This window comes from Schistocerca americana, chromosome 6, assembly GCF_021461395.2.
Source record: "Schistocerca americana isolate TAMUIC-IGC-003095 chromosome 6, iqSchAmer2.1, whole genome shotgun sequence".
Classification (NCBI taxonomy): domain Eukaryota; kingdom Metazoa; phylum Arthropoda; class Insecta; order Orthoptera; family Acrididae; genus Schistocerca; species Schistocerca americana.
Window position 1 is genome coordinate 201,069,540 of NC_060124.1, and position 216,786 is coordinate 201,286,325.

The 216,786-nt window shown below is 38.8% G+C and overlaps 2 protein-coding genes and 1 non-coding gene across 5 annotated transcripts; 1 reads left to right on the forward strand and 2 right to left on the reverse strand.

Moving 5' to 3' along the window:
* The first annotated feature begins 8,772 nt into the window (after positions 1-8,772).
* On the forward strand, positions 8,773-170,134 carry LOC124619812 (zinc finger protein 771-like). Its single transcript, XM_047146406.1, has 4 exons — positions 8,773-8,934; positions 114,118-114,181; positions 151,775-152,224; positions 169,401-170,134. Exons 1-4 carry the CDS (start codon positions 8,928-8,930, stop codon positions 169,510-169,512), a joined length of 633 nt encoding a protein of 210 aa, XP_047002362.1. The 5' UTR covers positions 8,773-8,927; the 3' UTR covers positions 169,513-170,134.
* LOC124619813 lies at positions 21,297-51,503 on the reverse strand. Of its 3 annotated transcripts, XM_047146408.1 has the most exons (5): positions 51,425-51,503; positions 51,174-51,302; positions 39,057-39,333; positions 25,343-25,510; positions 21,297-21,580 (listed from the first exon to the last, which is right to left on the reverse strand). In XM_047146408.1, the coding sequence occupies exons 2-5, from the start codon at positions 51,174-51,176 to the stop codon at positions 21,468-21,470; spliced, it is 561 nt and encodes a 186-aa protein (XP_047002364.1). In that variant the 5' UTR covers positions 51,177-51,302; positions 51,425-51,503; the 3' UTR covers positions 21,297-21,467. The 3 variants fall into 3 exon arrangements, with proteins under 3 accessions (XP_047002364.1, XP_047002363.1, XP_047002365.1); XM_047146407.1 differs by having other exon boundaries at positions 51,174-51,474; XM_047146409.1 differs by having other exon boundaries at positions 39,057-39,319; positions 51,174-51,467.
* On the reverse strand, positions 80,956-81,030 carry Trnat-ugu. Its single transcript has one exon. It is a non-coding gene; the product is annotated as a tRNA-Thr (tRNA).
* Positions 170,135-216,786: the final 46,652 nt, after the last annotated feature.

Genomic DNA, 216,786 nt, shown 5'->3' on the forward strand with positions numbered 1-216,786 from the left:
TTTCTCCAAAGCTTCTTTCTGGTTTCTTGGAGTCGTTTTGCTGTAAATCAGCTTTTTATGCCCTTTTATAAAAACACTAGGGTCATTTGCAAACAAAGCTGGTTCTGCAGCTAATAAGGGCTATGATAAGTAATTTATAAAAATCAAGAATAACAGGGGCCTAATAAAGAGGCTTGATGTATTCCATTACTAACTTTCATACATCCGGGAAACGAATTTATATTATCATGTTCCTACCATGTGTTGATTGCCAGAAAGATAAAACTTAAATCAGTTGTAGATAATGCCTTGGATAATATAACCATATGATATCTTATTTACGAGGTTGTGGTTGATCAGATTAAATACTTCAGATTACTACAGAAACAGCCTACAAGTTAATTCATCTGTGTCTGTAGCATCTAGGATTTGCTTCAAAGAGTTAAAGACTGCTGTTTTAGTGTATTGTTTTTTCTGGAAGCATTTTGAGCAATCACAAATACGTTTATTCTAACACTTAGATAACTTTTATTTTAGAAAACCTAAAAAAACTGACCACATGCACATATTGGAACATTATTAAACAGGGAGTAAAAACAAATTCACACGTAAAGCCCTTTAGACCTGCAGAGGAGATTGGTGACCGTTATATCTGATTAGATTATAAATATCAATCGATAGGACTACTCTTAAGTCACCTCTGCAATAAGTCAGGTCGCTGATGACCTCGACGTTGAGTGCCCATAAGCCCCCACCCCCCAATAAGTCAGGTATATTTCCAAACTAATATAAACATTATGTATACTGTGGTTATAATTAAACTTTCGCTAATTGAGAGGAACCCAATGACATATGAGTCATCATAGGACAATGAAACATTGTGGAAACATTTTTAAGGACATGCAGGAAAGAAATAACAAATAAAAGATTGAAAGGAACACATTTCAATTTCTGCATAAGAGGGTAGCATCTGTTAATTGAACACCATGTTTACATTCCAGGTTACAAATGTTGCTCAATGTGATGACCATCTGCATCCACGCCAGCCTGGAGCTGCAATAGATATTATTTCAGAATTGTTTCCAGCACTTTTAGAATGGTGGACCATAGAATGTTGAGCTGTTGTGACACAGCTCATGCACTGCTTAAAGGTTGCACATTGCATCCAGCATTCTCAGCCATGGCAACAGTTACTTCTTCAACAATTTTTGGTGCAACTCATCATCAGCTTCTCCCAGGAACAATTCCCAAATCACCAGTTAATTCAAACTTCCGAACTTCTTCAACCCCTGTGCAGAAAGAGAACTTCCCCAGATTAATTCTATGTGTCGATAGTTGCAAATAGCAGCAGCATTCTTGCTATTGTTTTGATAAATCAGCTTTATGAGAAAAGCCCCACTCACCTTGTCCACACCCATGTTGACTGTCTGCAAGTGTAATGCACACTGAAGCTTTTGTTTCAGCCCTATGTTGCCATACCAGTACCGACGCCTAATGGCGAGTCATAATGCCAACATGAACAACAATTCTAACGCTGCAGCACATAGAAACAGTTGAGTACACATACAGTAAATAATGTTCCATTTTCATTGACTCAAATAGCGAAAGTTTAATTACAACCAGCCTGTAGTAACAATCACTTATGAAACTGGGCAAACAAAGTTGCTTCTAATTACAAATACATTTCATTCCTTCGAGCGTCAAAGGTTTCTGAAAAATCTGAGAAATGATAGACTACTAAGTCATTTTTCCAAACAATTTTTGTCAATAACTTCACAGTTCACTTTTGTAAAAAATTCTTCTTGGAGAAAGCCATACAAAACGACACAAACTAAGTCGTGGCAGAGCTAAATAAGAAGACTAGCAGTTCTGGTATATTCTATGACCTTACCAAAACATCTGAATTTGTAGATCGTAGAGTTCCACCTGAAAGATTAAACTGATATGCCATTAATGGCAACACCCTTGCAAAGATTCTTAATATGGAGCCATACTGACAGACTGTGTCTCAAAAATGAAATTAATCTTAAAATGGAGGAATATAACATGTGACACACCATAAGAGTCAGTACTGGCTTTGCTCTTAGTCACTCTCTCTGAAGTCAACTAACATTAGCATCAAGACAATTGGTAATAAGTTTAATTCATTGTACAACTGCAATACAAATAGCAGTATATCTTAAAAAGACTTCTGTTATATTTTTTGAAAAAAATCGAGTTTTTCTGTAAATAGTAAGTTACCAGAAAAAGACGAAACAAGCTTCAGTTATTTAATATAATTTTTTGTTAAAACTCGTACACTTGAAAAAACTGGCTCATCAGTTGCTATTAAATTGCAACACTCGTTAAACAAAGTAAAGAGATTGTAACCTCCCAACAGAAAAATTATATAATAACATCCCAACAGTAAAAAATATAATTATTTATAATTCACATTCAGCGAAACCTCCCAATAAATGAATTCCATAACCTACCAATAATACAATGTGACTAATCTCTCAATAAAATTGTTGCTCACTTATAACCATTCAATAATTGACTGTGAATTTGAACCGGTCAATTTTGGACGTCAGCAGCGCTGCGTCATTGCCCTGAAAGATCATTCTGAATAAATTGAAATTCTTACCTCAATAAGGTCGCCGAATAACGCATATATATCTGCTTCTATAAGAAATTTTTCTGCCACAGCCCTGTGCAATGCTGGCCGATAGATTTGTCATGTATAAAAAGAAATAACTGATTTTTCTTTACAATAATCAGGTTGACCATGGATTGGAGAAATTAGTAAAATTTTTAAATTGAGTTGAATGATTGTCAAAAGTTAATTTTTACAACAAAGATTATTATTAAGAGATTTCTTTTTGGAAGTATTTACATGGGACTTAATATAACAATACTACATACACGCGAGGCTGCTTTTACCTTATACTACAACACTCAGGCACCGCCATCGCTCCACATGACTGGCCCAGACAACACGATACACCAGACTGCTAGCTACTACTTACTCCTACTGCTACACAGTTCCTACTGCTAACAACACTGCTCTCTGGTCTGAGATTCTCTTATACCAAACATATCGCAGGCAGCGCGTGAGCAATCCAGCGAAATTACATCTGCTGGAGTGCGCTAGCAACAAATTCTTTAATCATGGCCCTCTTACAAGATCAGCAAAGGAATTTTCACAAAGTTCTGGTATAATGTTTTCCAGAAACATTTTTAAGTCACATTATGACTACAGCAGCTCAAAGAAGAAATTTTTTGAGGCTATGCAAAAGACGTGTGTGTTGATTGGTGTACCAATGTCATGGGAAAGAATCATTAAGTGATGTTTTGGTTATTTCTATACAGTAACTATTGTCTATAATGAATATTATCCCCCCATTACTAAATGCAATCAAAGAGAATGGAGGTGCAACTGACTGGTATTCGCCTTACTTGGATAACTGAAGAACTCTGTTAAAAATTTTCTGTGACATATGGTGCATTAATAATAGGTATAGACATTCATGTTGTTGTTGTTGTGGTCTTCTGTCATGAGACTGGTTTCTTGCAGCTCTCCATGCTACCCAATCCTGTGCAAGCTTCTTCATCTCCCATTACTCACTGCAACCCACATCCCTCTGAATCTGCTTAGTGTATTCATCTCTTGGTCTCCCTCTATGATTTTTACCCTCCACGCTGCCCTCCAATGCAGAATTTGTGATCCCTTGATGCCTCAGAACATGTCCTGCTAACCGGTCCCTTCTTTTTGTCAAGTTTTGCCACAAACTCCTCTTCTCCCCAATTCTATTCAATACTTCATCATTAGTTATGTGATCTACCCATCTAATCTTCAGCATTCTTCTGTAGCACCACATTTCGAAAGCTTCTATTCTCTTCTTGTCCAAACTATTTATTGTCCATGATTCACTTCCATACATGGCTACACTCCATACAAATACTTTCAGAAACGACTTCCTGACACTTAAATCTATACTCGATGTTAACAAATTTCTCTTCTTCAGAAACGATTTCCTTGCCATTGCCATTCTACATTTTATATCTTCTCTACTTAGACCATCATCAGTTATTTTGCTCCCCAAATAGCAAAACTCCTTTACTACTTTAAGTGTTTCAATTCCTAATCTAATTCCCTCAGCATCACCAGACTTAATTCGACCACATTCCATTACCCTCGTTTTGCTTTTGTTGATGTTCATCTTATATCCTCCTTTCAAGACACTGTCCACTCCATTCAACTGCTCTTCCAAGTCCATTGCTGTCTCCTGTTTCTGAGAGGATTACAATGTCATCGGCGAACCTCAATGTTTTTATTTCTTCTCCATGGATTTTAATACCTACTCCGAACTTTTCTTTTGTTTCCTTTACTGCTTGCTCAATATACAGACTGAATAACACGGGGAGAGGCTACAACCCTGTCTCGCTCCCTTCCCAACCATTGCTTCCCTTTCATGCCCCTCGACTCTTATAACAGCCATCTGGTTTCTGTACAAATTGTAAATAGCCTTTCGTTCCCTGTATTTTACCCCTGCCACCTTTAGAATTTGAAAGAGAGTATTCCAGTCAACATTGTCAAAAGCTTTCTAAGTCTACAAATGCTAGAAATGTAGTTTTGCCTTTCCTTAATCTAGCTTCTAAGATAAGTCGTAGGGTCAGAATTGCCTCACATGTTCCAACATTTCTACGGAATCCAAACTGATCGTCCCTAAGGTCGGCTTCTACCATTTTTTCCATTCGTCTATAAAGAATTCGAATTAGTATTTTGCAGCTGTGACTTATTAAACTGATAGTTCGATAATTTTCACATCTGTCAACACCTGCTTCTTTGGGATTGGAATTATTATATTCTTCTTGAAGTCTGAGGGTATTTCGCCTGTCTCACACATCTTGCTCACCAGATGGTAGAGTTTTGTCAGGACTGGCTCTCCCAAGGCCGTCAGCAGTTCTAATGGAATGTTGTCTACTCCTGGGGCCTTGTTTCGACTCAGGTCTTTCAGTGCTCTGTCAAACTCTTCACGCAGTATTGTATCTCCCATTTCATCTTCATCTACATCCTCTTCCCTTTCCATAATATTGTCCTCAACTACATCGCCCTTGTATAGACTCTCTATATACTCCTTCCACCTTTCTGCTTTCCCTTCTTTGCTTAGAACTGGGTTTCCATCTGAGCTCTTGATATTCATACAAGTCGTTCTCTTTTCTCCAAAGGTCTCCTTAATTTTCCTGTAGGCAGTATCTATCTTGCCCCTAGTGAGATAAGCCTCTACATCCTTACATTTGTCCTCTAGCCATCCCTGCTTAGCCATTTTGCACTTCCTGTCGATCTCATTTTTGAGACATCTGTATTCCTTTTTGCCTGCTTCATTTACTGCTTTTTTATATTTTCTCCTTTCATCAATTAAGTTCAATATTTCTTCTGTTACCCAAGGAATTCTACTACCCCTCGTCTTTTTCTCTACTTTATCCTCTGCTGCCTTCACTACTTCATCCCTCAGAGCTACCCATTCTTCTTCTACTGTACTTCTTTCCCCCATTCCTGTCAATTGTTCCCTTATGCTCTCCCTGAAACTCTGTAAAACCTTTGGTTTAGACAGTTTATCCAGGTCCCATCTCCTTAAATTTCCACCTTTTTGCAGTTTCTTCAGTTTTAATCTACAGTTCATAACCAATAGATTGTGGTCAGAGTCCACATCTGCCCCTGGAAATGTCTTACAATTTAAAAGCTGGTTCCTAAATCTCTGTCTTACCATTATATAATCTATCTGACAACTTCTAGTATCTCCAGGATTCTTCCATGTATACAATCTTCTTTTATGATTCTTGAACCAAGTGTTAGTTATGATTAAGTTATGCTCTGTGCAAAACTATACCAGGCGGCTTCCTCTTTCATTTCTTAGCCCCAATCCATAATCACCTACTACGTTTCCTTCTCTCCCTTTTCCTACTCTCGAATTCCAGTCACCCATGACTATTAAATTTTCGTCTCCCTTCACTACCTGAATAATTTCTTTTATCCCATCATACATTTCTTCAATTTCTTCATCATCTGCAGAGCTAGTTGGCACGCAGAGCTAGTTGGCACATAAACTTGCACTACTGTAGTAGCCGTGGGCTTTGTGTCTATCTTGGCCACAATAATGCGTTCACTATGATGTTTGTAGCAGCTTACCCACACTCCTATTTTTTTATTCATTATTAAACCTACTCCTGCATTACCGCTATTTGATTTTGTGTTTATAACCCTGTATTCACCTGACCAAAAGTCTTGTTCCTCCTGCCACCGAACTTCACTAATTCCCACTATATCTAACTTCAACCTATCCATTTCCCTTTTTAAATTTTCTAATCTACCTGCCGGTTAAGGGATCTGACGTTCCACGCTCCGATCCGTAGAACGCCAGTTTTCTTTTTCCTGATAACGACGTCCTCTTGAGTAATTCCCGCCTGGAGATCCGAATGGGGGACTATTTTACCTCTGGAATATTTTACCCAAGAGGACGCCATCATCATTTATCCATACAGTAAAGCTGCATGCCCTCGGGAAAAATTATGGCCATAGTTTCCCCTTGCTTTCAGCCATTCGCAGTACCAGCACAGCAAGGCCGTTTTGGTTAATGTTGCAAGGCCAGGCCAGTCAATCATTCAGGCTGTTGCCCCTGCAGCTACTGAAAAGGCTGCTGCCCCTCTTCAGGAACCACACGTTTGTCTGGCCTCTCAACAGATACCCCTCCGTTGTGGTTGCTCCTACGGTACGGCCATCTGTATCGCTGAGGCACGCAAGCCTCCCCACCAACGGCAAGGTCCATGGTTCATGGGGAAGGAGACATTCATATGCCAAATTAAAACTTTTACAGAAAAGATATCATTTCTGCATTGAAAAAAGCCAATTATATTTCTCAGTCTAGTAACAAACGTAAGGCAACTTGAAAAATAGTTGAAGCAGAAACAGAGCTAACTGCAGAAAATTTACCTGTACACTAAGTGCAGATGAGCTACATAATAGTCTCATAAATTCTGAAAAGTTAGCGATGGTAGATGAAAGTAATTTAGATGTCAGTGAGGACAGACTTCCCAAATTGCAGAAAACAGAGATGACAGCAGACTTACAAAAATTTGGGATGAGAACAAACTATCCTAAAGATATACTGGATGCAGTCAGATCACTGAGAAACTCCATGACTGAAGACATACATACTTTCTCCAATTTTATCCTAAGGAAAACAATAAATAATATATTTGTTCTTTCCAGACGGCATAAAACTGAAAATTATCTTGTCCACACATAAAAAAGGAAATGGATATTTACCTCCAAAATTACAGACCTATAGAAACAGTGCCAATAAAATCTAAAATCATTGTGACTTTAATGAAAGACCAATTAAATAATTTCTTGAGTGTTACAATCTACTTAACAAGACCCAATATGTATACCAAAGTGAGCTATCAACAATTAATGCATTTCAAGAAGTTGTATTAACAATACCACATGGTTTTGAAAACAGGGAGCACACCTATACATTTCTAGTAGATCTAACTAAAGCATCTGACACTGTCTCACATAGCATTTTAATTAAGAAACTTCAAAAATATGGAATAACTAGCCTAGAAGTAGCATTTCTGAAATCCTGTTTGACAATCAGAAATCAAATGCTTGTTACACATTCAAATAAAACTCTGGTCTTCTAAAGGTAAAATATTGAGTCCCACAAGGATTTGTGCTGGGATCTTTCTTGTATAATGTATATGTGAATGATCTGCACAATTTATTACACATAAATCCGTGATGTACACCTATGACACAACTTTTATCACATCACATAATGATGTGAATGTTATCGATCACATGAACAATATCATGGTGGAAACGGCCAATGAGTGGCCACATGAAAATAAGTTGACATTATATAAAAATAAAATGAAGCACATCCTCTTTTCACTTGGAGATATTATTAAAGGTCAAAACGAATTCTAGCATTCTGCAAAATTGTTAACCATATACCTCGATAGTAAATTATTTTGGAATGCCCGCACTGAAAAGCTCTGGAGTAAGTTGGCCAGAGTTCTATTTCTCTCTAGGAAACTGAAGGATTGTGTGAATAAAGAGCTCATGTGTATGGCATAGTACGCTCTTTTTCATACACACCTGGATCATGGAATATTTCTTTGGGGAAAGGTTTTTCTCTGACCGAAGAAAGCCATTATAATTTTTTGTTTTGAGAAATTCGACTTCTTGTAGACCGTAATTTATTGAGCACAAAATACTTACAGTCCCCAGCCTGTACATACTCAAAGGACTTATGCATGCCAAACATAATATCCACATGTATGAAAGAAAGTTATATACACCCTCAAATTAAACCAGAAACAGGAATTTGCTGGGCATTCCTTGGACTTGTTCAAGTAAAGCCCAAAATAATTTTTACATGCTGGTAAAACATTTTTCAACATTATGCAACGTAACACAAAGTTAAGCAATATCTATGTAATAATTTTTATATACGTTACCCATCTGTATAATCATTTGTATAATCATGGACGTACTTACGATGGCTTATGCAAAGCAACAGTTGTTTATAGGAAAATAAACCAACTAAATTCAATTTAAAAAATTCTGCACAAAAGTACACATTGAAGGACTGATATAAGGCTTATGATTGTAAAGAGTATTTTCAATTTTATATTGAAGCATTCTAATATTACTGACGCTGCCAAATCACGAATGAACTGCGGAATTATTTGATTGAACATCGATACTTCATAATCGAGTTACTTCAGCAAGTCACGTACTTTCGTTAGCATCTTTGCTTGCAGCCTTGTTTATGTTGAATTGACGCAGTGTAAACATGGTTGTTGTTTATGTCTACGCTGAAAAGGACAGTGGGAAAGCTATTTATTTATAACTTACCGGAATTCAGAAGATGCAACATTGTAGAGTGCTGTGAGAAATGGAAGGTGAATATTATGCTCAAAATTTATTTTCTTCGTGATTAAGTACCGATAATGTACTATGTAAACAAATAAACACAAGCTGTCGTATACAGAAGTATCCCAGGCAGCAGCTTCTGTCTGGGGTAAACTGTTAGAGACTTGAGTTTACTTTTTACGTGCATAATATTGTTTATCCTAGTCCTGCTTAACACAGACATTTTCTTCATTGTTGTTTACCGGGCGATAGCTTGTATTTAGAAGGGAGTGACGGAAGATTAACAGGTCTGCTGGGAGATGTGGTATGCCCCAGCAGTTTGTAGTAACAAATCATACAGAGAGAACCAGTTGAGGAATATATGTACCAGCTGCTTTCCTCAGCTTCGCTGTAATTCCCCCATTACAAGTAAAATTGTTATTTTATTGGTTAAGTTGGAATGGTGATGTTTCCGTTAAAAGTTATAGATTACCCCTCAGCGTTCGTGTGACAAGCTTCTAGGATGCATTTTCTTTCTCCACCTCAAACCACCCTTTTTTCTGTTTATGTCTCTACCCCTTCTCCATCCTTCTCTCATCCCTTTTCCACCTCTCTTAGACATTGGTGCATTAGTTGTTTTACACGCACTTGGGCGAAGCCGAATCCCACTCTTTCTTAACTAGCTTGAAATATTTGATCAGTTTTATTGCTTCGTCTTCTTTTCATTCTAGTTTCATTTGTATAGGATTTTTCATAAGAAAGAGCTCTGTGCTGAGGCGGTAAAGAAATAAACTTCTAGGACAATGCTATGAAGCAATTTCTGAGAGGAGTATGTGCTCTTTTTAATATGGGATATAACCTTTTTTCACAACAGTTTCGCAACAGAAAGACGCAACAGTTTGATTAATGAAAGAAAGTAGAAACATGTAACTATAAGCGGAAATATGAAACTGTCTTTTGTGCATTTGAAAAAACTTACTGTCACATTCTTGTTATTCCGTACTATATATAAGTATTTTCTGAAGAAAACTGTCACAGTGGCGAAGTTTAGCCAGGCTCTAGACTTAAATTTGTAAGGAATGGGCTATTTAATTTTTCTGAAGGAACCATCCCAGAATTTTCCTTTAGTTATTTGGGGAAGCCATGGAAACCTAAAACTGGATATAGGATTTTGAACTGATGCAGATAAAGATGTCAGTTTGAGTACTGTGGGTAAAATAGTTGACTTGAGAATTTTACATTCAAGTGGACATACATTACCAAGTGCTTAAGGCTTAAAATTGTATCTAAAATGGGTCATCCATATAGTAGAATTTCAGTGGCTTCCCAGAGTTCATTCTGAAATTTATAATAGATTTTTAAAACCCATATTTACATTGATGCTTGATGTTGAAGCTTTCATGAAGACCTTTATAATGAGAATTGTTACTCCAGTTTGCCTGAAGGGAGATAAAAATGTTCTTGACACTTTCAGGACAATACTCCCCATCCAAGATCATAGAACAATATGTTGGAACAACTCAACAGCTGTTTTAAGAACCTTTTCATGGATATTGCAGAAGCTGTCCCTTCACTTTGTTTTGGTACATGGTTATTGAAGATATTTTAGCAGTCTGTGTCTCTGGTATACAAACCCACTCCCTTAATTTCAACTTCTTATCCCATTTGACATGCATCACATTCTTCTTCATACAACAGGTTGTATTCAAGGATGCAGTTTTCCGATTCACTAGGACATGTAAGCACTTCTTAGATTTTCCCTTCTTTACATCTGTAACATCCTTGCTAAATATATATATTTCAGCAGTAAATCCTTCAGAATCTATATTAATAATCCGAACCACACTTTGCTCTCTCACTGTTACCCCCTGACCTCATTTGGAAACTATTCACCCAGTGAATCCCTCCTCTCCACCACCACCACCACTCCCTAAATTATTCCCAAAAACCCAGCTCCTAACCTAGTACCATACCATAACTCAAACTCATAATGCACTGCTACAGCAGAATTAAGTTATGCCCATAAATAAGATCAATCTGCATGCTATATTCACCCTATTATACAGAGTTTCTCCATTGCCCACAAAATCTGCATAAAATTATAGTCAAACCCATGGTATTCACAAACCACCCATCTATGCCTCTAAGTATGAAACACTGCATGTTACTGCAACACCTGTCCCTTGCAGTCACTTCCTTCAGATTCACCAATGCCAAAACCTGATAACTTGATAATTCAGAGGCTTCCTTTACCAGGCTACAGATTAGCTGGCTGTTTCTCAAGGAGTTCCTTGTGGGGTGAGGGAGTGGCTCTGTACGTAAAAAACAGTATTTCATTTGAGTGCATAGACGTATCACGACACTGCACTGAACAGATATTTTAAAGTTGTGCAGCATTAGTTGAATTTAGTGAAACTAAACTTCTAATTGCTGTTGTTTATAGGTCCCCTAACTCCGACTTTAGAGCATTTTTGCTTAAGTTAGAGAGGGTTCTTGATTCACTTTGTAGGAAGTACCAGAAAGTAGTTACATGTGGTGACTTCAATATTTATTTTGTACATGATTGTGCAAGAAAAAGGATGTTGGTAGATCTCCTAAATTCATATGATCTGATGCAAACTGTGTTTTTTCCAACTGTGGTGCAGGGGAACAATAGCACAGTCATAGACAATATTTTTATTCATTCTTCACTACTAGATGGGCATTCTGTTAGTAAAAGGGTGAATGGCCTTTCAGACCATGATGCACAAATTTTAACACTAAAAGGTTTTTGTACTCAAACCAATGTCCTATTTAATTACAAACTACGTAGGAAAGTTAATCCAACAGCAATAGAGAGTTTTTCAAAACTTGTCAAGGAACAAGAGTGGCAAGACGTTTATAGTGCCGATAATATAGATGATAAATACAATGCTTTCCATAACACATTTCTATGCTCTTTGAGAGTTGCTTTCCATTAGAACATTCTAAACAGGATACTAGCAGTAATGGACAGCCCGGTTGGCTTACTAGTGGGATAAGGATATGGGCAATTCCATAGTTACGGGTGTTACATGTACACACCTTAAAATCAGGAAAAATAATGTAAGGAAAAATATTTATTGAATTTAATATTGAAAACTTTTAAGGCTTACATTATATTTCATGTTAGAAATGTTGATACTGGAATTGTTTTATTGTTCTCCTGGTTATTAATCAAAAAAGTAGTGTTACGGGTGTTACCAAAAGTAGACCTAGTCCCTGTTATGAGTTAGGGAATTCTCTAATTTCTGCAAACTTGATGAAGCTTTTATTCTTGTAAAACAACTGTCAAGAGGTATTGCCCCAAATTTTATTTTGAAATATAAATTTTTATTTTTTTGCACATCATAACTCAGTATATATATATTTTTTGCTGTTACGGGCGTTACATTAAATGTTACGGGTGTTACATAGATGCATCAGATTTGATTCTTGAAGGAATAAATCTACCTCTTACAATTGCACAAAAAGAAAAGAAGTATTGTAGTTTATTTGGAATAAAAGTATGTACTTAAGAGAACATATTTGAAGGATAAAGCTATTTATTACACAAAAAATTTTGTTACAATTTTATAGTACAACTAGGCCAAGATATCGTTACTTACTTAACATTTACCTCATTTTGTAGGCCTAATAAATTTATGACAAAAATGTTTTCTTATTATTGATAGGTTTAAAAACTTCATTTAATAAACTTTTCCAGCAACATCCAATTCAAAATTGAACTCATAGTACAAACGGTTACCTTGTTTGATTTCTGGTGTTGTTGCCTTAGATAGTACTTGACTGAATTTCACAAAACAAACATCAGTTTCATCTAGTTTAAAAAGTGTTTTACTTTTCCTACTGACTTCAGAAACATTATTTTCACATCCTCCTCTTCATCAACCTCACTCTGGCAGATTCCCAAGTAACGGTGTTGAATTTCGGATAGGGTTGGCTTCTTTTTGTCACTTGGAATGTCAACCAAGACAAATAACCCAAATTTTAAATCAGACTTTTCAATTTTATTAGTTAGGCTTAACTCACAAGCACTTCCAATATTGTCTTGCGATTCAGATGGTGAAACAGTCTCCTGATTAGAATCATCAGAACTGCACATTTCATAGAAGTTTATGCATCTTTTTGCATGTAATGTTTTAACTTTGGCATCCTCAGTAATAAATACTGACATCCTTGTCATTAATGACTCTGCTGTTTTTGAAACCAGCAAATCAGTTGTGTTATAAGCCCGAAAGTGATGGCAGCCCTGGATTTGAGGAATTGCTTGTAAATTTTTCCACCTTTCATCCAAAATAGGAATGTTATGCTCCACTGTTATCTTATCAACCCATAGTACCTTAATTTTAGAAAAATTCTTCAGAGTGTAGTAATAAAAGTCAATTGCGTTGTTAATAATAACTTTCCTAGATCTAACAGCTGTCCACACACTCCTCTTCAGTGCACCTCCTATGCCATCCATGGCTCCTTTACCATGTGAACTGGCAAAAAAATTCCATTCAACTGTCAATCCAAAGTTTCAGAGCCAATTATATCGTAAACTATCTTTTTAATAACACCAGATTTTTTACTGGGGCTTTTTGGAAGTACCTTCAACACTTTCTTCACAGCTTTACCAAATGTCTGTTTACACTTGTAAGTCCCAACAGGAGAAGATTCATTTGGAACTTTTGATCTTGCGAGTTCTAGTTTTTTCTTTTCTCTGATTGCTCTCTCTCTCTCTCTCTCTCTCTCTCTCTCTCTCTCTCTCTCTCTCTCTCTCTATCTTTCTTCGATTCTTATCTCTAAGACGTTGATTATTTTTCAATTTTTTTTTAACCTGCAATCTTCTTAATTCGTCTTGTTCTTTCTTCAAGTAAGCTTCTCTGTTTTCATGGTTATCTTTAATCTTTTCTTGGTACTTCTTCACTCTTTCCCTTGCTGGTACTGGTGCCACGGTCTCCGAAGACAGAAATCATGATAATGTAGGCATATATATGTATAAACATAATGCTGTCCAGAGAGATAAAAGTAAAAGACATTGTTAAGCATAGGCTCTTATGAATGACTAGAATCTGCCTCAATGAGCTGTTTACTGGGCCTATATAAAATTTAAAACTGAGGTTAGCAATATTGTTGTTCTTGGAAAAGTTAGAATGGAAAACATAAACTATATGTAATCTAATTTTGGGCTTAATTAACGTTTTAGGAGGATGTCAGTTGAGTCAGGTTAATGCCCTAATTAACTTTTATAATGTAGGTGTAGTGCTTAAACAAATGTATGCAGTGGAATAAAAATTTTAGTTTTCATGCTTAAAACTGTTTTCAAAAATGACTCTGAGCACCATGGGACTTAACATCTGTGGTCATCAGTCCCCTGGAACTTAGAACTACTTAAACCTAACTAACCTAAGAACATCACACACATCCATGCCAGAGGCAGGATTCGAACCTGCGACCGTAGCGGTCACGCGGTTCCAGACTGAAGCGCCTAGAACCGCACAGCCACACCAGCTGGCAAAACTGTTTTCATATGTCATAAACATAGTTAAGAAACTTTATTCATTAATAATAATACCATTTGGTTATAATTTAAATGTAGGGCCTAGGCCTACTAAAGATTGAGGTGGCATTAAACTTTCAAGTTACGGGTGTTACGCATGTGTTAAGTAACACCCGAAACAAAAATTAGTAACACCCGTAACAGCTCTAAGAGTGTTAAATAAGATTTCAAAATGCCATGTAATGGTATGATATTGTAAAACATGGGTATAACCTCACTTTTACAGAAAGGTATTCTACAGAACAAATTTACTGGATTACAAATTAAACTTTTGTATCTTTTTTGTTACGGGTGTTACAAGCTGCATATATATTATAAAACTAACAAAATAAAGAAATGCAATTAGCTTACCTCAGCAAAATGAATTATTATGAGCTATAACAATGTTGACTTCAATATTCTTTACAACAATAGAACAATCAGCTATGGATAACACAACTAATATTCATCTGGAAATAGCATAAAACAAACCTCTCTTTGGTGTCATAGAATAGTGCACTTTAAACACTTAGTGAGGGTAGAAATTTATTTTTTTCATATTCATGATTATTTTGCAATGAACAAATGTACTTTTAACTTGGCATTTTTAAGGTTATATTTGTAATATTGTCATTTTAATTTTTTTGTCACAAAGTCTCTTTAACATGGAATGACCCATATAATGTAGAACAAAGTGGGAATTATATCAAAATGTTAGAAGTAGTCACAATCAAGCTACAGTAGCCCATTACAAACAGTATTGTAAGGTGCTTAAAAATGTTATCAGCAAGGCAAAAAGTATGTGGTATGCAAATAGAAAAGCTAATTCACAGGATAAAATTAAAGCCATATGGTCAGTTGTGAAGGAAGTGTCTGGTCAGCAGCACAAGGTTGATGATATAAAGTCAGTTCGCAGTAATAATATTTCTGTTACTGATAAATCAGATATATGTACAGTATTTAACAACCATTTTCTGAGCATTGCTGGTGAATTAAATAAAAATTTAGTTTCTATAGGAAATCATATAAATTTCTTAGCAAATGCCTTTCCGAGATTGACGTCTGAAATACTCCTCTGTGATACAGACAAGAGGGAGATTGAGTCAATAATTAAATCACTGAAGACTAAGGACTCTCATGGTTATGATGGAGTGTCTAGTAGAATATTAAAGTACTGCGCTGCACATGTTAGCCCTGTATTTAGCCATATTTGTAATTTTTCCTTTAGGAATGGTCAGTTTCCTGAGCGATTAAAGTACTCAGCAGTAAAGCCGCTTTATAAAAAGGGAGAAAGGGATAGTGTAGACAATTTTAGACCTATTTCTATGCCATCAGTGTTTGCAAAAGTTATTGAAAAGGCTGTGTATGTAAGGTTAATTGATCATTTTATATCACACAGTTTCCTATCAAATGTACAGTTCGGCTTTAGAAGTCGTTTGACAACTGAAGGTGCTATATTCTCTTTTCTCTGTGAGGTACTGGATGGGCTAAACAAAAAGTTTCAAACGCGTGGCGTATTTTTTGATTTAGCAAAGGCATTTGACTGTGTTGATCTCACAATATTGCTCCAGAAGTAGGACCATTACAGAATAAGGGGAGTAGCTCACAATAGGTTCACCTCTTACTTTAGCAACAGGCAGCAAAAGGTCATTATTCACAATGTTGATAACGGCTGTGATGTGGGATGTGAGTGGGGTACTGTCAAGTGGGGGGTGCCCCAGGGATCAGTGTTGGGGCCACTCCTGATCCTTATTTATATAAATGATATGCCCTCTAGTATTATGGGTAACTCTAAAATATTTCTGTTTGCTGATGACACTAGCTTGGTAGTAAAGGATGTTGTGTGCAACATTGACTCGGTTTCAATGGTGCAGTACATGACCGCAGTTCATGGCTTGTAGAAAATAAATTAATGTTAAATCACAGTAAGACTCAGTTTTTACAGTTTCTAACACACAATTCAACAAAACCTGACGTTTTAATCTCACAGAACGGGCATATGATTAGTGAAACTGAACAGTTCAAATTCCTAGGTGTTCAGATAGATAGTAAGCTGTCGTGGAAAGCCCACGTTCAGGATCTTGTTCAAAGACTTAATACTGCCATTTTCACTATTCGAACGCCATCGAAAGTGAGTGATACTTCGACACGTAAATTAGTCTACTTTGCTTATTTTCATTCACTTATGTCGTATTGTATTATGTTTTGGGGTAACTCTTCCCATTCTAGAAGGACATTTTTGGCTCAGAAACGGGCTGTTCGGGCAATAAGTGGTGTGAGTTCACAAACCTCTTGTCGACCTCTGTTCACGAGTCTGGGTATTTTGACATTGGCCTCTCAATATGTATATTCCTTATTGTCGTTTCTTGTTACCAATATTAGTTTATTTCCAACAATAAGCAGCTTTCACTTGGTTAATACTCGGCAGAAATCAAACCTCCATTTGGATCGGACTTCCTTAACTCTTGTGCAAAAAGGTGTGCAGTATACTGCTGCATCCATTTTCAATAAGCTGCCACTCGAATTCAAAAATCTGAGCAGTAATCCATGCTCTTTCAAATCAAAACTAAAGAGTTTCCTCATGGGTCACTCCTTCTTTTCTGTCGAGGAGTTCCTTGAAAAATTAAGCTGATTCTCATTGTATTGCTGATAGCGTTTGCTTAAACTTATGGACTGATTTTCTTTCAGGTTCATGAACATCTGTTTTTATCTGTTATTACTTTTATGTTGTAAGTTCATGTACTGACACGTTCCATGACCTTGGAGATTTGCTCCTCAATTTGGTCCTACGGAACTTGACATGTAAATAAATAAATGACACACGACTTATCCCATATACTAACTGGCACTGTCCATTCACTACCTGGAAAAATTGGCCCTAAATGAATAATACCGGATGAATTGCTTGCAGTGGGAATACCAAAAATACTATTATGCTGCACAAGTTACCTTGTCTGCTATATTGCACAGGCCATCTGGACACTTAGAGCTACCTTGAAATCAAAAAATGAGAACTTAGCCAGTAGTGCACCTTTTCATTATATCACCTTTCCAAAATCAATTTATGGTAATTTTCCACCCCTCCCCTTCCATCCGTTTTGTGTTTCCACATTCTGGTGGCTGCCCCATGTGTTAAACTGCAGCTGATCTCTCTCGTTTGTCTGCCAGTGTTTTACCATCACAATGCATGATTCCAATAAGGCTTCAGAAAGCTACAAACAATTGCGATCACTGCTGATGGTAGCCTTTCTTGAAAATGTTCTCCAAACAGTTTTTGAATTTAGATACCCAGTGTGTGCATCTGATTTCATGCACACATACACATACCCACACATGCACAGACACACCTCCATCTTTTTCATTTCCCTTGATGACAAGGGCAATTGAGAACTATGCATTCTCCGTAAAGTATGTATGGTCTTTTGGACAATAAACTTGGTCTGCTTAGTGTAGAATTTAAGTGAAGTGCCTCTGGGCTTGTAAGTATCCTTTTCCCTTTAGACACAATTGCAATAGCTTGATCCATTTCCTCTTTTTATTCTTTGCATTGGTTGGTGAAAAGAAACAAAACGGTGCACACAATTTGCAACCAGATGGTAGTGATGTCTACTTCTGAGGAACAGTACTGTATGTGAATGTATTTTCTTTCATCCTGCAGAAGCCTTCTGTAATACAACTGGAATACAGTTTTGATCTGTAACTCTAATTGGCAAGAAAAAACCATTACCCCATGTACATTTCAACATTCAATATGTGCTGCCATTCGATATCAGTAATCTTTGCTGCATGATTCCTGGGATTAATGTACAAACCATGACTGACATGGCATGCCCATATCAGACATATTCTTCCAAGGCTTTAACAAGAGAGAAATATTCTTTGCACTCTGCCTCATACACACATCATTCACAAAAAAAGAGAAAAATGTAGTATGCTGCATTATAATATACTGGAATGATGCCTTCAGTGTCGAATAATGCTCTTCTCTTGGAGGCAAGAGAAATGGTTCTCTGTATTCAGTGTTAGTACCTGGTGTTTAAATGTACGTTGAGGAGAATGCACATTCTGGATCCCCCAGTCGTTAAGAAATTGGCAGACCAAGTGGAGCTTCTTCTGCCAAATTCTTATTTCTCTCCATCAGGGTACCTTCCATTTGGAAAGTGGTTGCACTCAGTGACTGTTATGTGGCTTATAAATTATAGAGTGCAGCAATCAGTTGTCCTTTTCTAGATTTTATCATGCAAATTCAGATTTCAGCTAGTGGCTAGCCATTCTCAGTGCACTATTTTCTATTCTCGAATGCATGTAAGTTCCTGCCACTCAGTAGAATTAACAGAAATGTGACTGACACCCGAACAACAGGAACTTACATGCATTGAGAATAGAAAATGGTGCACTGAGAATGGCTAGCCACTACTCAGTAGTATTCAAAGAAATGTGACTGACGCCCAAACAACAGGGACTTACATGCATCGAGAATAGATAATAGTGCATTGAGAATGGCTAGCCACTAGCTGAAATCTGGATTTGCGTAATAAAATCTAAAAAAGGATGACTGATTGCTGCACTCTATAATTTGTTGTTGTTGTGGTCTTCAGTCCTGAGACTGGTTTGATGCAGCTCTCCATGCTACTCTATCCTGTGCAAGCTTCTTCATCTCCCAGTACCTACTGCAACCTACATCCTTCTGAATCTGCTTAGTGTATTGCTCTCTTGGTCTCCCTCTATGATTTTTACCCTCCACGCTGCCCTCCAATGCTCAATTTGTGATCCCTTGATGCCTCAAAACATGTCCTACCAACCGATCCCTTCTTCTAGTCAAGTTGTGCCACAAACTTCCCTTCAGCCCAATCCTATTCAATACCTCCTCATTAGTTACGTGATCTAACCACCTTATCTTCAGCATTCTTCTGTAGCACCACATTTCGAAAGCTTCTATTCTCTTCTTGTCCAAACTGGTTATTGTCCATGTTTCACTTCCATACATGGCTACACTCCATACAAATACTTTCAGAAACGACTTCCTGACACTTAAATCTATACTCGATGTTAACAAATTTCTCTTCTTCAGAAACGATTTCCTTGCCATTGCCAGTCTACATTTTATATCCTCTCTACTTCGACCATCATCAGTTATTTTATTCCCTAAATAGCAAAACTCCTTTACTGCTTTAAGTGTCTGATTTCCTAATCTAATCCCCTCAGCATCACCCGATTTAATTTGACTACATTCCATTATCCTCGTTTTGCTTTTGTTGATGTTCATCTTATATCCTCCTTTCAAGACACTGTCCATTCCGTTCAACTGCTCTTCCAAGTCCTTTGCTGTCTCTGACATAATTACAATGTCATCGGCAAACCTCAAAGTTTTTACTTCTTCTCCATGAATTTTAATACCTACTCCGAATTTTTCTTTTGTTTCCTTTATTGCTTGCTCAATATACAGATTGAATAACATCGGGGAGAGGCTACAACCCTGTCTCACTCCTTTCCCAACCACTGCTTCCCTTTCATGCCCCTCGACTCTTATAACTGCCATCTGGTTTCTGTACAAATTGTAAATAGCCTTTCGCTCCCTGTATTTTACCCCTGCCACCTTCAGAATTTGAAAGAGAGTATTCCAGTTAACGTTGCCAAAAGCTTTCTCTAAGTCTACAAATGCTAGAAACGTAGGTTTGCCTTTCCTTAATCTTTCTTCTAAGATAAGTCGTAAGGTTAGTATTGCCTCACGTGTTCCAACATTTCTACGGAATCCAAACTGATCCTCCCCGAGGTCCGCTTCTACCAGTTTTTCCATTCGTCTGTAAAGAATTCACATTAGTTTTTTGCAGCTGTGACTTACTAAACTGATAGTTCTGTAATTTTCACATCTGGCAACACCTGCTTTCTTTGGGATTGGAATTATTATATTCTATAATTTATAAGTCTTATTTCTCTGTTGAAATGAAAAGTACAGTACTGAATAAGAAGCATCATTTCACAGGGGTGCTTTCTTATTATGCAATTCACAGGATAATCCAACATTTTGAAATTCTTTTTACCGGTTTTTCACAAGGTAGAAAAACGATAGTTTGCTACTTACTGTAAAGAAGAAAAGTTTCAGACAGACGATATTAAAACACACACACAGATCTTTCAGCCACAGCCTTCATTCACAAGCAAGCACACCTCACACACACGAGTGCCAACTCCGGCAGCTCATACCAGAATGCCAGATATTCACATTCTACAACATCCACTTACTCCCCAAATATAAAATGACAATGTTAACAACATATTCACAAAAACTGTGCAAATGCAGAGGCTAGATGCAATTAAAATTGATTGGATGTGAACACAATACAAGGAGACAATTGAAAACACTGTCCTGCCTCAAGAAAATGGAAGCTGAATGTGCATACAACAGTGAGTAGAAACAAAGTTTAGTCTGTAATCAAAGCTCATAAACAATACACAGGTTTGTATTAACTGTAGATAGCAAACAACAAACCCTGAACAACTTTCAGTGTGGACAGCATTGGCTTTTGCATTGCAGTAGTGGTCACATATTGTTGACAGTTAACTTGCTGATACTCCACTAATTGGCTGCATGTATCTCCACAAAAATGGAGGGACAGTTGAGTAATTTGTATATTAAAAGTTAATGACAGCAAAGATACAGAAACTAACCAACACAGGAAACATGAAGAACATTGCAGAATAATACCTGAATAATCCTGAAGTATCAGTGTTAAGTCTAAAAGTTCAGCCTGTGCTGCTACATGTGTATAGAATTCGCGGATAAGCTAGGCTGAAAAGTTTTGCATTTCTGAATCCTTGTGCGCACAGTATCATATTGTTGTCAGTGATGCAAGTGGAAAATGCAGTGAGCCATGTTGAGAATTTTATTTCAGGCAGAAAACTCCACAATGTTCATAGTATTCGTGTAGGCCTATGTAAAATTGTATGAGCTTCACAAAATGGTTCAATTTTGTACAGGTTTTGTTTCGTATTACATGCTTTAATGTTCTGCTGATGTATTGCACATGTGTACCTCCAGTCTTAGAAATCATATAGTGATTTCTCAAATTGTGCTACAATCTTCTTACTTGTTGTCTTAATCTCTGCTCTTGTTAGCACAGATGGATCATCGACATCATAGTCAACCATAATTTCTGAAACAGAATGATAGAATAATGTAAATGTCTTATAGCTGAGGTACCATATTTCTAATGTTCTAGTATTATTTTTATTCATATATTGCCCTGCTCATTCCATATATTCATCTTTTATTTTCCAATACTAGTTAACTTGTTTACTGTGGACTTTGAGTAGTGTCTTCAACCAGTAATCAAAAGTCATGGTTCCTGGGTTCGAACCCAGCCAATAGTTAAGTTCTGAATAAAAATCATCAGCAATGGTGTAAGAAATCACCCTCATTCTGACAATGGCCGTGTCAAAAAGGGCAGAGGAGTTGACAGAGGTTTGGAGCACCCTCTTGCCCGTTGGATGGGAAACTGCCCCTTAAAGAAATATTAATCAGCAATGATTAATGCTATGGGGATGCAGAGTGCAAGGGAAACCTTTGCATTAAAGACACGTAATTTGTATCTGCAGGACATGGGACTTGAATTTGTCATGATAATCCCTCCATTGACTAAAGATTAAGGATGAATTCCCCACATTGCGTGAGCAGCAAATTAAAATGGAAAGAAGATGAGATATCCTTATCAGGTGAATAAAGGGCAATATCAACAGCAACAAAAATTTTTATAATAGGAATATGATACCTTATTAATAGAAAGAGAGGGCAGAGAGTGAGTTACTGTGAACAGTTCTCATCATAATAGATAGCAAACCCACATCAGCCACAATACTTCTGGTACATATGAGAACGTCGCAAGCAGATGGTGAAGCAGTAGAGAGAGAGAGAGAGTGATGATTTGAGGATATTGAATGAGTAATTCAGTATGTAAAGGGAGATGAAAATCTAAAAATTGTGGGAGACTGGAACACAGTAGTAGGGGAAGGAACAGAAGAAAGATTTACGGGACACTATGGACTTGGTAGTAAGCTGTATGGACTTGGTAGTAGGAATGAGAGAGGAGAAAGGCTAATGGAGTTCTGCAGTAAATTTCAGCTAGTAATAATGAATATTATACTTTTCTAGTAATAATGAATATTATACTCTTCAAGGATCTCAGGAAGAGAAGGTCTATTTGGAAAAGGCCCAAAGACATGGGAAGACCCCAGCTGGATTTCATCATAGTCAGACAAAGATTCCAAAATTAGATACTGGGTTGTAAGGCTTACCCATAAGCAGATATGAAGTCAGATCACAATTTAGTAAAGATGAAGAGTAAACAAAAGATTGCGAAAATTGTCTGGAAGAATCACGGTGGAAAGAAGTGGGATGCTGACAATAAGATGTGTTTGAAGTTCTCTAAAACTGTAGATACTTCAATAATGAATACTACAGTAGTCAGTTTAGTTGAAGAGGAATGTACATCTCTAAGAAGAACAGTGTCACAGAAGATGGCCAGACAGACATAAGTACAAGGAAGTGAACTGCGAAGAAACCTTGGGTAACTGAAGAATACTCAATTGATGGAAGAAAGAAGCAAGTAGAAAAGTGTTAAGAGAACTGATTTATAAGTCCGGAATGAAATAAGTAGGAAGTTGAGAGAATCTAAGACGAAATGGCTGCATGGAAAATGTGAAGAAATTGAAAAAGAAATGGTCATCCGAAAAACTGATCCAGCATATAGAAAAATCAAAACAACCTTCGATGGAATTAAATGCAAGAACATCAACATCTAGAGTGCAATGGGAATTCCACTGTGAATTCCAGGAGAGTGGCTAGTTGGAAAGAGTTATTGCCAGTAATAAGGGGAGTTCTTGTCTGATGATAAGACACAAGAATAAAGGAGAGTTGATATGGAAACATGGGGGATCCAGTATTAGAATCAGAATTTAACAGGGATTTGGAGGGCTTGATATCTTGTAAGGAAGAGTGGACAGACAACACGTGTCCAGAATTTTTTTAAATCATTGAAGGAAGTAACAACCAGATGACTATTCAAGCTGGTACGTAGAATATATGAGATTGAAGACATTGGACTTATGGAAGAAAATTATCTACACACATTTGGAAATAGCAGAAATCTGATAAGTGTGAGAACTATTGCACAATCAGTTTAACAGGTCAGCCAGCTGCCAACAAAAGTAAGGCGGAAAATTAGATTCTGTTAGAGGTCAATCAGTTTGGCTTTAGGAAAGGTAAAGGCACCAGACAGCCTGTACTGCAGTGCTTGATAATGAGGCAAGACATAAGAACAGTCAAGACGTTATAACATCAAGTTGAACACATATATTTCAAAAATGACACAACACATTTAAGTCACTGAGCAAGTTGACAAAGCAAGACATGTGAACACGGTAACATTCGAATGAGCAGTGAGTCCAAGTCTAGCGGCCGCTGGCTGGCTGGCCGCTTAGGTGGCACGGCTGCTGCATGGCTGGCAGACAGCGCCACATGTAGAGGACGTGCGTAATTGCGCGGCGGCACTTTGAATGGTCGGCGAGTCACAACACAAGATATGTTCATAGGATCTGTTGAAGTATAAAAAGCATCTGACAATGTAACATGGTGCCAAATGTTTGAAATTCTGGGAAAAACTGGAGTGAGCTATAGGGAAAGATGGGTAATATACCAGAATCAAGAGGAAACAACAAGAACGAAAGGCCAAGGACAGAGTACTCAGATTAAAAAGGGTGTAAGACAGGAATGCAGTCTTTCGCCTCTATTGTTCGGTCTGTACATCGATGAAGCAATAACGAAAGTAAAAGAAAGGTTCAAATAGGAATTAAAATTCAAGGGGAAAGGATATCAGTTATAAGATTTGCTAATGATATTACTATTCTTAGGGAAAGTGAAGAAGGATTACCCAACCTGTTGAATAGAATGAACTATCTCTGAGCACAGAATATGGATTGCAAGTAAACTGAAGAATGAGAGAAGCAATGAGAAGTAGAAGTAGTGACCTTTCCAATAAAACTAACATAAAATTGGTGACTATAAAGTAGATATAGTTCAAGAATTCTACTACCTTGTGAAAGCAAAATAATGCATGACAGATAAAACAAATGACACACAAATCGGACTAGCACAGGCAAAGAGAGTATTCCTGGTGAAAAGAAATATACTTGTATCAAAAATAGGCCTTTCTGAGAATGTACGTTTGGAACATAGCAATTTATGGTAGTGACTTATGCACTGTGGGAAATCTAGAAAAGGAAATAACCAAAGCTTTTGAGATGTCATGTTACAGAAGGACGTTGAAAATTGAGTAGACTGATAAGATAGGGGATGAGGAGGTTCTCCACAGAATCATCAAAGAAGGAAGTATATGGAAAACTTAGATGAAGGGGCAGGTTGATAGCACTTGTTTTAAGATGTCAGTGAATAATCTCCTAGCCAGAAGAGGGAGCTGTAGAAGGTAAAAACTGCAGGTGAAGACAGAGAGTGGAATACATCCAACAGATAATTGAGGAAGTAACCATATATCCTAGTAGACAAGTGCTACTCTGACATGTGGAGGCTGGCAGGCTGCACCAAGTCAATCAGAAGACATACTAATTAAAAAAAGTTTAATCAATCCATTGCTAAACCCATTTTTATGTGTTTGGATAGTTTAATCGTATCCATTTACAGGCGTATGTACAATTGTAGATAAAATGAATATTAAGATGTCTATATAATTATAAGCCACATTTATAAGTCGTGCATATCATCACCTAACATATATATACTATTTAATCACAGAAGTCTTATTACACACAAAAAAACTAAACTAATTTTACTACAGGTTCATTGATGGTGTAGTTTTTTATTCTTAAACTGGGGGTACCATAAATATATTATTTGCTTTACTCACCTTGTTCTTCCTTATCAGCTTCACCATATTCAGCTCTGCTAATTTTTTCAGTAACAGTTGTTTGGAATAATGCTCTTGCATCTTCCAATTCTTCTTCATTCAAAGCCAGCGTAGCATGGCTTATAAGCTTTCTTGATCGTATCATAACTTGGCGGAGTATTTCTAGAGCTGTAAGAATAAAAAAGTTTTAAGCCTTCTTTTTGACAAAATTATCAGTGCCGTATTTGTATTATTGAATTGTATTATCCTATTGTTTAGGAATTACATAAATAAATGTAAGACTTTATCAGAGTGACATTTAATTAAATTCACTAATCATCCATAAATTTACAGTTGTGCAAGGAGAGGGGGAGGAGGAACAAGCATATTGGGAATAATAAGAACAGATAGGAAGACAAATAAATAAGAGAGAGAGAAAGGGTGAAAATTTCACAGTAACTGTTGTAAAACTGAAGGTGAACTGATGAAAGAAAGGAAATTATTGATTCCTTATGGTAAGATACAACATAGACAATGATCTAAGAGAAAATAAGAAGACATCAAAAAACAAGCAAGACATACAGGTTTCAGAATCATTTTTGTATTGTAAAAAGTCTTGTGTATGTATGGAAACTGACAATCTATAGAGCAAGTGAGGTAATGCGATGTTAACATTATGACAAAACGAATCATTCAAGAGAACAGAATCATCTTCATCATTATCTTCAGGATTTCTTAAAAACACTGCCACTGTATGCTTCTTTACAGTTCTAATGATGTCACTGTCACTGGAATCATCCTGAGAACCATAAAAACATTCATTCACACTTTCATCTGAATCTTCATTCTCACTAGCAACATCTGAATAATCATCATCAAAAAGCTTTGAAAATATTTCAGATTCTTTCATTTCCTTCTTTTTTCTGCATAAGGCCATCTCTAAAAGCAGGAGGAACTTCAAAATGAAAATAATAACTATTTGAATTATTAATGTACAATCAAAATGCTAAATAAGCAAAAAGCACATAAAGACAATCAGGTTCAATTCATTGACTACTGGTGTAAACATCTAAATAATCAGAGGCAGGTAAAATATATCACAGCAAGAGGCATCTATGGAAAGTGTGTAGAAAACAGGCTGTACCTTGAGATCCATCAATAATGGATGGCATACGAAACACAAATAAACTTGGGGCCCATCCTCAGTGTGTTATGCCTCTGGACTTGCATTTAGGAGGAGAGGGGTTCAAATACCCATCCAGACATTCTGATTTAGGTTTCCCTTAGTTTTATGGACCGATCACAGAAAGACGCTTCCTTTGTAAAGTACTTGGCCAATATCCTAGTCCCTCCTTGTCCAACCTGAGCTTTAATGACATCATCATCAGTGTGGCATTAAATCCTAATCTTCCTTACTTCATTTAACAACCAACAGATCATGCAAGGTTTCATTTACAATTGTGAGCACCGACCAATACTGGGTGTTAGGCTTTGACATTGCATCTGCTGTCTAGATATGTGGGTTAAACTGAGAGACGGTGAAAACAACAAGATTTGCTCTTGGTGTGTGATAAGGCTCACAGTCAGTAACACTACTTCATTTCCATTATTTGGGAAGATGTGACGCAGAGACTTCAATAACTGTATGAATGTCTAGGTTGTAAATTCCTGAGCTTGTGCTATCAGCTTTGGTGACTGCAGTTTCCCCATAAATGGATCAAGGTGCATTACTTAACAGAGGCAGCAGCCAGTGTAGTCAATTGTGTGGAATTCATACAAGAAGTTTTCAAAATCAAAGACCTATCAGTTCAGGATGAATGTTCCTCCAGAGGACTCTCAAGTACTCACATCAGACCACAAGAAATCTTCCATATAGATGAGAATATCAAAATGTTAGTGTCCAGCTGTAGAAGCATTCAACTGCCCCAACCCCTAACCCCTTAGAAAAATCTTTGCAAACCAAACTTACATCCTAACTGCAACTCAGTCAGATGTATCAATTCAGTATCAGTTTGAAGAAAGTCAGAACATATTTAATGGATTTGACTACTGGAGATCTCTACCTAGAGCTATTTGTCATAGAATACCAAAACTATGTCACCATTCAACATAAAACTGACATAAGTTGCCTCTCCAGATTTATTCTGGAAATGACCTTTAGGTTATGGCTCCAAAGTGTTTTTTCTTTCAGGAGAATAGTCCAGTAAGATTTATTTTATGTGAAGTCTGGGAAGTATGAGAAAGGTACTGGCACAACTGAAACTGTAGGGGGGAGGGGGGGGGGGGGAGGTCGAGGGATCATGTTTATGTACTACTGTTGGTAAGAGTGAAGGGCAACATTCCAGGTTTGAGTCTTGTTCTTGCACACCGTTTTAATCCAGGAGGAAGTTGCCAGCTAAATAGTATCACTGATACCCAGTCATGTTTGTGCATAATCAGTTTCAATGTAGTAGGAAGCTGGGGTCACACTGGGAGACTGAATTTTTGCGGTATATAATGAATCGGAATACAACAATTTTATGAAGAAAAACTGTTTCCCAGTGGGTAATCTATATTACAGTAGAAAACAATGAGTCTGGTCAGTTTGTACCACTCTTTGCAAAAATCTATTGTACTTTGGAACAATGGTAATTTAAAGTGGAACTCTTATAACGAAACAGCCACCTGTAAAAACAGAATTAGAAAAGAACACTGGCCATACCTAACTTACAAAAAATTCAGTAGAACTGAACCACAGAGCTACCATCCTCTATCATTCACTTATTCTAACAGAGCATATTCTCCATTCATACATAATGATCTATCTGGTACAAACAACCTCAGATGGGGTTCCTGATAAGTAATGCCATATGATCATTTCATTTCACATACTTGATACAAAATAATCTTCTTCATGGTAGGCTAATTGCACAAGTCCTGTACACATTAATTGTGCAAGACCAACTCACATTCCTCACTCATGGTCCTCAATGTGATGGATAGAGAAAACAAGGTTGCCTCATTGTTTCCAAGCTTCCAAAAAGCTTTTTATTCACTGCCATATTGGCACTTAAAGAAAGTGTGTTTTAGCACTATACTGCTGGCCATTAAAAATGCTACACTAAGAAGATGGTATGAAGCCAATGTCAAATTGACATGAAGTGTATGCAGTTGATTAGCATTGCAGTGCATCCACACAAAGCAGGTAGGGAGTAATGCCGTCTGCATTCTGTATCGGAGGAACAATTCTGCAGTGGGTTTCATGTTCAGAGCTCCCATTTGAATGTTGGTTGTTTACGAGAAGATCCTGTTATGCCTCATATAACAAGCAGAAGCAGCACATGTAAAAATCTGACAGCAGCAACATCATAGCATATCGAACGGCATTTCAATGATTCCTTAATATTGTTGCTCACGTTGATCAATATTCTATGACTGTTAAAGAAATATGGAATTGATGGATTCAGGAAGGCCATACTCGGCAGTTTTCAGTAGCTTAATGGCCACACACTTTTAGTGCTCAAGAGGGCATGCATATTGTTTGCTTTTTTGTACAGCGTCCTTCAGCCATGACACAGAGCTTGTGTCAGGAAATTGACTTCTCAGAAAGACAAGTATCCACACACACAGTGCAACATCATGTGGAGCACCACTGATTGTCAGCATGGCAATGATTGTTGGAGCATCCCTTGATACAGCAGCCGAGAGAGGTGTGGTGAGACTGGTGTGCCCAGTGATAAAGCTGGACACAGGAGTGACACCAAGTCACCTTTTTGGAAGATTTCCGGTCCTGTGTACAGCTTCATAATGGGTGTATCCATATGTGGAGGCCGCAAAGAGAATGAATGTTGCCAGATTATATTAGTCATCACTATATGGGCCCACCACGTGGTGTGATGTTCTGACATGGCATTGGATGCACATTGGTATCACATCTGGTTCACATAATCAGTAATTTGGACAGCAGGCATTAGATTTCTGCCATGTTAAAACTACTTGTTGTCACCTATCTTCAAGGTCTTCATGATGTTATTTTTCAACCAAATAACACTGGATCACATATTGCCCAGCTGTTGTTCTGAACTAAGTCGTTTTGATAGTTGCACTGGCCAGCACATTCTGCAGATCTTTTGTCCATTGAAAATGGGTTGCCAAGAGACTTGCATGATTTTGTGGCATTCTGGATACAAACTCCGGTTGTTCTTTGCATACACAATTGTCCAAGTCCTGCTGTGTGGTGCTCAGAGTAAAGTTCAGACTGTTGCAGAACATGTCCAAAATGGTACATGCTGTGTGATGCTGATGTGTGACTTCATCTAGGAAGTTGCCAGCTGATAAATTCAAGAATGTATTCAATAAACAAATAATCACAGTTGTACGCAAATAGAAATCCAAGTCCAAAGCTCAATAGAATTGAAATATTTTTGTCACTACTTGATGAAGGTGCAATACTCCTTTCCCTTTTAATTTAACAATGAAAATAATCAATTATTGGTAATATAATGTAAATGGATAGATAAAAAAACCTACTCAACAAGCAGCGGCAGGGGAACACACTCATGAAATGGTTTAACTTTTACAAGTTATCGGAGCCAGTGGCTCCTTCTTCTGTCAAAAGAGTTGAAGGGGAAGGAAGATGAGTGAAGGAAAAGGACTGGAGAGGTTTAGGGAAAAGGGATACAGCTCAGAAAAGTCACCCAGAAGCCCGGTCAGGGGAGACTTACCGGACAGGATGAGATGGAAAGACTGATTATTGGGGGCTGCAGTGGACAAAAGTTGAAAAAGTGAGAGCTTAAAGGTGGAAGACAGGATAATATGCAAGACAGAGATTACTGCTTAAACATCATACATGAGGTAATAAGAGTGAAAAGCTAAGTGCATTGTACCTAACAGAGGGAAGGAGGGGTGCAGTGAAAAATAGACAGGTAAGACAACAAAAGATGTACAAAACTAAAATGGAGTGAAGAAAAGAGTAGTTACTGTGAAGAAATGCTGAGATGAGGAAATTAATGTGAATTAAGGCCAGGTGGTTCGCGAGAACCAAGGACATGTGTTGTAGTGCCAGTTCTCATGCGGAGTTCTGAAAAATTGTTGTCTGGGGGAAGAATCCAGATGGCACATTTGGTGAAACAGGCACTGAGATCACTATTGTCATGTTGTCCACAGGTGGCTCTCCCTGGGATAGTATATGTTTTGCCAGTTACAGGGCTGGAATAGGTGGTGGTAGGAGGGTCTTGCAGCAAAAATGGTCACAGGGGTAGGATCTACAAGGTAGAGAGATGGGTGCACAAGGATCATAGGGTCTGACAATGATACTGCAGAGATTGGGAGGACGATGAAAAGCATTCTAGGTATGGTGGCCAAAATCTCCCTTTTAATTGACGCATTGATTCAGAAATGGTCCAAAAAAATAATGGGATTGACAATGGAGGGGAGCAGGAGGTGCAGATATCCCAACTAAGGGAGGTCAGCATACTAGGTGACAATGAGATCATGACATCTATTTCATTCAACATTGGCAACAGAGGGAGGGGGTGTCAGTGGAGTGGCCTACTGAAAAGTGTACTGTGCTGATGCCGGCTGTTGGGACTGTAGGAGCTAAAAGCCCTGAAACTGGCTCTGTCTCCATGTGCTGCTCTCTGTCTCTGTCAGGACTTTGTTGTTGCCACTGAAACACTTGGTGTGGGTGGGACTTTTAACAGGGCAGAGGTGGCTGATCAATAGCGATCACAGAGAAGGAACGCTCTGTTGATGCTGCAGTGTGCTGGTGGGTATGGGCACAAAACCAGTAATGCTTGGTCCTGCACATTATGTGTAGCTGGAAACATGACAATCTGCTGGTGTCCAGGCTAAATTGATTTGTATGATGGTGCAGCTGGTTTTGTCCTGCCACGACATCAAACATTTGATGACCAATATGGCCAACAATGCCCGGCATCCTGTCCAGCTTGTCGTAAAATGTGTGAACCTAGATGAGGGTGACTGAGTGGTAATAAGGGTGCACTTGGTGATACTGGGCTCCCAGACACTGGGTGCAATAGGTTGAGTAATGTTTGTGGTATCATTGCTTTGCTATTAATGGAAACTTAAGGCATGCCTCTGCTAAGTTTGCAGTCGCGGACTGTGATGTCACAAGGGAAAGACGCAGGGTACTTTTTTCAATTCAGCAAGATTGGGTGGTACAGCAAAAATGATGCAAATATGTTTCCCAGTGCCATTGTGTCCTGTCGAAACTAGCGAAAGCTGGGAGTGATGGAGCTTGTTGGCTGGCAAGCTGCTGCTGCTGCTCTTGCTGCTTCAGGTGCAGTTGATGTAATTGCAACTACTACTTCAGTAATTCCATAAACTCTTCCAACGGAAGGATGCACATTTGAACTCCTTGTCACCACTTTTGTATCGTGTTGGACAAACGCAAATTGTTATTTAAATGCACAATAGTTGAGTCCCCCAATCAGTGATTGGAGTAAAATTCAAACTCTTGCAGATCACAAACCGTACAAGCTTGGAACTGACAATGCACAACTTCACCCAGGAAGTTGCAAGCTGTTAAATTCCAGAATGGATACCGAGGCCATTGTAAACAATAAACAAACTGTCCCAGTTCAAACAAATCAGAATCCAAGTCCAAAGTCAAGTAGTCAAGATATTACTTTAATGATGCTTAAAGGAGTGCTTTATTATGGTGGGGTGTCAACCTCTTTAAAACAGCCAAGATATACTGCAAACTATGAATCAAGAGCAACAGGCAGACTCCATATTTCTAGATTTCTGGAAAGCGTTTGATACAGTGCCCCATTGCAGGCTGTTAAAGAAGGTACAAGCATATGGAATAGGGTCACAGATATGTGTGTAGCTCAAAGACAGGACCCACTACATTGTCCTCGATGCAGGTGTTCGCCAGAGACAGTATACCGACAGGAGTGCCCCAGGCACTTGTGATAGTGATTTTCTATATACATAATGATTTGGCGGGCAGTCTGCAGTTGTTTACTAATGATGCTGTAGTGCATGGTAAGGTGTTGAAATTGAGTGACTGTAGGACGATACAAGATGACTTAGACCAGATTTATAGTCTGTGTGGTGAACGGGAGCTAGCTCTTAATGTAGAAAAATGTAAGTTAATGTGGATGAGTAGGAAAAACAAAACTCATATCATTTGGATACAGCATTAGTAGTTTTATATTAAAAATGAAGAAATTCCTCCAGCTGTATTTAAGGTGTCTATTTTATTTTGGTAACTAGTTTCAACATTGTTACAACGTCATCTTCAGCCCAACACTTGTTGATGTCAACTGCGTACACCTGATACTAGAAGTCAGTGGTGAGATATGGACGTGCTCAGTGTGGAAGGTGGGAAATGCGTTACAACCCACCTTCCACATGGAGCATGTCCATATCTCACCACTGACTTCTAGTATCAGCCACACACAGTTGACGTCAACAAGTGCTGGGTGTGAAGATGACATTGTTACAACGTTGAAACTAATTTCCAAAATAAAATCGACATCTTAAATACAGCTGGAGGAATTTCTTCATTTTTAATATAAATTTATACCAGCTGACGTCCCACTGTCCTCCATTTCAACTATGGATGTATGAAGCATTAGTAGTGTCCTGCTTGATACAGAAACATCATTTAAATATCTGGTCACAACATGGCAAAGCAATATGAAAACATATGAACATGTGAGGATTGTGGTAGGGAAGGCAAGTGGTCAACTCTGATATATTGGGAGAATTGAAGGAAACTATTCTTGAGTGCTACCTGAATGTTTGGAATCTGTACCATGTCAGACTAAAGGAAGACATCGAAGCAGTTCAGAGGTGTGTTGGTAGATTAGTTACTGGTAGGTTCGAACAACACACAGTTTTTATGGACATGCTTCAGCAGCTCAAATGGGGATCCCTGGAGGAAAGGTGACATTCTATTTGAGGAACACTGTTGAAGAATATAAAGAAATGGTGTATGATTTTGACTACAGAACAATTCTACTAGCTCCCAACATATATCGCATGTAAGGATCACGGAGATAAGGTATAAGATATTAGGGCTCATGTGGAAGCTTTTAGACAGACATTTTTCCTTAAATATCTTCAACATTTCGCGGCCCTGTCAGCAACTGTATAAGTATTAATTTTAATAATCGACAGCATCAATTTCACTGTTTACCTAGAATTTACCTAGGTTTCAGTTGGGATAACCCAACCTTCTTCAGAATAACAGTAACTACCGTTTGTTCATAGTGGACATTGTCAAGCTAAAACTACAAATCCATAAATTATCGCCAGACTGTAAATTTATCTGAAACTGCCTCGGCCTGTTGATTATTAAAATTAAGACATTTTTCCTTCGCTCTATTTGCGAGTGGAACAGGAAAGGAAATGACTAGCAGTGGCTCGGGGTACCCTCCACCATGTGCTGGTGTGAATGTGGTTTGTGGAGTATATATATGTAGAAGAATTGAAGGGATTGTCCATTTGAGCTGCTCCTTCTGATGGCCTCTACCACTGTGCAGCTCAGTGACTACTCTGTGCCCCCAGTCGAGGCGACTAATCTAGTCCACCTCCATATCACTGGCCACTGGTGGAATATCGTCACTGCTTGATGGAAATACAATATACTTCACCACTCAGGAACCACTATGACTGATAACTTTGCCATAGACTTGAAGCAGCATGGAATGATGTACCAACATCTGTCATCCGACCTCAGTTCAGCTTGATGACCAGCCAAATCAAAGCCATCATTGCTGCCAGAGGTGGCAACTCTGTGTACTAAATTTCACATCCTGAATATTTCCAGATCACCTACTAATTTAACCAAGTATTCTTCCTACTATACTGCACGTGCACAACAATTAAAATATCATTAATTACTAACCTTCCTGGCACTGTAACTTTAATGGCTAGCAGTGTATATATAACCAGTTTCATAACTGAATCAAAAAACTATAGATGTTGTATGGGCTTATTGGGGGTTATTTCATTGGGTGGAGTCACCTGCCTGTTGTAGGAAGGGGTGTTCTTCCTCCATCCACATTGGCCCCTTTCCTCATTGATGTATGAGAATTGTGTCAGACATGTATTTTGTAGAGCGTACGTGAGTGTAATGGTATTTTTGTGTTGTATGGTGATGATGATGATGATGATGATGATGATGATGATGATGATAGATGGAAAAGGGTGAATCCTGGTGCTGGCAAATAGCCTATTCTTCTCAAACAGCACCATGGGGTCTGCCGGCCAACTATTGGCAGTGAAAATCAAATTTCATCCACCATTAAAATTCAAACCACCTTGACTCTGAGCCAAGCACCATCGCACAAGCATGTGTTAGTGATCTGCTACAAGGTGGGTATTGGATCAAAAATCTTGTGATAACTGACACTCTGCACATTTCCTGGATGGAGAATCACCTACAGGCATTGAAGTAATTCCTGGTATTCCCCTCATTTATTTATTTACTCATGTCAGAAACATCACAAAGTTGCATATTATAATCTGTAGAACATTCACATGTAAAATATATATACAAAGAAACATAATGTATAATTGTAGATATAAAACTATGTAAAGATTACAGTACATCAAATATGAAAATAGGAAATACGTATCATGATTTTAAGCTAAAGCTAAACACTTCTTGCCCAGAAACGGGTGGCATCAACTGCAGCTTTGCTGCCATGAGATCCTCTATAGTGCATTTGGTTGGGCACAGTGGACAGGTGTACTTATGAAACGTGGTTTGCAGAGGTTAGAGTCTGTGGAGTAGCCCCATTTATTGAGACTCTCTCTCCACCTTGTGGTACCCGTATGTAGTCTGTTTCATGCCTTCGAGGGTCCCCCAGTTTCATTGCATACTGTTGCTAGTTCCTCTTTCTGCTCCATACAGTCTTGATTTGAGGTCTTCCTCCAAAGGTCTATTCTGGTTTTAGGCTCTTCATAATCTTCCATCAATCTCAGGAAGCTTCGTCTTAATTTTAATCACTGGTGAGCCGGTCGAAGACTGAAGAGGAGTTTGCGTTCTGATTCTGCTGATTTAAATCCTTATTTAAAAGCTGTTGCCTCTCTTCAGTAGCTGAAGGGGCAATACCAGGTGATGGATATTGTCTTGAGGTGTGGGCTTCACAAATACGTTGGTGATTCTGCTTGTCTCAGTGAGGGCAACATCAGCTTGCTTTGTGTGTGCTGATCTATACTAAACTGGGAATGCATACTTCCCAATAGAGTGACTGCGGGCAAATGCTGAGGTTTTGAGAATCCTGGGTTTGGCTCCCCATTTAGAGTTATCAGCTGTGAATGATATTATTTCTTCTGCTAAATTTTAGTTTGATGTTAAGGCAGTGCTGTTTGTATGTTACACCCAGGTATTTGGGGTTGGAACAATGTTCTAATAGCAGTCCCTTCCTTTTGATCTGTAGTTTTCTGTCAGCTTGCTTGTTCTGAAGGTGGTGAAAGGCATACACTCGTGTTTTTGTTGGATTTGGTTTCAACTGGTTATTTTGATAATACAGGCACTGTTCTACCTCCTCAAATGTTTTCCCTTGTCCTGTAATTGACCTGTCATCTATGTATATAAAGCTACTTGTACCTGCAGGGAGGGGTTGATCATTGGAGTAGGTTGAAGAGTAGTGGTGCCAGCACACTTTCCTGTGCCAGGCCATTCCTCCGGTTTCTCCCTCTGCTTTATCTTCCCTAAAACTCCACTAAGAACCTCAGATTGTGGAGCAGGTTTCTGTTGATGTTTGTAAGATTAATGTCTTTAGTTGCAGCACATACACTGTGCATGATGAGTCAGAGATTGATGGTGTCATTTGCAGCCATAAGGTCAATGGAAAATGGCACCCGTTACATAGCCCTCTTGGAAACTGTCCTCAATGTGCCGAGTTTGATTGAGTACCTGTGTACGGTAAATCTTCATTCAGGACAGAATCCAGCCTGCTGTGGTGTGAGGATAGGTTCCATGGGCAGTGTGAGTTAGTTTTGTATAAGTTTTTCAAAAATTCTACAGGTGTTCCCGTATGGAAATGTAATATGACTAATGCTGCTCACTGCAGATGGTATTAGTTGCAATTTTAGACTTTTCAGTTATGTATTGAGAACCTGCTTAGAAAACTCTATGAACCAGGCTTCAGGACAGAAACTACTAATATTCTTCAGTCCTCTACGCAGTGATCAACCAGATAAAATTAGTCGAACGACACTTCACATAGAGGACTACAAGCCAGTTACGAGTCTGGGTGATCTGGGGAAGGGAAAAACTACTATAAAAGGACAAATCAGAGAAGTTCATAACAAACTGAAATCTTGTGTTTAACAGTGAGAATTGCTTGGGTTGGTAGTTGCACTGATCACAGAAAGTCAAAACCCTGAGTTCAAGCATCAGTGTGGCACAAATTTTTAAACTTTTCACTCCCATTAATAGAATAGTTTTCAGTCTCAACAGTGTCTTGGCTTATTACTCATCAAATGAATAGTAATTTGAAACTAAGCTAGTGGCTTGAAGAGCATACAGATAAAAACACACAATGGAACAAACGAGTGTTTGATGGCTTCTTGAAACATTCACAAATAATACTCAGAGGTCTAGTTTTATAGCTATAGGTGTTATAAAAATGAGAACTTCAGTGCAACTGAACTTTCAATCTGTAGAGCCATATTGAAGAGATCTTCAACAGTGTAGAACATATCAAAATAAAATTCTCAAATAGCAATTTTTTTATGGCAGAGTAACAGAAGTATGGAGAACATAGTACAGAGGGGCAGAAGTAACACAAGAAGGCAAACAATTAGTGATAACTTGTGCTGTGCCCGAACGTTAATTAGAAAGCTTAAAAACCTCCTGCTTTTTCATACTGCTGGCAAACTTCCCTTCTTCCATTTATAATGGGACAGATATATCTGATACTTATTGTAAATTTGAAGTCCAGAATATGTTACCTGTTGGAGATGCTGTTATTTTCTCAAAGGTGGATGTACCTACTATCAGTAACTGATCTACTTTGTGTTCAGTTTTTCTATTAAGCTGAACCATAATCTTTTGCACTTTACTTTGAAATGTATTGTCCTACTCATTGGAGGTGATCATTTACACACAGAAAACACTCACACCAAGTAAATCTTGTTTAGTTGGAGCGTACATTTATATGGTATTCATATATGAATGAATTAAGAGAGAAACATGACAGTTTGGCACTTCAGTGGTGTGGACACTAACACGCATAGCTGTGGAATTAAAACAAAGTGAATGTACTATAATATGACAGTACCACTGAGTTTAATTTATTTTTAATAATTATGAATGCATCGTAGTGTGAAATATGTTGCTGATAAATACTAGTACCCTACATTTGTAGGTGTTAGCCACAAATAGTGCAATATCAGCAGACACAGTCTGAAACTCATTTTCTTTTAGAATATCATATTTGACAACTTCCACAGTCTAGTGGTTAGTAGTGCTGGCTGTCAACACTTTGGTCCCGGGTTCAGTTTCCATTGAACCCTCAGATTTTTATGTGGTTGAAAGATATGGGAAAAAATTACTCAACCTTGTGAGGTCAAATGAGAAGCTGCTTAGTGAAATAAGCAACAAATCTTAAATACATGTTAGGTGAAATTGTACCAGATTGCGCTAAGTGCCACAACAAATTCTACGGAAAGTTCTGGTTTAACAGCAGTATGTTTGGAGATGTTTTAGGATGTGACAGAATTCCATTCAGGGGTGGTATAGTGATAGTGACACTTTTGTAATCACCAGCAAAAATTGTGTAGCTCATTTTGGCAAAAGGATGAAATGTCAGAGGATGTATGTAGTAACACTGTTCACGTTTACGTCGCACTGCACTTAGCGTAGACCGAGACTGTGTCCTAGGCATGCCCGATGTTAACTGACTGGGCACGGCCCGTGCTGCCGGAGTTGTTGTTGTTGTTGTTGTTGTCATGCCGGCAGAGGTCGCGTCCGAATTCTTGCGTGCCCTCTGGTGGACGGGACTCTACTTGCGGCAACTACCGTCCGTGACGCGCCGTGCCAATGTGCGCCTCCTGCGATCTTTCTGGTGGCTACTACAATGTATGCACATAATGCTATGCTTATTGCAAAAGAGGTTAGGGATTAAAGTGATAAGGAATTGAATAGCATCAAAATCAATGTTAATGAGAACTTACAGATGCCACCCAATTGTGTACTAAGTGCCAATGCCTTTTTAGCAACCATTTTATGCTACATAGGCTTTTCTTGAAAAATTGTAAACATAACAAATTTTACAAATTGTGACATTTAAACAGTGCTTTTAAACTTAGACAACGACTTTGCCATTTCATGGGTGAAACTATTGAAAATACTCTTCTGATTTTCTAGTATTTTCTGCTCGTTTGCTCATGCAGTAAAATTCATGTGGGCGGTGGGATATGGAAAAATTTGTTTTTCTATGGCTGATGCCAGTCTCATTAAAATCCTTCTGGGTGTAAAATAGTAAAATAACCAACATTTTGACCCTGTTGCAACAGCTTTCCTCAGGACATAGACTATTTTTCCCAGAAAAAGGTCACTGTGATATGGACAAAAATTTGGATATTTAAACATTTTAAATCTTTTGTAAGATAACATGGCAGTACATGCAGAAGAATTTTTAAGATAAAATTTATAACTCTTTAAAAACTTTCTCACAATTAATGGTTTTATCTTAAACATTCTTCTGTGCTACCCATTCTGTCTCTCATATTGAACTATTTCACTGTCCAACTGATTTTTACTTACGGTCTTCTGAAGGAAGTGGCTCAATGCTCTCTTCACTCTTTTCTCGACCAAGCTCACTAGACTCAATGGCCACCAGTGAGTCCATGTGTTCAACTTTGTCTGTTGGCCGACGAATACAATCTAACTTACTGTACAACATTTGTAGTGACATTCTGATTGTAATGAACATTTTTCCTTTCTCCTTTATGTCTTCATTGCATTGATCAACTAGCTGTTGTTGTGTTTGTGTTTCATCCAATACACCAGACTTCTCAGCCTCATATCTGTAAATACAAATCTGAGCTTGATTATAATTGTTATTAGAGAACTTCAGAGAAATACATTTGTCACAGAAGGATATATCCTTTAAAGTCGTTATTATAGTCAAGGGTGAAGAAAAATAAAGTACTCAGTAGCATTATAAATGTCAAAAATTGTTCGTAAGCTACGTAGGAGAATAAGAAACACTCTTAGTACACCTGAAGACTTGACATGAAGTGACAGTGTATATGAAAACTGCATCATTGAACTCCTTCATGCAGGGTCTTTTTTGGGGAGGGGATGAGGGGGAGGATTTGGGTAAGGTAGGGAAGAGCTGTCATCTACCTCATATATATTATTTTATTGCAAGTTATGTAAGCTGCAGACTCTTTTATTAAATGGCTTGTGATATATAGGCGTCACACACAATTCCATATCCGTATTGATGTAAATAATATTTTTCTTTCATTTTTCTTCCTAAGCTCCTGTTGAAAAACTTAAAGAAGGCAAAATCACTTTTAAAAGCACCTCTCACTAACGACATAAGTGGTACACAAGTCTTGAAATTAGTAGGCTCTCACGTTCTTTAAAATTGAGTCTTCACTTATTGAGCCCTTTAGAAAGATATTTACTTCAATCTGTCATTTGAACCACAGCATAACGAGCATTATCTACAATGCATAGCCAGTTGTCAATTTTAAGTCCAGAAATTCGTTTTTAATATATAATCATGTTGATAATTGCTTTACACTAGCTTGCTTCTTCAAGAGAGAGCACTGTTGCATGTTTTCTGTTGTTTTCCAATCACTCCACATAAATGCCAGGATCAATTTATGACAGATCCACTGTCTCCCCCATCTAGAATTGAACCACCACTGTGCTTTCCTCTTTTTCCCTTAGCTAATTGTTGGTAAGCAACAAAAATTTAAAAAAAAAGGAGCCACCATGTACCATGAGGCTTACAGAATTTCTTGAAAGTATCTCACGATTTTCCAGCCGCACAAGTTGAATATTTTTTGATTATAACATGAAGGAATTTTAAGATGCTTATAGCACCAGATTGATTCAGCACCCATCGATTTCCTTGACTATTTCATTTAAGTGTACTCTTGACGTTCCGTGCACATCTTCTTGACTGTATTTTCTATCTCAGTCTCAACCAGTGTCAGATGCTGGTGGTTCTATTCTGTCACAAGCCCCCTAGTACTCTACAGCATAGAGTTTGCAGTGAAAAATGTGGTTGCAGTCTTCTTTAAGCTTGGTTCTTTTTAAGTGATACATCGCTGCTTACTCCACGTGTGAGTACAGTATGGAGGGAATAGAAGTTAATTTTATTCGAGCGCACTGCGTGACAGCACAACGTACAGGTAATCTGCAGCTCAGTCATGAACACTTCGAGCAGGTAGAAGCACTGTCTCACATTAGCGACATTGTTGTACTTACTGCTGGAAGAAATTGAGGAAGAACTAACAGTTAGCCCTACAAAAAGGAAAAGCTGAAACACATCTCATATTTAGGACAGACGTTGACAAAAGTATCTTTGCAACACGTATCAATCGTCATTTATTAAACGAATATGATTCATATTACGTAACGTGTTAGAGTGAACTTATAGACGTGGGCTTAATTTGTATAAATTAAATTTTAATGCAGTCCAATGTCTTCTCTTAAAGCAATACCCACGTTAATTCGAAATTAAGTCGCTGACTATGAATGTCATGGCATCAGCTGTGTTAGATAGCATTATAGATATGCTACCTACTAGACCAAGACCAAGAGATGAATACACTAAGCAGATTCAGAAGGATGTAGGTTGCAGTAGGTACTGGGAGATGAAGAAGCTTGCACAGGATAGAGTAGCATAGAGAGCTGCATCAAACCAGTCTCAAGACTGAAGACCACAACAACAACAACAACAACAACAACAACAACAACAACCTACTAGCGACATGTGGAAATTTATGCCGGATAGGGATTTGAACCCGGATTACCCGCTGCGAATGAATACCGTATGGTGACTGGCTGTTGTGTGCTGTCCTTAGGTTAGTTAGGTTTAAGTAGTTCTAAGTTCTAGGGGACTAATGACCATAGATGTTAAGTCCCATAGTGCTCAGAGCCATTTGAACCATTTTGATCACCGTAACCACTGAGGGTGCTCCCGCCCGCCAACAACAAAGTAATTTCGGACGGCTGTCAGTCGTCATTAATGACTGGCAATCAGAAATGCAAATAAATAATACGTGTGTGTTACTTTCAGGCTGGAAGCACAAATGATAATTCCAACTCTGATACAAACACTGAAACTCCTGCAGTTTACCGTGACAGCTGTTTCATTGGAAGTGAAGTTGATTTATCAACTCAAAAGTCCCAGAAAAGAAAATTTAAGAAGCAAAATAAAACTGCTGTAAGGGAAACATCGATATGCCCACATGGCAACAGTGATGAAGTTGAAAGTTTATGTGATAAGTTTTTAACTACAGAGTCATCACAACTTGTTTCATTAGCGTTTCCTATGTAAAAGTTTTCATTACGCCGGTTAGATTACTTCTGTCTCATAAGAATGCCTATTTCGAGCCTTATTAGTAACCAACTTGCTTTCAATATGGCGTCGAGTGCAACACTTGACTATGGCTCTGAGCATTATGGGACTTAACATGTCAGGTCATCAGTCCCCTAGAGTTTAGAACTACTTAAACCTAACTAACCTAAGGACATCACACACATCCATGCCCGAGGCAGGATTCGAACCTGCGACCGTAGTGGTCGCGCGGTTCCAGACTGAAGCGCCTAGAACCGCTCGGCCACCAGCGGCCGGCAACTCTTGACTACATAAAAATCCATCGTATACTTTCCTTTCTGTATGCTGTCTACTCTGTGGTGGCAAGTTGCGTCAAACCAGGCTTCAGACTGAAGTCAACAACAACGTAATGTAATAAAGATGAGCTGGTCAAATCAGGTCCTTGGGTAAAATCGCGGCAAATTAAGGGCCGGTTTCCATGTAGGGTACCGTGTTGAGAATGTGCTCTGACTGTCATGAAGTATGGGGTCGCGGCTGAACCCGTCCTCTTCACTTTGCACAGGCGTAATGTACTTCGTTTCCACATAGCCTGTTGTGTCGCTGCTGTAGGCTATCTGTCGGGAGATCGATTCCACGTAAAATGAAAGGTGCGCAGGGGGAACACAGTACGTCATGTGGAAACTGCACGAACACCATCAATGCACCGGTACGTCGCCTGTTGGCAGTCGCTCGTGTTCGGCTTTGCCCGAACTGTGTGCTTTTCGTAATGGACGAGGACCTGGTGTTCAACAGCATCCAGAACTCTACTATTTGTTGATAAACATTACGACAGTATCGTTACTAAGACAATATATCGAAGGACACCACTGAGGAGCTTAACAAATTCAGTGAGTACACTCCTGGAAATGGAAAAAAGAACACATTGACACCGGTGTGTCAGACCCACCATACTTGCTCCGGACACTGCGAGAGGGCTGTACAAGCAATGATCACACGCACGGCACAGCGAACACACCAGGAACCGCGGTGTTGGCCGTCGAATGGCGCTAGCTGCGCAGCATTTGTGCACCGCCGCCGTCAGTGTCAGACAGTTTGCCGTGGCATACGGAGCTCCATCGCAGTCTTTAACACTGGTAGCATGCCGCGACAGCATGGACGTGAACTGTATGTGCAGTTGACGGACTTTGAGCGAGGGCGTATAGTGGGCATGCGGGAGGCCGGGTGGACGTACCGTCGAAGTGCTCAACACGTGGGGCGTGAGGTCTCCACAGTACATCGATGTTGTCGCCAGTGGTCGGCGGAAGGTGCACGTGCCCGTCGACCTGGGACCGGACCGCAGCGACGCACGGATGCACGCCAAGACCGTAGGATCCTACGCAGTGCTGTAGGGGACCGCACCGCCACTTCCCAGCAAATTTGGGACACTGTTGCTCCTGGGGTATCGGCGAGGACCATTCGCAACTGTCTCCATGAAGCTGGGCTACGGTCCCGCACACCGTTAGGCCGTCTTCCGCTCACGCCCCAACATCGTGCAGCCCGCCTACAGTGGTGTCGCGACAGGCGTGAATGGAGGGACGAATGGAGACGTGTCGTCTTCAGCGATGAGAGTCGCTTCTGCCTTGGTGCCAATGATGGTCGTATGCGTGTTTGGCGCCGTGCAGGTGAGCGCCACAATCAGGACTGCATACGATCGAGGCACAAAGGGCCAACACTCGGCATCATGGTGTGGGGAGCGATCTCCTACACTGGCCGTACACCACTGGTGATCGTTGAGGGGACACTGAATAGTGCACGGTACATCCAAACCGTCATCGAACCCATCGTTCTACCATTCCTAGACCGGCAAGGGAACTTGCTGTTCCAACAGGACAATGCACGTCCGCATGTATCCCGTGCCACCCAACGTGCTCTAGAAGGTGTAAGTCAACTACCCTGGCCAGCAAGATCTCCGGATCTGTCCCCCATTGAGCATGTTTGGGACTGGATGAAGCGTCGTCTCACGCGGTCTGCGCGTCCAGCACGAACGCTGGTCCAACTGAGGCGCCAGGTGGAAATGGCATGGCAAGCCGTTCCACAGGACTACATCCAGCATCTCTACGATCGTCTCCATGGGAGAATAGCAGCCTGCATTGCTGCGAAAGGTGGACATACACTGTACTAGTGCCGACATTGTGCATGCTCTGTTGCCTGTGTCTATGTGCCTGTGGTTCTGTCAGTGTGATCATGTGATGTATCTGACCCCAGGAATGTGTCAATAAAGTTTCCCCTTCCTGGGACAATGAATTCACGGTGTTCTTATTTCAATTTCCAGGAGTGTATAAGTTCAGATGGTTCAAATGGCTCTAAGCACTATGGGACTTAACATCTGAGGTCGTCAGTCCCCTAGACTTAGAACTGCTTAAACCTAACTAGCCCAAGGACATCACACACCTCCATGCCCGAGGCAGGATTCGAACCTGCGACTGTAGCAGCAGCGCGGTTCCGGACTGAAGCGCCTAGAACCGTTCGGCCACAGTGGCCGGCTAAGTATAAGTTTTGTTTTCCTGTTCGTGTTATCTTTTGTTGTACTTGCTGAAGGTAACAGTGATAAATACTCTTCACATTCAGCTATAATTTTGCGTCCTTGTTGCTGATGAATGCAGAAGCAAATGGGCGCCACTGACGTATTTTATTCGCGCTCGTGCTAGACGCAAAACCACATCTGGCCAGGCTGCAAAGAGGATAAAGAAATGGAAACTGGGGGGATGGAATGAAGTTGTTAATTACGTTTCTCCATAACCGCCATACTTTTACCAACGTTCAACTTTCCCTACATGATGTTAATGGAGAAGAAAACGGTCCATCCTCGATGGGCCGCAGTACTTCCTCTCCTGCAAGATCTACAACATTAGCCCATAACGTCCTAGGTGCTGTCTCACAGGCCACTAGAATTTATTGTTACTCTGTCGCTATTGGTGGGGTGGTAGAGAGCCTATATAGGGAGAGAGTGGCCAACCAGACGATACGGCGGCCATTTTTCTGCCAAACTGCGGGCGGGACTTTTGAATGGCCAGTAGTGGAGTACACACTCGCCGAATCAAAAGCACAAGACAATATGGCGAAATCATTCGTTAAATGCCTTTCTTTACAGCTATAATATACTCATAGTAGCCTACTACGTACAGCACAGGAAAATTAGATACAGTGACTGTAAAAATTATTCGTTACTTACATTTATCTCCTTTAAAGTTCGCTTACTAGACATATTGCAATGAAAGTAACGTAAATAAAAAAAATATAGTGTATAGCATTTGTTTTGTATCGGAAGTGCATAGCGCTAAAGATTTGACGTACCTGTATTACGCCAGATGAATGACAGTCGTAAGCAGTTGTTTACTTGTGACATGCAAAAAGTGTGAGACGTATTAGTACTTCATGTCACGTCTTCAAACTTTTTGCATGTCACAACTAAACAACTACTTACGACTGAATACCTCTCGTAGATAACAAACGAAAAAGATTACAAAAATCAGGTAATGTTACATGTAGGCTACTGTAATAACGACCAAATATAACAAGAAAACTACCGTATCCCTTCTACCCCACAGTAAGTAGGCCTATTAAAACTGTCTTCAAGAGTACCTACAATTATTTACTACGAATAATGTTTCAGCAACCACGACTACTGCGGAAAATGTGCTTACAACTTGTCTGCGTCAACAGTCAGGCAATAATACTGAAACCAAAATAATGCCTAGTGATCTGATTCGGAACGAAATAAAGTATGACGCTATAAAGTCGAATGAGCATGGCACAACAATTACAGGAACTTTGCGTTTCCAGCAAGGACTGTCAGATATTGGCTTCAGAAAAGCTTGTGATGCTACCAGTACGCACGAACTGTTACAGAAATAAGAGCTTAAAAATGCAGTAAATGGTAAGTAAATGGTAATAGGCCTACCTGTTATGCTTGGCTAAAAGTATTTAAAAAAACTGACACCTTAAAATCAACTCATATTTAAGATCGCAAACGCTAATTACGTACTAAAAACGATATACAACTAAATCGAACATGCATGCACAACGCATCACAAGTCTCACAATAATTCAAATACCTTTTAATCGTTTCCAAAAGTCCTCTGAACTTCAACTCAAAAGCACGGCGAACATACGAAACGCGAGAGAAGTTTGGCAGAAAAATGGCGCCAAAGCTAATCAACCAATCACGGGCAACTTCACCTATGGCCACTCTCTGTGTACAGGTTCTCTATGGGGTGGGAGATTACAGCGCTGTCTAGTTGTTCTTTCCCGAAGCTGCCGTGGCTACGTTTGCCAGTAGCCTCTGGAATGTGATGTGGACCTGAACTATTACTGCTTCTTCCGTGCTAGCGGTCACTGAGACCGTACCTGGGACTTCGCGTTACGGATTCGGTAGCCAGGTCTACGTCGACTGTTCATGTTACGGACACTGGCTTTGAGGATACTGCTTTAAAATGGTTTGAGGACGGTTTAGGAAATGATATTGGATCAGATAGGGACAACGAAATTGAAAGTGAACATAATACAGTATTGTAATAGCATGACAGAATTTGTTTTTCAACCTGTGAATTCCTTGAATGAAACAAGTGATTAAAGACATGAAAACAGACGTGTGGAGAATTTTTAGCTGAAGGTTCTGCTGGAAATGCGTTAGGTCAAAACAAATATCACTAGTCGGCCAAGCCTCTTCCAACGATGGCTAACGGCATTATTTTTCCGCATGTTGGACGTAAGTGGGGTGAACGCGTTTGCCCTTCACAAATCCTACAAAGACAATATTCAGGCGAACCGCTTTAATTGCTGAAGAAGCTTGTAAACTCGTTGGTGACACCAAGATAAAAAATCGAGAGAACTGGTATCACATATCCCGTTAACTTCGTGCATCCTTCACCGTGTTTTGCGTGTAGCAGAGCCAAGAATACAAGTTGTTATAGAACGATTGGAAAAACGCAAAATGTGTTCCACCTGTGACCCAGAAAAGAAGAGAAAGGCATATTTTCCATTGTTGCAGGAAGCCAATCTGATCTGAAATCTGTAGAAGAATTTCCAGCTAGTGCAAAGTAAAGCTGTCAGAAGGAAGTTAAACAACTAAAAAGGACTGGTGTAATTTTCATTTTTTTAATATTTTGTGGGAGTTTTTTATGTTACAAGAATAATAAACAATAAAAACATTGCGAAAAGTAACATGCGGAATGCAGGGTATTTGAGTTTTCATAGCATTAACGTTATCATGTAATATTGTGTTCATTTTGTACAATTTTCTGTTGAAATGCATTTTTTCATAAAAATTAACTTTACAATCCGATTTAGTATTTTTTGTGTGGTATTAACGCAATCTTTTACATAAAATCTGAACTGTTCCACTGAAATTGCTGAATGCAATTTCTATGACTATTTAAACGTAGTGGTCACTCAGGCGCACATAGGACAGTGTCGGGGGGAAAAAAAACTGAGAAGCTAAGGTTAAAACGTGCTGGCCAAATAAACGGAAGCCAAAGGTCTTCGATCTCGCATGGAAGCGCTGATAACAATCTGGAAACTGCATGAACTGATTTTGTAAGAGCCATGAGCGGGCCTCAGCAAACTTCCCCAAGTGCCAGAGAAGAAAAGAATATTAATGATATTTTTGGGAGATATAGCAGATACAATGATGTTTTCCCCCACGACACTGTGGAAATAAAAAAAATAGATATTCCGCATTGTTAACGCAAAATAAATTGAAATGTTGAAGAACCGAGGAAAGGAAATGAAAATAGCCATTTGTCCCAAAGTTTTCTGTTTTCCTTGAACTATTCAAATGAAGGTTCAACAGGTTCCAGAGCTGTACTGCCACAGCAAAATCACACCTATTTCTGGGAAATCATCCAATCTCCACAGTCCTCAACGAAACTATACAAGCCCCAAGAACCACGCAATATCTTCGCCTATTTGTTCCATTGTTGACAGAACACAGACGGCACACGGTTTGTTGTTGTGGGCATAATACGCAAGGAGCACAGTAGGAACACGGTGCGCTATGTGGGAGCAGCCCCCCCCCCCCCCTCACTCTCTCTCTCTCTCTCTCTCTCTCTCTCTCTCTCTCTCTCTCTCTCTCTCTCTCTCACACACACACACACACACACACACACACACACACACATATACACAGAGGGATTCAAAAAAATGTATCCACTGTTTAAAAGTCCTTAACTTGCAAACTAATTGACGGAGTTGTCTCATTTTTTGTGATAGTGTAGCTTAAAGACCAACTTAAAGATATCACTGTAGGTGTTCGAAATGGTCACCATTAACATCCACACACAAAAGATGCCGCCAAATTGCAGCACGAACTACTGACTGCAACGTGTTCAGTTGGATATTTGCACATGAATGTACGATGGACTCTCGAAGTTCATCCAGTGTGCGTGGCTTTTGTTGATAAACTACGTCCTTTAGTGTTCCCCACAGGTAAAAGTCCAGAGGAGTTAGGTCTGGGGAACGTGGTGGTTACTCCACAATACCTCTACAGCCTATCCATCTTCCTGGTATATTTTCGTCAAGATACGCCCTAACACGATTTTGGTATTGGGCTGGGGCACCATCTTGTTGAAAGTAAACCCTTCCCTTTCCATACAAGTCTCGGGTGGCAGGTAAAATGGATGTCTGAAGCTTCTGAAGGTACACCTCACCGGTAACTGTGCCCGTGGAAGACGAATAGGCCATAGAGGTGCTGTGGGGTATCCACCACGTCCCCAGATCTAATTCCTCTGGACTTTTACCTGTGGGGAACACTAAAGGACGTCGTTTATCGACAAAAGCCACGCACACTGGATGAACTTCGAGAGTCCATCGTACATTCATGTGCAAATATCCAACTGAACACGTTGCAGTCAGTAGTTCGTGCTGCAGTTTGGCGGCATCTTTTGTGTGTGGATGTTAATGGTGACCATTTCGAACACCTACAGTGATATCTTTAAGTTGGTCTTTAAGCTACACTTTCACAAAAAATGAGATAACTCCGTCAATTAGTTTGCCAGTTATGAACTTCGGAACAGTGGATACATTTTTTTGAACCTCTCTGTATATATCATCAAATGGGACAGCAACAATGATGTGGGTGTTTGCTAGGCAGTGCATCCTACCGCCTTTTCGTTAGAGTCGGCGTTTTCCATCGCGCTTTCACTTACTGCGTGTTCTTGATGAAGCAGATTTAATCTGTAGAGTTTTCATTGAAAAGTTTAGTGTCTTTCCGTCTGTTATATTGTGTTCACAGTAATTATGCGGAAGAAACATTGTTAACATATCGAAGTTACCTTTAAATATGAAACCAGAACCTTGTCTATTTGCAATATACAGGGTGTTAGTTTTAACTCGAGATAACTTAATATCTCGGAAGCGACGCACCGCACGAAAAAAATTTCTAGGTGAAAAGTCAATATTAGTAAAGTGGACATCAGTCTGTGCTACAACTGGCCACCACCCCCCTGCGTCAGCGTTGTCAACTTAGTATTTTCAAATGGCAACCCCCTCGTTTTTATTGCATATTCGGATTCCACGCAAAAAAAAAAAAAAAAAAAAAAAAAAAAAAAAAAAAAACGTACGGGTTACTCAAACCATTGTTTTCCATTCGGAGTAGATGGCACTGAAGTCGACAAATACCGAGTGTTCCGGTTTTTGCAATTACGAGCCGACGCATTTTATTCTACCTTTCATTTACAATATTACTTTAGTCGTGCAAATTTGATTGTAAAATGCAATATGGTTAGCCACTTCAGTATATGGTTAGAAACTACGTTTAGCGTGATTCAGGAACAACGACGCGGATGTAATAGTGTTCTGTTTCCACCTGGATGCATGATGTCGGTGAATACTCTTGCCTCCCACCATTGGGGTGCTTGACTTCGGTGAGTCCTCCTGCCTCTGAACCATTGGAGTACCCGACTTCGGTGAACGTGTGCCCTTACACGATATGCGTGTATCCATGGCAGGTGCACCTGTCACTATCACTTCATGGACATGGTTGTGGTTTGTACTCCGCCGGTAGCGGTGTAGCAGCCAGCGTAAGAGTTGCGTGGAAACCCACACCGAAATCAGTCACCCTGACGACGAGGTTCGAGGGCGGCCCCCGAAATCAAGAATTCCGACGGTTTGGGGCTCACCACAATCAACTCCGGATGAAACAGAAAACTACATTACCATACAAGTGACCTATTTGCTATATAAAAGGCAGTCTCTAGCCATATATAAAATCGAATTTGCAACACTCAGGTAACATTTGAATATCATACAACCATCTGAACACAAAGATTTACATTTACGTCGTAAATGAAAAATAGAATCAAATGCGTCGCTTCTTAATTGCAAAAACAGGCACACTTGTCGTTTGTGGATTACAGCGCCATCTACCACCAACGGAAAACAATGGTTTGAGTAAACCGTACCAATTTTTTGGCGTAGAGTTTGAATATGCAATAAGCATGGGGAGTTCTCATTTGGAAATACAGAGTTGACAACGCCAATGCAGGAGGGATGGTGACCAGTTGTAGCACATACAGATGTCGCGTTTACTAAAAATGGTTCAAATGGCTCTGAGCACTATGGGACTTAACTTCTGAGGTTATCAGTCCCCTAGAACTTAGAACTACTTAAACCTAACTAACCTAAGGACATCACACACATCCATGCCCGAGGCAGGATTCGAACCTGCGACGTAGCGGTCGCGCGGTTCCAGACTGAAGCGCCTAGAACCACTCGGCCACATCGGCCGGCCCCGTTTACTAACATTAACTTCTCACGTAGAACGCTATTTTCGTGCGATGTGCTGTTTTCGAGATATTATGTTGGCTCAAGTTAAAACAAACACCTTGTGTACCGCTGGTACCTAATAGATTTGAAATAGCAGAGGTACACAGCAGACAAATTATTTCATATCCGGTGGCAAATTTATGCTATACAGGTATCCCATTTTGTCTGCAGTGTGAAAGCTTTATTCACAAAACAACATCCAGTATTTGTAACTGCTATTGTAGTTGTCAGATGTTATCGCCCAACTAAAGAAAGAGAGTACAGGCGAGTTAATACATCGATAGCTAAATCTGCGAGAACAAGAGGTATATTAAAAAAGTTCCCATGGGATTAAAATTACACAGCTAAAGTATAAATAAGAAAAACTTTGATGACAGTTAATACACCAAGGAGACAAAAGCCATGGGATAGTGATATGTACAAATACAAATGGCTGTAGCGTCACGCACACGCAAATATGAAAGGGCAGTCCATGGGTCTGTGAAATATGATATTATTACATATTTACAACACACACTAGGTCAAAATAGCCCTGATAAGGTAGGTAGCCCACTTACCATATGCGATAACAGCGAAAAATGGAACGAGAAAAGTTGTATCTCTTAGCCTAGCAAGCACTTTTGCGCCTTTATACGTTTTAAAGCATATAACCCAGTAACAGCGCAACGATGCCAACTTCGTATGAGCTGCGGACGATCAGATTAGTAAGGAAATGCTATTAATTTTACACACAGGAGTGTGAAATTATTACTGTAGAGTGAAATATACTGTATTCATCGTAAGAATAAACATGATGTAAACATTACACCATGTATTATTCCGCGTTTTTTGGAATCTCGTTGGATTTTGTTTCATATGGAAGCGAGGACAATCTTTCCGGAATACAGTCAGGTGCGATAATAAGTATACGTTTTATGCTGTGCGTCACGCGCACATCCTCTCAGCGACAAAACGGGACGACAGCTTTAGCACAGCATTTAACTCGAGCAGCGGTGGCCAGCTAGCTGGTCGAACTAACCTGCAGTGATATGAACAGTTTAGACATGAAAGAGAGACAAGCAGAGAAATAATATTGCTTCGAATGTCAGTTAATTTACAAACAAATGGAATGATATACAACGAAACTCCTTTAATAACATTTTTAGGGAATCAAACGAAAAACAACATGTTCTCGTTCTTAGCTAACATACTATCGTACATAAAAACAAGAGTTACAAAAATTCCTAACCTAAATACAGGGTAAGTTCCCTACGTGAGCCACATGTGAGGTAAAAGCGTATTGCAGGGATTTCACCGTATAGTTAAATACTGAAGCCACTGAAGGAATTCATTCAGGCGTCCGATAATCTCGGAATTCCTTTCATAACCGATTCCGAGGAATGCGTTTCACAATTGGAATTGTTATTTGCCATGTTAATATCGAGGCGATCAGCAACAGAATCTATGAAGCGTCACATTTTCTCGTCTTATTTTATGACATGCTATTCTGCAGCATTCATCATTGACCTGTGACGAAGTTCCAGCACATCTGGCAACTTAAATTTATTTTTACTTCTCGTGCAAGTCGTTTTACAGATTGCAGTGGTTCTGTAGCAACTGTAAAAATGCAGCATTTGTACGTAAGCTCGATGCAGTGAAAATTACTGTTTTTCGTGTTTCTACAACGCGTATTATTCTGGATCGTGTGAGACACATCTTGTAGTAGCCTACTTTTAAATTTAAACAATTTACATTAACAATGTTTTATAAAATATAGTTGCTTAAGAATTTATATTTGGAATGAAAACTGGAAATTTGCTTGCAGTATGTAATTAGAAACAAGAGGACGTGCATTCTTCATAAAATTTTGATTAATTAGCGTGTATTTGATGAATTTTGTATTTAAATGACGTAGGTATTCGAACTGAACGAAAAGAGAACAATGTGAGGAGCGAATCAACGACTTTCTATTACCCAGTTACCATTCTCTAACGGTAGCGATTAGGAACAACTTTTTTAACGGTGTTCCACGCGCGTGTTTTCACAACGGAGCAAGAAGCAGCGCCAGCCATTTTCACAGCGTGTATTAAATAACGGCACGACAGTCATAGCACAACTAGCGTTTCCAAAGATTGCGACTGTACACGATTTTTTAAATGAAAATTACATAGCTAAAGTATGAATAAGAAAACGGCAATGACTTTGAATACACTGAGGTGATAGCAGTATGCACTTATACAGAATGAGATTTTCACTCTGCAGCGGAGTGTGCGCTGATATGAAACTTCCTGGCAGATTAAAACTGTGCCGGACCGATACTCGAACTCGGGACCTTTACCTTTCGCGGGCAAGTGCTCTACCAACTGAGCTACCCAAGCACGACTCACGCCCCGTCTTCACAGCTTTACTTCTGCCAGTACTTCTGCCGAGTTCGAATCTCGGTCCGGCACACAGTCTTAATCTGCCAGGAAGTTTGTTGCACATATACAGATTGCGGTAGGATACGGTGGCCGATTCATAGTGACCAGTTATCGTCTCAAGCGCTGGGCGAGGTCCTTCGTTTGTTCAGGCGAGGCCAACACTGTTTGCCACCATTTGGTCGGTCAGCGATGACAGATTCGACGCGCACTCCCTACAGTATTTCTCAAACGATTTTACAGAAACTATTTGGCAAAAAAAAATTTATTTTTGCTTTACTTCTAGCTTTATATGCCAGGTTCTTTATGATGCGCCCATCATTTCGTTAATGGCCATAGTTCTTGTAATATTTACGTGAAAGTCAGACATTCCACTAAATTAGAAAAAGTTTGCAATGAAGAACAGGCTCGCTATGATTTTTGCGTTTGGTGCATATTACATAATATGTTACTGCGTACGAAATTTAGCTAACATACTGAATTTTTCTTTAGACTAGGGTGAAGGTCTCTATCTGTCACCAGTCATGAGAAAATTGATTTGATGTAACGCATTCGTTTGCGATAGCATTGTGCCAGCAATAAAGCTGGAGTGAAATAACCGCAGCATTCCTAATATTTCATTAACGGTTTGACATATCGATATGAGATTTCGTCAAATGGTAGCATACAAAGAGGAGAGTATTTTGCCATATGGTTATTATGCAAAACTTCATTATCTAACGTGTTATTCCACTAACTACAGACTTTTCCGATGAAATAATGTAATTTTTAAGGACCATGGTTAGCTGACGAAAGGAGAAATGCTATGGATTTTGGAACAACATAAGTGAAGTAATTTACAAGTTAATGTTGTACCGACGATGCGCTTTCTCATGAGATCCTGACCTTAGTTTCCTCAGTTCCTCACTTAATAAACTTCTGTTTCATAATTCTCTCGCAATTGCACCGGCATAACATGTTACTGAAGCGAGACTGTGTAAACTCCGCTGAGTTTTGTCAAAAGAAGCAAATTTTAATATAGCAACAAGAGAAATGTGTAAGTTTTACTCAAATTCCCACCTCGTTACACTTCTCTGAAAGTTACAGATGGCCAATAAAACAGGCGAAAATAAATCGGTGCATTTTCGGCAGGATTCTTTCTAGATACTAAGCAAAGAGGTTGTGACAGATCTTTATGAATGGCCACCACGCTAATGTGGGCGTGAAGGGGCTCGGCTTAATATTTACAAAAAATATGAGTGTGGTCTTCAGTTTAGAACTGCATTTCCCCTACAGAGCTTGGCATTTCCCTTTCAGCGCCTTCCAGCAGCCCCCACCACTACTCAATGATCTCCTCACACGTGCCCTGCCGTCTGCCGGCTACGGTATTGGATGTTCAGTATATCGCGCACGCAAGGTATAGAATGCAAGTGCATTGGCGTTGTTGTCATTTGTGCGCAGGTGATTCATGCGAAAAGATTTGCGATGTGATTACTTCCACACAATAGGGATTAACAGTCTTGAACATGGAATGGTAGCTGGGGCTAGACACATGGGACATCCCATTTCTGGAGTTAAAAGTTTTCAGTTGTGCCTGCAATTTAATTTTTGGGTGTTCTTGTTTTCCTTGCATATTTAGTTGTTGTTTCTCTTCTACCTTTTATTTTTTCCCCTTTCTTGCTGACAACTCACTCGTAATGCAACAGGTATGGCTATCTACTGGTATTTGACCATTGTGCTCTTCATCCCAGAGTGCGAATATGTCTATTATTTGACTGCTTCTTCTGTGCGTACAATTGCTGCTCAGCCTGGCAAAAGTTCTTTCGGACTGGAGACACCACTGTGACCTTGGAGAGGTTGGCTGAAGGAATGTCTTACAGAAGGTAAATTGTGAAACAAAAAGCCCTGTTTTTGAGGTGCAGCAGACAGCATCACATGCTTCTTGGAGTCGACATTGAAGATGCTCAGAGTTGATGCCATTGGAAAAGAGCACAGTCTTCTATGCGTAGTGAGATAATTGTACTCAGTTCTTTGAATGTCTGTTGTGTAAAGAGTACAACTGTGGGCTGAGCACAGAAGCTTCAGGCACTTCTGCATGGATGCAAAGATTTGTAGATAGTCCTTCTGCCTTGACAAGGGAGCTTCTTCCTTCAAGGCACGATTTCAGTAGGTATACATGTGTCAAAGGCACCCCCATATCCAGGGGTTTATACAGTAGTTTCACATGCCACATTGAGTCAAAAGCTCTAGAAACACCTAAGAATACCACCCCAAAGTATTCCTGTTGTTCGAGGGCATCGAGTGCGTCTTTGTAAGATGGAGGATTGCTCTTCCAGGAGCAGGTCTTAGGCTGTATGTTTTGCCGAGGATGGAGTGGATGGATGCACTCAAATATGTTGCTCAATGCTTGAAGCAAATTTTTCGAATGAAAACTCATCGCTGGACATGAGTTCTTCCCAGATTTGTGTATTGGATTCTTGCCTGAGCAGAGGATTTTGTTGGAGATACTTGCTAGATATTCTGTTGCAGCTAGTGTCATCTGATGTAGCTGTTCATTTGTGGGCAAGTTGGGGCACTCGCCTCTGATTTTGAGACATTGTAGTTGCCTAGCCACCACTTCAGCGTTCTCTTCTTCAGGGTGGTTGTCTTCCTTCCCAGCATCCAGTAATGCTGGCAGGCGTTGTTCAGTGAGATGAACGTGTTCTGGATTCATTGGATTGTCAGGGTGAGTGTAGTGCCTGCTAGTGAATGACCTGGAGTTATCATACTTTCCCGACTTTGGAGTGGCACACTGGCAGTGTTGTGCAGTTGGCGTAAATACTGGCGATCCTCCACAGAATTTGAGATTCAGTCTTAGCTTTTGCCAATGATATTGTAATACTGTCCATCGCACAAGTGTGGGAAATGTTGGAAGCAAGTGAAAAATGCATTGACTTGGTGTGTGCACATGTATTTTTCTATGCTAAAAATGCCATACCAAGTACAAAATGGAAAAAGTTGCAACATAGAAGGAAATAGGCACAAATCTGAATCAATGTATTCCATATATTTATAAATAAATTCAAACTTGTTTAATGTATCACATGCAGATACAAGAGGTGGTGTTGGGGGTGAGTCATGATACCCCTGTCCACCAAAAACACACATTTGAGTAGAGGGCTCTGAGCACTATGGCTCTGAGCACTATGGGACTCAACTGCTGAGGTCATTAGTCCCCTGAGTAGAAGCATTTATACTTTAAATATATGAACTTCAGAATTCAGTGGTTAGCTTTTGTCAATGATCTTGCATTACTGACAGACATAAATCAGTAACAACAAGAAAAATCAACATTTTGAAAACAATTTCAGAAGAAAAAAAAAAAAAAGGACAGAAAAATTAAAAGAGTTAAAAATTTAAATATCTTGATCAGGCAGCATGGAACAATAGCTATCTATGAGACCTGTACAGTTATTCATTCACACACGATGTTCTGTCAGTCCATCACAAAGGAAACTCTTCAGGGAAATAGAATGAGTCAATCCCTACCTCAACAGGAAGACATTGCTGGTTTCTTCTGTAAAGTGTATTGATAATAATTTGTGACTGGCATTAATCTATTCAAGCTAATAATTATGGTAATTGCTTCTAGATTCGATTTTTGGGTGGTTATGCTCGTGTTTTTTTTCGTACTTGGTGAGAGAAACTGGAGAGATATTCCATCTTAAGCAAGACAGTATTTGTTTGTTTTAGTTTGGAAATGACAGCCTGTAAAAAAAAAAAAAAAATTTAAAAAGTGAAGCTGCCAGTATAAAACAGCTTGTTAGCGGAATTAAAGGTATATGTAAAGCAATGTAAGTATTTCTTCTCCAAACTCGTATTCTATGCCTAATTTTTACCATAGTATAAACATATCATATTTTGTATATATGTTTTATATGTATAAACCAAACAAAATTTGACAACTAATTCTCACTCCTTTATATTTATACAAATAACTTAAAGCCAAAATTCTCGTATTCTATGCCTAATTTTTACCGTAGTATAAACATATCATATTTTGTATATATGTTTTATATGTATAAACCAAACAAAATTTGACAACTAATTCTCACTCCTTTATATTTATACAAATAACTCAAAGCCAAAATTCAAATTTGAGGACATTGAAATAATTTAGTGGCAACAAATGAAAATTTGTGGAGGACCAGGATTAGAAAACAGATTTCCACCTTTATACGAGTGGTCACTTTAACCCCTTCGGCTGTCCAAGCAGTGTTTCTGTCCAACCCAAATTCTCAACTTGTCGTACACTACTTCCACGTCTGTCCATCATCCTCATTTCCCAGCATTTAGCGTGATACATGCAAGAGTTCGAACCCCTTTCACTCCAGATACGGCATCTTGCAGGAATCACGCTAAATGCTGTCAGCAGTGAGGATGGTGAGCACAGGGGTGCTACAGAAGTAGTGTGTGACAAGGTGGGAAATTGGGTTGGTCGGAAAGCGTGCTCAGATAGCCAAAGGGATTAAGATGACCACTCGCATTAAGTGGCAAAACTGGGTTCTAGTCCTGGCCCACACAAATTTTCAGTTGTTGCCACTGAATTATTTCAGTGTCCTTGTGCAGCTGCTATTGGTACGGTATTTCTCTTTCATTGTGTATGTATATGACCATGGAATCATGAATGTGTGGTGTCTTTTTTTCTGACACATCTGTAACAACAGGTACTGCACATATAGTTGGAATATTGTCATGAAGTTCCAAATAGGGTTTTTGGGCTCCCATGTCTGATTGGAAGCATCTGAGTTCTTGTGCATCAAGTTCTGGGTCTTGGCCTTTCGGGAGACATAATAGCACATTACCGTTAGTGCACTGGGTGCTGATTTTTCTTAATTTCCTAATTTTACCCTAGCACACTGAAAAGTAATGCCTCCAAATTTTTTATGAGAGAAATCTTAAAGTTTTTTTAAAATAAAACAAATGTTGTTAACTTTCTACAACTCTTTTTAAATAAAACAAATGTTGTTAACTTTCTACAACTCTATTCTTCATGTTTACATAATTATTTCTCAACATAGTCACCCTGGCAACAACCACAATTCTTCTGATGAGAACCCAGTTTCTTGATACAACCACTGTAGAACGATTGACTTTGTTGATGGAGCCACAACCTCGTCTTTGCTTGCACCACTTCATCACTATCAAAATGAAGTCTCGAAGGTGTTTAAGTTTTGGAAACAGATGAAAATCAGATATGTCCAAGTTGAGACTGTGTGGAGGATGATAGATTACAGTGAACCGAAGATGTCAGATTGTTACAGATGTTGTGGAACTCATAAGAGGTGTGACATCATCATGCTGAAGGAGAGGGTGCTTCATGTGTAGATGATCTCTTTGAATTTGAAACTTGCTTACAGCATGCCTTTTCTCGTGCGCTGACACAGTTACATTACACACCACCTTGTTACATGCTACAGTTCGGAGCCCTCTAGTGGCAGAAGGCTGCAAATATGGAAACATAAAGAATAACAGTTTGTACATAAAAATTCAGAGATATTACACAATTATAATTTCTAGGAAAACGTGCCCACAATTGCAGTCTTTTATGGTAGTTGAGCTGCTGCGCTAAAGATGCTAATAAGGCTTTGTAATCTGTCACTAAATAAAATTGTTTGCCACATCTGCAGATGTAAAATTTAATAATGTGAAAGCCTTCATGCACGTTCTATGATTCCCACTGTAAAATCCTTTGCTGTGTTGCATCTGTCAGTAGCCAAAACTAGTATTTCACCGGGTAGGTATGTAACAAGATTTGGTAAGTATTTTATTTAATCATTTGAATATTTCCCTTCATCTTTTTTCTGATGTATTGAGGGATGTGATTTTGATGATTTCACAAATTGTAATTGCGAGTGGGTGTTTTTGATTCCAATAAAAGGGTATGTAGATCCTGTACGTAATATTCCCATGTGGTTTTTTTTTTCTTTTTTTTTTTCTCTCCTACACTGATGTCTAAATAATTTGAACAATCTTCAGTTGTATACACCAGTTGTTCAAGGAACTGACAAAACTTTACACACATGCCAGCCACTCCAAGTGGTATGAGCTGGTACCTACAGGGATCGAATGCAGTGTTCTTAGGGTTCCATGCATCAATCTGTAGAAATGGAATCCTTGTAGGACCACTTTGTTGTCCATCTGTCTGTCTGTCTGTCTCTTAGGAACCTTTTTCTCTCAAGAAGAGGTATACGTATCAAGTTCAAGTTTACTACATCACATATTAAGGTCTATTGTTCCTTGGAGGTGTAAAAATTTTAAGCTCGTAAGTCATGTTATTCAAAAGATATGGCCAGTTATGTCATATATTTTAATACTCAAAAACTCACTAGTCAAAACCCATAGGATGCTTCCTGTTGACTTATAGTCATGAAATTTGGCAAGAGGCAAGATTTCACAATACAAGAAAAGGAAAAAAAATGAAAAATGTTAGTTTGTAACTCTATATAACACAAAAAAATGTTGTCATTTTTTTATCCATCTGTCTGTGTGTCTGTCCATCTCATAAGACCCTTCTCATCTGGAGTAGTTTGGCATATCAGGTCAAATTCATGTCATATACTGAAGTCTATGGCCCCTTGACAGTGTAAAAAAATTAAGTACCAAATTCAATGCAATCAAAGATTCACTCATTTATGTCACATATTTTGACACCTGCAAACTCACTAATCAAAACCTATAGGGTAATTCTCATTTACCTAGAACTATGCAATTCACCAAGAAGGTCTCACAGTGCAAGTAAAGTAAAAAATCTGAAACATGTTAAATTGTAGTTGTAACGAGCCGGCCGCGGTGGTCTAGCAGTTCTAGGCGCTCAGTCCGGAACCGCGCGACTGCTACGGTCGCAGGTTCGAATCCTGCCTCGAGCATGGATGTGTGTGATGTCCTTAGGTTAGTTAGGTTTAAGTAGTTCTAAGTTCTAGGGGACTGATGACCACAGATGTTAAGTCCCATAGTGCTCAGAGCCATTTGAACCTTTTTTTTTTTTTTTTTTTTTTTTTTTTTTTTTTTTTTTTTTTTTTACACACATAAAAAATATCTTTTGCCATTTGAACATATATTGCATTCATCTTCCATCAAAAGCATAATAGACAAACATTATTGCTTACAAACATTAAGTTGTAGTCATGTTTTAGTGAGTAAATAAAAAATGTTTTATTAAATTTTCTCTCTACAATTAAACTGAAGTCCAATACTCACTTCTTTTTGTATTGTCCAAGCTAGTCTGAGGAACTGCTTTAGAGATTTTGATACAGTCTTGGAATTCCCAGAACGGATATCTCAGCAGTATCGATAATAACAGGCAAAAATCGTTGAGATTCTTGATTTCCAGGATGTATGAACTATGCATATACATATTTAAGTTTGTGCAGTTAGTCCTACTTTCCCTTTGGCCAATTTCTTTTTTCTCTTTTTTTTATAATTTTTTTATGCTGCTGCTAACATTTTTTGTCTGAAAGGACTTACAAGTAGCATATAAATGGTCAATGTTTGAAAAAAAAAAAAAAAAAAAAAAAACCTAGCTGCCTTTTAATTTGGCAAACAGTTCTTATAAACAAACTATGGAAAATCCAGGATAGAGTGTAACAATATTATGAGAAGGAAAGTTGCTACTCACCATATAGCAGAGATACTGAGTCGCAGATAGGCACAACAAAAAGAGGTTCACACTTAAAGCTTTCAGCCAACGGCCTTTGTCAACAATAGACACACAACATGAGTGTGTGTGTGTGTGTGTGTGCGGGTGTGTGTGTCTATTGTTGACAAAGGCCATTGGCCGAAAGCTTGAAGTGTGAAACTCTTTTTGTTGTGCCTATCTGCGACTCAGCATCTCCACTATATGGTAAGTTCTTATAAACATGAATCTGTGACTAACAGCCCATTAATCATGGGTTTAAAATTAACACACAGGCATGAATTCTGGATTGTGTTTTTAATCACTACTAATTGAGTGGTCAACAGACTGACTGCTAATGGTTTGATTACTTCTGGAGACAGTAACCAACACATCATGTCAATGTTTTTGACACTAAGTCACTGGCACTTCAAAGTCAGTAGCTCCTTATATGCAGAGAAACTCTGTTCATCATCTACAGAAGCCAGTGGAGCATATCTTGTCAGCACCAATAAAGGAAGTTGAGTCAAATTTGCAAAGGTTTCCACATCTGTACTGTTTATCTAATTTAATTCAAATATGTCTGTAGCAGATCCATCAAGTATGTTTCTAACACTCATCAATTTCTTCCGCTGTTCCTTCTTCTCTCTACCTTCTTCTTCCAGACTCTGAATCACATCAGGTAAATACATGTAGCCACACACTGCAAAAAGTTCCAATTGTAGGTCTTTGTTGTTAACAAATTGTTGGGCTTGCTTGATGACTGCTGCATGCATTGAGTCTAGGGCACATATGTAATTTTTGGTTTTATCAAAGTTTTTGCACAAGAAGTTTGTGTATCTTATCCAAGTACCCCATCTTGTGGGAACTGTGGAAGGTGGAGTCCTGTCATTTTTTCATGTAATACTTGACAGCTGGGAACCTTTAACAGAATCTTCTTCAGTGCAGCAACAAAGTCATTTACCCTGTAGCAATACTCCCTGATACTTTCACACACAAGGTGTTGACCATGTGCAATATATTTCACATGGTTGAGGTTGAGGTACATGCCTTTAAATTGTTGGAAAACCAAAAGCATGTAGCATGCTTCATCAGTCACCACAAGCATGACTTTTGTATTGTATGTCCCATGTCCACAGGTTCAAGCTTGAGCCAATGAATGAATGCATTATCATGCAGTCATTTGTCTTTTCAAGTTGATACATTTTAAAAAGCAAAGGTTTTATCCATTCACCAGGTAATGGAAAAACCAACACATTCAAAATATATCTTTACATCTCATCAGTAGTTTCATCTAAAAAGAATCCAACTTCATGTTTGCCAACTGCCTCTTTCAATTTCTCTAAAACATTGTCATGAATAGACTGTATGTAACTTGTTCTCCAGAGTGCTCTCATCCATCATTAACCTTTGTTAATGATTTGAAAGCAAGATTGTTTACCTTGTGGATTGGAAATCCTGACTGGATTAATTCCATGGCAAGATCCACACTAAGCTCATTCAGTGACTGCTGCTTTCCAGATCCTGAAGCAAAGGCATGTATAGAGTAGCTTGCTTAGGTTTCGACTTTCAAAGTGCAGTGTTCTTTAAATGTTCATTGTTGTGGATGTGCTGTTTTGTTCTGTTTCTTTTATACTTGTCATCGACTGCAATATTTACTTTGCAGGGTGTTGACTTCTTCCAAAAGTGAATTCTTCTGAAAGAGCACGTAACTTCTTCTCCTTCTTAACCTTCAGCATGATTTTGTTGTGAAAAATCTGTCTGGTAAAACACTAACATGACCAATAAGGCAGTACAAAGTTGATAGACAGATATCATTAAATTCATGCCAGCACTAATTGAATTTATGTTGCACTGTTGCAGCGTCATTTGTTTAAATTTTATTTGATTTCATAGTTGAAAGCTGACCATTGTAACAGAGTTGGTTTTTGTTGGTGGGGGTATGAATAATTACTGGTACTTTACATAAATTATATTTTAATATTTATTGACCAATGTCGAATACTGACTAAACAAAATCTTAAAATCCTGTTCAAGAACAGAAAAAAATTGTCTAATCTATTAAAATCACAAATGAATATTGGAGGAAAGGTGCTTAATCATGAGGTATAAGGGAAAAAGTGTAAAATACAGTAACCTCCCAAAAGGTGCAACGAACTGTGCATATTTTGCTTCATTTCATGCTCCCCAAAGCATGTCCATGTGAAAATAGCTGTGTTGTGATCTTCAGTCCAAAGATTGGTTGATTCGTCTGTCCATGCTATTCTATCCTGTGCAAGCCTCTTCATCTCCAAATAACTGCTGCAATTTACATTCTTCTGATCCTGCTTACTGTATTCATATCTTGGTCTCCCTCTATGATTTATCACCCCACTCTTCCCTCCAGTACTAAATTGGTGATCCCTTAATGTCTCAGAATGTGTCTTACCAATTGATCTCTTCTTCTAGCCAGTTTGCACAACAAATTTCTTTTCTTTTCAGTCCTATTCAGTATCTCCTCATTAGATACGTGATCTACCTCTCTAATCTCCTGTGTTCTTCTGTAGCACCACATTTCAAAAGTTTCTATTCTCTTCTTACCCAAAGTGTTAATCGTCCATGTTTCACTTCCTACATGGCTACACTCCATACAGATACTTTCAGAAAAGTCTTCCTAACACTTAAAACTTTATTCAATGTTAACAAATTTCTTTTCTTTAGGAGAGGTTTTTTTTTGGAAAGGTTTGTACCTTAAAATCCTTTCTTTACTGATGATACTAGTCTCATGAAATGAAAATGTAAAACCCTTAAATGTGTCAAACAAGAAAAGAAAGAGCAGATTTCGGTTGTTTATTATAGACTAGCTATAAAAGACAGAAACACATTGCGCATGTCACTAAATAGAGGAAGGTTCAAAGTTTCGGCACTGCTGTGCTGTTGTTTGTTTGTAGCAACATGGTAACTACACCACTAAAGAAATCACTTTGTATGTTGCAATTTGTGCGAATTCAATCCATTTTTCAAGTGCAGCATGCATTCCACCCTTGATTTAGCAAGAAGCCACCTCTGTGCAAGCAGATTTATGACTGGCATACAAAATTCATGGAAGTTGGTTGCTTGTCCATAGGGAAGAGCACTGGTCAGCCATGCAGATCACATGAAAATGTCAAGTGTATCCTAGCTTGTGTTCACAATGAGCCCTCAAAAATCCACAAGACAGGCAGGCCAGCAACTTCAACTTCCTCAAATAATAGTGTGGCATTTTCTGAAAAGATGCCTGCATATGTAACCATACAAGTTGCAGTTACTGCAGCAATTGTGTCCCTGCAACCATAACAAAAGGGAATTTTGCAGAGGATATGGCAGAGACCATGGAAGATGCCTGGAGATACTGACAGGTTTCAGATAGATTATATAATGGTAAGATAGAGATTTAGTAACCAGGTTTTAAATTGTAAGACATTACCAGGGCAGATGTGGACTCTGACCACAATCTATTGGTTACGAACTGTAGATTAAAACTGAAGAAACTGCAAAAAGGTGGGAATTTAAGGAGATGGGACCTGGATAACTGAAAGAACCAGAGGTTGTGCAGAGTTTCAGGGAGAGCATATGAGAACAATTGACAGGAATGGGGGAAAGAAATACAGTAGACGAAGAATGGGTAGCTTTGAGGGGTGAAATAATGAAGGCAGCAGAGGATGAAGTAGGTAAAAAGATGAGGGCTAGTAGAAATCCTTGGGTAACAGAAGATATATTGAATTTAATTGATGAAAGGAGAAAATATAAAAATGCAGTAAATAAAGTAGGCAAAAAGGAATACAAACATCTCAAAAATGAGATCGACAGGAAATGCAAAATGGCTAAGCAGGGATGGCTAGAGGACAATGTAAGGATGCAGAGGCTTATCTCACTAGGGGTAAGATAGTTACTGCCTACAGGAAAATTAAGGAGACCTTTGGAGAAAAGAGAACCACTTGTATCAATATCAAGAGCTCAGATGAAAACCCAGTTCTAAGCAAAGAAGGGAAAGCAGAAAGGTGGAAGGAGTACATAGAGGGTCTATGCAAGGGTGATGTGCTTGAGGACAATATTATGGAAATGGTAGAGGATGTAGATGAAGATGAAATGGGAGATATGATACTGCGTGAAGAGTTTGACAGACCACTGAAAGACCAGAGTCGAAACAAGGCCCCGGAGTAGACAACATTCCATTAGAACTATTGGCAGCCTTGAGAGAGCCAATCCTGACAAAACTCTACCATCTGGAGAGCAAGATATATGAGACAGGCGAAATACCCTCAGACTTCAAGAAGAATATAATAATTCCAGTCACAAAGAAAGCAGGTGTTGACAGATGTGAAAAATACCGAACTATCGGTTTAATAAGTCACGGCTGCAAAATACTAATGTGAATTCTTTACAGACGAATGGAAAAACTAGTAGAAGCCGACCTCAGGGAAGATCAGTTTGGATTCTGTAGAAATGTTGGAACACGTGAGGCTATACTGACCCTACGACTTATCTTAGAAGCTAGATTAAGGAAAGGCAAAACTACATTTCTAGCATTTGTAGACGTAGAAAGCTTTTGACAATGTTGACTGGAATACTCTCTTTCAAATTCTAAAGGTGGCAGGGGTAAAATACAGGGATCGAAAGGCTATTTACAATTTGTACCGAAACCAGATGGCAGTTATAAGAGTCGAGGGACATGAAAGGGAAGCAGTGGTTGGGAAGGGAGTGAGACAGGGTTGTAGCCTATCCCAGATGTTATTCAATCTGTATATTGAGCAAGCAGTGAAGGAAACAAAACAAAATTTGGAGTAGGTATTAAAATCCATGGAGAAGAAATAAAAACTTTGAAGTTCGTCAATGACATTGTAATCCTGTCAGAAACAGCAAAGGACTTGGAAGAGCAGTTGAACGGAATGAATAGTGTCTTGAAAGGAGAATATAAGATGAAGATCAACAAAAGCAAAATGAGGATAATGGAATGTAGTCAAATTAAGTCAGGTGATGCTGAGGGAATTAGATTAGGAAATGGGACACTTAATGTAGTTAAGGAGTTTTGCTATTTGGGGAGCAAAATAACTGATGACGGTCAAAGTAGAGAGGATATAAAATGTAGACTGGCAATGGCAAGGAAATCGTTTCTGAAGAAGAGAAATTTGTTAAAATCGAGTATAGACTTAAGTGTCAGGAAGTCGTTTCTGAAAGTATTTGTATGGAGTGTAGCCATGTATGGAAGTGAAACATGGACGATAACTAGTTTGGACAAAAAGAGAATAGAAGGTTTCGAAATGTGGTGCTACAGAAGAATGCTGAAGATTAGATGGATAGATCACATAGCTAATAAGGAGGTATTGAATTAGATTGGGGAGAAGAGAAGTTTGTGGCACAACTTGACTGGAAGAAGGGATCAGTTGGTAGGACATGTTCTGAGGCATCAAGGGATCACCAATTTAGTACTGGAGGGCAGGGTGGAGGGTAAAAATCGTAGAGGGAGACCAAGAGATGAATACACCAAGCAGATTCAGAAGGATGTATGGTGCAGTAGGTACTGGGAGATGAAGAAGCTTGCACAGGATAGAGTAGCTTACGGAGCTGCATTAAACCAGCCTCAGGACTGAAGGCCACAACAACAACAACATGGCAGAGAACACTGTTTCTGTACAACTCCTCTTTTCAGTCGAATCAATGTTTCAGCTATCGAGTGAAGTAAACTGCCATAATGTAAGAATTTGGGGGTCACAAAATCCTGGCATTGTCGTCAGACATGAAAGATAATTGCTGAATGTCTTTTGTGCTGTTTCTGTTCACGAAGTTTATGGACCTCCCTTTTTTGTGGAAGAAAGTGTAACAGGGATGTTATACTTGGACATGCTGCAAAATTGTTGGTTTTCTGAAATTCACGAAGATTCCAGTGATTTCATTTTTATGCTTGATGGCAGTCCTCCTCACTTTCAGCTCGAGGTGTGGTGTTACCTTAACAACACCATCCCACAATGCTGGATTGGAAGAGGCGGCTAACAAGATCGTGTTCATTGCTTTTGGCCTCCCAGGTCGCCAAACACTTCACACTTTGCGATTTATTTTTTTTCTGTGGGGATACATGAAAGCCAGAGTCTTTGTCCCACTTATGGCAGCTACTCTTCAAGAGCTGAGAAAGCAAGTTTTTGAAGCTATTGGTTAAACAGGAATGGACTACCATTTTGATGTTTTATGAGCAATGCATGGTGCTCACGTTAGGTGTATGGCATAGTGTTTGTGTGAACATAAGACCGCAGGACCTTCCTCTATCAAGTGATATGCACAATATGTTTCAGAGTTTGTAATAAACAATCGAAATCTGTTCTTTACTTCTGAATCACCCCCATATTTCTTGAGCCTAAGTGTGCTACAATAAGGAAAGGTAGTTTGTACAAAACTCATTTATTGGACACTTCTAATGTTATATGAAATTTAATTAGGTGTTTGTTGCTCACTGTATGTTATGTTAGCAAATGTTGTTGCACCACCTGTAAGTTTGGGGAGTCAGGTTACATATATGTAAAATAAGGGAAAGGTAACCAGTCACCTACAGTGGATCAATGCACAGAGCACAGAAACACATAACAGAAAACAACATTCACATTGGCTTTCGAACAGTAGCTCTTTTTGTAATGCAAGTATACACAACCATACAGGGACCCAAATGCACACCCCCATGGTCACAGCAAGACTGGTTACTGATACTTGATTATTGAAAGCAGTTGCTTGATCTGATAAGAGACGGGGAGGTTATAATGATGGGTGCACGGAGGGGATAGTGGGAAAGAGGCAGGTGTTTGGACAGATGACTCTGCAGCCACACAACAGGACGAAAGGAATACAGAGGTTAGAGCAAAAAGGGATGTAAGAAGAGGGAAAAGGAGGGGAAAACAAGAGAGAAAGGTGAGGATGAAAAGACAGTACATGATGGGGGAGAGAAGCGATTGGGATTGAAAATGAGAGAGAAGAGAGGAAAGAGAGAAACGGGGGGAGGGGGGGGAGGGTACCCACATGGAAGGATGGAGGGGGAGGAGAAGAGTGGTGGGAGAAGGTGGTGCATGATTTGGATCAAGAAGGTGAGGTTTGGACAGAAGAGAGAAGGTAAGATGAGGTTGTGGGAATGGGTTAGTGGAGGTTTAGGCCAAGGGGATGAGTGACACAGGATATGCCAGGAAAACAATTCCCCTCTGTGTAGGTCAGAGAAACTTGGGCTGAAAGGCAGTATCCATATGGTCCGCATAACGAGGCAGCTGTTGAAGTCATCTGTGTTGAGGTGTGCAGCATGCTCAGCAAGTGGATGGTCAAGTTTGCGATTGGCCACAGTTTGGCAGTGGCCATTCCGGCAAGCAGACAGTTGGTTACTTTCCATGCCGATGTAGAATTCTTACAGTGAGTGCAGCATAGCTGATATATAACATGGCTGCTTGCACACATGGCCCTGCCTTTTATTTGGTTGGGAATGCCTGTGACTGGACTGTGGTAGGATGTTGTGGGTGGGTGTATGCAACAGGTCTTGCACCTAGCCTGGCCACAAAGGAATGACCCATGGGAAGTAGGATTAGAATAGGGATGTACAGTGATATTATGTAGATTGGGCTGTGGCAGAACACTGCTGTGAGAGATGTGGTCAGCATTGTGTGTAGGATGTTCCTCATCTCAAGGCATGACAAGAGGTAACCAAAACTATTGGAGGATGTGGTTGTGCTTTTGAAGGCCAGGGTGATACTGCATGATCAGAGGAGTGGTTGGTTAACAGGTTTTTTAATGTCTGAGGACCAGGTGGCATGGGAGATTCGTTTATGAATGAGCTGGATAGGATATTGTCATCAGCAGAGGTCCTGGTAAGGTCATCAATATATTTTGAGAACTCCTGCATTCCAGATACAGTTGCATCGTCCACAGATGGGGAGGTTGTAAGGAAAAACAGTTGACAGCTGTCAAAGTGGAGGTACTCTGGGTACATCTACATCTACATTGATACTCCGCAAGCCACCCAACGGTGTGTGGCCGATGTGTTTGATGTGCTTGATGTGGACAGATGTATTTATTGAGCCATTTGAGGGATGGAGATCAACATCTAAGAAAGTGCCTCTGTGAGTTGAGAAGAACCAGATGAAGCAGAATTGGGAATAAGTGTTGAGGTTATGGAGGAAAGAACATAAGTTTTCCTTGCCTTAAGTCCAGGTCATGAAAATGTCATACGTGATTGTGAACTAAACAAGAGGTTTTAGATGTTGACTGAATAAGAAGGATTCCTCCAGATGACCCGCAAATAAGTTGGCATAGAATGGTGCCATGTGAGTATCCATGGCAGTACCACAGATTTATTTATGTAGATCTGGCATTTGAAAGTGAAATAATTGTGGGTCTGGATATGGTTGGCTAGGAGCATTAAGAAAGCAATTGCGGATTTGGTATCAGGGCCATGTTGGGAAAGGTTGCATGGTGGATATTGTAAAAGCATGTTACATCCACCCTGACCAACAAAGAGTCTGGTGATAATGGGATAGGAACTGTAGAGAGGTGATGAAGGAAATGATCAGTGCCTTCATTGCAGGATGAGCGTTTGCAGACAATAGTTTGGAGGTGTTTTTCAGCAAAGGCAGAGGTTCATTCTGTGGGAGCATTGTGCCCAGCCACAATGCGATGACCAGTAGGGAGACCTGTGGGGCTAGGTTCCTGGAGTTTTAAGAGTAGGTAAAAGATAGGAGTGCGGGGGATTGCAGTTTAACCAACAACATTGATACTACCATATCCACTTGAAATAAATAATGCAGTTGACCAAACAACAATAAAATTGTATGTTAACATGTTTCAGGATTAAAGGTGATAGTAAATATATTTATTGATGGAACAGTGCTGGGGCAGCCAGTTTTACATTGTCTTTTGCAGCTATGACATACACTTGGAAATTTCTTGGTTTATGGCAGTATGTGCATTCCATATGGTTTCCATAATAGAACTTATTTAATGTGCATTTTTTTGTGGGCTAGTGCCACTCACGTGTGTGTCCACCCACCGAACCTCATTGACATTTTATCCTCGCCCAACCTACCTTGTTGCTTTCAGCCTATTTGCTCAGCATGTCTTTCTGCCATTAAACTATCCCATTGAAAGTGCAGTTGTCCTTGGTGTGTTGTAAGTGAGGTAGTGTGGGGGACTGAAGGTGTATTAGTGAGAGGCATTGGTTAACTGTGTTTGTACATGTGGTGGTTAAAAATAAATATTTTTCATATGATACTCTGTAAAATGCATATTTTAATGTTCACTACCTGTTGTAGTACAGGAAATGAATAATACTAAAAGTAAATAGCAATGTACATTAAATGTGTTCTATCTCAACAGCCATTCAGAATAGGCCACATGTCCATATGAAGTTTTTTTCCTTCAAATGGTCATTCCTGTCATACCCCTGAATATTTACCATCCGTCTTGGGTCAAACTGTGTATATGAAAGCAACCTGAACACGACAGTCATAGCAGTGTACTGTCTGCACCATAAATACCTTCAGCTGCTGCCTATATATATCAGAATGGAGCATTTGTTTGCAAGTATGCATACAATGCATGGGGGGGGGGGGGATATTTTGTGCTAAAGCTTGTTGTTGGCTCAGTTGACTGTCCAAGGTGTCATGATGTCAATTCCCTGTCAGATTGCTGTCCTGAAACCTCTGCTTCACCCTGTAAGTGGTATCCAATGGTTTGTGCTACTTGAGAAGCATGTGCAATAGTAGCATTTCTCACAAGAAAAGGTCTTGCAATTTCTGTAAGGCTGTACGTACTTCCTTATCTGGTGCAATTGGTCCAACACATCTCAATGTACTTTCAATTGAAAATGGTTTCACAGCTGAAACTAAAGTAATTTGAAAAACTGAAGTCTTAATTTCTCCAGTGAAAGACAGTATATTACAATATTATGATTCAGACAATTAGCAAATATTTTTGTTTCAGTACCACATTGCTCATTATGTCTAAGCATTTTATTTTACTTTATTTGTAACTTACTTGCAAGCAATTTCAGATATTGCATTCCTCAAGGAAACAGCTGCCATCTCTGCTGTGCTTTTCTTCTCCGATGTCATGTAATAGAGCTGAGAAGCTCGCTGCAGTCGCTCGACAATCCATTGCTTTTCCTGAAGCTGATTTTTTATCCTGGTAGGAAGGAATGTCATGATAAGATTGATGTTTCTGTCCTTATACTGGTTGTTAATTTTTAGCTTTTAGAAACAAATCAAAGCCATCATATTTGTAATAATTTGCAATTTTTGAGACGTGTCAAAGAATATTTTTATGTTTGCGACATTCATGAGTTTTACCTAGGAAAAATTTCATCGCAGATAGAGACAGATGTGAAGTTCTGGATTTTCCTCATTGTCATTTCAAGGTGGGTCAACTCCTCAGCTAGTTCCATTTCGCTTGGTGTTCTTTCCACTTGATCTTTGAGGTCTTCATCACCCTACATAGAAATATTATCTTAAATTCTATAAATATTGTGTGAGGCTGAGTCAGTAATTTTGTACAAATATGTGGAACAGTGTACTAGACAGTTGCAGTTCAAATGTATTACAAGATATAGTTATTACCTGGTTGTAGCTAGCAGAAACTTTGACTTAATTGAGCAAAGCTGAATAATCATTCTGTGAAAGATATAAGTTAGAGAGGAATAGCAGCCGCCTTTCACTTCTCTCACCTTCCCCCCCACCTCGCACCTCTACCCCACTTCCCCTGCCGTCTCTGTCTGTCAGTTCAGTCACTGTGTTCCAGAAATATTGCCCTTAAACAGAGAAGGGCTGTTAGAAAATACATTACTAATTAAATGCTGTGAAACTGGTACATTGTTAAATTAACGGGAAGGCTTCTACATTGGAAAAAATAGCTCTTGTTTCTTCAGTTTTATTAATTAGTTACTGTTTGTTGACAACTTAATATCTAACCTACTTGCTGTAGAAATAGAAGTCTGTTTACACTGAGTGTTGCTACTTGACATGCAGATAATAGCAGTATTTAGATCTTCCATCTAGATTATCACGTAATTGGTATCCATGTTTAATGAGGTAATTTTTTAATTTTCTCTTGGTTTTATAGGAGTTCTCAGTTTATTGTTGTGCCAAAGACAGCAACTTGTTGACATTTAGACCAAAATACAGACCTATACTGTTAATCCTAGGCAAGGGGGCAAACTCTATATGGAATTTTTTTGTCAGTCAACAAATACTGTTAAGGAATAAATAAGTTTTAAATGTGTGTAGGAGTCCCAAAAGCATTTGCAATATCTCTTTTATCAACTTTACAAAGTATTCTTATTGATCCCTTATGCTGAGTAAATACTTCAGTTGGAGAAGCTTTTCTCCAGAAGATAATTCTGTAAGGGAACATGGACTGAAACCAAGCAAAATAATTCATCATACTTATCTTCAAGTCAACTCGGAGAAGTACACTTCTGAATACAAAACACCAAACCGAGCTTGATTAGTTTTCCCATGTATTGACACTCTTTATTTTCAAATTGTGCATTATACACTTTTGTGAGATTAATACATTTAATTGTTTTCTGTGATCCACTTTTAATTGTTTTCTGTGAGCCAGGTGTAGGCCAGCTGAGCCATCAATTGGTTTGTGCCTGGTATGGTTAAGTTTAGATCCTCAATTAGTATTCTTCTGTCATCAGTGAAGGACAAACCTTTAAAAGTCACTAAAAAGTGATTTATGTTAGTAGAAACAGAAGGGGACATCATAATGAGATTTGTATGACACCACATTTTATTAAAAGAAAGTGTCACTTTCACTTTATATTGTATTAATTTTATTTGTTCATGACTAGTTTGTCTTGTAGACCATTCTCAAGTTATTTTGTGGTTATATAATAGAAAACTATGCCTTTCATATTGAAATGTCAGTGTCTTTAAACTAATGTTTTTAATTGCTTTTAGTTCACAAATGCCGTCAAATCAACAAGACAGCATTTGTGAACCAAAATGAATTTAAGAACACTGACATTTCAATATATAATGCATAGTTTTCTGTTGCAGAACTACAAAATCACTTGAGTATGGTGTAGAGGACTGAAACTAGTTATAAACAGATGAAGTTAATACAGTAAAAGCAGAAAATATCACTGTCTTTTAATAAATGCATTGCTGTGGTACCCACTATGAAGCAAATGTACCACATTTTGTGTTCCCTATTCTGAGTTTCATTTAATTACTATGGTTTAGATAGTATGTTTTATTATTTCCTGTCATGAAGGTACGACACCATTCATGCTGGAAAGAAGTCCTTAATGCTATATCATTTTGGTTTTTCATGTAGAATTTTGTAGCCCACAAATCAAAGGCTCCAGCACAGTCACAGAATGAAGCAACATTATAGGTTTTCATGACAAAAGCTGCTATCAGGCACTGGCCTCTCAATATATTTCTTCTTTATTGTCATTTCTTGTTAACAGTATCAGCTTATTCCCAAGAGTTAGCAGCTTTCACTCAGTTAATACTAGATGGAAATCGAATCTGCATTTGGGTCCCACTTCCTTGACTCTTATGCAGAAAGGTGTGCAGTATACTTCAGCGTCCATTTTCAATCAACTACCACAAGAATTAAAAAATCTTAGCAGCAATTCATGCACTTTCAAATCAAAGCTGAAGAGTTTCCTCATGGGTCACTCCTTCTATTCTGTCGAGGAGTTCCTTGAAAAATTAATCTGATTCCTGTGTTATATCGTTGATTGCGTTTACATAAACTTATGGCTTGTGTTTCTTTGGCTTCATAAACATTTTAGTTTATTGGTTATTACTTTTATGTTGTAATTTCATGTACTGACGAGTTCCATTACCTTAGAGATTTGCTCCTCAATCTGGTCCGACAGAACTAGACGTGTAAAATAAAAAAATAAAAAAGAATAAAATAAAATAAAATTGAAATAAATCCAATGGCGACAAGTGAAAATTTGTGCCAGACGAGGACTCGAACCTAAATTTCCTGCTTGTCGGTCACCTTAACTACTTCAGCTACCCAAGCATGCATCACATCCATCCCAAATTCCCACATGTTGCACACTACAGACTTAGTATCCCATGTTCATTATCTTCATTGCTCATAGCCCCACCTGATCCTCTCAAGAGGTCAAATGAAAAGTGCATCTGCACTGAAGGTATCATGTCTGCAAGAACTAACACCACACATATAAATATATGTGCCTTGGAGTCAAGCAATGGTTCCTTTAGTATGAATGCACTCTTCATCTGAAATTTTGAAGGAATCAGGTGAGGCTGAGAGCAATGATGATAATGGACAGGTGGCATTACATCTGTTGTGTGCAACATGTGGTAATTTGGGTTGGACGGGAAGCATGCTTGGGTAGCTGAAGTAGTTAAGGTGACCGACAAGCAGGAAATTTAGGTTCGAGTCCTCGTCTGGCACAAATTTTCACTTGTCGCCATTGGATTTCTTTCAATGCCCAATTGTGGATGATCTCAGAATTTCTCTTTATACAGGGTGTTTCAAAAATGACCGGTATATTTGAAACAGCAATAAAAACTAAACAAGCAGCGATAGAAATACACCGTTTGTTGCAATATGCTTGGGACAACAGTACATTTTCAGGCGGACAAACTTTCGAAATTACAGTAGTTACAGTTTTCAACAACAGATGGCGCTGCAAGTGATGTGAAAGATATAGACGACAACGCAGTCTGTGGGTGCGCCATTCTGTACGTTGTCTTTCTGCTGTAAGCGTGTGCTGTTCACAACGTGCAAGTGTGCTGTAGACAACATGGTTTATTCCTTAGAACAGAGGATTTTTCTGGTGTTGGAATTCCACAGCCTAGAACACAGTGTTGTTGCAACAAGACGAAGTTTTCAACGGAGGTTTAATGTAACCAAAGGACCGAAAAGCGATACAATAAAGGATCTGTTTGAACAATTTCAACGGACTGGGAACGTGACGGATGAACGTCCTGGAAAGGTAGGGCGACCGCGTACGGCAACCACAGAGGACAACGCGCAGCTAGTGCAGCAGGTGATCCAACAGCGGCCTCGGGTTTCCGTTCGCCGTGTTGCAGCTGCGGTCCAAATGACGCCAACGTCCACGTATCGTCTCATGCGCCAGAGTTTACACCTCTATCCATACAAAATTCAAACGCGGCAACCCCTCAGCGCCGCTACCATTGCTGCACGAGAGACATTCACTAACGATATAGTGCACAGGATTGATGACGGCGATATGCATGTGGGCAGCATTTGGTTTACTGACGAAGCTTATTTTTACCTGGACGGCTTCGTCAATAAACAGAACTGGCGCATATGGGGAACCGAAAAGCCCCATGTTGCAGTCCCATCGTCCCTGCATCCTCAAAAAGTACTGGTCTGGGCCGCCATTTCTTCCAAAGGAATCATTGGCCCATTTTTCAGATCCGAAACGATTACTGCATCACGCTACCTGGACATTCTTCGTGAATTTGTGGCGGTACAAACTGTCTTAGACGACACTGCAAACACCTTGTGGTTTATGCAAGATGGTGCCCGGCCACATCGCATGGCCGACGTCTTTAATTTCCTGAATGAATATTTCGATGATCGTGTGATTGCTTTGGGCTATCCGAAACATACAGGAGGCGGCGTGGATTGGCCTCCCTATTCGCCAGGCATGAACCCCTGTGACTTCTTTCTGTGGGGACACTTGAAAGACCAGGTGTACCGCCAGAATCCAGAAACAGTTGAACAGCTGAAGCAGTACATCTCATCTGCATGTGAAGCCATTCCGCCAGACACGTTGTCAAAGGTTTCGGGTAATTTCATTCAGAGACTACGCCATATTATTGCTACGCATGGTGGATATGTGGAAAATATCGTACTATAGAGTTTCCCAGACCGCAGCGCCATCTGTTGTTGAAAATTGTAACTACTATAATTTCGAAAGTTTGTCTGCCTGAAAATATACTGTTGTCCCAAGCATATTGCAACAAACGGTGTATTTCTATTGCTGCTAGTTTAGTTTTTATTGCCGTTTCAAATACACCGGTCATTTTTGAAACACCCTGTATATTATGCATTAATAAAGACACTGTTGTGTTTCTTAGGCACATTGTAGTGGGTAAACAGATACAGGAGTACTCTATACCTGCATCCATGAAGTATGTTCAGGTGGAGGCCGCAGTTGTGGACAGAAATTTAGTTGTATGTTGAGAGTAAACTGATGAGATTTTTCTCTGAAGACGCTGTTTTCATCACTGTCAACATTTTGGTGTGCTGTGATCTATCCAACCACTGGAGATGCTCAAGTGCAGATCCATCCATATGGGAGAAGTTGTGGATAACTGTGAATACGAATTCTGGGCTTTTTGTGTGACTGTTATACATAGAACCCCCTCATTGGCAAAGTTCTTGCTAGGGTCTGAATCATAACCTGCAGTGTGGTGGCTCACTTCCAGGTAAAGTAACAGTAAACAGGATAGATCTCCCATACCCGTCAACCATGCTGCGTCCATAATGGACCCACAAACAATATGTGCACCCACTCCCACTGATGATTGGGTATGGGCCATTAAGAGCACTACTGTGAAGACTCTGCTTGTTAGGTGGTGTGAGTGTTGCAATCCTGGACTGCCCACTCTGTGTCATTGTCCATATCCAGCCAATGGATATACTGCATTGCAAGAGCCTTCACCTGTAAAATCCACTGTGGCCATAATTGAGAAACTCTATAGTACCTGCAGCTAGCATGTGTTCAAAACAAACCACCCTGTCTTCTGAATCTTCTGTTGACAGCAGGGTGACACTGTAGCTGATATTTAGGTGTTGCCAAAGTGAGAATTGTCACTGGCATTATGCGTGATGGTAGGCTCTGTGGTCATCCAAACTGAAAATGTTTAACCACAGTTACAGCCCCAACAGCTCTTATCATGTAATTTTTATTGCTTCATATGCTGTAGTAGGAAAATAGTATAGCATGTACTGAAAGCTACAATCCAGGTTTGAGGAGCACCTTGTCCATGTAAAACTCATAGTTTGAACACCTACATTTGGGATGAGGCTTCATCAGGGGAGGAAGGGGGGGGGGGGGGGGGAGGGTGCATGTGGTGTGTGTATAATAAATTGAATGACTGAAATTACTGAGGAGCCTTTGTAGGTGTTGGACTGTTTCAAGAGGAATACTGATGCATGGAATTTTGGTAGTTTGGTCTCCTAACCTGTGTGTGAGTAATTTAGTTTTACCACTAACAGTATTTTGGAAATATGAGCTATGGACTGTTGCAATCTATTTGGATTTTCACACCTTTGCCACACTGTGAAATATAAGTGGCTGATACTAAATGTGTGTCTGATGTAAACGTAGCCAGGCATGGAGGGGGAGCGGAGCAATTTTAAGCATGACTTTAGTGATAGTAAAGCCTCTTTGCATGCTGTGGTCCAAATAAATTTTGCACCTGTCTTTTGCAGTTTGTTTGAGAGATGGTGTATTTGGTTGACATTAGGTGTAAACTCTTCAAAATAATTTACTTTCGTAGGAAATACAAAAGCTTTTTTACATTTTTTTGGGGTCTACACTTTTTCTGTTTTCAACTTGTACTTTAGTTGATTCTAATTGAATAACGCACGCCCCCGTGTTGCCAAGATTGTTTCGACTATGCTGCAGAAGTTGTTCTGGGAGGTCCTTACACATCCTCCATATGTCCCAATCTCTCCCCATGCGACTGCTGTATTTTTGGTGCTCTGAAAAAAGACATTTGTGGCTATCAATATGCTTTGAATAAAGAGGTGCATACCCAGGTACAATCATGATTTCATATGTAACCGCAAAAATTTTTCCATGAATGCCTTGACCATCTTTTTTCACATTGGGATAAATGCACTAATAGTTATGGTTATTACTTTTGAAATAATAAATAGTTTACTTACTTTTTTACATCTGTCTCATTTTCATATGACTGCGTCTTATAAATACTTCTGACTTGCACTCTTCTATTACCCGATCTAAATAACTTACACATCAAACTCTTTGTTTTAATTCCATTTCAACTTCAGTGCATCGCTGTTGACTGCTGTTCACTTTATTGCCATTTAGTACATTACCGCCCACAGACATAGCGATAAACACAGGTGCATATGCATGTTTTTGATCTTGTCATCTTATGGTTTTTTTTTATTGTAAAGTTTTGTCTTGAGAGCCCCACTGGTTTTTATTATCTGTTCAAACCTCATTCTTAATGTCTCCATAAAAGCACTCCATTCATTCTTCATTTCTTTGATCCACTTCATCCTATGTTATACCTGCTACATCTGTTTTGTCTATAGCACATTCAACAGTACTTTACTTTTCTGCTTTATGTGGCTCTCATATAAGAGCAGACAACAGACGGTATCCCATTAGCAGCTGGTTTAAGTATTTACTTTTTGCATATTCAGATTCCATAAATTATGCACAGAATCAGCTAGGAAAGAATTTTATGTAAAACATTGATTACAGGGAGGGATAGGACATTTGTTAAGACATCAGTGAGTAACTTTCTTAGTACTAAATGATTCTGCACAGAGCAAAGCTATAGTGGAAGACAAAGACTGGGATACATCAAACAAACATTGAGGACTTTGGGTGTAAGTGCTGCACTGAGAAGGAACTCCTTAAGTGCAAGGTCGCCAAAGGCCAATTATGTTTTTGGTATTTGACACCCTACATATTGTCTACCAAGCAATCATGATATTGGCTGCTAATGGCAACAGGGGCAGGACTGGAGATATCCAATGGTGAGCACAGTGTGTGGCTACAGACCGTAATTGAACTGCTTAGTCAACATGTAACTCACAACATTGCCACACTGTTAGTGGTGTTGATACAAAGCAGAGCAGTGGCAACAAGAAACAAAACAAACATTGCCTTATATCTACAACAGTTGCCAAAGTTGACAGTTCATCAGAAAGGAACCCAAGGAATTTTGCAGAGTTAGAAAGAAATGGCAGATAAAATATTAGCATTTCTACAAGATGAGTCAGTGCAATGTGTGGTATCACATACTCTCAACTGTGCAGACAATGTGCATGAGGAGTACAGTGATGACAATACATGCTTAAAAAGTGAAAGTGATACTGAAGTAGGTGTCAAGCCATGTAGAAAAAACAGATTTTGAATAAGTCCGCAACAATATGACCATGTGGTGCGTAAGAAGAACTAAGGATATTCGAGAGGACAAGGCACACTTGTTACAAAAATTGGTGTTTGCACACTTAAAGAATGCTCGATATAATTTACAGGATGATACTGACACACTATGTTATGCACATGAAATTATGTGCAACATTGGTTACAGTGATTTTAAGGGAAGCAGGGGATGGTTGCATAACATCAAACAGTTGTACAGAATTGGAAGACATAAAATAATGAAATTTAAAAAAAAAGTATCAACTAGACAATTTTGGTATTGGCCTGAAAATTTGTAGATGGTATAAATAAACTTATCCCATTTTTCAGTAAGGAATTTGTGTTCAACCTTAAGCAGATGGGATTTGAAGAAGAGGAAATGCATATGAAAGGAACTGTGGAAATTAGAGATACCGAGAGAGCCATATCAAGATCAACTAACGTCAGTGCCTTAACGCATTCGTATACTACTATGCCAACTGTTAATCAGATGGTATATTGGCTAGAAAGTTATTTATTGTGCTGCAAGAAGTTGGAGGTGCATTGTTCCATACAGCTCTTCATCACGTGCATGATCTTGCAAGGGCAATATGGAATATTTATGTCAAAGCAAGCAAAAGTGGCAAAATGGATGTAAGAGAACTGCAACTATGGTGTGAGCACTGCTTTTGGCCAATAGCTGGTCAAAATAACTTGCTTTTGCTTGCTTCCTGGTTTGCATATAAAAATCTTAGTTTTTTAAAGCAAACTATGTCTCATGAAAAGTGTGTGACATTGTAATTCATACCACCTGGATCCACTGGACAAATTCAGCCTCTGAATGTTTGTTTTTTCCCTGCCTATAAAACATATTATTGCACTATCTGCAGCTACGCCTTAAAGGATAGTCAGTTTCTTGATAAGCTCTACAACAGACTGTTGCATGCCATCACATTCCATCAGTTCTCATCATGCTGTTATGCCAATAGATTCTACATGCATTCTATGCGAGTGGATTCCTAGATGAACATCCTATACGTTCACCTTCGACCTTGATGGTGCGAACCTTTGTGATCATTTTTGTGCACCATTTTTCATTTGGTGTTCATGTTGCAAGTTGATAGTTTGTTTTGAACATTTCTTGAATGTCAAAGATGTCTATTTTGAAAAGTGTAATACATACATCCTGTAGAAGGTTGATCTCTTCAACTTCCGGGCACTCATTTTCTGTCACCTTCCTGAGGCACATACTGAGTCATTAGCAGCTAATATTTTTCCTGTCATAACTGTTAACCCAGCGCTCTCAAATGAGCCTTACTAAAAACTGAGCTTGCAACCTCACATTCAAAGGATGCCTTGTGAGACGAAGAGGTTAGCACAGGAGGGGAAGTTGTGGCAATCCACATCAAACCAGTGGGGTGGTGACCCAATCCAGAATTCTCTCTCTCTCTCTCTCTCCTCTCTCTCTCCTTCTCTCACTCCTATTTGCTACATTCATTCAACAATAACATATGTATTTCATGTCGTTTCTTGTTCCTTAAATACTTGCTCATGCTGTTCATAACTATTTAATGGTGTGCTTCTGAGTGTTCTGATGAATTGTTCTTTCCATTTTATGCACAATGTTTCAACAGCTGGCACAGACATCATCTTCAGATGCTTCAAGTTTTGCTGTTGTGTGTGCTCACTCCCTGGACTCAAATCAGAGTGTGAACTATTGTTGGCTGTGTGCTGTTATTTATAGTTAAATTCAATTCCTGATGCCCAGTAAAGTTTTGATGGTTTTTTTGTTTTTCAGAGCCTGCAGTGATATTCCATAAAACATAAATTTTCCCAGCATTTTCCAACTCTGGTTCATGTAATGGCCTACTGTACAATTTCGTTTACAACTGCAGATGATACGGATCTCTCATAACTCATAGCTCACAATATGTACTGCTGTATTGATATGACATCTCAGAATGATTTTTCTTATGTTCACATGTTGACATTATCGCCCAGACCCTATGGTCAGTGACTTTCAAGGCAGCACCAAGTTACAACACTAAAATATAAATGCACCTCCACAGCAGGTGGAGATGCACACTTGCTGTTGTGCCTTGTCAAAGTGTTAAGCTGAAATTACAATGAAATGAACACCCTTAGCTGCTTACAGGCGTTGACATACATCAACGGGGACAGATGAAAATGTGTGTCCCGACCGGGACTCGAACCCAGGATCTCCTGCTTACATGGCAGACGCTCTATCCATCTGAGCCACCGAGGACACAGAGGATAGCGTGACTGCAGGGATTTATCTCTGGCACGCCTCCTGAGAAACCCACATTCTCAACGTATTGTCCCGCATTACATTCATAGTGCCCCTGCCCCTTATACTCATTATTCGCGGCGCGTTGCCGATTCTCGTAAGAGTTCGGGCACTGTTTGTGCATTCACACAGAAGAAGAAGATGGTCAAGTGGCCGGTGAGCCTTAACTATATATATATATATATATATATATATATATATACTACAATGGCATCTGTTCTTTCGGACATATCCAAAAGAACGGATCTTTCTTCATAGTTGACCAACATACGTAGTTTTTGGCTTATCTTTCTCAGTCAGTCTCAACCTCTTTCTCAGGCATTCCTGTTTTCGACTGATTGTTCAGTTTGGTGATCTGAGTACCCATTCCTTTGGAACACTATTTGTAGGTGTTGTCAATTCTTTGACAAGGCTCTTCTTGTCTGAATATGTTTGAGCTCCATGAACGGGAGTCTTTAGCACTGAATTTCCTGAATCATAGTGGGTATAGAAAACTAACACACTCTGACCTTTATCTCCACAACTTGTGTCATCACCATCTGTCACAAAGGAATTCAGTGCTAAAGAGTTCGAAAACAAAAATGCCAGATAAAAAGGTTGAGACTGAAACTAAGGAAGAAAAGCCAAAAATTGCTCATCCACCTTATGCTGGCCTAATGTGTTGAAACATTGGTAGACTCCTACAGAAACAGTGCATCCAGTATGTTTCACTCCTTTCAACAAAGTTAACCCTGCAGTAGTCGCATGCAGACTGACAGTCCACACAAACATATTTTTCCTTTCCTCCTAATGTCTTTTGACCTAGGAATCACATGACCCAAGTACCTTCTTGGCAGTCAGCAGTACTACATTACTCTAGCGTTTCATTTGGACAAGAGCCGCGGCGGTAGAACAGTCAACAGTTAAGGACTGCCAGTCCTGCACAAGCAACAGCATTCTATATAATCTACATTATTGCCTTTAGAAGATATCGTAAAAGGAAAGTCGTTGTAGCCGTATTATAGTTTACTCTCAGGGGGTTCATTATTATTGCATTGTTGCCTTTTATTAGTTACATTGTTTTGTTAGGTACAGAGTAGTTAATTGTTCTATTTATATATTTTTGTAGAATCACATTGCTACTTGAATTCACAAAGCCTGGTAAGCATCCAGAGGATTCAGATATGTTTGTTTAAAAAAGATATATTATACTGGTATTACGTACTGTTTTTCTAAGAAAGACAAAAATGCTGTACCTGTATCCAGTCTCCAGCATGATGGCAATCTTGATAAAGAGACGAGCAAAGCAGGAAAGATAGTTTTGTGATTTATGACGAAAGGAGATGAAGACATGCGTGATAAGTAGTGTGCTGTCTACAACTGTGCAACACCCACTTACTGATAGCTTATGGTCACATTTTATTACCTACTTAATGTTGGACATATCAATTCTTCAGTAAGTCATGCTGCTAACAACCCAGGCAGTGGCAGATTGAGAGATTTTCTGTACCTGTTCCCTTATCAGCTTGCTTCAGAGCACATGCGTATCTGAGCTGCCATTAAAATTTAAACATAGTAAATTATATATTCACAGTTACTTTGTTGGTTTTTTTTTAACTTGTAAATCTATTTTTATATCCATGTGCAATGACAGTCCACAACGACCACTGATGGTACAAAACGTGGCGCGACTACTGCAGTGTTGGAAATTCTTCTTTGTAATTTGAAGATGATCTTGGTCTCCTAAAGCTGGGTGTGTATGACATTCCATGTAAATGTGGCATGTCTTACTGGAAACACTCAAAGAGAAATGCAAGGAACAACGACACACTCGATTAAGACAACCAAACAAATCAGCTGTCACTGAACACTGCCTCAAATATAATCATGAAATGAAATATAATGAGTCCAGTATTGCGATACAAAAGCCAAATTTCTGGGAGAGCATAATTGAGGAGTCCATCTAAATGAAGGTGTCAGAAAATCTAGTAAACAGGGATGGAGATTTCATTTATGCAGTGGGTGGGGTCCAGTGCTCAGTTTATTTAGATATCACTGGGCATTACATCCACCAGAGTTGGAAAATTCCTCTAGAGTTTGTGGTTTGTGGAACATCAGTGCAGGTTCTGAAAAACAAAAGAGCATCAAAACTAGCAGGTGCTGGGAATTGAACTTGGCTATAAATAGTGGTGTGTGATCAACAGTAGTTCACTGTCTGGTTTGAGTCCAGACAGACACTGAAGAAGACAGTTGGGTCAGTCATTGAAATATTATGCATAACATGGAAACAACAACTCTGCAGAACACCTAGAATCACATTATTAATCAATAATTCGGAGAAAACCTGAGAGATCACGTAACTATCTATGTTGTCATGTATCTGGCCTGCATTTTGTGTAATCTAACACAAGATTTATCTCAGTTACATCTTTACAATAATCTAGCAGCCTTATTCATAATAAAGTATGTAGTGGATTGAGTAGCAAAGGTTCACTCACTACACTGATTTAGGATAATTATTCCTGTATCTATCTTCTTATGTAATTTTTTTCTCTGGATATCCATTTCTCTCCACCTCTCTTTCTGCCTGTGCATTTAATTCCTCTTTTTCGTCTTCATTAGCATATATACCCACTTCCAAAAGTCGCTATTTTTTTCATAACTTCTGCTGTTTTTATTGTTCTCATTGGATAGTTCAGTAATTCCAAAGTCAACTTGATCCACTTGCTGTAGCTACTCTTGCCCTTCTCAGTTTTCTTTATTTGTACATTGCAGTTGTTGGGTGCTTCTGTTGACATTTTTTTCCCATGCTTGCGGAGACCTAAATTTATTTGCATCTTTATTCTGTCCCATCATTAGTTTCAGTCTGGTAGAGCTGTGTGGTTCCCTCAGCATTTTTGCCTATAATTATACCCTAAAATACCATCTCATTTATTTGCCATCCATTCAGCCTTTTAAAAATATTTCCAATTTGTCTTTTACACAGTCTCCAAACCTGTCTTGTGCACCTTGTGACATTTACAGTACAAATAATGCTAACAAATCCTCTTCTCTCTGGCGCTGATCTAGCTATCAATTCTAGGAATTTCTATGGATTTATTTAACATTGTGTCATTCAGGTTGTAGATAGAAGTCAAATTAATAATAATGCTTATCTTTCAATTTCTTTTTGCTGTGGCTAGTAATACTCCAGGAGTACATGTCTGAACTGCTAGTAACTATTCAGTTTGTGATGTATCTGCTTGCCCCAGCTTCTGGTTCAGGATCCAAGTTGCTTGACATGACTGTATGCTTCTGTGCTCCATCCAAGGATTTGGTAGCGAATCTTCAAATGCTATAATAAATGCGACAAGGTAACAACTGCCTCTTGGTTCAAATTATCTGCTGTGTCTTGTTTTAATCGAATCATTCCATGGACTACCCAAAACAAGTCCCATTTTTTATTGCCCATGGAATCAACTTCTTGCTGAATTTATTTCTGTAAAACCTCTTAACTTTTTCTCTTGTCTCAGTTTTCATGTCTTATAGTCTGTCTTTTGTTGTATTTATCCATGTCAACAGTTTCATGTATTTTTCATTGAACTCTGATGCCCTCATGGCTGCTGCCAGGTCATAACCTCAACATCTAGATGTGCTCCTGGTCAGGCTTCAAGCCACATCTGTGCATGTCCTCAGATCTGGAGAAAATGCTTTCTTTCAACTTTAGCAGCCTTATATATGAACTGTATGTATTCTAATGGTTTAGTGTGGAGTGATGGAAAGAGAACTGCTCTTTGCTTTTCGTGTTGAAAAATGTGAACATTGATGTGCTTGTCCCAATTTGCAATTACCTCCTCGCTGGAAATGGGGAAAACAGTTTTCAGATTAGTTTCATTTTGGCTGTCCTTTAAAAAAATGCTTACAACAACATGAACGGCCAAAATAAGATGAAAATAAATGAAATAGATCCCACAACCTTACATTCTTCAAGTTTGATATAATATCCAAACATCCCAAACAAAAATCAAATGATTCATGTAGAAACAGAGCACAATTCCATTTCCACAAATGTGTTGCAGTGAATAATTCTTTGACTGAGGGAAGGTTGAATCAGATGTCATAGAACAACTGGAACACAGATGTTGAAATATATTTTAGATGTGGAAAAAGTTGTTCTTCTTATTCAAAAGTTTCTTTCAAATGCTCATTTCTTCATTGTTTGATAATGCTTTCTGTTAGATATTTATCAGACTTGTCCTATATCAAATGTGCAAACTATGTACAAAATCAGGATTTATAGGACCAATAAAAATTCAAACATATAATATACCTTTACTGTAGCATATAGTCTGTAATGGACTAACATAAACAGTTTCCTCATTTGCATTAAAAATCTTCATTATTCTAATGCCAGCATATGCTTTACTATGTTTGTATTGAATTGTAAAGAACCAGAGGTTGTATAGAGTTTCACAGAGAGCATTAGGGAAAGATTGACAAGAACGGGGGAAAGAAATACGGTAGAAGAAGAATAGGTAGCTTTGAGAGATGAAATCGTTAAGGCAGCAGAGGATCAAGTAGGTAAAAGGACAAGGGGTAGTAGAAACCCATGGGTAACAGAAGAGATATTGAATTTCATTGATGAAAGGAGGAAATATAAAAATGCAGTAAATGAAGCAGCAAAATGGAATACAAGCGTCTCAAAAATGAGATCGACAGGAAGTGCAAAATGGCTAAGCAGGGATGGTTAGAGGATAAATGTAAAGGTGTAGAAGCATATATCACTAGAGGTAAGATAGACACTGCCTACGGGGAAATTAGAGAGACCTTTGGAGGAAAGAGAACTACTTGCATGAATATTAAGAGCTCAGATGGAAAACCAGTTCTAAACAAAGAAGGGAAAGCAGAAAGGTGGAAGGAGTATATAGAGCGTCTATACAAGGGCGATGTACTTGAGGGCAGTATTATGGAAATGGAGATAACGTAGATGAAGATGAAATGAGAGATATGATGCTGCGTGCAGAATTTGACAGGGCACTGAAGGACCTAAGTCGAAACAAGGCCTCATGAGTAGACAACATGCCATTAGAACTACTGATAGCCTTGGAAGAGCCAGACCTGACAAAACTCTACCATCTGGTGAACAAGATTTATGAGACGGACGAAACACCCTCATACTTCAAGAAGAATATAATAATTCCAATTCCAAAGAAAGCAGGTGTTGACAGGAGTGAAAATTACTGAACTATCAGTTTAATAAGTCACAGCTGCAAAATATTAATACCAGTTCTTTACAGACAAATAGAAAAACTGATAGAAGCCGACCTCAGGGAAGCTCAGTTCGGATTCCATAGAAATGTAGGAACATGTGAGGCAATACTGACCCTACGACTTGTCTTAGAAAATAGATTAAGGAAAGATAAACCTACATTTCTAGCATTTGTAGACTTAGAGAAGGCTTTTTATAATGTTGACTGCAATACTCTCTTTCAAATTCTGATGGTGGCAGGGATCAAATACAGGGAGCGAAAGAGTATTTACAATTTGTACAGAAATCAGATGTCGGTCACAAGATGGAGTGGCACGAAAGGGAAGCAGTGATTGAGAAGGGAGTGAGACAGGGGTGTAGCCTATCCCCGATGTTATTCAATCTGTACATTGAACAAGCAGTAAAGGAAACCAAAGAAAAATTTGGAGTAGTAATTAAAATCCAGGGAGAAGAAATAAAAACCTTGAGGTTTGCCGAAGACATTGTAATTCTGTCAGAGACAGCAAAGAACCTGGAAAAGCAGTTGAACAGAATGGACAGTGTCTTGAAAGGAGGATATAAGACGAAAATCAACAAAAGCAAAATAAGGATAATGAAATGTAATCGAATTAAATCAGATGATGCTGAGGGAATACGATTAGAAAATGAGACACTTAAAGTAGTAGATGGGTTTTGCTATTTGGGGAGCAAAATAATTGATGATTATAGCAGTAGAGAGGATATAAAATGTAGACTGGCAATGGCAAGGAAAGCGTTTCTGCAGAAGAAGAAGAAGAGAAACTTGTTAACATCAAGTATAGATTTAAGTGTCAGGAAGTCTTTTCTGAATGTATTTTTTTTGGAGTGTAGCCATGTATGGAAGTGAAACATGGATGATAAATAGTCTAGACAAACAGAGAATAGGTTTCAAAATGTGGTGCTGCAGAAGAATGTTGAAGATTAGATGGGTAGATCACGTAAATAATGAGGAGGTACTGAATAGAATTGGGGAGAAGAAGAATTTGATGCACAACTTGACTAGACGAAGGGATCGGTTGGTAGGATACGTTCTGAGGCATCAAAGGATCACCAATTTAGTATTGGACGGAAGTATGGAGGATAAAAATCATAGAGGGAGACTAAGAGATAAATATACTAAGCAGATTCAGAAGGATGTAGGTTGCAGTAGTTACTCAGAGATGAAGAAGGTTGCACAGGATAGAGTAGCATGGAGAGCTGCATCAAACCAGTCTCTGGACTGAAGACCAAAACAACAACAACAACATTTGTATTGTGTGATGTAAAAGAAGTCTTTTCATATGGTGAATAATGACAAGGAGTGCAAATTATATAAAACAAAAGTGCAAATTTATGTGCAGTAGGGGGTTACTGTTGAGATCATGCATACAGTTACTCATTTAAAACACAGTTTTTGTCCTAAGTTAGTAAAAAGATGACATGTATAATGAAACATACTTGTAATAAATTGTTCTTATTACCTCTCTGCATGTAAGGGCTTTGCATTCATCTGTCAGGTCATATAGTTCATCCCTTAGAGCTTTAAGGGTAGCTTCTTTGGCTTTCATGTTAGATATTATTGATTTTTCAAGAGTCTTGCTGTCAGCTTCAAGTGTTGCAACATCTTCTAGTGCCATTTGGTACATTTCAACAGTTTGTATGACACATTGACTCTGAATGTATGAATCTGTTTGTAAAGCTTTTAAGACGCTGTTATATACCAGCACATCCTGAAAATAGTCAAATTTATTAGAATTCATTTTTGAGTAATATTTTATGTTATTTCATTATAAAACTGCCACTATAAAAAGTTACACTCTAATAGTCATTAAATCACTATTTGTAAATAAATATACTGCAAATAATTCAAAAAGGGGAGTGTTTCCCCAAGTGTACAGATTTCGGTAAGATTTTAAAAATTAGATTTTAGTAATGTTAGGAATCAAATGAAGTGGATTGTTTTCTCATTTTCATATTATCTCCTAACCTACCATTTCCCCCACATTACACCATATTGTGCTTATAAAGAAAAAAAATTGCTTTGTCAGTATGGCTTGCACAACTTCTTCTCAGTGAAAATGGCAGCATTGATATTCAGTTTGTGGTTGAAGGCTCGCAAATGAAATCATTAGTAGGTTGTGTACCTGATCAGAGAATTTTTCCGTAAGGAGTCTATTAGTCTCCTTCAAGTATCTCTTTTTTTCTAAGCACTTGTTGATTCAAGTATAAGTCTGACTGATGAGAGAGTCATATTTCCAGACTAATTTGCTCAGATCCCTGTCTGGCAATCCAGATTTAAGTTTTCTATAGTTTCCCTGAATCCATTAAGGTAAATGCCGGAACTATTCTTCGAATACAGCCAATTTCATTTGGCATGCTTGTGCATTCAAAGCTTATGTTCTGTTTCTATTGATGTTTTCATAGACAGACCATTAAACCTTAATCATGCTCTCCTGTAATTTTCATTTGTCAGCTTTTGGAGCTTTTTATCTTGTTATTCTACAAAGAGACTGAAGAGAATAGCCTTCCTACATAAGAGTTTTTCAGTTATAAAGAGAGCAGTGTAGGTATGCTCCAAAATAACCAGTGTTTGAAAATATAACATGGTAGATAAATAATCTACTCACCAAGTGGTTCCAGGAAAGAACACGTAAAAAAATATGTGGAAACATGCAAGCTTTCGGAGCCAGAGGCTCCTTCTTCTGGCAGAAGACTTGAAAGGAAAGAATTAGTGAGGTTTAGTAATGGTATGGAAAAGTTCCCAGGACTGTGGGTGAGGGGGGGGGGGGGGGGGGGGGACTGTTTCTAAGGCAGATACTTATTACTGCATTTCTGCTTCTACAACGATAGAACTAATTATTATGCAGCCAGTATTATCAGATGAGATACACTCAAATGTGAACCTCACTTCTGTAGTCTAATATATTAGTGAAACTGCCTACGTGGTTTCTTCACCATCATCAGACACAGGAGAAAGAAAAGGTTCAATTACGAAGATTGTAGAGGTAGAGCAGAAGCTACTCAAAAATAGCAAATTTTGCCTGTGAAAAAATACATAATTATTTTGTCCTTGTATCATTTTCGTTTTCTTTTTCATCTCTGGTAAGAAACTGTTGGTGAAGAATATTTTAAATTTGTTGCTTCATAGTTTTAACATTATGTGTTTGTCCTGCTTCAGCTGAAATTTTTGCAATAGGCAGGTAGTAACCCTCTCACATTTCCTCTCATATCAGCCTCTGTCTTTACCTTTGTAATTTAGATTAGTTTGTGTTGTTGGCCATTTCCACAATTATTATAGTTACCATTATTGTATTTTGTGTGGCGTTAAATGTTGCCATTCTCTCCCTTGGCCCTCTTACTCCCTCCCATCCGTGAAACAAGTCTAAAATAAAAGTATATTTCAATGGAAGTATTGTTACCTTTCTCTGTATTGCCAGAATGCTTTCATATATTCTGACAAAAGCTATTGCTCTTTTCTGCTTTTCATAAATATCTTGAATCTTGTTCTGAATTGTCAGCTCCTTCAGTCTTTGCGTGTAGTCCTTTCTCAGAGCCTCCAGATTGGCTTCGATAGTCATTTTTTCAGACTGTGTTTAAAAAAAGTTAGTGATAATCACATAATTAACACCTATCACAGTAATTTTATACAAATATTGCCTGTACTGACCATTAACTTATGAAAATGTGCAGTCCGCTTTTTCTTTTCATATTGAAGCAGGTCCAGTTGCTTGCGTTGTGTATTTGTCAGGTAATCCAAGTAGTCATATGAGGCCTGTGAAGTAACAAATGTATGTTAATACTATATAATATCTGATTCATACTGTCTGTTGCTAATACTGACTTGAAAAGTGTAATATATTTCATTGGTTTTAACAATTGAGACAACAGTGTTATGATATTAATTATAATATTAACATAAAATATATATTTATATAATGCTGGAGAACTTGCTGATGTGATATTGGATTGTGCCAAGATAAAAATTAACTTATAGGCTGCACAGAATATCATTGTCAGATCATGCAATGTGTCCATAAATTATTTGCCAGATTATAATTTAAAATAAAACAGTTTGTTAATGAAAGAAGGTTCTTAATTTCAGTAACCAAAGCAGTTATGAATGGCAACTCTTAATGCCAACCTGCACTGTGTAAAGACTGGTAGTGTAAATCCTGCGGCATTGGGAGATATTCATTTTGCCATTCAATTATTCATTCATTGTGACATTATATTTTTCAAATCCCATCACGAAAAGGGATCATTCAAAGATGTAGAACAAGTCACTTTGTATGTTAATAGGCAGAAGTAGTCACCACAGAGTAAGTAAACTAAACTATCTACCAGTTACAACTAGTGCTAATCTGCTCACCAGAAACTACTAGTGAACAACTTTTTTATTAGTAAAGAGAAAGCCACAGCCCTTCTTTTTGTAGAGTACGGGATGCTGCGATAGTTTTCTGTTATTAATTTATTCCAGTAAAATGAAAGATGTCATAGAATTGTGAAGGCAATAGGCATAATTGCAATGGACATAACTTGCAATATGTTGTGTGAAAGTTGTCAGAGGTCACCATACAGAAGTTTATCAAAAAGACCAACAAAATGTACAATGCGACATGATATGTGTCTTTATACATTTTACTACACTACATTTCACATAAGTTGAACTGATATCAGGAGTTGACCCAACACCAAGCTTTTCCATATTTTTTTATTTCTCCTTTCTGACTTTATTTTAATCCTGTAGGGCATTTCATCAGTGTGACACTGTTTTTTGTGTGGAAGGTAAGTCTTTGTCCAGGCAACAGGTATGCAATATATGACATAACATTTTTTATCACATGGAATTTTATGGTCCACAACCTTATGTCTTTGTGCAGTAACAGGAAAGAGCAATAAGATAATGTTTAGATCAGCCAAAATCTCACTTGTGAGGTCATATATGGCTTTTTTTCATAGAGAACCTTTCATGCAGGCTGTGCTGGAGGACAGTTAACAAGTTCATCATAAAAGTCAGTCACTATTATGTATTATTTTATTTTTATGTTTTCTCACGTTCCATTAAACTATGTGAGCCAAAGGCACTTGGCTCACATCCTGTGGTAATAAAATTTTACTAAATTTAAGGTTAAATTTATTCTCTGTGAGCCATTATTGATGTTTTCCTGGAGCCAAACCATTGGTCTGATAGCAAATTATGTGGACTGTGATTTTTACTTCTCTTGTAGGGTGTCCCAGGAGGAATCGTTAATATTCAGAAATATGGCACGAACAGTTATTCAAAGAAAAAAAATCTAGAAACTTGGGATCTAAAAGGCATACCTTAAGAGCTAAGTGGACTTCATCTTCACTAGTGTGAAACACATCTCTTCTATGGAACAAGTTCTCATAGTTCTTAAGATAAGTATTTTACAGCCCATGTTTATTAGAATTTTATACTTCGGATGAGCATTTATGTTGTATCCCTGAATGCTGACCATTTCTCCTGGAATATCCTGTATACTCCTTCTGAGAAAGTTTCAAAAACACTAATAGTACAGAAACTGTACTTTAACTGTCTAATTCTCACTTTATCCCTTTTTTATTAGATGCTTTAACAGGGAGCATTTTAATTAGTTTGAAAAATTGGAAACAGCACTTGAGAGACACGCTGCACAGGTGACCTAGAACATTCTGATAAGCAGTGACATGATCTGCGTAAGCCTGTTTGATATTTTGTCATACTCTTTTGAGTCTGTACTTTCAGTTATTTAAGAACTGATTAGTTCCCCACTTTCTTGCTCCCAGTTGCTGTATATTGTGGGCTACCGATTTATTTATTTCCTTCAGTGAAAAAACTGGAACGAGAAAATGGGTCAATACATAGAGGTGAATAGTGCTTATTGTTATTTTATAGAGGTGAATGCTACTACTGTGTGTCTGTTCGAAAATACTCTGACCTACTGACATGCTAAGAAAATAGTTCAAGGTTTATCAAGCTATCACACAATTTTAGTATCTTACTAAGAATATCATGTAGCTGTAAGAATTACCTTTCTAGTGACCGTGTGAGGTTTTATAACCACCTTAGTGAGTGTATTTTTTAAATTTATGCCCATCAGTGGTATGTGCAGTTCTTGACACACTAAATCTGCTACATCTTCACTTGATTGTTTATCATTAGGTCTCATCTTTGCTGCCATTGTAGTTTTTTGTTTTTGTTTTTAATTTTTATTTGCTGTGACCACATGTAGTGAAATAGGCCTTATAATGATATCAAGATACATAAGAAGTTACTAGCCTATATTAGTTAGTGTTTACATTACAAGTACAAATTATTTATGCTACATTTATCAATTGTACAGTATTGCAATCATAGACTAAAAACTCAATTTCTATGTTACAAGTATCCAAGAATTCTGTAAGACTGTAGTATAGATTGTCTATTAACCATTTGTGCAGTTTACTTTTAAAATTATTGAAAGGTGTGTTGAGTGCAGTATGTGGTAATTTGTTAAATAATTTCAAACAGTTCACTTTACGAGAGTTGCCTGGTTTCGTCAGCCTATGTGTACGAATGTCAATACTCAGTTTCTGTTGTCGTGAAAGTGTGTGTTCTCTCTGGTATTTAATTTTGTTGTGTTCTTTTGTAGCATATATCAGTGATGCATATATATATAAAGGTTTATCACTGTCATTATTTTCATTTTGATGTATAAGGATGACAGTGTTCCCTTGGACTAACCTTGCACATTATTTGTAGCACCTTTTTTCTGCATCAGTAGTATATCACTGACATGACATGAGTGGCCCCATTGTAACAGCCCACAATATATATGAGACTGAAAAAGTCCAAAGTCAGCTGTTCTGAGATATTTGTTACTCACTATATCAGACACTTTCAAAATGAGACAGGACACCCTTGATAACTTTTTGCAGACATGGTTGATATGAGGTTGCCAGTTAAGTTTGGAATCAATGTGTATTCCAAGCAGTTTTACGGATTTTGGTTCTTCCTCTTTAGCCGGTCCCAACGGCAGATGCTGAGTTTTCTCTGGATCACATAGAAGTTTGTTACCCGAGAACCAGTTTAGTGTTGAGGTGAGAGTGTCCTGTGATTTCTGGAGGAGCTTTGATAAATCTCGATCTGTGCTGATTAAAGTTGTTTCACCCACATAGCAGATAACTGACTCAGGCCCAGCATAGGATGGCAAATTATTAATTGCAACAATGAAGAAGAAAGCACCGAGGACAGAGCCCTGAGGTACACCAAATGTGACACTATTCATAGAAGAGTGTCTGTTTTGAATTGACACAAATTGTCTCATGTCATTTAGGTAAGAGTTGATTATTTGTAACTCTGGATTATTTATACCATAATACTTTAGTTTGTCTAGCAGAATGTCAAAGGGGATACAATCAAGTGCCTTACTCAGACCACAAAGTTCAAGTGAGACTGTTTGTTTATTTTCAAATGCAGTTAATGTCTGATTAACTATTTCAAGGACTGCAGAGGTGATATTTTTCCCTTGTCGAAAACTGTGCTGTCTATTACAGAGAAGGTCATACTTTTCAAAATAGTTGCTTAGCTGTTTGTGGAAAACTGCTTCACATATTTTGGAAAAGATCGGTACAATAGACAATGGTCTATAGTTTTCAGGGAGGTGTTTTTCTCATTTTTGTATATAGGTATAACATTGGACATTTTTAGCTGATCAGGGAAAACTCCAACTTCTAGGCATTTATTCATAATTAAAGCAAGTGGATTGCAAATGAGGTGTATTGTCCTTTTTATTGTGTAGCTAGATAGCCAGTAGTAGTCCATGCTTTTCGAGTTTGAAAATTTTCTAACAATATTTAGTATATCTGTTGGTGTGACAGGGTCACAGTAAAATTCATGCCCTTTAGGTAGCTGATCAGCAAGTATATCAGTTGCTGGTATGTCTGACTGTTTAATTTTAATTCATTTACTGTAGTTATAAAATATTTATTGAGCTCTTCTGGCTCAAGTTGAACCTCTTGTGTTTGGGTAGAAGTATAATATCCCAAGTAGCCTTGCATTTTTTTGGGGCTCCCTCTATGTAATTTTCATAGGCAGGTTGTTTGGCAAGTTTAAGGTTGGCTTTTTAGTGTTTTTTACATTTCAGGTAGTCTTTATAATAAGTATTATTTTGTTCTCATTTAAGCTTTTTACCTTTTCTATTTGGTTTAGTACTGTTTCTTTTCATTGGTGAGCAAGAGTGCCATAAGTCAGTATATGTCTTAAGGGAATTATTAAATAGAGTTTCAACAGTTGATTGGTCTTAGTAAGTGCTCATTGAATCTGGTTGACAATAACTATTCCTTCATGTCATCATTTCTAACAGTTATAGCCTGAGAACTCAGTTTCATTTGTTTCACTCCTTTTATTTGTTTCTTTGTGCTTAAGTGTTTATCTTTTGGTGTTATAGTTGCTAGTCTTCAGTATAGCCTGTTCTCTGAATTAGCTGGAACCCTTTATTACAATCTATCCTCTGAATTAGATGGAACTCTCTCCCTGGCATAGGATAATTCAAACTGAAGTGTTGTGCTTTGTTTTTACCATGCCCTTGTTACATTTTATCCTAATCTTGTTTTAGGAAACACCAAGAAAGAATTCCATTTTTTGTCTATGCTGTCCACTTGAGTCGCTTCTTAGTGCATATTGCATACATTCCATGTAAATATTGTGACTGTGCCATTATATGATTCTGTTTCTGATTTATCTTGTTGTTTGTCCTCTTTTGTCACTAACATCTGGCCACAATGTTTAGATAAGTCATTTACTACCACTTTTAACACTGAAGGTAGGTTAGTTCAAAAACAAGTATGCTGAGCAACATCATCACTGTAGGTAATGGTCGAAAGCTGAACATCAACAATGTTGTGTCTCTTCAATCTTTTGCTAACTGTCATATGATGAACTTTTAAAGTCACCACAAAGGCTGAGTCTCTGCTGAAGCCTCCGTGGCTTTATAATACTACTCTTTCTAACTGCTTTATCCACATTTACCCCTGTATAGTTAGGTTTTCTGCAACAAATGTCCAAATGGTTCCTATAAATGAAGGACATGGTTGATTTTCTTTGCTATCCTTGTTCTATGGTTCAAATGGCTCTGAGCACTATGGGACTCAACCTCTGAGGTCATTAGTCCCCTAGAACTTAGAACTAGTTAAACCGAACTAACCTAAGGACATCACACACATCCATGCTCGAGGCAGGATTCAAACCTGCGACCGTTGCGCCTTTTTCTATCCAAGTGTGTGTTGCATCTGTAATGGCCTCATTGTGATAGAACTTAAACCCTAATCCCCCTAATATTCCTTCCTTTTGACAACTTGATGTAAATAGATTTGTTCTGCTGGTGGCTTTGTACAGAAACTGACTCACAGTTTATACATGTTATCATTATTTTAAACAATTTCCAGAGAATATTGAATGTGCTGAAGTTTAAGAATGAATTGCATAACTTCCTGTTACAATCTGATTTTACTCCATTGAAGTAAATCTTTGCAGGGATTTTTAATACTGGTGTGAAATGAATCAAATTTTCGTTACAGAGATTGGATTATACGCTACTGGCCATTAAAATTGTTACACCAAGAAGAAATGCAGATGATAAACGGGTATTCATTGGACAAATATATTATACTAGAACAGACATGTGATTACATTTTCACCCAATTTGGGTGCATAGGTCCTGAGAAGTCAGTACCCAGGACAACCACCTCTGGCTGTAATAACGGCCTTGATACGCCTGGGCATTGAGTCAAACAGAGCTTGGATGGCATGTACAGGTACGGCTGCCCATGCAGCTTCAACACGATACCACAGTTCATCGAGAGTAGTGACTGGCGTATTGTGACGAGCCAGTTGCTCGGCCATCATTGACCAGACGTTTTCAATTGGTGAGAGATCTGGAGAATGTGCTGGCTAGGGCAGCAGTCGAACATTTTCTGTATCCAGAAAGCCCCGCACAGGACCTGCAACATGCAGTCGTCCATTATCCTGCTGAAATGTAGGGTTTCGCAGGGATCGAATGAAGGGTAGAGCCACGGGTCGTAACACATCTTAAATGTAACGTCCACTGTTTAAAGTGCCGTCAATGCGAACAAGAGGTGACCAAGACGTGTAACCAGTGGCACCCCATACCATAACGTCGGGTGATACGCCAGTATGGTGATGATGAATACACGCTTCCAATGTGCGTTCACCACGATGTCGCCAAACACGGATGCGACCATCATGATGCTGTAAACAGAACCTGGATTCATCCGAAAAAATGACGTTTTGTCATTCGTGCACCCAGGTTCGTCGTTGAGTACACCATCGCAGGTGCTCCTGTCTGTGATGCGGCGTCAAGGGTAACCACAGCCATGGTCTCCGAGCTGATGGTCCAAGCTGCTGCAAATGTCGTCGAACTATTTGTGCAGATGGTTGTTGTCTTGCGAACGTCCCCATCTGTTGACTAGGGGATCGATACGTGGCTGCACGATCTGTTACAGCCATGCAGATAAAATGCCTGTCATCTTGACTGCTAGTGATATGAGGCTGTTGGGATCCAGCACGGCATTCCGTATTACCCTCCTGAACCCACCGATTCCATGTTCTGCTAACAGTCATTGGATCTCAACCAACGCGAGCAGCAATGTCACAATACGATAAACCCCAATTGCGATAGGCTACGATCCGACCTTTATCAAAGTCGGAAATGTGATGGTACGCATTTCTCCTCCTTACACGAGGCATCATTACAACGCTTCACGAGGCAATGCTGGTCAACTGCTGTTTGTGTATGAGAAATCAGTTGGAAACTTTCCTCATGTCAGGACGTTGCAGGTGTCGCCACCGGTGCCAACCTTGTGTGAATGCTCTGAAAAGCTAATCGTTTGCATATCACAGCATCTTCTTCCTGTCGGTTAAATTTCGCGCCTGTGGCACGTCATCTTTGTGGTGTAGCAATTTTAATGGCCAGTAGTGTAATATAATTCATAGTGAAACTTTAAATCAATTTATGGTATTGTGCTTTAAATGAAATGTGCATGTTATCTAAAGAAAGTAATTACAATTACTCACTTGTGGCATGTGTTTTTGGTATGCTAGCAATATATCTTTCTGCCGTTGCAAAGTGGTTTGTAGCATTATCCGGTCACCGGCCATGATGTTATCCAATGTCTCGCGCCAGTTTTGCACTTCTCGGGCAAGTTTACGAATTGAATTGTACTCCTTCTCACGCATCTCACGAGCACAGTCAAGCTGGAGCTTTTGATCACGTCCTTTATAAATAAGACAAAAATTGTTGACATCTGCTACTTTCTGTCGTAATTTTGGGAACACATTTTTCATCCAATATATTTCTTTTCCCAGAAACTCATTATTGTAATCATACACTGATCAGTCAGAACATTATGACCACCCACCAAATAGCCGGTGTGTCCACCTTTGGCACAGATATAAGCAGCGATGCGTCATGGCATGGAAGCAGTTAGGCCTTGGTTGGTCACTGGAATGAATTGGCACCACATTTGCACACACACACACACACACACACACACACACACACACACGTCACCTAATTCCCATAAATTCTGGGGAGGAGGGTGATGACCTCTGACACCACAGTCAATCGCATTGCACCTGTGTTCGATCGGGTTTAGATCTGGCGAGTTGGGGGGCCAGTACATCATTAGGAACTCGCCACTGTATTCCTCAAACCACTCCATTACACTCCTGGCCTCATGACACGATGCATTATCTTGTTGAAAAATTCCACTGCTATCAGAAAACATGATCGTCATGAACGGATGTACATGGTATAAAGTCAATGTACAATGCTCCTTGGCCATCATAGTGTCTTGCCCATGTAAATGTTCCCCAGAGCATAATGGACCCGCCGACAGCTTTTCTCCATCCTGCAGTACAGATGCCAAGGAGTTGTTCCCCTGGAAGACGACGGATTCGTGCCCTCCCATCAGCATGATGAAGAAGGCATGAGGTTCATCAGACCATGCCAACACTTTGCCACTGTGCCAGCATCCAGTGCCGATGGTCATGTGTCCATTTCAGTTGTAGCTGACAGTGTCGTGGTTGTTGACATTGACACATGCATGGTTTGTTGGATGCAGAAGCCCATCATTAAGAATGTTCAATGCACTGTGTGTTCAGACACACTTGTATTCTGCCCTCATTAAATTCTGATCTTAGTTCCGTCACCGTTCACCATCTGTGCTGTTTTACGAGTCTGCCAAGTCTAAAATGCCTGACATCTGTAAAGAGGGGTGTCTGCCCAACCCCATGACGTCTGGACATGGTTTCACCTTGGTTTTGCCATGTCTCGAGGACACTCAAAAAATCTTGTGCCAAGCCTCCAGGCCATCACAATCTGCCCTCAGTCAAACTCAGATAGGTTGCGTGCCTTCCCCATTCTACACACGGACAGCACACTCACTGATACTACATGAACCGTGTCTGTCTGTCATGCAGTCGTTTCTCATCAGGTGATGCTGCTATCGCCTGGATGGGTTTAAATTGATAGTAGGCCTGTGGTCATAATTATCGGGCTGATCAGTGTGTATTTTGAAATGCTACATATACAGTGTATAGAGGATAAGAAGTGTATTATGGTAATGGAGATTCTTGGATGGAACAATCTAAGAAAATTTTGTAAGTAGACATGACTGTCTTAAGGAGCTCAACAAAATATAATTTTTTTCAAATTTATTTGACTTCAATACAGTAGTCAAGCCATAGTCACAGTAAATTACAGAAAGTTTACATGACTAGTTTTGGTGAAGCTCAGTCACCATTATCAAATGTAACAAGTATGAAATAAGACAGCTATTAATTATGAGAACCTGAAATATATTGAACATCTAACTACAACACCTTTGTCATAGGAAACACTACTGTAAATCTGTCATGTTAAATTAAACCTCATTATGCAGTAATGGTAAAGAAGCAGCATCATTGCCATAGATTGCTGTGAAGTGCTTTTCTATACAGAACATTAAAATCTTAACGTCGTATATGTTGGATTATGATCAACATTGTCCAACTACTTGCGTAATAAACCTCATCTTATTAATCTTAGCAATTCCGCTGTTATTCTGAATTATACATTGCTCAAAATGAGGTTGAACTTTTAAGTGAAGTATCAAAATGCACCTTGTTGAAGTTAATGAAATAACAACATCCATGCATGAATATTTGCATATTATTATCTGTACGTATAGCATCTCCAAACTAATTGGTCAACACCTGCAGATTGTTGTCTCTGAGTTGACCAATTATTTGGAGACAGTATATACAGATAATAATATGCATTATTCATGCTTGGATGTTGTTATTTCATTAACTTTATCAAAGTGCAGACTGATACTTCAGTTAACGGTTCAATCTCATACTTGAGCGATATGTGTTTCAGAATAACAGCAGAATAGATAAGATTAATAAGACATGATTTTTCACTTGTCAGGTTAGTTTTGCAAGTAGTTGGACAACATCGATCCTAATCCAACATATACAACGTTGAGATTTTAATGTTCTGTATCGATAAAAGCTTCACAGCAATCAATGACAGTGATGTTGCTCCTGTACCATTACTGCATAATGAGGTTTAATTTAACATGATAAATTTACAGTATTGTTTCCTACGACAAAGGTGTTGTGATTAGATGTAACATACATTTCAGGTTGTCATAATTAATAGCCAACTTATTTCATACTTGTTACATTTGATAATGGTGAATGAGCTTCACCGAAACTAGTCATGTAAACTTCCTGTTATTTACTGTGACTATAGCTTGACTATTGTACTGAAGCCAAATAAATTTGAAAAAAAAAGCTCTAAGGAAAATAGGACTGGCAACCACCTGCCTATTAGTAGTTAGTGGTTCTAAGGTAAACTTGCGGATCAAACACCAGTTTAATTGTGACAATTCCAGTTTGAAAGAAAGTAGGTGCTGATAGGTGTGAATAGTACCAAATATCAGTTTAAGTAAATCATTGTTGCATAATACTGACAGGAATTATTTGCAGACAAATGGAAAGACTTGTAGAAATATTGTTTAATTACATAAATTGTATGTCACATGTCAAGGAAGCTGACCAGTAAATAGTTGCATCTCATGTGCTAGAGTATTGTGAGGCCGGTTACATGGGACTTAATCAGGAAGCTTTCATTTCAAATACATTTGTATGAACTAGGACAATATTTGATAGTGAAGCAGTGGCAGCTTGTAATTGCACATTTCAGTTATCTTGCAAATGTCTCACTTGTAGGTCCATGTTTACTGGAATGTTTTTGTTTTCGTTGTTATATATTTCCACATGTGTCAGTTTTTACTACTAATTATGTTACATCCCGTACACAAATTGTATGCTTGAATGCATATGGCACTCCTCTCAACTTGGCATCCCAAGTGACCACTTAATCTTACACAGTATAGTAGCAAAAGGAAACCACCATTTATAGCATTTGTCAATTTAGAGAAGGATTTTGAGAAAGTTCACTGGTTTACACTTTTGGAAATTCTGAAGATTATCTACAACTTGTACAAAAACTAGCCTGCGGTTATAAGAGTCAAAAAGATGTGGAAGGAAACAGTATTTGATAAAAGAGTGAGACAAGAGTTGTAGCATGTCCCCAATGTTATTCAGTGCATACACTGAGCAAGCACTAAAAGAAACTAAGGAGATATCTGGAAAGGAAGTTAATGTTCAGGAAGAATAAATAAAAACTTTGAGATTTTCTGATAGTGTTATAATTTTTTCAGAGACCGTAAAGGACTTGGAAGTCAGCAGAATTGAATGTATGTAAAAAGAAGTTATAAAACAAACAGCAACAAAAGTAGTACAAGAATAATATACTGTCATTAAATTAAATCAGCTGTGCTGATGGAACTAGGTAAATGTAAATGTCATGTGACTAGGGCCTCCCGTTGGGTAGACCATTCGCCGGGTGCAAATCTTTTGATTTGACGCCACATCGGCGACTTGCGCGTCAATGGGGATGAAATGATGATGATTAGGACAACACAACACCCAGTCCCTGAGCGGAGAAAACCTCCAATCCAGCCGGGAATTGAACCCGGGCCCTCGGGATTGACATTCTGTTGCGCTGACCACTCAGCTACCCAGGGCAGACATGGAACTATGTTGGGAAATAAAACACAAAAAGCAGTAGATGCATTTTGCTATTTGTATTGCAAAATAAATGGCAATCACCAAGGTAGAGAGGACATAAAATGCAGACACAATAGTAAGATAAGTGTTTCTGAAAAAGAGAAGTTTGTTAACATTGAATATAAATTTAACTGTTTGGATGTCTTTTTTTATCGTACTTGTCTGGAATGTACCGATGTATGGAAATGAAATGTGTACGATAAAATAGTACTGATGAGAAGAGGCTATTAGCTTTTGAAATTCAATGCTACAGAAGAATGCTGAATATTAGATGGATAGATCATACAACTAGTGAGAGGATACTGAATCAAATTGGGGAGAAAAGAAATTGATGGCAAATCTTAACTAAAATAACAGAGCTATTGATATGACACCTGCTGGGGGGGATCATCGATTTAATAATAGGGGAGAGATAATGGCTTGGCTATAGTAAACAGGTTCAAATGGATATGGATTGCAGTAGTAACATAGAGATGAACAGGCTTGCACAGGATTGACTGATGTGGAGAGCTGTATTAAACCAGGCTTTGGATGGAAGACATAACAGCAGCAGCATTTGTTGCACCTCTTTAGATATAGGCAGAACCATGTGAAATTTAATGCTTTCACTGATTTTGAAACTTGCAGTAGCACAGCACATCTGTTGTCTTCGAGAATTCTTGCATACTTATGCAGAAACTCATAGTTCAAGGCACACTAAGTTTACAGGAATGTCAAAATAATAGCAAAGCAGTGTATGTGAGTCTGTGGACAGTTTATATTGTCTTAATATTGTAGTATCCTTGTTTTGTTGTTCTTGAATATTAATCTGAAGATATATTCCTTTTATATATTCCACATGAAGTATAGGGTTTCTTAACAGAAGTTTGTGTAATGACATGTGCTTGAGAAGTAGATTTCAGATACTTCTCAAACCAGCCGATCTTTGTACCTGCTGATTTTTCAGGAGAAAAAGAAAAACAAGACTTTTGATTGTCATCTTGAAGCAACCTCAGCCAAGCCCTAAACTCAATGAATTCCAAAAATGCCTGTGTTCTAGTAACACACTCACTCAGTAGCTGTATTGTCAATTAATTGTCAAATAAAATGGAACAGTATCTTCAGTTTGTAAGTGATACTTGCAAAAAATGCATTTCAGTAAATTAGCACGTACCGTATAATGCAGTAAGCCCACGGAACATGGTGATTTTGTCCGTGATGCTCCAGCGATCATCAGTAATGCCATACTTCCTTAAACTGCTGCCTGCCATGTTTCCAGTTTAATGTCACCTTTAGTTACAAGTAGCTGTGAACAGAGCAAAGTATAAGTGTTGACATGGCAGGGTTTTTTTTTTAATAGACATGGCGACATATGCCTGAATCTTTGTATTTCATGTATTCATTATGTATGTCTGTATGAATGAAAGGGGATGGCTCTAGATGTGTTGATGGATGCATTATGTTTTGAGGTATGTTTACAAAAGGTAAATGTGGTACTTTTTTGTTTAACACTTACTGACTTTTTGGTATATTATTAAAGTGATTATAGGTGACAAAATATCTTGTAGGATGAAAATGAAGTCTCAATATAATAAATAAAAAATAAATATATTCAATATATCTATTGACAAGCAAAAAACAAAAGCATGATAACAAAGAATAATTATTTCTTCTTAAATACAACTTCCATACCACATATTATTCTTTGCAAACTAAAAACTAAAATTTATTAACAAATTATTTAAATTCTAAAGTATGTCATTTCATTACTTTTAAGTAACTGTTAACCTCAAAATACCTCTATTGTGCAGTCAGTTTCTGAAAACATCAGTGAAACAGAAAAAGATGTGTAACTTTTTGGCAGCTAAAATGTAATATACATGTTTGCAGTGTACAATAAGCTGCTAGTGTAGGAGTTCAGTAAAAATGTATATTAATGTTAATTAGTTTAGTAATCTATATAGTAAGAAGCAAAAGTTGATCTAACAAATACTTTCCTGCATCAAGTTATTAATGGCTTACACATACATAAAGTTGAAGTTACAAAACTTTACAAGCTTGAGAAGTAATGAAAATTACTTGTGAGCTAAATTTGAAATCCACCCAAACAAGATAGTGCTGTTAACAGTCATTGCCGTAAAAACAACGAGAGGATAAAACTAGACTGTTTTGTCTTGTGTAATGAAAATTAGCCATTTTGTTGTCTACCACAATGAAATTGTCATGAAACAAGGTTAATCAAGGCATAAATCATAATGTGGCAGGCCTGGTATTCTGTATGTTAAGGTTCAAACTATCTAAATGAAATTAAATGGTTGTTGAATGTCAGCAGGAAGCAATTTTATAGACATTACAGATGACAATTGTTCATGCTCATAGAGAAGCATCTGATAAAGATTTGTGAATTATTTAGGAACAAAGGAGACAACTCACTGAATGGCAGAAGTGCTGTGTTGTTGACAGATACACAAACAAGAGGTACAGAGCTTCACTTTGCTAGCTTTCGGAATGAAAGCTGTAGGAGAAATATGCACGCACGCGCGCGCGCGCGCACACACACACACACACACACACACACACACACACACACACACACACACACACACACACACACGCCTGTCTCCCTACTTTGTGCTCAATCGACTGCCAGCTCCTTACTGGCCCACAGTGAGTGTACTGGGGTGAGGTGGGGGTGAGGGAGGGAGAGAGGCATGAGGCAGGGAGTGGGTTGGGGGGAAGTGGCTCATGGGAGAGTGCGGAGCCATCCGTGGACTAGCTAGGGGTGCAGGTAGAGGGGACAGGTGGCAGATGGCTGGGCACAGTCTGTGAAACTGTGTGCCCAGCCATCTGCCACATATCAGTGACAGAGGTCAATGTTGACTGTTGCAGACTGTAAAAACAGATAACCCATATCTGTACTGTGGCGTCTTTGACTAGTAATTAAAACATCCTGGTTCTCTGGTTTGATCCCAGCCACTGCTTAAATTCTGAACAAAATTCATTGGCTATATGTCAAAGAGGTTGGAGAAGCAGACAGAGTTTCAGGACAACCTCTTCCCTTTGGGCTGCAAAACTGCTCATATATGGCAGAAGAATTGTTAATGATCAACGACCTGAGGATACAGAAGGCAATGGAAACCACTACATTAAAGACCATAAAGTGTATCCATAATGCATGTGGCCTGTAATTGGAAAAAATGCATGTTAATCTCCTCATTGACAAAACGTTCTGGATTAGCCCCCATGCAGATTTCTGGGAGGGGATTGTTAAGGGAATGGTGACCATGAGAAAATAATAGAATAACCAATAAGTCATAGTGTGGAATGCAAGAAATTTGGATGTGGTAGGGAAGGCAGAAAATCTGAAAAAGGAAATGCAAATACTAGATGTAATAGTGTCAATTTAGTGATCTGAAATGAAATAAAGATTTATGGTCATAGCGTAATATCAACAGTGGTTTTGTTGTGAATTGGAAGGTAGGGCAGAGAGTGAGTTACTGTGAACAGTTCAGTGGTAGGGTAGTTCTGATCAGAAACCCACAATAAAAGTTCCAGTACACATGCTGATGTTACTAGTTGAAGATGAAGAGTTAAAGAAAGTCTGTTAGGATACTGAACAGGTAGTTCAGTATGTAAATGGTGGTGGTGGTCTAATAATCATGAGTGACTGGAACATGGTAGTGGAGGAAGGAATAGAAGATAAAGTTAAGGTAAATTATGTAATTTCTAGTGGAAATGAGAAAGGAGAAAGACTCCTTGAGTTCTGAAATAAATTTGAGCTAGTAACAGCAAATACAATGTCCAAAAATCACAAGAGTTGGAGATAGTCTTTGAAAGATCTTGAAGATGCATGAGGATTTTAGCTCGATTATGTCATCGTCAGACAAAGATTTCAAAATCAGTTTTTGGATACTAAGGCATACCCAGGACCAGATACGGACTTGGGCCAAAATGTAGTATTGATGAAGAATAGATAGAATTTTAAGAGCATTGTCTGGAAGAATGAGTGGAGGCAGATGTTGGGTTACTCTCATACTAAGGAATGACATGCATTTCAAGTTCTCAAGGCTGTAGATACTGCAATAATGAATACCACAATAGACAGTTCAGTTGAAGAGAAATGGACATCTCTAAAAATGGACAGTCACAGAATATAATCAGACAAACGTAGGTACAAAGAAGCTATCTCTGAAGAAACCTAGGATAACAGAAGAAATATTTCAGTTGATTGACAAGAAAGTACTACAAATATACTCAGGGAAAGACAGGAACACAGCAGTTTAAATAGAAATTTTAGGGGAACTAAGACGAAATGGCAGCAGGAAATGTGAAGAAATCAAAAGAGACATGGGTTCGGAAGGACTGATTCAGGATATAGAAAATTCAAAACAGTTTTCAGTAAAATTAAAAGCAAGGACATCAAAATTAGGAGGATGGGGGGAATTCCATTGTTAAGCACAGAGATGGAGAGGGAAAATAAGTTGAAAAAAATGTTTTGAAGGCCTCTATGAGGGGAGGCCTGTGCAATGACATGTTTGAAGAAGAAATGGGAGTCGATATGGTACAAATATGGGATCCAGTATTAAGAGTCAGAGTTTAGCAGAGCTTTGGAAGACTTGTGATCAAATAAGGTAGAAGCCATTGATAACATTCCTTCATCATTTCTAAATGTATTGGAGGAAGTGGCAACCAAACCACTTCCAATAGTTGGTGCTAGAATCTGTGAGGCTGGAGGCATACTATCAGATTTTTGAAAAATATCATACACACAGTCTCGAAGACTGGAAAATCAGCGTTGAAACACATGTATACAAGTTGCCGAGAAGAATAATATACAGAAGAATGGAAGAGAAAATCGAGGATTTGTTAGATAATGATTAGTTCAGCTTTTGGAAAGAGAAAAATGCCAGAATTAAGAAAAATCAAGCCACCTTCATAGGATTTATGAACCTATAAAAAGTGTTTGGCAGAAGCAAATGGTATAAGATATTTTAAATTCTGAGAAAAATGGGGGTAATCTGTAGGGAATGGTGTTAAATATACAACATGAGCAAGAACCAAGAAGGAACAAAAAGACTGTAAGACAAAGGACAAAGTACTCTGATTGAAGTGTGTGTAAGACAGGGTTGCAGTTGAAAAGTCCTGCTGTTCAGTCTATACATCAAAGAAGCAACGACAGAAGTGAAATAAATTTTCAATGGTGGGAAGAGGCCTGGAGACCCTGGAAGGTTTCAGATAGATTATATAATGGTAAGACAGAGATTTAGGAACCAGGTTTTAAATTGTAAGTCATTTCCAGGGCAGATGTGGACATTGACCATGACCTATTGGTTATGAACTGTAGATTAAAACTGAAGAAACTGCAAAAAGGTGGGAATTTAAGAATATGGGATCTGGATAAACTGAAAGACCCAGAGGTTGTAGAGAGTTTCAGGGAGAGCACCAGGGAACGATGGACGAGAACAGGGAAAGAAATAGAGTAGAAGAAGAACGGGTAGCTTTGAGAGATGAAATAGTGAAGACAGCAGAGGATCAAGTAGGTAAAAAGACGAGAGCTAGTAGAAATCCTTGGGTAACAGAGAAGATACTGATTTTCATTGATGAAAGGAGAAAATATAAAAATGCAGTAAATGAAGCAGGCAAAAATGGAATACAAACGTCTCAAAAATGAGATTGACAGGAAGTGCAAAATGACTAAGCAGGGCTGGCTAGGGGACAAATGTAAAGGTGTAGTGGCATATATCACTAGGGGTAAGATAGACACTGCCTACAGGAAAATTAAAGAGACCTTTGGAGGAAAGAAAACTACTTGCATGAATATTAAGGGCTCAGATGGAAAACCAGTTCTAAGCAAAGAAGGGAAAGCAGAAAGGTGGAAGGAGTATAAAGAGTATACAGAGGGTCATACAAGGCGATGTACTTGAGGACAATATTATGGAAATGAAAGAGGACATAGGTGAAGATGAAATGGGAGATATTATACTTTGTGAAGAATTTGATAGAACACTGAAAGACCTAAGTTGAAACAAGGCCCCAGGAATAGACAACATTCCATTAAAACTACTGATAGTCTTGGGAGAGCCAACCCTGACAAAACTCTACCATCTGGTGAGCAAGATGTATGAAACAGGCCAAATACCATCAGACTTCAAGAAGTATATTATAATTCCAGTCCCAAAGAAATCAGGTGCTGACCGAACTATCAGTTTAATAAGTCACGGCTGCAAAATACTGACACGAATTCTTTACAGATGAATGGAAAAACTGGTAGAAGCTGCCTTGGGGAAGATCAGTTTGGATTCCATAAAAATGTTGGAACACATGAGGCAGTACTGACCCTATGACTTATCTTAAAAGATAGATTAAGGAAAGGCCAACCTACATTTCTAGTATTTGTAGACTTTGAGAAATCATTTGACAATGTTGACTGCAGTACTCTCTGTCAAATTCTGAAGGTGGCAGGGGTAAATACAGGGAGTGAAAGGCTATTTACAATTTGTACAGAAACCAGTTGGCTGTTATAAGAGTTGAGGAGCACGAAAGGGAAGCTGTGATTGGGAAGGAAGTGAGACGGGGTTGTAGCCTATCCCCAATGTTATTCAATCTTTATATTGAGTAAGCAGTAAAGGAAACAAAAGAAAAATTAGGTGTAGGAATGAAAATCCATGGAGAAGAAATAAAAACTTTGAGGTGTGCCACTGACATTGAAATTTTGTCAGAGACAGCAAAGGACGTGGAAGAGCAGTTGAACGGAATGGACAGTGCCTTCTAAGAAGGATATAAGATGAAAATCAACAAAAGCAAAATGAGGATAATGGAATGTAGTATAATTAAATCAGATGATGCTGAGGGAAGCAGGTTGCTAGCCTTACTTGCCCCGAGTCCCAATGGGTTTTACCCCTAACGGTTGAGGGACTAACCGGTGGATTTGGTAGTCTTTGCAGTATGAGCACAAAGGTGACCACGACTCAGAATATGTCCGAGATGCCCAGCCTTCTTCCAAAGTAACTGGTATCCCGACTGTCGGGACCACTTACTTGGCCACTCATACGTTGCCTGGGTTCATGAACTAGGACATGACTACAGGAACCCACACCATGAACCTGCTTCCCTGGTACTTTAAATATGGTGCTGGCAACAATCGGAGCAAAATGCCTCTGACCTTTGGAGGTGACGGAGTCCCACCTCTAACTGACAAACCAGGGACTCCTAAGATACAACTTGGCAAACAAATGGTAATGAGATGGGGAGCTATTAATATCAATGGGGGCTGCTCTGGGAAGAAGGTAGAGCTGGCAGAGGCTGCAAGTAAGATGGGGCTGGACGTTTTAGCTGTTAGTGACATTCGGGTAAGGGGTGAGAAAGAAGAGGAAGTGGGAGAATACAAGTCCTACCTGTCAGGAGTCAAAGCAGGAATAACACAATGGGGTGTAGTGCTTTACATCAGGAAAGAAATGGAACCCAGTGTAGTTGCAATAAGGTATGTAAACGAACGACTGATGTGGATAGATTTGGCAGTGTCTAGCAAAAAAATTAGGATTGTGTCAGTATATTCGCATTGTGAAGGGACAGATTGAGATAAGATGGATAGTTTTTATGAGGCACTCAGTGATGTAGTTGTTAGAGTAAAGGACAAGGACAGTGTTCTGCTCATGGTTGATTTTAATGCCAGGATTGGAAATCGAACAGAAAGGCATGAAAAGGTTATGGGTAAATTTGGAGAGGATATGGAGGCCAACAGGAACGGGAAACAACTCTTGGATTTCTGTGCCAGTATGGGCTTAGTAATCACAAACTCCTTTTTTAAACATAAGAACATTCACCGGTATACTTGGGAAGGCAGGGGAACCAGATCTGTCATCGACTATATAATAACAGATCAGGAATTCAGGAAGGCTGTGAGGGACACACGTGTATTCAGGGGATTCTTTGATGACACTGATCATTATTTAATCTGCAGTGAAATTGGGATTGTGAGGCCGAAAGTGCAGGAGGTCAGGTCCATATGTAGGAGGATAAGAGTGGAGAAACTTCAGGATAAGGAAATCAGGCACAAGTACATAACAGTGATCTCAGAAAGGTACCAGTTAGTTGAATGTAGTCAATTACAGTCATTGGAAAAGGAATGGACAAGGTACAGGGACACAGTACTAGAAGTGGCTAAAGAATGTCTTGGAACAGTTGAGTGTAAAAGTAGGATGAAGCAAACAGCTTGGTGGAATGACACAGTCAAGGCAGCCTGTGAAAGGAAAAAGGAGGCGTATCAAAGATGGCTACATACTAGAACTCAGGTAGACAGAGAAAGTTATGTTGAAGAAAGAAACAAAGTCAAACAGATAATTGCAGCATCCAAGAAGAAATCTTGGGAAGACTTTGGAAACAGGTTGGAGACCATGGGTCAAGCTGCTGGAAAACCATTCTGGAGTGTAATTAGCAGTCTTCAAAAGGGAGGTAAGAAGGAAATGACAAGTATTCTGGTCAGGTCAGGAAAACTGCTGGTGAATCCTGTGGATGCCTTGGGCAGATGGAGGGAATATTTTGAAGAGTTGCTCAATGTAGGTGAAAATACGATCAGTAATGTTTCAGATTTCGAGGTACAATAGGATAGGAATGATGATGGAAATAGGATCACATTTGAGGAAGTGGAGAAAATGGTCAACAGATTGCAGTGCAATAAAGCAGCTGGGGTGGATGAAATTAAGTCGGAGCTCATCAAATACAGTGGAATGTCAGGTCTTAAATGGCTACACAGGATAATTGAAATGGCCTGGGAGTCGGGACAGGTTCCATCAGACTGGACAAAAGCAGTAATCACACCAATCTTTAAACATAGAAACAGAAAAGATTGTGACAACTACAGAGGTATCTCTTTAATCAACGTTGTGGGTAAAATCTTCTCAGGTATTGTTGAAAGGAAAGTGCGAGTATTAGTTGAGGACCAATTGGATGAAAATCAGTGTGGGTTTAGGCCTCTTAGAGGTTGTCATGACCAAATCTTTAGCTTACGGCAAATAATGGAGAAGTGTTATGAGTGGAACAGGGAATTGTATCTATGCTTTATAGATCTAGAAAAGGCGTATGACCGTGTTCCTAGGAGGAAGTTATTGTCTGCTCTACGAGATTATGGAATAGGAGACAAACTTTTGCAAGCAATTAAAGGTCTTTATATGGATAGTCAGGCAGCAATTAGAGTTGACGGTAAATTGAGTTCATGGTTCAGAGTAGTTTCAGGGGTAAGACAAGGCTGCAACCTGTCTCCACTGTTGTTCATATTATTTATGGATCATATGTTGAAAACAATAGAATGGCTGGGTTAGATTAAGATATGTGAACACAAAATAAGCAGTCTTGCGTATGCGGATGATTTAGTTGTGATGGCAGATTCGATTGAAAGTTTGCAAAGTAATATTTCAGAGCTAGATCAGAAATGTAAGGACTATGGTATGAAGAGTAGCATCTCCAAAACGAAAGTAATGTCAGTGGGAAAGAAATATAAACGGATTGGGTGCCAAATAGGAGGAACAAAGTTAGAACAGGTGGACGGTTTCAAGTACTTAGGATGCATACTCTCTCAGGATGGCAACATAGTGAAAGAACTGGAAGCAAGGTGTAGCAAAGCTAGTGCAGTGAGCGCTCAGCTACGATCTACTCTCTTCTGCAAGAAGGAAGTCAGTACCAAGACTAAGTTATCTGTGCACCGTTCAATCTTTCGACCAACTTTGTTGTATGGGAGCGAAAGCTGGGTGGATTCAGGTTACCTTATCAACAAGGTTGAGGTTATGGATATGAAAGTAGCTAGGATGATTGCAAGTACTAGTAGATGGGAACAATGGCAGGAGGGTGTCCACAATGAGGAAATCAAAGAAAAACTGGGAATGAACTCTATAGATGTAGCAGTCAGGGTGAATAGGCTTAGATGGTGGGGTCATGTTACACGCATGGGAGAAGCAAGGTTACCCAAGAGACTCGTGGGTTCAGCAGTAGAGGTTAGGAGGAGTCGGGGCAGACCAAGGAGAAGGTACCTGGATTCGGCTAAGAATGATTTTGAAGTAATAGGTTTAACATCAGAAGAGGCACCAATGTTAGCACTGAATAGGGGATCATGGAGGAATTTTATAAGGGGGCTATGCTCCAGACTGAACGCTGAAAGGCATAATCAGTCTTAATTGATGATGATGATGCTGAGGGAATTGGGTTAGGTAATGAGACATTTAAAGTAGTAGATGAGTTTTGCTATTTAGGGAGCAAAATAACTGATGATGGTCAAAGTAGAGAGGATATAAAATGTAGATTGGCAATGGCAAGAAAAGTGTTTCTTAAGAAGAGAAATTTATTAACATTGAGTATAGATTTAAGTGTCAGGAAGTCTTTTCTAAAAGTATTTGTATGGAGTGTAACCATGTATTGATGTGAAACATGGATGATAAATAATTTAGACAAACAGAGAACAGAAGCTTTAGAAATGTGGTGCTACAGAAGAATGCTGAAGGTTAGATGGGTAGATCGTGTTACTAATGGGAAGGTACTGAATAGAATTGGGGACAAGTGGAATGTGTGGCACAACTTGACTAGAAGATAAAACTTTGAACATAGCTGCTAAGGTTCAGTGACCATGTCAGAATTATATTGGAACAAATAAGCCCTCGGTCAAAATTGACCTGGTTTCGACGCTACTGTGAGTGTCGTTTTCAGAATTAGACTAACTGTTCTAAAACATATTAGGTATATAGTACATTAGTAAAATTAAAGTTTGTACTGACTGGAAAAGATGCAGTACTTACAAGTCACATATTAAAAAAGATCTGAGCCGGAAAGGCGACGTCATGAACAGTTGTGAGATGGCAAGCCGCTAAGGGCTGCTCGTACTGTGAACAAGGGTTGCAACGAGACTCATGCTGATAACATATTTTTTTCATATGTACCATTAGAAACAACCATTTACTATGTAATTTGTTTTATCTTATTGTAATTTTGTTCTTGTCTTTGAATGAAATCATATAACAAATAGCAACTCAAAATACACTCTTATGGGTTAGCAATTTCTTTTGACAACCTCTTCAATTAACCCTGTTTTTATTAGCTGCTACTGTTTCGTAATGAAAGGACACTGACTTGTAGGTATTATGTTGATCTGTTTGATGCACTTATGTATATAAATGATACTACGTGTTTACCACATAAATGGGACTATGTGAATGATGCACGAATCTCAAAATAATATTGTAATAGTGGTGCAAAATTCTGGGTAAATCATCAACATTGTGTTCCATATTATCTAGTGGGATTTAAACTTTCTGACATGGAGGATTTTTCTTTTTGTTTTCCAAAATTTTAGATAAATTTGGAAAAAGATTTATCAGGGTAATGTAAAGTTACAATAGTAAGAATAATGTATCTTTGAAGCTCTATTGATTATATTTAGTGGTGTTGGAACTAGTATGGTAAGTGAAGTAATGTGTGATTTCTGGAAGTGTGAAAAGTAACCAAAGGATTAAGTAAACGAGAGGGAGAAAAGCAATTGTGTTTATTAATGATTTTTCATCAGAAATAAATGTTCCAGTGAAATAAAAGGTTTTTTGCTTCTCACCTTAAAAGTAGTAATGAGTGACATGGCACAAGGTGATTCAGTTGCTGCTCCCCCACATCGTTACTTTAAAATATGCTCAGGAAAGTATTGCACGGAATCCCATTTAAGGGTAGGGTACTCAGATGATGTCGTTCACTGTAAAGAGACATTTATTTTATCATTCGGCCTTTCCTTTCCTCTTATCATTAACAATTGTTAACTGTGGTATTCAAAATTTTGTTTTCACACACACACACACACACACACTGTAAAGAGACATTTATTTTATCATTCGGCCTTTCCTTTCCTCTTATCATTAACAATTGTTAACTGCGGTGTTCAAAATTTTGTTTTCACACACACGTGCGCCTGTCGCCTGTATGGCTATATCCTGGCTGACTACATTGTACCGGCACTGCAGCTGGACTGGAGTCATGGCATTGTGTCAGGTGTAGTGGCTGAGGGAAGTAACGAGGAGAGAAGCAGGAAGCATTGTTTGGAAATGTGGGTGGTGACTGGGAGGAAGGGGCAGCAACTGCACAAGATAGAAGTGCAGCATGGCAAATTGTGAGCCTGCTCTGGTTGCAGCTCACAATTACATGGAGAACTAGATTGGGAAGGATTGTTAGAATAGATTAAAGGGGGACTTTGGGGCCCATATTGACACACACCTCTAATCCTCGTACCTCCCACAGGAACTGACTTATTATCCAATATCATACCAGACTAGAAGAACTGAACAATATCCTTCACCACCCAAAATTCTTCCCATTAATCCCAAACAGATATTCTGTCTCCAACCCAATCTATGTTACATTTAGTCCATGCTTGTGTGTGTGTGTGTGTGTGTGTGTGTGTGTGTGTGTGTGTGTGTAAAAAAGGATTTTTTAGGAAACTAACAAAGTTCTCGCCATTTTTTATGTGCCTTTTGATGACTCAATGCCTTTACTATTCAGTGAGTTGTTGCCTATACTGCTTAAATTATTTATTATAAACTGTGTTAGCCATTTTGATTACTGTTTTATTGTGAAGTGTAAAGATGGCTGTAAAACTCCTGGTTCTGTGTTGTAAAGTATGTTTCTTCCCTCTGTTTCAGGGAAGAGGCCACAGTTGGTCGATGTTGCTGTGCAGTGTGAAGAAATAGAGTTTGATAAGACAAGGTATATTGCGTATGAATATTTAGAATGTGAAATACACTATATTAGGTTGCACAATGTGAACTAAAATTGATCCATCAATCTTTCTTACTCTCATTACTACTGTTTGCCAGCCTGCGACATAATGTTGGACCCTTATCTTTTGCTTCAGTGCAGTTTGAAAGTGGGTGCGAGAGACTGGCAGATTGAAGCTTCAAGTCTGGTCATGAGGCACACTTGAGTGATTCACTCAGTCAGAGCATTGCCAGCAAAGGACCCTGTTCCTTGTTCAAATTCCATTCTGACACACAGTTTGAATGTACCAGGAAGTTTCATAACAGCAGACTGTGTGGTTCTTTCAGGAAGTGTATGTCTAGTCAACAGAATAAGTCCAGAATGTATTATCAACAATGTTATGAAAAGGATGGATTTTACTCACCATAAAGATGACACATTGAGTTGCAGACAGCGTCGTAGAAAGACTGTTACTATAAGCTTTTGACCAAAGCCTCCTTCATAAAAGAGAAAGGCACACACATTCACACAAGCAAGCATACTTCACACATACATGAGCACTACCTCCAGACATTCCAACCAGAGGTCATGTGTGTTCACAGCTTGTGGTCTAATGGCTAGTGTTGCTGCCCCTGGATCATGGGGTCCCGGGTTCAGGATTTTCTCTGCCCGGGGACTGGGTTTTTGTGTTGTTCTCATAATTTCATCATCATCACCACCATTTGTGACAGTGGCTAGATTGGATTGTGGGAAAAAAAAAAAAAAAAAAAAAAATCGGACTCTGTAAAAATTGGGACTTTGTACGGGCGCTGATGACTGTGCAGTTGAGTACCCCACAAACCAAACATCATCATCAGAGGTCGTGTGTGCGAGGTGCTTGCTTGTGTGAAGGTACATGTGTTTCTCTTTTCTGAAAAAGGCTTTGGCCGAAAGCTTATATGTAACAGGCTTTTCATTGTGCCTGTCTGCCATGCAACATGTGATCTGTACAGTGGATAGCAATCTATTCTTTTCATAATATTGTTAATAAAATAATAAGACAGACAACTGATTGCTTTTAAAATAGTTACAAAGATTTGAGGTGACTAGCATTACAAAAAATAAAAAATAAAATATTCAACATTTATATTTTTTCACAGTTTCATAAATTAATGGCGCAATTTCATAGAACTGCTCAGTGACAGCAGATAAAAGACTAGAAATTTATCTCTTTGAATCTGAAACTAGTGTTGTGTGTCTTCTGGAAAAACCACATAAGTGGGGAGTAAGAAATTTGTTTGCTGTCACAGATGAATGTTGCTCTCCTGGCAAATGAATTATTGTGTTGTGGAATAGGCTGCCATGTTCTGAAATTCTCTCTTATAGGCATCAATGGAGACCCAACTATGTTCTAAACTTTTGAATAAAATTATTCTTCCAGTTAATAAAATCTCTGTTCCCACTGCGTCCATTAAAAGGAAATTTTATGCAAATGACTGCACATTGGCTCCTCATCCACATCATTACCCCAGAAACTCCTGTATAGTGTGTAGCAGAGGGTACATAGTTGCTAGTATCACTATAACCCCTTGCTATTTCGTTCTGATGTGGCACACAGGAAGAATGACTGTCAGTGTGTCTCCCTGTCCACATTTTTGTAATCTTCTGTCTTTGCACTTAGACAAGAGCTATGTTGGAGGAAGTCATATGAATAACACTTTATGTAGCACTCAGCACATTTCCTCATTGCAGATTCTGAGCATTTGTGTAACAATGTAACATTTATTAAATAAATGTCTGACAAATTGTGTTGTTCCTCTTTGAATTTTCTCTCTTTCATGCGTTAATCCAACTTCGTAATTGTTCCACATTGATGAAGAGTATTCAAGAATTTGCCAGACAAGAGTTTATATAAGTGACCTACTTCTTAGATGACTTACACTTGATTAGGACTTTTCCAATGAAACTAAGATTTACTTTGTCTTTTCACATTTATTAAACTCCAACTGCATGCTCTTAGGTATGTCAATACTGTGATTGATACCAGTGGTTGTTTGACAGTGGTTTATTCAAACCATAACAGATGATTATTCCAATTTTTGTTGTAGTATAATCTTGCATCTCAATTGTTCATTTTTCCTACACCATCAGAATTCCATGGGCACAGGAAATTACTTGTTGATTAAGGACAGGGTCTCACATTCACAATATATATTTGTTCTACTCATTCCACTGTACTGACTGGGGCAGATTTTATTGACACGGAAATGAGATTAAGATAAAAGGACTTTACAATACTGCACCAGGGGTATGTACTATCATCAGAACAGCCTGTTGTAATATTGTAAAGTTATTGGCATCATTCTGCTGTATACCCATGATTGTTTTAAAACCACATCAGAAAATTGTTAAAATTCTGTGCTGTTACTCTTTGCTTCTTTCAGATTCAAACATTGGTACAACTGTGCCTTTTGTCTTCTCAATTTTTACTGAAAATTGAAGCAAATAAATAAGCTGATGGTCTAATAGATTGCAGAGTAGAGAACTATTTTTAATATATTGGAAGGAAACATTCCACGTGGGAAAAATTATATATAAAAACAAAGATGAGGTGACTTACCGAACAAAAGCGCTGGCAGGTCGATAGACACACAACCAAACACAAACATACACACAAAATTCAAGCTTTCGCAACAAACTGTTGCCTCATCAGGAAAGAGGGAAGGAGAGGGGAAGACGAAAGGAAGTGGGTTTTAAGGGAGAGGGTAAGGAGTCATTCCAATCCCGGGAGCGGAAAGACTTACCTTAGGGGGAAAAAAGGACAGGTATACACTCGCACACACGCACATATCCATCCATAGTCTGTATGTGTGGATGGATATGTGCGTGTGTGCGAGTGTATACCTGTCCTTTTTTCCCCCTAAGGTAAGTCTTTCCGCTCCCGGGATTGGAATGACTCCTTACCCTCTCCCTTAAAACCCACTTCCTTTCGTCTTCCCCTCTCCTTCCCTCTTTCCTGATGGAAATGGAAATGAGCGTTTGGCGTCATTGGCCGGGAGGCCCCTCGCGGGGCAGGTCCGGCCGCCATATCGCAGGTCTTATTACATTCGGCGCCACATTGGGCGACCTGCACGCCGGATGGGGATGAAATGATGATGAACACAACACAACACCCAGTCCCTGAGCGGAGAAAATCTCCGACCCAGCCGGGAATCGAACCCGGGCCCAGAGGACGGCAATCCGTCACGCTGACCACTCAGCTACTGGGGCGGACTCTTTCCTGATGAGGCAACAGTTTGTTGCGAAAGCTTGAATTTTGTGTGTATGTTTGTGTTTGTTTGTGTGTCTATCGACCTGCCAGCGCTTTTGTTCGGTAAGAACTATTTTTAATTATTTATTTCTTTGCTTCTTTTAGATGTTTTATTTTTATTTAAATAATATGTCTTGTTTGTAACATTTTTTGAAGTTGTTACATGTTTGTTTGATTACAAAGTTATGTCTCAGTATAGCGGTAATAATAACATCCCAGGAAATGTCTGCTTGTGTCTGTATATGTGCGGATGGATATGTGTGTGAGTGCTTGTGCGCGAGTGTATACCTGCCCTTTTTTCCCCCTAAGGTAAGTCTTTCCGCTCCCGGGATTGGAATGACTCCCTACCCTTTCCCTTAAAACCCACATCCTTTCGTCTTTCCCTCTCTTTCACTCTTTCCTGATGAAGCAACCGAGGGTTGCAAAAGCTTGAAATTTGTGTGTGTGTTTGTGTGTTTTTTAACTCACTGTCAGCAGAAAGTATCAGTTCGTTTCTTGTTACAAACAAAATTATTTTTAAAGCGGAATTTACTTATCCTTTGTGTAAAGCAATCTCACATTAGTCTAATGCGCTATTCGTAGCGAAGAATAATCAGTACTCTGGCAGTGACAGCACCGCCTAGTCACTGCTGAAGTACTGGCTATTCTTCCTATTTTTACTCTCCAGGTTAATATATATTGATAAAACAAATATCATGCTAGACTAATGTGGGATCGCTTTAAAGAGAGGCGACATAAAATTCTGCTTTAAAAATCATTTTGTTTGTAACAGGAAACAAACCAACCCTTTTGTTGACACTGGATGTCATGTGAAAGACATGATGAGCAGTATTTGTGTGGGCTTACTTCAGCTACATACTGCAAAGGCTAAATTGTAAATATGTGCCCAAACCCCAGAGAAAATGCATTTGACAACACACACACACACACACACACACACACACACACACACACACACACACACAGTCTGAATGTCTGGTGTTTCCTGGGTATGTATTTATTTCAATCTTCTAAAATTAGTCCATCTCCTCCTTCCCCATATACATTTCATTCTCCTCCGTCTTACTGTCCATCTCTTCCTCCCCACTCTCACTGTCCCACCTCCTCCAGCCCCCACCCCACTGCCTGTCCTCTCATCCTTCCCCTCTCTCTGACTGTCTCCACCCCTTCCCTGCCCATCTTCTCTTCTACCCTTTTTGTGTCCATCTCCTCCCTTTCACTTTTTCTCTCCATCTCCTCTTCTCCACCCCCGCCCCCCACCCCCCCCTTCTCTCTCTCTCTCTCTCTCTCTCTCTCTCTCTCTCTCTCTCTCTCTCTCTCTCTCTCTCTCCCCCTCTCTCTCCCCCCCCTCCCTCCATCTACTCCTCCCTGTCTTTATGTCCATCTCCTCCACCCTCTGTCCATCTCCATCTCCTTGGCCTCCCTCTCTGTCTCTGCATCTCCTCCTCCCCCACTCTTCTCTGTCACCCTCACCCCAATAGGAGTTCAGTGGTTTTTTTACTCACAGTGTTTCTTACCAGATGGTAAAATAATTTAATTTTATAGATAAAATATCTACTCAGCAAGCAGCAGCAGAGCACACACATAAAAGACAGTTGTAATTAGGCAAGCTTTCGGAGGCAGTGGCTCCCTTCTTCAGGCAGAGTGGTTAAGGGGAAGGGAGCGGGATGAAGGAAAAGGACTGGAGAGGTCTAGGAGAAGGGGTAGATTTCAGAAAAGTCACTGATAACCACGGGTTAGGGGGGAGAGAGTGCATCTGAAATGTACCCCTTTTCCTAGATCTCCCCAGTCCTTTTCCTTCAACCCTCTTCCTTCCCCTTCAACCCCTCTGCCTGAGGAAGGAAGCCACTGCCTCCAGAAGCTTGACTAATTACAACCGTCTTTTATTTGCATGCTCTGCCACCGCTTACTGAGTAGATTTTTTTGTCTATACAATCAAATTATTTTGCCAAAAATTGATTGTTTTCATTGTTATATTACAGTATAGTAAGTAACATGTATACCAGTTGTGGTTGAAATCAATCAAGGAGTTTAGGAGCAAATTTCTACCTGTGGATTCACCTGTATAAGCATGTATCACATATATTTCTTGTATATTTAACACATTTCTCACATATTTGTACACATATTTCACCTATTATCTCTAGTGAATTTCATCCTGCAGTTTCGTTGTGATGCAGCTCAATGTTTATGGCTTCTTATCTCCAGAACTGTGTGTCATACAATTATATAATTTTGCAGGTACATTCAGCAGCATATGTGAAAATTTTCTGTGAAATGTGTTGGGAATAGAGTTAGTAGTGAAGGACTAATACATTAAAACATCATGCATGATGTGGTATTTTTCATACATCTCAGTGTTTATGATGTCACATCTCCTGAACTATGTGTCATACAATGATATAATTTCGCAGGTACATTCAGTGGCATACAAGCTGCCTCAAAAGGAATGGTCAATATTCAGGGATATGTTAGGAACGATCATTCGAATAAAATCAATCTTAGTAAACATGGCCTTTTGAGATGCATACTTTAAGAGCTATGAGCACTTCTTCATCTTTGTTAGTGTGAAAAAATCTCTTCTACTGCAAACTCTGTGGTTTCCGTATTTTGAGAGGTGGTAGTATGAAACAAACAAGAAAAAAAGTCCAGGAAACATGGGCTCTAAATTTCATACCCTAAAAACTATGAGCACTTGTTAACCTTCCATACTTGAAACACATCTCTTCTACTGAACAATGCACATAGTACTTAAAGGTATGTATTTTGGAGTCCATGTTTACTGGATATTTATGGATCAAAGCAAGAAAAAATTCCATCTTTACTGGATATTTATGGATCAAAGCAAGAAAAAAGTCCATCTTGACTGGACATTTGTTTCTCATCCTGGTCCATGCAACCACCTCACAAAGTGTGGAAAGCAAAGAGCTTGCAGTAGAAGAGATTTGTTTCACGTTATAAAAGCTGAAGAAGTGCTCATAGTTCTTAAGGTATACATTTTGGAGCCCCTGTTTACTAGACTGTTTTGCTCTGAATGACGTGTCCTCAAATATTGACCATTCCTCCTGTGACACAATGTATGTGAATACTGTCTGCAAAATGTGTCACAAATAGAGTTAGTAGTAAAGACATAATAAATTAAACATCATGCTTGATGCAATAGTTTTATTGTATTACCAGCGAAAATGTAGTAAGCGATAAACTCTTTTCCTTTCATCTTTTTGTGGGGGTTATAAGTGAGAAAAAGTTTTGTAAGGTTTTAAATGGTGTGTAAAGTTTGTTGCAAGTGACTAAGTGCTCTCTTTATCAAACACTGGATGAATAAAGTCATCGATTTGTTCATCATGGGCTACACTCTGGCTTCACCTCCACTCCTTCGATAGGCAGTGGTTTTTGCCCCACAATGCTTCTTTCGTGACAGTAAGTGATATTGTACGAAGTTTGAAAGTTTGGTTCAAAGCAATCCAGTGGCTTAAGAGGAGATGTAGGACATAAATACATCCATTTTTATAATATGTATATATTTGTGAACATATTACATAGGAGCGCCAAAAGAAACTGATATAGGCATGCGTATTCCAATACAGAGATATATAAAGAGGCAGAATACGGTGCTGTAGTTAGCAACACTTATATAAGACAACAATTGTCCAGCGCAGTTGTTAGACCGGTTACTGCTGCTACAATGCCAGGTTATCAAGATTTAAATGAGTTTGAATGTGGTTTTATAGTCAGCCGTGAGCAATGGGACACAGCATTTCCAAGGTAACAAGGAAGTGGGGATTTTCCCATATGACCATTCCACGAGTGTACCATGAATATCAGGAATCTGGTAAAAACATCAAATCTCTGACATCACTTTGGCCAGAAAAAGACCCTGCAAGTACGGGACGAATGACTGAAGTGAATCGTTCAACGTGAGAGAAGTGCAACCCTTCCACAAATTGCTGCAGATCTCAATTCTGGGCCATCAGCAAGTGTCAGCATGTGAACCATTCAATGAAACATCATCAACATAGGCTTTCAGAGCCAAAGGCCCACTTGTATACCCTTGATGACTGCACAACACAAAGCATTATGCCTCACCTGGGCCCATCATCACTGACATTGGACTGTTGATGACTGGAAACACGTTGCCTGGTCATACAAGTCTCATTTCAAATTGTATCAAGTGGATGGATGTGTACGGGTATGGAGACAATCCCATGAATCCATGGACCCTACATGTCAGCAAGGGACTGTTCAAGCTGGTGGAGGCTCTGTAATGGTGTGGGGTATGTGCAGTTGGAATGATATGGGACCCCTGATATGTGTGGATACGACTCTGACAGGTGACATGTACATAAGCATCCTCTCTGATCACTACATCCATTCATGTCCATTGTGCATTCTAGTGGAGTTGGGCAATTCCAGCAGGACAATGTGACACCCCACATGTCCAGAATTGCTACAAAGTGGCTCCAGGAACACACTATTGGGTTTAAAGACTTCCGCTGGCCACCAAACTCCCCAGACATGAACATTATTGAGCATATCTGGGATGCCTTGCAATGTACTGCTCAGAAGAGATCTCCACCCCCTCGTACTTTTATGGATTTATGGACAGCCCTGCAGGATTCTTGGTGTTAATTCCCTCCAGCACTACTTCAGACATTAGTCAAGTCCAAGTCACATTGTGTTGCGGCACTCGCGGTGGCCCTACATGATATTAGGCAGGTGTACTAGTTTCTGTGGCTCTTCAGTATATGTATCAGTTCCAGTATTATGGACTATCTGTATTTGCATGGGCTAAAACTAGAGAAATGAGAGTTTGAAATAAATGGTTGAAGCTCCGTCGTAAGTTGCACTGAGAAGTATCTTTTTTATTTCTTGAGAGTGACTAGTTTTGGATACCTGTGTCCATTTTCAAACCATCTGTGTCGTAAGCATGAAAAATACATGCAATAACCTGTGTACAAAAACTGCCCCTCCAGTGATGATCAGAGTGGAATTATGGGTTGCTAGCCTCGAGCGAGTCCAATACATGAATGTGCATAGAAATCTATATTCAATTGTTCATTAGTCTTTTTTTCAATAAACACAGCACTAACACATCAAAGAATACTACATAATTATTCCTTGAGGTTTCATAACATCTGTGGTGCTGGCGGCAAACACTTGTCATCGTCAGTGACTCGCCCCTTTTACAGTCTTCTAATAACAAACTTCCGACCTGCACGTAGAAACAGGTGGATCGGTAGAAACGTTCTCACTCTCCCACACTCGTACCTAAAATATCGGTTGTTAGAGATGATGGAAGGCTGAGTGTTTCTAGAATTTACACCGAAACTCCTGAGGCCCTACATATCCCTCCCCTTAGCTCGAACACGCGGTATTTTATACATATTCATTAAGTACAATAATATCTCACAAGATAAAGAATTATCTTTTAACAGTACATCTGTTTCTACTAATAACTGTGCATATTTTACCACAATTATAAAACTTGAACCTTTCAGTGCATGTTGGAGTTAGCTCTTTTCACTCTCCAAAAATTCGTGAGTACCAAATTTTTGTTTTCTGTTCCTCTTGCAATCGTAAATTCCAGGTGTACATAACTCATGAATACTCTACTGCTTCGTTCTTACTTCCTGTACTACTTTTCCTAAATATGCACTTATTCATTACTTATTGTAATCTGGAGGAACTCTGGGTAGAATAAAAGTGTTATCTTCTTGGGCATTTGTAAATCTAAAATGTAATACGGCTATTGATGCACAGAATTCAAACCTACCAAACTCATCCCTTAAAATGTGTGACTTCTGTCACGATATTTCCCTTTTTCCCTTTAGGAACAGTACCTATATGTTACATGGGTTGATCCTAGAAGTACCCTTTCTCCTTCTGTTTTGGTAGGTATGCCCCTTTCTTATTCCTATCCTCCTATGGTACAGGTCAATCCCCTTCTTGGTGCCCCTGTCCACGCAGTATAGGTCAGCCTTTCATAGGTCTGCCCATCCGCCCTTTTTCTCATCCAACAAATATCAAGTGCGCCCTCCGTATCCTTCTTGAGTAGACCTCCAGGTTCATTGCCCTAGCATACATCTTTATGAATACTGTTCTTAAATATTCTCTGATAAAATTACAACTCTACTTTACATCTTAACTCCACTTTCCAATACTCTCTCTAATACCCTAGAGTCCTCTTTCACTCCTCACTCCTACTATATATCATGCCCACACATAGTAGATGCTATGTCTACCTATATTTACCGACTCTCAGTAGATACTATGCCTACACGTATTGATCGAGTCTCACTACTCTATAACTCATCAGAGTACTTGCAACCCTGAATTTTCACAAATGACTATCACGATTAACACCAATTTAGCTTATCACTGTTTTATACACTCCTGGAAATTGAAATAAGAACACCATGAATTCATTGTCCCAGGAAGGGGAAACTTTATTGACACATTCCTGGGGTCAGATACATCACATGATCACACTGACAGAACCACAGGCACATAGACACAGGCAACAGAGCATGCACAATGTCAGCACTAGTACAGTGTATATCCACCTTTCGCAGCAATGCAGGCTGCTATTCTCCCATGGAGACGATCGTAGAGATGCTGGATGTAGTCCTGTGGAACGGCTTGCCATGCCATTTCCACCTGGCGCCTCAGTTGGACCAGCGTTCGTGCTGGACGTGCAGACCGCGTGAGACGACGCTTCATCCAGTCCCAAACATGCTCAATGGGGGACAGATCCGGAGATGTTGCTGGCCAGGGTAGTTGACTTACACCTTCTAGAGCACGTTGGGTGGCACGGGATACATGCGGACGTGCATTGTCCTGTTGGAACAGCAAGTTCCCTTGCCAGTCTAGGAATGGTAGAACGATGGGTTCGATGACGGTTTGGATGTACCGTGCACTATTCAGTGTCCCCTCGACGATCACCAGTGGTGTACGGCCAGTGTAGGAGATCGCTCCTCACACCATGATGCCGGGTGTTGGCCCTGTGTGCCTCGGTCGTATGCAGTCCTGATTGTGGCGCTCACCTGCACGGCGCCAAACACGCATACGACCATCATTGGCACCAAGGCAGAAGCGACTCTCATCGCTGAAGACGACACGTCTCCATTCGTCCCTCCATTCACGCCTGTCGCGACACCACTGGAGGCGGGCTGCACGATGTTGGGGCGTGAGCGGAAGACGGCCTAACGGTGTGCGGGACCGTAGCCCAGCTTCATGGAGACGGTTGCGAATGGTCCTCGCCGATACCCCAGGAGCAACAGTGTCCCTAATTTGCTGGGAAGTGGCGGTGCGGTCCCCTACGGCACTGTGTAGGATCCTACGGTCTTGGCGTGCATCCGTGCGTCGCTGCGGTCCGGTTCCAGGTCAACGGGCACGTGCACCTTCCGCCGACCACTGGCGACAACATCGATGTACTGTGGAGACCTCACGCCCCACGTGTTGAGCAATTCGGCGGTACGTCCACCCGGCCTCCCGCATGCCCATTATACGCCCTCGCTCAAAGTCCGTCAACTGCACATACGGTTCACGTCCACGCTGTCGCGGCATGCTACCAGTGTTAAAGACTGCGATGGAGCTCCGTATGCCACGGCAAACTGGCTGACACTGACGGCGGCGGTGCACAAATGCTGCGCAGCTAGCGCCATTCGACGGCCAACACTGCGGTTCCTGGTGTGTCCGCTGTGCCGTGCGTGTGATCATTGCTTGTACAGCCCTCTCGCAGTGTCCGGAGCAAGTATGGTGGGTCTGACACACCGGTGTCAATGTGTTCTTTTTTCCATTTCCAGGAGTGTAATTATTACACATGTTCTCCTGCTCCTGTCTTTCTAGGTGCATGAGTTGATTGCTACCCTTCTTTCTTTCTTTTATATATATACTTTTTTATTTATTTATGAATTTGGCCAGCTATGGACCGCATACAACTTAAGACTTATGGTGTGTCTTTTTCTTCCGTTCTTCCCAGTACTTCTTCATTTTCTCGCCAACGGCTCATCTCTGCTCATCTGTCCACACTCTCTTGGGTCAAGGTCTTGGTTCATCTTCTTCATAGTTTGCATTTTCTATCAGTAGCCTGAAGTGATTCCTGTCACGTATCATTTCTTCTGTAACACCTGTTTTGTTGGCGTCTTTCTTTACTGCTTCTATCCATCCTACAATTTTTTTCAGCTTACTAACGTAATTAAAAATTTTCTTTGTAGTCTGTGTTTCTTCCATTCTTTTTAAATGTCCATAAAATTTTAGCCATCTCTTCCTCATTGTATCTGTGATCTTTTCTCTATTTTTGTATAAGTCTTCATTTCTCCTTTTAATCCACCTATTTTCTTTGTTTTTCTCAGGACCTAGAATTTTTCTTAGTATTTTTCTCTCTCTCTTTTTCTAGTTCTCTTAATTCGCCTTTCTTATTCAATGTTAGGCACTCTGATCCATACGTTGCTTGTGTCCTAATAACTGAATTATAATGTCTAATCTTCGCTTGTATGGATATTGATTTCTTATTGTAGTAGTTTTGTGTTAATTTATATGCAAATTCTAACTTTTTTTTCTTTATTTATTTGTTGTGTTATCCAGTCCATTGGCTTGGATCTATTCCCCCAGGTATTTGAATCTATCAACTCTTTTAATTTTTTCATACTTTGTTTTCATAAACTTTTCTGTATTATGTTGGTGTTCTATATACTCAGATTTTTCATAGGATATTTTTAGCCCAGTCTTTTCAGCAATCTCGTGTAACAGATCAAGCATAACTGTTGCGTGTGTTTGGTTCTCAGTTATCAATGCCATATCATGCGCAAAGGCTAAACATTTCACTTCAGATTTGTTCTTTCCTTGGTCCATGCTTATACCCTTTGTGCCTCCGTTTTTTAATGTGCTTTCCCATGTTTTTACTATTTTATCTAAAACCAAGTTAAAGAGAATTGGGGACAGTCCATCTCCTTGTCAAACTCCTGTTTTGATTTTGAATGATTCAGAAATTTCACCTTGAAACTTAATTCTTGGTGTTGTACCTGTGAGCGTTTGTTCAACAAGTCTTCTGGTGTTTTCACCTATCCTTGATTCATAAAGTATCTGGAATAGTGTTTGTCTGTCAACTGAGTCATAGGTCTTCTTGAAGTCTACGAAAGTAACTACTGTATTTTTATTTTGTATAGCTGTCACTCCCAGAATGGTTTTTAAATTAAGAATCTGTTCTGCACATGATCTACCTTTTCTAAATCCTGCTTGATAATCTCCTATATTAGGTCCTGCTCATTCCCCTATTCTATTGAAAAGTGCTTTAGAAAGTATTTTGTATGTCTCTGGTAACAAGGATATGCCCCTGTAGTTGTTGGTGTCTGTTTTATCTCCTTTTTTATGGAGAGTATAGATCAATGCTTGTTTCCAGTCACTGGGTATGATTCCTTTTGTCCAAATGTCTTTAATTACTTTGTGAATTTTCTGCCATGGGAATAAAACCCCTAGTTCCCACATTTCTGCTACTATCCCATCCTCTCTTTGTGCTTTGTTATTCTTCAATGCTTTGATAACCTTTTCTATTTCTTCCACTATAGGTGGTTCCGATGGTGGGTTTTCATGTTGTGGTTTTTGAAATTGTAATCTGTCATTAGGCTCTTCACAGTTTAATAGATTTGCAAATTATTTCAGCTAAAATTTGGCAGTTCCCTTTATTGCTTAAAACCATTTTTCCATTTTTATCTTTAAAGTGTAAACTTCTCTGAAAGGCTTATAGAAGTCTCTGGCATTGTTCCTTTTAAAGTCTGAACCCATTTCTTCCAATCTGTTTTTGTCATATTTTCTTTTCACTGATCTGATGATTTTTGCTGTCTTTTTCCTTTCTTCTTTAAACTCTTCCCAGTATTCATGGGTCTTATTACTGTTCCATTTTTTCCATGCCTTTAGTCGATTGTCAATTGCTTCATCACACAGCTCGTTCCACCATCTGTGTCTTGGTATTGTTCGTGGTTGTTCCATTTCTTTAACTAACTCTAGCATTGTTTCTTTAATTTCTTCCCAATCATCCATTTTTCTAGTGTTTAGTATGTCACAGAATTTGTCCTGATTTTGCATGACCAATTTAGTGTTTACTCTTGGAAATCTTCTTGGTTTTTGCTTAGGTTTGTTTGGTTGGAACATGGTCTTTATTTCAGTCAGATAATGGTCTGAGTCTATGTTTAGGCCCTTCCTCACTCTGACATCCAACATTTCCCTGTAGTTGCGAGTCATTATTGCCACATGGTCCAACTGATATTCACCTTGATTTGGATTAGGTGATACCCACTTTTTTTTTTCTTTGCAAGTTTCCTGAAACATCTCGACATTAGTTTTAGATCAAATTGTTTACAAAAATCTATGAGTCTTTCCCCATTTCTGTTGGTTCTTGCACGTGCTGGGTAATCTCCAACTACTGATTTAAATTTTATTTCTTTGCCAACTTGTGCATTAAAGTCACCCACTAAAATTTTTTATGTTCTTTTGGTAATATGGATGTTTTGTGTTCTAACATTTCCCAAAAATCTTCCACTTTGTCAACATTTATTCTGTTATGTTGGTTGATAGTTGCATGTACATTTATAATAGTGTAACGTTTATTGTCTGACTTGAACATCAGAAAAGAAACTCATTCTGATGGGGAGCTAAAATTAAGTATGTTGTGTTGATTGAGTGTGTCTGTTAGGTGTTTTAGTATTCCAACTTTCATAAGTGTGTTGATGTTCACAGCGTCCCCAGTAGATGTTTTTTCTTGGGTCATATCTTTGAATTAGTACTAGGAAGCTCCGACTCTTCCTTACATGATGTTCTAGGCTCTCCAGAATCCAAAGGCCTAGTGGCACTACCATGAATAGTGATGAAAGATTGGATACTTCCTGGAGTAGTTTTCCTTTTGAAATTTACCATCTTGTCTTAGGTTAAAGTTTGGTTTGGGGAAAGGTAGTTGAACCTTTTGATGATAAAAATTCAAGCATTTAGCTCAGAATTGTAAGTGAGGCCACCACTAACATGTGGGACAGACGCCTTTGTAGCGGCCACTGTGGGAACAGATGCTACAGTCTGGTGTTTTTATACAAAAGCCTGCCTCTTCTGCCAGTTCCACTGTTCTGATGATCTTCATCGCCGCCTTCACTGCTGTTGAGGTCTTCACCGTTTCCCTGGGAAGGGACCCCCTGATTGTGTTTAAGTGTATCTTTGTGTGTATGTAGATGTGTGTTTGTGTATCCTGATTCTTCGGCCTACTTATATGAAATAAGTTTAAGGTTATTGGAAACCACGAAAAATAAGAAGGACTTCTGCAATAGAAGTATATGCATATGGAAAGAGGAAAAGATCGACCGGTACTCAGATGAGAAGTAAGAAAGGAAAAAGTAGAACTGGTTGCTAAGATTGAAGAAGAGAAAGAAGATAGCCCCAAAGACAGGAAAATCCTTCCCTCCCCCCTTTCCCAGGATTCCTGTTTCTCCGGTACTTGAATGAGAGGCCGGAGGAGGTACGATGTTAAACGTCTCCTATAGAATGGACATTCTCACCTTCACGTTTGAAGCCCTCAAAGAAAAATCTTAGTAACACCTACGGAACAGCAAATGGTGAAGAATCAATTACACTTGTCTGCGAGGGTTGTCTGAAAGGTGGGGTGTGTGATAAGTGTTTGTCATGCTTGTACTTACAGTACCCACGTCTTCCAGAAGTGATACAAACCCTCCCATTGACATAACGTCTCACAAAAGGTATGAAATATTCTATAAATATAGAAAATTATACACTACAATCAAACAGTTGTTTAGCTAATCACTTTACACTATATTTTATACACACATAAAGTACTCTGTTCAGTTTATGATGTCTAGATATCATTTTGTTTGAATAGTACCATGATATGATACTTTTCACTAATATAACATTTTATTCGTGTCATTTCATGTCTAAAGATCACTGTTCATCTGTGTTTCTCTTAAATTGGTTCTAATCTTGTAGACATATCCGGTTTCCTATGTACTAAAATTATAGGATAGTTTAAGAGTTCAAGAATAGTTGAAGAATTGAAGGGAATTCTGTGCAGGAAAACGAAGGTTGAGGAAACACCGGAAACAATTAGGGATCCAACGGTCATCACTCCGCCCGTTAACACAGAATATTAACATCCCTGGGAGAAACAGATGTGACTCCGCCTGGATCCCATGGATCTGATATTAATCTCACTTGATTACTCATGGACCAATACTTCTCGTTAAATTTTGTGTGAAAGTCTCCCCACAACAAAACAATCACCACTTTACTAGGAAACACAACATTAAGTAAAGTTATTCTATTTTCTACACTGTCCTGGACAAGTTTACGTTCTTCACACAAGCCATCTCTAACCTTGTTATTATCATTAGGTTTGGTGGTGGTGGTGGTGGTTAGTGTTTAACGTCCCGTCAACAACGAGGTCATTAGAGACGGAGCGCAAGCTCGGGTTAGGGAAGGATTGGGAAGGAAATCGGCCGTGCCCTTTCAAAGGAACCATCCCGGCATTTGCCTGAAACGATTTAGGGAAATCACGGAAAACCTAAATCAGGATGGCCGGAGACGGGATTGAACCGTCGTCCTCCTGAATGCGAGTCCAGTGTGCTGCTAACCACTGCGCCACCTCGCTCGGTCATTAGGTTTGGAAAAAGCAACAGTCAAAACGTTTCTGGAGATTATGCTCTCAGTAATTTCTCGGTCTATAATTAGCTCAAAAGGTTCCGCCAGACTACTTACATTTATAATGTCAAAGTTAACTATTTTTTCTTTGAAATTTTGTTCTACATTATTTACTTGCTAACTGACAGCTCGTGTAGTAACAGCTCGTATACTATCACTGGAATTTTCGATTGAATAATCGATATTACTTCCTTAGGTCGATCTGTGCTCTCTTTCAAGATATCCATTTCCTGTCTTACGGAATTAAATTTAACATTACATACATTTTCACAAGATTCTAATGTTTCGTTAAGCTCGGGTTCTTTATTATTACTTTTGGCATCAAACTCTAGTTTCTTTGTAAAATTCTGAAAACGCTCATTCTGTCTATGGTTAAATTCAGTAAATAGTTGATTAACATGAGTATTCAAAGAACTAGTGAGTTCACTCTTTAAATCTAACTTCAGATTTTCTACCTTATTATTTAAAGAGTCAAATTCAGTCCTTAATAAAACTATATTTGCTGCTTGACTGTTCAAGATTTCACTTTGAGCATCTAATTTTTCACTTAGGGTGGCTGAATCAGCCTTCTGGTCATCTAATTTAGCACTTTGGTCATCTAATCTAGCATTTAACTGAGTATTTACTGAGTCTAACTTTAGACTTAGTCCTTTGATTAAATTTGCCGCTTCAGTCCAGTCTGGCATGTCCCTATTCACTGTCATGGCCATGGCTGGTCCTTATGTTTGTTGCTGTTCTTGATCCATAATTTTATTGATCTTAGACCTAGTAATCATCTAAAAGAAAATTCACCACTTAGTACAATAACTATAACAACAGTTTATCATTCAACCCTCCCCTCAACGTTTACGAAATAATTATTGGTTTTCGCTCACCTGGTGGAGAGTTCTAGCCGCATTGGTGAGCGAATGTGTAATCAGTGCCGGTGGACAGCACTGGTGCTGGTGGCATCAAATGTTGGTTTCAGCGTCGTTGTTGGCAAGCGGACGCAGAGTCAGCTTGGGTGAGCAGCAGCTGGTGCAGTTGGCGTCGGTGGCTGGTTACTGCATCGGCATTGGCATGATGTACGTGTGTGAAGACTGCTTACTCTCCGCGCCCAATCTTCCTAGTCGAAAAGTTGAGGTCTTCTCTCCAGTTTTCTCCACTATTACTTTCTCAAGTCTTTTACTGCTTAGCATTCGCAACTTTCTTCCATTGGTTTATTAGACTCAATACGATTACTGGAAACAGCTCTCATATCTTGTTAGGTCTAGTTGCTATGGTAACAGCTGATGTCTTCTTTCCGCTTCTGTCTTTAAATTCCCGTTTTCTTCAGGTCCTGTCACTTAGGTCGCCACATTCTAACACTTTTTGGTGACAGAAAATAACATCTTCCTATTTCTGTAATCTATCGATGATGTATATGAACTTAAGTGTCAACGTACTCGTTGATTAACAATGTAATAGAACTGCTATGCAGAACAAAATTCTTTTCTTAGACATGTAAATATCTTCTTCGTCTCACTCGTGTCTCAAGCTTTAGAAATAATTAAGTACATTGAGACATAAGAGTTGGTTTAAAAACTATATGAAAATATAAACATGCGGCTTGACTTCTCTCAGTCCAAGACATGAACGTGCATAGAAATCTATATTCAATTGTTCATTAATCTTTTTTACAGTCAACACAGACACTAACACATCAAAGAATACTACATAATTATTCCTTGAGTTTTCATCACGTCTTCTGTAGCACTGGCGGCAAACACTTGTTGTCGTCGGTGACTCGCCCCTCTTACAGTCTTCTAATAACAAACTTCTGACCTGCACATAGAAACAGGTGGATCAGTAGAAATGTTCTCACTATCCCACACTCATACCTAAAATATTGTATGTTCAAGACTGTGGAAGGCCGAGTGTTTTGAAAATTTACACTGAAATTCTTGAGGCACTACAATGCTATGCACCTCCCTTCAACGCACATCTCCTCCTCACTGTCACCGAGGTAGATCTGGATGCTGTGCTGATGTGATGCTACAAACCCTTCATTATTCACATTGATGCTCCTGTGGTGATGCTGTGCAGGATGGAAGGGATTTTGTTGAGGACAATTGCCATACCCTGGAAAATTTGTCTTTTTCATGATGTTAACAACGTAGTCTGCCATTCATTATTTCTTATAACTTTGTATGGTGGTCAGTTAGTCTCTGTTAGTTCTCCAGTTCCATTATATGTGTCACAGTTAAAAACAATGTGGTGGGGTGTTGCGTTATGTCCACAATGACCAGCTTCATTGACTTTCTTGTTGAACTTGTACAGTGAACTGAATATGGGCCATGTCCTGTTAAGTAATGTACCACGCCCTGACTGGGGTTTAGATGGCCAAGGACTAGGCATTCTCAGATATGTGGGAATAATTGATAGTCTATTTGAGACCTTTCACTGTTGTTCCAGTCATTCTGCCATGTACCCACTTTCCAGTTCAGAAGTTGGACTTTGTTTGTTACCCTTTGGTCTAACAATATCTGGAATTTCAGCAGACCCCCTTTACATAACCAGCAGGAGGCTGCAAAACATCTTACTGTAATGTCTACTGGAAGGTTTCTGAGGATAATAGAAAATCATTGGTTGGCATGGTGCCAAAGACCCTTTTGAGTTAGAGGAGCATATACCTCTGTGCATGTTGCAGATTTGCCTGTTCCATGCACACCGAAGTCTGTGAGCCCTGACATTTGCTGAGTAGCCTAAATTGGATCTAAAATGGCATCATGATAGGTTGTCACTGCATTCAGCAGCAGCTTGTACTTAGCTCTTGAGGCACAGTCAGGTTTTAGCCACAGTCAGGTTTTGTGCATAATGTTGCTTGTTATGTTTGCTTTTCGACCAGTTGGACTGACGTGTATCACCTGATTGTTTGTCTGGTGATAGAGATGATTTATAGTTTAACTGCAGGATTTCTATGTAGTGATAGTTGATACTTAGGGAGTATAGTTAACTTTTTGGTCACCCAACATCACTGTATCCAAGAGGGGACCATATTTAACATTTCCTTCAACTTGCCTCTTAACTTCTCTGACACAACAGCTAAAACATGATTGGCATGTGCCACAACACCAACTACTTCCCAGTCTTCTTCCAGTTGGCACAAGAGAGTTACAATTGTCAAATCACAAAATATTGACCCAGAAATTGACCCCTGTGAACACCCTTTGCTAGTACTTTTTATTACTTTTTGTGTACCGGCTTACCATTCCACAACTCTGTATGTACAATAATATATGAGACTGTAATATGGGGACTGGTGGCCTTTAGTTCAAGCATCCGGGCAAACAAGGCGGACCGTCATAAACTATCAAATGCTTGTGCAATGTCAGTTCACGTTGCTATTACATATTTTTGTTACATATCTCTACTTTTACGTTTGCCTTGTTAAATGCATTGTGAATACATTTCACTTTCGTTAAACCAAATTGGGTTGATAAGTCCCTGAAGCTCCCTGTGTGAATGTAACCTGCCACAGAACATCCTTTCCTGAACCTCTGCAAGCATGTTAATCAAATAAGTTGGTCTGTAGCTTTTCTGATCAGCCAGTTCTTTATCCTCAGACCTTTTTATTGTAACAATTTTTGCTAATTTCAAGCTGGGAGGCATCCTACCCAGAGTTAAGGAGTCATTCAGCATTCTGATTAGGAATGTAACAGTTTGCACTTTTATTTGTTTGAGAACTTCAGCATGAACTTTTTCATTTTCACTACGACTAGGGCTACTTCTTCAGTGAGCAGTGTAGTTATTAAAGTATTGGTCTATCTATTGTTTAGCGCATATCTAAGTTGCCTAAGGAGTTGGCTATCCTTTTGACCTTCATCTGAGAGGAGTTTGCCAGGCAGATATTCTGATGACTGTCTCCTTCCATGGATCATTGATACATCTTTGGCTGTCATTGTGGATAAAATGACTGGATTTTTTGTTTCCTCTGTCGGTATTTTATACAGTTTATGTCACTGACTATATAGGCAGTCACTCCATATTGTGATGCTTTTTCTCGGGATTAATCCAAGTAATTAATTGTGAGTTGGTGCTTGGACATTATGTGATGGGTAATACGTTGTGTGCTTGTGATCTCATTGTATAATTTGTTTCGCCTCATGTTTACACAAACTTTTTTTATAATTTTGTCAAAACTCACGAAAACCTAAAATATATTGCAACATATGTGACAGCCATGCAGTGGCATTTGTGGCAATGGTGGTGTTCCTTTGCCCTAGAACCACAAAGAATATGCCGAAGTAATCTAAGTGAAATACATGTCTGCTGAGTGGACTGTATACATATCTCTGACTGTGATCATCACGCTGCTTTCACAAGCAGCCCATGTTTGTTTACATGGGGCTGCGGAGCCTTGCCGCATTCGTTGGCAACACATCAGCTGAGCGGACGTGGCTCCAGCTGCACCATCACTACAGAACACACCCACTGTGTGAGCATTGCATCATCAGTGGGCAAAGGAAAGGTAAATAAGCATTGTTACCGCTAAACCATGGACTCCCGAAGATCAAGCATTTGCAGGACTCCCAGTAAGGGAATGGATTGCTACCAACTAGAAGACTTGCAACTCCCTAAAATGGAAAAATAGAATCCAGGATATCATAAAGTATGTTTCAAATTGGCACAAACAGAAAAAAACTGATGGAAACCCTAGAAGAGATCGAAGACACATTAGATGTGTGGAGGCACCAACAGGTGTGAATGGGAGGACAAATTTATGAGATCTGCTGTGAAACTTGAAGACTTGTGCAGAATCAGTTAGAAAGTCAAGACCAGACCTTGAAACCAAAATTAAACCGCTGTAAGAGGAAAACTGCAGGCTCAAACAAGAAAATGAAAAATGTAGAGTGCAAGTTGCAAGGTCATCTGTCTTATATGCAGCAAAGGCCACCTCACCTGGAATAGTATTACAAACAGAGGTTCGAGCTCTGTGGCAAAAATACAACATGTAAAGAACATAAACACTGTCATCATCCCAGCAACAGACAATGAGGATGCCAAGGCGGTGAGGAAAAGACTTCACAGATGAATTAACACTGTAAAGGACAATCTCAAGGTCTAAGCCATTAGAATGATACAGAGAATAATCATTGAAGCCAAAACCAAAAAAGACAGTAAAAAAAACCTTCAATAAAGTTAAAATGATTGTGAATATCAAATGCAAACTAATGAAAAAGAAAAGACCTCTGCTGACAATACATGACAGACAAAAAGAAACAACTGATGAAGAGCTATTAGGAAAACTTTCTGAATTAAATTCAAAAGACAAAGTGGAGAAATCTGAATTCTTAGAGATAAAACACTGCTTCAATATGGGTCCTCAGCTTAGAAACAGATATCGTCGGGCTACTGAAGTAACTCCACAACTTAGGACTGTACTACTGGAAAGAGGAAAGGTGTACATAGGATTCCAGAAACATAACATTAAAGACTTTGCTTCATTTCCAGTATATTTTAACCGCCATGACCTTAACCACAGAATGAAACATTGTAATGCACAACACCAGATATGTGGCAGTTGTGCTCAACTTGGTCACCAGATGAATTAATGCAGCAACGAGTCAGTTGGATGCATACTGTGAATTAATGCAACAACGAGTCAGTTGGATGCATACTGTGTCGTTATCATAAGATAAAGTGCAACCACAGCAGCAAAGAATGTGTGGCATACTTAATGTTTTTGCAACAGCTGTTTGCCAGGATAGACAATGGAGAGTAAATACAGTACATCATTGTGAAACACAGTGCAACCTCCTCAGCTAAAACCTAATCAGATTTCACATCACTTACAACCAAAAGGAAAAGAAAACCTCCAGCTACAGTACTTAGAAATTGGTGATGCACTGTACCATGGTGGCACTCCTTAGGAATATTATTACCAAATGAAATGGATACTGTTAAACATCCTTCCTCTCTGAACAATATTTTTCTTAGAATCAGTCACAATGTCTTAAGTCTGGCAGAATACATAGAGAACTCAGTTATCCAAGAGCTTATGCCAGTGGAACTAGCCACAGAAATCAGAGCACAGATATTTCAATGTACAATGCTGCAAACCCAGCTGGCAGCTAGAATTGAAGAATTAAAAGATGAAATATTGAATAGTGATCATCAAACAGATGCCAATATGTAAAAGGCCATACTAAATACCCAGAAGAAGACCGATGCACATGCAGATCCTAAAGTATGCTTTGCACTATCCCTTACAATAACAACAACAAAAAATAACATAGGAAATATAGATAACATGTCCATTGCAGTAAAAATGTATAATATTAGCAAGAGTGACAAATATATTAAACCACTGAAGTTAAAATCATGAGAAATCACAGTTATAGTGTACAAGTCACTTGCACTACAGAGCAGATTCAACAATTAGTCTACTGTTGAGCACAATGGATGTGCATCACAATGAAGTGAGCAGGGACAAAGTAAAATTATCAAATATACAAAACAAAGAGATCAATATAGTAATTGTAGACATTAGACAGCATGTAGATACAGTAGGCCCGAATCAGATTTATAAACACATAGACTTACACAAAAAACTGAATAAACTAGTTGAAAAAATTATACACATCACCCTCTGATACATAACAAGAATGGAGTGTGAAAAGGGGAAATCAAACATCTTGCCCAAAACTGAGGCAGCAGATAGATTGATACTGAAGACAAATAATCCAAGTACAGTCAGTGTATGTTGTAGAAAACTATAGGGACACTTAAAGCTACAACTCACATTTCATTTGAAACATTGTCGCTGGTGTGTGAATGTCATGTTGTCAGTATGAGCCAGTGACACTAATGGAAGACTGCAAAGTATCTGAAGCTGAAAAGTAGAATTTGCAGTAGAGTCAAAGAAAGGTATTCTCATGTAGAATCTAGGATGATTTGTGAGAGCAAGATTATCAACAAGAACTTACACTACACAGTGAATGGTTGTTTCTTGAGCATACACAAAGTATACATGGATCTCAACTGGCTGCTTCAGCAGAGAATTCTCCTGTTTATACATACATAGAACTTCCTGACAAATCACTTTTGTTCCAGAAGGTTCCAGAAAACACAAATGTTAAGTGATAAATAAGTGCATGAAACAGGAATCGAATCGATGACCTGCTCTTTGCCAGGTGGTGCCAGTATCTGCTACATCATAGCAAATTATGCACTGCATGTAGCAATATTATTCACAATGTCGAAGTTGTGATGAAGCAAGCTGGGATAATTTTAATTCCCCTAGCTTGTTTTGCCATCTGCCTCTTTAATTTTGTTTTTTCACTTTGACCTAATTACCATTAACATATGTGTGTATAATGTGCATTTTCATATAAGAGAAAGATTGACCCTCAGTTTTAAAGAATATAATGCCAGATCTAATTTTGTGCTTATTTTTTATGTCATAATTGATTTTCTAATTTATTTTAACTATTCCTAGTTAGTATCTTTCATTATAGGGTGAAATCAGTAATTGTTTTGTAACTGAAATTCTATTGTTGACGTATAAACAAATATAAATTCTGTATTAATTTTAAACATTTGGAAGATGAAATACTAGTCATCTTGAAGGATCTATTTATCTCTATTCGAAAACATGTTAGCAAAGCCAGCCCTTAATTCATTCCAAAGTAATTACCAGTTTTGTCAAAAGTAGTGTTTGCCTACTTATACTTGTTAATTTCATGATTTAAACAAATAATTCAGCTTAACCCTTGTAGCAGAAGAAACTGTTAAAAAGAACCAATTTTTCGATGTATTCAGTTAATTTAATGAGTCAAGTTTTAATTGTAATTTCTGTAGATTTAACTTTAAGCAATGTGTAGTTTTAGTACCTATTATTGTAATGATATATAAGGGCCCGATTTTTGGTCACAAGACAGTCAGTCCACAGCTGAGAAATCTGTGTTGACTAGAAAAACAACAATGCTTCAACTTAACCGTGTAATAAGTTTTAAACAATTAGGCCATGTGTAAAAACAATGGCAGTGTCTGCTCCATACATACCTGATTATTCTTTAAGAACGGTGAACTTTGTGGTTAGGTTGTACTGCTCATAGATGTTCAACAGGAAACTATTGTAACAGTATATGGAGGTTTGCCTGCAAACTATTAATGAGGCTTATCGAAAGTTAAACAATAGTGCACTGGCCATATAACTGTGTATTATGAGGGAGTTGTGAACAGTGAAATTAAAGTACTGTGAAACGCAACTGTACACCTGTCGGCTAAATTATTTACAGTAGTCAGTGTCGGAATCCACTACACAATTTTCAGCCAGTGTAGCAACGCAGTACGTCGCCACCGAGGATATCAAACAAAATAAATAAAGCAGGCAGAACTGTCTCAAAGTTTTGTATCATCCTAACTGACATAGTTTTGCAATAGATAACAATTTTATTTAGTTTTTACAAGTATACAGAAAACATACACATTTCTTAGTGTTACAATGTAATATATGAGTAAAGTACTCTTTTCAGATTAAAAAGCTAGGCTGAAAAAAGCAACACTAAATACTAAATCAGACAATGGAAATTCCAGATTGGAATGTCAAAAAGTAGGATAGATTGCTACTCAGTGTTGAGATGACATGTTGCGTTGCACACAGGCACACCAGAAAGACTGCTACACATTTAGCTTTTGGCCAAAACCTTCTTAAGAAAAGGAAACACACACACACACACATTCATTCACACAAGCAGGCACACCTCACCACATGACTGTTATCTCCGGCAGCTTGGACCGGGATGCAAATGTCATATGAGCAAAAGCGGCAATCTGGAGGGGTTGGGGCTGAAGGGGATAAGGAAAGGGTAGCAGGGAACGGATGGGGGGAGAGAAGAGCGCTGTGTGATGGAGCATGTAGGAAGTAGATGGAGCCATAACAAGCCAGTGAGGTGGGGAGGGAGGGGGAAATGAGAAGTGGAAAAGGAGAAGTGGGAAAGGAGAGGAGCTGGGATGGCGAAAGATGGGTGGGTGCATTAGCAGAAAAGATGTCCCCCACCATCATTGTGTGCTGCTCTCTACCAACAAACCCCCACATCTTTCCCCTCCCCTGCTACTCTCCTTTCCACCCCATTTCCCCATCTTCTCTCCCTGCAGCCCCTCTATGCTGTGCTTGGTGAGTGTCTTGTCACGCCTCCATCTAGTCCCTGCATACGCTGCCAAACGGCACCCCTCTCCCCCTATCATGCTGTCCATTCCCTTCCAGTTCCCCTTCCTGTGCCCTCCTGATTGCTGTTTCCATTCATATGACAGTTGCATTCTGGTCCAAGTTGCCAGAGATAGCATTAATATTTGTGTGAAGTGTACTTCCTACTTGCTTGTGTGAATGAATGTGTGTGTGTTCCCTTCTATAAAGAAGGCTTTGGCCAAAAGCTAAACTTGTAGCAGTCTTTTCATCCTTTTCCTTATACAGTCAACACTAAATACTATGTAGAATAAACTTGGAATTGGCTCAGTGCATGTGTGAGAGAAATCGGACAGCTACTGGAAGGAATGGTTAAAGGAGAAAGAAAGTCCAGGCACATTCGCGGTGACTTTTACACCAGCAACGAGTGTAGAGACTCTTGAGTATTAAATGAATTAAATACACTGAATGAAATAATCTGACCAGTAATAATGAAAACAATAGCAATGTAATCATATAAAATGACATCAGCTCAAATGATTCAGATCTGAGGAACCTGAAATGTAATGAATATGTAGTCAGTAAGGATTTATTACATTACAGGTTCAGCATTTCTGAATAGTTTACGCTTATGTTGTTTCAATTCATTGATCTTCATTTATTTCATCCCCATCAAAACTTTCATTTCATTTCAGTGGAGCTAATTTAGTTCTTTTATCTATACCTTCATGGTAGGATAAGTCATGGTCCTCCATCAAATCCCCCTTAAGGTGCTACTACCACATATCTCAAGTGTCAACTTCTGGTTGCAGTATTTGGAAATTGTAGGAAGAAACATCAGCAGTGATGAAAATTTGAATCAGTCCTGTAGGTGTGCTCAGATAACCTAATGCTTAAGGCAACTTCTCACGATAAGCAGGAAATCCAGATCTGAATCCCAGTTTGGCACAAATTTTCAGCTCTCACTGCACTGCACTATTGAATGTATCATGCTTGTAATAACAACAATCAATGACTGTGTGTTGTGTGGAAGTATGTCACTGGAATTTTGCTTTGATAAGCACTTGTAATACAGGTCTGATTTCAGATTGTATGGCACATTTGAAAGTAGTAGCCGGTATAAATTACACCCAACTGTGACAGAAATGTAAATAAAACATTACCAAATCTAATTCCAGGTCATTCCCTAACAAATTTTGGAACTACATAAATAAGTAGCTTAGTTGAAGAAGAGTGGACATCCAAAAGCTGGACAGACAAGTATAGATACAAGGAAGCCAACTGTGAAGAAATATAGGGTAGCAGAGGAAATACTTCTATTGCTCAGTGAAAGAAAGAAATACAAAAATGTTCAGGAAAAGAAAGGAATACAGCAATACAATGAGTTGTGGCACAGTCACACCAAGCTTAATGGTGATCCAGGGAAGTTTTTTTATTTATTCCAAATGTTTGTTGACTTGGAATACATAGGGTACACAGAATTACAGTCAGAGTTTGATAGAGCTATGGAAGACTTGTGAACAAGAAATGCAGAAAGCATAGATAATAATACTTCAGGATATTTAAAATCATTCAACGAACTGGTGAAAACTATTGAAGCTAGTGTTTAGAACCTATGAGACTGCAGAGATACCAACAGACTTTTCAGAGGTATGTCTTCCACACAATGTCAAAGACATTCAAGGTAGATAAATGTGAGAACTTTTGTACTGTCTGGTTGGCAGTTCATGATTCCAAAATTGCAGGCAACTATAATATACAGAATAACAGGAATGCCAAGTGAAGATTTGTTAGATGGCAATCAGTTTGGCTACATGAAAGAAAAAGGCAGCTGAGAGGCAGTTTTGGTGGTGTGGTTTACAATTGAGGCAAGACTTTAGAACAATGTAATTGAAAGATCAAGGGAAAATATTGCAGATTAAAAAATCCATAAGGCAAGGATGGAGTGTTTCTCCACTGCTGTTGCACCGGTTCATGGAAGAAGCAATTACGGTTATAAAAGAAACGTTCAGCACCGAGATTAAAATTCATGGCGAAAGGATATCAGTGCTGATGACATTGTTATGCTCAGTGAATGTATGAAAGAATCACACGACCAGCTGAGTGGGTGAACTGTCTAATGAGCATTGAATATCAACCAATAGAATACCAAAGAAAATAAAAAAATAAATAAGGCTGAAGTGACAAACTTACTGTCACAATTGAGTGCCATGTAGCAGATGAAGTGAAGGAATTCTGCTACCTTGAAGCAAGGTAGCAGATGACAGACAAAGCGAAGAGGGTGTAAGAAGCAGATTAGTGCAGGAAAAGGTGGCCCAATATCAAACATAGCCCTTAATTTGAGGAAAAAATTTCTGATAATGTATTTCTAAAGTAAAGCATTGTATGAAAGTGAATTATATACGATGGGAAAACTGGAAAAGAACAGAATTGGAGCATTTGCGATGTGTTATTATAGAAGGATGCTAAAAATTAACACTGACTAAAAGAAGGGGCGGGATGATACAGCACATGCTAAGACATAGGGGAATAACTAGAGGAAGTCTGAGAGACCAAAAACTTTAAAGAGGAACTGAAGTGCTGTCATAAACATCAGTCCAAAGACTGGTTTGATGCAGCTTACCAAGCTAACCTGTCCTGTGCACTGCTCTTCATCACAACATAATTACTGCAACCTACATCAGTTTGACCCTGCTTACTGCAGCCAGTTCTTGGTTCCTTCTAGAATTTTTACCCCCCACAATTCACTCCATTACCAAACTGATGATTCCTCAGTGCCTTAGGTTGTGTCCAATCAACCAATATCTTCTCTTAGTGAAATTGTATCATAAATATCTTTTCTCTCCAAGACAATAATATCCTGAGTAGATCACATTTTGGGTGTCAGAAGAGTTGCGCTACTGAGAATGGCATTTTTATGTCCACTCAACAGATTTTACAAGCATTAAGTAACAAAACAGAGCCAGCTGGTATTTTATGCAGCCTATCTAAGGCATTTATCTGTGTGAATCACAAAATTCTCCTAGATAAACTGAAGTTTTATGGCACTGTTGATATAGCCAACCAATGGATAATGTCATACCCAACCAAAAGACTGCAGAAAGCTGTAGTTAGTAATTCAACCAATGTAGTCCTGGGGATATAATTCTGACTGGGGAGGAATCACATAGGGGTGCCCCCAAGGCTCACTTTTAGATCCACTATTGTTCCTCATACATGTAAAGAATCTTCCATTTAATATACTACAAGCAGAATTAGTTATTTTTGCGGGTGACGCTAGTAGTGTAATCAGTCCAAGCATACATACAGTAACAGAAGAAATGGTAAACAATGTTCTTAAAAGCATCATTGATTGGTTTTCTGCAAAAGTCTCACTCTCAATATTAAAAAGACAATATGTTCAGTTCTGTACACCTAGAGGTACTGCACCAATGATAAGTGTGACACTTGGTGAGTAAACAATAAATAGAGTATAAACTTCAAAATTTTTAGATGGCCATATTGATGAGAATTTAAACTGGAAAAAGCATATTTTGTAACTTGTGAAACAACTCACTTCAGAGCCACATTTGCACTTAGAATCATTGTGAAAACTGGGGAGAGGCAAATCAGGAAATTGACATAGTTTTCACATTTTCATTCAGTGATGTCATGTGGAATAGTATTCAGCTGTAACTCATCTTTAAGAAAGAAAGTCTTATTTGCTCAAAAACATGCTGTAAGATTAATGTGGTGCACATCCATAATCATCTTGTAGACATCTGTTTGAGGAGTCAGGCGTTCTGACTGCTGCTTCACAGTATATGTAATTCCTTATGAAGTTTGAAGTTTGTTGTAAACAATCTACTGCAGTCCAAAAGTAATAATGATGTACATGATTACAATACCAGAAGAAAAAAATGACATTCATTACGACATTCTAAGGTTGTCGTTAGTACAAAAAGGGGTCGCGGTGCTTAAAAAAAGCATGTAAATGTAAATATAGGCATATGTACAATAATTATAAAGTAATACGTTCTACATCATTACAATTTATCATGCAAGTGATCCATGGAACACTAACTACCTCCTTAGTAATACAGTCCCCCCATCCAATTTTAAAGATTCTCCTGTAGCATCATAGAAAGCTTCTATTCTCCTGTCTGGACTGTTTATCATTCATGTTTCACTTCCATGCAAAGCTACATTCCAGACAAGCACTGTCAGACAGGACTGCCTAGCACATAAATCTATATTTGATGTTAACAAACATTTATGTTGCGTAAACACTTACCTTGCTGTTGCCAGTCTGCATTTTATATCTTTCCTACTTCAGCTATTGTCACTTACATTTGATGGCCAAATAACAAAACTGGTCTACTAAGTGTAGCATATTATTTCCCCATCTAATTGTGTAAATATCACCTGATTTAATGTGACTATAACACATTAATTTGTTTTACTTTTATTGATAATCGTCTCATAACCTCATTTCAAGACACCATCCATTCTGTACAACTGATCTTACAAGTCCAATGCCATCTCTGATAGAATTACAATGTTCTCTGCAAACCTCAAAGTTTTTATTTATTTTCCCTAAACATTAATTTTCTTTCCAACTTCCTCCTTGTTTTTCACTGCTTGCTCACTGTACAGATTGGACATCATCAGGGATACATCCCTGTCTCACACTCTTTTCAACTACTGCTTTCCTTTCATGTCCTATGAGTCTTATAGCTACAGTCTGGGTACTCGACAAGTTGAAGGTAAGCTTTTGCTTCCTATATTTATACGCCTGCTACCTTCACAAATTCAAAGAGTGTAGGCTCTTCCACCCAACATTGTCCAAATCTTTTTCTAATTCTAAAAATGCTATGAATGTATGTTTACTGGTTTTCAATGTAAGATAAGTCATAGTCAGTATTGCTTCATGTGTTCCTAAATTTCTACAGAATGTAAACTGATCTTGCATCTGGTTGGCCTCAACTAGTTTTTACATTCTACTAAAAATAATTTGTGTCAGTATTTTGGAACCACTATTTACTAAACTGATGGTACAGTAATAATCACATGTCTCAGCATCTCCCTTCTTTGGATTTTGAATTATTACCATACATTCTTCTTGCAGCATGAGGGTAATTTGCCTGTGTCAGACCCATTGCATATCAGGTGGAACAGTTTTGTAGTGGTTGGCTTTCCCAAGGATCTCAGTAATTCTGAGGGAAAGTCATTTACTGCAGAGGATTTGTTTCTTCATAGGTCTTCCAGTGCTCTTCAAATTCTTTGATTGAAATATACGGTACCTAACAACTAATCAAGAAAATTGGATGTAAGTGCTACTCTGAGATGTAAAGAGTGGCACAGGAGAAGAAGTTGTGGCAAGTTGCATCAAGCCATTCTGAAGTCTCATCTCTGAACAAAAAATAGGGAAAAAACACTAAAAGCAATGGAAGTGGACAGTGCATCATGATAATGTGGAGCTGTTGAGGAATGAAGGTGCTAAACTGGAATGCAAAGTGTTCTCCAACATCTTGTTTGATGGTCTCTTCCCAGTTGTTCAGAGAGAGATTGTCTCATACCAGTGTGGATTTCTCCTAGGGAAATCAGCAATAGATCAGATCTTCACCTCAAAGCAAATTTTAGAAAAGACTGTTGATTTTGTGATTGACAAGCATCATTTCTTCAGAGACTAAAAATCAGCATATGCTAACAAAGACGAAGATCAACTGTACCTTGTTTCAATTGAACTAGGAGCTCCTGCAAAATTGTCAAGTTTTGTGAGAATGATAATGAAAGAGGTCAACAGATGGATGAGAATGGGACTGATCCAGTAGATATATGAGATTGTTTAAGACAAGGAGATGCACTGAGATGTCTCCTTTTTAATGTCGCCTTGGAGAAGGTTGTGGAGTATGTACACCTGCTGACAAGGGAACTATCTTTTATAAATCGGTGCAAATACCTATCTATGCCAAAGGCATAGGTATTGTTGCAAAAACTTGGAAGTCAGTGAGGAGATGTCATTGTACTTGAGCAGACGAGCACAAATATTGACTGAATGCCAACAGCACCTGTTTTGCATTATTTTTTAAAAAATCTATTTTCCTCGATTCTCTTAACTCACATCACCAGATTAATGAGTTATAAAACATTTTTAAGATCAGTGCTTACATATGCCTCAGAAACTTGGCTATTAATATCAAGAGATATTGGCATTCTTGATGACTGTGAGAGAGAGATACTTTGAAGAATCATTGGCCTAAACTGTGAAAGAGGAAGATGGTGGAGCGAGTACAGTCAAGAGCTTTATGCTGTGTATAAAGACCCACCGGTTGGAAGAATGGTGAAATCAATCAGATCGGAATAGGTGGGGCACGTGGCAAGGATGAATGATACAGAAGTAGTTAAAAGCATGTTAGACAGAAACTCAGTGTTTAAAAGAAGACAGAGCCAACTGAAAATCAGATGGATAGATGGAGTAATGTAGTACCTGCAGGAAATAGGCTGTAGAGGATGGAAAGCTACAGTGTTGGTTCATGGCAGAGAATTGTTGGAGAGGCCAAGGTTCACAGTGAACTTAGGACTACAGAAGAAGAAGAAGGGAAGTGGACAGTGTGCCATGCAGGAGTGCCAGCTTTTGAAAATCAATGCGGGTGCTTTGAATCAAAGTTCACAAATGTTAAAAACTAACTTTCCTTAAAATCCAGTTTCAGGAATTTTTCAGTGAGCAGGACTTGATGAAGGTAAACAAACTATTATTTATTTTACCACACTAGTTAATTAATACAAAATACAGTCCACAGAGAATTGTTTTATTTTTTCAAATCTTCCTGTAATTTCTATTTCATACACATAAAGAATGTGTTCCTACCAACAGTGGATTGTTTGATGAAAATGTTCGCTGCAGTGTCACGTTTCAGTTTTTTTGCTTCTTGTTCATGGCATGGACACACATGACAGTGTTATTGTTCAATTTCTCTTAAGTTGTTAATTGTATAGAGGCATAGAAAGAGCATTCTCCTGTAAATTTAGAGGCTCATATAGCTAAAGTGATCTTTATCAAATTCATCACCTCTGGAATCAATTCACCGACATGCATGTTTGAGGAACAGAAGATCACTAAGTCATCTGTACTTCCAATGAAATAATTTTTAGATTTACACTCATCTAACATCATGTTTCTGTGCAAAGTTAATCTCTCTGGCTCAAAGTAATCCTAATAAAATTCTACTAGATAAATGCAACCTTTTGTTTTGGAAAGAAGAAATGTTTCTATTTGTTTGAAGAAGAGTCAGAGGAACTTTAAAAAATTGATACTTGAAACAGTAAATCACAATATCTAAAACCTGAAAATAAATTATCTGGCAATAATCATGGGTGCTGTCAAAAGCACAGGGTAGAGCGCCATCATCAAGGTTTGCGAAATCTTTCAAATTTTTGGAGGTTTTGGGTCTCTGATGTCGAATTTTTTGGATAGTTTCAAACAAGAGTTTCATACTTCATTAAAACTGTCATCAATTTGAGATAACTTCACAACATCTTGGACACTATTATTATTGTCCATGGCCATTTGGAGCTGTAGAGAGAATTTTTTAGAAAAGCGTTCACAATTTCAACTGGCTTTAAAACTGGGATGAGAAATGTTGTAACAAAGACAAATACAAAAGAACACAAAATATAAGAAATGTTTAGCTTTAGCACCGGCGTCCAATTTTTTTGAACTTTAGTTCCTCGAAGAACGAAATTATGTGTTCGTATTCTGGAAAACAGTTTTCAGCAAACTTATTCTACAGCACCACCTTACAGTGCAAAAAGGCCAGAGAGCTACAGGACAAATAAAACTAACATGTTGGGCAGCTTGCAGAGACTCTTTTGCTAGTCACTTGAGGGGCCCGTGTGCAAAATTGAACATTTCTGTCACATTTGAAAGGTATCTCTCACCATGGTCACATTTTGCATTGTCTCTTGAGTCACAAAGTTCAAAGAAAGAGCCAGACAGTTAATATGAAGAAGTTGCTGCTCAGTTCCTCTGATTTCTGCTTGCAACCCAGAGAAAGCATCAGTCATATTTGCAGCTCAGTCAGTAGCAATACTTCTGCGTGACTTGACATCTAGAGAAAAACAAGTGAGAACATACATTAACATAGTCAACAATACTTCAGCTACAGTAGATTCAGTATTATAGAAACCAAAAAATAAAGCAAATCGAAACTTGCTCTTGTTGACAGATGTCATTGGTTTCATCTAAATCATACCGTGCTACACAGTACAAATTTACTCCTCCACAAAGAACAGTACTGAGTGAGTGAATATTGATTGACACAAAACCAGCGTTTTAAGTCTCTGCCACCTGTTGCCCATTGGACGTAATGTTTGAGAGCTTTCATGATGTTTTCGTGAGAGGCTAGTGCTGAACACTTGTGAGTTGTTTCTGGAGGAGTGAGAAGTTTTAGGCCATGCTTGCATGGGCCAACATGAGGCCACAGTGTCAAAACTGGCATAGTTGACAGTTTTGAATTGTTCCCCAACTTCTATTTTTTTTCTGTTTTATTTTCATTCCTGACTTTGTGTGGTTACTGAACACCCCAAAAAAAGTTTGGAGAGGGTGCACGAGCACTGGAGCACCGACAGAGTCAGCATTCCTAGTGCCATGTTAAAGTAGCATCATCCAGATGTAAGGTTGTACACAATTTCGTTACAAAAAATAAGCATGAAGGCAAGATGAAAAGCCTTCGGTTAGACACAGAGATGACATTGAAAACAATGAAATTTTACTTTCTTTTATGTTGGTGCCTGTGCAGTAGTGTAAGTCAAGTGTCAACTTGTTCTTCTGAAAAGTTTTTTGACAACCTTGCTAAGTAGTCACGTTGCATGTGTTTTGTTCAGGTAACTAATGTGTAACAACATGCTGCCATGTGTACTTGTTTTATTTTTATTTACTTATTTTACTTTTATTGTGAACAGAAGTGCATTTGAGCAGGGTGTGTAACAAACCTGCTCCTCCATTTTCAGCAGTTGAATAATTGGTGACTGGACTCTGATATGGCCACACTTTTCTTCAAGACGGTGTATATAAAAGAACATTCCAAAACTGTAACTATTATAAGTCTGCTTCTCCAACAACACAGATTTTATTAAGCACAAATTATTAATAAATAAATCACAGAAAGTAATAGTTTCTGACTCTTCTGGGAATACACAAAATGAAAAACTGCTGCAAGTGGATGCCTCTTGACCACCACAATACTTTGGAATTTTGTTAAATAACTCACACGTTAGTGGAGGAAAACATTGTAGTACCATTTGGGAAGCATTTGAATACGAACCGTGTTCTCAGTGCACCAATACGCTGTTGATTCATTCACCGAAAACATGAGTGTTGGCTAATGGTGAGCAAAGACAGTAACTACAATAGGCAGACAGGCAAGTCTAGCAAACCAATCTTAATAGCAGGTAACAATAAAGTCTAAATCACAGACCAGGAGAAACCACATAGCCCAGGGTTGCTATCAGTAAGTACATGGGAGTGCTTGCTCAACAAGCCGAGGCTGTGATACTCTGCAGCAGCCCTGAATTCTACCGTGAGGTTGTTGCCTTGTGACTTGGCACAGCTAACTATGCGAAAGCTTTGTGTAGTGGGCATGGAAATGAAGTTTTCAGTAGTGCTTGGTCCTTTTAAAAAGAGCTTTGTGCCAAGGTGTTGGTCCACAACTTCCAACTAGACATGATATACCATTTAAAGCAGTAGGTGGAAGCTGATGGTGCTGCAAAAAGCCAGTGTTGATTTCATGTGTGGAGAGGTTATGGGCTGTGTTTTCTGGGATTTATAGGGAATTATTTTTATTGACTACCTTGCCAAAGGTGTAACAGTAACTTGAGTAATAGTATTACATCTTTTGAACCAAGTGGAACAAAATATGTGAGGAAAGACCAGAACGGTCACTGAAAGAAAGAAAATAATCTTCATCAGGTGAATGGTGTGGTGTCACCGCCAGACACCACACTTGCTAGGTGGTAGTTTTAAATCGGCCGTGGTCCATTAGTACATGTCGGAAACGAGTGTCGCCACTGTGTGATCGCAGACCGAGCGCCACCACAAGGCAGGTCTCGAGATACGGACTAGCACTCGCCCCAGTTGTACGGACGACTTTGCTAGCGACTACATCGACGAAGCATTGCTCCTTTGCCGAGCCGATAGTTAGAATAGCCTTCAGCTAAGTCAATGGCTACGACCTAGCAAGGCGCCATTAGTAACATTGCATGTATCTAAAGAGTCTCCCTTGTATCGCCACAATCTCCAGATGTACCAAAAGGATGGATTAAAGTTAAGTATTACAGAAGCTACGTACTTTTCTTTATAGCATTCATTACGTATCCTGTTTCAGACCTCACGCCCATCTGCGTGAGCGTAGCGCGTGCCTTTCGGCTTCCTCTCATTGTGTCTAGGCTGTCTTGTCTAGACACAACAAATGGAATTAATTGTGAAGGTGCTTAAGTTAAGGAAACCTGAGGGAAGTGAAGTTCAGATTGTAGGAACAGCTGACCTGAAAACCAGATTTGACAGCTCTGACTTCACTTATTCCCAAATCTAAAGATATTTGTGACTGGAATTTTTGAAGCAAATGAAAAGGTTTTGACAGCTGTATATGGAAATTTTTCAGATTTCCTGAACATAGACTTAAGAAATGGAATCTGCTCATTGGAAGACCATTGAATAAAATACATTGAGCTATAAGGACAATAAGTTGGTAAATAAGTTTGTTTCATATTTGGTGAGAAGTCTTCTCTTGTTCCTATATCATGCTGTTCAGACAAGATATTTATTAGGCTGTTTTCTTGGATAGGTGTCATGTGTCTTCAGAATATTTTAAAAATTGAAATTGTAAGTGAAAAATGTGTTACAGCTTTTCCAAATGTCAAAAAGTGTTAGATCACAATTTTAGAGGAAGGATCTTAACTTTCATCAAGTTGGATTGAGACTTTAAAATACAATGTTTGCAGTTATGAACAGTAAAAGAACAAAAGGAAAATAAGTCTTGTTTTGAGATATTAAATCTTATGAATAATGCACATATATAATTATTTTGTAAGTAATGAATTACCTTTGCAACCTTAAGTTTGAAAGTAAATACAGTAGACTGAATATTGTCGCAGTTTTGGAACCAAGATTAGATTAGGTTAGATTCAGTTTTCATTCCATAGACCCAAAAATGAGATGATTCTTGTGGGTGTGAAACATGGCAGAAAGGTAACATAAAAACATAGAACATTTGAATGTAATACCACTTCTGTGATCATTAGTCAGAAGATCATCAAGATATGTGAATATATTACAGTAAACTGGAACTGCTAACATTTACAGAATTAATTGCAGCTGAAAACCTGCAAGCAATAACTTTATTTTGATCACCACATTAAGGGCTGCACAACAAACAGATTTTGAGACTGTTAAATCAAGTGGTTGTGTAATGTGACAAGAAGAGTGTTTTGAATAAAAACTAAAATTCACCTCAAATATAATTTATTTTGCTTCAAATCAACAACCTTTACCACCTAATACCTACAGTTTCGTATAGTTCATCATTTAGTCCCCTTCACTCAATTTCTTCTACTTCATTGAGAAGGAAATGTGACTTTTGACTGGGTAGCTCCTTCAGTAAGATTTTTCAATGGTAGCACGTTACAAGGCACAATAGCTTGTGGAAAGATAGATCACTGTCTACTCTGAAGAACCAAAAAAAAGAACCTTCAGTGGGTTAACTGAAAGTACAGTGTCAGTATACATAAGTTTACTCACTAAGCAACGGCAAAACACACACATAAAAGACTGTTGTGATTGGCAAGCTTTCGGTGCCAGAGGCACCTTCTTCAGGCAGAAGAAAACGGGAAAGTCACCCAAACTGAGGCATGTTCCACATCATTACGAAGTGTCGTATTCATGATCTATGGAACAAGAACTAATGTAATCTAATCTAGGGGAGACTTACAGATGAGAAGGAGAGTCTAGAGTATTACCTTCTCATCCCATATGGTAAGTCTCCTCCGGCCCACGGTTCTGGGTAACTTTCCCCTTTTCATAGATCTCTCCAGCACTTTTCCTTCACCCTTCTTCCTTCCCCTTCAACCATTCTGCCTGAAGAAGGAACCCCTGGCTCCAGAAGTTTGCCAATCACAACAGTCTTTTATGTGTGTGTTCTGCCACTGCTTGGTGAGTAGATTTTTTATATCTATTAAATTAAATAATTTTATCAATAATTGATTGTTTTTCTTGTTATAATATACATAAGTTGATATTCAAACTTTGTATCCAGAGTAATTCCATTTCTACAGCAGAAAAAAATAGGTGTGCTTATTGGAAAGGTATCATATAATCCTGCTGACAGATTATCCTGAAAACCTGTTATTCTGATAGGTAAATGCCATATAAAACTTGTCTTGCTCTGTAGTCTGCAATACTTTTTATGTAGTTTCATCTGTTGGTATTTATTTCCAGGTTCCTGTGGGAGGATAGTAATGACTTAGATGAAGAAGAGACTCATGAAGCTCTGCCACCCTTTCTTGTGGAGGTGAAGCTGGAGAATGAGAGCACAGATGAGGAATTGGAACAAAACCAATCGAACCACACCTGTCCTGATTGTGGCAAGAGTTTCTCACGCTCTGATAACTTAGCCAGGCACCGCCGATCCCATGAAGGCTACAACACTCGACCTTACACATGCCCTAGATGTGGGAAACGATTTGTTCGCGCACAGCATCTTGACCAGCACTTTCTCACACATACTGGTGAACGTCCCCATGTGTGTTCTCAAGCAGGTTGTGGGCGAAGATTCTCCCGTATTGATCACTTGCGTAAACATGAGAGAATACACACTGGTGACCGCCCGTATCTTTGTCCGCTGGCCCAGTGTGGGAAGGCATTTGGCCAGAATACGCATCTCCAAAGGTAACTTCATCTGACTTTTATATCTAATGTATAAGTTGCTGTTACGTTCACGGTAGAACAGGCACACATAAAAGATAAGAAGTTACCTTTCACATTTTCTTGCACCATCACTTATCATGTTGCAGTCTCATTTTTCTCGAATGTTGTTCTTCAGATACTCTTTGTGAGGAGCGATAATATTTAATTTCATTGTCTCAGTGACCTGGTGCAAGTCTTTCAATTGGATGCCACTTTGGCGTCCAACAAGGAAAAGGGGACCTACAGGTTAATATGGAATCTGAACCATGTGTCATTCCTGATGACTCCTCACATCATTGAGAGGTGATGGCTTGATTAAAGGCAGATTAAAAAGTTCTGTAGTTTGTCTGGGATTTTATCCCATGACATCATGGTTTCCAGGCACACACTGTGCTACTAGACCACTAGCCTCAACACAACAAGTGATGCTGAATGCCAGTAATGGTTTAAGTTGTGTGAGAAATTAATCTGTTTATGATAAATTATTTTACCCACTACTTGCGTGATACATCATTGTGCTGTGTGGTTATTTTTAAAATCTCTACCTGAAATCAATTACTAATTACAAGAGCAGTATCTTCAATTATAGAATGAACACTTCACACGGGAAACGTTTATTGATCTCACACAAAAGTACTCTTCAAGCTTAACTGCATGCCTAATGAGAGTGTGCGTTCCTATTTGCTCATACATAGAATGTTTTCATAAATTAAAATATTCCATATGTATAAAATTCTCAATTCCATATAGAAATCACAAATGCAGTATCAAATTATACATTACCGGAAATGGCGGAAATTCAACAGTTGACATGCATTCACCGGCAAGTAACTTTAATGGCTTCATCAATGCAGATACCATAGAGAGCATGACATTGCTCCATTCTCTCACAGAAAAATGGCCTGTGTGCTTCCTGGATTTTTATCTAGACAGTGATCTTTTGTATGATTGTGCTGATGGATATCAAACTGAACTTCACAGATGATTTCTGACAAGCAATATGTGATTCAGTACAGGCCAAAGTAGCTCTTTAATACTTTTTCTGAAAGTTCCACAGGTGTAAAAATCCATACTAGGTCCCTTAGAATATAGCTTATACCTCATCTACATCTACATATATACTCCACCAGCCACCAAGCAGTGTGTGGCGGGGGACACAATTCGCGCCAAAGTCATATTTCCCCCCCTGTTCCACACGCGGATCGCGCAAGGGAAAAACGACCGTCTGAACGCCTCAGTATGAGCTCTTGTTTCCCTAAACTTTGAATGATGATCATAACGCGATTTGAAAGTTGGTGGTAATAATATATGCTCTACATCCTCGGTGAAGATTGGATTTCAGAATTTAGTGAGTAGCCCCTACTGTTTAGCGCATCGTCTATCTGCAAGTGTGTCCCACTTCAAACTTTCTATGAGATTTGTAACGCTCTCGCGATGGCTAAATGTACCAGTCACGAATCTTGCCGTTCTTCTTTAGACCTTCTCAATCTTTTGAATCAGACCCAACTGGCAAGGGTCCCATACAGACGAACAATACTCTAAGACTGGACGAACTAAAGTATTGTAAGCTATTTCCTTTGTTGAAGAACTGTATCACTTCAGGATTCTACCAATAAACCGCAATCTAGAGTTTGCCTTACCCGTTACTTGTGTAATCTGATCATTCCATTTGAGATCATTTCGAATAGTCACACCCAGATACTTGACGGATGTTACCGCTTCCAAAGACTGATCATTTATTTTGTACTCATACATTAATGGGGATTTTTGCCTTGTTATACGCAGTAGGTTACACTTACTAATATTGAGAGATAACTGCCAGTCATTACACCACACATTTATTTTCTGCAAATCCTCATTGATTTGTTCACATCTTTCGTGTGATTCTACTTTCCTATAGACTACAGCATCATCGGCAAACAGTCTAAGGCCGCTGTCAGTACCATCAACCAGATCGTTTATGTAAATCAGAAAAAAGCAGAGGACCTATTACACTGCCCTGGGGCACATCTGAAGTTACTCTTGTTTCTGTTGAAGTTACCCGTTCAGGATGACATACTGCTCCCTGTCTGTTAGAAAACTTTCTATCCAACCGCATATGTCATTGGATAGACCGTAAGCGCGCACTTTGTGTAGCAAGCTATGATGCGGAACTGAGTCGAACGCCTTTCGAAAGTCGAGAAATATGGCATCAACCTGGGAGCCGGTATCTAGAGCCTGTTGTATATCATGCACAAATAGGGCCAGCTATGTCTCGCATGACCGCTGTTTCCTAAAACCATGCTAGTTTCTGCAGATGAGCTTCTCAGAGTCCTGAAAGATCATTATGTCTGAATTCAAAATATGTTCCATGATTCTACAGCAAATCGATGTCAGTGAAATTGGCCGGTAATTATGTGCGTACGATTTTCTACCCTTTTTATAGATTGCTATGACCTGGGCCTTCTTCCAGTCCTGTGGAACTTTCCACCGTTCCAATAATCTCTGATAGATGACGGTTAAGAATGGAGCTATATTTGTAGCATAGTCAACATATAATCTTACAGGGATACCGTCTGGGCCAGATGCCTTTCTGGCGTCTAAGGATCTTAACTGTTTTACAATTCCAGATACACTAAACACTATGTCAGCCATCCTTTCGTTTGTTCGATAATTGAATGGGGGAATGGTGCTGCAGTCCTCTATCTTAAACGATAGCGTGTTTGTCTTTACAGCATCCGAAATCCTTATCCTGTACAAGATTGTTACACATGCCAGCTGTCTTACTTCTTCAGTTGTGGTGATTAGCTCGTGATAGCCAAATTGAAATGGAATCTAAGTATCCATTGTTGTGTCAGCCTCTTTACTGCGATTCAGGGAAAAGGCACAGTACCTGTAGTGTGTTGCTTTGTTATGTTGTATGTGAATGTCACAACAAGCAATATTGTAGCCCAGCCTCTATGTCTGAAGTTAATGTACATCAAGAGCATATCTGCCAGCATCCTATTAGAAAATTCCATGTGGCAGTTCATCTGTAAGTGGTAGGTAATCATTCTCCTATGAACAATGTTGCTTTGTTAAATTGCTTCTGACACTAGCGTTGACTGATGTATTCTTCCACAATCAGATATTATTAGTTGTGGTGTTCCATGTGTCAGACTTATTCCTTTGACAAGAAGTATTGCAATTTCTGGAGCTTCTGCAGTCAGTACAGGCTTGGGGACAGCACAGCTGGTGAGATATGTACTGCACACTACTGACCATTTATTCCCATTTGTTGACTTACGAAATCTCACCAAGAGGTCAATTTAAATCCAGGGAAATGTAGCAACTGCAGGAAGAACTAGTAACAGATCTCCTGGGGGTAACTGTGGACTATAATTCCATCACTAGTGTTCCCTACAGTAACTTACATCATATTTGACATACCAGTAGAGACATGCCCAGTGATAAACAGTTTCCAGTTCTGTCATGGGTCTTTGCAAAACTCAAGTGACCTGATGTTGGAATATTATGAAAATGTGCCAGTAACACAGGCTGAAAACAGCTTGGATGATTAGCAACCATTTGTGTTCCATTGGCTTGTAATTCCTTTTATAAAATGTTCTATGTATTAACCTGAATTCTCCTTTGACAAAGTCTTTCTTCTCCAAGGCCTCTTTGGTCTTCGAAAATGCTGGCTTTTCACTTTACTCAGCTTCAATGTTTGTTAATGTAACAATGAGTGTGATGTCACCACCATTGTAAGGTTCCTTTCTTGGGCTTAATGAAATGCAGTTGATAGCCTTTGTTTGCATCCATTTTTGTATACAGCTAAGACATCTCATCGAAAAGTGTCACGGCTGATGAAGATTTCAATACCTCTTTAAGGATACAGAAAGATCTTTCTTTCTCCTACCTCCATAAAAATTAGATGTCTCCCTACATTAGTTCTTGTTGTGATTGTACCTTGCAAATGAAATCCTTTACAAAGCAGCTGTAGTTAAATCACATTCCACAGTAGTCTGTCACTTCATGAATCTGTCAAGGGCTTGGAAAATCTGTTATGGGTCTCACGTTTTCTGGATCAGGAAAGACACTTTTTAGTTATTATGGGTAGAATGCACCCTAGATGCTCTTACAGAAATTTATTCAAACAACTGGGGATTCTTATCATGCCAAGCCAATGCATCTTTTCACTAAATTGCTTTGTTAACAATAATAATACAATTTACAGAACAAGCAGTGAATATCATGATAATAATACAAGAAATAAACATGATCTTACAAAGATATAAAAAATCTCAGCAAACTTCAGAAAAGAGTACATTATTCAAGCATAAAATTATATGATAAACTTCCAGGCCATGTTATATCAGTTATTGGGGATAAGACTGAATTCAAAAAAGTAGCTTTATCTTTTAAATAGTTCTTTCTGTTCTTTACAAGAATTTTCCGACAATGTGTAATAATTAGTGAAATGTGTTTAATTTTAAGCATTCCTATAAGAAATGGCTATATAGCTCTGGTATATCAGTTGTTGACAAAATGCTTTTTGTATGAATTCTAATGTAAGCCTTATAATTTGTTTGTGTAACCATCATTACTACTATAATCTGTGTTGTTATTTGGACACTTGAACCTCGTATATCTGTTTACATATGATTTAGCTTGTAAGCCTCTTGACCATTTGCATAGAGTTATTATTGTAATAATCTCACACATTCTACACCCTAGTGATACACTCACATAGAGTATCCATGGAACTTGAAAATAAATAAATAGTTAACTTGTCACCCCAAGATTCTTTTTCCTTGGGCAATGAAGAGTCATTTTTCAGATTTAGGCAGTAACGTGCATCAAGGACACAATTCATCACTGTTGTCAAACAGGTTAGATGTTGAAGCATATTGTCCAACTGTGTTCAAAGGTGGCTGGATTGCCGCATGGACCAGATGGAATATCTTTGAACTCGTAAGGTGTTATGAGAGACTTCTTTTTCCAGTCATCTGTGTCAACCTCAATCTGCCAGTGGTCAGTTTGGGTATCTGTAGTGGAGATATACTTCCCTCCCTTCAGGTGATCCAAAATGCGATCAGCTTGAAGCAATGTGTATACATCCTTTCTGATGAGGCTGTTCAGCCACTCATAATCAACACAGAAAAACTATGTAGTATCTTCCTTCTTCACTAGGACCACAGAGGAGGACAATGTGATTGCTGAATGATGTCACTTCACAACATCTTCTTCACTTCTTCTGTATTTTTCATTATTCAGCTGGAGACAGCCAATATGAGTGGCGACAGATTTTTTTTGGGGGGGGGGGGGGATTGATCCCCAGTGTGTATTTGGTGTTTCACTTTAGTTTGTCTGATCTGCCTTGTCTGCACCCAAAATTGACAGAGAATACCCTACAGACAGCAACATTGTTCCTCAATCAAGGCAGAATCTGTTGGTGGCTGGATAGTGGTTTCCTTCAGTGGGTAATTGGTAATGGTAGAGTAGCATGAGTCTTCATTGATGGTACTGAGCTGACCCTGCTGGATAGGTTCGACGGGTGAGTTGCAGCTGTTCGTGGCAGTTGGTGACCCACAGCTCCCTCTCCCTGCTGACTTTTGAGGGTTATGATTCCCATTTTCATATATATTTTCTTTTTTGAAAGTGTGTAACATTTAGCAGTTATCTAGAGTTTCACATTTTAACTGAGCATCCAGACTGTTAACCACAACTCATCCCATTGATGGTGGTGGCATAAGAATGTGTTTTCTGTGGTAGACAGTTGCCCAAAGCAACCACTGTTGTATGAACTTGTTGGAGTGTCTTCGTCAATCGAGTATTTACATTTTCGACATTTTGTAATTGCTTGTGATGCCTACAGTAATTCACATTCAAGGACACCATTATGGCTGCATTCCACTAAAACTGGAAATTCAAAAAGGGTTGTGTTCTGCCCTTTGACAGTGGTCCTTCAAGGCATGTTCTTGATGGTGTATTTTCCATGTGCAATCTTCAGCAAAATGTGATGGCATCACCTACATAGCACAACGTCTTGTTTAGTTCTCATTGTTTTGGTGACGAAAAGCAGCTGAAACCACTCCACAGTGAATTAAATTACGGCAGCAAATTGGAAAGCAGCCTCAACCAGGGTAAGGAGATAGGTTTTTGCCACACAAGTCGGCTGTAGTCATCTGCAATTACCAAATGTCAAGTGAAATATTCATTGTTGCTTACCGGTCTTGTGCAAGTCTTTCAGTTGTATGTCATTGCAGCAACCTCTGTGTCCACAAACTGCCACAGTAATCCTACCACGGAAAAGGAGACCTACATTTTCATATGGAACCTGAGCCATGTGTCATTCCTGGTAAATTTTGATGTCATTGGGAGGTGAAGGCTAGGTTAAAGACAGATTGAAAAGTCGGTGGTCTGGCCAGGATTTGATCCTGCAATCTTTCAGTTTCCAGGTACACTCTTTATCACTAGACTAGCAGGCCCAAATACGTGGACAGAGTTGGCCTGATGTTTATTGTCTTGCAGCATAATGGTCATCAAATAATCTACTTTCTTTACAATAACATATAATGTGTTCAAGTCGTCCACAACAGAAACATACTGGTATATTTCTTTCATTCTCCAAGTGTCCTTTTTCTGCGCAGCTTTTGAATTGGTATTGGAGCCACCTGAATGTATGTTATCAAGAACTTACCTGGTGGTTGCAGCTTAAGCCCAGGGTTTTTGATGTCTTTCCTGAGTCAGTCTGCCTTATTGAGATTGGTGTCAATGATAAATGAAAATCTTGACTTAACTAATTGATGTCACTTAATGAAGTTCTCTGTTGTGTTGATATATGTCGACAGTATTCTGTGATACACATCCCTAGTGACATCCTTCATTAGTCTGAAACTTATTCAGCCTCCTTTGTAGTCAGGTTTACTGTGTGTCCAGTATCACTTCGTGTAAACAAATGTGTTACCTTCCCCTGCTGCTGGGCTCTGTCTCTCAATTGTTCTTCACTTATGAAGACCTGCTGTTGGTTGTCACCAAATGTTTGCTTTATTCCCACTGGAAGTTTGCCCCACCTCTTGAGCTTTTCATTGTGGTTATCAAAACTCTTCTGGATTGTATCGTAGAAGTAAAAGTAGGTGCTGACAAGACACATCATGTCATCCCAGCTGCTGCAATTATTATGACAAGGTCAGATCTCATTAACCATTTTGTTGGGATCTTGCACCCATCTTCAGGTGGTTTACATTCATTTACATGTTTCCATATTCAGTGCTGGAGCTCACCGTTTAAATAAAAGCAAATAATGTGATGATGACCTAATAGACACAACTCAAACAGAAATTTGTAAATGGATGTAAACCACCTGAAAATGAGAGCAAACCCAAAACCTGTCATGTGTTAAATAAAATCACCTTCTATTGTTTCTGGTAGTGGTTATTATTCTACACCCTATAAAGAAACTGTCATAGAGTTCAACTGCATCCATTGTGGACAAAAATTAATTTTATGTGCTGTTTGTATTTGGATTCCTTCTCATTAAGGTGAAGGCTCCATGTAGCCTTATTGAAGCAATGGCAGTGTCAGTGTCCAAGACACCCTATGACTCTTCCAAACTGTGTCTTTTAGAATCTTAAATGAATTACCAGTTATGACAGCAAGTCATCAACAAGAACTATCACTTCACACTGAAAGCACATTTACTGATCTCATGAAAGTACACGCAGAGCTGAACTGTCTGCCTCTGCAGAGATTTCTCCTAATTATATTTATAAAAGAATGTTTTAGAAATTTACAGTATTTCATAAACAGGTAAGTCCCAAAGTATTCTGGAAATCATAACTGCCAGATGATAAATAATTGTGAATGATGAGAGTCAAACTGATGACCTGCAGGTCATTTACCAATGACTATCAATGCTACACAGTGGCAGATGATGCACAGTATGTGCCAATATAGTTGTACAGTAACTTGTTCAGTTTCCAGAGTCCAGGTGATTATGTTACAGATGTTTTTCTAATAGTGATATTGCTCTAAATATTTAATCTACATATCACACAACTGTACCAACTGGTGATGAGATTTGAGTGATACTTGATTATTATTCATGGTAACTGATAAATACTGATAAATATTTAACTATCTCCATTACAATAAGTAAATAAGGAATGGAATTCCCTTCTCAAGCTGTAGGAGAAATACACACACACACACACACACACACACACACACACACACACACCTGTCTCCCTGCAGCTTGAGAAGGGAATTACTTTCCAAAAGCTCTGTACCTTATGTGTGTGTATATCTCAACAACACAGCCCTTCTGCCTTTAGGTGAGTTGCCTCTTTTATTCCTAAATAATTTGTGATTCTTAACCAATACTTTCCGTGCATCACAATAAGTAACTATTCTGTAACAGTGAGTTATGAGGTTAGTCATTATGACAAATTATAAATTTACTTGTATGAAAAAGAACACTGACTTTAGAAAACTCTCATGCTGTGGTTTGAGTGAAGTACCCTTCATTTCCAACTGTCCCCAATCTATCCCTCTCTCCTTGCCAAGAAAGGAGGTAATATACCAAAAACCAGGATAGTTTTGTGTACTTTTCTATCTACATGTACATCTGTAACCCGCAAACCACTGTGAAGTACACATCCCATTGTATGTGCCTATTGCCAATACTAAAAACTTTCTCAACATGATTATTCGCCAGCAGTTCTATAAACTTTCTTTCACAAGACAGAGAGAGAGAGAGAGAGAGAGAGAGAGAGAGAATTAATTGGTGAACTTTGTTCTTCCATCTGTTGTGTTACTTTTTTCTATTGTGTATTAATCCTTTTGTATCAGAACATCTATTATGTCTGTTGAACGGAACATTTATATAATACACTGAAATTGTTTCTTATCCTTACTATCTCACTGTAACAGAGTACTGCACTATACATCCCACAAATGTTTTGTTGCTTTTAGTCTGGGTTCCCAATTAACTTCTTTTGTTATGTATTCTGACCAATACTTTTTCATTTATGTTTTATTTTTCCATTCAATTTTTGATGTCCTTCACCACAAACATTTCAAATCCTTTTCTAGTCTCTGATCATTCTCATAATTTTTCTCACTGCTAGTTTCACCAGCTTTTGTGGTCTTTTGTGTAGATAACAGCATTATTTAAAGTGTTTCATTTTATCTCCTCAAGCTGTATAGTTTACCAAGCTGTTTTCATTTCTGACACTGCTGATTATTTTATGGCCGTCTTTGTTTGTGCTCCACATAAATCACTATGTCCACTCAACAATAAATTTTCAAAACCTTCTGCAGTTTCAACTGGGAGAGCAAAGTCAACTGTGAATCTTGTCATTGATATCCATCCCCTCTGTCGAACTCTAAATATTATACGTCAGTGGAGGTAAACTACAGCCCCAATTAAACTCTTTTAAACCAAAAGCTGTCTCCGCTGTTTTTTGTAATTATTAGAAATGGTACAACTGAGGCTATACATCACTCCTTGTGTGAGACATCAGACTTTCCTGGTAGCTGTAATTTTGAAACTGATCTCAGATATTTATCTAGGCTGTGACATCCAATGTTGTGTTGTTGTTTTCTTCAGTCCTGAGACTGGTTTGATGCAGCTCTCCATGCTACTCTATCCTGTGCAAGCTTCTTCATCTCCAAGTACCTACTGCAACCTACATCCTTCTGAATCTGCTTGGTGTATTTATCTCTTGGTCTCCCTCTACGATTTTTACCCTCCACGCTGCCCTCTAATACTAAATTGGTGATCCCTTGATGCCTCAGAACATGTCCTATCAATCGATCCCTTCTTCTAGTCAAGTTGTGCCACAAACTTCTCTTCTCCCCAATCCTATTCAATACCTCCTCATTAGTTATGTGATCTACCCATGTAATCTTCAGCATTCTTCTGTAGCACCACATTTCGAAAGCTTCTATTCTCTTCTTGTCTAAACTATTTATCGTCCATGTTTCACTTCCATACATGGCTACACTCCATACAAATACTTTCAGAAACGACTTCCTGCGCTTTCCTTGCCATTGCCAGTCTACATTTTATATCCTATCTACTTTGACCATCATCAGTTATTTTGCTCCCCAAATAGCAAAACTCCTTCACTACTTTAAGTGTCTCATTTCCTAATCTAATACCCTCAGCATCACCTGACTTAATTCGACTACATTCTATTATCCTCGTTTTGCTTTTGTTGATGTTCATCTTATATCCTCCTCCTTTCAAGACACTATCCATTCCGTTCAACTGCTCTTCCAAGCCCTTTGCTGTCTCTGACAGAATTACAATGTCATCGGCGAACCTCAAAGTTTTTATTTCTTCTCCATGGATTTTAATACCTACTCCGAATTTTTCTTTTGTTTCCTTCACTTCTTGCTCACTATACAGATTGAATAACATCAGGGAGAGACTACAACACTGTCTCACTCCCTTCCCAACCACTGCTTCCCCTTTCATACCCCTCAACTCTTATAACTGCCATTTGGTTTCTGTACAAATTGTAAATAGCCTTTCACTCCCTGTGTTTTACCCCTGCCACCTTCAGAATTTGAAAGAGAGTATTCCAGTCAACATTGTCAAAAGCTTTCTAAGTCTACAAATGCTAGAAACGTAGTTTTGCCTTTCCTTAATCTGGCTTCGAAGATATGTCGTTGGGTCAGTATTGCCCCACGTGTTCCCATATTTCTATGGAATCCAAACTGATCTTCCCCGAGGTCAGCTTCTACTAGTTTTTCTATTTGTCTGTAAAGAATTCGCGTTAGTATTTTGTAGCTGTGACTTATTAAACTGATAGTTCAGTAATTTTCACATCTGTCAACACTTGCTCTCTTTGGGATTGGAATTATTATATTCTTCTTGAAGTCTGAGGGACTTGCGCGTGTCTCATACATCTTGCTCACCAGATGGTAGAGTTTTGTAAGGACTGGCTCTCCCAAGGCTGTCAGTAGTTCTAATGGAATGTTATCTACTCCCGGGGCCTTGTTTCGACTCAGGTCTTTCAGTGCTCCGTCAAACTCTTCACGCAGTATCGTATCTCCCATTTCATCTTCATCTACATCCTCTTCCATTTCCATAATATTGTCCTCAAGTACATCATCCTTGTATAGACCCTCTATATACTCCTTCCACCTTTCTGCTTTCCCTTCTTTGCTTAGAACTGGGTTTCCATCTGAGCTTTTGATATTCATGCAAGTGGTTCTCTTTTCTCTGAAGGTCTCTTTAATTTCCCTGTAGGCTGTATGTATCTTACCACTAGTGAGATAAGCCTCTACATCCTTACATTTGTCCTCTAGCCATCCCTGCTTAGCCATTTTGCACTTCCTGTCGATCTAATTTTTGAGACGTTTGTATTCCTTTTTGCCTGCTTCATTTACTGCATTTTTATATTTTCTCCTTTCATCAATTAAATTCAATATTTCTTCTGTTACCCAAGGAGTTCTACTAGCCCTCTTCTTTTACCTACTTGATCCTCTGCTGCCTTCACTACTTCATCCCTCAAAGCTTCCCAATTATTCTTCTACTGTATTTCTTTCCCCCATTCCTGTAAATTGTTCCCTTATGCTCTCCCTGAAACTCTGTACAACCTCTGGTTCTTTCAGTTTATCCAGGTCCCATCTCCTTAAATTCCCACCTTTTTGCAGTTGCTACAGTTTTAATCTACAGTCCATAACCAATAGATTGTGGTCAGAGTCCACATCTGCCCCTGGAAATGTCTTACAATTTATACCTGGTTCCTAAATCTCTGTCTTACCATTATCTAATCTATCTGAAACCTGTCAGTATATCCAGGCTTCTTCCATGTACACAACCTTCTTTTATGATTCTTGAACCAAGTGTTAGCTAAGATTAAGTTGTGCTCTGTGCAAAATTCTACCAGGCGGCTTCCTCTTTCATTTCTTAGCCCCAGTCCCTATTCACCTACTACGTTTCCTTCTCTCCCTTTTCCTACTACTGAATTCCAGTCACCCATGACTATTAAATTTTCGTCTCCCTTCACTACCTGAATAATTCCTTTTATCTCATCATACATTTCTTCAATTTCTTCGTCATCTGCAGAGCTAGTTGGCATATAAACTTGTATTAATGTAGTAGGTTTGGGCTTTGTGTATATCTTGGCCACAATTATGCGTTCACTATGCTGTTTGTAGTAGCTTACCTGCATTCCTATTTTTTTATTCATTATTAAACCTACTCCTGCAGTACCCCTATTTGACTTTGTATTTATAACCCTGTATTCACCTGACCAAAAGTCTTGTTCCTCCTGCCACTGAACTTCACTAATTCCCACTATATCTAACTTTAACCTATCCATTTCCCTTTTTAAATTTTCTAACCTACCTGCCCGATTAAGGGATCTGACATTCCACGCTCTGATCCGTAGAACACCAGTTTTCTTTTTCCTGATAATAACGTCCTCTTGAGTAGTCCCCGCACGGAGATCCAAATGGGGGACTATTTTACCTCCGGAATATTTTACCCAAGAGGAGGCCATCATCATTAACCATACAGTAAAGCTGCATGCCCTCGGGAAAAATTACGGCTGTAGTTTCCCCTTGCTTTCAACCGTTCGCAGTACCAGCACAGCAAGGCCGTTTTGGTTAGTGTTACAAGGCCAGACCAGTCAATCATCCAGACTGTTTTTTGCCCCTGCAACTACTGAAAAGCCTGCTGCCCCTCTTCAGGAACCACGCGTTTGTATGGCCTCTCAACAGATACCCCTCCATTGTGGTTGCACCTACGGTACGGCTATCTGTATCGCTGACGCATGCAAGCCTCCCCACCAACGGCAAGGTCCAAGAGTTTTGCTAAAAATGTTTCCCCTTTATACAGTATATACTTATATATGATGTATATTTAAAAATAAAATATATAAAATATATTAAAAATATATACACATGTGTATAAATGGGAACCGTTTTTTGCAAAAATCTTGATAAGTTCATGACCGATTTCCTTCAAATTTTTATGCAATACTGTAATAACTTTTCAGACAGTTATAGGCTATATATTATTAAGATACTTGTGGTATATAAATATATAAATAAAATCTATACTACTTTGCAAAGACAAGTAATTGCTTAATGTTGTTACCAAAATTTTATAAATTTCTTAACTGAATTAGTTCACATTTTTACATGTAACTCTTACGAACATTTGGAGGAACTTAGGCTACATATTTTTAAATATACATCATATATAAGTATATACTGTATAAAGGGGAAGTATTTTTAGCAAAACTCTTGAAAAGTTTTTCACCAATTTACCTCAAATTTTTACTGACATAGTCTACATTTTTAAATCTGCATTGATGTGATAAAAGTCATGGATACCTCCCGACATCATGTAAAACCTCCTGTTGCAGCGTAGTGCAGCAACTCGATGTGACATGGACCCAACAAGTGTCAGAAGTCCCTTGCAGAAAGACTGAGCCAGGCAACATCTATAACTATACATACATGCAAAAGTGTTGCCATTGGAGGATTTTGCTCACAGATTGACCTCTTGACTATGTCCCAATGATGTTCACTGGGATTCATGTCAGACGATCTTGGTGGACAAATCATTCACTCGAATTGTCCAGCATGTTCTCCAAACCACTTGCGAACAGTTGTGGCCATGTGACTAGCTGCACTGTCATCCATAAAAAACTTATTGTTGTTTGGGAACATGAAGCCCATGACTGCCTGCAAATGGTCTCCAAGTAGCCAAATATAACTATTTCCAGTCAGTGCTCAATTCAGTTTGACCAAAAGGCCCAGTCCATTCCATGTAAATACAGCCCACACCATTATGAAGCCACCACCAGCTTGCACAGTGCTTTGTTGACAACTTGAGCCTTTGGCTTTATGGGGTCTACGCCACACTCTAACCCTATCACCAGCTCTTACCAACTGAAATCGAGATTCATCTGACCAGGCCATAGTTTTCCAGTCATCTTGGGTCCAACCGATTTGGTCACAAGCCCAGGAGAGGCATTGCAGATGATGTCATGCTGTTAGCCGAGGCATGTGCGTCATTCATCTGCTGCCATAACCCATTAACACTAAATTTCACTGCACTGCCCTAATGAGTATGTTCATTGTATCTCTCACGTTGAGTTCGGCAATACTCCAAATTGTTGTTGATGGTTTTCCTATTACTAGCACTAAAATTGCAGCTTCAGTAACCACGGATGCTGTTTTAATTTAGTTGTTTTGTTTGTACAACACAGCTGGCTGGACAAACCTCCGAGCCATACTTCTGATCATTTGAGAAATTATTTTGCATTATGAAATTGTATTTATATTTGGGATGGAGTGCTGCTGTTGCCTACAGAGGACCCTGCTCTTTGGGTTGTAGTCCCGTCCTCCCTTCAGCATGAGGTTGTGCTTTTATTACATACGGATACACTGGTGTGTGTTGTGTACAAAAACATTAGCACATAGTCTTTCAGCCAGGAACTGTAGAGGAAATAGTGCGAGTTGTTGCAACCTGACCACATTGTGCCAACCATCAGGTGGCTCCCCATGCTTCTTTATGACTGTGGCCGGATTCACAGCAGCCTTGGGAATGAATTCATGTTGACTTTGTGGGACCATTTTTGCATTTCTACTTGCTTGTTGTAATTTATGTTTATCTTAAGTTTCCATATATGGTGCATTGTCTGTCTGCTTTTGTGGCAGCAACAATTTCCTCTTTGTCAAAAACTTTTGCATGTAAAGTCTTCCATATACGTTAGTTACTGACAACTGTGCCCCACTGCATACTCTTAACAAAAATCTGAGCATACGGAATATGTTCTCAGATATTTGGGTGGGTCGAAGACTTAAATAATAGAACCCGGTACATTGTCCAGGATGGCAAGTGTATGTCAGAGACAATGGTATTGTCAGGAGTGCCTAGAACCACTCTTGTTCTCTGTATACATAAACAATCTGATAGACAGGATGAGGAGCAATCTGTGACTATTTGCTAATAATACTGTGGTGTATGGGAAAGTGTCATCAATGAATGTCTGGAGGATACTGGATGATTTAAACAGAATTTCTGCATGATGAGATTAATGGCAGCTTGCTCTAAATATGGAAAAATTGAAGGTAATGCAGATGATTAGGAAGACAATCCTGTCATGTTTGAATACAGTGTGTGGTGTGCTGGTATACACAGTCGCATTGGTTAAATACCTAGGCATAAGATCGCAAAGCGATATGAAATGGAACACGCACATAAAGTTGGCAGTAGGGAATGTGAATAGTCTACTTCAGTTTATTGAGAAAATTCTAGGAAAGTGCAGCTCATCTATAAAGTAGATCACACATAGAACAATAGAGTGATCCATTCTTGAGCAGGCCCTATTGTTCAAGTGTTTTGGATCCCCACTAGGTCTGATTAAAGGAAGACATCAAAACAGTTCAGAGGCTTGCTACTAGTTTTGTTGTCAGTGGTTTTGGTCAATACGTGAGTATTGTGGACATGCTCTGTAAACTCAAATGGGAATTCCTGGAGGAAAGACAATGTTCTTTTTGCGAAAAACTTTTGAAAGTGTTTAGAGATCCAGCAATTGCATCTCAATGCTGACTAATTCTTCTGCCACTAACGTACATCTCGCATAAGGACTGTGAAGAGAAGAGAAGAGAAATTGGGGCTTGTATGGAGCTGTATAGGCAGTCATTTTTACCTCACTACATTTGCAGGTGGAACTGGAAAGAAATGGCTAGTAGTGGTACAGGGTTTTATTAATTCTGTTCTTTGAGCAAACTAAAAGCTGGGTTCCAAGCCTTACTTAGTTGACAATGGCCATCTTGACTCAGAAGTGCATTGAATACGCAGACTTCCACTGATCCCGGTAAGAAACAGCCCCATAAGGTTCTGACATGCCATCACACCTCAGCACTCTAGCAGTTCATGCTGTGTCCAGAGGAGGGATCTGTGAAGTGAAATGCTGCACCGATTAAGGGCAGAACTCACACTCAAGACATATGTACTGTGGTTAGTATAATGTGGGTGTAGATGTATATGTAGAAGATAAAAACCATTTCTACTTTTCACACATATAAAATCAGTGTTCTGTATTCCATCATCTTTCGGCTGTGCATCCAGGATAGTTGTTTACTAATCTGATATTCTTGTCAGTTTTAAGCTGCCCCCATACTATTTGTTGATTTTTAGTTGATTATTAATTGCTATAACCTGGCTCTTTGGAAAATATTAAGCACTGGACTGTCACAAGTAGCCAGGGTTCAGAGAACAACTTACCCCAAGGTACATGCATCATTAATTAAAATTCTGACTGTGAGTATACAGCAAGTGCCCTGCCTGTTCTTGTACACTGTTCTATAATTCATTCCCTATCAAAATGTTTTAATAATAAAGAAGGAGGTTACAATATGTGAACATTTTTGTAAAACACAGCTATTTTATTCTACTTTAAATTCAGGCAACATGTCCCCACTTGTTTAGATTACATTCATACTATAGTTACAGTCACTCATCTGTCACTAACTTATATGAGTTTACTATTGCCGATTCCTTGCTGTTTGATCATCTTTTCATTATATAACAACTACCCTGATATGGAATTAATGCTGTGCTTCAAAATTCTCACTCTGCTCACACACGTACGCATCCTACTCTTGTGATGGCTTGGGCTGTATAATCTTTCCACAAAATACTTCACTGTTATGTGTGATCACGGGAAACACGGGCACTTGAGATCTGCCCTGCAAACATGCTCTGGCTCAACCGACTCACTCCTTCATGCCAAACAATCTACAGGCACCAGTCTCTCCCTTCTAGAGGTATGGGGCATCTGTGTCAGCAATGCCACAGTGCTGTAGCAAAGACGTGTAAGGGTAGATTAGATCCTTCAAGTGTAGGATCGATATCTGTACCCTTACACCATGTACATTCTAAGAATCTGTAGGTTTCACTTTGTCACGAAGGTACTGCATAGATTATTTACATGGATGTAGTGTTGTCAGTATTAAATGTCAGTAATTGAAATTTACTGATGTTAATATTACTGGTTACTGACAGATATTGTTACTTCTGATAATGATAGATGACAACTCCTTACAGTTACTGCCCTAGAATAATATTTCAGTATCATATGTTAATTTATCAACTTAACAACATCTCTTTGTTATGTGTTCCACTATGATGTTTACAAAGGTTGTATTAACTCTGTTGCAGGCACATGCAGTCCCACAGCAGTGAGCGATCTTTCTCCTGTCCTGTGTGTAACACACATTTCACACAGCTGTACACCCTCCTGACACACCTTCATGAAAAACATTCTACTTAACAATGATGATCACATGTCGTTGTGAGAGCACAACACAAAATGTGGAAAAATGCAACAGTTACCATGGACACTACATCATATTTACTGATGTGTTTAATGATGTCCATGTAATGACACAGGCACTGATCACTGTAAGTTAAGGGTACTTATCCCTTAAATAGGCTGGAGATACAGAGAGAAAAACCAACTGATTAGCCATTCACTTGTGTGTTACTAGATTTTCAAGGTAATTTAGGCACACTGTGATAATATATTATCAGACAGTTTGGTACATATCCTCTCTTCTCTAGCAAGCATTGTGATTTGCAAAGCTTTCCCCACATTTCTTTGCAAATCACAAAATCATAAATGACAGATGAATGTCTCCTCTTTTGCTTATATTCCAGGCATTTGATTGCAGTAACATACAAGTCTAAGTGCACATATAGCATGCAAAATACTAAAATTTACGTAGCCACGGGTGACCATACAGATAACCTGGTCTGTAATGACTTAAAAGTTGCTGGAAATTATCTGGACATAAAAAGTTTTGCTGAGGAAAAAGGTACAACAGTAACTGTAGTTCTACTAGTTCTGCAAACTAATGGCAACAATACAATAAATAATTATTTATGGCCATTGATTTTGTTTTTCTTTGAAAGTGGGAGAAACAAAGTGAGACAAAGCATATCCAAGTGAGTTTTTTCAGAAACTACAGCCAAGGTTATTAGCAGTGGAGCAGACAAGAGAAAACAGGTAATATGGTGCAACTCTGAGAGTGTAAGTAAAAAAAAAAGTTCAAGGTACCAGTAGAAGTAGTTCACAGTTATCACAACTATAGACCGAAAAGAAAGGAAAGACCTGCAACTTTTACAGTGGTTAATCAAATAGTAGATAAAAAGAAAATATCAGCTGTAAAACACGCAAGGTGCCTCACACTTTGTTTTGTTCTGTCTCATACTATATTTCAGAGTAACTAAAGCAAAGAGTGGAGCTATGTGCTACATACTGCAGTAGATTCATCTCTCTTATCAATGTCTCATACAGTCAGTAAAAAAGAAAAAAAGCCTTCTAAAGAAGTGAGAGTATTGCCATCTTGAGGTGTCGAGTACTCCGCCAGTTACCAGCATCATTCTTGCATGGTATTTCAACAGCATGACTCCAGGTGCTACCTGAGACTGCTCATCAAGTGGAATGGGTCTAGTATTTATAGCTACTCTCTTCCTCCCCCCATCGTCGATTCCAAGTGTTCCATCTGTGGTCTACTCCCACTGGCAGCGTCCTTAGGCATTTCATTCTTGGTCTGTTGCAGTACCAGGTGTTCTCTCTGCAGTCTGCTCCCACTAAAATCATTCTCAGGCATTCCCTCTTCGGCCTAGTGCATCAGGCCAAATACTGGTGTGGCATCTGCAGTTCTATGCACATGTCTGCATGCTGGCATTCCGTTGTCAGTCCTTTGTGGTTCCAGGTATTCTCTTTGTAATTTGCTTCCACTGGAAGGGCTCTGTGATCTGTCACCTTCACCTGGTGCTGTATTTAGGGTTTGTTTCCCATGTCCACACCCTCAATTCTTCTTTTTGTGGGATTCTAAAGCTGCTCTTATTGTGTTTCCAGCAACTCCAGTGCAGGCTCCCAGGCTGTATTGAGTTGGTACCCAGTGTCTCGATTCATCAGGTTGTTCATCACATATATCAATATAGACTCTCTTATAACACTGTCCCAGTATCTGGGGGGTCTGTGCCAGAACCCTTGTTTCATCATAGTTCATGGAGTGATTGAGTTCCAGACAGTGCTCGGCAATGGCTGACTGAGTTGCCTGTCTTAGTTGGGTGTGCCTCTCATGTCCTTTCCATCTGATGTCCACTGTCCCAGTTGTCTGGCCAATGTACCGTATGCCACATTGGCATGTTATATTACATTTCATATTCCCAGGTCAACTTTTACAGTTTCCAGTAGACCTCTTATTTTGTTAGGTGGACAGAACACGTACTTGATGTTGTGCTTCCTGAGAATCCTGCTGATTTTGGCAGAAATAGATCCTTCATAGGGCAGATAAGCCATATTCTTGCTCTTCTAGATCATGTGGCGGGTTGAAGACCTTCTAAATCTGTTTGGCCGTGTAACAACTCTTGCAGAACACTAGTCGTAGATGCTATATTTCCACTGTCAGACTATCTGTGTCTGACAAAGTATATGCTCTGTGAACCAACATCTACAGAACTCTGTTCTTCTGGACTGAGTGGTGACAGCTGCTGGCTTGCAGGGATAAATCGGTGTGTGTAGGCCAAAGAAGCCATCTGCGCTCCATTTGAAAAGTACATCCAGAAACAGAAATTGGCCATTATTTTCCAGTTGCATGGTGAACTTAATATTTGGGTGGTGTGAGTTCAGATGTTTCAGAAACTCATTGATCCTAGCCCTACCATGAGGCCAGATCACAAAAATATCACCCGTATACCTAAAGAAGCGTGAGGGTTTGTATCTAGTCATCCCTAATGCCTCATTTTCAAATCTCCCCATGAACCCATTATGGAGACAAAGAGCTGCTCGTACCTACCCCTTCTGTCTGCTCTTAATATTGGCCCCCGTACAGAAAATAAGTTGAAGTTAGTATATGCCTGAACAGTCCCAGCAGAGCATTGTCAAATTTCTCTCCAATCAGTTCCAAACAAGGATACCACATCAAAACTGACCATTATATCAGATTAAACAATGGAAAATCTAGGATGGAATAATGAAAATATTTTATAATGATAGATTGCTACTCACCAACCGTACAGAGGAGATGTTGAGTCTCCAACAGGAGCAGCAGAAAGAAAGCTCACGTGTGCAGATGTCTTCTCCTCGTGCCTCTCTGCAACTAAACTTTATATCAGATTCTGTGATATGTAGTTGCTTGAGACATTGCAAGAAGTGTCCCAAGTTGCAGATGTGGTGAATACGCTTCCCCATATGTAGGAACAGCAGTTTCTTCAAGTACTTGGCCATTGAGTATATTGATGTGCCAATATTGCTGACAATTGGGCGCAGTGGCATGCCGTATTTGTGTACTTTTGGCAGTCGATATACAGGGTGATTATAATAAAAGTTAAAGTTTCAGACTGCTGTAGAATTAACACCACTGGTCACGACGATATCAAATTGCAGCAGAATATTATCAGAGAAGGGGGAAAGTACGGCAGAAGAAAAATAAATAGTTACAAAATGTGGCAATAGAAGGCACTGTAAGCATCATAATATAATAGTGGTCAACTACAAATGAATCATACAACAATGCCGAAGGCATACATTTGACATTAAACAAACTGTACTACCCAGTGTGCATGGGTTTAGAGGTTTGATACTGTTAGTTACTTAAGCCCATCCATCATGGCAAGGTCATATCACATTGGATAGGAAAAACCAGTTTTTAATTGTCATGAGGCCAAAAACCACATAAAAAGCATCAATCACATCAGTTTTTAATTGTCCTGAGGCCAAAAACTGTATAAAAGTATCACTAACATCGGTTTTTAATTGTCCTGAGGCCAAAACCGCATAAAAAGCATAAATCAAAATCAAATCGGATTATTAATTTCCATGTGACTGGCACAAAATATGTTCAATATGCTGTCCACCGTTTTCTGCAACAAGTTGAAATCAAGAAGCAGCATATTCCACAACTGATCAAAGTGTTTCAGGGGTCACATTCAGAATGTGTTGCGCAGTGTGTGCCTTCAATGCAGCTAAGTTTACAATCAGAACACTGAACACATCTTTCAGATAGCCAGAAGTCACACAGATTAAGATCAGGTGATTGGGACGGCCAGGCTGTAGGGAAATGGCAGCTGATAATTCTAGCATTTCCGAAATGGCGCTTCAGCTGCTGCTTAACTGGATTTGCAGCGTGCAGAGGTGCGCCATCTTGCCTAAAAATGATCCCATCCACGCTTATGGAGAGCTAGAATGATGTGGTTGCGCAAAAGACACTCATAGCACTTACCAGTGATGGTACAGGTAACAGGGCCGGAAGCACCTGTCTTTTCGGAAAAATAAATATGGCCCTATGATAAATGGTGCCATAAACCTGCACCACACAGTGACCTTTTCAGGATGGAATTGTACTGGTTGATCTGCATGTGGATTTTACGTTGCCCATATTTCACAATTCTGTGTATTGACGTATCCTGTCGGATGGAAGTGGACTTCGTCTGTCCACAAAATCTTCCATGGCCAGTGCTTGTCCACTTCCATGCAAGCAAGAAATTCTAAAGCAAAGGTCTCTCTTACTGGCAGGTCAACAGGTAGCAACTCCTGCACATGGGTAATTTTGAACGGATAGCAAAGAAGGATGTTTTCTAGGATTTTACACACTGTGCTCACAGGTATGTCCAATGTTTGGGCAATTCTCTGTGCACTACACATTTGCACACCACAACTTGTCTCCTCCTGCATTGCTGTGGCCACTGCTTCCACTGACATTGAATCAATTCATTTCCTCCCTCTACCAGGTTGCACACCAAAAGAATCCGTCTTGTCGAATTTCCAAATCATTTTCTCCAGAAGCACAGCAGCCATCGGATCAATGCCTTTTTTTCAAACCCTTCAGTGTCCAGAACTTCACAGAGCGACGTGTGCACAGTCATCATTCTATTAATACAGCTTTGCAAGGAGGGCGCGATCCTGCATTGAGACAGTCATGGCAAACGTCGCAGACGTGAAAGGAGGAAAAGCCGTGTACCCATCATGTTTATACAAACTTCAGTGGGTCATACGCAGGACAGGTGTTTTTATTTACATATTCTAACACATACAGCGCCATCTATTGATCAACTTTTACACTATTTTTTTCTTCTGCTATACGTTTTCCCCCTTCTCCGATAATATTCCATTGCGATTTGACGTCATTCTGACCAGTGGTATTATTTCTACAGTGTTTTGAAAGTTTAACTTTAATTATAATCACCTTGTAGTCTAGGTGGAACTTGATGCTCTCATTCGTAGTTGGATAATGATCATGTCAGGCATACTGGTTCCCTTCAACAGTGCCCTGTCTTTCTTGTCCACTTTGTCCATAGAGTGACATTCCAAAAGTCTGCATGCAGGCCCTCCAAACACTTTCTCATCATAATCAGCCTACTGAAAAATGACTAGAGAGTTCCCTTTGTCTGCTGGTAACACCATGATCCTGTTGTCTTCCCAGGGCCTCATCCGCGCAAACATTTTCATCACTTGAGATGTTCAGTTTTCGAGGCATGTTCCTGGTTAGCACCCTGCAGGTCTCCCGGTGAATTTCTTCTGCCACATTTGGTGGAAGTGATTTAGCAAGGGCTTTGACCCTACAAACAAAGTGGACAAGAAGACCAAGGCTCTCTTGAAGGGAACCAGTATGCCTGACAAGGTCATTAAACAATTACAAACGAGAGTGCCAGTTCAACTTCGACTGTGGGCTGTCAAAAGTACACAAAGTGTGTACCACTGCTCCCAGTTGTCAGCAACATTGGCACATTGGCATATCAACATACCAAACAGCCAAGTACTTGAAGAAACTGCTGTTCCTACATATGGGGAAGTGTATTCACCAGATTCGCGACTCAGAATCTGATATAATTGACAGTTTTGATGTGGTTCCCAGTTCATTAGAGTGCCACTGAAAGACTCGTTGGAATTGATTGCAGAGAAATTTGATTATGCTCTGCTAGAATATACTGACCTCAACTTATTTTCTGTATGGGGGCCAATATTAGGTGAAGACAGAAGGTGTAGCTATGAGCAACTCTCTGTCTCTCTCTGTCTCCAGTGGCTGCCGACATATTTATGGAGAGACTTGAAGAGGAGGCATAAAGACAGCTAGATACAAATTCACATGCTTCCTCAGGTATATGGGTGATATTTTTGCGTTCTGACTCTATGGTAGGGATTGGCTCAGTGAGCTTCCGGTACATCTGAACTCATGCCACCAAATATTAAGTGCACCATGGAACTGTATAAGGGTGGCCAACTGACATTTCTGGATGTTCTTGTCAGAAGAAGAGCAGATGGCTCATTTGGCCACAGTGTGTACCACAAACCTACACACACTGATTTATACTTGCATGCCAGAGCTATCACCACCCACTGCAGAAGAATGGATTTCCATAGACACTGGTCCACAGATAGTCAAGCTGTAGAAATAGAGCATCCACAATCAGTGCTCTGAAAGAGTGAATACGTGGCTGAAGAGATGCAGAAAGGCCTTCAACCAGCCAACCACCCTACGATCTAGAAGACAAGCAAGTTGAGGAAAAGACTGTGGCATATCTGCCCTATGCGGGCTCTGTTTCTGCCAAAATCAGCAGGATTCTTGTGAAAAACAACATCAAGTGTGTGTTCTGCCCACCTATCAAAATAAGAGAGCTACTGGTAAATGTGAAAGATGACATGGGACTACGAAAACTAGGAATTTGTAATATATATTTGCAATGTGGCATGTCTTACATTGACCAGATAACTAGGACAGTGGGCATCTGATGCAAAAAAAACATCAGAAGCGCGCCCGACTCAGACAGGCAAATAAAAAAGCCATTGCTGACTGCTGTCTGGAAATCAATCATTCCATGAACTATGATGAAACTAGGGTTCTGGCACAGATCTCCAGATAATGGGACACTTTTATAAGAGAGTCTATAGAGATAGAGGTGATGAATACATTGATGAACTGTGACACTGGGTACCAACTCACTTGTGCCTAAGATCCTGCACTGGAGTTGAAAAACCACAATGGGAGCAGCTTTAGAACCCCACAAAAAGAAGAACAGGAGGTGTGAACATGAGAAATGAACCAGATGGAGCAACAGTTGCACTGGACGGAAGGTGGAATGTTGCAGAGTGCTTCTAGCAGGAGCAGACAGCAAAGGGAATACCTGGAACCACACCAGACCGAGAACTGCAGAGCGAACAGTGGAACTGCCTGGAACCAGACCAAAAACAGAACATCAGCCCACAGACAGATGCTCCAGACCAAAGAGGGAATGTCTAAGGAATGCTGCTAGTGTGTATGGAGGCTGCAGATGGAACACCTGAAACCAAAGAGTGTAGATATAAGTACTGGCCCCATTCCAATTGATGAGCAGTCTCAGGTAGTGGCTGATGAAGATAATGTGTCATGATGTTGAAATACAGGGTGTCCCACTCAAAACTCGCTGATTTCAAGGACACAGGAGAGAAGAACCACAGTAAATACAACAGTGAAAAATGCATCACATTTAGAGAATCTCAAAGAATTTATATTCCCGCATCAGAAGTGCCAAGTATCATCGCCAGAGTGCAGAATGGTCGTATGAAGTGAAAATTGCGACTCCACAGCAGTGCGTACAAGCAGTAGTGTAGTTTGCAGAAACAAAATCACCGATTACTGTGCAAAGAAATTATCATCGTGTGTCTGAATGTGATCCACCTGATGTGAAAACAATTAAGGAATGGTATAGGAAGTTTCTGGCAACAGGAAGTGTTCTGAAACATTTTGATGGTGCATGTTACGGAGTTTCAGAAGAGACAGTGGAGGACATCAGACATACGTTTCTCAGAAGCCCACGTAAGTCAATTCATCAAGCATCTAGGCATGATGTACCTCGATCAACATTGCATCATGTCGTTCACCACTATCTTCGTATGTGTGCTTACAAAGTGCAAATTCTGCAACATCTGATGTTGAATGACAAACCACGCCAACAACAATTTGCTACAGATATGGTGCAGCATATTGATATGGATGTCAGCTTCCTGTAAAGATGTTTATTCTCAGATGAGGCAACGTTTCATCTATCAGGAAGGATTAATAGGTGGATTTGGGATCTGCACAATCCGCATGTTGTCATTGAACATGTTCGTGATAGCCCTAAACTAAATGTCTGGTGTGGGCTAATGCACGACATGATTGTTGGACTGTTCTTCTTTGTGGAACAAACAGTGAACAGGTCTGTACCTGGACATGTTGGAGCAGTTCGCGTACCCTCAGAAACAAGACTTGCAACCAAACATCATTTTTCAACAAGATGGAGCTCTGCTGCATTGGCCAACAGCTGTTTGCAAGTTCGTGGATAGAAAATTTCCCAATCGTTGGATCGGATGCGGAGGACCCACTGCCTGGTCACCACGTTCACCCAACATTACGCCACTTGATTTCTTCGTGTGGGGATTCGTGAAGGACCAAGTGTATGCAACCAAAGTGGACGATATTCCTATGTTGTGACATTGTATCACTAATGCGATTGCAACAGTAACAGAGGAAATGTTACAAAGAACATGGCAAGAAATTGTATATAGACTCGATATTCTTTGTGCTACAAATGGTTCACATGTATAGGTGTATTGATGATAAATAAATAAATTCTTTGAGATGCTCTACAATGTGGTGCATTTTTCATTGTTGTACCCACTGTTTTTTGTTTTTGTTTTTTTTTTTTTTTTTTTTTTTTTCGGGGGTCTTTGAAATCAGGGAGGTTTGAGTGGGACACCCTGTATCATACAAGAACGTGACTGATATCTTGCAGAATACCTGACACCTCAAGATATCAATAGATCACCAGGAAAGTCTGAAGAATTGCAGTGAAAATATTGGGTATCATCTTTTAGTGCTGCAGTTTTCATAGTTTCACCAGCTGAATTTTAATGCATTAGAGCGGGCATCATATAACTTGGCTGGTGAGGACTGAATCACAGTAGCACGGAAGTCACGTGGCCTCCCTACCAGTAGCAGTCAGTCAGCAATAGCGAGCACCCGATTTAATGTCGTTCTGTGTGGAGCAAGTTCACGACTGATTTTAGCATTGTGTGCCGTGCTTTTTCGGAAGTTATTGCAAGGTACTGTGGTAATATGAGTGGCAACAGCAAATCTCACCCAGTATTATGCAGGCAGGTGAGAGAAATAATATTTTACATGTATCAGTTCTGTAGAGGGGAGCTGGAAGCAGCAGCCACAGCTGACAAAAAAGCGTTGTCCAGTGTTGCCAAGTGCCAAGAACGAACAGCTGAGGTGTGTGGTATCGGTTTGAGAACTGTACAACGGATCACCAGTGAAGCCAAAGCACATACTGAAAAGAACAAATCACCTATTTTTAAGTCACCTGGTAAGTGCCGAAATCGAAAAAAAATTGTAAGTGAGCTCGATGATTGCAGCAAGAATGTGTTACAGTGCAAAATATTCGACATGTATAGCAAAGGTGAATATCCTACGGCAAATAAATTATGTTCCTACATGAAAGAAGCCAAAAGTTTCAATGGCAGCAAATCAACCATGCTCAGAATATTAAGGGAGATGGGATTTAAATACAGAAAGAGCAATGACGGAAGAACACTGCTCTTAGAGAGAAGTGAAATTGTAGCAGCAAGAACCGTGTTCTTGAGAGAAATGCACAAGCCGGAAAATCACATATTTATTATCTCAATGAAACATACATTCACCAGAACCATTCAAGACCAATGTGCTGGAAGACAAGTGATGATGTTGGTGGCCTGAAGGTTCCTTTGGAAAAAGAGAGACACCTTATTGTGCTTCACGCTGGTTCTGCAGAGACAGGCTTCATACCAGAGAGTAAATTAATATTTAAAGCATTGAAGACAAAGGAATCAGATGACTATCAGTCTGAAATGACCTATGCTGTCTTTAAGCATTGATTTGTGCAACAGCTACTTCCGTACATGGCAGAGAATTATGTTATTGTCATGGACAACTCAAGCATGCACTCTGTACAAGTGAATAAGGCTCCTACTTCAAATACCAGGAAGGATGAAATTATTTCATGGTTGTCATTTAATGGAATTCCTCACACAGCGTCACAGACCAGGGCAGAGTTACTCATGCTCGTAAATGCATACGAGCCTAAATACCGCACTTATGAGATAGATGAACTGGCAAGACAGCATGGTCACTGAGTAATCAGGTTACCACCATATCACTGCCATTACAATCCCATTGAGCTGGTATGGGCACAAGTTAAAGCCCATATCTCAGAAAGAAACAGCACCTTCCAAATTGCTGACGTGGAAAGACTCACACATGAAGCAGTGGACAACGTAAGCATATCTGCATGGGCAAACTGCGTAAGACATTCAGAAACACTCCAGGAAGAAGATTTTAAAAAGGAAATCAACAGAGACTTGGTGATGGAGCCTTTCATAAGTAATCTTCACCATTCGGATTCGTCTTTATCAAACAGCGAGGATGAAGACAACGTTTTGGGATCCCTGTGACAGTACTGCAATGCTGCGGTAAGCATTTAAACATATATTGTAAATCATAAGCCTATCTTAATTAACTTGAGTATAGGTTTGCCTTGCTGGTAAAGAAATTATAAAAAAATTTTAGTTTCTTACGCAATTTCATTGTGGACTTTGTTTAAAGCTTGTCTTCAGTGATTACACTCGTCAATTTTCTTATTGTATTATCCATCAAAATATGTAAAATTTCACTTGTATTTATGCTAGTTGGACTGCTGTCTTCATTTTTGAGATAGTAATTGTTCTTGCTTTCCCGAAAATTAGTCCCAACAAACAGCACATGGAAACTTGTTTTATATTATGTATGACAATAACTACGTACAATAGACATAATATCAACAACTATAAGTTATTTGTTGTAAGTGAGATGTCTAGAAACAGAATGTGCCGTTGGTTCTTTTAATAACGATTTTTAATGTATGACAGGCTCTTTTTATATTTTCTGAAATATGATTCTTTCAGCTATGTGTCAAAAAGATGCTCTACATGTAGACTGCTCAGACATTTGCTTCGGTCACTTAAAAAACATGCATGTAAAAATTTCACGTGCAAATATTTCCTCTGCAATCTGAATAAATAATTTTGACTACAGATGGCAAGCCATCACTGGGTGAACGTATTCTCTGGGTTCGAAAGGGAGATAGAAATACTCCTGTATGTGCCGCGATTTTTCCCAGTACTCACGCATATTGCAAAATATTTTATGTGTGTTATAAAAATCGTTTGAGTATCAGTAGGCATACATTTTTTTGCAAGGCTTCTTCTACTTTTCAAATTTTATTTTTCAAGGCAGCACAAGAAGATTGTATTTTCTGAGTTAGAATAGGAAAGATAAATAAATGCGCAGCAGTTTTCCGAGTTACTCAACACGGTATTCTTGTGTTGATCGACAGACACAATAAACCATGCAAGTCTGTCTATTATTGTTACCAATGTTCATAGCTTTTTTTATTTTTACACATTTTATACAACTCCCTATTTTAAAGGCAGACGATTCGATGACAACGCCTTTCTCACAAAGACATATAGGTATTATTGCGCTCATCACCTTTCCTGCATGCGCTCGTACTGCAGTGCGTGGCGGTCAGTAGCCAACAGCCGAATGGAGCGGTAATGCATAGTGTGGCTACACTGCCAAAGCTGGCTCAGCCCACTCTAACATGAATGACTTAGTCGTTTTTAATTTGCTGCACTAAATTGTTTTTGGTGGAACTGAAGTTTGATGGATAGGTAAACTCTTGTACCTTTCTTTATATTGAAGAAACTGGATGAAAGATGTAAAAATAAACAGGATTTTCCTTCATTTTAAAATTTTTTGTTTATAGTTCTGTTAAGTTTTTATTAATAAATCACATGTTTTCACAAATATTAAACTATACAGTGAGAAGTATTCAGAGTACATGGATATTTAAATTTGATAGTTCAACCATTCTGCAGAAATGTGCTGTAAGGTATTTTGCATGCTAATATGAAGTGCACTTGTGTATGCTATAGTTTTTATTGTGTGATAAATGAATGAGGCATGGAGCATAGGAACAATACCTTGCAACAATAGACATATAACGTAAGTGCAACAGTACATTTCGCATAGTAATCTAAGTCACTAATGCATCAACTCGTTATCCAAACCATCCAGTAACGTGATAAGTGGGAGTGACATCTAAATAGTCAGTCATGTTGATACCATGTGGGTCTCAATAGGAGACAGTTTTCATCTGATTCTGTGCTGTGTCCTCTTTTCCAATCTACTGTCTGTACAGCAATTTAATCTCCATTGCGAAATGTAGCAGCCACATTTCAGCTTGTCACAGAAAGATGTCAGAAGTTTTTTGGATAATGCTTTAACTTTACTAATCACGGTTTGGAAATTATTAACCATTAATGACTGTGCAATATCTTAAACTCAGTTTGTATCTGAGCTGCAGCCTATTTTTAAAGAAAACTGTATGAATTCCGTTTCTATAGAACGTATCCTGACTGGCCATGACAGCTCCAACAACCAACAGCTCAGTACATCTGTCAGGGGGGGAAAAACATTGGATTAAAAAAAATTGTCACTGTTTTACATCAATTTATGAGCGCTGATAATTAAAAAATATGTTGAATGTTTCAACAATAGCACACAAACTATTCACTTATCTACATCTAGATAACTTCCCTGCATTTCACATTTAATTGCCTGGCAGAGAGCTCATCGGATGGATCTTCAGACTATTCCCCTACCATTCCACTCCTGAACAGTGCATGGGAAAACAAATGGTTAAATCTTTCTGTGTGAGCACTGATTTCTATTATTTTATCATGATGATCGTTTCTCCCTGTGTAGGGAGACCCCAACAAAATATTTTTACATTCAGAGAGAAAAGTAGACTGAAAATTCATGAATATGTTTCGCTGCAATGAAAAACGCCTTTGTTTTAATGATTGCCACCCCAGCTTGTGTATTGCAACCTTGACACTTCCTCCCCTATTTTGCAGTAATGTGAGACTAGCTGCCCATCTTTGAACTTTTTCAGTGTCCTCCATCAATCCTATCATATACAGATTCTGTACCATGCAATATTACTCTAGAAAATGATGCTCAAGAGTAGTAAAGGTAGTCTCTTTAGTAGACTGTTGCATTTTCGAAGTATTCTGCCAATAAAACCCAGTCTTTGGGTTTGGCTTCCACACAACATTTTCTACATAATCGTTCCAATTTAAGTTGTTCATAACTGCAATCTCAAGATAGTTGGTTGAATTGACACCCTTTAGATTTGTGTGATGTATTGTATAACCAAAATTTAAGAGATTCCTCATAGTATTCATGTGGTCGACCTCCACTATTCATTATTTAAGGTGTATTGCCATTTTTGCCCCATGCATATGTATTGTCAAAATCATTTGGCAGTTGGTTTTGATCTTCTAATGAGTTTACTAGATGGCTCAGATTGTCTCCTATGCCATTTGCATGGATTAAGAACAGCAGAGGGCCTATAATGTTTCCTTGGGGAATGTCAGATATCACTTTTGTGATGAACTGTGACCTTTCTGACAGGGAATCACAAATTCACTTGCTCAATTGAGGCAATTCTTTATAGTCATGTAGTCTGATTAGGAGCTGCTTATGAGAATCAGTGTCTAAAAACCTTCCTCCAGCCCAGGCAAATTGTGCAAATCACCTGGAGCTTTTGCATTGGTGTGGTCTAAGATAGGCCTTAGGAGGCTTTCAAAAGCACCATTTCTTCATGAGCGGTTCCTGAGAAAACCATGAAAAATTCCGATTTTTGGGTACCAAAAGTACCAAGAGTGGGAATCACCACTTCTATAATTTTTGTCCACAGCAAGTCGTTGAAATCTTTACCACACGTTCATAAGGTGATGTCCTCAAGGAACCCTGAAACTATTTCGATATCATTATCCATTAAGAGATCCATAGGTTCAAAGTTACTGTAATTATGCGTGTAAAATATGCATGTAATATCCGGTCTGAGGTGTAAATGTAGTTTTAAACAGCACAGTGAACAAACGGCAAGGACTCTGGGGTCATCGCAAGTGTTCTGAGATCGCCAGACTATATTTTTAGTCACCATTTTTTTCATCAATAAAACTTTATGACCAGGTGTTCTTGTATAATTGCCACTTCGTGCCTATACAGGGTGTCTAGAGCTGCAAACTATTCAGTAGTGTCACCTAGCGGCGTAAGCACTGAAAAAGAAAATTAGTTTGTCATACGAAATTCTTCGTACTTGCAAATAGAGCAGGAGGAGTACCAGACGTCAAACAAAGTGAAGATTTGGAAGTGTGTAGTTTCCGAACACTTCAACATAGTAAAGGAGACTGAAGGGGAGGATGAGAGTGCTGAGAATGATTACTCCACAACAGAAGATAATAACTGCAAACTAGAAGAAAACACCACAAACGAAAACTACGGAACACATTCTGGGCGACAAGTCGAACCACCGAAATGACTGACTGGCTAAAAACCAACTGAAAAGAAGAAGGTGGGCACAGTTGAAAAGGAGAATGGAACAAGAGGAGAAAAATCCATGAAGTGTGTAGGAAGCCATGTCAACTGACAATAAAACAAATTGTAAGAAGCAATATCGAAACAACTGGAACAATATGGGTTTTGAAGCGAAAATGTGATGAAAATAGCAGAATTGCCAGATATAGACCGCAAGTGGTAACTTGAGGTAGTAAGCGAAGACCAGGAATTGATTTTGCAAATGATACAGCCCAGTTGCAAAATTCAAAACTATGCGACTAATTGTGGGAATAGCAGTTGAACGAGATTAGGAAATTCATCATTCAGATGTCCTGCGGCATATTTGATGGCTGACATGAAAGATGAAGTCTGTGTGTTATTACCCTTTGGTGTCACAGATGCCACTGACAAACTATGAAGATAATTCAGTGGCACACCGGATCAAGAGGAACTGAACAATGGCGAGTGGATATGAAGACTTGAAAAGGGGTAGCATCAGTCTAGCGGAAGATGGAATGAAACAATCAGTGAGTTTCTGCGCAAACAAGGGATGTTGCGATTGGTAATTGAACCGTGTGTGTACTGTGATCTTCAATGTGAACTCATAGTAATTGCATATGTGGATGATCTAATGTTGTATGGTGATAAAAGCAAAATAAAGTGCTGAATCTGAAGTGAGGACTTAGAGTAACATGACATAGACCATCAGTTCTAATTACGAGATGAGGAATTCAAAATGGAAAATTGCAAACCTATTAAAACACCTTGCGTCATAAACGTAAAGCCCCAAAAAGCGACAGATGAAGGCAATCTCAGCGAACAGGATGCATCAAAATACAAAACTGCACAATTAAGCCAGTTCAGCAACATTCCAAGTAAGGAGCAGTGGCGAGCCGTAAGCACACACTATGTTATTTGCAAGGTAGAAAAATGATGCACATGCTTACCACAAGGGTGGTAAGAAAATTGAAATGTGTACCAAAGTAGACTAGGGAGTTCTTTATTGAATATTTGATGGATTTTGTGAGTGCAGCTATAATCTGGAGCAGCATAATGCAGCGAACTGGTGTACTGTAAGTATCGTTGAAGCAGAGTTTGCTGCACTGAGAGAATCGGTAAGAGAGGCGAATGAACAGTTTTTTCAGTCGCTATGTTTACAAGTGACACATCTTCCGAAAGACGAAAATAGAATCTCGGAAACTGTTTTTTGCTGTCATATATACATATTAACCCTTTCGCGGGCCATGGAGGATGTACTTCCCGCTAAATGTATTTCTTTACAGCGTTTAAGGGAATATGTGTTACCACTTCCATACACTCCTGGCATCTAGTGGCCGTCCGCTGCACCAGCTGTAGTTTCTGTTTGTTGTGAAGTATAGCCTTCAGGGCTGTGGGAAGTATACATCCCACCAAACAACTGTGTTTTAATGACTCTTGATAAGTGCAGTTACCACCGAAATAGTTTCTGGATGAGGCTTGGAAAGGATACTTCACAAAATTAGTCTGTTACTTCCTGTCCTTAGGAAGCACACTTAGCTCCAATTTAGGCGTATCCCAAAGTTTTTGGGAATACATCATACCAACTATATCTATGCCTGATATCTTGTGGTAGTACACTGAACTAAGTGTATGAAAACTGCTACAACATTCAGTTTGTTTGTCGTGGGATCAGCTTCTGCACTATACATTATTGTGACATGTAACAGATCATACCTTTATTATGTGATAAAGTTTCTAGGGTTGTTTTCATATTTTGGTAAGTAAACTTTAATACTGGTAACAAATATCTTTTAAATAAAGTAAAAGAAAACATAAAATAAAAACAGAAAGCACTGTTCATTACTTTTTTTATGTGCAATGGCACCACATAACAGCCCACAGAAGGGAAATGGGAAATCCATTCACCTACATAGTTTTAATACCTCACAATGGTGCCGTGGTGATAGTTCATTCCAATTGATCCGTAGTGAGAAGGTCCTCCAGGATGTAGAACATGTCAGAAAAACAGTAATACATGACAAATATTTACAACTAAAACAAATAAGCTAATGTACCTTCCACAGGTCCCAAGTGGAACGATTGTCATTTTTTTAATGAGCACTATATGAAAGGATCATTTTATAACACTCATTTACTAACATCGCCTTAATGCATTGAATTTAAAATTTTAAAAAATGTTTTTTATTTATAAGGTAATAAACATATAATAGAACTACTACAATAGTTATTTGCAATGAACGCTTTACTGCACTGAAATGGTGCAGAAGTTAGATTTTATATAAAGATGTGTGACTTACCAAACGAGAAAGTGCTGGTAGATAGACACAATAAAAAACACACAAACACACACACAAATTTCAAACATATATTTATATATGCAGAGGGAAACATTCTGCGTGGGAAAAATATATATGTCTGCCTGTGTCTGTATATATATGCGGATGGATGTGTGTGCGCGCGCGCGAGTGTAAACCTGTCCTTTTTTCCCCCTAAGGTAAGTCTTTCCACTCCCGGGATTGGAATGACTCCTTACCCTCTCCCTTAAAACCCACATCCTTTCGTCTTTCCCTCTCCTTCCCTCTTTCCTGATGAAGCAACCATGGGTTGCAAAAGCTTGAATATTTGTGTGTGTTTGTGTGATTTTTATTTTATTGTGTCTATCAACATACCAGCACTTTCTCGTTTGAATCAGTTGGTTCTACTAGAAATTCATCACTGGAGTAGAAGGAGTTGGCCACCAACAAATTCTTTAGGCTTCTCTTAAACTGAATCTCATTGGTTGTTAAGCTTTTTACGGCTGCTGGCAAGTTATTGAAAATGTGTGTTCCTGAATAATGCACACCTTTTTGTACAAGAGCAAGTGACTTTAAATCCGTGTGGAGATTATTCTTATTTCTAGTATTGATTCCATGAACAGAGCTGTTGGTTTGAAACAGTGATATATTTTTAATGATAAATTTCATTAAGGAATAAATGTATTGGGAAGCAGTAGTTAGTATCCCTAGTTCCCTAAACAGGCCTCTGCAGGATGTTCTTGAGTTCGCACCACATGTAACTCCTATTGCATGCTTTTGTGCCCAGAAAACTTTAGCTTGGCTTGATGAGTTACCCGAAAAATAATCCCATATGACATTATGGAGTGAAAGTAAGCATAGCATGCCAGCTTTTTCTTTTTTATATCCCCTGCATTGCAAATAGAGATTTGTTTAGATGCTTCAGCATTTCTGTGGTGTGCTCCTCTCAGTTGAATTCACTATCAAGCTGTAATCCCAAGAATTTAACACTGTCCATTTCTTCTATCTGCTTGTCTTCGTATGTTAGGAATATACTCATGGGACACCCCCAACCAGTTCTGAACTGTATGTAGTGTATTTTTTCAAAGTTTAGCGACAAAGAATTGGCTAGGAACCAGTGATTAAAGTCCACGAATATTATATTAGCCGATCTTTCTAAGATTACACTTGATTTGCTGTTTATTGCAATGTTTATACCATCGGCAAACAAAACAAACTTGGCATCTGGTAATGTTACTGATGAAAGGTCATTGAGATACACAAGAAACCTTGTGGGACCCCACATGTAATTAGTTCCCAGTTGAATGATGCCTGATATCTTGATACATGTCTCTTTCCTAATAACACCCTTTGTTTCCTGCCAGAGATATAAGATTTGAACAAAAGATTTGAACAATTTTGTAGCATTTCCTGTTACACCTTAATCTTTTAATTTACTTAAAAGGATATTGTGATTTGCATAATCAAATGTATTTGACAGATCACTGAATATACCACTTGCCTGCAAAATTTTGTCTAATGAATTAAGTACATTTTCACTATAAGTGTAGATAGCCTTCTCAATATTGGAACCCTTTAGAAATCCAAACTGTGACTTTGACAGTATGTTATTTGTGATAAGACGGTTATAAAGCCAATTGTACATTACCTTTTCTGAAATTTTTGAGAATGCTGGCAAAAGTGAAGATGGATGGAAATTTGACACTAATTCTTTATCTCCCTTCTTAAACAGTCGCTTAACTTCAGCATATTTCAACCATTCAGGAAATATTCTGTTGATAAACAACTGGTTACACAGATAACATAACATGTTACTTATCTGAGAATCAGATTCTTTAATTAATTTTGTTGATATTTCATCATACCCACTACTTGTTTTTGATTTTAAAGATTTTATGATGGACATTACTTCTGCTGGGGTAGTGAGGGTCAAATTCATATTAGGGAAATTACTTGAAAAGTCTGGTCTGAAGTATCCCATGGCAGCATCTACAGAACCTGACAACCCCATCTTTTCAGTAACAGTTATAAAATGTTTGGTAAAAAGTTCTGCATCACTATACACATCTGTCACCATTGTATCATTTTTCTCTTAATGCTATTTTCCCCTCTTCGCGTCTGGTTTTACCAGTCTCTTCCTTCACTACATCCCATATTGTCTTTATTTTGTTGTCTGATATAACTAGCTTTTCATTGTAATATATTTGCTTTGATGTCCATATTACAGTCTTTAATATTTTGCAGTATTTCTTGTAATGTGCTATAGCGTCAACCTCAGAACTGTTTTGGTTTGACAGGTACAGTTTTACAAGATACCTCTATTCTTTGTAGATTTTGCTCTAACGTTAGTTAGTTTTGGGGGAAAACAGTGCTAAAATGAGGTAAGCACTTTATTAGCAAAATTGTTATATTTTTCATTTGTGCCATGAGCACTGTAAACATGACTCCAGTGAATGTCTCTGAGGAGTGCCCTAAAATAATCACTTTTTGGCATATTGGTTACCCTCGTGAGTTCAGATTTAACAAATTTTATATCGTGTTCAGTATTAACATTTAACAGAAGGAAGTGCATGTCATGACCTGAGAGGCCATTGACTATTGGTTTTGTAATATAATTTTGTTCATTGGACTTGTCTGTAAAGATATTATCAATGGCTGTTTGTGAGCAATTGGCTACCCTAGTTAGGAACTTTACAGTGGGAATTAAGTTGAATGATAGTGTTACTAACTCAAATGAGTTCTTATTGGGAGAGTCTTTAAGGAAATCTTCATTGAAGTAACCAGCAACCACTATTTCTTTGTTTTTGGCTGTTAAATGGGCCAGTACAGCTTCAAGGTGGTTTACGAATAGATTAAAGTTAATTGCAGGTGCTTGATATACACTTAATATTATGAAGGAGATTTTTAAATGAAATTCTACTTCTCTTTCACATGCTTTCGTATGCTATTCTAGGCAAAATTTATGAATGTCTATGTTCTTAAATTTATGACTGTTCCTGATGAATGTGGAAATTCCTCCTTTCTCAATTTCTGCTCTATAAAAATGAGATGCTAACCTAAATCCTGTAACACTAAAAAGTTCTATGCCAGTGGTCACATGATGTTCAGAGAGGCAGATTATGTCAGCTGGGTTTGAGGACTCAAAATCATCTGTGCAGATAATTAATTTTATTTCTCAATCCTCGAATACTTTGATGCAATAAAGATAGCTGACATTTCTCACTGACTGAGTTAAAATTGGGTGGAGTTGGAATTTCTGCCGATTGTTGAAAATTTTTTACCAACAGCTGTTTATGCTGATGTAATAAGCTAGAATCTCTCTTCAAACTTGGTTTCTTTCTGTCCTCCCTAACGTAAAAAAGGTTCTTTTTTGAACCCTATAATCATTGGTATTTTATCACTCATGACAGTGCCTCTCCTCCGCCCCCCCCCCCTTTCACTTCTCCCTAACGTAAAAAAGGGTCTTTTCTGAACCCTACAATCACTGGTGTTTTATCACTCATGACAGAGCCTCCCCCGCCATCACACCCACTCCCCTTGACTTTGCTGCTATTTTCCCAGCCAGTTTACCCTCCCCATTCGTGTTGAGGTCAAGGCCGTGCGTAGTATAATCGCTATTTCTCTTCACGTAAATATTAGAGGTAGACAGTTTTGGTTCAGTCTAATATTTCTGCTTCTCCTTCATTGCAAAATAAGTCACCCCATCCATATTAGTCAAACATTTGACATAACCTGGCAATCCAAGCACGTTTCGTAAACGGTTTTACGTTTATATGGGAGCGAAAATCGATTGCGGAAGTGGAAAACGGTCAGCTAGAAACGAATTCCAAGAATCGATTTTGGATTGTTTACATGACCAACCAGAATCGGTATTGTGAGAAAGGTTTGCGAAATTTTGTTTTGGGAGCGCCCTTGTAAATATAGTCAGTGTGATTGGTTAATGTTGTTTTCTGCCTCATCCGATGAAGATTTTTATCGATATCAAGGAACTTGCTAAAAGTCGTCAAACTTTGGAAAGAACCAAGCAGATGGATTTAAAGACTTTCTTCGTGGAAGCCAGTAACATAAGTTTGGACTATATTGTAAGTAAGAAGAATTTCGCTGACTGTCTGACAAAGGTAACCGAGAACCTGAGGTTTTAAAACTCATCAGAAGTTAATGGGTGTCAAGGACTGGGGAGAATCTGAGTGATGCGGACTGTCTTCGAAGTACCTATTTGTCTTATTGTTACAATGTAGTGTAAAAGCCGATCTTAATTTATTTTAAAACAAATGTGTTCTTTCATTTGCAGTGTGCTAAGCATTTGTGTGTGTTCCCTCCCGTATTTATAAAGAAGATACACAGCGAATGTCATATCGGTAAGCAAACGCAATACAGCTCATTGGACAGCATGCGAATGTGTCCAGAACTGAAGTGGACAGCTGTTACAGTCCCAAGCATATTGTGCGCTATGGTTTGGATGTACTGTCAACATAGTCCCTTCCCGTGCCCAGTTGTCAATAACTTCATTATTTTGATCAATATGAAGAAAGCGTTTTATTGTTAACTAAATTAACTTACTATATATTGATAAATAACTAAACAAGTTCGTTTATAATGCTTAATTTCTAAAGGCAACTATAGTGATGCACCCCAGTTATAAGTTAAACTCATTTTAAGTTTGTGCCTCCACTGGTCTTTCCCTGTTACCGATTAGCACCAGTACCACTAGCTATGAGGATTCTGCCGGCCGGTGTGGCCGAGCGGTTCTAGGCGCGTCAGTCTGGAACCGCGTGCCGCTCCGGTCGCAGGTTCGTATCCTGCCTCGGGCATGGATGTGCGTGATGTCCCTAGGTTCGTTAGGTTTAAGTAGTTCTAAGTTCTAGGGGACTGATGACCTCAGCTGTTAAGTCTCATAGTGCTCAGAGCCATTTGAACCATTTTTATGAGGATTCTGGACCACTTTGAACGCATCCCATCAGGTTGCCTACATGCAGAGACTGCTTGCGTACGTGCAGTGGCATGGCAAGAATGAAGTCTTAATAAAGAAATGAAATAAAATAGTTCCCTTGCACATGATATCTCTCTTACAAAATAATACACACACATATTTCTCAAAAAATTACGTGAAGGGTGAAAATGTCAGTATTTCATAGTACTTTTCAACATGGAGGAAAGTATCTGAACGCTTAGAATTTTTTCTTTTGCGCTATGTTCAAATGTATTTGTATAAAAATTACGTAAAACAGCACTTGCATACTTACAAAGATCGAACGAAGCCTGAAATGAATCATTTTCCACATCTGAATTATTGTGAAGTGTCACAAGGCATAGGTAAGACCGGACTCGCTGACTGAGCATTTGACAAGTCTTGTCTTGATGTGACATCCGATTAGCGTACATGACATGTGTGCCACATGGCAAGACACACATAGGCACTGCAGCTCAAAGCGCACTTGTTGATGAGAGTAAATAATGTTAAACCACGTCGAAAATTCGTCTGCTACCAAAGTCAGTCAAACATGATAGTGACACCACAAATTAATTATTTCTCACTTCTGTGATACTTGCCAAGTACCACAATGTTCTCTCCACGTCTAAAATATCTGAAAAATACGTCAGCAACGCAAAAAAGTGCAGTGTTTGCATCAGACTGAAGCCTAGAACATGATTGCGAACTCTAAAGTACTTCAGTGCTGTTTTATGCGTAAACACGTCACCTGCTTAACAGGTAGGTAAACTTTTTATGGAATATGAGAATCAGTATAAAACATATTCTCCGTAAGTATTGAAAAACCAATGGTTGCATATGCAGTGAAGTAAATGAAATAGTAAAATGTAGTAGTTGAAGAAGAGTTTTACTTCAAATACTATCCCATGGAACATAAAAAACGCAAAATAAAACCAATGGTTGCTTTAAGATTTTTTTATTTGTCACCACCAACAGGTGGTGGCGTTCACACTTCAATTCGTGTACCATTCTTGCCTTCAATTAATTATTTTCCACATTACGATGCTTGCCAAGTGTCATAATGTTCTTCCAAGACTAAAATGGCTGCAAAATACGTAAACAGTGCAATTTTTGTGTCAAGTATCACAATGTTATTTTCCACATACACACGTCTGTCAAATTGGTGCCTAAAGCATTCTTGTGAACACTAAAGTAAGTACCCCAGTCCTATTCCCATGCCTAAATAATTACAAATAACATGCTAAACTAACAATTGACTTGACAACATAGGTCTAAAAGGTCAGTGTCATGAAACTAACCTGACCAGGCAGTCTGAATAACTGTAAGCTATGGGAAGAATGCAATTCCATTATTAATACCTACTCTTGCTGTAAGTCACAATATACAATCAAATTAAATATTTCCACTTCTAAATTATTCTATGATCCCTGTTAAGTGTGCAGGGGCATAGATACAGGGGTCCAACCCCCTCCCTCCCAGAGCTTTTTTTAAGCCGCTCACTTTAAAATGTGGTAGTTTTTAGTTGTAATCAATATGAGATTAAATTTTGTTTGTTGAACAGTTGCAGTGATTGTTAGGTTGCAATGAGAATTGGCACGAATCTATATGTTGTAATGCAAAGCTGAGCTTCAGCTACCTACTTGTTCTAGGTACACGTAGGTATATTTTGTATCGACTGTCTTATGTTTAAGACAACTGCCAACTCTAGTGATCTAATAGCTGTAGCACTATAGTAGTGCAATGTTGAAGCTTAGCTCAGCAATGGCAACTTATATCGACTTCTATCCATATCTGCAGAGTGGAACTATGATGACTGAGATTGTATTGTATTGAATTATACTGTATTGTATTTTATTGATCCAAGTAATCATAAAATTGTACAATTCACACAAGTGATATTGGACAAGTCAGCATACACTTTTACAAGTAATTTTTACAACTATATTCCTACAATTTTGTTGTTTGATGAAAGTTTGTTCAATATTACAAGAAGGTATAGACACTACGTTGCACTTTCACTTGTTTATACTTAAAGGAAACATGCATTATAATAAGGCTTTAGTGATCAGTTATTGAGAAATTTGTTAACATTTATTACCTTTTAAAAAATCATTTACGCTGTAAAACTTTTGCACTAAAAGAAATTTCTTTAAAATATATGTGAAAACTTTTGGTATTTCTGTTTTATTTTCAATTTCAGCTGGTAGGTTATTTTGGACTGGACCATATGTAGGTCAGACTGATGTTTTGTTTCGTACTTATGAATGTGTTCATTTAATATTAATGGGTGGTCTTTGCTTAATAGGTAGGTTTTAAGGAATATTATAATACTGCAAATGTAAACAGATATCAGTGTCATAATGGCAAGTTTCTTGAAATGTTGCTTACGTGATTCATTACATCTCAGATTGCATATTATACATATTGCTTTTTTCCCTTCTCTTTTGCTTTTTAAAGGTATATGTGCTGCAGGGTGAGTTCCCACAGAATACTGTAGTGTGGAGTGAAAGTAAGAATAATATACTTGTGTAAGGACAAATTTGATGACTGATTTGCTGAGTACCCTTAGTATATAACATACAGTTGAGAACTTTCTTTTATTATATATATACTGGCCGTAAAAATTGCTACACCGCGAAGATGACGTGCTGCAGACGCGAAATTTAACTAACAGGAAGAAGATGCTGTGATATGCAAGTGTTTAGCTTGTCAGAGCATTCACACAAGGTTGCGCCAGTGGCGACACCTACAGGTTGCTGACATGAGGAAAGTTTCCAACCGATTTCTCATATACAAACAGCAGATGGCCGGCATTGCCTGGTGAAACGTTGTTTTGATGCCTCGTGTAAGGAGGGCAAATGTGTACCATCACGTTTCCGACTTTGATAAATGTAGGATTATAGCCTATCGCGATTGCGGTTTATCGTATCGCGACATTGCTGCTCGCATTGGTCGAGATCCAATGACTGTTGGCAGAATATGGAATCGGTGGGTTGAGGAGGGTAATACGGAACTCCGTGCTGGATCCCAATGGCCTCATATCCTTAGCAGTCGAGATGACAGGCATCTTATCCGCATGGCTGTAACGATCCCTGAGTCAACAGATGGGGACGTTTGCAAGACAACAACCATCTGCACGAACAGTTCGACGACGTTTGCAGCAGCATGGACTATCAGCTCGGAGACCATGACTGCGGTTACCATTGACGCTGCATCACAGACAGGAGCGCCTGTGATGGTGTACTCAACGACGAACCTGGGTGCACGAATGGTAAAACGTCATTTTTTCGGATGAATCCAGGTTCTGTTGACAGCATCATGATGGTCGCATCCATATTTGGCGACATCGCGGTGAACGCACATTGGAAGTGTGTATTCGTCATCGCCATACTGGCATATCACCTGGCGTGATGGTATGGGGTGCCATTGGTTACACGTCTTGGTCACCTCTTGTTCGCATTGACGGCACTTTGAACAGTGGACGTTACATTTCAGATGTGTTACGCCCCATGCCTCTACCCTTCATTCAATCCCTGTGAAAGCCTACATTTCAGTAGGACAGTGCACGACCGCGTGTTGCAGGTCCTGTACGGGCCTTTCTGAATACAGAAAATGTTCGACTGCTGCCCTGGCCAGCACATTCTCCAGATCTCTCACCAATTGAAAACGTCTGGTCAATTTTGGTCGAACAACTGGCTCGTCACAATATGCCAGTCTCTACTATTGATGAACTGTGGTATTGTGTTGAAGTTGCATGGGCAGCTGTACCTGTACACGCCATCCAAGCTCTGTTTAACTCAGGCGTATCAAGGCCAGAGGAGGTTGTTCTGGGTACTGATTTCTCAGGATCTATGCACCCAAATTGGGTGAAAATGTAATCACATGTCAGTTCTAGTATAGTATATTTGTCCAATGAATACCCGTTTATCATCTGCATTTCTTCTTGGTGTAGCAATTTTAATGGCCAGTAGTGTATATATGTAATAAGATCAATACAATGCTGTGGACTACACATATCTACATTAATACAACGTTACATGTACAACTATTTTTTTTAACGAACATTCTTGCTTTACCAACTTGATGTTGTTAGGAAGTTGGTTATACAATTGTGTGCCTCTATGAAGGATACTCTTCTGGTCGGCTGATGTTCTGGCATATGAGACATGAATGTTATTGCCATTTCTTGTTGTGTAATTGTGCACAGAGCTGTTCAGCTGATAGGCATTGGAGGTTCTTAAATATTCTCTTACAAAGACTATTGTTTCAAATATATATAGGCATGGAAGGTTCAGTATCCTTAGAGTAGGAAAAAAGAGTGCGACATGAATCTTATCTCTTTATGTTTTGAGATATGACTGAAATGTGTGTTCCATTTAAGATTTTCTTCAGACCCTATACCAAGGAACTTAACGGAACTCACACTGAAGAGATCTTGATTGTATAGGAGCATGTCGGATATTTATCGTTTTTGAGATGAGAGGCTGAAACTTATGAAGGTTGTTTTTCGCACATTTATGGTGAGATTGTTCTCACTGAACCATTCACTCAGTGATGATGTAAGTGGTTTAATCTTGTGATCACGTTCAGCTTTGTCCATGCCTGTTCCCAGAATACGTTTGTCATCTGAAGATAGTGTAGTATGCCCTGAAGTTAGTTTCGTATTTATGCCATCAATATTAATGGAAACAGTATGGGTCCAGGGCTGATCCTTGTGGTACACCATATGTAACAGGCATTTTCTCGGAGGAGTGCACAGAACACTGATGAACATTAGTATCCTTTTTTCACATCGCATTTCACCTTTTTTGCGCTCTGTTCGATAAATATGATTCTAACCATTGGTTTGCAGTTCCCCTCACATCTTTATTGGCTAACTTTCTAAGGAGTATGGTGTGGTCAATAACGTCAAAAGCTTTAGACAAATCTCAATACTCCTAGTAGTAATTTCTTTATTATTTAATGATTTTAAGGATGTGTTGAAATATTCATACACTGCTGTGGTGGTTGTTTTAGCTTTTCTAAATCCACATTGGTGCTCCAATATTAAAGAGAATCTGTTAAAAGAACTTTCTAATCTGGTGTAAAACAATTTCTCTAATATTTTTGAAACGTGCTGAGCTGTGCTACTGGGCTGTACTTAGCTACATCATTTTCTGATCCCTTTTTGTGGAGTGTAGTAACTTTAACAACGTTTAGGTCGTCAGAGAAAAGATCATTACTGAAGGATGCATTAATTATAACAGTGTGTGGTTTGACAATGTGTTCCCCAGACTTTTTTACAATAAAATCTGGTATATTGTCACTGCCATTGGAGTATTTATTTTTAAGTCTTTTTACAACTGTGAGCACTGCAGTGTTTGAGGCTTTGTGGAGAAATCTTGTTGCTCTTACGGTTTCCACATGTGTTGGGTGCTGAGTACTGGCTCTATGGAAGTTCTTCTTCATCAGCTTTTCAGCTATTGTACTGAAATAGTCATTAAAAGCATTTAAGATTTTTTCTGGTTCTGATGTCGACTCAACATTTAGATTTAGTTTCAAAGTTTTGTTTTGTAGCATGGTGCTTGTCACTAATTTCATTTTTCACAACTTTCTAAATACCTTTCATTTTTTTAGATTCTGTTATTAATATCATATATTATATCTGTATATAATTTTTGTGCTTGCTGAATTACTTGTTTGTATATAATACAATAAGACTTACAGTATGTTCTAAACTTATCATCCATCTCATGGTGTTTCATGTTTCAGGTAGCACTTTTTTTGGCTAGAGATTTTTATCTATTTTGTTACCCGTTAATTTGTGCATTTGTTTCCAATTCTCTTTGACTTTAATGGGGATAATGAAGAACTGTTTATTAAAGTAATTATACATGCTGTTTACATAATTTTTTTAAATACCTGTGACCAGTTTTCAGTCTTTAGAAGATAGTTAAAAACCCCAGTGTTTTCTTCATTAAACTGCTTTTGCACTGTAGTTCTTATAGGACATTGCTTCTCACAATTTAAATTTACTGTTAGCATCTAGACTTTGTGGTCAATGTAGCGTGTGTTAATGGTTTAAGTTGATTATTATTGTGTATCTACATTTATAAAGATCTGGTCAAGAGCTGATTTTGAGTTTTCAATGATCCTGGTTGGGGTTGTAACAGTTGGGGATAAGTGGAATGAATCAGCAATATTTAGCAATTCATCTTTGCTTTTTCCAGGTTTAGGGAATTCGATATTACAATCTCCACATATTAGAAAAAAATTATTTATTCATAAAGTCTATTTAGTAGCACTACAAGAGAGTGATTGAAAGCCTGGATATTTAATGTGGAAGATCTATGCAAGTTCAATACCAGTATGTTAGAGTCTGCCAAGACAATTGAAGAAAATTCAAAATCATTTTCTATTAGTGTACTGCTGTGCTTTGTCAGGCATTTGTTGTTCACATTCCTTTTAAATTAGACAGCTGTACCAGCTCCCTTACTTTCGTTTTGACAAGAGTAACTAGCTAGATTATATTCTCCAACTGGTAGGTTTTCAATTTTATCTTTTGTTAGCCAATGTTCAGCGATACAGAGAACACCTAATCGTAAATTAGTTTTCAGGAATAGATCTATTTCTAACAATTGTCTGCATGTCATGGAGTAATATTTTAAGGTGTACTAGTTTCTGTTTTATGTTGGCTTTTTTATGTACTTTAGAGTGTGGATAAAGTTTTGGGGCACCAATCACCAAGTTCTCCTATAGGTCGGTTTATGGAGTTTACTTTCTGCACCTTTGCTAGCGGGAAGCTGTTGTTGTTCTTGCCCACAGAAAATCCTGGTTGTAGGCTTGGGTTTGCATTGTCATGTGGAAGATCTTGTTACAACTTTCAGTGATGCTGATACAGAATGTAGTTGAACATTTCTTGTTGTATGTTGAACATTTTCGGATGTTGAACTTGATTGAGTTGCTATTTTTGGGCTAGATGGTGTTGGTGCTGTCATGTCCGGATTTACTCTTTGATAGTTTTGTTTTATTGCGACTTCTTTGGACGATGAAGGTGTTGAATCGATTTCTTGTGGTTCCTTGTTTTCCTTTCATCACTGTCGAGTTGCATTTTTCTTGTATTTCCACTTCCATATTTGCTGAAAGGTCTTCACTTTGTATGTTTGCTAGAGCTGGTATTTGCAGATTGCTCTCTGTGACTAGGTGTAAATGCCTAAATGATTTCTCTTTGCCTCCAAGTCGTAAGTGAAGTCTATGCTTTGTATATTCACTTCTGCTGAGAAATGTATTGACGTCCATAACCAATACATGCTCATAATATTTTGCAGTGCTCATTGAGAATTTGTTTGCAGCATAGATTCTGCTGTTCAGTTTTTGCATGTTGTATCTATATGGAATTGTGCACAAGATTACATTCGTGTTGACTGTCTTTTAGAGAGAATCAGTTAGGGTGCATCATTAAAGCCGGATTCACTCATGCAACAAAAGTGTCGCCACAGCTAGTGGCATACTGCAGTTGCAAGTGTGAACTCCCAGTTTTTAGTGGCGCAACATAAGAAACGTAATTTTTCTCACGCCATAAAAAGTTCAGCTTAGTTGTACTTTGTTGTGTCACTTTCCTACCACCACTGCTCCTTGGTGGCAGTATTTCGAAACACGATTATTCTGTCGCAGTTATCGCGGTGTAATTGCTGCTGCACACCATTCGATTTCAGTTGGTTTTTTTTATTTTATTTCTGAAAAAAGTTAAAACAGTAGTCAGCAGGTACACTTCCACAGCTTCTAGAACTACAAGAACAGTAACCAATGTCTGAGTATCTGCAGCAGTTTGTGTGTGCGCGCGCACTCAAACCAATGATGTATCCCACAGTATTAAAAGATTTTTGAATGAATAAAGAAACTTAATATATGTAACGAAAAAAGCGAGTTGTATAAACTTTATAATTTGTGAGACCAATCAATGTATAACCTGTGGATTATACGCAGGAAATAGTCCCAGAGTGTGATGTGGCAGCTGTTAAACTAAAAATTAGTTATTCAAAGTGCCATGTCAACGAACATAATACGAAAGTGACGTGTCTACGGCAGCTGTTGGTTAGTTTGCCATTGCAGACAGCATTTTCGTCTCTGAGTATTCTTTCTTTTATAAATGTGTTTGTTTCACCTGGTTTATCTCTCTACGAGAATTTGTGGCGTTCTGTGTGAACAGTAGATGACAATGCCACTACAGCAAGCCTCAAGGCGTGGCACCACATTAGACGCATCTGTGAACCCGGCTTAAAGCTTGAGATAAACAGGGCTTAAACAACATCATGATTCCAAAAAACCTGAACACTTTTTTATTTGTTAGACATTAGAGTGTCTTGAAGTCTAAGTAGTAGTATCTAACAACAGTGCACTCATGTGTGTCCCCAAGGGGAGGCAACAGGGTGCACTTGTCAACTCTCCAGCCACCCCACCTGCCACCCTTTTTTATTGATACAGGGTTGGGCAAATAAAAGTGACCCAGACATTTTGAAACTATTTGTAGACTTACAGTTACTTGCCAATGGGATGGAGCAACTGCCCATATGGCCAGTCGAATCTTGGAGCACATTTACACAATCTTCACACATGATGGAGATGTTAGCAGAGGTCGGTCTGGTCGCGGCCCTAGATGGCCACCCAGGTCATCTGATCTGCCAGTGTGTGATTATTTTGTGTGGGGAACCCCAAAGTCTAAGGTTCATCACAACAATCCTGCAGCAGAACATTTCGGATGAAATCGCAGCAAATCCAGCAGCCCAACTCTGATCTGCCATTAGCAACTTGCTGACCAGGGCCCAGTAGTGCCAAGAGATGAATGGTGATCACTTGCAATAAAACTGATATAGTCAGGTTAGTATTGTATTTAATTTCCTCTGATGTTTCTTTGTACCCTGGAACTCTGTTCTCCAGGACACTTTTATTTGTCACACACATTTTTGTTTCACCTATCCAGTATTGTTCATATGGCATGGTATGATCCGAAACTAAACAAACCATTTACATAAACGATGGGAATTCTAATGTGTTGCCTCTTCCCACCTGGAAGTTGGATCTATTTCCAGTGGCGTAACAACACTCGTTGGTTGTGTGATAGGGTTACTGACCAGTCACTGAGCATGTGTTTGTTTACTTGAAGGTTAATCCTTTCGCAGGCTGTGGGAGATACACTTCCCACTAATGGTATTCCTTTAATGCATTCATGGAAATACGTGGTCCCACTTCCGTACACTCCTGGCCCCTAGTGGTAGTCCGCTGCACTAGCTCTGGTTTCTGTTTGTTGCTAAACATAGCTTTTAGGGCTGTGGGAAGTATATATCCCACCAAATAATGGTGTTGCCAGGGTTCTTGGGAAGTATGCTTACCACCAAAAGTCGTTTCTGAAAGGGACTCGGGAAATATATATACCACAATGTCTTTTGTGGTCCTTGGGAAGCATACTTACCACAGTGCTTGTGGGAATGCGTCTTACCACCGCTGCATTTGCCTGACATCTTGTGGTAGTAAACTGTACCAGGTGTATGAAAACTGCTGCAACAATCAGTTTGTGTGTATAACAGGATCACTACTGTTGTCGGAAGAGTTTGCTTTGCTTCTGAAGTATACGTCTGTGTCACTATTATCAGCTCATAGCTTTACTGTTTTCACATTGTGGTAAGTAAATTTTAATATTTGTGGCAAATATAATTGGAATATCATATTATCACTTACTGTTCGTCTCACGATCTTTCCTTGCTTTTCGTAGCAAAAATGTCAAAGAAGCACGCATATACTAAGAAATACACACCAGAAAAACCTTTGGAGTTGCTATTTTCACTACCTAGCGATCCTGAGGATTCTGAAATAGAAAGTGATGAAGCATCAGAAGATGAATTTGTTTCAGACGTTGATCTGTGTTTGGTTCCACAACCTAATATCAATAACAGTGCAAACAATTCTTGCTCCATGGACGTCGATATTTCTAGTGACAGTACCGTAAGTGCAGAAGAGCCATTGGCAGAAAAGGAATGGTCCTATGACACTGCTGTTTTCGACTTTCTTCGCGTTGATACAAAAGGAGAACCAGTTGTCAACCACCCATTGATAAAACACAGCACAGAGAGAGACTAATTCCTTTCTTTATTTACCAATGAGCTGCTGGAGTATGTGGTTCAGCAGACAAATCTGTTTTCAGAGAAACAGAAACAAAAACGGCAATCTGGGCAGACTGTAAGGGAGTCAACAAATATCTGGACAAATTTATCTGTAGAGGAGTTACAGGCCTGGATTGGAATGAATATCTTGATGGGTGTGGTCGTGTTGTCAAGTGTAGTGCACTACTGGAGTTCAGAACCTGCCTTAGGTCAGCTTTGCATATCGAAACCTATGACATGCAAACGTTTCAAAAAGATATGTGAAAGTATTCACATAACTGACAACAGGCCTAATCCTCCAGGAGGGCATCCAAACCACAATAAACTTCACAAGGTCAGACCTCATAACCTTTCTGAACAACACAATTCGTAAGCCATACACTGCTAGTAAGGTATTGGCTGTGGATGAAAGCATGATATCTTTCAAGGGACGATCTTCGCTCAAGCAGTATATGCCTCTCAAGCCAGGAAAACGAGGATACAAGGTATGGTGTTTAGCAGATTCAAAGACTGGCTATGTCATAAAATTTCATATTTACACAGAAAAATCAAATGTCTGATGGACAGAAAATTCTCTGGGAGAGTGTGTAGTCATTATCCTCCCCCAACACCTGAAATATAGTAACAGTTTAGTAGAGTTTGACAACTTCTTCACCACAATGAACCTAATGCAAATGCTTTTGAACAATGGAATCTACTCTATAGGGACTGTCAGAGCAAACCGGCAAGGGCTTCCTTCAATGATGAAAGATAAATGTACCTTGAAAAGAGGAGAATTTCAGTTTCAATGCAAACGTGGCATTGCAGCTATAAAATGGATGGACAACAAACCTGTCACTATTTTGACAACTTCAGACAATCCTAGAGATGCCACACTTGTCTCAAGAAAGAATAAGGATGGCACAACCAGCATGGTTACGTGTGCCACAGCTGTGGCAACATACAATACCATAATGGGAGGTGTAGATCACTTTGATCAACTTAGGGAACGTTATGCAATAGGTCGACGTTTTCGTAAGTCAGCATCGGATTCTCTATTTCCTATTAGACATGGCAGTTGTAAATGCCTTTGTATTGTACAAAACTAACAAAGGACAAGAGGGATATGATGATCAATTGAACTTTCGATTACGACTCGCAAAACAATTGATAGATGGCTTTACATCTCGCAAAAAAGGACGTCCAGTAACCATTCTAACCAAGAAGAACACCATACCAGATCATGTTCGACTGGCAAAAGTAGGTGATCATATGCCTGTTTTAGAAACAACCTCCAGACGCTGCCGAAAGTGTTCAACAAAAGCTCGTGTCAAGTGAACAAAATGTGTATGCTGCTCCTGCAACGTACCCCTGTGTATCAAACCATGCTTCCGTCAGTTTCACGGAAAATAAAAAGAAAATATAACAATCATTTCAACATTTTGTTGAAAAAGAATTATTACTCGTAAATCAATCATTTGAACATTTTGTTGAAAATATTTATTACTTGTAAATTTGTAATGTAAATGTTTTTGAAATAAAGTATAATAAAAAAATCACCACCAACTTAAAAATTTTTTACATGTAATGCCAACATGTTACAGCTTATAAAATGGTAATGGGATACCTTCTTCCCACAAAAGTGTAAACCTCACAAGTGGGAAATCGGTTTACCACCAAAAATGTAAGGTTACAAAAGTGCTGTACTGATATATTTACCACCATAACTTTTAGACCTAAATCACAAATATAAAATTATCAAAAAATAATAAATTGATAACAATTCTAATTCGATGCAAAAAAAATTAGCTTCGCTAAGTCGCCACAAAAAATGCGCCCATTAAGGGTCAAACATGTCTAATTACAAGAGTCATCTACCACATATGCTAATGTCTGGAATACAGTCTAAAATTATGGAACAATCTTTGTATTTTTTAAAATTCATCAATAATATACTTTGGTGAAGCAGATGTATTTTCTCATTTTGTACATTTTTCACAAGATAGTGAGGCTTCTGTCTCTTCTTTCTTGAACACTCTACACATGGTCTCTTCCATAATAGAATCAAATTCACAAAGCAACTCAACTATTTTCAAGGAATTACCATTATTACCTTGAAAAGACAGCCCACTTTTGCCACAGTTTAATAATTGCTATTCTTCTTAGAAGCACCTTGTTCCAGCGATTTGTTTCTGCATAAATACTTCCAGTGGCTACATCTATGGTTTTATAACGTTTAACCTACGATTCTTTCTAGCCATGACTTTTGCCTGAATATCGTTTTTGAAAATTTCGTGCTCTTTTAAAGTTTCACTGAGGAGCTTCTAACTTTCAAAATCCTTGTTTGAAAGAGAAATAACTATACAGCAGTAAAATAACTTGCAATAAAAACAGTAAATGCAGTTTTGTGAAAGTGGCTACACTAGCCATCTCATAAAGCTTTCTCTCCATTGCTTAAAATTTCTGTATAATATTTTGTGCTAAAACGTCAGCCAGTGTCATTGGAAGGAAAATTGTAATTATGCAGTAGTTTAGGTGGACTTTGTCTTATTAAAAAACTTATTTCAGTGTCTCCTAAAATTCTTGACCATAATGCAGAATCTGTACACAAATGTTGCATAACACCTTCTGTGTGTGTCACATTGGTGTCAATTTTTTTGAAACCTTTCATCTGATAATGATAATCAGAGTGGTGTCAGTTCTAGTTGATTCGAAACTGTGTATATATGTTTGACATCATCATCTGTATTTACTTTCATATTTTAGTTGGTGTTCCGTTGTCAGTGTCATCATTTGTTTTGGTGCAACTGTGAATGTGCCAGATCGTTTTCGACTTTCGGTCTGTTTTTGAAGACCTATTTTTTTTGTACTGGTAACGTTTTCCTAGACCCAGTAATATCACCGTTTCTCTGTCACTTTTTTTTCTTTTAGCGCAAATGTTTATGTATAGCTGTGCGAGTGGTCTATGTGAATCAAAGACTTTATGAGTGTGAGAGAGAAAGAGATCATCTCTAACTCGTGATACAAAAGCTCTGTGGATGTAATGTGGGCCATTATGTGTACAATAAACTTACTTACTTCTAATTTAGCAATTGTGGAGAATATGATCACAGTGGAACAGTAATTGGCGACGTTGTTGGCAGCTCACATTTTGAATATGGAATGTAATATGTTTAATTATGAAAACATTTCATCTTATACTAAATGTAGTTATAAAGATTATTTACGGAAAAATGAAATTTCATGAATGGGAGAGGTACATTTAATTCTTTGGTTATTTTGACTTCTCCCTTGTCTGTGGCTTCATACATTATTTAGTGGACACATCTAATAATGTAGGGAACTTTGTTTCCTGGTAAGTCAGTAAAGCCTGAACCATGCACTAGTTTGAGAGTGTATTTTATGGATTTTTATCGAAATTAATACACGTCTTGGACACTAATTCCCATGCTGCAGAGTGAGTACATCATAGCACCCAAGATGGCTTCCCCATGGCGCTCAATTGTGCCTCTGACTATTTTAAGAATTTTCAGACTCGATGATTGCAGGAAGTCCACAGAGCTACAGCAATTTTATTGCAGGTGCAGACTTTGAAATTGGAAGACAGACAATCGTTTTATATTATTCATCATGTTGCATTATACACTTGAGAAATCAAACACGAATTAAATTTATACCTGAGAGAATGGGAGATTTTTTTGTTAAAATATTGGGGAAGCGACTTGCTTTGCCCAAACGTTCCCATTCAAGTAACCAGATATTATTCAGTCATAATAATTTAACTTCAGTTTAATGGGGAGAGAAGTTGAAATCGCTAGACATTCTGGAAAAAAGATATGTCTGTAACCTAAATTAAACAATGCAAACTATAAAAATATACAAAATAAAGATTTATCTTTGTCCTAAAAAAGCTATAATCGTAATTGACGTTACTTCAAAATTATATTCCATCAATTGACACAAAAAATTTTATGGCCTACAGAGAATATCTTTTGTGTCCTATGAATGTAAAAAAGCCTGACGATATTATGCGTGTATTTTATAATAAAAAATATTTTAGTAAAATAAGGATGGTCATAAAATTTTTTTGTTAATCTTGAGTTTTGAGATTTCTATCATTTCACTTATTCTAATATATTATAATAAAACATGTTTTGTAGATGCAAAGAACTTAATAAATGCCTTCTACTATTAATTAATAAATGTTTTTGTAAAACTAAAATTCAAATAATTATACTTATAGTATACATTCAAATCTGGGACAGTATTTTATTGATTCAATAAACATTCATTCTGAATAAATCAATTTTTTATTTTATTTTAAAACGCTTTCATTGCTTCAATTTGATAATCATTTACGATAAACTAGTATCTATCAAATTAAATAATACTTTATTACAGATGTGATTACCTCCAAAAAATGGGCAATTGTGAGTAGTAGTGGCGGTCTGAGAGTTCCATACCACAAAGGGCACACAGTTGTTGCTCACTTTACTGTGAGTCACATAACAGTAAGACCACACAATCATGACAGTGGTGTCTCAGAGTGAGTGGAGAACCTTCACCACCACATAGAGCAGTGATGATCAAATTGACAGTCTCGATCATGCAGCAACAGGCCACAAAGCAAGATTCATCATCATAATTATGATAGAGTAGATAACCTTCATGACAGAAACCATTCACATGACTAGAGCTTAAATTTTATGTTTCCCTGCAGTAATAATTTTCTATTGTTAAGTACTTAACACATCAATATTTTTCTCACACCTAATGGCCAAAATGGCGCCCCTAAATTTTGATGTCTCGGGCAAACGGCCGTGTTGCCTGCCTCTACGTCTGTCTCTACAGCCAAATAGACCGATTTCAGTCCAACATCATTTATACTATACTAATAGCAGTATACAAGGTGTGGGAAGGAGCAAGAGAGCCCACTTGACCCCTCCCCCACCATGAACTGAAATACAGAGTTTTTATTCAGATATTGAGTGAATAACCATCAATTTTCTGGGCTATAATAAGCTTTTTGTAGAGCGATGTCCTCATTGGAAAAATATCTCTAAATGTCCATGGCCATACTCATTTTAGTGAGCCATTGTAATATCACATAACAAAATGGTGCCACTAGAATTTTGACAGCAGTATCTGGAAACAGAATCTCGGGGCACAACTGCAGTTTGAACTGTCATGCCACTTTCTGTGGCACCACTGTTGTTGCATGTTGAAATTAACTTTTGGGCCAAAGCCATTTGGAATAGATATCGTAGCTAGGTTTCCACATACATGAATTACTCGTAAGTGCATATCTCCACCACCACTTGAGTATGTCACTCTTAATGTGGAAAAACCTTACTCACACACTGTCATGACATGTCTCGAAACCTATGAGTTTCAGCTACTGTCAGTACAAGGATCTGCTCTCATTCTGTTCTCATTCATTCAGTAGCACAGTTCTTGAGTTGTTTGCTTATGTACCTAAATAATTGGCATCACAGCTAATTATGCTCTTGGTCTGCAACTAAGTAAATAAATACTTTGTTAAGTGGCAAAAGTTCTTGAACAATGCAATAGGAATCTTATTACAGTGATGCAACAATTTCTCATGATTGCTTATGTATACTGAAGTAACAGAACATCAGTTGAAGTGAACAGAGTTGAAAAGTACTGTAATCGAAAGTGTGGAGTTGCTGAAGTTCATATTAGTGTAGAACAGTCAATAGCATAAAGATATTTTTTATTTCAGTATAATGACAATAATCTCTTGCTTTAAGCATTGAATGCGAATTTTATGATGAAGTGGAAATATCAAAATTTATTTTTGGCTGTAGAGATTTAAAATTACTTTGGACTGTAATTAAAATCCCATGTAAATACAACAGTGTTTATATTGGTGTAATCATTGAGTAAACCCTGTTGTACAGTGTAGTACAAAGTTTGGGTAAAAAACTGAGTACCTAAACGAAATGTTATAATGACAGCACCTTTGATCCATCAGAATCTTGACTAGCTCTAAAAATGAAACAAAGAAGAACTGCTGAGATAAAAATCTTAATTTCCTATGTATTGTGTTGTATATATTATCACTGTGATATGGGTATTGTAGTGATGTTGAAGTCTCACCAATTGCCAGATAACACAATATTTCATGTAATATAATGTGAGCTGGCATGACATCTCATGTACATGTATTGTGTAGAGGGTCAAAAGGAGTTAAAATTCATTTTACTCATTCGAAAATCATTTCTGATTCGTCCTTGACAATTAGCTCTATTACTGTCATATCGGATGTCCTCAAATGCTTCCTATGAGATACCCATTTTCATACCCGTCATTTGTGGGCCTATTTTTTTCTACATTTATGTCACCATAAGCTCCTTAGCTAGATACTGCACAACTATTACCTCTTGTACGAATAAATATACTTGCGACATCTTGAAAGTACCGCTTCCAACTTGTGTCTGTGGAAATGCTAAATTGGATATACAGTTATTGGTAGTGGCAGGCACTTGTAACAAATTCATGCATGTGGAAACACAGTTATATATTAGTTAGAGAGTCTATTTTCTCTGTATTTAGGCTCTGAGGAAGTTGCCTCTCTAGAGGTAAGATTCTGAGCTTTGATTCTAAGGCTCCTGCACATGATCAACCAATTTCTCAGACTTTACTATGTCTGCCAAATAACTGACTGAGTGCAAAGCTTTTTGGTGTGTTTGTGTAACATAAAGCATATTTGACACGCTTTAGAGACATTTTGTTTTACGGAAAATTTGACAAGATTTCGATCGTTGTTTGTATTGACGTTTCACTGTATATGGTTAGTGAGAAATTGCAAACAAGGGAAAATACAGCATTGGCTGTATAAATCTGAAACAGTTTTTCTTTATTATTGCATACTGATTACAGTCACAGAGTGAACATCTTCAGTGTTAATATAAAATAAAAACACACAAAGTCAAACCTAAATGATCAATGCACAAACATATGTGTCAACTTGCAATAGAGAGCATTGAGTTTCAGAAGATCAAATACATACCAAGACTAAATCCACTGGTCTCATACAATCATGCATAAAATACAACCTCAAACATAGGTGTTCATAGTGAAAAACATGCCAACTAGCAGGTAACATTCAAACTGAGCCAGCTGCTTATAAAAACTTATGTAGTTAAGCTCCATGCTTGTGGAGAACATCATTGGTGCCCTCCTAATTGAATACATTTATGATACAGAGTTTTTTTTACAGTGGAAGACAATAAGTTGTACAGAAATTTATATTAAATAAAAAGAAAAATGGTAGAGTTAAAATATGTTGTCAGAAAACCATAGTGCAAGGAAATATGGACGAAATTAAAACCAATTTCGAGTTGCTTATTTACCAATAAAATTGTCTTTTCTAGAAATTTATGTTAATGAAGTCATGATGTCATCAATAAAACCTTAGCAGACATTTAAGACACGTATAGTTCTTATTAAAATGTCTTGGCCACCTGGAACTACAGTTTTATTGATGATATCATGATTTAATTAACAAATATTTCTAGAAAAGACAATTCTGTTCGTACATAAACAATTCTAAATTGCCTGTGATTCCATTGAACGACCTAGTTAGCGCTAGAAGCGTCATATTTTATTACACTATATTTTATAGCTATATATTTTTAAGTCTATAATTCTGTTTTTATTTAATATTAATCTCTGTAGAACCTACTGTATTTTGCTCTGCAGTCAAATACTCTTTATCGTAAATGTATTCAATAAAGAGGGCAGCTTAGCTGTGTAAGTTTTTGTAAGCAGCTGGCTCAGTTTGAATCTTACCTGCTAGGTGGGATGTTCTTCTCTGTAAACACCTTTGCCTGAAGTTATATTTTTGGATGATTACATGAGTCCACTGGACTTAGTCTTGTTATGTATTTTATCTTGTAAGACTCAATGTTCTCTACTAAAAATTGACACGTGGCACTGATCGTTTAGGTTTGACTTTGTGTGTTTGTATTTTATTTTAGCACTGAAGATGTTCACTCTGTGACTGAAATCGATAGGAAAAATAAAAAAAGTTTCAAATGCTGCAAAAGTCTTTGGTCATGTGCCATATATAATTAAAAGACTGACATATAGCCAACCAACATTTAAAAACAAATTAAAAGGATTTCTGAATGACAACTCGTTCCACTCTGTAGATGTATTTTTAGATACGAAGTAGTACTTGTAAAAAAATTAGATTGTGTAAAGAAAACTTATGTATAAGTGACACGTTCCACATCATTACGAAATGTTGTACTCATGATCTATGGGACAAGTACTAATGTAATGTAATATGACCCATGTTGGAGTTTCTCTTGTTTGCAAACCTTCTGTGTCATCGTGGTGCACAAATTTCCTAATGGAGTCCAATCTCTACTGAAAAAGAGTTCTTTTACAATTTATCTCATTCTGTTGTGTATTTCCACACTAAATCAAGGATTATCGTCGTAGTACCAATTAGGAGAGAATAAATTTTCACATACTTGTGTCTTCTTTTTCCATGTCAGGGTGAAATGACTGTAAACAGGTTTTGAAAGTTTTACTGTCCATGTGCAGGAAGTTGATGTAACCATCATAGTCTGAGTGTAAAATTTCCTTCAACAGGTTTTTAATGTATATATTTCCCTCTCATTTTAAATCATTCCCTGGGCCAGCTTATTGTTCTCTTCTTCTTCTTCATCTTCTTCCTTTTTATCTCTTTTAAACACAGTACCAGAGTCAATGTTAGAAATGCTTTATCTGCATTTGTAGCCATTTCCATTTCTGTCAAAATGCGGCACACACGAACAGCGTCTGTTTCACAAGTGAGTTAAACAGACAAACTTGTTATATCACGTACAGGCTTGTTTGACAATTCCATGGATAAATAAGAGCGAGTTTCAGACATAAGTACTACATCTACATCGATACTCCACAAACTGCTGTGAAGTGATAGCATAGGGTACATCTCACGCTTCCAGTAATTGTTGTTTTTATCCCCATTCCAATCACAAATGGAGAGAGGAACGAATGATTGTTTAAATGCCTCATTGCATGCTGTAATTGATCTAATCTTGCCCTTTAGAGTCCCCATGTGAGCGACACATATGAGTTTTTAGTATATTCTTAGAATCGTCATTTATAGCCAGTTCTTGGAACTTTGCAAGTAGGTTTTCTTGGGATACTTCTTCAAGATTCTACCAGTTTAGTTTCTTCAGCTTCACTGTGAGACTCTGCTAATGATCAGACAAATCTGTGGCCGTTCGTGCTGCCCTTCCCTGTATATATTCACCATCCCCTGCTAGTCCTTTTTGGTACAGGTCCCACATACTCAAGCATCAGTCTAGAGTGTGTCACATATGTCTCCTTTGTAAAATGCTTGCACTTCTCCAAAATTATACCAATAAATCGGGACCTACCACCTGCTTTATTCACAACTGAATGTAGGTGGTCATTCCAATTTATATACCTAAGAAATATTGCACCCAGGTATTTGTTTGTGCTGAGCGATTCCAACTGTGTTTACTCATGGGATACTATGGTTTTTCGTTTCCTGATTTGCACAGTTTTAGCAGGAAAATGTGTAAATGTTTTATGAGATGTTGAGACCATTTTTACCCAACGCACTCAGAAACTGATATTAGCCTTGACCAATTTATTTCGGCCTTACACCATTCTCAAATGCCCTATGAAGGAAACGCATGAAAGGGTACAATTACGTAAAACACAGTTCGTAAAAATGAAAGAAGCAAGAACTCCGTGAAAAAAACATTGATAAAATACATGAAACGCACATTGTAAAAACGAAGAGAGATAGAGAACATACCAAAATATCTGTAGCACTTTCTTACCTAAAATGAAACTGAATTTATCCATAGGCAGAGACAAACTATTTGGTCTAAATTGCTTGTTGACATTGATTCTTGACATTGATTTTTACTAGTGGACTGTACAATCGAAGTATTAGGTGATATCGACGGCAATTAGAGATTAAACATATTACTTTGTTCAACCAACCAGACTTAGGTATCAGAGCATATTGTCACTATGATTAATCCTTTGCATCCTAAGTTTGCAACTGTTACCTTAATGTTTATGTACTACTGGTTCCATCATAAGTGGAATATTGTTACACAAGACTACTACATGTTTGATGGCATACTAAGGGTTTATTGTAGCTCACAACCTTTGTATAGCTGGCTCCTCATTGTGCATGATCACAAGCTATAGCAGATGCTAATTTTTTTGCTGATCACCTTGAGCTGTATATGAAATACACACTCATCAGGTGTTTTCCTATCTTTAGATATATTACATTTTGCATGCTGCTTTGTAAATTTGTTTTATTCTATGGACGGAACACTGTTATATCTATTTTAAGGGCTGTATATAAATACATTTCTGGGTACAAAATTACACATCTGTTATTCTATTGAAAAGCTAAATGCTCACTTATTTCAATTATATAATAATAAGAATTACATTATCTGAATGGGATGAAAATAGGTAGATGAACAGACAAAGAAAAGATTACAATTTCATAAAAACTAGATGATTTACTCAAGTAAAAGAGCTTCACAAATTGAGCAAGTCGATAACACATTGGTCCACCTCTTGCCCTTACATAAGCAGTTATTCGGCTTGGTATTGATTGTTACAGAATGTCCTCCTGACGGATATCATGCCAAATTCTATCCAACTGGCACATTAGATTTTTGGACTTTTGTTATTTATTTAATTATCAACCTTACAGAGTGACCTTACTAACTATAAAATATTTTCAGAATTTTGCTACTTTTCTTGTTTTTAAGTAATTAAATAGTTAATTAAAAATAAAAACAAAAGATACATATTGTACAACTGGAAAAAGTTACTGTATCCTTATGAAGAAAATAACACATGAAAGGACAAATTTAGATAGCAAAAGAGATCGCTTTACCTAGCTATTTCAAGCAGGAGGGCTTCAGTAAACACTCTGAGCCTGTCTCACTTGAATTTGCATATTCTGTTTTACTATAGCTCATACTACACTATAGTGGTGGGCAGGAAATCGCGTATCTGTTAGAAATCACAGTGACTGAGAAATCGCAGATATCACAATAACAACTTCACAGAATCTAACTGCGATTTCAGTCACAGTTAGCAGTCGCAAGTAGTATTTCACATTCAAAGACGTGAGCCATCTATTGGTCGAATTTAGCACTGCCTTCTGCGATTTCAGTGACAAGTCGCAACTAAGAGTCGCAAGTAGCAACTAAAAAGCGCAGTTAACAGTGCCATCTGTTGGCGAAAGTTCGTGCTACGTCTATCTCTGCGATACGATATCGAGTCTAACTGCGATTTCCGTGACAAGTCGCAACTGAGAGTCGCAAGTAGCAACTAAAAAGCGCAGTTAGCAGTGCCATCTGTTGAGCAAAGTTCATACTACGCTATTCGCTACCGAGGAACTGCGATTTCTGTGACAAATCGCAACTAAGAGTCGCAAGTAGCAACTAAAAAGCGCAGTTAACATTCATTTCCTAGTACCATCTGTTGACCGACTTACGTACTTCGTTATGAGAGCCTTGTGCCTCACGAGATCGGTGTGCTGTGTGTGCATATGAAGGACTTATTTCATTAGTGGTACAAGTCCATTTTTGTTCATTTTGAGATACAGAGTCGTAAAGTTAAATGAGCGCTGAAAAATCTGCAGTTGAGATACCAGAAATATTCAAGCATATGGCTTTTTGCTAGAGATGAACCTTTATTTATGTTTGTTTGGATCATTAATTTCAGAAGCATTATAGACAGAAAAGTGGAGGTAATGGACTTGTACCACTATTGAAATAAGCCCTTCACATTATATGATGACATGCACATTCAGCATCAGTCATGTTTGGTCAAACACAGCTGTGACTCTGAAAGTATTATATTAATAAGAAGCAACATTGCCTTTTTCTCCCGAAAATATCAAGTAACGTAACAAATGTGTTTGATTCTGCTTCCAAAATGACAGTTTTGCTTAATACTCCTCATGCCTACAGGACTTTGCAATGCTAACACAGAGGAACTCAGACATCTGTATAAGTGTAGTGAAATGAAAACAGTATTATTGGGTCATATGAATGCCTCACTTTTGTTCCGACACAGTTCAAGACTCGGGATAAAAGTTTTACACCTGGTGTTCTACATGGCAACTTCACACACAAGAACGTTTTGCCGACGCTACTACCACCTACATAAGTAAGCTTTTCCTGTGTTACTTTCAAGTACTGCACTTAAGCTATTCCTGATTTAAATGGAAGATCTGTACTTCCCACTTTCATATCAACAGCTTCAAAATGCATATTGTAGACTTTGGGATATGTTACAGGTCAGTGTCACACCAAGATTGTGGAAACGGGGAGGGGGGGGGGGGGCGGCATGTCACTCTCCATCTACTGTTTACCAGTAAATAAGTGGCGGAAAATTACGGGTATAGGACGGCTTAAACATGTGGAAAATGAGATTTTCATTATTCACTCACTGTATTTAACATTTATTATTCCTTTAAAATCGCACAACAACTTCCATAAAACACAGTTTAATCACTCATCTGCACACTTATTTCACAATTATGTCACTTTTAACCTGCAAAATCTTCTAAGAGCTGTCTTGAATCTTCACGAGTCTCTCTCAACAGTCTTGATGTGGATAGATACATACAGCAACCAGTAATCAGAGTCAGAACTGTGTCTGCAAAATCACAAGAATTATTAAACAATTTTTGCTGTCACTAATTACAAGTAATATAATTAACAGAGTAGATTGCTAAAATTTGCTCTAATGAAAGCCACTCAATGGGGTATATTTCACATTTGCAAGAATGATCTCACTGAAGTAATTAAGTCCATCGAAACACTTAGAAACTAACCTCTCGTCTGACGAAAACGGTCTAAAGACGCAGTGGCAATTTCTCCAGATCTGTTGACAATGATATTTTGAGTTATCACTTTACTGAGTGACTAAAATGTAGTTCGCGTACCTGTGAACATAACAATATGTTAGAATTCATTTTATAAACACGAACTAGAACGCTACTGTATTGCTACTTACATATTAGTTACACTATTAATATTTTCACAGTTGTTTCTTCAATACAAAATTAAAGCCAACGGAAGAACAAACGTAAAACATACTTACCAATGACAGGTTTGTTGAGAAGCAATTTTCTGTGTGGACAGATGTAACTTTTTCATACGGTGGTAAGTCGTAGAAATCGCAGGAGTCACAGAAATCGCAGAAGTAGCAGAAATAGCAGTGGCGGAGGGATACACGACCTAGGTTCCTTAACTGCGACAAATCACAGTTAAGAATAACAGATACTGAAAAGTAGCATTCACAGAAATCACTGATATCGGAAAATTGCACTTTAGCCCATCACTACTACACTATGTGATCAAAGTATCTGCACACCCCCAAAAACATACGTTTTTCATATTAGGAGCATTGTGCTGCCACCTACTGCCAGGTACTCCATATCAGGACCTCAGTAGTTATAATACATTGTGAGAGAGCAGAATGGGGCACTCTATGGAACTCGTAACTCATGGACTTTGAATGTGGTAAGGAGATTAGGTGTCACTTGTGTCATACGTCTGTACGCGATATTTCCACACTCCTAAACATCCCTAGGTCCTCTTTTTCCGATGTGATAGTGAAGTGGAAACGTGAAGGGACACATACAGCACAAGAGCATACAGGCCGACGTCGTTTGTTGACTGACAGAGACCGCCGACAGTTCAAGACGGTCGTAATGTGTAATAGGCAGATATCTATCCAGACCAGCACACAGACCCATTGCAATTACTATGACAGTTAGGCGGGATAAGAGAAAACTTGGATTTCATGGTCGAGTGGCTGCTCATATGCCACACATCACGCTAGTAAATGCCAAACGACGCCTCGCTTGGTGTAAGCAGTATAAACATTGGGCGATTGAACAGTGGAAAAACCTGTGGAGTGACGAATCACGGTACACAACGTGGTTAGCCGATGGCAGGGTGTGGGTATGGCGAATGCCCGGTGAATGTCATCTGCCAGCGTGTGTAGAGCCAACAGTAAAATTTAGAGCTAGTCATGTTATGGTGTGATCGTGTTTTCCATGGAGGGGAGCACCCTTTGTTGTTTTGCGTGGCACTATCACAGCACAGGCCTACATTGATGTTTTAAGCACATTCTTGCTTCCCACTGTCAAAGAGCAATTCGGGGATGGCGATTGAATCTTTGAACACGATCGAGTACCTGTTCATAATGCACGGCCTGTGGCGGAGTGGTTACACGACAATAACATCCGTGTAATGAACTGGCCTGCACAGAGTCCTTACCTGCATCCTATAGGACACGTCTGGGATGTTTTGGAACGCCCACTTCGTGCCAGGCCTCACCAACCGATATCGATACTTCTCCTCAGTACAGCATTCTGTGAAGAATGTGTTGCTATTCCCCAAGAAACCTTCCAGCACCAGATTTAAACGTATGCCTGCGAGAGTGGAAGTTGTCATCAAGGCTAATGGTGGGCCAACACCATACTGAATTTCAGCATTACCGATGGAGGGCGCCAGGAACTTGTAAGTCATTTTCAGCCAGGTGTCCAGATACTTTTGATCACGTAGTGCATATATATATATATATATATATATATATATATATATATATATATATATATATGTTGTGATATTAGCTCTAAGCGATTTATGTGTAAGATATGACAATATTATTTGTTACTACAGTTACTTTCTCCACTTAACCACACTGTAAGCGGGAGAAGAGCCTCAGAAGGTGACCTTGAGCCATGTCTGCCTGAAGGGAGCTTCTTATCTATATTGTGCGCTTGTGTTAGTGTGTTTACATGTTATTATACTACATATGTACGATTTTAATAAGTCCACGTGTTTTACAGTCCGTATCGTATACGTTTCACAAATTAGATGTTTATATGTTTGAAAATAATGATCCAGAAACACAAAATTACTTGATTTGCTTGTACAAACAAGAAAATACGTTGTTTTATTTCTATTACTAACTTATTTCTAAATTCCATGATTGTGGCACTTGTAGTATTGTTGCAGTCATGTGATCTGCTACTATGCCATATATGTATCTGATGATACTTTAGTGTTCATGTCATCATCTGTGTTTATATGTTTATCTGTTTCCATATCAGTGTTTGAATGTCTGTTGTCTCACACATCATGTTGTGATGTAAGATGTGTTTTGGGTCATGATCTTGTATCTTGACATTTCATCAGTGGTGCTGTTAAGCATGCACCAGTTATCTTGGTCTCTTAAAGCTTCCCCTATGGCTTCAATTTTTAATGTCGGCCTTAGAATTGTGAGTAGGTCACATTTTAGTTTGAATGTGTTTGGGGGATCCATGTTGCCCACATTCAAACATATCACTTTGGCTAAGGCCAAAGCAGTGCAGGTGTGTAGGGTACAGGCCATGGCCCATCAGGAAGTGAACCATATCATGGTTTGAGTCAACTTGTCTGAGCCTCAAACGTTTCTGGTTGTTCAGAAAGAAGGAGAAAAACCCAACAACCTTTGTCAGATGTTTCCCATTCTTTTAGGCATGTCTCAACCTTCCAAAGATTTAAGTGGCGTTTTTTCTGTAATACAGTCCCCTGTTATCTCATATACCTTATCCAGTCTTCCCCCTTTGAGCCAGTATGCTGGCTGCTCCATGTCTAATTGTTATATCAATATGGTATG

Coding starts and splice junctions, on each gene's coding strand:
- LOC124619812 (XM_047146406.1), top strand. Junction 114,182..151,774: donor ATAGAGTTTGATAAGACAAG/GTATATTGCGTA, acceptor ATTTATTTCCAG/GTTCCTGTGGGAGGATAGTA. Junction 152,225..169,400: donor CAGAATACGCATCTCCAAAG/GTAACTTCATCT, acceptor ACTCTGTTGCAG/GCACATGCAGTCCCACAGCA.
- LOC124619813 (XM_047146408.1), bottom strand. Junction 25,511..39,056: donor GCCACTTCCTTCAGAAGACC/GTAAGTAAAAAT, acceptor TTATTCTTACAG/CTCTAGAAATACTCCGCCAA. Junction 21,581..25,342: donor AGCTGATAAGGAAGAACAAG/GTGAGTAAAGCA, acceptor ATTCTGTTTCAG/AAATTATGGTTGACTATGAT.